Raw genomic sequence first — 258353 nt, 5'->3', positions numbered from 1 at the left:
ATTCCCAGCATTAACTGGACAGAAAGATCTACTGATGGTTATTACGCAGAACAACTATCCAAATGTGGCTAGTGTACTGATATAGGAATGCGGGTGGCACTGTGATCGAAGTCACTGAGCCTCTTGGGCTTGCCAATCAGAAAGTAGGCGGTTCGTATCCCCGCAACAGGGTGAGCTCCCATTGCTCTGTCCCAGCTCCTGCCAACGTAGCAGTTCGAAAGCATGCCAGTGCAAGTAGAGAAATAGGTACCGCTGCAGGGGGAAGGTAAACAGCAATTCCTTGCACTCTGGATTCAATCATGGTATTCTGTTGCCCCAGAAGTGGTTTAGTCATGCTGGCCGCATGACCCAGAAAGCTGTCTGTGGACAAGCACCGGCTCCCTCAGCCTGAAAGCGAGATGAGTGCCGCAACCCCATAGTTGCCTTTGACTGGACTTAACCATCCAGGGGTCCTTTACCCTTTACCTCACCTTAGTGTAAAGGTAAAGGCACCCTTGACCATTAGGTCCAGTTGCGAACGACTCTGGGGTTGCGGCGCTCATCTCACTTTACTGGCCGAGGGAGCTGGCATACACCTTCCAGGTCATGTGGCCAGCATGACTAAGCCGCTTCTGGCGAACCAGAACAGCACACGGAAACACCGTTTACCTTCCCACTGCAGTGGTACTTATTTATCTACTTGCACTTTGACTTGCTTTCAAACTGCTAGGTTGGCAGGAGCAGGGACCGAGTAACAGGAGCTCACCCCGTCGCGGGGATTCGAACTGCCAACCTTCTGATCAGCAAGCCCTAGGCTCTGTGGTTTAGACCACAGTGCCACCCACGTCCCTTATCTTAGTGTACTGATATGTAATTAATGTCCCTCAGTTCAGAATTGTTCCAGTGTGAACCAGTGTGAACTGGCTCTTATTCAGAGGCCAGTTGAGGAACCACTTCCTGGCACCCTGAGGAAGTCCTTAAAGCCCTCAGGAAGTCCTTAAAATTTCAGCACAGAATCCACAAGCAGTCTTTAGGATACACCTCATCTCTGTTGTTGACTGCATCCTTTTCATGCAGAAAGTCCCAGGTCCAATCCCTCGTGTCACTTGGTAGGCCTGGGAGAAAGTCCTGTCTGAGATCCCTGAGAGTCACTGCCCATCAGAGTATGGAATACTGAGCTGGATGATCTGACTCAGTAAAAGGTAGACAGCGTGGTGTAGTGGTTAAGAGCAGTGGACTTGTAATCTGGTGAACCGGGTTCGCGTCTCCGCTCCTCCACATGCAGCTGCTGGGTGACCTTGGGCTAGTCACACTTCTTTGAAATCTCTCAGTCTCACTCACCTCACAGAGTGTTTGTTGTGGGGGAGGAAGAGAAAGGAGAATGTTAGCCGCTTTGAGACTCCTCAGGGTAGTGATACAGCGGGATATCAAATTCAAACTCTTCTTCTTCTTCTTTGACTGCTTCTGGTGAATAAACTTGAGCAATCATTGAGGAATCTGCCTCTTGGCACTAATGTAGGTTACAACCCATTGAGCAAGGATTTCCTCACTTCCCTGTGCCTGTACCCACGGTTGGCACAATATGGATGTTAAATAGCAATAACCATTTCCATAATGTCTTTTAATATGTAAAGTGTATCACCGTCAGCTTTTTATTTGTCCTCACGTAACATGGGCATGGGTGTTTCCAAGCTTAGAGGAAGTGAGAGAAAATGTTGGCTTCCTCAAAAGAGACCCAACCATTTCTTGCAAAGTTGGCTAAGATCTCAGTGGACTAAGGTGCCTACTTTGCGTGAGCACATTTGCCCTATTACACATTCAACAAAGTGTGGGTGCCTCCTTTATTCTGGAAAGTTCCTGTGCCTTTAACAGCTGCCTCACACAGCAACTCATCCTCAGGGCCCAGCTTCCACCACCACATAACCCTTCAATCTGAAGAAGTGTGCATGCACACGAAAGCTCATACCAATAACAAACTTAGTTCAACTCAGTACATAACATACTGGAAGAGATTTTTTTATTTCGTTTTGACTACGGCAGACCAACACGGCTACCTACCTGTAACTTTCAGTTTCTGTTTGGCATGCAGCAAAGGCAGAGAAGCCCTACACCAGGGGTCAGCAAACGTTTTCAGCAAGGGGCCAGTCCACTGTCCCTCAGAACTTGTGGGGGGCCGGACTATTTTTTTTGGGGGGGGGGAATGAATTCCTATGCCCCACAAATAACCCAGAGATGCATTTTAAATAAAAGGACACATTCTACTCATGTAAAAACACGCTGATTCCCGGACCGTCCGCAAGCCGGATTTAGAAGGCAATAGGGCTGGATCCGGCCCCTCGGCCTTAGTTTGCCTACCCATGCCCTACACAGGGGTACAATTCCAAGCCCCCTTAACAAACTACAGTTCCCAGGATTCGGGGGGGGCGGGGGAGGAAGGGGGAGTCATTAGCTCTCCATGCATGATGGGAGTGCAGCATAAAGAAATAGAAAGATAGAAAGCAATGCATTCTGTATACAGTGGTTCCTCTACTTACGAACGCGAAAGAAACAATAATGTTCTCTGTGTTAGATAGGCTCTTTCCATTGTTCAAAAAAGATCGGTAGGTTTCAATAGCGTAATTCCAACTAGCAAAATAAAATCATTGGCGTTTACCTCCTACGCATCATGGAGAGGCACACCTGTTTTCCAGGAAACTGGGGGTTACTGTATTAAATTAGCTCATTGCCTAGATCTTATTGTTCACCATTTCAGAAATGCATCGTGCCAGCAAAGTAGATTGATTTGGGGAGAGACCACAGCTAAACGGCAGAAAATGTGTTTCACACACAAAACGTCCCAAGTTCAGTTCCTGGAATCTCCCACTGAAAGGACCAGGTAACAGATTATGGGAAAAGGCCTCTCCCTGGCAGCCTGGAGAGAATAGTTTATTTATTTGCTTATATACCGCTTTTTAATGCCAAAATTGCTTTGAAGCAGTTTACAGTCAATGCATAATGTAAATAAAATACACAATAACCGTTCCATTGTGACGTTAAAACATCCTTAATTAAAAAATACAATTTAATGAGCAATTTAAAAAGCACGACAATTAAATCAGTTTAAAAAGAGCTGTGACAATAAAATCAGATGAAACTGGTCAGAGAAACAGGTGTGTCTTTAGGAGCCGGCGGAATGCCAACACTGATGGGGCCTCTCTTATTTCAGAAGACATTGCCCATAATTTCCTGCTCAAATCCTATTCTTTTTGATACCACAAATGTTCCAGTTTGTTTCTTTGGCCTACTTTTTGTTACACTGTAGTACAAAAGCACCCTATCTATCTATCTATACATACCCCGCCCATCTGGCTGGGTTTCCCCAGCCACTCTGGGCGGCTCCCAATGGAATATTAAAAACACGATAAATCATCAATCATTAAAAACTTCCCTAAGTGGAAATAGTGCAACAGGGGAGGCACTGCAGAACAACTAATGAAGTGGATTCTTGTGTGGGCAGTCCTGTGTAAATGCACCATTAATACACTATTATTGCACCAATGCAGAAAGTCCCCACAATCCGCCACCATTCAGGAGCAAGCCCTTTGCTTCTAAATCTTAAGTTTTTTGACTGCTTTGGCTCTTATCTTCTGAAAAACTTGATCATGCCATTTTCCACACACCCCCCCCAAATGAAGATTCCACTGGATTAGCACATGCCCCCATGCATAAGTCTAGGTAGTTATTTTAAACATGGATTCAGAACTTTGTTCCTGAGATTACTATGTTGGGGAGGTCACTTGGACAAATTATGAGTCCTGAAAGCCCTTCGCTTTAAACCCAAATGTGTGGGCCTGTGGTGAGACAAGAGCACTCTTAACAGACACAGAGATACTGTCATCTTCAGTCTTACTTTGCACCTGGTTCCTGGTTGTTATATATCCGACTTTGCAAAAGAAGCACTGTGAATCTCAAGCAGCTGGCATAATGCTAAGGTTAAACTGAACCTTCAGCAGCGTGAACAGTCATTTGTTCGAAGTGTTTATACTCTGCTAATCAGCTGCAAAAGCTCTGAGGGTGGCTTACAAATCGAGAAAAATAATGCACTTTTCACAAGTGTACAGAGGGCATAATTCCCTGATTACGAGCTGTTGGGAGATGGCCACTGTTTTAGGTGGTAGAGTCCTCTCAGGGGACTGTACCACTTCACTCTGCAGCTAGGGAGGCGCTAGCTGGAATGTGCTACCTTGTGAAAAATCATACCCACATCAAAACCAACTGCCCCAGACAGGAGGCTGGTTTGAGAGCAGTAAAATGTTTTAATTTAATTGCCGTAGTCAAACTATGGGGAAAGGCTACCACAAATAAGGATCTTCTTGTTCCTCGTCTGCCGGAATCAGCGTTTTCCTACGTTATCCCAGGAATCAATTCAATCCTGGCATCCTATCAGACAGCTGATTGTCTGCACAGATTGGCATGTGAGACAAGCAGGCTCTCACATCTCCTGGGAGAAAAAGATGACCTTGTCAGATTTGAGGCAATACACGGGCGACAATATCATGCTGTTAATTGTACATTGCTTTGCAAGATGGAGAACTTCTTTCCCCTCGAAAAGTTTTATTGAATTTTTTAATGATACAACAAGAAAGAGCTAATCTACAGAGAATACTAACAAGAGAGAAACTAGAAGTGATGAAAAGAAATAGAAAACTACAAAATCCTCTCTCCCTGCTACATCTTAACTTTTATCCCATACAGAAAAAGGTGAGCCTTCCTGGCTCTCACCTGTAAGTATCCCTCTCTTCTCATAGCCTGTGACATCCCCTCTTCCCCTCCTCTCACAAAGGGCCCTTCAAAGTATCATTCACCTTCACCTGCATGCAGTTCTTACCCAAATACAATAAGAAAGAATGATAAAAGTAATAATAATAGACTACCAAAAGAAGGAGAGATAGAAAAGAAGGAAATACCTGTAGATAAAAAAGGGACTTCTAGCTAGCCGTCTGTTGGTTATTTATCCAATAACGGAAAGTGGAGAACTTCTGAAGCATACAGCTAGGTCTCAATCTGAACAAGGGCTGTCAGCCTTAATGCAAGTTATCAGACCAGAAACATCAGTAGTAATAAAGCAGAGAACACTCCAAGAGAGATGCAGAGTGTCCTTCCCAAATTCTGAGCATCTAAGTTGCTGGGTTTCTAAACAACCTTCAAAAATGTGCTGTTTCTCAGGGATCTCAAAGCAGTGTTCCATATGTATTCAAGCCTTTTGATGGTTCAGGATGTGTTCAGGCAGTAAACGTAAGTTTGGAAGGGTACTCTACAATTTATCTGTGCAACAGATTTATTTATTTCATGATATAGATAGAGAGATAACTTGACTTTTTTAAAAAAATAATAATCTTCCAAGCAATTATAGTACAGCCCTAACAGGTCTGCTCAGAAATATTTCCCATTAAGTTCAATAAGACTTACTCCGAATTGGTTGACAGAGGACCAAAAACTTACACTGGTTTAATAGTAATTTCCACCATGGACAGAATAATTGCCACACACAGGAAGAACAAGGATATAGTTTGAGTTGCTCACTTGTAGTTTTATAAATCTTTTAATGTGTCAACATGAATATAAGTTATTCATATTGCAATTGTTGTATAAGGGATTATTTTTATGATCTGAATGTAATGGAAATTAATAAGATTTTGGAATGCAGAAATAAAGAAAATAATCAAATCACCAAATCTAGCATGCGGGGGGGGGCACTTTATCTAAATTATGTAATTCGGTATTTGAACGATTGGTATTAATAATTGTATTATAAATTGGTATTGTTATAATGAGGCTATTATTGGACTGTAATTGAAAACTAATAAAAATTATTATTTAAAAAATAGTATTTTCCTGTAGGTATTGAGGGGAAGGACGAGGATTTCTAACAGAGAATTGCCAGCATTCTTACTAAACTACAGTTTTCAGGATTCTTTGGAGTAAGTGCCATGAAATTTACATTGACATAATCCCAATAGCAATTAGAAGTGTAGAAATGCAGAGGCCCAAATTCAAACGCTCATTGCTTGAGAACTAGCCTCCCATCTGGGATTGCGGGGCATGATTTTTATGTGGCAGCTCTTCATCAGAGCTTTCTACCATCTGTACACTTCTAGAAGCATATCCGAGACTGAGAAATGGAAATCTAGCATCCATTTCCATATACGGTGATACCTCAGTTTTCGAACGTCTCTGTTGACAAACATTTCAGAACTCGAACGCCGTAAACCCAGAAGTAAATGCTTCCATTTATTAATGCACCTCGGAAGTCAAATGGCTTCCACTGAGGTACCACTGCATTTTTCTCAATTTTCTCTATTAAATTTGCAGACCGCCTTTTGCGTCTCAGTTTTCGAATGTTTCAGAACTCAAACGGTCTTCCAGAATGGATTATGTTCAAAAACTGAGGTGCCACTGTATGTTTCTTCTGATCCTTCAGATTTGCACAAAATCTGAAAACTGCACAAGCAAACCACATTAAAAAAATCCTGTGCTGAGTACAGTGGTACCTTGGTTTCAGAATAGCTCAGTTTATGAACAACTTGGATTAAGAACGCTGCAAACCTGGAAGTAGGTGTTTTGGCTTGTGAACTTTGCCTTGGAAGCAGAACATGTTCCACTTCCTGTCGTGTGTGTTCCTTTTGTAAATTGAGTTTCCCCCGCTGCTATGGGAAAGCACGCCTTGGTTTGAGAACACTTTGGTTTAAGAACGGACTTCTGGAACGGATTAAGTTCATAAACCAAGGTACCACTGTAATTAGTATTGCCTGACTGTGTATTTTTGCCAGCTTCCTGTGTGGGGATTTTTTATTATAAAGGTACGTGCACAGCTATGCCCTGTCAGTACTAGATAGGCATAATAAAATTAGAAAAGTAAAAGGAAGGGAATAACACCAAAAGTAAAGTCCACTGGTATGAATGAGAAAGACCAAAGATGCTCCTCACATACAAATTCAATTATGTGCGGGTGTGGACTCTTCTGGTTTAAGCCAAATCACAAAAATGCAGATTAATGTGGGCAAGTCACTAAAATTTGATATGTGCTTGAACAGCGAGGATCTGGAGGTGCCTAGGATGTCCCTCTGCAATTAAGCAAAAGTGACATTTGCAGGAAATATCTGAAGAATTTCAATTGGGGGGGGGGAGCGAGAGACTTTGAAAAGGCTCCACTCCTAAAGTAAAATCTCACAGCATGCCAAAGTGTCCCAGATTCCCCTCCCCGCAAAAAAGAAGAAGAAAAAGGCTCCATGGGGATCTTCTCTGAGCAGCTTGTTGGAATCCAGCCACTGTTACTCAACATATGTGAGTAACAGCATTAGCAAAAGTAGACAGGCTGGGAGAAGCACAGATTGCAAAGGACAAAAGTGAACCTAATCGGTTCCCTGTAAAGAATAAAGCTTGCTATTTGCAGTACTGCCAGCACCTGATAAGCAATTTTCTTCCGTGCACGAATGTATATTTTATTAATGATGTTTAAGCCGTATCTATTTGTTTCCCTGGATTTGAATCTCCAGCCCCAAACTCCAATGTGTGCCCACCATTTGTGCATGCACATTGGCCGCCTGAACTGTTCACACCTCAGTTTAACTGTGGCCTTCTGTTTTCAAATGGGATGGAAGCTGATTTGAGAGAAAACCCATCAAAAAGGAGTATTTCTCAAGAAGTCTATGGATTATGGCCAACTACGGGGGTGGCGCTGTGGGTTAAACTGCAGAGCCTAGGACTTGTCGATCAGAAGGTCGCCGGTTCGAATCCCCGCAGCAGGGAGTGCTCCCGTTGCTCAGTCTCTGCTCCTGCCAACCTAGCAGTTCGAAAGCACCTCAAAGTGCAAGTAGATAAATAGGTACCGCTCCGGCGGGAAGGTAAACGGCGTTGCCGTGTGCTGCTCTGGTTCGCCAGAAGCGGCTTAGTCATACTAGCCACATGACCTGGAAGCTGTACACCGGCTCCCTCGGCCAATAAAGTGAGATGAGCGCCACAACCCCAGAGTCGGTCACGACTGGACCTAATGGTCAGGGGTCCCTTTACCTTTACATGTGTAGTTGGTTTTGAAGACCAGTGGGGGGTGTGGTGCACTGGAACCTTGGTCAATGGTATTCCAACAGCAGTGGGGAAAGAAGGCTTCACTCTCTCCTTTAGACCATTTCTCTGCTCAAAATTCCTCTCCCCACTGCTTTCCTCTCATTGTGAATAGCAGCCAGTCCATGGGCGTAGCCAGGATTTTTGTTAGAAGGGGAGGGAATTAGAAGGGGAGGGGGACAGATTTTTGTTTGGGAGGGGGGCAGAACCTCGGTTTGCTATGTATTTTTATTTATTTTTATTGATTTAGGGTGGGCAGCGGCCCCTCCCTGTCCCCCCTTGGCTACGCCCATGGCAGCCACAGTATCGTACCCTCCAACATTTCTCTGATGAAAATAAGCATGTCCTATTCCATAATAAAGGTTATGGTGCTGGAGGAGACTTTTGAGAGTCCCATGGACTGCAAGAAGATCAAACCTCTCCATTCTTAAGGAAAGCAGCCCTGAGTGCTCACTGGAAGGACAGATCGTGAAGCTGAGGCTCCAATACTTTGGCCACCTCATGAGAGGTGGAGCGGTACCTACTTATCTACTTGCACTTTGACGTGCTTTCAAACTGCTAGGTTGGCAGGAGCAGGGACCGAGCAACGGGAGCTCACCCCGTCGTGGGGATTCGAACTGCCAACCTTCTGATCGACAAGTCCTAGGCTCTGTGGTTTAACCCACAGCGCCACCCGCGTCCCTATTGTCCCTTTACCTGTGCTGAAATAAGATTTGACCACAAGTCTCATCTGATTATCGTCACCATACATTCAAAGCACATTTAAAGCACGTGATTTTCCCTCAAAGAATATTGGGAGCTGTAATTTACTCCTCACCGAACTACAGTTCCCAGCACCCATAATAATAACAACAGTTCCCCAGGATTCCTTTGGAGAAAGCCTTGTGCTTTAAATGTATGGGGATGGGGGGAGGGGTGCCATCTTGTCCTTAACCTCAGGCAAAAAAATATCCCAGTTCAGTACTGCTTGCTATGATAGAGGCCTGCGTACATGCAAATGATATACCTGCAGCAGCATAAAGTATGAATTGTCCTTTAGAAAATTGCATTTAGCTGGCCGCACCAAAACAACTCATTACCAATAAACTGTGTTTAGTTTTCCCTGGTTGGGAAGAGGAAATGTTCCTTGAGGAAGAGTGTGGTTTTATAAGGAACCCTAGAAACACACCTTGCAATTTCCTATAATTATACATTTTACAAAGGCATAGATTAGAATATGCAACTGATTTTCGAATGGATCGTTTCCACTTTGTGTATTCAGTGAATAACGCTAAAAGGTGTTAGGCCAGTGGATTTAAGAATGTTAATTGCACTTAAGCCTCGTGCTTTCAAGGAGCTTAAACATATTTAACTCTGTGCTGAATTGTTGTCTGGTATAGAAACTTTTTCGAAACTAAATGACCATCTTCAAAGAGTTCATCCTTAACCTGCAATCAACAAGCAGAGACAGTCCTCCTTCAGCAGCTGACTCTGTTTAAATAAGGGGCTGTATTGCTAACTAAGATTGCTTAAAACAAAATCATCTTGTTGCATTGACAGTTTGTACCATCACAGAAACCTAATTATTTTCTTTCACCTGTGTGTAGGTGGTAGGATTGACACACATACTGTACCTATACAATCCACCAACCACCTCCACCTAATAGCCTCCGGAATATGTCATTATTAGATTACACAACTTGCAGAAATTACATTATTGATCTCAGGTCATAGAGAGAAGCAGGGTGACAAAGGGATGAGGAAGAGGTTGAAGGTTTTCCTAAAGCACCCTGGAGCCTGTACAAAAATTGCTTATTACAAAACTGCAAATGCTAATGATATCCTTTTCTTCTGCATGTACCAAGAAATACAGAACAGATTCCTGATTATGCTGATAGGACTGATAACCTTTTTTAAAAGAGCCTATGATCCTTTCTAGGTTCCAAGGCAAACAAAGGTAACTGTGAGTCCATTTGTGTTTGCTCCCTTTCAAGCTCTCCTGATAATCCTGTGGAAGATCATCCTATTTTAAAAAACAAAAACAAAAACAGAATAAAATACATTGGGTACATCTAGACTGTGAGGTGGGATTCAGTTGAGTACTGGAAAATTTAGGTTGGGCAATTAAAAGCCTTTGCCGCTCTAGGGAACCAAACCTGCTTCCCCTCAAAATCCGTCTTTTTGTGGTAAGGAAAGTGATTATTATTATTATTATTATTATTATTATTATTATTATTATTTGCACAACATCATGTAACCACTCCACAAACAAATAGAGATGGATGTTTAATAAACAAGTAATTTGGAAGTGATGGCTGACATTTCCATTCTGTGAAGAATATATGCCCCCCCCCCCCCGCAGAGCTGGCTTACTATTAGGCAGAGAGGGAGGCTCAGGCTGCAAATGGTTAGTTATTTAACTTTCTTACCGCTGTGTTTCTGCTGTTGGCATGGGAGCAGGTGAGGTACATACAGGAAAAAACACAACCTGGGTGGCATTGGTATCTTGACTTCAGAGAGTCACTATTTTGCTCTTCCACCTCAGGCAGCAAAATGTCTTGGGCAGGCTCTGCCGCTTTCTCTCACGCTTTCAGGAACAGCCTCTCCAGCTTGCTATGCTGGGTGGAAAGGCTGCTTTAATACCTCAAAACTCCCCAGTACTGTTGATTTCTCTGCCCGTTCTCCTCACCTTGAAGCAGTCGCTTGTATGGAACAGTGCACACACTGTCAAGGACAGTAAAGATGAGTTTAGCACAGCTCACCAGGTCACTGTGGCGTCTCATGGCTGGGATGGCCCTATCTTAATGGTGCTGGGGTCCTCTTCGTCTTCTTTTAAACACATTTATAAGGGCATAAACATTGATGGATTACCAAACACACACACAAACAAACACACAACCCCCTGAGTGTATGTGGTTTCACAACTCTCAGCAAACTGCAGTTATCATTATTATTGTTTTGCCAACCTTGATAAGCAAAAGGAAAATACTCTGAGCAAGTGCGCTTAACTCCGGGTTGGTTATGCTCTTTTCATGCATGGGGGGGGGGAAGCAAAACCACACAGACTGCCTTTTGCACTAAATAGGCCTGGGCGCAAGGGCATTCTGAGGTGGGGATGGGGGGCGGTCCGCCCCAGGTGCCATTCCAAAGGAGGGGGGTGACAAAATGCCGACCTCCGATCAGTGGCACCCCCCAGGACGCGCACCACATGCCAGAGGCAAAGCAACCTGCTCCGGTACCCAGATCAGCGCTCATCCCTGAGGGCAGCGCACCACGCCCCCTGGGACGAGCGCCACTCCGGATACCGGAGCTATTAAACAGTAGCAGATGACACAGAGATTTCTCCAAGTAGTTCTTTATAAGTAAGCTGGAACTGAACTGAACAGCAAACAGCTCAGCCAGCCTGTTTTTATAGGCAGCCATCTGTCAACATTGTAACAACAACAAACCAAGGTTTCCCGCCTAAATTAACTGACGTGGACCTGAGTGAAAACTATATACACGATACCCTGGTGACCAGGGTGAGAACTTCAATACATAACAGGAGCAGGTTGCTTTGCCTCTGCCTGGGAATGAGGACTGGACCGGAATGAGGGGCAGAGTGCGATGGCTGCTTCACTCGGCAGTATATCATGAGTGAAACAGCTGCTGCACTTGACTCTCTCCAGCTGGCGCTGGTAACAGATTGACTCAGGAACAGCAGTCTGCTCTGCCCTCATTACCAGCACAGGGGGAGAAACAAGCTGAATTGGCAAGGTGCTAATACAATTTGCTCCTGTGGGTTAAACCACAGAGCCTAGGGCTTGCCGATCAGAAGGTCGGCGGTTCGAATCCCTGCAACGGAGTGAGCTCCCATTGCTCAATCCCTGCTCCTGCCAACCTAGCAGTTCGAAAGCACGTCAAAGTGGAAGTAGATAAATAGGTACCACTCTGGCAGGAAGGTAAATGGCGTTTCTGTGTGCAGCTCTGGTTCGGCAGAAGCAGCTTAGTCATGCTGGTCACATGACCCGGAAGCTGTACGCCGGCTCCCTTGGCCAGTAAAGTGAGATGAACGTCACAACCCCAGAGTCTTCTGTGACTGGAGCTAACATTCAGGGGTCCCTTTACCTTTACCTGCTTCTTTAAACTTTTCAGCTGAGGAGTGCACGGTTGCCGTTGCCTCAGTCAACCAGTTTTATGGAGTCCCTGCCCTGCCAGCGGCTTGCACGAGCCAGCGGTGGGATGGGGGCTCCTTGAAACTGCTCCACTTGAGGGGTGAGCAGTTGCCGCTCCCCTCCGTTGAGCAGTTAACAGAGCCCCCAGTCCGCTGCTGGCTTGTGGGATGGGGGCTCCTTTAAAATCCTCCCACCTCAGCCACAGGGAGTCCTGGTGCTTCTCCTGTTTGCATGCAAGCTGGAGACACATTGGGGCTCTCTCAGCTGGGGGTTAGGATGCCTTCTGAGGCATTGGAGCTGTTCAGCTGGGGGGCAGGAGGCCTCTTCCACCCCTCAGCTGAGCAGTTCAGCGAAGCCCTGATGCTCCTCAGCTTGGACTTGAACCTGAGAGGCATCATGTAGGCCCACGTATCTCGAAAGAAGCAGCCAAGATAAATTCCAGTCATCATGATATATCAGTATTTGGCTGCTGATACATTGTGATGTTAAAAAACTTAGTATTGCCCAGCCCTAGCAATAAACTAAATCATTAGAAGGTGAGTGGTGTTAACCATAGTGGTACTTTGCTTAGCTATTTCCCCTGCTGGACTTCCAAGAAGAGACATGAATACCAACCTCATAAGGTAAGATTTGCGGAAAACCCTACAGTGCAGGAGTCATCTCAACTTGATAGCCCTTGAAAGCAATTAGAAGTTATTTTCAGTTTAAAAGTAGAGAGCAAGAGTAAGGGATCTCTTACATTTTTTAAACGATAAGCATGTGAACCCATCTCATGGAGCAAGCTGTTTGCACTCTCTCTCTCTGCCCCTCCAATCGCAAGAGCCCCAAGGAACTGTGTCAGAGGTTTTTCCCCCCAATTCCAACTCACATGCCATCCAGTAACTCTTTTACAAGTTTTCTTCTACCAACAAGCAGAGGCTGTGTGATCAGTGGATCACCATTGTGGCTTTCACTGTGCAATTAACAAGATAAGTCCCCAGACCATTTAGGATAAACTGTGCAGGATAAACATTAATACTGGAATTTATGTCAGGAACCCAAACAGTCAATGGATCCATAATCTTTTTGCTGACATGTGTATAGAACAAGATTAGAGACAGACAAAATGAAGAACTGGCTTTCTATATGATTGCAAAAACAATATGGCACCATAAAGACTAACATTTCTGTTCTTTTCTGTTCTATTTAGTATTTGGTTGACATTACAGTGGTACCTCGGGTTAAGTACTTAATTCGTTCTGGAGGTCCGTTCTTAACCTGAAACTGTTCTTAACCTGAAGCACCACTTTAGCTAATGGGGCCTCCTGCCGCACCACCGGAACACGATTTCTGTTCCCATCCTGAAGCAAAGTTCTTAACCTGAAGCACTATTTCTGGGTTAGCGGAGTCTGTAACCTGAAGTGTATGTAACCTGAAGCGTATGTAACCTGAAGCGTATGTAACCCGAGGTATGTAACCAGGTTATCAGTGGTTATTCAAGGGTTATCAGTGTTTTCTGGGCTCCTGATGACAGACAACATTTCCTAGTAGGCATGAGTGAATTTGTCAGTTTGGGTTTTGTTGCTTTTTGTTTTTCCAATCTTAAATTCAAGTTCTCCACACTTCCACATCAGCATGCAGTTTTATTTTATCTTATTTTTAAAAATTCATCAGTATTTCAATGCCACTTTCTGTTACGTATACAGATGCAATTTCGCCTAATATGCACATTCTTGCAAAGCATTGCTCCCCAATATAATGTATTTTCACTAATCATAGAATTGTAGATTTGGACCCCAAGGGTCATCTAGTCCAACCCCCTGCAATGCAGGAATCTCAGCAAAAGCATCCATGACAGATAGCCACCTATATATGCATCTTTGTGCATGATTTATTCTGGATGGAGCACTGCAACATCAAATGCAGGAGGAATGTGGACTTTAAAGGGGGCCTGGAGGAATGTGGATTTCAAACCGGGGCTATGTTTCAGTTCTTGTATTGTTTCAGAAAGTGTGAGTGAGGTTTATTTGCCCTTGTTGAATGAAATTCTTTCCCCATCCCTAATACCTGGAAAAGTTCGGATTTTGAGCCAAACTAAATGTTCACATAAATGTGCAGCTGAAGCCAAGAACAATCTTAAAGTTTGACTATAGTGCTGGGTTTTTTGTTCAAATTTTCCACTCTGATCCCCGACTTCAAAGATTGAGCACTCCTCTGTAGGATTATTACCAGTCCTTTATGCAGCTTTCATTTAAATCTAATTTCATTTAATTCCCTATTAAATAGGTTACCCAACCGGGATTACTGTTCTGTACTCAGGCCTAGTCTGTGTCTTCTACCATTATGAAGAGCCTTTTGTTCATGTGTTATCAGATTACGCTCAAGAGCCAGGATTACTTTTGACATGAAAGAACATCCACAATTACCCTATTTCAGAATGGCTTCACTTGTTTCTTGAACAAAGAGAGAGGGTGCGGATTAACAGCAGATCCTCACGGATTTTGTAAGTGTTGACACCCAAGCCCACAAACTACAACATCTCAAAGAGAATATCTCAACTCAGTTCTACTTGCTCTTTGCAAATTTTATTGTCTCTGAGGAAACATAGGTCAACTCTAGGGTTGACACCTTTGGTTGGGCAAAATAAAGGACTGGTCAGGGAGAATACAGGACAGGTCGGAGGGGAATTGGGGGGAGGGTGAGCTAAAAATTACTTTACCTAGTGCAGAAATGACTTCAAGCTTTCTCTCCCATGACTCCACCAGACCAGGCCCGTGCAAACCCCCTCTCTCATTCTCCGATTCACCAGGCTGTATTGAATTTCTCTTGCCGGCATAGCACAACAAATCCACTCTTTTATTTTTGAAAATGGACATTTTGCAGTTTGGAAAGCGGCAGGGGAACACATTGAAAAGTGTGGGATGAATAAAGGATTAATGGGCAGATGTATAAACACTACCCATGCTCATGACAAACATTTTGCTGTGAAGGAATTAAGCCTAGGAAGATTTCAATACACCTTAAAATGAAGAATTTGCAGTATTCAAATAACTGACGTTCTGAATATGACACTAACATTCCTATCATAGCTGCTGCTACTCTGTGATTATTTCATCTGGGTGGAGTTCACCTGTCCTGGTGTCCCCCTGCTTGCCTTTCATTCTCCTATGTTTGCATAAGGCTCTACAGTGGTGCCTCGCAAGACGAAATTAATTCGTTCCGCAAGTTTTTTCTTCTTGCGAGTTTTTCGTCTTGCGAAGCACGGTTTCCCATAGGAATGCATTGAAAATCAATCAATGCGTTCCTATGGAGACCATCCAGGGACAGAGGGGAAGCGCCGTGCGCCTTCCCCTCTGTCCCCGGACCTGTTTAAAGCAAGGGGCGGCAGGGAGAAGATTGCTTCTCCCCATTGCCTGCCCCGCAATCTCCGGGGACAGAGGGGAAGGTGCGCGCGCCTTCCCCTCTGTTCCCGGACATGTTTTAAAGCAAGGGAAGGGGCAGCGGGGAGAATCGCTTCTCCCCGTTGCCGCCCCTTGGTTCAAAAGGGGTCCGGGGAGAGAGGGGAAGGCGCGTGCGCCTTCCCCTCTGTCCCCGGAGATTGCGGGGCTGGCAACGGGGAGAAGCAATCTTCTCCCCGCCGCCCCTTGCTTCAAAAGAGGTCCGGCGACAGCGGGGAAGACGCGCTGCGCTTTGCAAAGCAAGCCCACAGGGAAATGCGTCTTGCGAAGCGGCTAAGAAAACGAAAAACTTCGTCTAGCGAGTTTTTCGTCTTCCGCGGCTTTCGTCTTGCGGGGCACCACTGTAGAACAGAGGTGGTACATTAAGTTAGATTCAGCCACTGAAGCCCTTGTTAATGGCCCATCTCTCAGGCAATCTCCTGAACCCTAGAAGCCGAGTCCTGCTAATAAGAGTCTGGCTTCCAGTTTAACTCTCCAAGCATGGGTTAAATTCTTTGTTGTTGTTTAGTCGTTTAGTCATGTCCAACTCTTCGTGACCCAATGGACCAGAGCACGCCAGGCACTCCTGTCTTCCACTGCCTCCCGCAGTTTGGTCAAATTCATGCTGGTAGCTTCGAGAACACTGTCCAGCCATCTCATCCTCTGTCGTCCCCTTCTCCTTATGCTCTCCATCTTTCCCAACATCAGGGTCTTTTCCAGAGAGTCTTCTCTTCTCATGAGGTGGCCAAAGTCTTGGAGCCTCAGCTTCAGGATTTGTGCTTCCAGTGAGCACTCAGGGCTGATTCCCTTAAGAATGGATAGGTTTGATCTTCTTGCAGTCCATGGGACTCTCAAAAGTCTCCTCCAGCACCATAATTCAAAAGCATCAATTCTTTGGCGCTCAGCCTTCTTTATGGTCCAGCACCACTGAAGTCATTGTTAATGGTCTATCTCTCAGGCACTCTCCTAAACCCTAGAAGCCGAGTCCTACTATTAAGAGTCTGGCTTCCAGTTTAACTCGCCAAGCATGGATTGAATTCTAACACTTACTAAATCCAGGGATTATGGGTGTCTGTCACCCACAATCTCATAACAATAAAGAGGGCAGGGGCTTTAAGGCTCCCTTCCTAAGCACATTCATTTGGAAATAAACAACATTCATATTAGATAACTTATTTTCAGATTACGGCTGCTGCCCAAACCCCCTTATGTGGGGCTGTAGAGAGGGGAGTATCAGATAGAGCTGAAGTGTCTCTCTGCTTACTTCTGCTGGCTCAGCCAGCTTCCTGCAAATTGCTGCTGACAGAATGAGTCTGTGGGCAGCTGAAAGACTTGCTGGCAGTTTCCCTGCCAGCACAGCTTGGTGGAAAACCCGGAAATGGAACATCCTGAAGGTGGGGCTCAGCTGGCCCAAGGTCTACTAGATCCTAAATTGCTCTCATAGCCAGTGCCACCGGGCCCAATCCACCTGCTGCTCCCCCTGCTTCTGCTGCTGCAAGTGGCTGGGCTGTGGATGTGGAGATGGTTCTTCTTCTCTGCGGAACCTCAGCAACAATAGCAGCAAAAACAAACAAACAAATAAAAATTGTGCATCTCTGCCCCTCTTCTTAATCTGAGAAGCAACTCTTGAAATGCGCTGCATTAATTTGTCGAGCTCAATCTCTCTGTGTGTGTGTGTACCAGGAAGCTGCGGGATGCCCTCAAGATCCCTGATTAGCCACGAACAGTTCCTTCTGGTGATGTAACGCTTGTAGCACAATAACTTTGCTGGAGAGTCTCCCTCTCTCTTTCTCTCAGCAAACTGGTCTCACAGGTTTCGGAAAGCTGTACTAAGAAAGCAGTAGTTATCATCCGAAATCGACGCCAGACTCCTAATTATTCATTTAAAGAGAACCACAGAACAGCATCAGTAAGGTTTTTTTGTTTTGTTTTGTTTTTTTGTTAATCTATCCAATAGGCGTTTCTTGCTACGCCTACCACGTAAAAGGAAACAATGTTCTTCTCATGACAGGATGGTACAAATATGCATTCATTTGGCAGAGCACATTTTTGCATGATTTCTTCCTCCCTCTCTCTTTTTTTCAGGCCCTTGGCCACATTCCACCTTCACCCGCCTCACTAATAACCCAGTCCAGATGCAAAAGGCTGCCGTGTTTATTTCTGATCAGTTGTACTTTATACTCTCCCGAAGGGAGAGAGAGAATGTGATGCTAACATCCAAGATGAAGGTCTACCAGGTTTGCATGTTCAGCACACTGCTTTATGGTTGCGAGTCACGAGCAACCTTCAGCCACCAGGAATGATGCCTCAATGCACTGTGCCAAGAAGATTTTGGGCATCACGTGGTAGGACAGAGTTTCGAAAAAAGATGTGCTCTCCCAAACCCACATTCCCAGCATGTTCACACTTCTCTCTCAGCGACGTCTACGCTGGCTTGGCCATGCCCACAGAATGGAAGATGGCAGGATCCCCAAGGATGTTCTGGGTTCCGGCACCAGGCCTGTTGGCAGACCAATTCTGTGTTACGAAGATGTCTGCAAATGTGACCTGAGGAGGCATGAGCACTGGGAGGTGTGCAGGAAGAAGAAACACCATGGTATATCTGGTATAACCTAAAATCCTCTCACCTCCTTCCCAAAGCTGGGCAAGCGCTAATTAGACTTTGGGAAGGAGGTGGGAGGACTCTGGGACTATGTCAGAGCCCTCATGCCTCCTTCCCATTGCTGTGCAAGTGCTTTTTGGGACGCATCTCTGCTCGGTGCCCAGTGTGGGGGAACCAGTCGCGCTGCCCTTAAAACCATCTCTCCAGCTGCAACATATCATGTCTCTCCCATATCGGTCTCTACAGCCACAGCAGGCACTGTAACTCTCCGTCGCTTTGACTTCACTCCCAAAAACGCACTCTTCCATTGTCTCCTGAGACTGATGGAAGCCAGCAACAACCAGTTGCCCTTAATTTAACCAATGCTGTGGCAAAACATCTTGGTGACATTGCATACTCACAATTATGCCTCTCCTTTTCTAGTGGTAGGAGCAGCCCTGCCACTGGGTAAAGTGAAGTAGCTGCCTCAGGTGGCAGCTGCTGTGGAAGTGACAAGGCGTGTCAGTGAGGTGCTGAAAGATAGAGCTATGTGTATAAAACAGCTTTTGCTTTTGCCCTCTGAGAGAATCTGCTGTCCTCTGGTACAGTGGAAAAGGATGTCTCACTACCAGTGAAGAAGTTAGTTTCAACAGCCAAATCCAGTCAACTTCTGTTGGGGCAGTGGGGGAATCTTGACCTTTACCTCAGGCAGCAAAATATATTGGACCAGCATTGTACAAACACAGAAAACGGACCTTAACCTAGTGGATTCTACTAGTTGGTCCAACATCAGGAAGAACTTTCTGGCAGCAAGAGCTGTTCAACAGTGGAACAGTCTCCCTCAGGAAGTTGTGGACTTCCTCAGAGGCTTTTGGATGGTCATCTGTCATGGATGCTTGAGTTTAGATTCCTGCATTGCAAGGGGTTGGTCTGGATGACTCTCAGGGTCCCTTCAGCTCTACAATTCTATGAATCTATGATTCGATGGTCTTGCTGCTGTTTGTGGTAAACCCACCCTCTGCAAACCACTCACTTTCGTGATTCCTGGAGGGTGCTGTTCCAAGATGGGCAAGCCAACTGAGCTGACAGGTAGGCATTGGGCTGTCCTGGCATTGGTGGGCAGCTGGAATGGGCCAACAGAGTGGCAGCTTCACCTTGCCACCATCCTGGGTTTCACAACTGCAGGCAAATGCAGTGGCCCAAGTAGTTGACATAGCTCCTTATCTCTGTCTACCCTTTTCTCTGCCACCATGACTGCAGCAGCAGCAGCATTGTTCACTACTTGTCATGGGCCACCATTGCTGTGGGAACATTGCTGCCATCCAGGAAATCTCTGACTTTCAGAGAGTTCATTCAGACCACATTTTAAAGCAAACTGGCCTGATTCCAGTAGCGGATGGCATGATAGGAAGCCAGTGCTCAATTTATCTCCCGGCAGCTAAATCTCTGCTGCTTACAAGGAAAGAGAGGAAGAGGATCAAAGTAGCAGAGAAGTTGGCACTACTTCCTAATTCATACTTCCCAGACTAATGCACAGTTCGGAATGCAGGTGTTTTTTTGGTTTTCGCACACCTCCAACTGCTGTGATATAGTCCTCAGCTGAAAAAAAGTGCATATAAAAATGTATATACGGTTAAAATGTATTAAAAATGCATATTTTAGGATTAAATGTGTACACATTTATGTATTTTGTGGGGGGGAAATGTGAATTTTCGTGTATTAAAAAAAAATCCAGATTGATGCAGGCTTTGACTTATGACTGACAATGTGTGAAATTTATATGGGCCGGAAATAGAATAGGTTGTTTCATCGAACGTGCTAAGGAAGCTGGGCTGCCAACCGGGCTCCTCTTTGCTGTGCTAGTCAGGGAAATGGATGTAACCTGGTGTGGCGGCCATTTTCCTCAGCAGCCCAGCCAGGGAAGTGGGGTAGCGAGTCTCTCTGGGTGGTAACGGCAGCACACACACACCACACTCCCTTCTTGTGGAAAACAAAGATTCTTAAATTATTTAATTCTTAAATAATAAATTCACGGGAGTGGGAAATCCACTCGTTTTTTTCTCTTTTCAAGCAATGAGGAATCCACCCAGAATCCACCCAAGAGGGTCAACCATGCACACGGGGCAAAAACTGCTCAGCTGGGATCTTGTAACACAAAGCTGAAAATGACTAGAAATAATTATCTTAAATGTTATGGAAAGCAGCAGTTTGGGGGAGGGTTTGGAGCAGGAAAGAAGGAAGGAAAGAAGTTCTCCTCAGGTGTGATTGTTCAAATCGCATCTCTAGATTCATTCCTCTTTCATCATTCATCTAAAATACAGGTGGATCACATCAGGACAGAGGAAGCTTGTAGGTAATTATCCTGTACAGGTGAGAAACATAAACTCTCTCACCCCCCCCAAACCATGTCCACTCCCTGGGATGTCTGGGAGCTTGGCTGTGGGAATCTGAGATGGAAGCATTACCTGTGAGCAGGTAGCTGTCATCTCCCTACCACCCCCACATTACCGTTTTAGGAAGTTTGGGACGTTTCAGGCTGCTGCTCCTGTAAATGCTCAAAGGCAGCAGGGGACAGGCAGGGGACAGAACTATATTTTCTCCTCATCTTCCACCCCCCCCACCCAAAAAAAACCTGGCCATCTTTCTCCAACTGTTGCTGTGGAGTGGAAGGCTCAGACAATGATCATTTTATAAAATGTGCTGAGCCTTTTCTACTTGGAAGCTGCATCCTCTGCAACTAGGGTTGCCAGAGTGTAAAAAATAATGCACATTATTGAGAAAGTGGACAGAGAAACCTTTTTTCTTCTTTTCTTTTCTTTTCTTTTCTTTTCTTTTCTTTTCTTTTCTTTTCTTTTCTTTTCTTTTCTTTTCTTTTCTTTTCTTTTTTGTTTTGTTGCCTGATAACACAAAATGTCATGGGCATTCAGTGAAGCTCATTTGATCCTTAGGACATCCCTATTTTCACTGAAGAAACGTTGGAGGGTATGGAGTGATGCGACCCCTGAGCCAAGGAGATAAGTAACTGTACAACCTTTAGAAGACATCTCAAGGCAGCCCTCTATAGGGAAGTTGTTGTTGTTGTTTTAAAAGTTTAATTTTTTCTTATGTTTTTATATATATTGGAAGCCGCCCAGAGTGGTTGGGGCAACCCAGTCAGATGGGAGGTGTATATATAATAATAACAACAATAATAACAATAATAGCAGCAGCAACAACAACAACAATTGTTGTTGTTGTTTAGTCGTTTAGTTGTGTCCGACTCTTCGTTACCCCATGGACCAGAGCACGCCAGGCACTCCTGTCTTCCACTGCCTCCCGCAGTTTGGTCAAACTCATGCTGGTAGCTTCAAGAACACTGTCCAACCATCTCGTCCTCTGTTGTCCCCTTCTCCTTGTGCCCTCAATCTTTCCCAACATCAGGGTCTTTTTCAGGGAGTCTTCTCTTCTCATGATGTGGCCAAAGTATTGGAGCCTCAGCTTCAGGATCTGTCCTTCCAGTGAACACTCAGGGCTGATTTCCTTCAGAATGGATAGGTTTGATCTTCTTGCAGTCCATGGGACTCTCAAGAGTCTCCTCCAGCACCATAATTCAAAAGCATCAATTCTTCAGTGATCAGCCTTGTTTATGGTCCAGCCCTCACTTCCATACATCACTACTGGGAAAACCATAGCTTTAACTATACGGACCTTTGTCGGCAAGGTGGTGTCTCTGCTTTTTAAGATGCTATCTAGGCTTGTCATTGCTTTTCTCCCAAGAAGCAGGTGTCTTTTAATTTTGTGGCTGCTGTCACAATCTGCAGTGATCATGGAGCCCACAAAAGTAAAATCTCTCAATGCCTCCATTTCTTCCCCTTCTGTTTGCCAGGAGGTGATGGGACCAGTGGCCACGATCTTAGTTTTTTTGATGTTGAGCTTCAGATCATAATTTGCGCTCTCCTCTTTCACCCTCACAAAGTCTCATCTTCATGATGACAGCACAAGACATTGCCAGAAAATGCACTTAATCAAAATGTCAGCCTGGTAATGTGTCCTCATCTTTGGCCCATTCATGATTCTTAATGTACTCCATGACCCTGATTTCTACCTTCGGGCTCTTGCGAAAGCTTAAGCAATCATTCTTTAAATGATAGTGTATACATGAAGTGGGAAACAAAACACAAAGAATATCTGACTAAACCAGAGATTCCTGCATTGCTTTGACAGTTAAGCCCATTTTTTTCCAAGGGAGTGCAAGTCCAGATTTCATAAGCTGGAGGAAGGGAGTACAGATATGGTCTTTTTTTGTTGTTTATGGCGGAGGCATGTACAGGCTTCCCCTCAACATTAGAAGTTCACATGAAGTGATACATGGTTACGGGGAGAACAGATACGGCATGTTTACTAACAGCGCAATCCTATATAGCAGCAAGGAGGGCCATATTTGGTGCTCCATGGATGACATCAAGTGCGGGGCAGGTAGAGAGGCAGGTGGATCGGCCGTGTGACTGACTTGTGGTCAGGGGTGGTAACTTGAATAAAATATCGGGGGGGGGGGAGGTAAGCCATGCCCATATAATCAATCACATGACATGGTGTATGCACACCATTTGATTGGTAATGCCCATCAACTTTGGAGGGGCCTGCCCCCATCCTCAAATATTTCATGGGGGACCCCAAAGTCTCCTTGGCCCCTAGGAATTGGCTCCTATGCTTGTGGTTATTATGTGCAGAAAAGATCTTCTGGGAGGAAGTAAAGGACAGGATGTAAGCATATCTCTGGAAACTGATTTGCATTGTGTGTAGGTTGATACCTATAGTGCTGCAGAATTTTGTGCTGAATATTTATTGCTGAAACTGATGTCTTATCAGATTGTGTGTTAGCAAACAGTTTTTGCAGCGTAGCATTAGCTGGCATAATGAGGCAGGTGCTGTCAGGATAGTAAAGATGGGCCTCTCAGGAATGCTGGTAAAGGCTGATCTCTATTATGCAGGTATGTATGTCTGTCTGTCTGTATGTATAGCGTCCTGCCTTGGAATGAGTCGAATACGGGATCTTTCAATTTCAGGGCTTATCCACACTTAACCTTTCTCCCACTCTTTCCAGGCGCCATGGTCTGTTGCTTTAAAGCTCTGTGTCTGAGTGCCCCCCCCCCCGCTTGCTCCAGAGCTTTCCCTGTGAAAACCTGCTCTTTAAAGCTCAATCAGAGCAAATGGCAATTTGAGCAGGGAAAGCTCCAGGGCAAAAACAAACAAACAAACAAACAAACCGCTTGAACATGGAACTTTTAAGCATGGCCCTATGTTTGGGAAGAGCAGGGCAAAAGGTGAGTGTGAATAAGCCCTCAAAATCAAAAGAATAATGGATTAAGTAATATCTTCTGCCACCCAACCCCTTCAAGGAGACCCAGTTTTACCTGTTGCTTTATCGTTTCTTGTGCTTTATCATTTATTGCATTGGCTTTCAAATGTTAGGCCGGAATACACTACTGTGTCACAGCCTGATCTAAAGTTGGTTGACATGACAGCAATGCCATCTTTTTTTGGGGGGGGGACACAAAAGTTTGATTTAAAGTGCAATCTGAACCCCACCCCTGCTGGTTCTGCAGAAAAGGCAGAGCCATATCCCCCAACATTTCTCTGATGAAAATAGGGACAATTATTGTTGCTGAGAGTCCCATGGACTGCAAGAAGATCAAACCTATACATTCTTAAGGAAATCAGCCCTGAGTGCTCACGGGAGGCAGTGCAAGACAGGAGGGCCTGGTGTGCTCTGGTCCATGGGGTCACAAAGAGTCAGACATGACTAAACAACAATTTTGAAGGAAACTTCTAGCATAGGCCCTGGGGGGCCCTGGGTGCTCCAGCCCACACAACATTTCCCATGAAGGGGCCAGGCCCCCACAATTTTTTGTGCCCGGTTTATGCACACCAAGGAGGGATATAATACGGATATAAAATTTACAGTATGCTATGGTTTAAGAGAAAACTACATGAAAATGTTATATGGATGGTATTTAACACCAAGTAAATTGGCAAAAATGTATAAATCAAAATTGAATATGTGTTGGAAATGCAAAGAGAAAGAAGGTGGTGGTCTTGAGGTAAGGTTAAAGCTTACTGGGAAATGATATATAATGTACTGGAAAAGATGTTTAAAGTAACATTTGTAAACATAAAAAAGCAGAAGCTTTCCTTTTGGGAATTATAGGGGTAGAACTACCTAAATAGTATAGAAATTGATTCATGTATGTGACTACAGTGGCAAGAATGTTATTTGCCCAAAAATGGAAATAAGAAGAAGTTCCGGCAAAAGAAGAATGGATACAAAAACTTATGGACTATGCAGAAGTGGTGAAACTTACTGGAAAAATAAGAAATCAAGATAACAAACTTTTTATAAAAGAATGGAAATGGTTCGTAGAATATTTAGAAACAAATTGTAAACAGATAAGGACATTGGATTATTGTAATAACCTGCAGTTCTGTAAGCGTATCTAATTAAAGTAGATGAATAAAAGAATAAGTTAGGTTAATTTAGAATAAGCAGGAAATGATAAAAATAAATTTAAGGAACCACAGAAAGAGGAGGAAGGAAGTCGCCTCTCCTCCTCTTCTCTGTCCAGTGCAGGGGGGCCTGCTGTGGCAACTCTCCACCCAAACAGAGCTGGGGCTGGGCGTGAGGGAGCTGGCTGCTCCTTCATGAGCTAGCCCAGTGCAGGAGAGGGGTGGCAACATTGCCGCCACTTCCTCTCCTCCGCTCCGCCCCCCAGGTCAGAGCTGACCCAAGAGCAAATCTGCCACTCCCAATGAGGGAGCCGGGGGGGGGCACCCAAAATGTGCCTGGGCATGTGACATCAGCGTGCACCGTAGACATGTTGACATCAGACACATGCACACACACACACACACACACATTTTACACCTAAAATATGATAAGATGTACAGTGGTACCTTGGGTTACATATGCTTCAGGTTACATACACTTCAGGTAACAGACTCCGCTAACCCAGAAATAGTGCTTCAGGTTAAAAACTTGGCTTCAGGATGAGAACAGAAATCGTGCTCCGGTGGCGCAGCAGCAGCAGGAGGCCTCATTAGCTAAAGTGGTGTTTCAGGTTAAGAACAATTTCTGGTTAAGAACGGACCTCCGGAACGAATTAAGTACTTAACCCAAGGTACCACTGTAGTATGCGCTGAAAAGTCCACTAAACCATTAAAAAAGCGAGAAAACAGAAAAACCACATGGCAACCCTGACTGTTCTCTTCGCTGCCAAAGCCTGCACATATAAATGTGACTTGCATAATCTTGTTCTGCCACCAGGAACAGTTTTAATTTTTCCAGAAGATGGAATTCAGAATGAGGCTCTTCTGAGCAGAACCGGCTCAAGGTATTTTACCGCCTGAAGTGAATGACAAGAAGGTGCCTCCCCACATTCCACGTACAGATGCTGACCAGCTGAATCTTACATCAGAGCAACATCCTTACCTGAAGGCAGATGGCTAACTTGGGGGCACAACACCGGCTGTGAGGTACACACAGTTCAGCCTACCAATTGCTTGCTGCCCCCCCTCTGCCATCTGCATCTGCTACCTGAGGTGGCCACTTCATTCTGCCTAACGGTAGGGCTGGCTCCACTGCCTAGCAATTTCAGTATTCTGGAGATACACAGCTTTGTAATCTAATAACACAAAATTTGCTTGGTAAGAACTTGTAGAAACATCTTCTGGCACAGAACTGGGCATATTTAAGTTCATTAAAAAACCAATGGCTTTAAATATGTGCCTAAATCTGTTGCAGGTTGTGGTCACTGCCCTCCTGAAAAGTAGAGCGTGCTGCCGTTTTATCATTGTTTACTATGGACAAAGGAAATCTAGAAAACAGCTTCACAAACATAACTAATCCACAAGTGGAACTTGAAACAAAATGCTTGGGACAGAGGATGCTGCTGTGCCTTCGTCCAGGAGTGACACCTCTAATTCCTCTTTTCACTCAGTTTTCCATTTTATGTTCCTGAACAGTCTGGGAGCATTCCATGTCCACACTGAGGATGCTAATCCTCACTTGGCTACTTTTAGCTGTTTTCACATCTTCCGTTATTTATCTATTATCCAGATGATTTCTGTACTGCCCTTTACACAAGCCATTGGGCGGTGTATGATTAAAACATGCAAATAAGAATCCATTAAATCCATTAAAAGCACAATCCATTAAAATAGTGTTTCCCAACCTTGGGTCTCCAGCTGTTTTTGGAACTACAACTCCCATCATCCCTGACCACTGGTCTTGCTAGCTAGGGATGATGGGAGTTGTAGTGCAAAAACAGCTGAAGACACAAGGCTGGGAAACACTGCATTAAAACACAGAACAGCAAATCCCTAAGTAACAGTTACTAATAGCCACAGCAATTGGATCTCTCATTCTCCAAATGCCCTGTGGGAAAGTTGCATTTTTTGAGTACAGTGGTACCTCGGGTTACATATGCTTCAGGTTACATATGCTTCAGGTTACAGACTTCGCTAACCCAGAAATATTACCTTGGGTTAAGAACTTTGCTTCAGGATGAGAACAGAAATTGGGCTCCAGCGGTGTAGCAGCAGCGGGAGGCCCTATTAGCTAAAGTGGTGCTTCAGGTTAAGAACAGTTTTAGGTTAAGAACAGACCTCCGGAACGAATTAAGTACTTAACCTGAGGTACCATTGTACTTCTGCAAACCTCAGAACTATCTAAAAAAACCCACCCTCAAGATTTCCCTGAGTCTGCTGATACGCTCCTCTTGTGTGTGGGCGATATTAGTATATGGGTTCCTCCAGGTGAGCTGTTTATTCAGCATTCATCCTGATCTGCATACACAAAGCTTACGCCATGGTTGGGCTATGTCTGGTCTTTACTGAACATTCATTCTGATTTGCTTACAAGGTGATGAGCATTCATTCTGATATTGCGGGGTGTTTACATGACTTCCCGTTAATCACTCGCTTATCCCACATTTCCTCCTACACTGAGGTGCATGATTGTAGAATCATAGAATTGTACAGCTGGAAGAGACATCAAAGATCACCTAATTCAATCCCCTGCAATACAGGAATCACAACTAAAGAATCCCTGACAGGTGGCCATCCACCCTCTGTTTAAAAAGCTCTGATAACAGAGACAGCTCTTACTGTCAGTAAGTTCTTCCTAATGTTTAGTCGGAATCTCATTTCTGCATTGGGCTCCCCACCCCCAAATTCCCTTAGTCCCCTTCCATCTTGTGTTTGGGCTGCTGTTTTGACTGTACAAGGAACCACACTCGGAACTGGTATATAGGGAAATATCAGCATTTGTGGTGGGAGTGTCCAAAAATGGAAAAGTTCTGGGGATATGTATTTACAAAAAATATATCTTTGATTACAAGGCAGACAGTGCCCATGACCCCCATCACTGTCTCTACTTAACTTGTATAGTCGTGATATGATGCAAATTAGAAACAAAGAACTCATAACACATCTTTTAACAGCTGCAAGTGCAACTATTGCAGGGCATGGAAATCACTGCATTTATTAACTATGGAGCAATGGCATAATGATGTAATGGCAAACAGCGTAATTGTAAAAACTGACACATAAATTAAAAGTTGCAAGAGGTCAAAAGAAACACGACACTTTTTGTGCAGACTGGTGTGACTTTAGTGATTACACAAATATTGAGTCATATAGTAGAACAGAACTCATAGTTTACAGCACAATCTGGTGTGCATGAAGTACAGATGTTAATTTTTTTCCTCCCCCCTCCTTCCCCACATCCTATAAATTCCTATATGCTCTAATTGTTATTAACACAAAATACCTTTTACTTGTGGTCACCAGTCTGAGCAATACACATGCAACTTACATCATTTCATATCTGTAATGACTGTAATCATTTGGGTATATGTAATTTGACACAACTTTGTGAATATATTCAGAGACATTTATCTGAGTGTTTATTGTTGTTTTATTTTTATGTAATTTTTGCGTGCCATATGCTATAATGTAAGCAAAGATATATCTCAATGCAACTATGCTAAACAGTTTAAAGATCAAAATGAATTAAAGCCACATTACCGAAAGAAAGAATTAGTATATAGGATGGTTTCTATCCTGCCTTAATCCTGTCATACTGCGTCTCAGAGCACAGACTTCTCCTCTGGAATTTTGTAAAGTGTCATGCCATACCCTCCAACATTTCTCTGGTGAAAATAGGGACGTTCTGTTCCATAATAATAATAACTTTTTTTTTATACACCACCCATCTGACTGGGTTGCCCCAGTCACTCCAGGCAGTTTCCAACATAATAAAACAATTTTAAACATTTAAAAACTTCCCTATACAGGGTTGCCTTCAGGTGTCTTCTAAAGGTTGTGTAGTTACTTATCTCCTTGGCTCGGTTGTGTGCGTGTGTGTGTGTCACACATAACTCCATACTCTCCAACATTTATCTGATGAAAATAGGGACATTCTGTGATCAAATCAGAAACCAGGACAGCTTCTGTAGATCTGGGACTGTCCCTGGAAAATAGGGACACTTGAAGGGTCTGCATACACACTGATGAATAATGATGGTTAGACAGCTTATGCTCCTTCCCATGTACCCTTCACTGCTACTTGGCACCAACTTTTTTGTAAAAGTAATTTCTGTAGCAAAAGACACTCCCAGCCCCATAACCACTGCTGAGAAAACATGGCAACCCCGGACTCGATAATATGGAAATTGGCCTTCTTTTAGCTATGTTGTATAGTGCCAATTGATTTTAAATTAGCATTTTGCCCTTGGATTTATTTATTTATTTCAATCCGGAATTGCTCAGTCTTTGAAGTCCTGTTACCATTAAGTTTGAAGGTAAACTCCCATTGTTTTAACTACGAGCGGCAGGATTCAACCCTTTGCCTCTCTGCTCCCTTTGTTGTCACGGATAGATTCCTTCATTAAAATTTCTGCCCGAGGCAGAAAAAAAAAGAAATGCAGCGCTAGTGAATAAGTGCTGCAATATTTACATCTGTCAAGCCAACCCCTCAATCATCGCTCCACCTTACATATTATGAAGATGACACTTTTTATAAAGCACCGGCAGCAGCTGCCGAAGCCAGAAGATAATTTGAGTTGCTATTACTTTCCTGAGCCATCTCCAAGAGTCGAAAATGCAGAGACCTACAGTGTGTCAGAGACCTACTTCGTGCCACCTTACTGTAAGTCGGATCTCGTTCTTAAAAATAAAGCTTTGTGCCTTAGCACATTGCTAAGGATGGGCATCTCAGATGAACATAGATGAACATGCTATTGTAGGCAGATTTTACAGTCAGTGTTTGAATCACGGGGTGTGTGTGGTGTTTGTATTTGTGTGTGTGTGTGTGTGTGTGTGTGTGTGGATGTAAACATCTTTGGGGAAAGCACTGGGGATAATAGGGAGTTCTAAATAAAAGGGAAATTCTGTTTATGGCACTGAGGAAAGTTCTAAATAAAAGATGTGTGAATGTAGCCATCAGCTTGAAAAAAGGATATGGCACCAAACACACCATCCTATTTCCTTGATGTCTAAAATTCTATTTCCTAGTCTTCAAGTGACCGAGCCTTTCATAGGCAGAGTGTTTGGAGTAGTAGTTTCTTAATCATGCCAAACTGCTTATACTGGAACACTCTCCATTCAAGTTCTGCAGATGCCTGTGAAATTAAATTCACACTACAGAGGTTTGAATGGATTATCTAGCTTGTCAATCTCCTACCTAGTGTATTTTTACACCATGATAATTAATGAAATCAGTTTCAGTTTCATGTTCTGTGTTCATAATGTTTGGCTTCTACGCACTGGAGTTTCGGATATATTTCTTTAAAATGTTTCTATTGAACGTTTTTAGCATGATTACAAAGACGATGTAAACAAAACTGTAACCAGCTGAAAGATCTCGATGAAACATAGTGAGTTAGGATCACAGCAGGAGTTTTTAAGACTTGTTTGAAGCATATTGAACATACTAGCTAGATAGTACATGTATGGAAAGACTCTTTACTGACCTGTGAAATGTGACAGAGAGGAATCTGGTCTGACCAAATCTATGGGATAGGTACATTTGCCGTGTTCTCTTTTCTAACAACATTAATTGTTAGGTACCAATACTGCACTGACTCTGGTAATTTCCACTGGTGGTCTAGTTCATTGCAAGCGGCTATGAATTAGTACACACTGGATAGAAGAGATCCTTCTTTTTATTGTCAAATGCAGTCAGAAGAGAAAGCTTGGAGTCAGACAGGGAGCATATTTTGATTTCCGTTTTCGGAGTAAAATTGTGTTCGGAGAACTAGGCAACTACCTCATCACTCTGCTGCGCGTGGCAGAGGGAAATTTTCACTTTATATTGTGATCCGCAGCAAGGAGGATATGTTTTGTAGACATAATAAATGTCAGAATAGCAATAGGGACTGTGGTGGATGAGTTTCAAGGCGTTTTATCTCTAATGCTCTCTGGAACAGATTTAAGTGTTTAAGCTATGGTGAAATTTGGGTCAGTGTATGATATTCGGGAGCAAAGGACAACATGGTTAATAGAATTATGCATTCAATGGATTGAGTGGACAGATATATTTTTCTCCCTTTCTCCTAGTACTAGAACTCAGGGTCACCCAATGAAGTGGATTGGAAGTAGATTCAGAAAGGACAAATGGGGTACTGTATCATTCGGTGTACAGTGGTACCTCAGGTTACATACGCTTCAGGTTACGGACTCCGCTAACCCAGAAATAGTGCTTCAGGTTAAGAACTTTGCTTCAGGATGAGAACAGAAATCGTGCTCCGGCGGCACGGCAGCAGCAGGAGGCCCCATTAGCTAAAGTGGTGCTTCAGGTTAAGAACAGTTTCAGGTTAAGAATGGACCTCCAGAACAAATTAAGTACTTAACCTGAGGTACCATTGCATAATTAACTTTTGGTGATGGCCACCACACTAGATTGATTTTAAAACAGGTTATATTATTTCACAGAAGACAAGTCTGTCCATGACTATTATGGTATGTACAAAAGCAGAGGCAGTATAATTCTTAAAATCAGAGGATGGGTGCATACAGTGGGAAAGCTTGTAAGGGCTTCTTGAGAGAATCTGGTCAGCAACTGGGGGAACTTTCTGTAGTAAGATTATCTGATCCGGTACAACTCCTGTTATGCAAGTCTACCAGGAAAAAATTCCAATCATCATATGCTATCCGAGTTATTTCTTCACTCTCTAAGGCCGCCGTCCTCAGCACATTTACTCAGCAGTAATTGTCCTGTTGATCTCAAGTGGTAAGCATAAGTAAAGGCGAATGTCACAAACATTTCCCAGAGATTGGAAGAGATAAAAAAATGTGTGCTTTCCCATTGAATACACATCAAAAAACATGTGGCATTGCCTCTTAGACAAAGGTCTGCTTCTGTTCAAGAATCTCCCTCTTTTTTTCAAGATTTTGTTGAAGGCCTTGTGTATCAATGTGTGTTGATCCTCCATTCCCTGTTTTATTTCCAAATCTCCAAGTCAGACGTGCTACGAGACTATAAGCTATCACATTTTAGCTGTGTAAAATGGAACTGGTGTTTAACATATGACTCAAGATTTCTTGTTATGGAAGATGGTAAGGAAGCATGGAAAAGAGTTGCCCTCAAATGAAATGGATTTTGGAATGTAGGGCGTGCCTGTGAAATATCTAGTAATTTTCTAAACTTGTAGAACCGTATTCAGTCATTGGTCTCACCTGGTCTCTGCGAGAGAAAGGCCTCTGTGTAAATACAGTTTCCAGATGTGGGGAATCTTTGCTGAAGCCCAATTCCTCACCCCTTTTGCTGTTTGAAATTCCAGTAAGTCTTCCAAATTTTACAGCATAAAATGTTGATAGAACTCTCACCTGCGTGTTGGTTTTAAAAGTGGAAGTATAAACTGCAGTTCAGTAAAAGTGGTAAGTTATCAGTTGTAAGAAACATGTATTACAGCTTTTATTTTAAAAGATAGACAGATTGACCAAGTAAATTAGAACAGCTGTTTTGTGCGCTGCCACTTCCAAACCCTATACTGCGGTTAATTTAAACCCAGCTTCATAAACAATGGTTTGAAGCTGTCTTGTTTCAAGATAAGAAAGCAACAACAACACAGTTTGTCAAGGCTGAACAATATGACAAACTGTGGCTAATGAAAAATGGAAACAAATTCTGTATGGCCTCATCAGAGGAGGAGGGTGTCTGAGTCCTAGAGAGACTAGATTCATTTCCACCATGATAAACCATTGTTTATCACGATGTCCAGACTCAGTCAGTGACTATAGTCCAAGATCATGCACTGAGTTTATGGCTGAAGCAGGAATTGTCAAGAGAGGCAGGAAAGGGATTATGCCAGAAGTAAATCTAATAATTTGTTACACCACACAATTGTCATTTATAGCTCCTAACAGCCTAGTCCTCATGCCAGGGGGATCTACTGCCAGGAACATTTCCTGAAAATTGCAACCTTAACCAGAAATTTAGTTGTGCTTCAAGCCCCAAAACCCATCCCGAATGGAAATAAAGACACAGTGGAGACAGAAGTTAGTTTAAATGTTAATGGGCAAATTTTGACCACAACTTTATTAAAATACACAAATGTGACTGGCATTGGCTTAGGCATTGGTATCAAACTATATCTGACTCTTGCCCCACCCTGCAGGAAGCCTGGAAGGGTAAACAACCAGCAGGGGGATCTCCATCAGTGTATATTGACTGGTGCTCACCCCTGGGGTTCCCGGGGGTCCTGGCATGGCCCTAGCCCCTCTCTGGGCTTCGGACGGGATCCAGACCCCCAGATTCCTTTAACGGAATACCCTATTCATTGGAGGGGCAGGTGATGGCCGCACCTCCCCTCCCCATATTCCCCTAAACCAATGCCTAACCGCCAAACCTTACAAAGTTGTGACGATTGCTAAGAGGTAGGCAAAATCCAAGTGGCCACAGCCAATCTGTCACATTGGGGAAAATTCCTACCTGGCCCCCATTCCAAAACAGGCAACCAACCGAAGTCCAAAGCAAGGCCAAATACAACCTAATTAACAGGTGGGTGGGTGGGCGGGTGTTCAGCAGCGCAAAGCAAAAGGAGGTCCCTACGTCGAGCTGCCAAATAGATACCCCCAACCCCCAACCTTGCCACGCTACTGATTGGCTAAAGGCCATTGGCATAACTATGGCACCACTGGCTTGGAGCGGGCAAGCCCCGCCCACAAGCCAGTTAGGGAAGAGTTTCAGGGCCAAGCACAACATGGACCCTCTGTTAGAAAGATCCAACTTCTTAAACTGTGCATGCTGTGCATATGGTATTAATTCTTCCTTGGAAATCTAGCTTCGTATGCTTGTTTGTGGTTGTCATTCTGAGAATGGTTGACATTGCTTTGCAATATTCTACACTTAACCCAGTGTGGCAGCACTAGACTCTTAAGCAGATGTTCTTTGGTTTGTAGAGGAGGATATATCACAGACAGCAAAAAGCCCAACATCTGCTGGTGTGTTGGATTAGGGGTGCAGATGCTGCTTTTTTGTTTTCCTGAAAGACATTGCTTAAATGCCTACTGCCGGAGAGGGAACCAAACGGGGGGACAAAATAACCTGCCTGCTTGCAGTGACAAGAAGTTCTCTTCAGTTGTGCCTTTTTGCTACACGTCCTATTCAAAATTTGCCAAGAATAGTCTGGCGTGAATGAGGAAGCAGGAATTCTGCCAGATTCCTCCTTCCCTGCCACTTACAGTTATGGCAAGGATGCATTTATTCTGAAACACATTGTGCAACAAACAAGAGCGCTGCCTTCAGATCTTTACTAATTACTAGCCTTCATTTTATTGCAATGGTCTACTTTGTTCATTGCTCTGATTCAGTTGGGGTGGGGGCTGCCACGTTGCAATTGGAAAACGTGAAGCCACCTTTAAAGATGCAGATCAAACAGAAGGTGAGGCTGCTGTTCTTCCCCCTATATTCTTGTCTGCCCTCCCCAAACTCTCTGCAATAGGGCAAATATTCTCTGGGTTGCCACCTGGTGACCTTAGCTTGAGTCAACGTAACCTATCTAAAGTGCTTATTTCCATCCAAGTTTTTGACCAAATCTTCAAGTTAGCTGTTTGTATGTGCTGCTTGACTCTAGGAACAAATCTTTCATCCCTTTCACCCTGTCTCTCCAAGCTTTGTTCTTTGCGGAAGCCAATTTGGACCTTAATCATGGTTGCAACTAGTCATCCACCAGCTTCTCCAAGCAAAGAGCAATCACCGTCACATACTGAACCTTGTCCTCTTAGCAGTTCACAAGTTTGAAACCAATAAGACACAAATGCAACCAAAATGCCAAAGGATCAATCTTTTTTAAAATTTATTTGACAAAACATATACATGCCACTTGATTATAAGAAAGCTTCTGAGTGGTTTACCAAAACCAACTTCCAGTGCAAAGATCAGGCTGCGTTTAAGTTCTCGCATCTCAGAAAGTTTCTGCAAGTGTGATAATGACAGGATCGCCTTTCAATGCAAACTGAATTGAATCATCTTCCTCATCACTAATCAGGAAGCAAGGGTAACCACCCATACTTTCCCATTATATAGGGATATGGACATTATGCAGGGACGTGGTTATAAGCCCTGAGATCCCACCTCTCAATACAAAGAAGACCTTCAGCTCAAAAACTTCCTGATATGCTTTTCTGCTCTTTCTTTAATATTTCTGAAAGTGAAAGAGGAAGCGTTTGCTCAATCCTTGCACTTGCTGAGTGGAACTTTGTTGTAATTCCCTCTCTCCCACCCTGACATCACCCCTGCCCCCGCCAAGTAGAGACATTGTCAAGAAGAAATGAATTCATGCACATACTGTAAAGCGCAACTATTGGAACCCAAGTTTATCCATGACACAGCTGCAGGGGATATGCTAACCCAAATTTACAGGCATCTTAATACTTTGTGATTTGCGATATTAGAAGCAGAGGCCCAAACTGTTGACTTGGTTGAACCTAGATCTTCTGAGTGCTGATTCTTTCAGTGCAATCCTTTACACGCCTGATCAGACATCTAATGAGTCTTACTCCCAGCTAAGTAGGTATAGATAGGCTTACAATCTTCGTTATTGGTTTGGATTTTTAAAAATCACTTTCAACCCTAGTGGGCAGACAATAAAGTGTCTCGCAATAATCATAACAAAGCAGTTGTAATATCAGTCAAAACAACAATTACTTCGAAAGCTACAACTAACATTACACAACAAGAGAAAGCAGAAGAGGAAACAGCAGAAGAGAAAGCAGAAGAGGGCCAGAATGTGCCCCTATATTTGACCTATAGGGGGATATAATTCCATCATTTGTGGGGGAAACCACTGAAAAAGCCCTGCTTCTGATTGATGACAATCTAAACATCCTGATTGATAAAACATTTTGCTAAATCATATGGGGTATCATGCACCAGCTCCTAGGGGCTGAGGCACTTTCACACCCCTGGGTTTTTAGGGGTCTGGGCCCCCTCAGTGTTCAGAAGGTGTTTGGCCCCACTCCCCTGGCTCCACGCGACGTCACGCATGTTACCTCAAGACATTGCATTTGGTCCCCTCAATCATCTTGAGAAGATGGGTACTAAGACCCAGGTACAAAAGAACTATTAAGTATAGGGACTAGGCCATATTCCCCTTTAAAATACACTTTAGGGGTGGGAGAATCTGTGAATTCTGAGCACTCTCAGTTTCTTGTTTTTCCAATATAAATTCAGTTTTCTACATCTCCACATCCGTTTGATTGATACACACACACACACACACACACACACACACACCCTGAAAATTCATCAGCACTTCAGTGCAGATTTCTCCAAATACATACATTTTTGCAAAGTAATTTTGTCAAATATAAAGCATTCATGTACGTCCCACCCCCACTAGTATATGGCTGGGAAACTGTGTTGCAAAATCCAGGCACTTACTAATTGCAAAAGATGGCTGTGTTTCAGTTTAAGTATTGTTTCAGGAAGTGTGGATGTGGTAGTTTGGCCCTTAAATGCAAACTGAATCAAAAAATTTTTATCCCCCTTTCCTATTCAGCAGGTTTTCTCTTTCAGGGGTATTTGTGAGAAACTGTTCTGAAACTGCACTTTAAACAACACTGTCCTTTTTTTTTTACATAACTGGTAAACATGCTAGGTTCATAAACCCAACCTGTGTTTTTAGTCACTTCAAGCAGGGTATCCTTCAAGCTTAAAAACAAACCCAAATTATATACCAAGGAAGCCCACATGCTTCACTAATATTATCCCTCCAATTTTGCACTAAGAACCAATTATCTAAATCATGCAGACCTGCTTGCAGTTACATAATATCTAATTCTGATATTGGGTTATTTTACAGAATACAAAGTCCTTAGAAAAGACTGGAGAATGTAGGAGTAAAAAAAGAAAGCAGATATGATCTTCCAGGACAGGCCCGATGAACCATCTTGTTTCCTGAAATCATGCCCAAGCCTCTTTTTGTTTCTCCAAAGTCATGAGGACAAGAAACATTTATTTTTTAAGAAAGAAGGAAAAATTGCACTTTTCAGGAAGGACCTAGAGGCCAGAGGTCTGTGCTGCACGTGTAAATTCCTGAAACTCACGGCAATCATAATAATGGAGAACCAATGCCCTGAAAGCCATGTAAATATGCTGATTCTGGGTGCAAACGAAGCCACCACTTCTCTTAGCCTGTTGAGGGGAATAATTTAGGTCTCCGACACATGTCCATCGGTCTTCAGGCCGTGAAGAAACGCACCACTTAGAATGGTCGTAATAGGATGAGAATGAGGAGTTCCATGGTGTGCCAACAAGGTTTACATTGTAGACGTGGTAAGGAAGGGAGCAATTGGAGAACAGTCGGTGTCCCTTGCGCTGCCAGGATTCCACCAGGAAGTTTGTTTGCAGTTTCTGAGCCATCCAGGCTATGTAGATATCTGGCAAATCAGGGGTTGGGGGCAAGTGAGAAATTATCACTGGCTTTGATTCTTAAATTGACTCCATTAGGGCTAATGTTTGTATACAGTGGTACCTCGGGTTAAGTACTTAATCCGTTCTGGAGGTCCGTACTTAACCTGAAACTGCCCTTAACCTGAAGCACCACTCAGTGGCGTAGCGTGGGGGGTGCAGGGGGGGCCGGCCGCACCGGGCGCAACATCTGCGGGGGGCGCACTCGCAGCTCTCTGCCCCTCCCGAGGTACTATTTCTGGGTTAGCGGAGTCTGTAACCTGAAGCGTATGTAACCCGAGGTACCACTGTACTTCCAAGTCAGCGTGCAAGGGATTGCAGGACCGGCGGACTTGGCGGTGGGGGTGGTTACTGGAGCCTTGTCTGTCCTTTCAGCCCCGCACCCACCGCGCACCCCTTCCTATGCCACTGGTAGCTAGGCGAGGCAGGGGGCACTGGGCGCCACACCTCGGCGCCTGCAGCGTGCCTGAGCCATGCGTCTGCGGGCGAACTGCCCGCAAGCTCCGCTCTGGCCTCTGCCCACCGCCTCAGCCTCCCTACAGCTGAGGGGGAGGCTGCAGCGAGGCTCCACGCAGCGCGCCCTGCCATGGCTCGCCCCCAGCTGCGCTGCTGCGCTGAGCGCAAGGAATACGTCCTCTCCGAGTTCGGCGTCCTCTTCGTGGGCAGCGCGAACCACATCTCCAACTTCGGGTGGAACTTTGGCCAGGTAGGGGGAAGCCTTTGGGCGGGGGGGGACGGACTGGAGACCGGGGTGGGGAGGGGTTAGGAGAGACGCTACAGGCGCCGTCCAGAAATGCCCAGAGCAACTGGAGCTCAGCTACGCGCACACATGCGCCCTCCAAATCCCGTTTCCCACCCCTTTCTCAAAAGAAGAGAGAAAAAATGGGTCCTGGGTGTGAAACCAAAGGACCTTTCCAGCTCCTCCTCAATTCCAGGTGTGGATGGCAATGCCTCGTGTCTCCTCCCCCGCGACCAGAGCACACTTCCTAGGCTGGTTGGACGGTCCCTGGGGGTCTTCGGGTTGCCATATTTTGAAGAGCAAAAAACAGGACACATTTGTTGACTTCTGCTTTTAGCTATGGATCAGTGGCCTAGCGTGGGGGGTGCAGGGGGGGCCGGCCACACCGGGCGCAACATCTGGGGATTAGTGTTAGGGGGCGCAAATCCACGGGTTAGGGGGCGCAAATTACTTGCATTGCCCCGGGTGCTGACAACCCACGCTACGCCACTGGCACCACTTTAGCTAATGGGGCCTCCTGCTGCCGCCATGCTGCCAGAGCCCGATTTCTGTTCTCATCCTGAAGCAAAGTTCTTAACCTGAAGCACTATGTCTGGGTTAGTGGAGTCTGTAACCTGAAGCGTATGTAACCTGAGGTACCACTGTACTTTGTTTCAGTTTGCCACTGAGGGAAGAGAAGGCAGGCCTCTGGTCTGATCCAGCATGGCTTTGAAGTTTTTAAGTGGCAAATAAACTCTCTCTGCTTCTCTGTCTCTTTCTTATTCAGCTGACATTCAGTATCTTATGGCTTTCTGTGAGAACTGGGCATGCTCAGTACTCATTAGGCTAATTTGAAGAAAGGTCACCCCCACCCCACTTTGGTTTCAATTTCATTTTGTTTCATTCTGTTTCATTCTCAGTGGCTCCAGTCTTGTCCGCAAGGGGACCCCGGAGTTTCCTGTTAGAGGGAATTATATTTTTTGAAGGACCCCTAGATGTTTGTAATGATTAAGGCGCCAGGTTTTCAGTTTTGATTGAGGTGTATCAGTGTTCAGAGTTTGGGTTGCATCCTCATTGCCATTATCACAATTTTTCTGCCCTCAATGGGAGGTGAATTATTATCTATCCCTTTGTTATTAAGGATATGCAAATATATAGCTATACTGCTAAGTGTGTCTAAGAGCTCCAGTAGTTGATGCATCAGGTTTCCTGTCACGAATCCCCTCAAAGCCCCCTCCTCCCTCGTTTCCACAAAAGTGATAACTTCATGATAGATATTCTTACCTTCGTGATCATACCGTGTTTTAGCAAAGTTGAAAAGAATTTCTCCCTGGGCTGACTGAAGCTTGATAAGGCTTTGATTTGAAGGAACTGAAGGCAGCTGTGCTCCTGCACACATTGTTTGCAGGTTGAGGAGCTCTGCTTGAAAGGGCTTTGGAATGGAACAGTTGTAGACATTTGGGTTGTAGAATAACAATTGCTTATCTGAAGAAAATGGAAAAACAAAACCTATGTTTAAAAGAAAAAATCAGGGAAAGTGCTAAATGCTGTCCTAGTTTTGAAGAATGTATGTAAGCAGCATTGGCACAAGCAATTTTTGTGAGAGGAGGTAGGCAGGATCTATTACACACCCATCTGATTCCTGCAGTTCGTCCTCTGCCAAAAACTACGTTATTTGTCTTGTTGTTCCCTTGTCATTACTTTATTCCCCTCCATACACTTCAATGCACCAAATACATGGTGCAAATTGAGAGAAGGGTATAAGCAATCATGTATCCTTTGCAGACTTAAAGAAACAACAGCCAATACCTATCATATTCCATGGGTGAACACTAGTTTCAGCCCACTGATTCCTTGTTCCTGTGCCCAGCGGATTCGTGTGATCATGCAACCCATACAGCTAGCATAGTCTTATACCTCTCCTAGCAGAAATGTCAACATGGACCTCTCCCCGACATTGTCCCAGGTACATCAAGGCAAGTTCTCCTCATCCCCTGCTTAGTGCTTGTGTGAAGGTTGATGCTCCTGAGAGTCTTTGAGCAGATATGGTTCATCTTTAGCCATAAATCCTACTTCCGGTCTGTGCTTCACTCAGGATCAGGTGATTATGTTGCCCAATCATAGGCATGTTCATTCAGAATAAACTTGGAAAAGATGTAGACCAAATTTTGAGCTGCAATTCCATACACACTGACCTGGGAGTAAGTCTCATTTAATTCACTTCTCAGTAAGTATCTGTATGGTAACAATAATAATATAACATCTCCATACTTTGGAATCTGAGTGGAAAACTGTTAACAGTTTGAGACAGACACCTTAGATTTGCAGGAATGCAGCTTATTCCATGTGGAATTGAGAAGCAGAAAATATAAAACACTGAACAACTTTCCTCTTTTCAAAAAGTCACCTTTTAAAGTAACTGCACACATGCATGCATGCTGGAAATAAGAAAAAGGTGTTGCAATGGTCACTCTGGGACTTGAAAAAGGTTCTAGCTTTCATGGTTGCCAAGGCTAGTTTGAAAACCCAAAGAGCAATAAGTCTATGTCCCTAAAACCAAAAACAATGTAACAGAAACCCATATGATTTCAATGTTTGTGATAAAGGTTGTAATCATAAGCAAACATATTAAGTGTGGCTACGTTGCTGAAATCTGTTTCTTTGTAGCTGAATATGTTTTTGAGTTGAGAGAAAAGGCAATACTTGAACTTTTAGGACTGCAGCCTTAATCTCACACTTACAGTTCAGATGTGTATTAGTCAACATTAGTCCTTCAAAAACCAAGGTAATGGCTTATCTCTGAACTCTAAACACATTCAGTTGCAAAACATTCAATTTCTGGGACACATAATATGTGCGCTTCGACTTACATCCTTATATCTGGGTGTCCCTTTGTTCTTATGCCTGGATAGCTCAGTTGGTTAGAACGTGGTGCTGATAATGCCAAGGTTGCAGGTTTGATCTTCGTATGGGACAACTGCATATTCTTGCTTTGCAGTGGATTGGACTAGAAGATGCTCAGGGTGCCTTCCAACTGTACAATTCTATGAATCACAACCATTGAATAGATCTGTGTTTCTGGACATATAGCACTTACTGCTCTTAGCGTTAAGCCTTTGTAAATTTTTTCCAGCCCTAGAACAACCATTTTGTAACTCTTTTCATTGGAGCTGAGATTAAGACTGCCGTTCCCAAAGCTCTTCCTAGGGGACAAGGCCCATTTGATATAATGGGACTTACTTCCAAGTCAGCATGCCCAGCTAACGATTATAATTTGCCACATGCATGAAAATGGTATGCCAAATTCGTTGAGGCCTGCGGTCAATGTGTGTCGGCACATGAGCCTTGGCACTTAGCAAGTTTCACATTCTTGATTCAAAACTTGAAGTGCTACCAATTACGATTTAAGATGACCGACCTGTAAGCTTCAAAACAAGCTATACATACATAAGGCACATCTAAGGTAACAAACACCGGCAGCCAGAAACTCATCTAGACATGTTTGCGCTCACTTTCTAGACAGTAAGCTATCATTACCTATTTCCACAAACTGCTCATATCGGAATGTTATGCAGATTGCTATCTGTCCATTGTACTTTCCCGTGCGTGGATATCCATAGCCGTCCTCAGGAAATGGAGGGAATTCGGGAATACTGTGTATAACCCAGAAACCTTGGGACTGGTCCAAGAGCAAAAACCCTGTCATTAATAAAGGAAGAAAAATGCAAGGAATTGTGTCATCGTGGGAATTTTCATGAACATAAAAGTCAAAAGCCTCTCTCCATTTGCATTATCCCAGTTAAATAATTTAATGGTCTGACTAATACACAGGAATGTGGCTTGGGATCACTTTTCCCAGCACGGGATCCTTCTATTCACCCAGCACAGTCTCACACATGTCTTCCACACAGTCAACGGTGACAGTGTCTGCCTAGAAAAAAGGTACACGACCAGCAAGTCACTCATTTTCTCAGCGGATCCTGAAAGTTCTGGGGTCAAACTAGACATGATGTGAAAGTTCTCTAACTGGGGAAGTGGCCAATGGGGAAAGGGGTGCTTAACCCTTTCCTTCTGTACTTCTGGGCAAAGCTAATAGCAAGAAAACTTCAAAGAGGAATGCATTAAACACCTTCTTCCCAAGGGCCACTTTCCTGATAGTTGAAGCTACTAATTAGTTCAAAATCTACCCGCAACAGCCTACTGGCCATTGTAATCATGGATTTCTCCACATTTTGTGACTAGTTTGGCCTTCAGGTGCCAAGATCCCAGCATATGACTTTGCAGAAGTTGATTATCCCTCTCTAGAATAGTTTTTTAAAAATCTCTTTCCTCACTGCAGAATGTATTTCAGCATGTGCCTTAAGGGGAGGATTTGCATGACCTTTTAAATGTGGAGAAATGTGGATTGCTAGATATAGAGCAATTAGACGTGGAGCCATCAAGACTAAATCTGTGGGGAAATAGCCATTTCCTCAGTGTAGGTTCAGATTGCCAAATTTTACACACTTAACTTTCTGCTACCGCCAAACAGCTTCCCAAAAGAGTTCAGCGCCAGAATGGCATATGGGTGGCAAATTCTGCTCTGGGGTCACCCAGATACGAGGGGGCAGAAGTCACTCTCTGCCCAGGAATTCATATTTCATATTTGGGCGATATATATCACCTATCCATTCAGTATGACCAAATCATTTGCTTATATCCTTCTATTTTGTTCAGGAGGTTGAATACATTTCTTTCCTTTTATAATTTTTTTTGTTGGCAGAGATGAAGGTTTTCATCCTTGAAAGTGCTTTCCCATTCAGAATGGCCATTACAATGCTTTCCCACTTCAACTCCCTCGCATAGCAAGGAAGGTTATGCAGGGCATTGTGTGGTTTTCTGGACCCATCCTCATCTGTAGCAGGTGGAAACAGGCCAAAAGCCACTTGATAATACCTTTAGAATGTCCATGTGTCCAGCTGTAATTCATTTTGTTAGGTGGTCCATCATTATATATCACATAGGCAGTGCTGTTTTCCTAAAGAGACAAACAGACAGACAGACAGACACCAGTCCATTAAATATGTTATTTAATGAAACATGATTCTAAAAAGCAACACTCTCCTTATCATTGACACAAGAGGGTCCTTTGCCACTGGTGTGAAGCCAAAGGCATAATCTAGATAAAGGGAAAGGGACCCCTGACCATTAGGTCCAGTCATGGCCGACTCTGGGGTTGCAGTGCTCATCTCGCTTTACTGGCCGAGGGAGCCGGCGTACAGCTTTCGGGTCATGTGGCCAGCATGACTAAGCCGCTTCTGGCGAACCAGAGCAGTGCACGGAAACGCCGTTTACCTTCCCACTGGAGCGGTACCTATTTATCTACTTGCACTTTGACATGCTTTTGAACTGCTAGGTTGGCAGGAGCAGGGACTGAGCAATGGGAGCTCACCCTGTCGCGGGGATTTGAACCGCCAACCTTCTGATCAGCAAGTCCTAGGCTCACAGCTTTAAATCACCTCTAGTACTGTAAAAAGTAGGGATGCTGGGAAATACCAAAGAAAACAGAAATCGAAGCAGAAATTCTTATATCCCTAGTGAGCAGTCACATTGGCCCATAGCCTATGTTATTAAAATTACCCTCCTACAACATTACCCTTTGTACAGCGTGAACTTTTCGCATTGCATTTTCTAGTAAGTGGATGCATAGCACTAGTTTTAAAAAACTTAATTGTATTTAAATGTAGCTGCTGGAAAGATGGCAAAAAGCTAATACTATCTTGGCAGTCTGGCCAACTTTTTAAAATATATATTAATGCCTACTTATTTCAATATAATACTAACAATCAATCATTAACTACGTATTTAAATATACACACGATTTAGAAAACAGCTCCTAAGAGAATGCAAATTTAATAGCTTGTTGGTCACTTTTTTAAAAAAATCATAGATTCGGTTCTTGAAATCAGAACAGATAAGAAAATTAACTCATTCAACAAGGTGCACATCAAAAGACCAAGTTAGTAGTCTGTCTGACTTTACATTTTGCAGAATCCTTGCCTATGATAATCAAAAGAGAGCTTGCACCTGGCTCTTTGAGAAAGTTACCAAGCTAGAGAAACAAGCATACTTGCATTAAACATTTCAGACAGCATTCTCCCCAAGATGAGCAAATTCTCTGTCTCACACCCAATACTCCAGGGGAAAAGCTTTTTTTTGGATACTTGTGTATGCATCTGTGTATTTCAGGGTTTAGTAGCACTCACAGATTTGGGACCAAACAATGTGGAAAATAGCTGTGATGCTAATCCTACCTGTTAATTATTAAAAAGAAACCTGGTATAGTATAGCTAAATGCCTGTAGACATAGGTTTCTGGGAGGAGAGCCACAAACCTAGCCTTCTCAGTGCTCTTTCATAGCAAAAGGTCTCCTAAAGAATCTAAAAAATATGAGGACTAAGGGGGGGATTCAGTTTTGCTTGTGTTTTAATGTAACACTAACTAATTTGCACTTCTCAAACCAATGCACAAACCAAAACAGGGTTATTCTTCAAAATTCGCACTTCTACAATTTTTCCAGTGTAGTTCTCCAACCAAACAATGCATACGTGTCATGGGAGAATGTTCATTAGATGCATACATACAAAAAGTATTTCGGGGAACTGCTTGCAAAAAATGTGCATATTTGTCAAAACGGCATACAAAAATAAGTTTATTAGGAGAAATCTGTACCGAAAAAAATTGACAAATTTTCACCAGGGTTTAATTCCTCTCCCTCCACGTGTGCAAATTGCTGCAGAAATCCCGAGAACCAAATTTAAGATAGAAAAACATGATGAATGAAGGCTTTAAGATGAGAAACTAAAATGGACAAATTTGCCAATCCCTAATGAGGACTCACCTGTGTGGTGTTTTTTTTCTATGGCCACTCAAGTCACCCTTATACCTAGGGTAGCCATATGCCCCACTTTCAGAGGACAACCATCTGTTTGGTCATCATCTACTGAATGACCATCTGGTTGTCCAGCAATGAACTTCAAGGATGGAGTGGAGGCACACAGGTCACTTAAGGACACTCTTCTCTACTACAGTGAGATATTGCGTTTCTATTTCTATTTTACAATCATTTCAAAATTAGCACCTATAACCTGTAAATTAGCATGTGAACATCTTAAGCAAATATATGTCCTCTTTTGACCGTGTGTGGGTGTGTCACATTTCCATTTTGGGGGAGAGGTGCTTCAACAGAAAATGGTTCATCAGAAGAGGCGTTGAATGGGGTTCAACAGACTGTGAGAATGGCATTAATTGACCCACGTAAATCTAGATGGGCTCAGGTGCAATTCAGTGAGGAAATTAAAATTGATAACCTCTTATTAGTTGGGTTATGGGACACAGGGGCTGATATTACCTCAGTATCCAAGAGGCTATTACAACCTGGCCAAATTTTAGAAGGTTAATAATAATAATAATAATAATAATAATAATAATAATAATAATAATTTATTTATACCCCACCCATCTGGCTGGGATTCCCCAGCCTCTCTGGGCGACTTCTAACAAAAGATTAAAAATACATTAAAACATCAGTCATTAAAAACTTCCCTAAACAGGACTGCCTTCAGATGTCTTCTAAAAGTCAGATAGTTGTTTATTTCCTTGACATTTGATGGGAGGGTGTTCCACAGGGTGGGTGCCACTACTGAGAAGGCCCTCTGCTTGGTTCCCTGTAACTTCACTTCCGCAGTGAGGGAACCCCCAGAAGGCCCTCGGTGCTGGATCTCAGTGTCCGGGTTGAACGATGGGGGTGGAGACACTCCTTCAGATATACTGGGCCGAGGCCATTCTGGATTAGTTGTAGTTTCCAGGTCACCTTCAAAGGTAGCCCCATGTAGAGTGCATTGCAGTAGTCCAAGCAGGAGATAACTAGAGCATGCACCACTCTGGCGAGACAGTCTGCAGGCAGGTAGGGTCTCAGCCTGCGTACCAGATGGAGCTGGTGGACAGCTGCCCTGGACAAAGAATTGATCTGTGCCTCCCTGGAGAGCTGTGAGTCCAAAATGACTCCCAGGCTGTGCACCTGGTCCTTCAGGTAAAGAGGTAAAGAGTTGATTGTAACTCCCTATGGGGGCCAAGCAGTAAAAACCAGTCTAGCCCAGGTGGATTGTGAATACAAAGATTTTAAAGGGTCCTTGCCAGTTTTAGTACATGAAAATGGTATGTTTACACCTTGCCTTATAGACAATGATCTCATTTTAGACAGCATTTAGCTCAGCAGGCTAGGAACCGTCTAGCCCAGTGGTTCTCAACTTGTGGGTCGCCAGATGTTGTTGGACTACAACTCCCATCATCCCTGAACTCTGGCCTTGCTAGCTAGGGGTGATGGGAGTTGTAGTTCAACAACATCTGGGGACCCACAGGTTTAGAAAGGCTGGCTAGCCAATGTGTTGAGGAGCCTGTCACTGGAAATGCAAATCAGTTTGATGAAGTTGTGAGTCAACAGAAATTTCTTTGGCAAAGTCTGGTGAGAATAACATGACTTCTCCTTCACCCCTTCATGATCATGACTTTAAGAAAGAACTGCTTAAGGGCCCAACTTTGGAAGTATGTAGAAGTGTGGGAGAAAGAGTTGCTTTATAGACAATTCTTTCCAAAGAAATCTGCCCCAGAGTGTGAGCCTAGAAGACAGTCAATGGTGCTGCAGACTACGGCAAGGATATTGGCAAATTAATATGGACCACAATACACCTATCAAATCAGCATTTATTACACATATGGGCTTGTATGAGTTCATTAACATGCCTTTTGGATTATGGAATGCTCCTGGGACTTGATTAATTCTCTGCTCAATGGCATGTCTAACTTTGCTTGTGCCTATTTAGATGATATTGCAGTCTTTAGTGACTTCTGGGGTGACCATTTGAAGCATGCACAGAGTGTTTTGGTCAAGATTCAATATGCCGGTATAATTTCGAATGTTTCGAAGTGCCAATCTGCCCTAGGGGAGGTGGAATATCTAGGGCACCTCGTGGGGAGAGGTCATATTAAGCCTTTAGAGGCTAAAGCCCAAAGTATTCAGGATGGACCAGTACCTAAGGCCAAACGTGAAATACTGTTTTGTAACTTATTTGCTCGGTTCTCGTTGGTTGTTGAATGGTTATAGTAAATATATTGCTTGTGGTCCACACCCCTGCCCTAAATACTCTTAGTGAGATTTCCCTCAGTACTTTTTTTAAGGGCCTTTCTGTCTGCTTCATTTGCTTTTGTAGTTATCACTTGCCTCGGACTTGTACGTTTGGTAGAGCTGCTGCAACGTTTGCCCCAGAGCACTTTCTGTCATGTTGACGAAATATTTGCTTGGTTTCCAAATCGGAGCCAAAGAATCCATAAACATGTATTCCAGCCCAGTTCCAGCCACATCGTGACTCATGTGCTTAGGGAATTTGTAAAGAACATACCTAGGGAAAAAATGTGTAGGGTTAAATTGGGAGTGCTTTAAGAAAAGGTTTGTTATGCATCAAAATTATACCTTAAAAACAAATTGTAGCTAATGATGCAAACATGATCAGCTTTGGAAATTGTCAGTAGCTAATTATGTAAACGCGCCAGCTTGAAATGAGTTTTTCAGATACACCTTGCTTGAACTTCAGGTATATCACTGCATTTGAAAGGGAATGGCTAAAATTCAGGTGACAAGTTAATGGTCTGAATGCCTGTTGTACAGCCAGTTCTTACAATATTTCCTATTTTTCGATTAATTGTATTTTCCCTGGAAGTTCGGACTTATATTTTGACATCCTGGTTTGCATGCTGTTACATTAAAATTGCATTGTGCTCCGGCCATTATAGCTATGTTGTGCCTTCATTACATGCTATTATATATAGTTGATTCCAATTATGACCTTGAAGGGACCACAGAGGGCTTGTGTGGGATGCTTTAACTGTGGCAGAAGTCTCAGACACTCCTGAGGTCAGAAGTGCCGGCTGCCACCAGAAAGCAAGGGAAATGCAGTTCTGCTTAATTAAATGACCTGGGAATAACATTACCCTGTGGGTGGAATTCGATGCAAATTCTACTCAAAGTAGACCCTTTGAAATGAACCAACATGACTAATTCAGCCATGACAAATAAATTGCATTGGCTGAATACAACCCAAACACCTGGACATTCTTAGAAGAATCAGGGAACGCTTGGTGCTGAAAAGGTGTGGTCTTTGTTAAGCATCTCCACACCATGTGCTGCTGTCTCTCCAGCTAAGTATGGGGGGGAGTGGGGAGCAGTGGAGAGGACTGGCAGCAAGCACCCTATCTTTCCAAACTTAATACTTGCCTAAATAAAAGTTGTCTTTGTTTCTATATAATATGAAGTACAAGCCAAATTTAATAAAATATTGGGGTGGGGCAGGTAAGCCCCACCCCACATAATCCATCACAAGACATGGCACACACCATTTGAATGGCAATGCCCATCAAGTCTGTGGGAGCCTGGCCCCCTTAAATATTTTTGGGGGGGTGGGGCTGAAGAGACCTGAGCCCCTAGGAGTTGGCTCCTATGAGTACAAGTAAGCTATGTCAGCTCCGTCACAATATTCACTAGACTGGTCACTTATGGAAAATGAGAAATTCATCCAAGCTACCAGGTTGCTTTTGTAAAGCAGAGATACCTTCTTTTAAAGGCTGCATCAGAAATACCTAATGCAGATGCGTATGAGCAAATAGTCTAGTAAACCTTTTCTAGGCCAGAAGTGGCCTATATATAGCGGCTTGTTTGTTCTGTGGCAAGTAAGTGTCATCTCCAAATGACCAGAGAGAAACTCTTTACAGTAGCTGTTTAAAAAAACAACAACTATATACCACGGGCATTTAGGCATGTTAGGAGAGTTAGACTTTTGCGTGGGCTAGTATATAGTATACTTATTCGCAAGTCTGTTTTTGAATGCAAACTAAAAACCACCAAGATCACATTGTGCATTAAATATTTCTGAGATTTTTAAAGAACCCATTTCTTACACAGTATATAAAAATGAGTTCATGTCAATTCACCTTGTAATTTTCATGGGTCTCGGAGAAACATTTTTTTTTAAATCTACCGTACCAGATCACGACAATGCCCCATCACAATAGTTTGTGCTTTAAATGAGGATGCAAGCAGATGAATAATTAGTGCAGTTATGAAACGCACCTGCTGTAAGTTATTTCACCTTTCTGCTAAGAGTTGTCATTAGAAATGAATGCACTCTCTGCTTTTCTGCAAGGAGCAGTAGTTTTTCATGCAACAGTTTCACTTCTGCTCTGCCCCTCGTTACTTCAAACCACACAAATGTGGAGGCCATAAATACTGTCAGTTTAAAACAGCTGGCTTGGGATTTTTAATTGCGTTTTGTTTTGCAAGGTGGTGGTGGTGGGTTGTTCTTGTTTTTACAAAACTTGAAAGTCACACTGAAAGAAAATCTGGCCGTTTCTTCTTCCTACTTTGCATAGATGTACACAAAGTCAATGGAGCTTAGCTGAAAACCTAACTACAATGCCTGACTAGCAATGAGACTGTGAGCTCTAAAATACTAAGTATTAGGCCGGGGGTGGGCACTGCAGTGTGCAGGGAGCATAGTGTTAAGGCTTCCCTCCCCAGCAGCAGTCCTGGTACTCCCACCCCCTGCATATTTCAATTAGTGCAGAGGTACCTTGGTTCTCAAAATTAATCTGTTCCAGAAGTCAGTTCCAAAACCAAAGCGTTCCAAAGCCAAGGCGCGCTTTCCCATAGAAAGTAATGCAAAATGGATTAATCCGTTCCAGACTTTTAAAAACAACCCCTAAAACAGCCATTTAACATGAATTTTACTATCTAACGAGACCATTGATCCATAAAATGAAAGCAACAAACAATGTACAATGTCACACAATCAATCAATAAGTAGCTGAACTGGGTTCTACACAATCACAAAAACAAAACAAAAAGAGCCACAAAAGCAAAAACGCAAAATAAATAGCAAAAACAGACAGACCTCCGTGTAACACTCAAAACAGAAGTGTGGCACTCACATCAGAAGCGTAACACTCAAAATGGAGCAAGTTTGGCTTGGCTTCTGAAAAAGTTTGCAAGCACTTCTGGGTTTGCAGTGTTTGGGTTCCAAGTTCTTTGAGTACCAAGGAGTTTGAGAAGCAAGGTACCACTGTATTAGGGGGGGGGACCCCACTGACAGTTGGGCTCTGTATGGGTAACAACAGGATGTCTTTAAAAAAAAAAGGCTCTGCAAATGTGGACTTAGAGTCAGCAGATTTAAATGAACGTTGGAGACTGAATTTCAATAGCACATGCAATCACCGCCGAAAGACTTTCTGCAACAGTTGACAGTACCGTCTCCACAGGTGTAGAACAAGCAAGTCGTTTCTCCTATCTGTCAGCTTTCACATATTGATATGCCTAGCTGCAAAATGAGCCTTGATTAACAAAGCAGATGATGTGCTTCAGGGATCCAGATTGTGTCACCGTGCTAAGGCTGTCATATGAGGAGACAGCTCACTCCCCAAGATAGTTATGCGAGAGATATTTCTGAAGAACACGATTGAAATGGAGACATTATGAAATAGCTGCCTGCTGCCTCCTCCCTTGTCAGCCCTGCACTGCCGGGTAAGAGAGGGAGGGAGAAGGAAGAGAAACACTTCCATGATGAGATGCAAGTTTGGCATACGTGCTATTCTTACTGCTCTTGTTTCCCTGAGGCTTGGAATTGTAATGCATAATCATTTTCTCTCTTGATCAAAAGGAACAAGCCCTCTGTGAATCAATGGCTGTTTTGCAATTAGTCATAATGTGATGATGTGCATAAATTGCGCAGAAAACTAATCAGATTTCAGTAGCTTACATTTCATTTTCTGGAGGTATAGTTCAAAGGCAACTTTAACAGCCTCTGATATTAATTTGCTAATTATTTTCTCTTAGAGTTGAGTGTTGGAGCTTCATGTTGTTCCATATATATACATATATATATATATGGACTTGCCTCGGCTTCCTTCAAACCCACCAGTTTTACCTACCAGTCCACCGGCTTGCCGTCATCATTTATGCAGGAAATTTGAGATGCCCACAGGGGCAGGGCAGTACCAAAGAACAGCAAAGATATGCTCCATAAAATTCTGACAGTCATCTTGGCTCCATCAGCAGATCGCAAAAGGGGAAGCAGGCAAGACGATTTAAGCTTATCTGAAGCTCACTGGTCTCCTTCCATTCAATTAAGTTTCGTTTTACAGTCAGCCGCCAGAGCAGTGAAACTACCACAGCAAAAATTGGCACACTGTCACTCACTGTATAGTATACAGTATGAGCGGGCAGACTACAGGCTTGTGAGAACGATCTACCTTTTCGTTTATTTTTTAACTAGATCTCTAATATCCACCCAATGGGACCAAGTGTTTGTATATAGAGATATACACTTAGAATTAAAGAAGGGTCATGCTTAGTCCAGGATTCCCCCCCCCCCCATTACCAGAAATGAGTGGTCTCAACCTTTTCACACAAAACTCTAATCCTCGTTTTCCAATCCCTGAGTTTTTGTCTGAAAAAAATAAAGAGATGTAGGGCACAACTCAGACCATCCATTTAATGCATATCCAACACATGTTTAAAGTACATAATGTCCCCCACGTAATCCCAGGAACTGTTGCTTAAGGCTGCTGGGAATTATAGTTCTGCAACAGAAAACTGCAGTTCCCAGACTTCTTTGGGAGAAGGGTGCAATTAATAATAATAATGTTGTTGTTTAGTAGTTCAGTCGTGTCTGACTCTTCGTGACCCCATGGACCAGAGCACGCCAGGCACTCCTGTCTTCCACTGCCTCCCGCAGTTTGGTCAAACTCATGCTGGTAGCTTCGAGAACACTATCCAACCATCTCGTCCTCTGTCGTCCCCTTCTCCTTGTGCCCTCCGTCTTTCCCAACATCAGGGTCTTTTCCAGGGAGTCTTCACGATCTGTCCTTCCAGTGAGCACTCAGGGCTGATTTCCTTAAGAATGGATAGCTGTGACCTTCTTGCAGTCCATGGGACTCTCAAGAGTCTCCTCCAGCACTAACAACAACAACAACATAGTGAGACCCGTGACAAATTTAACATTCAACATTGGCCAAGCAGACCAAACTGAGTACAGTACTTTAAATAAACAAGCCAGTGCCACTTATAGCTTATTAACCAGTTATCTGAGTTGTAACTAATGTTAAAGAGTTGGAAGAGAGGTGGTCTTGTTGATCCACTGCAAGTCATTCTGAGATCAACTGGGCAAACCCGTTTCCCTATCCCTGATTTAGAGCATAGAAGCAGAAAGGGAAAAGCAAAAATGCATTGAAAATTGTTTTATTTATTTCCATTAATAACCCGACTTTCACCCTAGGAACTGGGAATCTTAGCCACATCTGTTTATCCTTGCACAAGCCCTGTGAGGAAGACATGGCTGAGAGATAGTGAACAGCCTCCAAGGTCACTTAGTAAGCTTTGTACCTGACAGAGGGGTGCGGGTGGTGCTGTGGTCTAACCCACTGAGTCTCCTGAGCTTGCTGATCATAAGGTCAGAAGTTTGAATCCCCGTGACGGAGTGAGCTCCCGTTGCTCTGTCCCAGCTCCTGCTAACCTAGCAGTTTGAAAGCATACCAGCATGAGTAGATAAATAGGTACCACTGCTGCGGGAAGGTAAATGGCATTTCTGTGTGCTCTGGCTTTCGTCATGGTGTCCCGTTGCTCCAGAAGCTGTTTAGTCATGCTTGCCAGATGACCTGGAACGCTGTCTGAAGACAAACGCTGGCTCCCTTGGCCTGAAAGCAGGGATGAGCACCGCACCCCATAGTCAGATTTGACTGGACCTAACTGTCCAGGGGTCCTTTACCTTTTTACCCTTTTTGTGCTCACAAAGTAGTCAATGTGACACGTTTTATTAAACCACCTTATTTTATTTTATTTTTAAAAAGCATGTTTGCTTTTGAAATTCCTAGAGCTCACCTTCCAGTAGAGTTAATTCTATGCTTGCATACAGAACAAAGCATGGCTGACTGTGCTAGGAAGTTGGCAATCTCTTCAGTCTGAGACTCCTGGAAAGAAAAACAAACATTAGCATATCAAGGCATCATTGCTGACAATAGTGCACATAGCATGGGTGACAGGACCTCATGGTGTTGCTGGAGAGCCCAATCCATCCTTTGATATCTCATTATTTCGATATTCAACGCTCGATGACTCGTATTTGAATGTGCAAACTCATTCTACCAAAAGGCACTGTAGTTTTTTTGGGGGTGTGAGGTAATATGTGAGTTCTGCGTTGGATCACACGTAGTTGCTGCCACTTAGCATTGAGTGATAGATTTGGGTGTGTGAATCAGCCTAGAGTTTTCAGCCGTGATTGCAAGCAACACTGAGCCAAAGATCTTGGATGAACAAGCCCGGTTGCATAAGGTATGCAACTCCTTTTGCAGACGCTTCCTTGTTCCCTTTTTGGGAGAACCAGAATGAAGCCCATAACCTTAGCTTCCCATTACATGAAAAGCCAGAAACTATGGTTCCTGTCTTCCAAAAAGCCAGGATACAAAGCCATATGGCTTAGAGGCTGCTTAATGTCTTGGCTTGGTTGGAAGACATTGAACATACTTTCCAGTCGAGTGCAGCTTTCTCCCAACTGAAGTGTTTGAGGACTGGGACATTTGCAGGAAAACCAAAATGCTTGTTTACAAAGCTATTGTTCTACCAACTTTACTGTATGCTTGTGAAACATGGACCACTTATAAATGCCAACTCCTCAAAAGATTCCATCAACTGTGTCTCTGAAAAATTGTACATATCACTTGGGAAGACAGGCGAACTAATGCCAGTGTATAGGAAGAAGCAAAGATCACCAGTGTCAAAGCAGTGATTCTTCAACATCAACTTTGTTGGACTGGTCACGTTGTTTGGATGCCTGATTATTGTCTTCCAAAGCAACTACTCTATTCCAAACTTAAGAACGGAAAGTGTAATGCTGGTGGACAACAAAAGAGGTTTAAAGATGCTCTCGAGGCAAATCTTAAAAAATGTAGTATAAACACCAGCAACTGGGAATCACTGGCCTGTGAGTGCTCCAGTTGGAGAATAGCCGCTATAATAGGCGTCATGGACTTTGAAGAAGCACAAACTCAGGACAAAAGGGAGAAATGAGCTAAGAGAAAGGGATGCTTGGCAAACCCTCCCATGATCAACTCCTGCCCAGAAACCTATGTCCCCACTGTGGAAGGACGTGAGGATCCAGAATTGGCCTCCACAGTCATTTACGGACTCACTGTTAAGACCATATTCATGTAAGACAATCTTATTTGGCTATGAGTGATCTCTGAAGAAGAAGACTTCTCAATCTGCATGTAATGAGAAGCTATGTGCTGAATCCTGGCTTGTTCAGCTGCTCAGACGAATCGAGAAGCAAAGTGGCTACAATGGAGCCCCAGCAAGGATTTTTGGCTGACCACCGTATGCAAATGTGTTTCTGTTTCACCTCCTACTTTTGCAGTGAAAAAGTTTTATATGGTTTTATATTTGAGATCTCAACCACATATTGTAATGGTATTGTACTAAGTCCCTTGTAGGGCCTGCTGATGCGCCAACAGACAAATGCTAGGAGATTCATCTTGAGAGAAGTGAGAGGTCATTCTGTTTCAGGCTAATTTTTCTTCACACCTGCTTTTAAGTCTTTGTTGTAATGCATTTGGAAGGCTTGATTATACGGTATGATGGCCACATGTCAGTTTCATGCATTTCAAATGGTTGCTATATGTGCATTTTAATAGTTATTATGGAGGTGATGTGTCGGCAGGTTTTGCACCTGCTATTCTGGGAAGATCCTATTCTGCATAAGGCTATTGTGTGCTAGTTCTGAAAATAGCTCTGAGAAGCTTTGAGAAATAAGTGAATGAATGAATGAAGAATCTCAGGTGCATGAAAAGAAAGCTGAGAAGCAGCCCAGTGGATTTCTATTGCCAGTGAGTTCTATAGGTAGACCCAACTGTGGAAAAGGCTCTTTACCCACACTTTACATACACCCTGATGGTAAATATGGTATTTCATGCTAAAGGATAATTAATCCAAATATGATTTTGAGCTTGAGCTTAGTGAAGGCTAGCAAGGAATCAAACCACCATTTTTGTTGGTTGTTATAAATACAGGATATGCCTTCCTTCCTTCCTTCCTTCCTTCCTTCCTTCCTTCCTTCCTTCCTTCCTTCCTTCTATAAAAGCATTTATAAACTGCACAATCTGTAAGCGGTGCACAACATAAAAAGACAATATCATCATGCCGAATGTTGCTGACCTGTAGAAAAGGCTCTATGAACGGAAAGCAGAGATGTTGTAGGTGCCCTTGTTATCCATGAAAATCTTTCACTAAAAACAAATGGAAAAAATGAAAACACAATATAAAGGCGGTAAATTATAGGCACATATAAAAATTTATTAAAACAGGAATTAGGGGGATTCAAATACATAAAGCGGGGACTGGAGAAGACATGGGCCAGGGATATGTCTTTACACGATGTCTGAAGCAATTGATGGTTGCAGCTTCGCAAAGGGGGAGGGAAGGGCATTCCATAGTAAACGGGCAAGAGACCATTGTTGGCTGAGTGCCCTTTGACATTCTGTAGGGTGTGGTGCTACAAGTAGAATTTCCCCAGCTGACTTCCATGAACCCCACCTCCTTCAGTTTTAAGTGGTACAGCCCAATCATAGATTTACAACAAGAACGGGGAACCTCAGACCCAGAGCCTAAATGTGACCCTCCAGGTTCCTGCAACTGGCCCTCAGAAGTCTTCCGCAGGCCACACACCCTTCCATCACACCCCTCAAACGGCCATGCTTTGCACCCTCCTAGACTGTTTTTCTTCTGCTGGAACATGTCCTTGGACCCAGATGAACTGGAAAGTGTGGCATTTATTTTGTATACCAATCATGTTTCTTGCTGACTTAGATGGGGGATAGAGAGGGATGGACAAGTGTGTGGAAACTAGATTACCATACAAAAGTAACATTCACCTTAGTCGCTGTGCCTACTTTGCCTGCCATTGGCATGTGGTCCTGGAAACCTACCCAGGAATCTGGCCCCCGGGATGAAAAAGGTTCCTCGTCCATGAATTACAGCCTCCATGAGAATTTGGCTGCTGTCACAGGAGAGAGTTGTAACATTTAATGTCACTTCAGAGGCTGCATCCCAAGAAATCCAGCTTACTTGAAGGTGAGGTGTCAGCCCCGTCCAGCCTCCTCGGGAGGTAAGTCGCCTCTGGGAAGCTGCTAAACCGGCAGGTGAGGCGCAATGTAATTTTCAAAGAGAAACCTGTAGTACAAGAGATGATGATTCTTGCCTGGAGACCTTTATGCGCATCGTCAGCACTTTATAAGAAACTCGGCTGACATATATAGGACTTAACGACAAAGCTAAAGGAGCTCTCGTGTAACCTCTTCGGAGTGTGCCACCAACAAATGCAGCTACTCATGTAAACAAAACACACATTTACACATACAGTCATACCTCGGGTTACAGATGCTTCAGGTTGCGCATTTTTGGGTTGCGCACCACACCGAACCCGGAAGTACCGGAACTGGTTACTTCCAGGTTTCGGTGCTTGCACATGCGCAGAAGCTCTAAATTGCGGTTTGTGCATGCGCAGAAGCACCGAATCACACCTGTGCATGCGCAGACGCGGCGCTGTGGGTTGTGAATACTGCAGGTTGTGAACATGCCTCCCCCGCGGATCACGTTCGCAACCCGAGCGTCCACTGTATTGTGTAAAACTTCACTAAGATGGGTAATTAAATTAAGTTGGGCAGAAGTGTTCAATACTGATGTGCAGGGTTTCTGATTTTATTGGAGTGTATACACAATGGGAAAGGAAGGCATCTATAAAACATAAAGCAGACTTTTATTTTATTTTTCCCTAGTTGGTTATCTTAGTAATAGCATCGCTTTATATTTCAGGTTATAAATAGGCACAAATTACACCCTGTTTCTCTCGGCAGAGGGAAGATCCAGCTTTCTTTTGGAAGGAGATCACTGGAGGCAAAGGTCACAACCTGCACATGGCTTCCCCTCAAGCACCCTGGGAACTGTACTTTAAGGGTTCTGGGAATTGTAGTTCTGTGAGGGTGTAAACTACAGTTCCCTCCCAACAATGTTTACCGAGCCCAGACACAAATCTCTACCTCTTCTTCTGCTTCCCACTCAAAAATGGTGGCCTGCTGGGTCTTTCATTTCTTTTTGCAGGTAGCCATAGAGTGCATCGTCCTTAGCTGAGGGGTAGAGATGTTTGCCCCCTTCAGAAGACTTAGGGAAAGTCCAGCCAGAAATCTCCCTGACAAAAGATTTCCTGGCAGCTTTACTAGCAACTATTCAACGGGTCGCCAGTTGTAGTTCTGATGCCATCCACCCATCCTCTCCTGTTTAAATTCCTCTAACAGTGGAGGTAGAATATAGCTATCGTGGCAAGTTGATGGCCTTGTCGTCCATTAATTTGCCTCTAAAGTCACTCACTAAAGTAAGATAACTCCAGTGCTCATGAGGATGAAGCAACTTTTGAAGTGACAAAAATTAAAAATTGTTCTAATAAAGCAGAAGTGTGTTTAAAATGAGCCTAAATTCACATCAGTAAAGAATCTCCAAGCGGTCCATTGTTTATTCTTGGTAATCAGAAGATAATAACAATATATTTCATCTAAACTTCTTGGGTTATTTAATTTGATCCATTCATTTGATTTTTAATCCTATCCTAGAGACTCAGGGTAATCTCTAATCGGTACACTTTAGTTGTTTGCTTGGGCTACAAACAAACTAAATCAAATATTTCCTCTGGGTGAAGGTAAATTCATTCAAGGCTTCAAGAGAAATTTTATATTATGGAGGTTTGTGGAAAAATAATTTTCCCTCAGGAATTTCTCATCAAGGGAAAAAAAAAGATCCCCAAAAATCCCCATTGAACTTTCCCAGCATTCTCTTTGTCAATAGATGCAAAAACGATGAGTAATGAAAATCTCCCTTTGAAATGCTCCTGTCAAACAAGATCTGACATTTTAAAGAGTTGTTGAAAAGGAAGAAAGGGCTCCGTTTTTGCATGAGGTTGATACTTCATGTCACTCCTCAACATTTGATGCTGCAGGTTGTTTTTTTAAAAAACTATGATTCTGCCTGGAGGCCAGGCAACATTCAATTGTGCAAAAATGTATTAGGAGGCAAGCTACCTTTGTGCATAGATCATTAATGCATTAACTGTGTTGTTGTGTCTGATGCTTATCTCTTTGAGCATTGCAGCTGAAAAACAATTAACAACTGAAAGAAAAGCATTAATAGCGATGACGGACAGTAGAAAAATGACTTATGGAAATTTGATTCTTATCACTGATAGATGTTCCACTCCTTCTTGGGCATTTGATTTAGGAAAAGTTACTATATCACTTTCATCTGGATGTAGCTTTCGTGTGGTTTTTTTGGGGGGTAGGTTGTCTCATCAAGAAACAAGTTCAGTGAGGTGCTATAAACACGGTGAGCCACTCTTTCCCAGGGAGCTGACCTACTAAGAATATTCAGGAAACCTTTATGCATTGAGTAGTTTTCCTGCAGTGCCATATGCCTAACTCAAGGTGCAAGACAGATGAGAGTAAATTCTGAATGTGTAGATAAAGTGCACTCAAGGTGGTGACATACAGAACACTATGCTATAGATGTCTATAGATCTGGTGCATTTTGCATGCAAGGTAACGGTAAAGGGACCCCTGACCGACTCTGGGGTTGCAGTGCTCATCTCGCTTTACTGGCCGAGGGAGCCGGCGTACAGCTTCCGGGTCATGTGGCCAGCATGGCTAAGCCGCTTCTGGTAAATGAGCAGCGCATGGAAACGCCATTTACCTTCCCGCCAGAGTGGTACCTACTTATCTACTTGCACTTTTGACGTGCTTTCGAACTGCTAGGTTGGCAGGAGCAGGGACCGAGCAATGGGAGCTCACCCTGTTGTGGGGATTCGAACCCCCGACCTTCCGATCGGCAAGTACTAGGCTCTGTGGTTTAACCCACAGCGCCACCCGCATCCCATGCAAACATTCATGTTAAAGCAATATGATAATTCTAACCAGGTTTGGATACACACGAAGGCATTTGTACCAATCAACACATCCTCAAACTTCTAGCCCTGACTTATTCTGTGCAAAATTGCTTTTCTCCTCCCGTTACAGAATAAGGATGTGGAATATGTGAATTCTGAATATGGGAAGAACGCAGTGAGACTGCTGTACATTAGACGAGAGGGCACGACTCACTGCATCAAAGAACTGGAAGTCTCTGTGCATATAAGGCTGAACACCGTCAACGAATTCTTGAATTCTGACAACAGTCAAGTGATCCCCACAGACACCATAAAGAATACAATCCAAGCTTTGGCCAAATGCCGAGGGGTATGTTTTGCAAAGCACTCTTCCAACCGTTTTTTATTTAATCTTTGTGTAGCTATATATTGTCTTAATGAATTGCATTTTTATGAATTGCATTCCTATTGCAAAATCAGTCCTCGGGCAAAAATAATAATGAGAGTCTGTGACAATTCAAAGAGCAAGGAACAGAGAGAGAGAGATTTGGCCACAGATGGATCGTATCATGTGATACAGACCCATCTGTGGCCAAATCTCTTTCTCTTTCCTTTCCTTTTTGGTATTATATAGAGCTAGGAGTGTCAGCCAACGACGACTGGCAGATTTATCTGGATGCAAAGGTAAATGCAGACACCTTTCCAAAGGGAAAGAACAACAAAATTCTTAAGAAAAGCTTTTTCCAAAGAGGAAACACAAGATTGCTAGTATAATTGTGGGAAGTGTGCAGTCTTACAAGCCTTTCAGTCGATGAAGCTTGGCACAGCTATTACTCATGTACAGCAGGGATAGCGAAGCTGTGGTCCTCCAGATTTGTTGGCTCCAAATCCCATCAGCCCCAGCCAGCATGGTCCATGGTCAGGGATGATGGGAACTGTAGTCCAGCAGATTCCACTAAGCTTCCACTGAGTGGAAGCATCTTGCACAAGCCAGAAAAGATCCATTTCACAGAATCATAGACTTACAGAATTGTAGAGATGGAAGGGAACATGAAGGTCATCAATGCAGGAATCTTCTGCCGAATGTCATGAGCTAACCCAGGGATTTGTTTTGTCTTTAATTTTTGCTAGCAGTTGGAAGAACCGCAGGTCTCCTTATTCCAGAGTATTACGGGCAATTGGCTCAATAAAGACATTTATTTTATAAACTATACATTTCATAATGCCTGCTTGACTGCTTCACCCATTTAATCAAGAGGTTTGCAATGACATGAACGTATTGCAATAAAATAAAAAATAAAATACAGTGCCGTGTCTCGATATTTATCTCTAAGGGCAGAAACTGATGGTGTCTGACGACCCTGTTTGTCTTACTAGATCAGAACAATAGAGGAGTTTGGCCTTGACATCTGTGAACACTTCCTTACATCGTTTTGCCACGTGATATACTGCAATGCCTTCATCCAAGAAGTACCATGGCAACGCCTAGAAAAGGTATACTGAGCTTATACACCCCACCCACCTGACTCCCTGCACACAGGGGGCAACAACTGAAAAATGGGGTTGTCAGAAGGAGGGAGGGAGGGGCGACCAAATGTGGGCAGGGTTCATAGGGCACTGAATCACCTTAACATTTATAAGACTCCCCCCCTCCCAAACCAGCTCTATTACTTCCCCATTTGTTTTAAAATCGCCTACATTTATTTGCACATTTTCCATATTCTTCAATCTCTAGGATGGTGTCCCCCACGTCCATGCTTTTCTCTATAGCTCAGAGGGGGTTCGGTTTTGTGAAGTGGAACGGACTCTGGAAGGTAAGACATGAAATTTCATTCTTTTGACAGAAATCCTCAGAAATGTAACACTTTTTATTATTCTCTGTTGGAGAGAAGTAGGAGCAGTCAAGGCCATTGAAGCGTTTGTGGGTGTTAGAAAGAGAGGTGGGATTTCTCGTGTTTCTGTTTACCTTGCCCCGGAAGGCAAGAGAAATACGGTACCCATACTGAGCCCCCACTCGATTGCCCTGTTAAAAAGTGCTTTTTAATTTATCCGCATATATCAATTTTCTCATTTTAAATTATTTCATTGGAAAAAGAACTGACTTTTTCTCTCTTCCATTCTCTCTCTCTCTCTCTCTCTTGCAGGTAGTCCAATTGTTTTTTCTGGCATTAAGGATCTGAAGCTTATGAAAACAACCCAGTCTGGATTTCAAGGCTTCTTCAAGGATAAATACACCACACTTCCAGAAAGAAGAGATCGAGTGCTCTCAATAGAAACACTGGTCAAGTGGTGTTATGGAGAAGGCGCAGACTGTCTTGACTACGACTGCATATGGTACTGTAAAAAACAAACCAACCCAACCCCATTTTTGTCTATCAGCGCATGAAATTTGTCCACAGTAGAAGAGATGGCTGATATTGAGTATGATTACAGCCCTCTGATGGATGAAAAAAAGGAAATATTTTGATCAGAAATATCCAAATTGGGGAAGGGCATGTGTGCTGTCAATTTGCAGTGGAAACAAGCTCCTGTTTCCTCACAGTGAGAAGTGAAGTTACAGGGAACCAGGTAGAGGGCCTTCTCAGTAGTGAGCCCTCCCACCAACTGTCAAGGAGATAAGAAACTATATAACCTTTAGAAGACACCTGAAGGCAGCCCTGTATAGGGAAGTTTTTAATGTTCAAAGTTTTATTATGTTTCTGTATATTCTGGAAGCTGCCCACAGTGGCTGGGGAAGCGCAGCCAGATGGATGGAGTATTATTAATTGGGGGGAATATTTATTTTGCTTCTGTCTCACTCTTACTCCACTGATCCAAGGAATTGATCAGATGCACGCATGTGTCCCTTTAGCAGTGTCGCAGCATCACACAGTCCCAGACCATTCTCTGGGCATCACCTGTGCCAAACTTAATGCGACCACATGGAAAGCCCTTCATTCCTAGACACACACCCCACATTGGAACACTCTCTCTCTCTCCTTTTCCTGACTGCACTGTTAAAATTCATGACCTGACCCCTAACAAGGGACAGAGCTAAGCAAGCTGAACACAGGACGTTAGCCTTGCAAGTTCACACATGAGCTGAATTATGGAGAGAGTACAGATTTGATTCTAATGGCTACACGTTGTTTTGAAGGAGAACTGCCCACGAGTGTGCCCTCGATGCCTTTGCTGGGCCGCCTGAAACAGGCCACTACTCGCCATCTTACCAGAAGACGGTCAACTGCATCCAGACCTACATATTGGATAGACTCCCCCAGGTCAGTCTCGTCGTATCTCTTTGTCCTCATGACATGCGATATGCTTCAAATAACTGTAGTCTTACAAAACCGAGGTTTACATCAAAAGCACAAATCCAATCCATTTCGGACACCTGTGACTCACACTTGAGGGGCAATGTATGGATCATCGTGTAAGCTTATATTTTGCTTTCTCTCGGGCTATTATAAATAGAAGGTGGGTAGATAAAGAAATTAAAAGCATAGGAATCTGCCTTACACCAAGCCAGTATTGTCTAAAAGGACTGGCAGGGTGGCTGTCTAGGATTTCAGGCAGCGTTCTCTCCTGGCTTTACCTGCAGTTGCTAAGGATGGAATCTGGAAATTCTGGCTTCAGGGAGATGTGTTTTCTAGCCCTGCTACTTCAGATCCGGTATGACTGGAGATGCCCTGGATGTAAACTCGTGTGTGTGTGTGTGTGTCTGTTCTATATGGAATGCACAGGGCTTTCTACCACTCAGCAATAACCCCTCTTCATATCACCGCTGTTAGGGAATGACGAAACAAATGTATGGTTCTCCGTGTGAAAACAGTACTTTTTTTGGTACTTGTAAACCCAACACGTGATGTGACATGACCAATGCAGTGCCTTGCTCTGCTCTTGTACCCAAGGGCCATGATGCATAGTAAAGCTAAAAGGTAAAGGACCCCTGGGCAGTTAAGTCCAGTCAAAGGCGACTATGGGGTTGCGGCGCTCATCTCGCTTTCAGGCCGAGAGAGCCGGCGTTTGTCCACAGACAGCTTTCTGGGTCATGTGGCCAGCATGACTAAAGCACTTCTGGTGCAATGGAACACCGTGATGGAAACCAGAGCGCACAGAAACGCCGTTTACCTTCCCGCCACAGCGGTACCTATTTATCTACTTGCACTGGCGTGCTTTCAAACTGCTAGGTTGGTAGGAGCTGGGACAGAGCAATGGGAGCTCATCCTGTCACGGGGATTCAAACTGCCAAACTTCTGATCGGCAAGTCAAAGAGGCTCAGTGGTTTAGACCACAGTGCCACCCGTGTCCCATGCAGATGCATAGTTTAGACAGGGAGACATAGCTGTTATGCATTGTTTACAACACTATGAATGCCTGTGGCCCACAACCTCAATTCAAATCCCTTTTGTGTAATCAATCTGTTCAGATTTCCCGCAAAAGCAATTTGTTCCTCTTGCAGCCTGCTGGGCAGGGAGGAAAAGGGTGAGTGAGACAGGAGGAGAGAGAAGGGTGTGTTGGGAAGAAAGATCTGACTCTGCCTACCAAAGACTTCAGCCCCTCTCACAGGCTGGCCATGACATACCTGGCTCCCGTTACCTCGGACTTCTGCTCTCGCTGCCAAGAACAGGGGAAGGAGACTTGAGTGAATGCAGTTGTAGTGCACAGGGTCACCCTGTGGTCTAATATGCGTATGTTTTTATGCTTGCAGATTGAGGAAGTGGAAGTGATCATGTCCAACATCCACTATTCTGTGGCGGATCTAGAAAAATTGGGACTGTGCAATGACAAGGAGGTGAGGAAATGTGTTTTTCTTCTTTTCAGGATAAATTGCTGTGGAGCTGTATGGGAGTGAGGTGGGGCAAGGTAGGATAATTTAACAGAGTCTTCAAACATATCCGCCCTGGAGATTGAAGCCATTTACAAAGACATTCCCTCTCCACAAAGAGAGGAAAGGCTGGGCTTGGGGATCTCCAACAGAGGATTCTTAGAAACTTAGGAAGCTGCCTTATAAGAAGTCAGATCATTGGTCCAACGAGCTCAGTATTGTCCTCAGTGATTGGCAGCTGCTCTCCTGGGTTTTCAGAAGGGGAACATTCCCCATCCCACCTGGAGACGCTGAGAATTGAACCTGGGACCCTCTGTACATAAGGCAGATGCTCTACCCCTGAGCTATGGCATGATAGCTGTGACTTACTGGGAGAGGAAGGGGCAAGGTGGTGTACAAACGTACCTCCAGCAGTGGTCCTGCTTGTGTTTGCACCACACCAAGCTCCCCACCCCCACCCCCTCTTCCTCCTAGTCAGCAAAAGCAACACCAGTAGCTGGTCAGGTGAGCGCCTCCACCTGTCAGGCTTGAGGAATTCTCTCCCTCCCTTGAAAATTTCAAGGAGCAGGGAGGAAACACGAAAGGTTTTGCTTATGCTTTTATTCAGTCCTCACGGTGAGGGACAAAGAATCCAAACATCCCTCAAGGATGGAGTTGCTCACTCTGGGCTCCTCCCCCTCCCCTCTCCTGGCAACAGCATCCGACTCTACGGTGGTCCTCCGTGAACAAATGCCTCTGCGTCCCTGCGTTGAGAGCCAGTGTGGTTTAGTGGTTAAGAGCGGTGGACTCGTAATCTGGGGAACCGGGTTCGCATCTCCGCTCCTCCACATGCAGCTGCTGGGTGACCTTGGGCTAGTCACACTTCTCCGAAGTCTCTCAGCCTCACTCACCTCACAGAGTGTTGGTTGTGGGGGAGGAAGGGAAAGGAGATTGTTAGCTGCTTTGAGACTCCTTCGGGTAGTGATAAAGCGGGATATCAAATCCAAACTCTTCTTTTTCTTCTTCCCATTGCTCTTGCACTCTTAACGAATGTTGAATTTTAGGGGTGGTGGTGGTTCATCAATGCTGTCCAGAGACGTTTCAGCTGGCTGCTCTGCCTCCCCTCGTTCCTCTTCAAACACCTCATAACTCATCTGTTCGCCTGTCTCTGATCTGCTATCTCCTTCCAAGTTCGGCTGTAATTCAATACTGTATCCCCCTTCTCTGGAAGCTACAGGAGAAGGGGAGGTGATCTTCACCACTCCTGCTCCTCTTCAGTCCAGTCCCTGACACCACCCCACCAACCACTAATGGTTGTTATTAGTAGAAGCAATTTCTTTGCTGAAAACTCCTGTGAACATGTGGTGTATAGACTCTCAAGCGAGTAGTAGGTACCCCTGCTGGAGGCAAACCCATTAACACAAGTGTCTTCCATGTACAGATCTTGACACCTCAGGATACACCCTTTGGGGCTTGTGCATCTACGCTGCGCAGGAAGAAGGACTGCCCAGGGACATACCAGCAACGCCCCGTCGCATGTAAACCTCGTTACTCCGTTGGATTTAAGTCCTGCATTGGGATGAACTAAGCAGCCGGCGGCTTCCTAGATCATCACATCCGGCAAAATTGATCTCCTATCAGCTTGCTTAATTTACTCCACACTTTCCATAGCTTTGTGTGTGTACACGCGATCGACATTTTCAAGGTGGCCTAAAGGAAACTGAATGCTGACACCACCATGATTTTCTTTTTTGCTTCTTTTGAAAATCAAATCAAAACAAAACAAAAATTTTCAAAGCAGCCCCCTAGAGTTCAAGGAATTTTCAGGCCTCCCATATGAATTAGACAATCTGGGCTTATTTCACAGGTGGAAAGCCTGCCGGTAGATACTTCAAAGCAGTAACTATTAAGATATTCTTTTTTTCTTTATATTAACAAGACAAGTGCAAGCTTACATACCAGATCCCTTGACTTCCAATGGTGCCACATGACACTAAGTGGCACTAACAGAAGATTTGGACCTCTTTTCCCCAACTTAGCAAAGTTTGCATTCGCCATATAAATTTAGCCCATAAACGCGGCAAATAAAGCAAAAACGCTGCATCCGACATATATCGCTTAGTTTGGCCATAGAAGTATCAATGTCAGCATTGACTAATTGATGCAGTCATGTAACATGTTGTGTCCCCTACTGCTGTATTTTGCTCCTCTGATACACAAAGCCTGGGACATGTGTGAGTAGGAAAATAACTATGTCTATTTATATAATCGTAAGACATGCTTGAGCTACCTTTATAGAGTTATGTAGATCTTTAATAATCCTCAGTCTTCGGGTTTCTTCTCCTAATAGTGCTTTGATTTCTGAGCAAGCAGATTGCACGCATGGGGAAAGGAGTAGTCAAAGAACGCTTACCCTGATCAGCGGCAGACTTTGGCACTGTGGCACCCAAAGAGAGGACCAAATTTACCCCCCCCCCATATTTATTATTTCACAATAATTACTTCTGGTTCAGTTTACCCATGTATTTGCCCTTATAAAAATTGGTTTTAAAACATTATTATTATTATTATTATTATTATTATTATTATTATTATTATTATTTTTGTGCCCTCTTGGCTTGGCACCCTGTGGGGGGGGGGGACCGGATGCACCAGCCTAAATCTAGCGCTGCCCTGATGTTACTACCTCAGCAGCCATTGTTGTGGTCCTTCAAGGAGGCAAGTTTCTCCTGCTTTTGCTACGAGTCAAGCTTTATGAAAAACTTGATGGTTGCTTTGCAGCCTTGGACATTTCCGATGTGCGGGAAAATTTGACATACTGGTGGAAAAAGTTTGAAAACAGCCTTGGCTCCCACCCGCAAAAAAGTATAGTGGGACTCTATGCTTGTCCTGCCTTGGGAATACTATACCTAGAGATGGATTTCTTCACATCACCTGGTGTTACTTACCTTTATGTTAGCCAAAAGTTGACTAAGTAATTTGGACTTCAGCATTTTTTTATTCTTTGTCCCATCCTGTCTTCCATGCAGAAAGCTGCTTGCTAACACTTGAGGGAGTTGTAGATTTCCTGTTTCTTTAAGTATTATGCCTTCATGGGTTGTAAGGTTTCGATATGTATCTCTATTATGGGTGAATAAAGAGCAACAACAAAACAGTTTGAATCTGTTTATTGAACAAAACATGAAACCTTGTTGGTGTCAAAATATAAAAACATATTATTATACCTTACTTTGGACCCGTGTATTTCATTACAAGATGAACTTTAACAGGGAGAAATGTAAAGTATTGCACTTGGGCAAAAAAAATGAGAGGCACAAATACAAGATGGGTGACACCTGGCTTGAGAGCAGTACATGTGAAAAGGATCTAGGAGTCTTGGTTGACCACAAACTTGACATGAGCCAACAGTGTGACGTGGCAGCTAAAAAAGCCAATGCAATTCTGGGCTGCATCAATAGGAGTATAGCATCTAGATCAAGGGAAGTAATAGTGCCACTGTATTCTGCTCTGGTCAGACCTCACCTGGAGTACTGTGTCCAGTTCTGGGCACCACAGTTCAAGAAGGACACTGACAAACTGGAACGTGTCCAGAGGAGGGCAACCAAAATGGTCAAAGGCCTGGAAACGATGCCTTATGAGGAACGACTAAGGGAGCTGGGCATGTTTAGCCTGGAGAAGAGGAGGTTAAGGGGTGATATGATAGCCATGTTCAAATATATAAAAGGATGTCACATAGAGGAGGGAGAAAGGTTGTTTTCTGCTGCTCCAGAGAAGCGGACACGGAGCAATGGATCCAAAGAAAGAAGATTCAACCTAAACATTAGGAAGAACTTCCTGACAGTAAGAGCTGTTCGACAGTGGAATTTGCTGCCAAGGAGTGTGGTGGAGTCTCCTTCTTTGGAGGTCTTTAAGCAAAGGCTTGACAACCATATGTCAGGAGTGCTCTGATGGTGTTTCCTGCTTGGCAGGGGGTTGGACTCGATGGCCCTTGTGGTCTCTTCCAACTCTATGATTCTATGATTATGTGTGTTGTAAAGGTGAAAACAACAACCAACGGAGGTTGAGCTGATGCACTCAATTGGTTCTAAAAACGCAAAAGGTACCACAGGGTAGTGCCAAATTGATCTGAGCTGCAAGCATTTAAGGTCAGTTCAAAGGTTTGAGGGATCCTCAGTCAAAAAGTAGTAAAGGTAAAGAGACCCCTGACCATTAGGTTCAGTCGTGACCGACTCTGGGGTTGCAGCGCTCATCTCGCTTTATTGGCCGAGGGAGCTGGCGTACAGCTTGCGGGTCATGTGGCCAGCATGACTAAGCCGCTTCTAGCGAACCAGAGCAGCACACAGAAACGCCGTTTACCTTCCTGCTGGAGCGGTACCTATTTATCTACTTGCACTTTGATGTGCTTTTGAACTGCTAGATTGGCAGGAACAGGGACTGAGCAACAGGAGCTCACCCCATCATGGGGGTTCAAACCGCTGACCTTCTGATCGGCAAGCCCTAGGCTCTGTGGTTTAACCCACAGCGCCACCCGTGTCCCAAAAAGTCAACAAGTAGGGAAGGACAAATGAGAGGAGACATGGAGTACCCAGGGAAAGCTGCCGTGCTGGGACACTTCTAGACGTTGTGGACTGCAACTCCCTTCAGCCACAGCCAGCGCTGTCAATTGTCAGGGATTATGGGGACTGTAGTGCACATTTGGAGGGATACAGTGGGACATCTGGGCCTGTACTGAAGTTCCTAGCCGTGGTCTAGAGAGGTAAAAGATAAAGGACATCTGGACGGTTAAGTCCAGTGAAAGGCTGAGAGAGCTGGCATTTGTCCACAGCCAGCTTTCTGGGCCGTGTGGCCAGCATGAAAACCGCTTCTGGCACAACAGAACACCATGATGGAAACCAGAGCGCGCGGAAATGCTGTTTACCTTCCCACCGCAGCAGTACCTATTTACTCACAGTGGTGTGCTTGTGAACTGCTAGGTTAGCAGGAGCTGGGACAGAGTAACAGTAGCTCACCCCATCGCAGGGATTCAAACCACTGACCTTCTGATTGGCAAGCCCAAGAGGCTCAGTGGTTAGACCACAGCATCACCCATGTCTCTAGTCCTAGAGGTACTACAGTCTAGCCTGGCCCCCGTATTTGGATCCGTCCCTTCTACTTAGGGAGTTTATTTCAGAGGTGACTAGCCTGTGGTCCTGCAAGTGCTGGTGGATGTCCAACTCCCACCAGCCCAAGCATGACCAATGTCAGGAAAGGTGGATAGCTCAGTTGGTAGAGCATGAGACTCTTAATTTCATGGTCATGAGTTCGAGCCCCGCTTTGGATGAAAGATTCCTACATTGCAGGGGATTGGATTAGGTGACCCCTGCGGTCCCTTCCAACTCTACAATTCCATATTTCTATAACAACTGGAACGCCAGTGGTTCCCCACCCCTGACTGACTGCAGCTGGCGATGGTTTTGCCACACCCTTTCCTTATGTATGTATGTAAATATAACTCTGAAGGGTAAAGGGACCCCTGACCATTAGGGTCCAGTTGCAGACGACTCTGGGGTTGCAGTGCTCATCTCGCTTTACTGGCCGAGGGAGCCGGCATACAGCTTCCGGGTCATGTGGCCAGCATGGCTAAGCTGCTTCTGGCGAACCAGAACAACACACGGATATGCAGTTTACCTTCCTGGTGGAGCGGTACCTATTTATCTACTTGCACTTTGACGTGTTTTCGAACTGCTGGGTTGGCAGGAGCAGGGACTGAGCAAGGGGAGCTCACCCCGTCATGGGGATTCGAACCGCCGACCTTCTGATCAGCAAGCCCTAGGCTCAGTGGTTTAGACCACAGCGCCACCTGCGTCCCACTAACTCTGAAGGGCAAGACGGTGTTATTAGTACAAGTCACCATGACACCAATATGAGTTCGAGACCATTTACTTCAACGGAAGGAAGTGCACTTAATAGAATGCACGGCGGCAGGCATTATATTTACCAATGACAAAGTGAGGCGATGGGATTCAACTTAATACAAGTTAAGCTGGTGCCATTCATTCCTTTGAACACTGCCCTTTTGAGAGGCACACACCCCAACTCCAGCCTCAAATGAAAGCCCTCTACGCACGTACTCTCTCACACAGATACTATTAATAATAATGAGGGCATTACTTAACCACTGTGTAGTGTTTTTAAATGATCAAAGAAGTTCACATGCCCTGTATTATTGCAATTCTTGCAACAACCCTGTCAGTCAGTATAATTATCCCCCCATTTTACAGATGTCAGTGGGTGAGCAGGTGCTGAGGCTGATAGAAAGTAGCTTGCTTAAGGCCAGGGCTGAGGTGAGAATCAAGCCTGGGGCTCTCTGATCTTAGGCCTTGTGCTGCATCAGCTCCTATCATCGTGTTGTGCATTTTACGAGTCCTAATAGCATTCCAATTCCAAATTTGTCACCCGACTCTTCCATGACCAGCAAATGGAATCCAAGATAGGCACAGGCTTGGTTCTCAGTGACACCCATTGAATTGTGTGGCCTTGAGTTAACTGAGCTGCAGTCTGGGTTACACGTCTACGAAGGGCAAAAGCCTACAACTTCTCACTTCAGTCTCCGGGGTTACCAAGAGCTTGAACCAGTCCAAGGCCCCCAACATCGTATGCTGACCCAAGAACTGCACATGTGGTTTTCGAAGTCCGTGTGCACATAAGAACACTTCCTGTTGAACTGAATCTGTGGCAGCCAAGACACAGCCCTGGTGCTCCTATCAACCTTACTCTGTATGCTAATAGCAAAGTCGTTATCCAAGCGTGGGTCCTTATGTACTCAAAGCAGTACTGTTGCAGGGCCAGGCTCAGGTGAGCTACCAATAAAGGAGACCAACACAGTGGAATGGGATCGAATCAGGCCACAACTTTATTGGCTACAGATGAAGTGGTTTGGCATAGGCATTGGGTAAGCATTTCTATCCGGGCTGACCTGAGGGAAGCCTGATTGTTCCCTCAAGCCCAGCTCTCCGCACCAGCCTGCCATTGGCCAATTCGGCAGGCTGACACAGAGCAGGATTTCAAGCTGAAGCTCGCGCTTCAGCAAGGATCAGACCCTGACACCCAGCCCTGCATCGTCGGCAGGAGGAGAGGCGCTGGCCGTCCCGCAAAGCTGCCGCGCCCCTAAAAGGGGGTAAGCGGACTTTGCACACAAGAGGAAGGCATCAGCAGGCTTAGGGAAACCCCAAGGTTTGCAGAGCGACCCAAAATTAAGAGCCATAAAGGGAACTTCCTCCCCAAACATCCCAATGAAGACTAAATAGGCTCAGTGGGTACAAAACACTGCTTGATTTTTGCAGGTGGGGAGAAAAACAAGGTTAGGGTTACCAGCATCCTGGAACAAGGCCCGTGTTCCACGCTGTGGCATTTTGTTGCAGTCCCACTTATGTATCCTAACCCTTAGCTTATATACCGGTTAATCAAAAATAAATAAATCTCTAAGCGGTTTACACAAAATGGTAAATTCATTTTAAAAATAGCAATGAAAACCACCTTTAAAACAGTAAGCATATGGATGAAAATCAACAGGAAAAAACAGAAGAAGGTACATAATAAAATCACGTCTGGGCAGGTTTGCCTGAAATAGGCATCAAAAACTGTACAATGAAGGTACCTGTGGAATATATCAACACGAGTACCTGCTGCTATCTAAGGGGAAACGCCAGACACATGGTACTTTCTCTCTCTGTGCTGGTGTTATGCAAACACAAATCTGTAATGGAGTAGGCTTGCCATATGTCCGGAAAATTTCAGACATGTATGGAAATCAGATGCCTAAAATGCTGTCGGAGTTGGGCAGTCGCCATCCAGATGTGCTTGGCAGCGATTGCCCTGCGGTGTCAGTGTCCTGCGACGGGAAAGCCAGTGGGTCTCCTCCACCAGGGGTGGTGGTTATTCATAAAACCCTCCTGCAGTTCGGGGCAGAAAAAAACTTCTGCATTTTCTGTCTTCCTTCTTGAAATCTACAGCCCCCTCCTGCAACGGAATGAGTGCAGCCGGAAGGGACACAAGAGCTGGAGCTGAACATCAATAAAATTTAGGCTCTGTGCAGAGACTGGGTCCCTTTAAGAAATAACATGCCAAACCATTTGGTTGCCAAGCATCCAGCTTTGCAGGAAGTTGGTCTTGCAGCATTCCTCTGCAACATGGCTCCTCCACACAGACACCCTCAGCTTTGGTGGGCAATCCTAGATTGACAGGGTCGGAAATGGATCTGCAGCCCAAAAAGGCTGCTGCCTTCAGATAACTACTGTGTTACTTAGAAGCCGGTTAATTGCCCATTTAAACATCACAACAAGCGTAGTTAAATCAGTATCTCTCTATTAAGGAAATTCAATCCCATTCTTGAAATGTGGTTTGCTCGTTTCAAAGGGAACCTTTTAAATTCTGGAAACGTGACGCAGTGCTGCTATGTAGCATGTGGCAACCGATTAATTAATTTATAAAAGATGCAGCAACACCCTTAATCAATCAGCGAGGAACATGTCATATCTGAATTGCTCCATCTCAGCCAGGCACGTTTCTGCAATTCATCAAAGTACGGTAGACATCCAAATGTCAACCGCCCTCCTTTATGTTGTATGGACACTCCTGAAGAAACAGGAATAGATAAATTACTGATATGGTGCTGCAATTACAAATCTATTCACCTCCCTTGTGAATGAATTTGAATACATTTTGGAATGATGCAATTTTGCTCAAAGTCTTAGGCTGAGTGGAATCTGATCTTCCAATCATTGCATCTGCGCATTTCAGCTTGCTAGATAGAATGGTACCCCCTTCCCCTACCCTACCCATTGTTCTGGGAGTTTTCTTGACACACACACACACACCCCTGCCAATTTCCAGGACGGGCATGGAAGGAGGGAGGAAGGCCCTGTTGGGCAAGGAGAAGTTCATCTATAGGGCTTCTGCTGGTGGGGCAGGTTGGGTGAATCCCTTCAGTTACCTCAAGCAGCAGAGTTGTTTGAGAGCCATTGTCTCATAGGCAGTACTAGACTAGAACCAATGGATAGATTCTGCCCCCCACTACACAAAAACAAAACCAGAAATCCATTGCCCTCCTCAGTTCATAAAAAAAGGTAAAGGGACCCCTGACCATTAGGTCCAGTCTTGGCCGACTCTGGGGTTGCGGCGCTCATCTTGCTTTACTGGCTGAGAGAGCTGGCATACAGCTTCCGGGTCATGTGTCCAGCATGACTAAGCCGCTTCTGGCGAACCAGAGCAGCACACGGAAGCGCCGTTTACCTTCCTGCCGGAGCGGTACCTATTTAGCTACTTGCACATTGAGGTGCTTTCGAACTGCTAGGTTGGCAGGAGCAGGGACCGAGCAACGGGAGCTCACCCCATTGCGGGGATTCGAACTGCCAACCTTCTGATCAGCAAGCCCTAGGCTCTGTGGTTTAACCCACAGTTCATAGCTCTGCGCAATTTGAATGCTGGCAACTGTAAGCAGTTGGGGCTTCAGGTAATACTCTGAAGGTCCTTAATGATTCATTGATCAAACTTTTTGGGAAATCTGCATGATGGATCAAGATGCAGCACTTTAACTTTTTTGTTGTTATCGGGAGTTCCTATGCTAAGTAGAAGAAATCCCAATATGGATTTCACAAAAGCGGAAGTTTCTCCCAACATGGAAGAACAGCAGATAGAAAATCTTCATTTGCTGAAGTGAGGTTGGTTGCAGTTCTGAAAGTTGCAGTATTAAGGTTTCTTTCAATATGGAGCCAGGGATTGTGGTGGTTCACAATGAGAGATAAACACTTTGAAATAAAAGAAAGCTCAACACCAAACTGAATCAAAACACAAGCAACATCTTTGTTGACTTAACAAGTCTGCAGTTAAAATAAGGAACTGATCAAAACAGATTGAACTACAGTGTTGTCCTTCAACAAAAATTCACAATAGTAAGACAGCATCCTTTTGCTTTTCGGAAATAGAGGTGTTCAGCTCATAAATCCAGTCATGTTGCCAAATTATTATTTTTTTACAGCACCATCAGAATACAATATTTAAAAATATGAAAGAGATGTCGCTTTTAACACTTTCCCAGCAGAACTGTTAATAAGTTATAAATTAGAACAAGAACAAAACAAAGTATGTCTTACAGAGCAACACAAACTGTTGTTATTTCTTTTGGGGGAAAAACCCCTGCTTTTCACAAAACATATTTTAAAATTCAAAGAACATTAGCACAAACGAGAAACAACAGAGGAAATTTTACAACCCAGTTTCACCTCTGTGCAGCTGCTTCTGCTCTCAAAAGGTGCTAGGCTACTGGTATGCACAGCGTTAAACATTACAATATGCTATGAACAAACCTTAATAAGGTCAAAAATAGGACCCCTCTGCAAAACAAGGGTGATTTTGGCAAATTTGGAACCTCTTGCTAGTGTTACAAAGGAGCTGTGACTCTAAAAAGAAATGTCAACTTCCGCTGATCCACACCCTCCCGATCCACTTTCAAATCCGAGCACAATCCATTGTGAAATAATTTTGTGCAAGCACCACTCAAGCAAGAGGGAATTGTGCAACAGAACTACTGAGGTTCAGTGGCTATGTTTTGATGCCACAGCAAACTAGAGCTTAACAGGAGCCCAAGCATCAAACTTTCTCCAACCCTCTCCTGTTCTGGTGCAGCCACAAGGCGTTGGAAAGCTTATTCTTCCATTTTTTTCACAGCAGCCTATTGCATACTCCTAACTGAGAAACTGTGGTTAATCTTAACTATGGTTGGATCAAGCTGGCACAAACCATAGTCAACATTAACCAAAGTTTGTCAGCTGGGAAAACAGAACAGGCTGTGGTTAAAGCAAAGGTAGAAGATTCCCAGCTTCTTCTTGTGGGTGCACTAGAGAAGAAGGAAGCGTAGAAGCTCGAGGTTCACCTAGGATTGCTCCATCCCTCTAAGCTATGCCCAATGAGTCACGTGCAAGAGATATTTATGGTGAATAGCATCCTTACCTTTCAAACAGTAATTCTAAGAATCAAGTGTTTTTTGTCTAGCTTTCACATTAACAAGTACCTTTCTGTTTTTACTTACCTTTTATCTCACTGAAGAAAAACTATTGAGCTGGTCGTATACTTGATGGAACGGTGAGAAACTCATCCCTCCCATCAGTTCAATAACCACCATACAGCATATTGCTAAAGCTATCCAATAGGATATATCTATAAATATATATTTATATATATTTATATCAGTGCCATTTTGGTTTAAACTCTTTATGTACACATACAGTCTTTTTTTTTTTTTTTTACAAAGTTCCATCAACAAGAAACCAAAGTTGCTTATTTATTCTGAATACCAGAGACACAACATGGTCCCCATCTGACAGTCCACTATAGGGAAGTGTTCTTGAGATGCTGTGTCTGTAGAGGCTTTACGTGATATTCATAGATCTTCAGTGCAGGTCCCAGTTTTAATGAAAGTCCAGTTAGCACATCATTCCTCGTCATCAACAGTAAAGATTTCCCATCAATTTCCTAAGGGTGGAAATCAATAAATATGTCAGACAATTTATGAAAGCAAGAGGGTGTCAAAAACCTCAAGGAAGTAATGAACCCAGGAACTGGAACAGCTTGCAGAGTCATCACCAGGTGCCCAGGTCTGTACTGTGGCCAAAGGGGCCAGCATGGTCTTCAGATCCAGAAAATGCTACTTCCCTTTCCTCTGAACAGGCTAGGTCAGGCTTCCTCAAACTCGGCCCTCTAGATGTTTTGAGACTACCATTCCCATCATCCCTGACCACTGGTCCTGCTAGCTAGGGATCATTGGAGTTGCAGGCCAAAAACACCTGGAGGGCCGAGTTTGAGGAAGCCTGGGCTAGGTCTAAACCAAGACTAAGGTTCCATGCCAGCCAGAGGAATTATCTGAGAATGAGTGTGGTCCCTGAGAAACAGTTCCACTTCCTGTCCAAATACGTCCAGGTCATTCCTGGGCTTACGTCACACTGAGGAACCATCATGGGTCTGGTGGTTCTCAGAGAGGACCAGAAAGTGTAAAGTAAGGGAGAAATCAAATGAAGAGCTTCCTGTGAGTGGGCAATTCATGTTTAACAGTAGCTTCTGGTCTTTCACCTGCCAGCTTCTTTCTTTTGGTATAGTCTGCCTTAGTGGATGGGAACTCCAAGAAAACACAAAACCTTCCACTGGTCTCCAACCACCATTCTCCCTCATATTCCACACAACTCCCCCAAAGTCCTCACCCCCCCCCCCAATTCTTATATGCCCATTTCCTGAAAGCTCCTTTCTGGTAGCTTTTACAATAAAGAAAATTCTTGTCTCTTGTGCACCTCCAGTTGGTGTAGAAGCAGCTCTAGTGAACTGGGAGCAGGTGATGCCACATACAGGAAACCTGGATTGACCCAAATTTACTCTTATGGTACAGCAGGTGTCAGAAAGCAGCCAAACACGTGACCGTTAAGGGCAGTTATTGGATCGGGTAGTTTTCTTACCTGCCTCAAACCTCAAACTGCCACGGTGTCTTTACTTACAACACTTACCCCTGGTGAGCCTGTATAGTATATAAGTATAGGGGCAGTGTTATGAGCAAGAACCATATATAAGTGCTTTTTTTAAAAAATGAGGTTGCAATACTCATATCTTGGTGAAAGTGTGGTCTCTGTGCAAGCACAAAATGGCTGCCGTGGGCAGTCAAAAACCAGTGAGGGTACTGGATACCAGTGAGTACTGTCACACCAAAAGCTGTTGCACCAAAAAGCTGTGTGTATAGCTTGTTTGAGGAAGGCACACCACAGGATTCTGTGTGGAGTGGCAGTATACTGACTGGCCAATTTGTACCAATCTGAGATTCCTTATACTTGTGATTTACATCTTATATTGGCCTGCTAATTAAAAGGCTGTGCTGTTATTTGTTCCCAATCCCCAACCCCTGCAACTGAAAGTGTGGCATCAGCTAATATTAAAATAAAACTTAATCTTGATAAGAGTTTAGCATTCAAAATGTAAGTAATGACACATACCTGACTATATTTTCAATTAACTTTAATAGACTATGCTTGCATAAATCACACATGGCAAAAAATGATGTTGACAAGCTAAACTTGCATCTATGAATTCAGTATTTTATGAGTCTAACATGCCAATTAGGATCCCGCCCCTGCCTGTTCTGCTGCGGTCAGATTCTTGCGATTGAATAAAATTTATTGTTCAAGCTCTCAGGCCATTACAAACAAAATACATGAAGATGTAACCAGTATTAGTAAAGCCACAAGCATGTCCACATTTGTAATTACAATAACCCACAAAAATTCTATACGCAGAACCCTTTTCAATTATAAATATGTATGGCTTTTAGCTATAGAGATCACAAATGCTGCCACTCAATGAGAATGAAAGATCTCTGGGTCCATTCAATCAATGCTTGTTGACTGGAGATGCAAAAACATTCTAGGAATAAGGTAAAGGTAAAGGTACCCCTGCCCGTATGGGCCAGTCGTGTCCGACTCTAGGGTTGTGCACCCATCTCATTTAAGAGGCCGGGGGCCAGCGCTGTCCGGAGACACTTCCGGGTCACGTGGCCAGCGTGACGAAGCTGCTCTGGCGAGCCAGCACCAGCGCAACACACGGAAACGCCGTTTACCTTTCCGCTATAAAGCGGTACCTATTTATCTACTTGCACTTAGGGGTGCTTTCAAACTGCTTGGTGGGCAGAAGAATAGGTATTCACAATTTGTTTCTGCAGAGAATGTGGGCTGAATAAGGTCCTTTAACAACTTACTGCCACAGAAGCTGCTGCCCAAATACTTATTCAGGGAAAAAATGCTGACTGTACCAATAACATAATATGAGGTACCACTTTTGAGCTGGGAAGCAAGCACTTCATCTTCCCAGCACTTAGTGGACAGACACCTGCAATGTTTCTCTCCCTTCTGACCCTGCTGGCTAGTCCACAAGCAGCACACAACTTTCAACTTTTAGCATAAGCTAATCCTCATACATACCCTTTTGGTTTGGGTAGAAGCGACACAACAGAGTGATGTGCCTCTTTATGATGCTGAGTCAACATCATATGCCTGATATCGTGCATGTGCCTGTGTTTGATCTCACAAAAACAAAAGGATGCAGACTTAGGGAACCGAGTGGCGTATTCACCAGGAGACATCATTAATAATCCTTGGTGCTTTGTTGTTTTTCTCAGCCCGAGCGTGCCGGAGCGCAGTTCCAGCACCTCTCAGGTGGGCACCATTGCACTATATAGACACCTTCACTTCTCTACCTGGACACCTGAGCTTTCATTGGGTGAGATTCTCAGGCCTCAGATTGCATTCAGCAAAAAGGGGCTGTAGACATGCATTGTTGTGAGGCTGAGTGTCCAGACCGCATTTAAACACAGTGGTACCTCGGGTTACATATGCTTAGGTTACAGACTCTGCTAACCCAGAAATATTACCTTGGCTTAAGAACTTTGCTTCAGGATGAGAACAGAAATCGTGCAGCGGCGGCACAGCAGGAGGCCCCATTAGCTAAAGTGGTGCTTCAGGTTAAGAACAGTTTCAGGTTAAGAACAGACCTCCAGAACGAATTAAGTTCTTAACGCGAGGTACCACTGTACATGCAAATGGGATCTACAACAAAATGTTGCAGCCCGGGTAGTACCGTTCAGGATTCCAGCCAACTCCATTCCACTTCCTCCTCCCTCCCCAGTTTTCAGTTCCCTGGCCAACAGTCAGTCAGCATTCTATTGCCACTGAGAACGTTCAGTTCTCATTGCGTAGTAGGGATCCCCCAACCCTGAATTTTATTTTATTTTTGGTACTTCTGAAACCGTTGGGGTTCATATGATGTCATGAGCGGAGCCAATGTACATGGCTAGAGAAAAAGAGCTTTGCAGGCCAAGTGTGACTTGTGGGCTGAAGTCTCCTCACGCACGCCTAAATAAAGCTCATGATGAGACTGGGGGAAGCTTTTCTAATAAACTTTTGCCCGCCCAAAGGTTTGCCCGAACCGCCAAGCACCACAAAGCATTTCCACCAGCCCATTGCACAATGCGAAACACAGCACAAGTTCCTAATAGGCTCAGTACCCAAGCGTAGCAGCTGCCCCTTACCAATTTACAGCCGGGAGCCCTTCAGTAACAGATGGGCTGCTCCTCAACTTCAACGCGTTCCTTGCCGTCCACCACAATTCTCTTGGTTACAACCTTTTTGCCGTCCACAACCTTGCTGGTGGTAATGATGGACTTGAACCTTCCTTTCCTGCCACTGTGGAGAGCAGTGCAGGAACAGCTGCCGGTGATCTCAGAGCCAAAGGAAGTGAAGCCGGTTCCTGCAATGGGGGACACCCCACTGATAGAGACGGAGAAGCTGCTGTCGCTTCTGGTTCTTCTTCTTCCGTGGTGGCCTCGCTGGTCGCCAGAAATGTCGTCCAGCAGGTCATCAAAGATATTCAGGGAAAAGGTGTCCACCCCCTTGCGCACATCCAGGGGGGATCTGTGGAAACTCGGTTTGGCGTCGAGGTGCCCTTTGTCTCTCTCCTTGTCTCCAGACCCACCATGTCTGCATGTACCTCTGCCTCTTTCATGCCACCCTCTCTCACGTCCGTCTCCTTTGCGGGATCGGTCATAGGCATCCCTCTTTTTAGTATCAGACAAGACCTCGTACGCTTTAGAGAGCTCTATGAATTTCTTTTCTGCTGCTTCCCTGTTCCCTGGGTTTTTATCTGGGTGCACTTTTAAGGCCAACTGCCGGTAGGCTTTCTTAATGTTATCCGCAGACGCGGTTTTTTGCACTCCCAGAACCTCGTAATAATTCACCATCTTCTTCCAACGGTCTTAAGCATAAATATCTGCTTCCTCTGTTCCTGGCAAATATCTGAACAATATCCCAATTACGTCCTGGCACCTGGTCAGTCTCACAGTTGAAAGGTTATTAGTACATTTTCCAAAAGAAGGCAGGCCTGAAATAACATGAGGCGCTACATGTCTTTGTGTGCACCACCGTTGCTTAGGGTTTTAACAGCGATATCTAGGGCACTGACAAACAGGTTGGGGGCAGGGGGAAAGCTGTTTCAACATCCAACGACTGATTTCAAAATGGTTCAAACAGTCCACTGTCAGGGAGAAATTGTGACATCGCTATGACATCAGCCAACTGCTAGGTTTCAGCCATTTTCATTTGCATACGGCAATTTCATTGGCTATGAGGGTGGGTTGCTCGCCCTTCAGAATTCGATGACATCAGAGAATAAGAAGATAAGGATGAGCACAGATGTAAGGCACTTTGATTTTGGAAAGTTGCCAGGGGGATTATACTTTCTGCTAAAGTACAAGATATGAAAAGATCTGCATTTACTCATATACCCACGTAGCCAGCTGCATTGCCAAGATATATGTTTTTCATAGGCAGACATAATAGAAAAGCTGTAGACACAGCATGCTAGCAACTTGTTGGGATAATTTAAATGAAAGAACTATCTTCAGATAATGAAAATTAAAACTGTATAATTTCCTTTGAGGTTGTTGGGGTGTTTTTAGAAGCATGCAGAGCAGATGGTATCTGAAAGGATCGTTTCAAGTATGAATAGCTCCTGCATTTGTATCTGGCTGGCTTCTGCTCCTGATTAGTAAAGTTTTGACATCTTCTGGTTTGCTGATTTTCACTTTGGTTATTAACAGGGAACTTTTCTTGCCTGCATATTCAGAATCCCAACAGCTTCTTGAGATTAAGTGGACAACTCAGGGTTAGAAGTGCTTACACTCATCCATAATAAACAAGCATCCTGAATTGCGTTCATCTTTATTCTCCTCCCTACAGGACCTCCCTTTAGCAACATGGATTCCACTCCCACCGAATCTGTTCACCAACTACTAGTGGAAGGTGCCATCTTCCACCCACGGTTTTTCTACGGCTGTGGTGACTATACACTGCTTGCAAACCAGCCATATATAGGGAGAAGACTTCACACCCCACAAGCATTGTGGGAGAAGCCAATTTCTGTTTACTCCTTCAGACAGATGTTAAAAATCATTATTTATCACCAAGTGTTCCTTGATAGCCGGGCTCATTGCTTTTGCTCTTGGTGTTGCATATATCCCCTCTAGCCTTTCAAAAAAAACCTTGTTGATATTTTGCTGTTTTGAACTTAATTCCCTATTAAACTGTGCTGTGTTGCTTCAGTTTTGTTTACTTATTAAGAATATTTTTGCACAGCTGTATCATAAAAATATCAGGGCGGTGGGGTGAAGACAACTGAAAATGCAATAAAGTGACTGGCTAATTGAACAGCTGCAAAGTTTTGTAGGACTAAGTTTTGTAGGACTAAGAGTAGGGAGACCCAGGTTCAAACCCCTGGTTACGAGGTTTTCACCTCCATTTCATTTTCAGGAGTGAAGCAAGGGTAAGTTTGGCTAAAGCTAAGGATCATGGGAAATTGCTGTCAGGGAATGACAATTGCTCTCCTGCCTCAACCTCATGTATAGTCTTGCAGCTGATTTCCCTATGTTTGACCTCCTTGCCAGCCAGGTCACGAGGATCCAGAAAGTTCATTGACTGACTCAGCAGGGTTGCTAGGTTGCAGTGATGGCAATAAGGCAAAGCGATTGGTAAACAAAAGGTCAGCAAATAAATGTAATAAAAGAACAGACCTTCCCATCTAATTAGTGCCCAGCCGGAAAGGGAGGGAAACAACTGGGCGGAATGAGCCAACACAGTCAACCTTAGCCATGTTTGTGCCAGTCTTGTAAAAATATTACTACAGCAAAGTAAGATGAAGCTGTAGAAAAACGACTCCTACACCGTTGCAGTAATGAATGAAGGGCCCTTGAAGGAAAAGGCAGGAGTACGGGTATGCCCTGAGAGAGTCAGCAAAGGGTGTGTGGCTGGAACGGTGTGGGTTACGTTTTGTCTTTGTAAGGCTGCTGTTACAGGCTGGCAACCTCAACTGGGAGTTCTGGATTGCTAAAAGCTGCCTTCCTACCAGAAATTCCTGAAGATGCCATATTTTCCCCACCTCTGCACCAGAGGGAGGAATTTCTGGGCACCTTGCCAAAGCTCACAATTCTGCTAGGGCCCTCCCGCCCCCAACCCCCTCGCCTCTTGGGCTCCTGCTCCTTCCTGTGCTCCAATTGCCCGTTCCCGCTGTCCTCTTGGAACATGCAAGCAGCAAGGAGGCAAAGCACTGCCTTTCCCACTGCTTGCCCCCTCTCCCTCTAGGTAGCTGTGCACATTTGGCCCAGAGGAAGTTAATGGGCTTCAGGGCAGAGGACATGGATCTAAACAGGGATGGGCCCCAACGCTCTCTCTGGCCTCGTCACTGTGGCATCCTCAGGTCACCTTCATCATCGCTGCTGCCAGAACATCCTCCCATGCCAAGGCAGTGCTCTCTCAAGGAACTGCACACACCACCAATCAAGCACTAGCTCCCTCCAGGGTCTCTGCGATTTCAAGGCTAGCAGTTGATGCCAGTCTAATTGCTGGTCCTGCTGTGCCTTCCCAGCCAAGCTTCCTTGGCAGGAGAACCTGGAGGATGCCTTACATAAGACGTCCGGATGAGTAAATAAACCCTGCTGGGTAAGCAGGGTTTTCATCACCTGGCCACGGCAGCTAATCCAAACACGGCAATTAACCAACTTACAACTGTAGTACTGCGGTTACACAAAACCTATCAGCAGTGCCCGCCTCAAGTTATTACTTCATGTTAGCTGTATCACAGAGTCAGTCTGAAAGCAGGTCTGTGGATCGACACCAGCCATCATGTTGGCAGCAGGGTTTAGGTCAGCCCCAAACAATTTTGGGGTACCAGGACTTAAGCCCCAGGAGATTCCAAGTGCACTGCTGAGCGCGGGCAGAACACATTTCAGGTAACAACATCCTCATCCATCCAGCATCAGGGGTCGGAGGATGTGATTTCAAATCAATACCCCATCCCCTCTCTTTTTTTAGAAACTGAGGATAGGGGATAGAGTTAGCGAGGCTTTCTGATGTCCCCAGCTACAGCTTGAAGCAATCTCCTTTTGGGCCAGTGAACAGGAGGGAGGAGAGTGGTTGTCTTGACGCAGCTTCCCCTAACCAGGTATCCTCCACTTGTTTTTGAACAACCACAATTCACATCAGCCCCGCCAGTTTGGCTGGGGGTCAGTTTGGCTGGGAAAGGCTAGTCTCCTGCCTACGAGAAGATCGTCATTCCTTTCTAAATCTCCATTTCGGATAAAAGGCTCAGCACTCTCACCTACCCACACCTGGGTGCTGGAGAAATCCAGCCGCCCATCGTTTTCTTCCACACAGAAACAAACACATGCACGACTCCAAATCCATACTACAACTGAGAGTGAAGACGAAAAGGATGTGCGGAGGTTGAACTGCTAACAGAGCGGCAGTGCAGCAAATGAAGCTTGCTTGGTTTCTTCCACAAACCAGAAGTCACACATGGGTTGGATTTGGCAAATGCAAGGACTGCACAAAATAAATAAAAATAATAAATAGTAATAATAATAATAATGTGATTCGGCTCACATTTAAAGGTAAGTCTACGTAATTTGTGCTTGCTTGACAAAACATGAACTGAAACACAGTCATCCTTGGGGAGGTACACCACTGAAAGATTTGCTACCTGAGCCCTGGCTAAGCCAGCACAGCTTCACCTCAGCCAGGATGAAGGACTTATGCTAGCATATCCCTGGCTGAACCAGAAGGAGGGAACTAGACCAGCTCAGCTGGGACAGCTCACAACCCACCTATTACTAACTCGCTTAGTCATATCCGGGTGGATCTTGGGTTTGGATTATACTGTAAATGCATCCATTTCATTTTTGTTGGCACTCCATTCCATCCCGTTTGGTGTGATTTTTTTTCTTCTAAAAAAAGAACGCCCAAAATATTTGCATTTATATTGTATGCATTTCCCTCAAAATACACATTTTCCCATGCTTTCCCATGCATTTTATGAGCATCCAGACGGTAAAACACATATTTTTCTGCACCCAATACTTTTGCGCACCTAAACTGCATTGCAAAATGAGTAATCAGATTGGGAGCTGTGTTTTGATCTGCCAGCAAGTTTGAGACTGTTAAATTGGGCGGAATTGCAGCCTTAAGCGTTATGCCCAAGTTCACAAATGTGGTAGAGCCAGGCAGTTTTGCGAGTAAGCAATCCTAGACATGCCTGCTCAGAAGTTAAGTCCAGCTAAGTTTACTGGGGCTTACTCTTAGAAACCGTGTGCATAGCCTTACAGGCGTAATCATACAAACACGCCTCTCCCCTCCAACTATGCCATGTTGGTCTTCTAGAACAGAAGCAAAGAATTCAACTAATTAATCCTTCTGTGACAACTGCCTACACTGCTTCTTAGGAGTGTCCCCAGGCGCATAGGCAAACAGTTACAAGGTGGATTGTCCAAACAGATTTACCTGCTCTTGAAAAGCATGAGCCTGTTCTTCAAAGCCCACTGTTCTGAAATAATTCACCACATCTGTAACCGCCCAGTCAGCAGGATCAGGTGGTCTTCCATTCTCTACCAAGCTACGAAATTTTAAAAAATGCAAGCAAATGTTAATATTTGTGCATCGCACTGTTGGTTTACATGTACCAGGTGCTGAGTAACTTATTGCTCCCTAAGAGAGAAGGGAAACTCAGTATAAGGAAGGAAAGGCAAGCTCACCTGCGTTCTAACCCTAAGAAATACCTTGCTGAGTCAAGAGACCCGGTCTGATTTTAAGCCTGCGCTCTTCTTGGGTTAAACCAACAAACTGATTTCTTTCTTGTGCTTCCAAGGCCCAAAGTCAGGGGATTTTCCACCAAAAACCCAAAGTCAGCTGGGCTTACTTTACAAGTGAGGTAGAGAGTATTTCTCTTTGCGAAGGAGATCCATGCGAAAAAATCAACTGTTGCCCCTCCACAAACAAAAGCAAACACACTGTTGACCAGGCACAGGCAAACTCGGCCCTCCAGATGTTTTGGGACTACAACTCCCATCATCCCTGACCGCTGGTCCTGTTAGCTAGGGATGATGGGAGCTGTAGTCCCAAAACATCTGGAGGGCCAAGTTTGCCTAGGCCTGCTGTTGACAGTAGGTGGAGCCGGAACGGAAAGTGAGCAGCTTGCAGGACCTGCACAGCTTCTTCTTTCTCAGTGCTGCCACCCCCCACCCCACCTCTTCTTCCCTCTATGCCAGGCATGGCCAAACTTGGCCCTCCAGCTGTTTTGGGACTACCATTCCCATCATCCCTAACCACTGGTCCTGTTAGCTAGGGATGATGGGGGTTGTAGTCCCAAAACAGCTGGAGGGCCAAATTTGGCCATGCCTGCTATGCTAACCCATCTTTGCAAGCCACATGAAATTTGGGCTGCATGAAATGGGACCAGGACCACATGGGCCGCAGGTTTCCCACTACAGAGCTGCCACACCCAGCACGTGTAAACTGCATTCAGAAGTCGTATGCGAGACATGTGGTCAAATTCCCTGTGAAGATTCGTTCTTGCTATGTAGCTGCCCCTGCAGCTTGGTCTTCTTTCAAGACTGCTTAATAATAACAGTTTAAAAGCTTGTGGAATTTGTGGAACTCTATTCCAGTTCAGGTCAGACAGGCGCTTTCATCCCGTTGAACTTCCAGCACCTAATGAAGACTTTTTTAAAAAAAATAATCCAGCAGCTATTTCAATTGATGCCTGATGTTATAGTTTTAAATCACACACACACACACACACACACACACACACACACACACACAAAAACACAGTGGCGTAGCGTGGGTTGTCAGCACCCGGGGCAAGGCAAGTAATTTGCGCCCTCTAACCCGTGGATTTGCGCCCCCTAACCCTAACTCCCAGATGTTGCGCCCGGTGCGGCCGGCCCCCCCTGCACCCCCCACGCTACGCCACTGCACAAACACACAAACACACACACAGTATCTTTGCTAAACCACTTAGACTCATTGTAGTGAAGTGGTATATAAATTATTATTTCTTATTTATTGAATTTATATACCGTCCTATACCTGGAGATCGCAGGGCGGTTCACAGAATAAAATCAATATATAAAACCACAAAATACGTAACCAAAATAAAAACAACAACCCAATAACCGCCTCCCCCAAAAAAACCACCTTTTAAAAGGGCATAGGATGTCAATCAAATCAACCAAGGGCCTAGCTAAAAATGAACGTTTTTGCCTGGCGCCTAAAGCTGTATAATGAATTATATAATTGTTTAAATAAACAATAAACAAACTTGTGTATGTGGGATCTTATCTTGGGGCAGGTGTCCCTGAACATGCATCAACCTTGGGCTTGTTTACATTATCCAGGAGCCATCCTAAGGTTCTAGGGAGAATATAAGCTGGGCAAAATATGAGGCTTCTTAGTGTTTTTCCCAAGTAAGCGGCTCCAGGGGCTTAGCTAAGGCATTTCCTGCATAACTTCATGATGAAAATAGCCATTTTCTGTGCATGGTTCTTGCAATAGCAGAAACAGTGTCGCTTACAGTGGTATTTTTTGTTTCTTTTTTTAAGACAGATGTTTTATGCCAAGCTAACCCAAACTGTGCACCTGAAAAAGCTGAATTATATAACCAACCAAATATTTGTGTGTGAGTTAATTTGCATGCTTTGTTGTACAATGTTTATTATTCTGCATAATTTAATCTGCTTCACTACGGAGATGTGTGGATCAATGAGCTCCTGCTTCTTGGAAATCTTAATCCATCATTCCTTTGGCCTCCAAGATTCACCACACCCTTTCAAGTATTGTCACAGTCATAAGGACTAGAAACCCATTTGATTCTTTTAAGGCAAGACTCTAATCCAGGGGTCAGCAAACTTTTTCAACAGGGGGCCGGTCCACTGTCGCTCAGACCTTGTGGGGGGGCCGGACTATATTTTGAAAAAAAATTTAATGAATTAATTCCTATGCCCCACAAATAACCCAGACATGCATTTTAAATAAAAGCACACATTTTACTAATGTAAAAACACCAGGCAGGCCCCACAAATAACCCAGAGATGCATTTAAAATAAAAGGGCACATTCTACTCATGTAAAAACACGCTGGCCGGATTTAGAAGGTGATTGGGCCGGATTCGGTCCCCGGGCCTTAGTTTGCCTACCCATGCTCTAATCACTACGCCTCACTGGCTCTCCATGAAGTAATAGTACATTAGCATTTCTATAGTACTTTTCAGTATTTAAAACACTTGGCGTACATGACCTCAGTCGCAGGCACTGTTAAGGAAAGGCAATATTGCCAGCCTGCTCCCTTGACCTAGATGAACAGAAGGACATGACAGAGTTCTGGAGGTTCTGGCTACGCAAGTGTAGCATGTTTAGTGCAATTTGGAAAAGCGCAACTAAGATTACTACACAAACCTGTTAATTCCGCTGTTGTGTATATGCTTATATCTGTAATGCAGTCCTTTATGTACATGAGCCAGCTGCTACAGGAATGCAGTAAGGCTGGTCTGCTGAGTTACCCATCCTCAGCTTTGTCATTTTGCACTGGGAATGGCATGCAACAGGAAACAAACAGAACCGGAACCATAAACTGGCAAGCTGTACAGTATCTTCTTTTCCTGCTGCAGGGACCTGGGGGGAAGAGCTCAAAAGCGCACTGCACACCCATGAAAGCAGAAATGTGTCAACCCCATGGAGCAGCTGCAATCCTAAATAGATGCCAGCCTACCATAATCATGGGGTTGGTGGCTGCACCATTCCATGATCCATATCCTATGGGCTGGTTGCACATTAAATACAGTAGACTATCAATACCGAACTGGTCCCTGTAGACGGAACGGGCAAGCTAAATATCAATTTCCTGATGTGCTAAACTGGCCCACACATTCATGCTTATGTGGATGCAGGGCAGTTTATAAAGGTTTTTTCATAAGATATCCTGTTTTTATACGACCGTTTTACTGGTTTTATATTGCATTTTTTTGTTTTAATGGAATTATTTATTGTTTTTATGTTGTGCAGCACTTAGGGGGATTTTCTAAACCATTAAATGGTTTGCAGAGGCATTTAAATAAAATAAAACAAACCAAAGAAGGCGAGGCTTGAGGGAGACTGGAAACCTTTCACACATGCAGCAAATTGGACACTTGGGGACACACACACACACACACACACACACACACACACGTTGTTCACACCCCCAGTATATGCTATACTTGTGGTAGCTGTGAGAGTGCTCACAAAGCCGAGAATCAGCCCAGAGAGAGATCAAACTACCCAGTCAAAACTGCCTGGAAAAACAGCAGCAGCAGCAGCAGCCCACAACCATTACGCCCAAGAGAGGGACTTTGTTCCAGCTCAGTGGTTTTCAACCAATGTGCTGTGGTACCCTGGGGTGCCTTGAATGATGGTCAGGGATGCCACGGGCCAACATTGGCCTCTGTCCCTCTTTCCTTCCCTCCCTTCCCTCTACAGATAGGTAGCCGTGTTGGTCTGCCATAGTCAAAATAAAAAAATTCCTTCCAGTAGCACCTTAAAGACCAACTAAGTTAGTTCTTGGTATGAGCTTTTGTGTGCATGCACACTTCTTCAGATACACTGAAACAGAAGTAGCCAGATCCTTCTATATAGTGAGAAGGTGGGGAGGGGTATTACTCAGAAGGGTGGTGGGAATGGGAGATTGGCAGATAGCTGAGATGAGCCTGTTGACGACTCTTAACGACTGCAATAGGTCTTACAGGAAAAGGCAAGGGGTGAGAAGGTGAAAAATGGCTTAGTCATGTATAATGAGATAAGAATCCAATGTCTTTGTTCATACCAGGTCTCTCCATGGTTTTGAGTTTGGTAATGAGTTGCAATTCAGCAGCTGCTCAAACTGCTGAAGAGTCGTCAACAGGCTCATCTCAGCTATCTGCCAATCTCCCATTCCCACCACCCTTCTGAGTAATACCCCTCCCCACCTTCTCACTATATAGAAGGATCTGGCTACTTCTGTTTCAGTGTATCTGAAGAAGTGTGCATGCACACAAAAGCTCATACCAAGAACTAACTTAGTTGGTCTTTAAGGTGCTACTGGAAGGAATTTTTTTATTTCCCTTCCTTCTGATGCCCTCTCACATCTCTGCCTCACAAAGGTTTGCACAGCTGTTTCTTGTAGCAGCCCTGCTACAAGCTCTGCAAGTGAATGGTGCCTCTGGGACTGGCCAGGGGTGCTGGCTGCCAGGAGCTGAGGCAGCCTTGGAATAAGCAAGCAAGCAAGCAAGTGGGCAAGGGAGCCCAGCAGGCCAGTCTACCAGCCCTTGTTGTTGGGAATGGACAGACAAGTGTGAGGCCAGGCAGGCAGACACCACGCTGGCCTTTCTTGTGCTTGTTGTGCAATGTCTGCTTGGGAGTTGAGTGCCCAGTGCTGAAGGGGAGCCTATTCATGCAGTGCCCGCTGCTGCCACCCAAGATGAGTAAGGTGCTGGCCTCACATTCCCCTTCAGCCAGTCTCCGTTTGGCCATTCAGACTGGGGGCATCCTCTTTCCAGGCCCCTGTGGGGCAGTGTGAGGAGGCACCTCTCTTTGGGGCAGGTCAGAGACCAGGGGCGGCAGCAGCGGCTGCCCGCAGGACTCCCAAGGAGAGGGGAGAGGAGAGGAGGCTGAGGGAACACTCCACAAAGGAGGGTGTTCGAAAAAGGGTGAGAAGCTGCCAGCTCTGCAGGCAAGGGGTGGCATAACTGGACTCCTGAGCCCCACAGGGGTGCCGCAAAAAGAATGTAGTTGGTCATGGGAGCTGTGGACTCAAAAAGGTTGAAAACCTCTGCTCTAGCACAGTTGAAAGCCACAGCCCGATGTTTGCACTGAGCACCAGCCATGGGATTGAGAAGGAAACCCTGAACTGCTGACTTCTCCTCAGGGCTTTATGCCTGTTCTGTTGAATAGGTTTGCAATCACTGGTGGGATTCGTTGCTTCAGAAGCAGCAAAAGCCACCTCAGCAAAACCCTGGCAAGGGGCAGTTCAAGTACATTAACTTTATGCAATGCTGCTGTTATGCTGGTTAGAGCGGCAATCATTAGGTGGGGGGAACCCTGCTAGTTTCTTCTCCTTCCATCTCTTCTATTGCCATCATGTTGCAGCAGTAAATAGTCTTGCTTAGGCTGCATTCACATGACAATTCATTCAATTTTCACATTCATTATATTTCAGCTTTCACAGGATGTAAAAAGCCACTTCCGGAACTACAGTGAAATACAGTGGCACCTTGGGTTAAGTACCGGTACTTAATTCATTCTGGAGGTCTGTTCTTAACCTGAAACTGTTCTTAACCTGAAGCACCACTTTAGATAATGGGGCCTCCCACTGCCGCCGGAGCACGATTTCTGTTCTCATCCTGAAGCAAAGTTCTTAACCCGAGGTACTATTTCTGGGTTAGCGAAGTCTGTAACCTAAAGCGTATGTAACCTGAAGCGTATGTAACCCAAGGTACCACTGTATAGCACAAGTTTAGCAGTTGATTCCACATGGATTCCCCCCCCCCCACAGAAGCAAATAACACATAGATGAGCACTGAACTTGGCACTCTACTTCTAGAAGTGGCTTCTATGTCGTGTGAAAGCTCAAATATAATGCAGAGCTTAACAAAGGGGGGGGAGGGAAATGGAATAAGCTGTGATGTGAATGCAGTGTTCAAACAACAACAGCCCAATCCGCCCTACCATGGACCGAAAACATTTTAAAATCCTACTTGTAATCACTGCCGCAAAGTGACAAATACTTAATAGAGGAAGACATACATCACATGTAGACATCTAAAACTCAGTTTCTGCACTAGCTAATTATGCTTCCCCATAGTTTCTTTTTTAAAAATAAAAATAAAGAAATGACTCCATTAGCATCCAACTCCTAATCATAAGAGCCGAAGGGCAAAGGATTTAATCTAAGCTGGTCTGGTTTTGATTTCCTCTGCTGTGAACCTGATACAAGGCTACTAATTGAAAGGGATTTATAAGAGGGTGTTTAGAATTGTAATACATGGATACCTATTGCATATTAGCAGATTGCATTGGTTATCTCCAAGCAGGAGTTAAAAATTAATGGAAGATGCTTGCCAAGGCTGGAGCCTACGAAACAACGTGGTGGAATGAGAACATGCTCTTTCACCATCTTGTGGTAACTACATGAAGTAAGTGGCTTCCCCCCACCCTTTTCATCTATGTAGATATGTACTTAGGTATTACAACATAGCTTCATTAACATAATGCCTAGAGAGCTGAGACAGAAAAATATGTGCATCTAAACTGGCACCCTAAGCATCAGGATCACAGCCAACAAAGGTTATGCCCATACATTATGTTATGCATTTATCAACCTTAAGGGGTGGGTCCCAATCGTAAAATCATAGGATTGTAGAGTTGGAAGGGACCCTGAGGATCGTCTTGTCCAACCCCCTGCAATGCAGTTGTCCCTTACGGGGATCGAACCTGCAACCCTGGCATTATTTCAGCACTATGCTCTAACCAGCTGAGCTGTTGAACTACAATTCCCTTCAGCCCCACGGAGCATGGCCAGTGGTCAAGGATTATGGGAGTTGTAGTCCAAGAACATATGGAGGGCCACAGGTTCCCAGTTCCCCAAGGTTGATGGATGCTTAAATTATGCAACATGTAATTTCCACCTACGCTATCGTATTATAAACTAATATCTAAAATAATTAGTCCAGCAAATAGAAATCATGTTGATGTGCAAATACGAGGTGTGTAGGGATATCGCAGAGCGGGGAGTGGGGCCCAGAGGGAGCACACTTCCCCGCCAGCAGGCAGCCACAGTCTGCCTGCACGTGTGACCTTGGGGTGCAGGGAAACCCTCCCCCCCCGACAAGCCACAGCTGTCTGGTACATCGTTCCACCTATGTCTGACCTTTTGCGGTCTCAGAAGTCAGCGGTGTCCTGTCTGTAAGTTCCCCCCCCCCGAGACCTTTTGTCTCCTACGTCATGCACTGTGCAAGGGGGAAATGACGCTGTGGAACAGGTGCCAAAATAGTTTTGTATCACCCCACGATCGCGGGACGGAAGACGTGTAAAGGTCACAGCCCAAAATGTATTTGCCTAGCTTGCATGTTTGTCTCAATAAAAGGAGGCTCCACAGGAATGGTGGTAGCTCGCTTCAGACCACCTGTGCGCAGCTCACATGATGATCAACACCTGTCTTGGGCCTTCACTTCAAGGTGTGTTCAGATAGGAATAAGACCAGCTCCCCCAATGTGTGTATGCAACCCCCTTGTTTCTCCGATGTGGCTGTAAAGAGTTTGGAAGTTTGTCTTCTGTTTTTGATTAACCACAGCCTATCCAGGCACCTGGACCTCACAAACTGTTAATCGTAACTATAGTTGGTTTGATACAAAGCAACTTCACAAGTTGCGGTTTAGGGAGCCAGCTTCTTTCACAAACCATAGTTAAGATTAAGTTTGGATGCAACCTCAGTGTTTAATTGAACTAAGCATTTTTATACCACCTTTCATATGGCAGCAAAAAGCAGTGCAAAATACAAAAGAAAAAACCGTTAAAATATCAACAGCCTCTACAACAATAGAGGACATAAGGCATCAATGATCAAGACAAAGCAAAACATTGACGTTGAATTCTGGAACTGAGCACTGGCCAAAGTCTCGGTATGTAAGTATGTCTTCAACAGGTGCTGAAATACTAATAATGTTGGCACCTATCTGAGCTCAAGGTGGAGATGTTTCGACTGAGAGGGTGCCACCACAGAGAAGGCCCCAAAATGCAGCACCACTAGGGCAGCCTCCTCAGCTAATTACAAAGGGTGAGCAGAGCAGTAAAGGAGAGGTGCTCTTTCAAGTAACCTGCTCCTAAGCTTTTCAGGGTTTTATAGGTCAGATCCAAAAAACCTGGTTTGACAGCTAATTAGTAGCCAGCATAATTCTGTTGGGAGTGTGTGTGCAGCATGGCTATCCAGTAAGCAGCTTGCAAACTCCTCCTCCTGGCTATGCCAGAGATTGTGAAAAGCTTCAGTTGCCACTTTCAAAGAACATTAGAACACTTACGAAATATTATATATAAACCCTTTAGCAGCAAGTGCAACCGATTGGATTATTTCAAGGTATGGACTCCACCACTGAACTACAGCTCAGTGGTCTTAATATCAGCAGGTTGTGGGGAGTCAGCAAAGGAATACCATCTACTGTATCCTTGTTGACAAACTCTCCAGTGTTTACTATAGGACAAAAATATTTTGTCTCTGTCCAGTATGAACCTATTGGTTCTAGGTCCATGATGCAAAAGAAACTTCTCATTTACCAACAGAAGTGGCATCTGGATAAACTACCAACAAGGATTACAAGATGCAATCCGATGTCCCTTTCAGGAATCTGCTCATGCAGCTGAAGATGGGACTTCCACCCTGAGACTGTTGCTACAGTGCCACCTCCTGGCAGGCAGTTCCAAATGCACTCAAAGGAGCCAATTCCTTATTCAAAAATTTCATCCTCCAATGGCTTCTCAAACCAAGGAGGATGGCGAAAAGAAGAGGAATAAATGAGTTCCCACCATTCTCTTGATATATTCCGTGTCTTCCACAGTTAACACTATGAATTACTGTTGATCTGCACTGCAGAATGCCTTAAAATAACAACACTATTGCATTGAAGCATTTAAGACATCAAAGGAAAGAACAATCACTATGGCATGTGCTTTGCTAGTAAGATATGGATAAACGACACAACACACAAACCACAGAGGGCAAATACTGGCATTTTAATGCCAACTGGGTTGCTAGGCGCAATTTTGGACCAGGTTCATGAACTGAGAAACTGTGTGTGTGTGTGTGTGTGTGTGTGTGTGTGTGTGACCCTATTAATTCTCCTCTGTGACTTTCCATAACCACAAACATGGTGTCCTTTCAGAGGTGGCTCTGCTCCTGCCAGGAGAGTTGATTCCTGCAGTCCCACAGCTGTGGGGCTATGCATTTCTGCAGGGGTCATATTTCCTACCCCATGCTATCTAAACATCTACATGAAGCCACCTAATGAGGTCATCCAGGTAATTTGGCATGAGATGCCGTCAGTTGAACAGATTACACCAAACTATACTTCTCATTTTCATCCAGTTCAGCTGGTGGTGGGTAGAAATACTGAATCAAGTGCCTGGAGATTACTGACAGACTAGATGAGGGGCCAATACACTGACCTCAATCCCGACAAAACAGGGATGCTATACTGATGGATGTTTTCTCTAACTAGAGCACCTTTCAGGTGGGTTCTGGCACCTCTCAGATGGGCACCATTGCCACTCTTAAGAGAACAAGGAAGGTGTTTGCGGTGAATTCCGGCACCTCTTTTCTCAAAAAAATGGCACTGACTGTTCTCAAAATGACTGTCCCAAGGAAACCACTTACTTTTCTGTGTCGAGAGATCCATTTTCCTTGTTCTCCATGTCAATGGACAGCATGGGGAGGCCGGGAGTGTCTTTTATGTCAGGAGCTAGATTAATAAAGATGAGAAAGAAGAAAGCTACACTGACTTGGAAGCTATAGCTAAAGAGTACCTCAACCGAGGAAATCAAACCTTGATTTTTCCCTTGGAAAAAAAATAAGATAAAATAAGATAAAAGTGGTGGGGAAGTATCACCCACCCATGAGTCTTCAAATTACATTATCTCTAAAAGAAAAATTGGTAAATTCTGTTTGGAGCTTCAACAAATGAGTTAGCCATATTGTCAATTGGCATGAAGTGTGTCCCTCTGGCTGTGGACTGTGCACGAAGACTTTAGGTCCCCTTGCTCAGAAGGGCACTTGGCAGCCTTTGGGTAAGACGTTTCCCCTCAGACACAGTTCCCCATCTACAAAGACCCAGTACGGTATAGTGGTTAGAGCATCGGAATAGGACCTGGGAGACCAAGAGTTCAAATTCCCATTTGGCTCATTGGGTGATCTTGGGCCAGTTGATGCCTCTCAGCCTAATGTACCTCAGAGTTGTTGGGATTAAATGAGGGGAAGAATCACGTACACCTTGAGCTCCTGGGCGTGGGGGGAAGGTGGGATATTATTGCAGTAATAAATAATGTGGAAATACAAACAATATCATTGTTGTGCAGAGAGGAATGAAATGTGCGATACAATCTACCAAATTGCTAGAGTAAAAATGATACTCAGCTACACTACTACTTCTCCCCAACACCAGTCAAGTTACTTGCCACCCTCACATTAAAAAAAAGTGTAACATCAGTATCCTCTGTATTTTTCTCATTCCACAGGTGAAGCACAAATAACCCGACTCCCAAACATCATAGAGTTCTTTATGCAACAAGTGAAGCATCAATATAGTGTACTGAGTCCAATTTCAATTGCCTCAACCCAGTAACTCTTGTGAGAAAGAGTACCACATTTTGCCGTCTCTAAAACGCCCCCATGTATAAGACGCCCCCTATTTTTGGGGACTCAGATTTAAGAAAATGGGGGGAGATATATTTGTGTATAAGATGCCCCCCTAATTTTTGACATTATTTTTTAGTCTTATACACAGAAAAATACGGTAGGTTTCTCATAGTTGGCATCAGCAACACATATGACAATATACATCCCTATCAGTATGGCAATACTCATCCGGGCCCCACGAAATTGGCTGGGTTTGCATGGGAATATTCATCTCACCTCCACACAGTGATGTTATTGCGTACAACTGAATCGCGACCAATACCTTTTCCATAAACACTCTTTGGGATCTCCCGGAGTTCTAGGGCAATTATTTTTTTTAATCAGCAATGAATAGAATATCAATTAAGTTATTTCTCTTGGGCTCCAGTTAGTGAGGTAATTTTAATTTATCCATGTGTATATTTCTATCCATGTCAACATTTGTGGAAAAGAAATACACACACAAGCTGCAGCAACTGTCTCCAGGGCTATAGCTGACTTTTTAAAGATGTCCTCTCCGCCCATGCCTGCTGAAATGATTTTGGTAGCAATGATTGCAAGCTAGAAGACCTTTTGTGCCATTGAACACCATCCTTGCTAAATTTTTAAAAAGCAGGGGGTGGACTTAAGAACTGACTTCATTTATGGGCTCTGGTATAACTGCCTTTTACTTCTTTTTTTAAAAAAATGGTTTGAATTTGGTATGTTTACATTAACAATACTTAAGGTTAACCCACAGTTTCTTGGGTTCAGACAGAACACTAAGCGGTGGTTAATGAAAAATATAAGCAATCACTTCCAGTTCCTCTTTGTGGCCATGCCAGAGGAGGAGACGGCTGGTAGGGAAGGACACTAAGTTGAAACAGACACAAAAATGGAGATTCACAACTGAGGACTTCTTTGCCTCAAGGCAGCAGTAGTGAGGAGATAACCTGAGGGGGAAGTGAAGCTGGGGCAATTTCATCAGGGAATCAATTCCTTCAACACTGGCTGCCTTGCCAGAAATTGCTATCCTTTACAGTGGTACCTCGGGTTACATATGCTTCAGGTTACATACGCTTCAGGTTACACACTCCGCTAACCCAGAAATAGTGCTTCAGGTTAAGAACTTTGCTTCAGGATAAGAACAGAAATCGGGCTCCAGCAGCGCGGCAGCAGCAGGAGGCCCCATTAGCTAAAGTGGTACCTCAGGTTAAGAACAGTTTCAGGTTAAGAACGGACCTGCGAAACAAATTATGTACTTAACCTGAGGTACCACTGTATTCACTCAGGGCTCCTTCAAATGTCTTTTTTCATTGAACTTTCATGATGATTTGTCCTCATGATGGTATCGGGGCAATTAGTTCTAAGGTGAGGGAGAAGCGTGTACATGGACTGCTTCTTGGTGGCTCTGCAGAAACAAGACACTTTTCCCGCCATTTTAGCAAGCCTGGAGAAGTCAGGGTAAGGGGGACCTTCTAGCTTGCTCAGAGCTGTAGCAAAGCAAGGCTGATTTGCAAGTTTTGCAGCTGGGTTTTCTAGCCTTTCTAGGTGGAAGGTCAGCAAAAGGCAAGAGAAGGCAGCTGAGGAAAGAAGAAATAGCTACTCCACTCCTGTGATGTAAAAAAACAAACAAACAGGCAAAAGGAAACTTTTTCCTGGCAAGTTGGGAGGTCAAGTAATGCTATCCATCAAGTAATGCTAACCTGACTGAAAAAGCAGAGAGAGAAATTCAAACCTGCGAGTTTGTTTTGAGTCGCTGATTTTATAGGTAAACAAAGGCAGAACGATTAGTTAGGGATATTGTTAACTTACTAATGTAAGTGTATGTTGGGTTTTTCTTAAGGATTATTTCTTCTGTTTCTTGATTGCCTTTAAGTCTCTTTGGAGAGAGAGGTGGGGACGGATTTATCTTGAAAACAACATTTAAAAATATTTGCTGTGACCAAAACAAAACATATTACTACTACTACTACTACTACTACTACTACCACCGTTGTGAACAGAATAGGTTTCATAGAAGTGAGAAAACTCAAGATACCATTTTTCATGGTTCTCTACACCTGTATTTTCAAAGTAGGCATGAAGCCCCAGGTATTTAAGATTTGCATATGTTTATGCAACTCAGGAGAGACGTCTAATCCCAAACCAGTTTATTTGGATAGATCTCTCATTTAAGGATATAACCAAACGTTTGCTGTTGTGGGCATGAAATAAAACCAAATGATTACTTTTCCCTCATGAAGGCAGTGCAGAATTCCATTAGTACTCCCATCCAGCCAGCCATGGCCAGATGCAAAATAATAAAAAAGGCAATTATGAATTGTTAGTTTATAAAGAGGTACGGGGTAATTGTCCCTCGGTACAGACTTGCCTCCCTGCCACAAGATTTGAAATCCAGTCATGTCCAGGCATCCCTATGGGCCGTTAGCCATGACTGTATACACATTCCTCATATGGTTTAACATCAAATGTTTCTTTTCTCTTATTCATTTATTGCACCAAAATTACATGTTAAGAATGAGCCCTGAGCTAAGAAGTAGTGAGGTGTCCCGCCGGGGAAGGAGGTCACTACTGACTGACCAAAGTCACACTCTGTAACATAAGCATGCCTAAACAACCAGGTCAGACAGTGCTTTGGGTACTTATGAGATGTTATTTGCCACCCACCCAACTCACCACAGCTGGTCAGGATATGTTTGTATTTACAGGATGCATGAGACTCTAGATGAGGTTCTACCCAGCTCTCTGTACGCTCAAACACATTACTGGACATAGGGCCCCAAATTAGCAAGAATCCTGGCCAGCCCTTCTGTATAGTTTTGCAGCTGTATATGTAGCTGCAGCTTAGGGAAAGGTAACATTTTTAGCTTGTTCAAAACATGGCTTAGCATGACTGACACCTGTTTAAATGCCACTTGCGACTTTATTGAAGCGCAGCCTCTTATGGCGGGTGTGTGAATTGGAAAGCAGAGGTTTCTTGGTGGCGATTCCAAAGCTTTGAAAGTGCTGTCTGCTCCTGCAGGGGACTGTCGGTTTGTTAGGATCATTCATCAGAGGTCCTTCTTACAGGTAATCTCACCATTAGAGGTGACCAGATCTTTACCATGGTAACACCCAAACTCTGGAATGTTCTGCCCAGAGCTCCCTACTGGGCACCAAATTTAGCACTGGTTTAAGGTGCAGGGTTAAAAATGGTTTTTAATTTGCCCAAGCCTTTTTGCCTTAGTAAATTTGATGCTGCTTGGAGTTTTCAAAGGTTTTTTTTAAAAAAAACTGCTTTCCTGCTGGTTATCAATGTGCGGTCATACCTCAGATTACACACGTGATCCGTGTGGGAGGCACCTTCGCAACCCGCAGCATTCGCAGCCCGAAGCACCGTGTCTGCGCACGTGCATGGCGTCATTTTGCACTTCTGCGCATGGGCCGAAACCCGGAAGTAACCTGTTCTGGGACTTCCGGGTTCGGCGCGGTCCGCAGCCTGAAAATGCGCAATCCACAATATTCGTAAGTTGAGATATGACTGTATTTTTTCAGTGTCTGCTTCTTGTTATTTGTTTTGATTAGCAGGAGCCACCCTAAGAAATCTCTCAACCAGCTTTATAAATAAGCAGGTAGGTAACTCTGCCTTTGCCCAAACTGCTCACCTCCTGACACACACACACACACACACACACACACACACACAGGCACATATAAACACACACCACATTTCCCCTTGCTCCCGTGCACCAACAGTTGTGATTTGTTCTTGAGAGCAATCCCAGGGTCAATTCTGGCTGTACTATGTTAAGTTTAGAGAAGCAAGCACTGGGTTTTTTGGGTTTCTTTTTAACAGAGTAATATGGAAAAGAGGGTTCAAAAGGCTGAGGAACGGAAAGGACTATGGATTTAGAAAATGGGAGACAAGGAACACAGAATTATATGGATATGCATATACTGATGAAATGGGAGAAGACCCCAAGTCTACTTCTGTCTGAGAAATTCATTTTGCCAGCATCTTGAAGCACAGATTTATTTTTATTTCATAAAATGTATACACCACTTGAATGAGGGGGAAAACAACCTTCAAGGCAGTTTACGAAATGATAAAACAAGAAAACCAAAATTACAACAGTACTTTAAAACATACAAAAGTGAAAATACTAAAAGAGATTAAAATTACCTCGGCTTTCTCAGCATCTAGGCAGGCTTGTCTAAACATTAGCGTTTAAGAAGGTGCCAAAAAGAGTACGGTGAACGCACCTGCTCAATCTCAATAGGAAGGGGGTTCCTAAGTGTAAGTGCTACCAAACTAAAATGATCAAGTTCTCACAAATGTGGAATGGGTATTATGCAGCACCTGTAAGCAGCGCCAATTCCGTCAGTTGGCACAGTCAAGTGGACACATGTGGGGCAAGGTGGTTAGGCAAAAGATTCCTGCACTGTAGAGGGCTGGACTAGATGACTCTTATGGTCCCCTTCCAATTCTGTGATTCTATGACCGCGTAGGTAAACTGGTCCTGACTTCTGAAGGGCTTTATATACTACTAGGTTTTATATCCTCAAGGGAACTGGCAAGATATCACAGCTTCCTCCGAGGAGTTCCAAGGTGGCACACATGGTTCTCCACACAAACACCTCCATCTCATCTTCACAACAACCCTGACTGGGATTTGAACCTGTGTTTTCCCAAGTCCTGGTCTGAGATTCTAACCACTACACCATTCTGGCTCTCATCTTTGGGTGTGACCCCATGCATACACCTAAAAACCAGACAGTCCAGCAGCCTTAAGTCCCCTGGTCAATGGATGGGGCCAGTTTGCGCTTCCCTGCAGTCCAGAGTCTTGCTGGCTAGAGTGATGGGGAAAGGGGGAACTGTGATGCCCCAGAGAACAATCTGATTTAGCACACTTACGGTATCTTAAAAACCTCGGAACTGTCAAGTTTGCCCGATACTGTATTTGCAATTGGCACCCATTCATTCTTCCTAAACATTTTCCACACAAATAATAAATTAGCACTGGAAAACCTTTTGCCCTGAGTGGGGAGCAAGCTGTGTGCAGCTGCTCCTTCTCTAGCTGGTGGATGGGGATAGGATCAGTGCTCCCCCCCCCCCGGGGATATTCAAGGATACGCAGTACCAGCACCTCTTTTGTTGTTGTTAAAAGGTGTGGCACTTATAGTAACAAATTTATGGTGAATACCGGCACCTATTTTTCTAGGAAAAAAGCACTGGGTAGGATGGTTTCCCCCTTGCCATGGCATTCTTCCTGAGAGGCATGAAGTGAAACCTTGGTGTCCTGGTCAAAGGCTTTCAGCTCTGGAGTCCCAGGGTTGGTTGGTTGGTTGGTTGGTTGGGGTGTGTGTGTGCCTGTGTGCATGTTATTACAATATGCTGTAAGCCACCTTGAGGTTCATTTAATCAAATAGTGGGCTATAACCCTTCTAAACACGTATCTAAAGAAACACATATCTACTTAAGAGCAACGGAAGATACCTACAGGAAGAGAATGGTCAGTGAACACAACTATTGGCTTCAAGCTCTTAACCTAACTACACTTTCCTGGAATTCACAGGGAACTTCCTAAAAAGTATTTTTAAAGAATAAACTTTTTTAGTAAAGAAAGAACACTGAAATACCATGACCCGTGTTCCAAAGTGGTCATAACCTCAAGCAAGCTTAAGACAATCCTCATTCTTAACTGCCACAAAGAAGAGTTCAGAGTTTTAAAACAGGATCTCAGAAGTTTTCCATATTAGGTGCACCTAATGTGTTTGTTTTGGATATAAAGAGAACTCATCTTTTTTGCTCACACCCCCTCATTCTTTCCATTCTGAAGCTGCTCAATTATCCTCCGTGAATTTCCTTCCAGTAAGTTCCCTGACTGCCTGGGTGTTCTACCTTTAAAGCAACAACAACAACAACAACTGCTTAAAAGCAGCAATATGAATGTACGTAGTAGGCACAGGGAGAATTTAGTGTCAGTTTCCTTGTTTTATATTGTGCACCTGAACATAGGCTGTTTAATTTATACTTTTGAAAAACACAGCTGAGTGGGAAGGGAGTAAAGTTTGGGCATGATGCTTTTGTAGGTGTGTCATAACTTTTAGTGCCAAAAAAGCTTTCTGTCTCTAATCTATCCTCAGAAATGTTGTGAGAATTGGAAGTGAAATCAAGCAAAACAATGTTTTTATTTTATTCTTTAAAAAAACAAACACCCCACACAGATAGAGAAGTAAGCCTGCTAAGAAGTCGTTCATCTAATGTGTAGTCCTAAATCCCTAAACACCTTTTAACCAAGAAGCTACAAAGCTTTTAACATCCTTCAAAGTGCCAACACCATGTTATGATGAGAGGAAGAAAAGGAAGCTTCCCACACACCATGCAAAACAAACTTTAAAAATAATGCAGCAATGCAACTAGAATTCAAAAGGGATTTGGAATAAACCAAACGCTAACATTTCTTTCTTTCTCTCTGCAATGATTTTGGAGGGGATCAGTTGCCTGAAGGGAAACATCTAATGAAATATTGTAATATATATATATATATATATATGCAGGTTTTGGTGTCCTCGGGTGTCTTCCCGTGTAAAAGTTGGGGTGTCTAGGCGACGTTTCGACGAGGTCTCACTCGTCATCTTCAGGCTGGTGCTTTCGGCTTCTTGTTACTGGAACAGAGCGGGATCTCAGTGTTTGAGTTCCTATAAATACTGTAGAGGGGTGTGGTGTATTGCCTCAAAAGTTCTGGGCAGAGGGGAAGTTCCCAGGCTAGTGTTCTTTTCTTCTTTTGTTCCTTAATTACTTGAGGGATATCTTGAGTGATTTCTGGAGTGATATTCTGAGTACCACTTAGGTGGGTCATTAGGTGTGGATTAGTTGCTAAAGCCTTCGTGTCTTGACCTCTTGAATTTGTGAAGAGTTTTTCTGGGAAGATGGCTGTACTGCACTTAGTTGTGCTTTGGCTTGGCTTCGTGTATAGGGGCGAGCTGTGGTTTTGTGCCCTGTGCCAGCCAGATCTGTGTAGGGATTGCAGGGGGGTGCAGCATCCGGAGGTGCCACTATGGTTTGGTTACTGGATGGTGTCTGTAATTTATCTGTGGAGAGGGTCTGGGTTTGGGTCTGGTGTGGTTGATTGGTGGTGGCGTTCTGTGTGCCTCTGGATCTGGTGTCGGTTTTTGTGGGGAGGGCTAATTTCCAGATGTCTGGCAGGCGGGACGTGTCGTCACGCTTGTTCATGTTGTGACACGTCCCGCCTGCCAGACATCTGGAAATTAGCCCTCCCCACAAAAACCGACACCAGATCCAGAGGCACACAGAACGCCACCACCAATCAACCACACCAGACCCAAACCCAGACCCTCTCCACAGATAAATTACAGACACCATCCAGTAACCAAACCATAGTGGCACCTCCGGATGCTGCACCCCCCTGCAATCCCTACACAGATCTGGCTGGCACAGGGCACAAAACCACAGCTCGCCCCTATACACGAAGCCAAGCCAAAGCACAACTAAGTGCAGTACAGCCATCTTCCCAGAAAAACTCTTCACAAATTCAAGAGGTCAAGACACGAAGGCTTTAGCAACTAATCCACACCTAATGACCCACCTAAGTGGTACTCAGAATATCACTCCAGAAATCACTCAAGATATCCCTCAAGTAATTAAGGAACAAAAGAAGAAAAGAACACTAGCCTGGGAACTTCCCCTCTGCCCAGAACTTTTGAGGCAATACACCACACCCCTCTACAGTATTTATAGGAACTCAAACACTGAGATCCCGCTCTGTTCCAGTAACAAGAAGCCGAAAGCACCAGCCTGAAGATGACGAGTGAGACCTCGTCGAAACGTCGCCTAGACACCCCAACTTTTACACGGGAAGACACCCGAGGACACCAAAACCTGCATTCCTGTACCCGTGAAAATCTACGAAAACAAATATATATATATATATATATATATATATATATCGCACATCAGGGCTCCTCCACTTTTCTGCTCGACTACATCAAAGCTTCTCAAGAAGGAACAGAAATAGCTGGTGTTTCCATAAAACGGGAGGAGGTAGAAATCACTACAGTACTTGTGTTTTCACAGCTCTCGAGTGTGTAGTAATCCTCCCTGAACATATTTTCTTTATCCCTTCGGGATCATACTCAGTGCATCCCCAAGTCTTGCTTTTCCAGTTTTCGATTGGCTAAATCTTCCTAAACACACATTCCAATATCAAACATGCATTTTTGAAAAGCAGCTGCTTTTAGGGAAGCGCTCACCATTAACTGGGTCAGGAACAAAGAACTGGGGGTAGAGGGGGAGGCAATAATTAAAAGGAGTGGGCCAAACAACAACAAAGACACCCCATTGCAAACGGAGCACACAGCAGAGCTCACTTACCTTTTTTCATTTATACATGCATACATAGCCAGCAAAAGGCTGCCTTCCTCCCAGCACAGCGGCAGCCACATGCAGAGTTCCAACTAGAACACGGGGCAGCCAATCAGAAAGAAGCTGTCATGGAGGGAGGCATGCTGGGAACCGTAGTTCAGAACTCCAGAAACCTGCCGCTTTGGGGGAATGAATCGTATTTATAGACCCGATGCGAAGGTTCTTGAGCTATATAAGGAGAGGGAGCCCTTGGAGCTGCTGAGCACGCTTCCTCGGGAGTAAGCTCCACTGAAATCAGTGGAAGCGGCTTCCAAATAAACGTGCTGAGATCGAGGACGTTAAAAAGAAAAGGAAAAAAGTCTGCAAACCCGTTGCTTGTGATCCAACATATACAAACCACGCATTTATAAATGCGCTAAACGCTGGAATGAGGGCGGGTGGGTGGAAAAGGTGAAATGGGTGGGGTGGGGGCGCTGAATGAAAGCAAGTTTGGGCTTGAGCAAGGAACTTAAAAAGTATTTATCCTGAAACAACTTTTCCTACTCTTAACATTGCTGGCCTGCTTATCAGGACGTCTGAAAACATGATTTTAATGACCTACTTAATTGGAGGACAAAACATTGTAAATGTCTTAAAAAGAGGCTTTGCTTTTGCTGCAATGGGGGGGGGGACCGCTCAAAGCTCATTGAAGGAGGAGTGGGAAATAAAGTGGAGCTCTTATTAAACACTTGAAAGCAATGAATTAAGGAACCATTGCTTTTTTGGAAAGTGAAAGGAAGGAAGAAAAACGCTGTGGTTATGCATTACTCGCCCTGTACCCCTAAGGTCCCCATGGAAGGCAAATCCCAGGGAAACCCGGGAGAAGTCGTGAGAAACCAAACCCAAACTGGAGAAGTCGTTTTCTCCTCGTCCACCTGCCTCCTAAGGCCAGCACAAGCCTGCTCCTTACCTGGCTCCATGGATTACACGAAGCTTCGCTTTAAAGCAGCTCAAGACATAAGGAATTTCGTCGCCCGGAATTACAACCAGCCACCTGCCTCTCTCAAACCAGGTAGGCCGCTGTCCTTCTGCCCCAAAATCAGAGCTGCTCTTCCTATAGTGGCCAAGAGGGGTCATAAGAATCGAAGGAGATGCCTGATGGTTGTGTCTCGCCTAGCATTGTGCCACAACAGTCGCCAGCCAATTAATTGCCTCCTGTCTGGGAGCCAAAAAGGAGAAATTACAGATCTTGCCCACTGGGTGCAGCCCCACTACGATCTTTTATTAGGAGGCGTGCTGGGCTACCCTGACTTTAAAAACCCCACTAACTTCACTACCTAATTTGGCCATTTTGAAAAGGTGCGTTAATAAAACCTGTATTTTATATGCCTTGATTAAATTGATTTGCCTTGAGCCAATTGAATTAACTGGGTGAGCTGGGTTTCTCGTATTATCAGAGAAAGAAATACTCATTTTTCTCCACCGTTAATAATCTTACAAACCTTTATTATGCCCAACACCCATCAGAGAAGAGTCACATCTTTCCTCTTAGTTTGAAATGGTTTTTTGAGCCACAAGAACACCTTTTGTGGTTTTTTTAATCAGATGTAAATATCCAACTTTGTTCCAACTCCAGGTTAACACATGACTTGAATGGTGGTATCAACCAATTCTAATAATTTATGGTAGGTTACTGAGCTGGCACAAGTCTGCATGAGTCTCCTCACCCCCATGTATGCTACCATTATATATCAGTGTTTATTACTGTTTTATAGAATCAAAGAGGCCTAAAATGCCGAGCTAGTGCGTTGGGTCCATATGAATTTGTACTTGAATCCCACTGAAATCAGTTCAGAATGTTTGTAGTGATGAACTTTAGCCCTATTGACTTCAATAGGAACGAAGTGTAACTAACCCGGCTAACATCCAACTCATGGATTCAAACAATAATGTTATCTTTACAATGGTACCTTGGTTCTCAAATTTAATCCGTTCCAGAAGTCCATTCCAAAACCAAGGTGTGCGTTTCCATAGGAAGTAATACAAAATAGAATAATAAACAAGCCCTAAAACAGCAATTTAACATGGATTTTACTATATAACGAGACTATTAATCCATAAAATGAAAGCAATAATCAATGTACTGTACTATAAAATAAATAAAACAGTATTGTAGATGATAAAAATTAAAATTATTATTTTTTCTTAACCTGCACTGGTGATAGTCATTGTTTGGATGGGGGGCATTTATCCATTTCCGCAGTCACTCACTCATTCACCCACTCACTCAATCAATCAATCAATCAATCAATCAGTAGCTGAACTGGGTTCCACACAGTCACAAAAACAAATTAAGCAAAAAAGCCTCAAAAACAAAAAATACAAAATAAATAGCAAAAACAAAAGCACCAAATATAGGCTCCAAATATCATCTCAGAGCACTGCAATCAGAAATGGAAGGCTTGAATTACAATGTGGGGACACAGATTAGCAGCACAACACTAAAAAATGGAAGCTCAGGACTCAAAATGGAGCATGTTCTGCTTTTGAAGCAAAGTTTGCAAACCGGAACACTGACTTCCGGGTTTGCAGCGTTCAAGTTCCAAGCTGTTCAGGAACTAAACTGTTTGAAAACCGAGGTACCACTGTATTGCTAAATGGGGATTTGTCCAGGTATCTTTAGCTGAATCATAACCCTATTATCCAAAGGAGACTGCTCCATCAGGGCAAATGGGACACTGCCTCACCAGCCTTAGCCTCCCCTGACCCAATTGTCTTTTTATTTAGAACCATTCCCCGGGGCTGTCAGAGTTCTCCTCCTTAGGCAGTGTACACTTTTTTTTTTTTTACTCCAGCTTCAGTACGCTCCCACCACTGGCTTGCCACAATTCATCTGCATCCTGCAGCTTCTTGAGAAATACTGCTGTTTGGGGCGTTTTCTCCCAAATCAGTTTCTATCCCATTTGAAAATGTAAGCTGCTGCTAAGCTGAGGTGTGTACGTATGAGACAGCCATTGCACATGTGCAGATGACAACTTCATTGGATCGTAGTTCAAGGGAGCAGCATAGGTGGGGGCAGAGAATCGGGTAATGTGCATTGAGTAAAGACATCCCCCTTTCCTCTACTGTGTACATCGGAAACGTAAAAATGTGACTTGAAACACAGCAGGAGGAACCTCATGTGTTAGTTAGGGTTGCTATATTTCAATTCTGCCTTTGAAATCTGAGTAATGGGATGTGGATGTATGGCAGCCCTATGCTGCTAACTGTTGTTGTTGCTGCTGCTGCTGCTACTATTTTACACTCTATACTGCCCTAGACCTGCAGGTCTCAGGGCAGTTCACAAGATAAAATCACAAGATACATAACAAAAATAAAAACAAGAACCTCCCAATAATCCCCCAACACATTTTAAAAGGGCATTAGCTGTCAATCAGCCAAAGGCCTAGCTAAAAAAGAATGTTTTTGTCTGGTGCCTAAAGGTGCATTCCTATGGGAAACCGTGCATCGCAAGACGAAAAACTCGCAAGACGAAGAGACTTGCAGAACGAAGTAATTTCGTCTTGCGAGGCACCACTGTACAGTGGTACCTCAAGTTACATATGCTTCAGGTTACATACGCTTCAGGTTACAGACTCTGCTAACCCAGAAATAGTGCTTCAGGTTAAGAACTTTGCTTCAGGATGAGAATAGAAATCATGCTCCAGCAGCGTAGCGGCAGCAGGAGGCCCCATTAGCGAAAGTGGTGCTTCAGGTTAAGAACAGTTTCAGATTAAGAACGGACCTCCGGAACGAATTAAGTACTTAACCGGAGGTACCACTGTACTGTTCATAGGTTGGGAGAAGCAACCAGTGGTTTTCTATGCAAGCTCCTTACCCTTTGAAAATTCCACCCTAAGCAAAAGTATTGGTGACGATCCTACATCTTTCATATTCCTAACGATAGTAAGTAATTGTTATCCACTGCAACGCCTTAACCCTAGGCAGAATCTAAAGAAATGGGAAATCACAGCCAACAGGAAATGGAACCGGAAGATACGGAACTGGTTTGTGAATGAAGCAGTGGCGTAGCGTGGGGGGTGCCAGTGGTGCCGGCCGCACCGGGCGCAACATCTGGGGGGGCGCGAGTCCAGAGGGAAGGGACAAGTTCCTTCCTCCGCCGGGCTCCCCGCCGCCGCCGCCAGCCTTGCGCCCTAGCGCGCGTGTGCCCCCGCCGCCACTGCGGCTGCGCTCCACTCACTGCTCGCAGGAGGAGCAGCCGCTGCAGCAGCGCCGCCGCCGCCACCGACGCCTGGCCACGCACGGGCAGCCTCCGCACCCCGATGCTGCCGCCATCCCCTCGGCCCAGCCACAGGCGACGGCTGCTTCTGCCGACTGGGAGGGAGGAGAGCTCCGAGGGGCCTCGCCGCGCCCTGCGCTCCCCAAAACCCTCCGAGAGGAAGCCAGCAGGCGGGCGAGGGTCTCCCGGCAGAAGGGGCGCCGCTGGCTCCGGCTCTCAGCGCAAGTCTCAGCCGCGGGGGGGGGGCGAGGACGGAGCACGGCTGGAAGCCCCCGGACCCGGCCGGGAGGAGGAGAGGCGCTCGCTAAGCCCAGATCTGGAGCTCCACCTACAGCCCAAGGAGAGGAGGGGGCGGGGAGGCGCCCAAGGGGAGGGGGCTTCGGCTGCCTCGGCCCGCGGGGGCTCCGTAAATAATAAATTTAATAAATTCCTGCTGAGCCTTTGGGGGGGTCCTTGGCTCCTTCGCTCGCCCCCAGCCCCAGTGGCGTAGCGTGGGGGGGGTGCAGGGGGGCCGGGCGCAACATCGGGGGGGGGCGCTTGCACTCGAGTGCTAAAATCCACAGGTTAGGGGGCGCAAATTCCTTGCCTTGCCCCGGGTTCTGACAACCCACGCTACGCCACTGGAATGAAGGACTACATAATAAGCAAATAACTACAGACTATTGTTTTATAATATATGACTGCAGTAGAGAGACTCTTGTCTGAACAAAGATTAAAGGATTTAATATTCTTCAACATGGAGGAATGGTTGTTGAAGTTATTGGAGGTAAAGTTGTTATGTTGGACTGGAGGAAGATTATTGCAGACATTTATTGATAATGATAATTGGAGAACTCCTTTTGGACTTTTTGTGTGGAAGAGAAAATGAATGAATTTGGAGACGTTTGGGTCTGAAGTTTGGGGAAAATATTGCTTAGCAGGAGGAGGAAAAGTTGGAGTGAATACTTGGAACAATATTTTTTTAAGTGTAACTGATAGATGGAGAATCAGAAGTCCCTTTTATTTCTCTTGATCTTTTTTTCACCTTTTTTAATTCTCTTATTATTTTTATCTTCTTTCTTTGCTTATGTGTGTGTCTCCTTTACTCTGGGTCACTGTTGGGATTATACAGACATGAAGATGATGATGGCTCCATCCCTTTCTGTGCGAGATGAAGGGTTTAAGATCTAGCTTTGAGAGAGGACTTTGCATTTTCTTTTTTTCCTTTCCTTTGTTATTGGTTTCCTTTGGATTAGGTTTTTTTTATTGTGCTGTTTTATGGAAAAGCTTCAGTAGAATCTTCTTATGACAAAGAGATGCGCTATGCACAGAAGTTCTGTGTGCCTAGCCGAAGCATGAGCTTCTCCCATCAACTTCCAGGCTGTTGTACCTGACAAACTGACCTGGAAGTCAGGGAACGTGCTGGAGTAACCTCTCATATAATTGCGGGAAAACCTCCCCTACCTCCTCAATCAGCACATTAGAAGGACTTTCATTGTAGTGTGTAGTTTTAATATAACAATCAGCGTCAAAAGTGCTTCTGAAAAACAGCTTCAGATCAGAGCGCCAGAGGAAGACAGAAGCGTCCTTGGTGTTTTTGCTCAATGCTGTACAACAGCCACAAGGTGGAACTACAAGCCTGGGTTCCTTCCATGCATCAGATGTTCAGACCATAATTACAAGTAATGTTGAACAACAGCATGGCAGACAAAGGTAAGAGTTGAAAGGCAGAGAAGCTTAAGGGCAAGGTTCAAGCATAAAGCAAAAGCCAAACAGAATTCCATTCTGAATGTGGGAAAAAAAAGTTAGTGGAGCAATATTTTGGCTTGGATTCAGGGGTTACAGCTGCAGTTCTACTCAGTTTTACTAGGGAGTAAGCCCTAGTAAAACTCAGATATGCAGATGACACGACCTTGATGGCAGAAAGTGAGGAGGAATTAAAGAACCTTTTAATGAGGGTGAAAGAGGAGAGCGCAAAATATGTTCTGAAGCTCAACATCAAAAAAACGAAGATCATGGCCACTGGTCCCATCACCTCCTGGGAAAAAGAAGGGGAAGAAATGGAGGCAGTGAGAGATTTTACTTTCTTGGGCTCCATGATCACTGCAGATGGTGACAACAATCACGAAATTAAAAGACACCTGCTTCTTGGGAGAAAAGCGATGATAACCCTAGACAGCATCTTAAAAAGCAGAGACATCACCTTGCCAACAAAGGCCCGTATAGTTAAAGCTATGGTTTTTCCAGTAGTGATGTATGGAAGTGAGAGCTGGACCATAAAGAAGGCTGATCGCCGAAGAATTGATGCTTTTGAATTATGGTGCTGGAGGAGACCCTTGAGAGTCCCATGGACTGCAAGAACATCAAACCTATCCATTCTTAAGGAAATTAGCCCTGAGTGCTCACTGGAAGGACAGATCCTGAAGCTGAGGCTCCAGTACTTTGGCCACCTCATGAGAAGAGAAGACTCCCTGGAAAAGACCCTGATGTTGGGAAAGATGGAGGGCACAAGGAGGAGACAACAGAGGACAAGATGGTTGGATAGTGTTCTCGAAGCTACGAACATGAGTTTGACCAAACTGGGGGAGGCAGTGGAAGACAGGAGTGCCTGGTGTGCTCTGGTCCATGAGGTCACGAAGAGTCGGACATGACTAAACGACTAAACAACAAGAAGCCCTAGTGATGTCAGTGTAAGCTCCTTGCAAGCAAGTTTGCATAGGATTGAGGGACAAGGCCAGGATCGTGAACCCACTGATACTTCTAAGTAGATGCACTTAAAATTGAAGCAGTCACACTCCAGTCTTGTGCATACTTACTTAGATGTAAATACCTGTGTTCAATAGGACCTATTAAGTGGTTATAACCCTCCAAGTTCAAACCTTCCAAGTGTCCCTATTTTCTAGGGAGAGTCCCAGATTTACAGAAGCCATCCCAGTTTCCGATTTGATCCTGGAATGTCCCACTTTTCCTTAAAAAGGTAAAGGGACCCCTGACCATTAGGTCCAGTCGTGGCCGACTCTGGGGTCGCGGCACTCATCTCGCTTTACTGGCTGAGGGAGCTGGCATACAGCTTCCGGCATACAGCATGACTAAGCCACTTCTGGTGAACCAGAGTAGCGTACAGAAACGCTGTTTACCTTTCTGCCGGAGCGGTACCTATTTATCTACTTGCACTTTGATGTGCTTTCGAACTGCTAGGTTGGCAGGAGCAGGGACCGAGCAACAGGAGCTCATCCCGTTGCAGGGATTTGAACCGCCGACCTTCTGATTGGCAATTCCTAGGCTCTGTGGTTTAGACCACAGCGCCACCCTTTTCCTTAGGACATCCCTATTTTCATTGGAGAAATGTTGAAATGATGTGTACCTAGGAGCTTGCAAGCTACAATGGCCTGAGGGGCAATATTGTCTGGCTTTCTATGGCCACAGTGGAGCAGGAGATGGAAGGTAGCTCAACAGCTCTCTCCTAGAGCTATGCTGATCCATAGGAATAGCTACAGGAGGAAAACCTGCTTCTGTCCTGTGGCAGGAAATCTCCTTAGGAATCCTACTTTCTTCGTGGCAAAAACATGGGGTGACAGTGATTCAGCTTGTGATCAAAGGTAGTTTAACCCACCTGACAAAATCCAAGTTGAAGACTGTCCCCCTTTGTAGTAACTGGTGCACCTGCTTCTATTCCCTTTCTAAAGGAAGAATGCTTACTGCACCCTTTGTAGCATTTCTGGAATGGCTGGGTGGCCACATGCTCTGTGATATGGTGATGTGAGCTTCGCTGTCCCCTAGTGTCAGGGAGAAGCGACTGAGAGGATGAGGGAGAAATACCTCTTCTCTACTCTCTGTCTTGAGAAAGGTCTTTGCTTGGTCTCTCTCTCTCTCTTGCCTACAAGAGCTCTGCTGGTGTCCACCTGTCCGCAATAAAGACAAGATGTCATCTGGGGCTGACAAGAAAGGGCCCTTCGCCATCTGCAAAAAGTATCAGCAAACTGCTTTTCCAGCTTCAGAGGAGGGGCCTACCCCCCATGCTAGCTGTATCTTCCACTTAGGGAGAAACTAAACATGTCCTGAACATGTCTACTTAAATAAATAAAAAAAATCTGTTGAATTCAATGGGGCTTAATCCCACAGTGGCTAGGATTGTAGCCTCAAGTGACCAACTTTATATATATCAAGGCTAATCTTTTGGAAGGTGCCAGTTTCTTTTACATAACTACACACCCACCCACTCTGTGTCTACATAGACCCAATTCTCACAAATATCAGAAGTGGTAAACCTCGGTCTGTACTATTATCACCTGAGGCTGCATGCTACTCCATGCAAGTAAACAACACGAAATCATTTTTAAAGGAAGATGCAAATAGAAACTTTATGGTCAGGAAGATGGGCACAATCTAGCCTAATTTACAGCCTGAAATGGCCCACTGCACAAATTTACTTTGCTATATAGTCTCTGGGACCACAGTTGTTGCCTATTAGTGGTCTCTCTCCATGTCAAATGCCCTCCCTTCCAAAAATGCACATGGCATTCCAAGCTTTAAGTGTGATGCAAATTTTGTTGTGTTTTGTTAGTGTAGAGGTTCTGTAACAAAACAGAATTGTGACTCTGGAGAATTTCAGAGTTCACAATTTGGGGTGCATTTTTTTCATTCCAGTACAACTTTTTTTTTTAGAGTGGCGATTGCACTGACTGAACTGAATTGGGAAGTTACTTAGACACCAAACACACCACACCACTGGATTTTCAAGCAGTTTACCGTCACCAGTGATATAATGAAGAATCAGGCCTAAACCAGCCTATTATAGCGCTTGTGCGGGTTGCTCTTCAAAACCTTCCTTCTACATAGAGCATGTATCTGGGTCCTGTGGCAAAGCAGAATTGCATGGGAACCTCCTGGGTCATAAAAAAGCAGCACAGCCTTTATGCAGTGTTGTACATAATTTAATTTGCAGTTTTGTATATAAACTTTTACTGTATTGCACACTATTGTAGCAAACTATTTGCAAAGAAATCAATAAAATACTTACAGGATTTAAAAATAAGGGTTTTAATGCAGCTGACAAGAAAATAAAAGAAGCAATTTACTTAATGAGATACAATCCTTTATGTTGAAAATGAGAGTTACATACAACTAGAGTACAGTTAAAAGATACCATACAGTCCAACACTTAAATTCCTCAAATTGTGTAAAATTAACAAATCTCTACTGTCAAATATACAGCATTTGAGTGATGGAAAGGATTTTTGAAATTAAATACAGGCATCATGATCTTGTGGCTCTCATTTTGTATTTTTTAAAATGACAGGGCCATGTAACATATTGCCAAGTTTGTACTCTTTGTAAAGGACCTCCTCCTTATCTTTTGTCCTAACCCCTTTTATTTCCAGTCTATTATTCTGCTTTAGGATTTATTTTTACTGTTTGTTTCTGACACATGTTAAATAGTTAAATAAGCTTAAATCAAAGAAATTAAGAGGGTACTTCAAAAATATGTCCACCTAGAGTTGATTTTTTGGACATGCTGGAATCGGTCCCTTGCATTCCTTAAGAGACAGCCAGAGTGAAGTCTCGCTACCTATGTTAGAGAAGACACGTGTCTCGTGTGTTATCCGATTATACTACTGGCTAAAATTCACAACAGAATTGAAAAGGTGATCTCCAGCATTTATTAAAATTTTCAAAGTCCATAAACAACAAAGTCACTGTAGAATTTATCGCATACAGCTAGCATACAACAGCATGTCCTCAGCCTAGATGAAATACAAAAGATTGTTTTTTTCATACAAATAATTTCTTTTAATTTATTAATGTGACAATATAGTTATTACATAAAATTTGCTACTGCAAAGTATCGTATCCTTGTCTTGCACATACATAGACGGGGGGTGGGGTGGGGTGGACAAAGATGGCAAACAGACTCCTAACGATGAATATGTGCAAAACTGCTTGACAACTGAAAGAGACGTACATAACGTTGCATGGTACATTTTATTTCGCAAAAATGTCTACGGAGACTTTTATTTTCTTAAAGGAGTGTCATAAAGATTAAAAGGAAGCAATGCCAATGGTCTCATCTGCCCTGGCATTCTACAGAACACCGTGACTACGCAAGCGATCTAGATCAGTTTAATAAAAACACTTCATCCTCGTATGCATGTAAATTGATCATAAAACACGAGCCCAAGTTTATTTTAAACATAACTGATGTGCCATCATCATCTTCGGACAGGCCACCGAGACATTGAGCGCCTGACTTAAAAAGTTGTATACGGACAAATTTAAAAGCACAAAGAAGGTTGTGCTGAGCCACTGATTGTTAACAAACACTGAAACAAGTGCGTGTAAAAGTGCTGGGAGCTAGCACATGGCGGCGATACCCTTTTTTAAGTCAGTTGGTGAGATCATAAAAACATAACGCAACTCAAACAATTCTCCGTGTGACCGTACATTCCATTTCACTGAAAGAAAAAAAGGATGTTAGAAATGAAGACACCACATCACAGATGGTGGCACTTTGAAAACTTTTTTGCCTCTTTTCCATGCGAATGAAGAGCCGCTGGTAGGAACCATGATTGGAGCAGCACTCCACCCGTGATTTACTAATATAGTATACCAGAATAAAAACTTGGCATTTACTTCTTTTATTCTTCACAGCTAACAGAAATACCAGGTTTATCTAGCAACGCATCAATATTGTAACACTAATTTTTCAATTTGCTAAACCATTCATTCTCATAACCTAAAGAGGTTTTTTTTCTTTTTCTTTAAAAAAAAAAAGATGCTTTCCCCCCCTTTGATAAAAAAGGGTTGAAATGTGAAATACTTCAGGAGCCCCAACCTTGACATTACTTAAAAAAAAAAAAAATCAGTCTTAAGTCTCTGACAATACTGACCAAATCTTTTAAATGTTTTGGGTTTTAAGGTGTTAAAACAAACCCCCATTTAAATAGCTACTTAAGCATGGTTAAATATGGTCCAAAGCCCAGGCTGGATGGAATTGTTCCTGCTTATTGAGACTGTGCTTCTCATGGCACAGGATGCTTATGGCATATTTACCTACTGCCTAGGAAAGGGGGGGAAATGAGGCAGGGAGAAGGACTGCCAGCATGTAGAAAACCAAGGCACGGGGTCTAGCTACTGAACCCTACACAAACTGTCCAATTTTGATACTAAATTTGGTCAGTCTCCAGGAAGATGTGTTTTAAGTCAATTAGCATACACTCGTATGGCGATAAATACTATCTTCAAAAATGCTAGTGGTGTTGGCTAGATTTAGTCTGAGCTACTTGGGAGGGGGGGAATACAAACCTATGAACTGTAGCCTCAGACACAAAGACAGATACGGAAGGATTGGCTGGCACAGACTAGAAGCAACACTTATCTTTCACTTCGGTCTAAGTCACACTAGCCAGAAACACCTTCAGTTTCATTCGCACAAATGCATTATTCAAAATAAAACGGAGCGTTGTTGGGTAAAAGGCTACTTCATTTTAAAAGGGGAGGGGAAGAGGGAGAAAGAGAAAGAGGAAGGGGAAATGAACAATACACAGAAACCAAAGGAAAACGACAGAAACCAAAAAGGTAATTAGGAAAAAGTGGTCTATATTCTGTGTTACAGCACAAACAGTGCTTTGCTTAATTGTGCCTAGTTATATGGGTTGGTGCAAACTGCACACATGGAAGATGGCAATAAAGACCTCAGTCAACTTTGTGGAATGAAGTAACTAGGTAATTGTTTTGACATATGATGGTCTCCGCTCCACCCTCATGAGTTAACAGAGTGCAAAGATCCCAATGTAAGCCCTGATGTCCTCTGATTATCCAGCAAGTACTAAAAATCAGCAAATTCCTTTGCACATTTCTCTGTTAGAGACACACGGATATCTTCTTCTTCATAGTCATCAAAGTTGCTGGTATCTCCAGGGCCTCTACATTTTGGTATGAATGGAGCTTCTACCTGCGTGGGGAAATAAAAACACAGATTATTGCATTTGCCAGTCTGAAAGAATTAACTAGCAAAAATAAGATAACAAAAGACAGAAAATAACAATGCTGATATTAATAACTACAACAATCATAATTCACTGATATATTCCAAGCATGAATGTAAAAAGGTTAAAAATTCTCCATTATGGAATGGATGCATTCAGGAGAGATATGATATTGTTATTTTTCGGTGAAGTATCCCTTTAAGTTAGCTATAACAAATACAACCTCACCTGTGAGCACTGCATCAACACAAGAAGACTTATTAGTGCCATTTTAAAGGCAAACTCAGATCTACATAAAATGCAATTCCTGAGAAGGAGATTTTACAAAACGAACAAGCTCTAAGCACAAGAGACTGACCACATAAGTGTTGCTGCACATAGACCCTGTTCACATGTAACGCTAATGATGGTCTAGTGTTGTAAGGACAAGCGTCAGTGAGCCTTTGGCTCATGTATGCCTCCCCTCATGTATACCGACAGAAGGAGTTCAGAAGCTTTTTCTTCCCTTTTAGATTAATTCCAGCTTGTCATGACAGCCAAACCTGCACAAGCTGAAGTTAATCTTAACTATGGTTTGTTGAAACCACGGTTTAGGCTTTCAACCTATCTCCTCTGGAAGAGGAATGGAGAAAGGGCAACCTCATAATGCTAATTTGTGCTTTAGTATTAAGTCTGAACGCAGCCACACTGTGGTTCAAACGCTTCCTGTATTCTAAAAATCAGAAAGGTGGGAAAACCCAGTAGCCTCTGCTTTGTGGGCTGCTGTAAAAAGGGCTTGGTGGGCCCTATCAGTTCTCCCCAAATACTGTACCAACATACATAAAATCCAACTGATCTTGAAGAAAATAAGCTATTATTCATTATCATCACTCCAAGAAATTTTAAATAAGAGCCTAGAGCAGAATAGTGAAGAATTAGAACACCTCCAATAAAAACTGAAATATTTATTTAGAAGTGAAGAATTACAAAAAGGCAGAAAATCTCACTTCACACAAACTGCATGCTAAATGGTATATTTTAGAGTGCAGATGAGAAGATTACCATTCTGCGGCGAACATTTGCTGAAGAGGCCTTGCTTCAAAATAAAAGACTATGCTGAGGTGTTAATCACGTCCTGTCTTGTGATAATTAATACTTTACTGATTATTAACTACTACTGTACTGTCACATCGTGTAGTTTCTTTTTATAAACTATTGCTGGGTTTCAGATCTGGCTTTTTAAAATGTTTTTGTATGGGAATATGCCTCCGTTACTCCAAAACAGACTTTTTTAAATAAAGAGAACACATCATAGTACCACAAAGGACTGACTGAGTCCCAAGCAGAAACGTATTAAAATATAAATGTTAAAATTACACTTAAGTGTCATGGTAAAAGTTGAAAAAGTTAGGGATCATAATTTTTAGGCATCATTAATCACAGAAAATACAGATGTGTCTCTCACAAGGGCTCCAGTGGGAGTTAGCAACAGTTTAGGAACATGTCTTTACACATTTCTTGCTTGGTTGCTCTTCTTTGTGCACGGAAAATTACACTGTGGTCACTAACTTGGAACTGTATCTCAGCAATGGTGATGATAATAATTATAATAGTTAAAGGTAAGGTAAAGGACCCCTGGATTGTTAAGTCCAGTCAAATTGGACTGGCCACATTGTTCAGATGTCTGATTATCGGTTTCCAAAGCAGATACACTATTCTCAACTTAAGAATGGAAAGCGCAATACTGGTGGACAACAAAAGAGGTTAAAAGATGCTCCCAAAGCAAATCTAAAAACAAATGTATTATAAGCACCGACAATTGGGAAACCCTGGCTTGTGAGTGCTCTAATTGGAGAATAGCCTCTGGCATCATGGATTTTGAAGAAGTGCCAATTCATGACAAAAGGGAGAAATTAGTAAAGAGGAAGGCATGTCTGGCAAATCCTCATTGTGATCAACTCCTGATTAGAAATCTATGTACCCACTGTGGAAGGATGTGCGGATCCAGAATTGGCCTGCACAATCAAGTTTGTCTACCAAAAATAGGCAGCTAGAGAGTTCAAATGTTTAGACAGGAAAGGAAAGGAAAGAAAAGAAAAGGCAAAGGAAGACAAAAAAGGGGAACAATTCAGAAACGAGCAAACAGAACATTAAGGTTTCAAGAAAATGTATTTCTTTGAGGAATACTTCCCATTACCCCAAGACTGTACATCCAAAAATCTTTCATTTAAAAAATATAAAGCCACCCCATGTGCTAGCCTCAAACAATGGGAAAAGATCAGGAACTTTTTGTGTGTGTGCACTAATACATAACTTATCCTAAGAGAAAGAATGATTACCTTTCTTTGATAAATGGCAATCCAATCTGTAGTGGCAAACCATTTGTGGTTTTTAATATCATTCACCCCATTCTTGAGATTTCCGTATCGTTTGGTCAAATCTACCTGGAGTAAATTTCTTAGTAGATCCTTAAGGTCTGAACTGAAGTGTGATGGGAATCGTACCTACAAAACACACCAGATATATATTTAATATTGCTATATAGACACCTCTTTTCCCTTCTTCTTCTAGAAAGAAAATGAGAAACAAGATTATGAATTATGTTTTGGTATTATAAAGAAGACCAAACCTAAATACAAAATTGCATTGGAGCTATACATTAATATATATGCCTGGCTGTTGCTTGAAGCACCAGATCATGCCTCATTCTCATCTCTTCTGCAGCAGCAACTAGCATACAGAACAACTGGCGTAATGTTAATTGTAGGCATGAAAAACTTGCAAAACGAGTGGCAGCCAATGAGCAGAAGGGGGGTGGGATGGGAAAAGTTTAAACATGATCCCATCATATGATTTATAGGATGAGAGAGATGTGGGATTGCTGTCTTCAACAGCAGTCAGCCATGTGCTGCAACAGCCAGCTTCTGCATCATGTATAAGCCGCCATTAATATTCTTATTATTATGGTTTTTTAAAAAATATAAAGCATTAGAAAATAATTGAACACCACAAATCCTCTGTTTTTACTCAAAATAAAGAATCATGAGAAACCACAGACAATACTTGTTGCCACTCCTCTTCCCCTTCTATGGCTGTGAAAAGGTACAAGAACTGGATGCAGTGGTGGACTTGGGTACCATGGTGCCCTGTGCAAGGCCAATGCCGCCCTGCCCTCACACTGCCTTCCCAAAGGCAGGTAAGGAGGCACTCACCTTTGGGAAGAAGGCGCGAGGGCTCTGGCAGGGTCCTAGAGCTGCCCTACCTCCTTCCCAAAGCTGGAAGCGCACTACATAGGCTTTGGAAAGGAGGTGGGAAGGCTCTGGGACCTTGTCAGTGCCCTTAATGCCTCCTTCCCAAAGTCCAGAGCCTTGCTTACTGTGTTCTGAGATAGTGCCTCCTTCACTCAGCGCCCAGTGCATGCACACCACTTGCACAACGACAAATCCACTCCTGCTGGCTGCTCTCTCTCTCGCTCCTGCTTTAACTTTAGCTAAAACTCATTCCTTCTCTCATTCCCTTGTTTCTGAAGCTCATTCTGCTATTTTGCCTTATGTTGACTAGTCAGGGGGGCTTGGCAGGGAGCACCTGAAAGTGTCTAAGACAACATTTCTGTTTTGACTTCATTTTTGGTGGGTTCACAAGGAATCTAGACACCAGTGGTTGTGGAAAGGGGAGTTTAATGTGGGGTTGAATAATGGGGCATCACAGCTGTAGATTACAAATCAGTAGTGCTATTAACTAACCACAAATGCACCTGGTGCAAACCATATATAAACGATCTAACTTTTCATTCTCCAAAACTCTGTTTCTTCAAATTAAAAGAACAAAATATTCCAACCACTAAATAATAATAATAATAATAATAATAATAATAATAATAATAATAATACTGAATTCGATCCAGGGCACATCAGTGCACAGCAGTACATATTTGCAGTGTGTGACTCCATCCTGAAAATGTGAAGTAATAATTTCTGCTCATGTGCAGAGTACATCACACCAGAGCGACTATGATCAGCCTCTTATGTCTGAGATTAGGGATGAGATCTTCCAGGTTTAGGGAAGAATGGGGAGTCATATCCAGCTAGGCAAAGAGCCCAAACTTTTCATTTTAGAAATTCACTCACATACAAAAAAAGCAAGACTGCAATAAGAGCAAAAAACATTTTCTTCTTTTCTGCATTCAAAGTATTCTGAACTTAGAACTTTGGTGGATCCAGACATTTTTTTCTGGAAATATTCTGGAATTGCCTGTGGCTTAGACCAACATGCCCTGCTCCACCCAGTAGCTGCTGCAGATTTTAATAAGTGAGCGCAGTTAATAGTTTGTTGCAAGCCATCCACCACTTTGCTTCCCAATTCAATTCACATGCACACAAAAATGCAAAATGATTAAGGAAAAAAATAAAGATAGGTTATTCACACAGTGTCCAGTGTTTCTTCATTGACTGCTCTCCTCTCCTCCCTATCTCTTTGTTACAAAACAAATATTGAAGTAATCAAAACAAAGCAAAAGCTCCTCGAAGGAGGAAAAACGCCTTGTAAACAGAAACATGAGCAAACCTGTTCATGAAAATTAAAATAAGAACACACAAGTAACAGAAAAGTTAATGGACATAACATGGATCATTTGCAGGATCCCAGCTGCCCTCGCATACCTTTCCAGAAACAATTTTTTCATAAATCTGGATTGGTTGATCTGCAAAGAACGGAGGATATCCAGCTGCCATTTCATAAATTAAAACTCCTAAGGCCCACCAATCCACTGCTTTGTTGTAGCCCTGGCAAAACAAAAATATAGTAGTTAGTGATATCCAACCAAATATAATATACTAATATAAATGCGCTTAAGTTTTAGGTGGTATTCTAAAACTTTTACCAGCTTCAGCTCATCCAACAGCTGCAGTGATTCCTGGACCAGGACAGCTTGATCACAGTAATACAGGCACTAATATCTTCAGGGTTGGATTACTGCAATGTATTATGTGGGGCTTTTAGGGACGCGGGTGGCACTGTGGGTTAAACCACAGAGCCTAGGGCTTGCCGATCAGAAGGTCGGCGGTTCGAATCCCCGTGACGGGGTGAGCTCCCATTGCTCGGTCCCTGCTCCTGCCAACCTAGCAGTTCAAAAGCATGTCAAAGTGCAAGTAGATAAATAGGTACCGCTCCGGCGGGAAGGTAAACGGCGTTTCCGTGCACTGTTCTGGTTCGCAAGAAGCAGCTTAGTCATGCTGGCCACATGACCTGGAAGCTGTACGCCGGCTCCCTCGGCCAATAAAGCGAGATGAGCGCCGCAACCCCAGAGTCGGCCACGACTGGACCTAATGGTCAGGGGTCCCTTTACCTTTATGATGTGGGGCTTACCTTGCTTTTGGGTCTAAAAACTAGTTTGTGCAGAATGCTGCAGCACAATTGCTCACAGAGATAAGGCCCTGCCAATATATTAAACCTGTGCAGAGAGACCTGCACAGGCTGCCAATTTGTTAATAGGGTCAAATTCAATGTGTTAATCTTAGTAAATAATAGCCTTTAACAGCCTACTCAACTTACTAAGACAGATTCCACAAGAATCAATATCTCTGACAAATCCTATCGCCATACTGACTTGGAAGTTAAGCTCCATTCAAATTCAGTTAAAACTTCTTCCAAATGTGCCTGTTTAAGACTGTCGTCTTCCTCTTTTAACTAGTTAACACCATGAAGCATTATGAAATACCTTGCTGAGAATTATTTCTGGCGCCAAGTATTCTGGAGTCCCACATAACGTCCAGGTTCTGCCTTTTACTCTTTTTGCAAACCCAAAATCTGTGACCTAGTAGCACAGAAAAAAGAGTTACCACATTATCCAAGCTTTAGTTTTTTCTTAGTAATAACCTGAACGTTACATATAGCTTTCAAAAGCATTCAACCACAGAAATGGTTCCATGTCCTATGGTTGATTCAAAATTCAGATATTTTCAAATCAAGGCATGACATATGTTTTGCTTTTGATTCAAAGCTATACAAAATGCCAAAAGAAGAATTACCAGGAAGCACATGCTTTAGACATGCTATATGTAACATATGTAAAAACATCATTAAAAGTTTTTCTCAATTAACATTAAGCATTTTGTTAGTATCACTTGCAGATATGATACATCTTGGATCAAGTTTCAGAATTCCCTTTGGTTGATAACCTGCAAAACCAACCAATCAAGGTATTTAATTTATCACCACCCGTTTCCTTACAATGCAAACATTTAAGCGTTCTGTACTTCTTGCTATGGAATGAAGCTGAGCTTGAAAACGTTTGTCTTCATCATACCTGGATATATCCTTGCTGGTCAATTAAAAGATTTTCGGGTTTCAGATCTCTGTAGATGAGGTCTAGTGAATGGAGGTACTCAAATGTTAGCACTATCTGAGCTGCATAAAATCGTGCATGTGGTTCACTGTAAACAAATGAAAATAATCAGGCTATTAAACCACGGTCAACATTTGCAGACATAGCATACTCATATGTGATAACAGAAATGTTAAACTAAGGAAATAAAGAAAACTGCAAATGGGTTGTATCCAACACTGCTGTTCCACTTAAGCAAGAGACTCCCGCTTGCCCAATGGAACTCTGCTCTCATCTCCAGCCCCCTGTGTGCCTTTAAAAGTTGTTCCACAGGGTTGGGGGACCCTTTGGAGCAAATTCTGGGTGTACGAAGGGAAAGGAGAAGAAAAGGATGTCCTGTTGTACAAGCAGAATATTTTTTAAAAAATAATTTAATTTTAAATAATGAAATGTCTATTTTTATCTTATAAAGGGACTGCACAACCTAATATTATTGCTATGTTCTTATCTATCATTCTCTACTACCTATTTCAAGGCAAAACTGTTTTTCAAAGGTACTTCTGAAAGCCTTAATGTTCATAATGGATAAGAATAAAGTAATGATCCCCTTGCAAATATTTCCTAAACATCTGAAAGCTAAGAGCTATCATCTCTTTCTCATTCCCTTCCTCACAACATTTTTCATAAATTATAATTCATTTATTATCTTACCTGAATCTTCCAATTCTTCTTAGATGTGAGAACATTTCACCCCCAGGAACATATTCCATAACCATGTATAAATTAGAATTGTCCTAAGGGAAAGTGAAGTATGTTCAGTTGTAAACCTGGGGTACTTAGGACAACCCAAGTAAATTGCATTTTTTTTCTGACAAGCAAACATAAAATAATACCAATAATACATTTTAAGTACTTTTATTATTGAAGACTGAACATAAAATAAGACAGGAAACATTCAAGTGGCCCATGAATTCAAACTGACCATACTTTTTCTATTTTTCTCAGTGTTTAAGAGGCTCCCTAAAAGTCAGTACAGCAAGTTGCTGGGGGGGGGGGATTGGCAACTTAAACAAACCAAGGATGATGAGGCGATTTGAAATTTTTGCTTTGGGCTTTTTGCTTTGTTGGGATCACTCCTTCAAGTCCTTAAAGCTTATCATGGAGCTGCATGCATATCTCCTTTTGATCAGACTGTGATCAGGTTGACGGCCAAGCATTTAGCTTCATTTTTATTTTTTTTACAGTTGGAGAGTCTAAAATCACCTTTGTTTTGACCTGTGGGTCAGGAATCACTAGACTCTAAAAAGACAGAAAGCTGTGCAAGAAAAATGTAATAACAGTTTATCTTCCCGCTTGGTATTTACCTTAAAAGAATACTCCAGTCTTACAAGGAAAGGGAAGTTCACTGCTTGTAATATTCTCTTTTCATTAAGTGTGTGTTCTATTTGCTTCAGCTTAACCACCTAGGAACAAAGCATTTTTTATTAAACGCTTGAGTCTAAACATTAAGAGAATTCAAACAAGTCCACATCTTCTTAGTGGAAAGAGGAAAAAATAATAACTTAAGAACAGCACTTCTAAAAGATGGTGGCGAGTGCTACATATAGCTCTCAAAGCACGGATTGCTACACCCACGTTAATACAGCAAAGTTAGGTAGCAAGGCAGTTATCCTTTTTTACCTTTTAGAAGATGCTACATCTGAAGAAGAATGGCAACGCACACTATACCTTTTTCAACTCTGGCCTTTCTGCTGACACTGTCAAAGGAGTATTGAGAGGAATTCTAACAAATATGGTCTGTGTGCACATGCAGTTCAAATACTACAAGAGTCTAGAAGCTCAGTTCACTTGGCGCACAAAGTGGGCGTTTCAGGGCATAAAGCTTATCTACACACAGATATCTGGGGTCCATTTTTATTTTTTACTTTCATATAGCCTATTAAAAACATTTGCTGCTTAGAAGCATTCTCATATACTCTGTAGCTTCCTTCCCGACTAGGCATGATTTCCTTCTGTGAAAACTGCTTAATCACTGCAAAACAAAAAAAGTAGCTCCCCTACTTCTGTCTGTTTGCATAGTAAGCTAGTTTTTCAAAAAAATATAATAATGCTTGTGCTCAACAGAGCCTATCAGAAGTCTGCTAATACCCAATATTCCACCTGTTCTTAACAGCCACAGACCACTATAATTTCCTTACTTCCCTATTCTGTATGCATTTTGAGAGCTACAGAAGGAGAGTGAAAGCAGCAAACTGGCAACTGGCGAGATGTCAGGAAGTTCGAACATTTCCCCAGGAACCAGGAAAAGGAGACTCACTCCCTTACACCTTACTATGGGTAGCAGAATAACCAACTGACGAAGAATACAACTGCTTAAAAACTTCAGAAGCCACAGCACCCTTTAGATGTTTTCCAGCTGAGCGAGCAGTTCCCATGCAGCTGGTTGAAATGGCTATGTGGCTAGCGCCTGATCAGTGTCTTTCCGAAGGAATGCCTTTTTTCCTCCCAGATGTACAAGATCTCCTCATGGATAAGCAGCTGCCACAGGCTCGGAGAACATCCAAGCCAAGCCCTAACAAACAGCCTAATGCAAGCTTTTATATACTCAGATGTCATCTCTGCACATTACTGAATAATGTCCAACGTCTATAAATTTTGGGAACCATTTTCTTGCACATGCATGGCTACAAATGATGGTCCTGGGGCAAAGTCTTATGTGTGCATAAGATAACTGATAGACATTCAAACTTGTGGCAAACTGGTGCATAGTAATTTTCATGACAGATCTGTAAACTGCAGCAAAGGACGGGCAGCAAGGACATAGTGAGAAGTGTCACAACTGTGTGGAGAAAGGGCTCACAGGCCGCCTCATTCCTCCCCTTACGTAGCCTTCCTTCTCCAGCTGTTCAAAATCAATGTCAATATGCAAGGAGTAGGTGTGGGATAACAGCCTCTTGTCACCATTCGGAATGCCATCTGCAAGCTAGAGGGCAATCTTCCATAGGAAACCAGGATTCTAAAATGCCCAGGCAGCTTCCACAAGAGCAGCAGTTTCCCTGCTTCACAAGGACCGTAAACACTGTGTGTTACTTGGCACTAATATTAACCACCGGCAAGGGGCTCAAGAGAACTGTGCCTGAAAAAGTAAGGACATGGCTTGCTTGCACATAAGATCGCTTTCCAATTAAAGATTAACTTGATCCATGGCAAGCAGGCAGCAATGGAAAAGAGGAGGGGCCATGGGGGAAAGGAGGAGAGGCAAGCATAGCACAGGAGATACCAGCAAGGCCCTACTGTCATCAGGCGCCTTAGCAGAAGAACATGGAACACACACAGTTGTGCATTCACTCTACACATGCCACTGTTAGAAGTGCAGAGGTGCGGGCATTGATCTGAAATCACTGTAAGCCAGAGGTTTTCGTTCTTTTTGAGTCCACGGCTCCCTTGACCAACTACATTCTTTCTGCAGCACCCCCTGAGGGGGTTTTTGCCTGCAGAACCAGCAGCCTATCACCCTTTTTCAAACACCCTCCCTTGTGGAGTGTTCCCACAGCCTCCTCTCCCATCTCCCTGGGAGTCCTCTGGGCAGCTGCAGCTTCCGCCCCTAGTCTCTGAGCTGCCCCACCCCCACATCCCCAAAGAGAGGTGCCTCCTTACATTGCCCCACGGGGGCCTGGGAAGCACCCCCTGGCCAGCTCCTGAGGCACCATTCACTTGGGGAGCTTGTAGCCAGGGCTGCTGCAACAAACAGCTGTGCAAGCCTTTGGGAGGCAGAGAACCAAAAAGACATCAGAGGAGGGAGGGAGGGAAGGAAAGAGGAACAGGAGCCATTGTTGCCTACGGCACACCTGCCCATCATTCAAGGCACCCCAGGGTGCCATGGCATACTGGTTGAAAACCACTACTGTAAGCCCAAATGGGCACCCAAAATGTCTGAAAGGACCTGGATCTCCCCAAAGGCTGGGCAAGCTGCCTGCAACATGGATTACAAAACATGGATAGCTCTGATGAATAATTATTCTACTGCATATGGAAATATGAATGTTAGCTGAGGTTTTTAATTTTGAGAACCCAGTTCTTAACTTTGGGCAAAATGAAACTCAAAACAGATGGGTCTATTTTTGAATCATAAAAGTACAATAAAAATAACAATCTGGTATGGAAAACATGTAAATTGATTGAGATTTCATGCTGGTATTCATAATTTGTGTATTAATGTCTGTCTATATTATTGAAACTAGCCTGTGGGGTGTTGATTTGCCACATGCCAACTCCCTTCCAAATTTGCAGCTGCTAGACTATATTAAAACACCAAACTAAAAATACTCCCTTCTTATCTAGTACTGCTCCCTGATACAAGATAACTGGAGATGCTTGTGAATAGAACGTAAGCTATCAATGTAGTCAAATGAGTAGCAATGGCTAGCTTAAAAAGTGGATCACGCTGTATCAGCCAGCTATTTTCCAATGCTCATTTAAGAGAATTGCTTATTTCTTTTAAAAGATTTTAGGTAGGCCCATGCAAATATTAAGCAGCATAAAGCAAGAATCTATCTATCTATCTATCTATCTATCTATCTATCTATCTATCTATCTATCATCTCCATTTCACATTTAGTAAGTAAGAAGACGACTTCACTGCCCAATATTACAGAAAGGTAGAAAATATATACATTTGCATAATCTTTATTCCTGGGAGAGAATGAAGGATCAAGCTATTTACTGTGAAAGTACAAAAGATAGTAGAATATATCCAGTTGAAACTGAGTAATCTGCATGAGCAAAAGAATCATATGCATAACAGGATATGCATGCTAAGATTAAGGACACTAAAATACTGCATTCTATTTTTGTATCACTTTTAGTATCCACTTTGAGTGCAAAAATCTTAACTTAGAAATAGTGTTCTTTAAAATTAATTGCCAATAAAAAACTTCACAGGCAATTTGCAATTATAATATCCATTAAGTATTTCAAAACAAAACAAAAAGGTAAAGTGCCCAAATTGGCTTCCACTGTCAGTAAATGACTATTACTTCCGTAAGGCAAACTTCAGGAAAACTCTTGAGCAGCAATCCAACTATTTTTTCACCAGGGTCATAACTAGCACACAACAGTATTAATAGATGTTGCAAGTACTCCACCCTAATGAAACAGAGCACAAATATTAGAGTTCAACAAACACAGTAGAGTATTGTAATAAAAAATATACCAACTTTTTGTTTATCCAGTATCTTCATGGCATAATACTGCTCTGTGGATTTGTGTTTCACCAGCATGACTCTGCCAAATGATCCGGTTCCAAGTGTTTTTAGCCTCTCAAAGTCATCTAAACCAGCAGTATTCTACATGAACACAAAACAAGATCCTGAGATATTCCAAGTATAAAAAGATAAACGTTTTTGTAACTTCAATTATAAATATAACAGCAGCCATAAAAGGTCATATGATCTTTCTGTTCTCCATCTCTCTCCTTTCTCCCTTCTTAAGAAATATTATCCAAAAAGTCAGGAAGCCCTGTAGCCCCCCCCCCCCCCAGTGGAAGGAGGCTACAGGAGGAGAAAAGAAAGATCATTGTGCAAGCCACCTTCTGCTCATAAACTCTCTGGACATAAAGTGTGTTAATTCATCAAGAAGGATGTCAACCATCTTCTGTTGTAATCATAAATGAAAAATGTGAAATAGCTACTAGCTGGATTTCATGTAATTCACCATATATTTGTTAACAGTATTAGTACTAGAGGGGAAAAATACAATGTATTTTGTAAAGTGGAAAATACCCTTTACAAAATAGGAATATTAATTCTTACTAGGCAGCAGCAGAGGCTGGTTGCACACAATTAAGTATTTAACTATTTTTAAAAAATGCACCAACTTGGCCTTTTTCTAGGTCAAAACCATGTTTCTGAGGGCAAGCACCCTTACTTCCTGTTAGGGACAAGGACACACTACAGTTCCAGTATGACTGGGGAGGAATGGAGCATACAGAGATGAGCTGGCTTCCCTCCACCTCAGTTCTGACCTGATATGTTTTCTCCTCGCACAGAATTATATACCTCCCATTGACTTCAGACATTTAAGGGGCTAGAATCTGCAGCCTGTTACAGTTGAAAGACGTCTTGACACTTCCCCAATCACGGTTAAGATAACAGAGTTTTAATATATTAAACTTTTCTCAATGAGCTGATGGATCTAGGAGACACATAAACTCTCATGCAGCCTATAACAAGTGGTAGACAAGAGTCATGTTGGATTGAAGTCCAAGCAATACAGTTGAACAGAAGTTAAGAGCTATGGTGATAGAGGATTTATTAGTATTAGGCCCCAATCTGAACAGGCCTCCTGTTCCATCTATGACAATGCAACAAACAGAGCTCCACAAGAAAGCTCAAATATCACCACTACAGTGGTGCCTCGCAAGACGAAATTAATTCGTTCGGCGAGTTTTTTCGTCTAGCGTATTTTTCGTCTTGCGAAGCACGGTGTCGGGGAAGTTTTGGAAAAGCTTCAAAAATCACCAAAGTCTTCAAAAACCTCAAAAAAGGCTACCACACCCGCGTTCTATGAGTTGTTCCTCGAAGTCAAGTCGCAACTGTATTAACGGTGTTAAGAAAAAGGAAACAAACTTGCAAGACGTTTTCGCCTTGCGAAGCAAGCCCATAGGGAAATTCGTCTTGCGAAGCAGCTCAAAAAACGCAAAACCCTTTCGTCTAGCGAGTTTTTTGTCTTGCGAGGCATTTGTCTTGCGGGGCACCACTGTAGTTACCTGTGGTCATGTTCTGACGTCATAAGCCATGTTTGTTGTTGTTAGGAAATAACCAACCAGTGTTTAACATAAATTGTGATGAATCAGAAAGCCCAGCTTATTGTCACATGAAAACATAGCTAGTAAGGTCTCTGTGAGGAAACTAAGTAACCAATGAAGACCATTTATTTGGTTAAACAGTCACTCTCCACATTCACTACTGAACAACTGTTTGCCACTTTTAAGTACACACAAAAACAGGTGCATGGGATGAAGACATCATTAAAAGTTTCCTGCACAGAACCTAATTATTTTTTTCCAGGAATTATCACAACTGTATCACATATAAGAGTGCCTTCCTATATTCCCAAACATGAAAGACTAAATTGCAAGAAAATGGTAGTTAAATTGGGTTTTGTTACCTGAGGGGGGCTTTCCCATTTTCTTAAAAAGTCTTCTTTGGCTTTGGCTAGGAACTCTTTCACTGTAAGCAAAAACGAAAATGTGATGTTTAGAACAATTCACTAAAGTATCGAAAGCACTCAAATTATTTTAAGGCTGCTTTACGAAGTGCCAATGAAAACTCGTAACTCTTCAACTCACACGCTAAATAAGAAGCAAGGTTTCTACAGTAGATCTAACAGCTCTCTAAAGCTTATGAATTACAATTTCAGCACAAGTTTGCTTAAACTAGTTTAAAATCTAACAGGCCACACCACTGGACACGCGAGCAGGCTTTAAGGTGATGCAGATCCCTCTTAGATGAACTGGCGGCAGATTGTAAAGTTAACAAAAGTCCCCTGTTGGTATTTGGAGAGCAAACAGTTCTCCTTAATAGAATGCATCACTTTTGCTTAAAGGCTGTTTGCAAGCTGAAGAATCAAGTGCACAGCATTACTGCAAGCAAAGGCAAAACATAGGGTTACAAAATTGCACATTAGAGATGCCCACAGTCAGAGACTATCTTAAAGTACTAATTTTGCATTTCAGGTGATATTCGGTACACCCCATGTAAAATGTGCACAAAAATAAAAAGTCAATTACTTCTACATTTTAAGCATTTGAACATTATTATTAGCCAAACCACAGCAGGCTATTCTGTAAAAATTCTGTATTCCTAAGTGAGGGTTACTTATCTCAGGGCAGAACAGTTAGGGAATCCTGGTCTGAGGTGGCCAGAACAGGAGTAACCTCATCCTATGTTTTGGAAGATTATTGCCTGGTTAGATCCACCTGCAGTGGACACATTGTAGTGTGGCGCTGGTGGGGAAAGGAGATTAATGAACTAGTTGTGCAATGCATTAGATCCTGGCCTACATCACAATTTAAGGAAATTGCTTCCTTTGAAATTCCACTCCAATTCAAGTGAAAGAAAGTTAAATGTTGCATAGTATTAGGGATCTAAATGAGTTTGAGTGTGTGAAAAGAAACAAATTGTGTAAAATATATGAAGACTTTTCAAATGTGAAGATGACCTACCACTAGCCTTCCACCCCAAGTGCACATTTTAGTAATATCTTAGTTTTATAATTGGATTGTCCTCCTTTTCCTAATTTTATAGTACAGTCAATGACTTTGGGCTCTAATGAAAGAATGAGCATACCAAAGGTTTCTAAAGGTTTCACCCAGGATTTGTAGGAACATTCACCCGCATAGATGTGATGAAAAGAAAGAAAGAAAGAAAGAAAGAAAGAGAAAAAGGGTTTACGTATTTTCCATATGAGGCACACAGAAATCAAATTCATCCCAACCCAGCTCCCTTCCCACCCTTCTCTTCCCTAGGAAATGGCCATCAGTATACATCATACCTCCCATGTTGTCAAAGCAGACTACACCACAAATTTTAACTGTATAAAAAGCAACCAAATGAACACACACACATTTTCACTTAAAGAACCAACAGGTAAGAATTGTAAAGTATTGTACTGTACACTGGAAAAAAGGGTACATAAGTTATCTTGGGAAGAGGACTTCAGTAATAATTTAAAGCAACAGGTGCCCAGCGATACCAATACAGATATAAATATATTATCTGCTAAAATCTTAGAAGAAACCAAGTATGCCATTTATATAGCAGTTATGCTGATTTAAAAGACTTACCACTTGCCCCCCAAACTGCATATTGAATAATGCATATTAAGATGAAATTTCATCGGCTGCAAACCAACAAAGTTATATGTAATGGGGGGGGGGGCAACTGCATGTGCAGCCCAAGATTTGACATCTCCACAGCAACCAAGCACACTTTTGAGCTGGCATGCCATATTCTGAACATAAAAGCAACTTGCTTGTTCAGCAACATAAGTGGCAGAAGAGGAAATACACAAAAAAAACTGTATGTGCAGTTGTGTCCATGCGCCCCCCCATACACTTATAACCAGACTACATCATGGCCTTGAACTTCACACCCACATTCCATCACTTGGTTAGCACACCCACAAATGTTAAACCTATCCAAAAATCAGAGACATCTTTACACAGAACCATTATGGAAAATAACACTAACTGCTCAAGATTCCAATTCCAATTGCAGTTTTCTGGAGTGTCTGAAACTGTAATATAGTCGTCTTGGATGATTTTAAAGTAGCTGCTTCCTTTTCCAACACTTCTATTTGTCCACACTGTCCATAACACACTTCAAAACATTCAACTGAATAAATTTAGAATACAACACACACAGCCAAAATATAATGAACCCATTGTTTTTGGTCTTGGTTCAGATGACCATCTAAACCACAATTTGATATCCTGGTTTGATAACTGTCTAGTAACTATAGCTCCTTCAGTTCATGTGAAATCGGAAATAGTGTTTCAATCAAAAGTGAAAGCAGAAGTATTCACTCTCCTCCTTTTGCATGAGAAGGAAGAGGATGCTTGCCACAGCTTGTTTGCTATACAGTAATCCAAATAATATGATGGTCTGAACTGGATCATAGTGGGATAGGATGGAAGATATTATTTGCTTTGCCACATTACTCAATTATGAGATCGCACTGTTTAGTAAAAAAAATCGCAAGATAGTAACAAATATTTTTGGGTAAATATCTCCTTCATCCTCTATGAATCACACACTTTTCCCCCCATGTAAAATTTGGGATAAAAAAAGAAGCTAGTTCATATACATATTTATGGGAACTCTCATTGTAACCATATTGTTTGTTGTTTGTTTATTAATCATATCAGACAACTGTATATGTGGAAAAGGGCTAATTTAACATAGTTTCTATCCTCCAGCTACAAAGTCTAAGAGCAGATTGCAAGTCGAAGTGGCACAAGAAAGTAAGTACATGGGAAATGTGCAATATTCAAATAAATAATGAAAACAAGTTTTTTAGCAGGGTTCTAAATAATTCTCCTGTGAAAAGCTTTTTAAGAAAAATCTGTACAGTTAACTTATTTCAATTAGAATTTTTAAGAATGAAGCTAGTACTGTACTGGTGAATATTTGACATGTGAACTCATAACGTGGATGTAATTCCTAGATAGTAGATATGTCTTAAAGATTTCTGGAAATAGCTTCTTAATGTTTCCTTACAAGTTATAGGTAAAATCATTCCACAGCTGCCCTCTTTATGCTTATTATGTATGGTGAATTTAGCCCAACTCAAATGAGTGAAAAATTTGATCATAATGGAAATAAAACCTTTAGCTATACAAATATGTAAAACTTGGAAGAGCATTTACTTTAAAAACAACAACTAAGTTTAGTCATATCTGGGACATATTTTCTCAATTCTGAAAGTATATGGCAATAATTTTGATTTCTGGAATTTTTAATATATAAACATGCACCAGCCAATCATATACTGGCAGTGGTTTGACATACTCCCTTGTTACTGTGAAAATAATTTCATACTGAAGAGTCAACCCCAATAAGGCAATAAAGAAGCAAAAAAATCCATGAGAAAAAGACACACCCATATTTGCACAAGCCCGAGGTAAGAGCTATGAAGTAATTACCTAGACTCTTCCTCCTTTTGGCTCTCATGTACACACAGAATTCAGAGATTTATGCAAAAGTCCTTAAGGACCATGTCAGCTTGCCAGCTCCTGGAGTCCACACATGGTGGGCACCTCTGTCTCCACTAGAAGCAGAATACCCAACACAGACGACATGAAAAACACAGCTGGACTCAAATTTAATAGCAATGAAAGCACCTATATTGTTTTAGGTATTTATGTTGCTGACTTCCCTCACTCCTGCTACCTGGGCAGATGGTGAGGACAGAAACCTTGCTTCTTGTTCTCTTACTTGTTTTCCACACACACCCACACCCCTACCTGCCCTTGTATTTTCAAAGTCTAAGATAACTAAGTATGTGAGCTTAATGAAATTGTCCTCTCCCGGCTTCTCCTGTGGCAAACCAGCAATACGAAACCTTCATGGGTCTGAAAACATACTGTAATATGAAAGTACCCCTTTCCCTTCCCCCCTTCCTTCGCTCTGGGAATAAAGCTACTTCAACAATTGCAGGCTGCTGCATGTGTGAGAACACAGAGAGAACATGTGTTCTGGAGCTATGGACTTTGCTTTCCACCTTACGCATGACCCTAATGTGTGCTAGCAAAACATGCACCGTGGTGTATGAGAGTAATCCCCCAAAAGTCACAGAAGTAAAGGGCAGACATCTTGCAGTTTGTGAACGTGCCTTCATTCTATCTTTGGCTCAGGTGCTATTTAGGCTCAGAAGTTATTTTGAGACTTGAGACTCCAAAAATTCCAGTGACCTCATGGGCAACAGACCCCAAGCCCTATAGGACTGCTGCAGGACAGGAAAGCCCAATAGTATCTGGCCTGGTCAGACTGGTTAGCAGCAAGTAGACTCGAGAGCAATAAAGACCTATGGGCTTAACACATTGCAGCTGCGGGATTAACAGCTATTGTCAAACTTCCATGAGAAATGCTTATTCTCCAGCAGCTTTTACAACCCTCACACATTATTATTGGGGGGGGGGGCACGCGAGAAACCAACCTTTTATGTTATCACAAATATTCTATTTTTCCAAAGCAAGCGTTTCCACAGTAACCACATTACTGTAAAAGGGATAACAATCAGGAAGTCATTGAAACAAGCCTGGGCACAAAACAGATAGCAATCCTACCTAAACAGAGGTCATTTCTGAACAGAGAACACCCTGTCTGCTTCAGTTTATTTATACACAAACACAATACAGCCATCAAAATTTTACTAAAGGTGTGGCAGTGTCCACACCTAGAGCTACGTTTCCATAACACATTTTGGATCTTGCCATTTGCTTCTAACTAGGGCTGTGCGTCTTTTTATAGTAAGCCTTCATTTAACAGCAACCTCCCGCCCCACCCCACCTTTCATTTACAGCACATATATTTCACAGCTAGAATGCAGTCAACAGGGCTCAAGAGATTAAAAGGAAATTCGGGATCATCATAACAAATGCTACAGTTGAGTATAACTGAGAAGCTAGCAGTTTACAGGTCAGATTAACAATACTTGCTCATGAGCGTATTTCTCCAGCGTGCCAATTCTGGAACTTCTTTTCAAGAGGGATATTGTAGACAAAAGCATCTTATGTGAACATTAGAGTCTATATTTACAATGTACAAACTTTACTACCATGGAAATAAATGAGTCAGACTCGAGATGAGGGGTGGGAGGAGAAGCGGGCAGCTTCAGGCAGACATGTTTTCAGTTTCTGTATGTCAGAAGCGTGCTTTAAAACCGCCTTATGAAATACCTCAAAGTTATCAGCCTCCTAACAATTTGTTCATACTCCGGAAGAGCAGCTAAAGTTTAATGAAAACCCTTTAAGATTCCATCTACATACAGCTTTGGGCAGGCAAACTACCGTAATTTCCCCTTTGTTGCACCTTGTTCCTGCTCTTAATCTGAAGCTAGCCTTATAGTTTAGATTCTCTGTGGTGGTAAACAGCAATTCCTTCCCAGTAACCATGGGGCCCACTACTCAGTGAGTGGACCTAAGCAGAGACAGAGCTGCCCATGATATTCTGCTGTGTTTTTGAGGCAGCTGCGGAGATTACCACTCCATCCACCCACCTCCTCACCACCAGAGTATGTTGCAGAATGCACAGGAACTGGCAATCACACAGGTGGTTTCTATGAAACAGGAATGAGGAAAACAGCAGTGACAGGAAATTGGTCCTTGTGTTCCCCAGTCCACATAGTGATTGAGTGCTACTGGTGCGTTACCTTGGCTCTGGGTTAAAGGCAAGAGAGCAGGGTGAAAAGTGACGGGGCAGAGGAGAGACAAATTATCCCCTCAATTCCAAGGATTGCATATCACATTCAAATATGCCTTGGTAGGGCTTATAACCCCTTAGGAGGGAACTTTATAGTAAAAGTATATGAAAAAAACTATTTGGTTTGTGCTAGTTCTACATACCCTGTAGAAACCCAAAATAATTGTATCATTGAAGCAACTCTCTTTGAAACACAGTACCTGGACATTTTAGTAAAGGTAAAGGTACCCCTGCCCATACGGGCCAGTCTTGACAGACTCTAGGGTTGTGCGCTCATCTCACTCTAGAGGCTGGGAGCCAGCGCTGTCCGCAGACACTTCTGGGTCACGTGGCCAGCGTGACAAAGCTGCTCTGGCGAGCCAGTGCAGCACACACGGAAACGCCGTTTACCTTCCCGCTAGTAAGCGGTCCCTATTTATCTACTTGCACCCGGGGGTGCTTTCGAACTGCTAGGTTGGCAGGCGCTGGGACCGAGCAGTGGGAGCGCACCCCGCCGCGGGGATTCGAACCACCGACCATGCGATCGGCAAGTCCTAGGTGCTGAGGTTTTACCCACAGCGCCACCCGCGAGACTGCTCTGCTATTCCTTTAAGAGCTGAAAACACCGGTCTAGAGGGAAGTTCCACAGTAACTACATAGGACAGTCTTCACAAACCTGGTACTGCCCAGCTGTTTTCGACCATGACGGGAATGGCAAGAGTTGCAGAACAAAACAGCTGAAGGGTATCAGGTTAGAATCAAAGATCCAATGTAGTCATTTCCGAATAAATAAAGACCCACAGTGTGCAAATATGACTGTCAGTATAGATCCAGGTGACAGAAAGTCAAGTGATTAATTTGGTTGCCATGTATCAGGTATTAAGAAACATCAAAAGGATTTATTATGTAGATAGACTGCAATAAAATATTATAGTCTTCCCTTTTCCAGGAAAATGGTCCCCCCTCCCCCACTCTTGTTTATCACCATAGTTTAGCTTAGCTTCTGGGAAAACAGGAGAGGAGGAGATTTAGAAGCATGGGTTTTGAATTTGACACATCCATAAAGTGTTCAAATTAAAATTACATTTTCAGGTATTTAAACAATTCTGGTGTGCACGCCTGCCTGAGCGCATGCAGAAGAAGAGGTGAAGCATCATTCACCCGCCCCAAATCATCACCTTATAAAGTAGCATTTGTTCAGCTTTAAAACAATCAGGACTCTTGGAAGTAAATCACTTAATTTGAAAATCTCAAACTAATAAGCCCAAGGTCTTTCATTAACAGAATTGTTATCGTATTAGCTTTCAAATCAAGGGAAACTTCAATGTTTACATTTGTCAGGAGTTATTTTATTCATTGCAGTACTGAGGTCAATTAGCTGCTGTGACCAACCTTAGTTTCTAGGGTGGTTTTATCTAACCTGAATAATTCTTTATATGAAAGATCTGTAATGAAAACAGATGCATTTAAGTAATTAACATATGTTAAACAAATAACATTAAGTCTAATATTGCATGTATAGACAGCTAGAGGCATAGTTTAAGAAAACCACATTTTTACTTTTGCATATCACTTGGATATGTCACTAAATTGCTAAACTACATGAAATGTGTGTTCATGTGTGTGTGTGTGCTTGGATCAAAAGGGTGTATTGTGAGAATGAAAAGACACTTTAATTTGTGTAAGACAGCCTCCCTCTGGAATTTTGACAATTTCTCCAGTGAGAAGGAGCCAAGAGAGCCCTCTTGTGCAACTGCGTACCACTCACATGTCTCAAGTTTTCATCTATTATACTATATCTCTTATATATATCATCTATTATATTTCATCTATTATATATGTTATATTTTCATCCAACACACACACATGTATGAGCTCTTGCACATTCACTTCCACATTGTTTTCAGCTGATCACCAGTGTTTCAGCAGACTATACAGAGTTTCTTCATTTGAATGTTGTCATAAAATCTGGAGTAACTGCACAACTACAACAGCTCTAGTGATACTAATTCCAATGATGTGCTTCAACTTATGTAGGAGAAATTAAGAGCTATGTAAGTGTACACCAAAGATGCACTCAGGTATTCCATTTCTGAACCCTCAAACCATTGTTTGCTTATTGGAATATTGCCTGTTTGCAAGCTCCCGCCACTCCAATGCACCCAGGAAGTTGGCCATTACACCCAGCCCCAGCAGAATGTGGTTCAGAGAAAGCCCTCCAAACCAGAAATGCAAGCCTCCATGAGTTCCTCATTTGGGGGTCTTGCTCTAAACCACAGTGTGCAGAGTTTAGGCACAATGGCAAACTATGGTTTGATCAAACTAAGCAGTTTAAGTGCATGGCATGAAAGGAAGAAGAGAACAGACAGGCATATGGCCTGTTCCCAGTTGATTAGAAACATGACATCTGAAGGCAGCCCACGAGGGGTGGGGGATGGGATTGAATAAGTACACAGCCTGTAAACACAGCCAGAGAGCTTTAATAATAAAAAAATGTGCACATGCTCTTCAGTTTGTCTTAGATAAGAATGTACAGGAAGCTGCCTTGCAGCAAGAAAGACCACTGGCCCATCAGTATTGTCAACACTGTTAAACAGTGGCTCTCCCGGGTTGCAGGCAGGAGTTTCCCCACTACTTGGAGATGTCAGGGATTGAACCTGGGTTCTTTTGTGTTCAAAGCATGTGCTCTGTTCACAATGAGCTACGGTCCTTTACTCAGAATGAAAGGAGCAAGTCCCCAGCACCTACTATGCTGAAGTTCTTTCTGTCCTGCAGGGAGATGCCATAAGTGCAAGTGGAAGCAAAGGAAGTTACGGTATGCTCTTCAAAGGAATATGCCAAAAGATTTCTTCTAAACTAGATACACAGGGACTGGATGAGGTGGGATGTCAGTCAGATGCTGGATATCTAACCAGCTTACCTCTCCCAATCATGGCCCTGGTCAACAAATTTGGACATGCAAGCCCACCAAGGCATTTGTCTGTGTGGACTGCTGATCCGGTGGCAAGTCCACACCCTTCTAAAGATAGCATTGGATTCAGCATTCCTATCCTGCCCCTGATGTCCATGATGGGGCATCACATTCCCATAGAGCATACAGCAGGGCAGCTAACACAATAGCCTTCAGCAACCTCTGGAGGACACCATGTTGGTTAGCTTGACATACACATGTAACATAAAATATGCAAGTGCCCCTGGACTGTGATAATTTCCCGACTTTATCTGGGATATCAACCATGCAGTTTAAACCTAAACGTGCCGGGGTAAGCATGCATATGCAGAACAGGACATACTGTCTCTCCCACATCATGAGATAAGTTAATCATGCTATCTGATCTGGCTATCGATTAAAGCTGACTCCACCAAGTAGCCATTAGGGGCTATACAAAAGATTGCATGTATATGTGTGGATACAATTCCAAGTGCCAAATGCAGTTTTATACCCAGTAGGCCACCCTTTATATGCAAATGATCTGAACCAGCATGGAGATCACTGTATAGAAATCTGATTCTGCATGTTATTTGCTTTGCTCGTAACATGGCGAACTCTGCTAAAGACTACATGTACATTGTGTCAGTATATAGTTCACAAACAGAAAAAGAACCAGACTTCTTCCATCTATTTTTTTGCAATAAAAGCGGGGGGGGGGGGGATCAAGGGAAGATAAATCTATCGGCCTACATTTCCTATGGGTTAGATTTTACTTATGCACCTGCATAAGTAGTTACCATGTCTGAAATAGGCCGCTGCCTGAATCTGATTCTGTTTTTGCATATACACTAGCCTCCCCAAAAGTCAGGTCACACATCATGTTTGTTCCATGATTATGAGACTGGAGCATTAGAAAGGCAATTTATTTTTTGCTGTATTCTTAAAAAACAAAAACAAAAAAACCCCATGATTGCAGCCCTGCAGATAAGCATCTTTTTTTATTATCCTCTGTACTGATCTTGCCTTTTATTTAAATTACGGTATTTCAACACATTAAAAGCAGCATTGCTATTTAAATTGCATTTTACACACTAGTGAAATGCTTGCAACATTTATTTTGAAAAAAAAAATTGGAAGTTCAGGAAGCATGATGCCATTTGATAAAACCTTTTTCTGAAAATAAGCTTAAATACAAAACTATATGCTTAAAACAAAATGGTATGTACAGTTATTTGGTCCTATGCCTATTTCACTGAAGTTTGGGGCAGATAATCTATATTCTGCTTCTGCCTGCTATATAAGTGATCTCAAAATCAAATTTGCTTGACAGAAATGTTGACAAAAATCAATTTGGTAATCTGATCACAGCAACTGCCTTAATACCTCACCAGATCAGGATCAATTTAAAATGCCAGCACCTTAATTTAAATGTATTCTCCACCACACACACAAAATTCTCTTTCTCCATAATTCCTTGAGATTAATAAATGTAGCAAAATCTACCACACAGAAAGCTAAAAAAATCCCCATCTGCAAATGATGAGACAAACATTTGACTCAGATATTTATGTAAATTTCTACAAATGGTGACATGAAAGATGCTAAAAGAAAACTAATTAAAATAAAAGCTAGGATGCTTCTACAAGTCTTCACTTACGATTGTTAAACTTTAATTATACATAGCAAAAAATATAAACTTACAAAGAAAGCATTAGCTCTGTTATAATTTATATTCTATTAAATGCTGCATCCCGATACATTATAGAATACTAAACAATTTACTACTGGTCTTTTTTTCTTTTTAGAGCAACTCTATAATAACTAGATGAAAAAGAAAACAGCTCACAATAAATTAACGTAACACAGGGGATAATTCTGTACACTTCCTTTAAAAGCAGATAAATTTATCGTTCCAACGAAACTATAACATTAGAAACATGGAAGTGACTTACCATTCATGTTGAAAGGCTGGTTTTTGGAAACATATTGCTAGTAATGTTTGCCCAGTAAATGAGTTATTTAATCTCTAAAGTAAAAGCATTGATGCTCTCACATATGGCCACTAGAACTGGAAGACAAACAAATCCAGAGAGCTAGTCTTCATCCAGCCAGCTTGAGATATGCAAACTATCCAATAAAAATACCAGCAGTTGATAGCAGATCCATATTCAAATAGCGATGCTCATTAATGACTTGTTTTTGAGCCAGGATTACCTATACACAGATAAAGCGACTCAAAATGGCAGAGGGGGAAAAAGCAAAAACGCCAGGATGTTTTAAGATGTTCTCAATTATATCAAGCACTGCTTGTTTCCATAGCAACCTTAGAGGAGAATTATCGGTCTGCTTGCACCCAACCAGTAGTTTCTCCTAAAGCTTTAATTTATCCACATAAGCAACATATTTCTATGTTTTTTATTAATATGACTTTTTTTAAAAATAGTGTTTCTTCACAGGCACAAAACTCAAGATAGTCTAGCAGATGCTCTATAGGATATTAGGAAATACCTGGAAAGTGCTCAAAGCATAACTCCCCCCCCCCGCCTATTATAATCTACTGTCATGCTACATCATGCAGCACAACCAACCAACATCCTTGGAATTAACTCATTCCACACACAGTACAACCTATACGGTACCATCTAGATTGCTGGTCTACCATTATTACCATCACTACTTTATTGTGATTTATAGCAAACAGAGTATTACATAAATGTGCTTCAAACTAAAAGCAATCATACACCATTCCCAACAATAAATACATCAACAAGATCACCACTAAAACAGCTATTTAAAAAAATGAAAAACCATCAAGCCACAGAGAAATACAATTAAAAACCATATGCCAGATGTAGAGGAAAGTCTGAACCTGGCACTGAAAAATGGTGGGTCTTGGTGCTAGGTAAGCTTCCATTGGAAAAGCATTCCAACCGAGGGTCTTTACAGTGAAGGGCCTCTCTCTTGTAACCACCCATCACATTTCTGTTGGAAGGACACTTGGACAAGGGCCCATGATCATGATTTAAGTGTCCGGGTAGGTTGATAATGAGAGAGATGTTCTGTAAGGCAACAGGTTCCCAACTATATAAGACTTCATAGTCAAAACCATCACTGTGATTGATCCCAGAAATTTATCAGAAGCCAGGGCAAAACAGGTGTTACATGTAAAGGTTAATTTGTACACTGTGCTTTATATTTTTATGCAGTTCTCTTTAATAATCCTATAATATATGGTGCTATGTCCATCCCATACACACAGAACCAGAGCAGAATGATTTCTCCAAAGTCGCCCACAATAAAATCACAGTTGATCCGGAACTCAAATTTGTAGCATTCAAGGTGATAACTCCCTGGCCTGGTCAAGCCAGAAAACCAGAGACACCTAATAATCTGTGACTGGACTCCAGCTCCCATCACTCCCAATCAGCATGTCCAATGGCTAGATATGATGGAATTTGTTGTCCAGCAAAATCTGGAGAGCTAGAAACAAGAAAAACCATTGTTTCATGTATTGACTGTTTAGAATCCCAAACACAAAGCCATGGTATAAGCTTACCAAGTGTATATAGGTAGACACTTGAAAACCTAGTTCAACCATAATGATATTCAGAAATGCTTTACCACAATTAAGGAAAACAAACAATGGCTAAACATTATACATAATGTCTCCATGGTATTTAGAAGCTTAAATAAAGAATCAATGGGTTTTTTTGAAACTATGTAAAAGACCCTATTTTCTAAAAATGGAGAACAAAAGTAACAATCCTTGTCAGTATTAAAAAGCCATTGGAAACAGATAAATGCTTTTAAGCCAAAAAATGCAGCCAGAAAATGAGTTTGTAACTTAAAACACTTCATAGTATGCGCTTCACACACTAATGTCCATCTGATCCCCGAAAACCTGAATGGAGGCAATACAGCTTCCCAATAACCTGTCACAGAAGTGAGTAGCTTAACTCTGGGTAGGGAGAGAGAGAACTATTCTGCTCACATTATTAAACCACAAGAAGCTAGCAACCCACAGAGATACAGCTTCCTCTTTGAGGACTATAACTGCATAACAAGATGTTTTGCAAAGAGGATATGTCGAAGCAATAGCAAGCTTTTTCAGCAGGGGGTCGGTCCACTGTCCCTCAGACCTTGTGGTGGACTGGACTATATTTTTGGGGGGGGGGCAGGGCGGGGCGGGGGAAATGAATGAATTCCTATGCCCCACAAATACCGTAACCCAGAGATGTGTTTTAAATAAAAGCACACATTCTACTCATGTAAAAACATCAGGCAGGCCCCACAAATAACCCAGAGATGCATTTTAAATAAAGGGACACATTCTACTCATGTAAAAACATGCTGATTCCTGGACCGTCCGCAGGCTGGATTTAGAAGGCATTTGGGCCGGATCCAGCCCCTGGGCCTTAGTTTGCCTGCCCATGCAATAGACCTATAGGACTGCAATAGAATTTTTACCATTCTTGCTTTCCTCCCTCTTTTCCAATGCTGCAGTTACATGGTTTTAAATGAGATTTGCTCTCTTTTTTGAACATCTAAGGGCATCTATGCACCTTAAAGATTAAGGCACTGTGTTGCTCACATCCTCCTCTCCTCTTTATGTTTCCCTCCAATATTCCACAATGGGGTGTAGAGGGTGTTAGGAGAGGGGTAGTACCTCTGATGGGGGACACATTATAATCATTCTGGGGTAGTTTGTCCACTTTTGGTCCCCATCCTGCACTCAACTCTTACCAACTCCTAGAAGCTGTCACCCCTAGAAATGGCTTCCACTGGTTGGCTAAACCAGGTGAGGGTCTCAAACCCTTGATGATTTAGGGACATCCCCTGCATGCAAAGACAGGCTCCGGCAGATTGAGCAGAGAAAAGAAATAGTGGGTCTGACGGTCAAGAAGGCACGTGCTGTAGAGGGAAATGAGGGGCGGGAGGGGAGGAGCATCAACCTGGGAAGGTAGCCCATCTAGGATAAAGAAAACTCTGATCCTAAAGCACTGTTGCCTTTTGTGATAAAAGCTTTGGGAGTAAGCCCTGAGGAAAAAACTGTACCTGCTGCCATGCAGAACATCTTCAGGAGAAGAAAAATGGCTAAGGAGTAAATCCTATACAATCTTAAGTGGAATCCCTAAGATGTCCTGCAGCCAAGGGGAATCTTGTTGTCTGGGCACCCCAGGACCTCCACTCATACTGCCCAGGCTTGCACCCCGGAAAGGTCACTTTGATTATGCTAATGCAGCAAAATCAATGTGGGAGTCAGCAGTTCTAAGTTACCATGGGATACCTTGGACTGGGAAAGTGACATAGATATACCATAAATCACATCAAATCAAAATATTAAAAAAATGGACAGCGCCTTGCTTCTAAAATAATGACCTGGCAGCTTTACATTTATGTTGGGTTTGTTCACCAAAATAAAGAATATAACAAGAGCTCTATTGGATGAAACCAAGGCCTGTCTAGTATAGCAATTCTTTTCTCACTGTAGCCAACCAGATGCCTATTGGAAGTCCACACGCAAGACAAATGCCCAATAGTATCACAGTCCAAAGCCTTTTTAAAATACTGTTTTGGTGCTTTTGTATTCATTTACACTATGTGGGTTTTTTCTATTTGATGTTTAAAATGACTATGAAATGGCAAAATAATTCTTTTTTTGATGCAGATGGCATATAAATATTAAATTAACTAAGAAACCTGAACTGCAGGACAGTAGAAATATGGCTACATGTTCTGCCAGCAGTTTGCTATTTAAGCATCATTCTAGTCAAGGTCCAAGAAGACATAGAAGATCACAGGCACAATGCATTTTATAGGCGGAAGATTTACAGTGCACCTAATTTTAATTTAAGATCTCACATATTATAATACAATCTTTTTTCCTAGAAAAAAATACAATTTTCCAGCAATACGTAGCAAACAAAAAAAATGTTCAGATAGTTATAAAATTCAGTTGGTTAACTGGTTTCAGCTTCAATGCAGTGGGTTGGATCCAGACGGGAGTAAATCAATGGCTAACTTAAGTCCTATTTATTTCAGTGGTTGGTTCTACTCTCACCATGGCTGTTTGGATCTAATCCATTGCATTGTTCAAAAAGCCAGTTTAGAAGACACATTGCAAGTAATATAGATTGTTTATAAAAGTGGTCTCTGGCTGCAAAAATGTAATGGAAAATTTATCTAGAGAAGAGTATTTGTTTGTTTGTTTTATTCAGGAGATGTTTAAAATCAATAGTATCTAAAAAGAAATAAAGCACGTGTAACTTCTACATGTCTAGATAGGTTTGTCTGAACAAAAATGTTTTAAGCAGATGCCGAAAAGAGAACCGTGAAGGTGCTTGCCTGATGTCAAAAAACTGCCAAACTAAAAGAATGATTTTTTATGAGATCCTTGGAAGATATAAGGTGGTAAAGGTAAAGGGACCCCTGACCATAAGGTCCAGTCACGGACAACTCTGGGGTTGTGGCACTCATCTCACTTTACTGGCCAAGGGTGCCAGTGTACAGCATGTGGCCAGCATGACTAAGCTGCTTCTGGTGAACCAGAGCAGCGCACGGAAACGCCATTTACCTTCCCACCAGAGCGGTACCTATTTATCAACTTGCACTTCGTGCTTTCGAACTGCTAGGTTGGCAGGAGCAGGGACTGAGCAACCAGAGCTCACCCTGTCACAAGGATTCAAACCACTGACCTTCTGATCGGCAAGCTCTAGGCTCTGTGGTTTAAACCACAGCACCACCCATAAATTGTGGTGTATATATATGTAATAAATAAATGTGGAATTAATGTTATGTAACACTAGCACAGTGCTAGTTCTGCAGATCAAAGAAGTTGAATGGGCACATATGGGTTAAGGTGATCGTGCAAGATAAACTGGTCTCAAGCTGTTAATGGTTTTATATAATAATAGTAATGAAATGAACATGGACTGGTAGAAAATGAGCAACCAGTGTAGATTTGCAAGCTGGGGTGCTTTATGTTGACAGGGGTTGACTCCTGCCAGCAACCAGGCTGAATCATTCTGCACTAACTACAGCTTCTGGATCGGTTGCAAGGGAAGTCAGGCATAAAGAGTGGATTGCTTTAAAGCACTCTGATTCACCCAAACCTGAATTACTGTAATTGATCTCTCTCAGTCCAGGTACGGCTGCAGTTGTTTCACCAGCCACAGCTGCTAAAAGTACGTACATCTGGCCACTGAGGCTACCTGAGCCTCCAGTGACACAGCTGGATCCAGAAGAACCCTCAAGCTGGGTACCAACATCTTCAGAGGGAGTGCAACCCCATTCAGGGCAGACCATTGACCCATTCAATAAATGGACACAGGAACCACTCATCCACAATGCCTCCATCTTCCCAGGATTCAAGCTCAGGTTATTTTCTCTCATCCATCCCACCACTGCATCCAAGGAATGTTTGAGGGCCTGCATGGCTTCTCCTGATACATATATTATGGAGAAATACAGCTGATGGCACCTGACCACAAAACTCCTAATGACTGCTCCCAGTGGCTTCATAGCATTGAGTATGGAATAGTAGCCTGCAGCACTCCAGTGAACCAAGAAGCACCTCCCGATGCTTTTCTCTGGACACGGTCATGTAGGTGGGGTCTGAAACCATTGTAACACAGTGATCCCATTTCATGGATCTGGTCCGGGTGGATACCATGGTGAATGGCATCAAAAGTCTCAAAGAGACTTGAGAAGCAGGAGCAGGGTTGCGCTCCCCTTGTCCCATTCTCTGCATAGGCCATCTATCAGGGAGACAATGCATTATTACATTAAGAGTTTCAACCCTGATTAAAATTATGGTATAGCATTTAGCTAATACATGCTGTTTCCAATAAACTTAGGGATCAGTTTCCACAGCATGAGATTAATGTAAATTAGTAAATAATCAAGACCATATATACATATTTATCTATTATTCCCCTTAAAATAAGTATGAATGCTATTTTGAACACCAGACTCAATAGTCTCCACTCCAAGAGGCAAATAAAGAAAATATCCTGAATTTTCTATGCCTTTGCCCAGAGAAGTGGGAGCCCTATTGATTATACAAAATTAACGAAATGTATGAAAATGTATTAGAATACATATAGTTGCTTAGTAAATATGAAAGCATTTATAGTCTCATATTTGAACTCCCAATAGGCTAACTACATATTTGTCAGTATCTTGTTAAATAACTAGCATGGTCACCTATGGCGCTCATTGGCAAACTCCCCACCCACTAGGCAACCTAAGCTACACCAACCACATGGTTACTACTGAAGTGAAAATGCTGCTCCGTTCGAACTATGAAGAAGAATGATTTACAAACACCGTGATCTGATATACATGCAGTATTTTACCTTCTTCCAGGAAGCTTATACTACTTATATTTCCAACTTTGCTTGACAAGAGGGTGGTAGCCCCATCCATTTTAAAGTATCGGGGTCCCCCACTTAATGCTATATACAGTAACAGTTAAGAGTTCAGTCTATAGATTTTAATGTGCGACTACAGGTTGTGTACACAAGATCTTCTCATACAATAGAAGATTTCCCAGCTCTGATGCAGCTGGAGGCACTGCACATGCTGATGTGTCTGTCACTCTCTTCACCACACTGCACCAGTCCTGTGTCCATGGGGCCCAAACTGCAAGAGAATCTCCATACTGCAGACTGTTTTGGTGTGTAAATCACCTTTGCGGCACCCTTGCATGCCCTTCTCTTCAATCATTCAAGCTTAAGGACAGCTAATAATAATAATAATAATAATAATAATAATAATAATAATAAATTTTATTTATATCCTGTCCTCCCCAGCCAAAGCCGGGCTCAGGGCGGCTAACAACAATCAAATAATCCCACATTCTAAAAGCATTTCATTATAAAAATTAATTAAAATCAAATTGATGGCAACCGTTAAGCAAAATTCTGTGCAGATTGCCAGAGGAGGGAGTCAGGCTGCGCCCTGACCAAAGGCCTGGTGGAACAGCTCTGTCTTGCAGGCCCTGCGGAAGGATGTCAGGTCCCGCAGGGCCCTAGTCTCTTGTGACAGAGCGTTCCACCAGATTGGAGCCGCAGCCGAGAAAGCCCTGGCTCTAGTTGAGGCCAGCCTAACCTCTCTGTGGCCTGGGACCTTCAGGATGTTTTTATTTGCAGACCGTAGGTTCCTCTGTGGGACATACCAGGAGAGGCGGTCCCATAGGTACGAGGGTCCTAGGCCGTATAGGGCTTTAAAGGTTAAAACCAGCACCTTAAACCTGATCCTGTACTCCACCGGGAGCCAGTGCAGCTGGTATAGTACCGGATGAATGTGATCTCGCAGCGAAGACCCCATAAGGAGTCTCGCTGTGGCATTCTGCACCCGCTGGAGTTTCTGGGTCAGTCTCAAGGGCCGCCCCACGTAGAACGAATTACAATAATCCAGTCTGGAGGTGACTGTCGCATGGATCACAGTGGCTAGGTCAGGGCGAGAGAGATAAGAAGCCAACTGCTTAGCTTGGCGGAGATGAAATATGCCACCTTTGTTATAGGTGTAATCTGTGCCTCCATAGAGAGGGAGATATCGAAGATTACACCCAAACTCTTAACGGATGGTGCTGGCACTAATTGCACCCCCGCAAGAGATGGGAGTTGCTCCCTCAATCCCATATCGTCCCGTCCCAGCCAGAGGACCTGTCTTCGAAGGATTTAACTTCAACCGGCTCCCACAAAACCATCCAGCCACAGCTTCCAGACACCTGGTCAGTGTGTCTGGGGCCAAGTCAGGATTGGCATACTGATGGCAACCCAGCCCAAAACTCCGGACAAGCTGCACGAGGGGGCGCATAAAGATGTTAAAAAGCATCGGGGAGAGTATCGCACCCTGAGGCACTCCACACACTAAGGAGTGGCGCGATGACAATTCCCCCCCAAGCGCCACCCTCTGTCCCCGACCAGAGAGAAACGAGCGCAGCCATTGAAGGACTGTGCCCTGGATCCCCACGTCGGCAAGGCGGTGGTCCAGGAGTTCGTGATCGACCATGTCGAAGGCTGCTGACAGGTCTAGAAGAATCAGCAGCCCCGACCCGCCTCGATCCAGCCAACAATTAATAGTCAGCCTTAGCGCTTCAAAAACACAACTTCAAATAATGAAGAAGTAGACATTTAACGCAGGCAGGAAAATATGCAAGGCAATGAAATGACTAAAGTAAGCTGACTGATAATAATACTCTGTGACCTGATCACATATGCTTTAAGAAACAAAACTACAGATTTGAATCCACTTGCTGATCATTTAATTCACCAGTTTGGCTGTCAGCATTTTTCTATATTTAGTATGCAACATGCTACAGTTTGCCATTACATACCAAGTAATACCCCTCCCCAACACACACACTTACTTGATCTGTCCCACAGTGCAGCGGGTTCAGAGAAATGAGAAGACTCATTTTCCAGAGCTACTTTCAGTTCACTTGTAGAACCTTTGGAGTGCCTGTGAAAAAGTCTGTTGGCAAACCCTTCCAGTCTCTGCAAAGCATTAGCAGTCCCCACGCTGTGGCTGCCCTGTAACTCCTTCTGGGCTGCCATCTATGTACATTTAAGGTGTACGTTAGAGGCAAGAAACAATTCTCAACTTAAGAACTTAGCACAGAAGCCGAGGACTAAGAATGTGTCAGACTTCCTGTATGCAGTGTGCTAAAGCCGCAACTGCTGTTCTGCTTCCTGTTAATATAAAACCAAGCTTCAAGAGCTATTCTCAGCAAAAGGCTCTTGATATCAGCTCAGGGTGGTGACTAGAGGGGGAAAAAACCCTGTACTGTTTGCATGTTAACTCTCCACTTCGGGGGGGGGGGGACCACCTCAGGGAGATGAGAACAAGCATGTGTTTTGTTATATTGAAAAGGGATAACAGAAGCCAGGATCCAGAAAGCATAATTTGCTTTTAGTTTATTAGCAGTGTTAGATATTATAGTTTACTACTGCAGATTAAGAGAAAATTTCAAAACATTTCCTGTTTAGAAAACTTGACGATATATCTGTATACTGCACATAGTCATTCAATTCCTATAATGTGCAAGTCATATCCATGCTTAAAAATGAAAACGAGTTTACATGCTGCAGGGCATGTACACACAGTAAATATGTGGTCAGGATCCAAAAACCTTGGCAGGAAGCCTCTTCCCAACTTCTAAAGAACTAATTAAATAGCTGCACTTGCTGCTGAGCTATGCTGTGCAGTGTTACAGGGGTCACCTAAGGTCCTACTCAGTGGCTACGTTCATCCAGGGGCTTTGCAATTACAAGAAAAATAATTGAAAAGAATCTAATAGTGAGAGTCCCCCCCCCCCGCAAGACATTTGATTACTTTTGGTTTCATACACTGAGGCAAATAAGTATAACTCCTAGGCCACAAGTGTAAAAATTACACACACACACACAAAATAATTTGTGTTTGTATGTGTGGATCAAACGTTGGGAAGAGGAAAACCAACAACCCTACAAAAAAACTAGTTAGCAACTTTTACTCGTTTGAAGGAAAACAATTAACATCGGAGATGCCCCTGGAAAAAGTACCTTAGACAGAAGCTGTGCACTCATCCAGATTCAACCCCGCAAGGGCCTGGCTGTTGTCTTTCCCTCAAGAAGAGGAAAAGGTCTTTACTGGAATAACCATGGAGGGTCAAGATATTCCACTCAGTTTCTGGGCATATGGTTGAAGAACATCCAGGGTTCTTACCTAGTAGATCTGTGAAAACTAGGGATAGTGGGGGCCTATTGGTGCTATTACAGTGATACCTCTGGTGATGAACAGGATCCGTTCTGGAGGCCCGGCCGACTGGAGGACTGCTTCTGCGCACGCTGCCGCAGAGTGCTTCTGCGCATGCACAAAACACTTCTGCACACGCGACAAACTCACTTCCAGGTTTGCCACGTTTGCAACCCGAAGATTACGTTACCCGAAGGTAACGTACTCGAGGGTCCACTGTATAATCACCTGTGCCTGATTACTTCCCATCTTCCTTATCAATGCTGAGATAAGAGGGGGAGGCAAAAATGCATAGAGATTGCCTCTTAGGCAAGCAGACCTTAGGACATACACTATATGCTTCCCTTCCCTGACACCTTGCTGTGACCATTCTTAACTTTTTGCTTTCAGACAGATTTAAGAATATGGCTTCTCTCTTGTGAAAACCTGTGGAGTTGACAAATCATTCTAAGTCTGGTGACTTAGCCAGTCCCTGAAATGTTCCATATCCCCTTGCCTCTCTCCCTGCACTTCTGCAGAGTGCACCTTCCTTCGCCATGCACAACTGGGCGCAGGCCTCCCCTCTACCTCCCACCTGCACACAAGATGTTTTTGCCTGTTCACTCGCACTCACCCCATCCCATTACAAGGTACTGGCCTAATTATTGTCCATTGTCTTTATTCTTCTCCATTGCCTATCTCAGAAACACCAGAACAGATGGGAGAAGGCAATGTAGCTAACAGTAACAGCTAACAGCAAAAGCTATCCCATCTTGCAAAAATATTACTTGCTGTTCATTTTTATTATCTCATTAATCATGAAAACCTTACCTAAAGGACAATACAACAACCCTACCACAAATTTCTGAACTTCTACAGTATTGTTAAAGAGTCATTTACAATACTGCCTTGGGCATGAGCATATGTATCCCTTCACAGGATTGCTGCTTGTGACTCTACAAGCTTGCATAAAACTAACGAAGAGAAAAGCATTTATTTACACTGAAATCTGTTTAAGTGACTGTTAGGTTGCTCTCCTAGTAAATGATAAAAGATGTTGTAAAGGTAATATTAATATTGATTTCCATATAATTTCAAGAGATTTGTAGAAAGAGGTTTTAAGTTCACAAAATGAATTTTAAAAATATAAATCTTGATTTTAGAACCTAGACATGCTGTTAGAAAAGTTTCAACATATTACAGGTGGCGGGCATTCAAGTGCATTCTTTTTATTTTTTAAAAACAAAGAAAGTGCACATTAGAAAAAGGATGATTGTGTTGTGACATATAAGGTAAAGGTAAAGGTAAAGGGGCCCCTGACCATTAGGTCCAGTCATGACCGACTCTGGGGTTGCGGTGCTCATCTCACATTATTGGCCGAGGGAGCTGGCGTACAGCTTCTGGGTCATGTGGCCAGCATGACTAAGCCACTTCTGACAAACCAGAGCAGCACACGGAAACGCCGTTTACCTTCCCGCCAGAGCGGTACCTATTTATTTACTTGCACTTTGACATGCTTTCGAACTGCTAGGTTGGCAGGAGCAGGGACTGAGCAATGGGAGCTCACCCCGTCGTGGGGATTCGAACTGCCGACCTTCTGATCGGCAAGTCCTAGACTCTGTGGTTTAACCCACAGCGCCACCCGCATCCCTACATTGTGACATATATGCACCCCTTTAATCAGTACCAACATATTTAAGCTTCTCCCAACATAAAACTCCCATTAGTTACTTTCAAAAACTTAAGCAAGAGCCTAATCTGAAAAGGATCACCAGTGTTCAGGGAAGGTGTACTTTCAGGGAAGGGAATCAGACATGGATTGTAAGGGTTATGACCGTTAATTTTACACTGCAAGAACAAACAACTCTCAGGAAAGCACCATTTTTTAGTTTGGCCTGTATAGGGGGTAATATGTACTCTGCAGCTACGCACACTTACCTGAGAGAAAAGCCCACTGAATTCAATGGTACTTACTTATGGAGAAAAATATATTGAACTGCCCTGTAACGTGAAATTCTCCTTTATTTCTGTATCCTAGTATGTACACATACCCAATTAGCTAATATGTTAATCTGTAGTGAGCACTGCCAGAGTCATCCATCAAGCTAAATGAACAAACTTGACTATACCTAGAATCCAAAGAACTGCTCAACTAGTTACATGTGCCCAGAGGGATTTGAATTCATGTTCTGGAAATACCAGCGCCAGCCCCCAGCCCCACTCATGCCAAACACTTTCACAACTGAGGGGTCTCTCAAATCAGTTTGTGATATAGCATAGGGAGACTTAAAGGCAGAAAAGGGGTGGGGAATCTCACCAAATGTGTCCAAGTCCCTAGAGTGCTTAGAGTAGATATCTGCTGTATAATGAATATAGCCATTTAAACAGAACAGTTGATATATGGGAGATACCGTATAGATATATATAATCAGTCTAGAACAAACAGATATCCTACATCTTGCCAGCAGAGCTTTTTAAAGCATCTCAGAAAGTCTCTCTTTAGCATGAGAGCAATGTAAAGATGAGGCAGCAGCATTTCTATAAATAACATCGCCAAGAGGAAGTTGTTGCTATGGCAGCGCTCGCCACATTTCTATTTTAATTCAAAAGCTATCTACTGGCATCTACTGTCCGAAAGTTAAAAATGCAGCCACTAGTGATACAACGTAAACACATTTATGCCAGAGGAGACAAATGCTGCCCAAAGACATTGTGTCTAGGCATGAATCCAGAAAGTGTTGCACTTCCTTTCATGCAAAGGGGAGGAAAGGCCATCCAAGATTTGGGGGGGATTCCTGCTGCAGCTTCCTGGGTTATATGTGCTAGCTCCTGTCCCCAAACGTGCAAACAGAAGCTCTTACTTTTAAGTAAGAACAAGATCTTTATTCTGGCAAGTAACAATATAGGCTCTAACAAACACAGGGCTTGGGACCAGGGTAACACATTCACCACTCGAAGGATACAATGAAGATGTCCCAACAAGTTTCACCCACCAAGCTTTTAAATCCAAGGTGTGGTGTACTCACTCATGAGACTCACTTGCCTTGCATGAATGTTGGGGTTGCAAAGCACAATCTATTGGATGAGTGGGTCTCCTCCCATCCACAAAGACAGTGACTGATTCTAGGCAACAAGACTCCACCCCTCCTTGTCAGACTCCTGTTCAGTCACTGCCACCTCCTGTTCCACCTCCTCCCTCGGCTGCTCAAAGCCCTCTTCGGCCTCCGCCAAGGCCCTGTCCTCTGCAGAAAGGTGAGGGGGAAGCAAGCATCCTGCTCCTTCTTCTGAAGCAGTTGGAGTCAGGGCAGAAAGGAGAGGTCTCCACTCCTCCAGACAACATTCAGCTTCCTCCCATTTCTTTCCACTCCTGTATCAAAGCAAGGACTCCAGGACCCAGCCAGAACTTCATGCCTCTTTCCCAAAGCCCATGCCTCACTTACCCAGCTTTGGGAAGGCAGCATGAGGGCTGGGGTCTGGGGGAGAGCAGATTTTGGCCTTGCTCTGCACCCTGTTGTGTGAATGGAACACTGCTGGATACAACTGCATACATCTGAACTAAAGTGCATTTTAAAACAATTTTTAAAACCACCATAACTTCTCAAAATGCACGTGGGGAAGGTTTACTGTTACACAAATGTTAGCAAGTGCAGAAACACCCTAAATTTACTTTGTGTTTACAACAGAGGGTCACAGAGATATTGCAGGTTGTTACTGTTTCACACATTGGAAAACTATGGTTTATAGCTATGAAAATGATGTGCCGAGTCATGGACTTTCACACACATCCCCTTTTATCTTTTGTGGATGCAGCTTTCCATTAGGTCTGTGCTGGAACTATGGCTAATTACTTTTCTTTAAAAAGCCACCGTACAAAGCCAAGATTTAAAGCTGATTCACAGACCATGCCTTATTTCAAAGCCGTTACCCCAAGTTCCTAGTTCCGGTGTAACAGAAAACTATGGCTAGCTGCTGTTTCCTAGCTTGTTTCATCACTTACCAAAAAAGAGGAGTAGTGTGGCTGTATGAAGGTGCAGAAGGCACCTGAAAATACTGATTTGATCAGGTGGACATAATCACGGTTCTAAACCTGGCTTGTTCTTAAGCCACGGTCTCCCAACTCTAGAAATATGGCTAGCTTAAAATCAAAAGTGGAAGCTTTCCCTCTCCCTCCTGTAGACAGCTCATTTGAATAGCTCCTTCCCTCCCATGTTAATTTGTCCTGAGTTTTAACTGCAGTTCATGTGCACTGGAATTAATCCTGGTTAACAGTAACAAGAGTCGCAAGGATTGCTAACTAGTTTCAGATCTTTGTATGAAATCCAAGTTTTGTATAAACTCTGGTTAGTACTAACCATGGTTAAGAGCAGGAGTAAGAAGGTGATATGCCGTATTTTTTTGCACCATAACACTCACTTTTTTCCTCCTAGAAAGTAAGGGGAAATGTCTGTGCGTGTTATGGAGCAAATGCCTGCGGGTGGCGGGGGGGGGGGGAAATCTGCTGCAGTCATGAGCAGAGGATCCATGGTTCCCCTTCCTTCCCTCCTCCGTAGTTACAAAGCACGGATCCACATGGATCCTCAGGATTTTTGCATTGGGCTACTCCAAACTCACTGTCAGATCACATGTCTGTAGCCACAGCATGAACCACAAAAATCATATATCCACTATTTCGTTTAGAATATTTTTTTTCTTGTTTTCCTCCTCTAAAAACTACGTGTTATGGTCCGGTGCGTGTTATAGAGCGAAAAATACGGTAATTTACATAAAAGAGTGGTATAGGAAAGAATGCACAATCCTGCAGTCTGTTCTGGCTCTGTTAGCCATGATAGGAATATTACAGCTTCACTGGCCTATATGGTTTTCACAGTCCCCCCAGCCAAACAATCTTTGAATTATGATGTACACAGTGTCCAGCCATGGTGCAATGGACAAGCCCTAAAACTGACACCTCCACAGCTACAGTGCAAGGCAAGTCACTACCTTGGAATAAGTAACGTTTATGGTTCCAGTGTTTAATCTAGTAAAATCAGTCACCTAAGGCTTTCGTCATAAATTAAAAAGTGCTCTGGAAGTCTCTGATGCTATTCTCTGCACCTTGCTAGATGAAAGAGAAATAGCCGCTACTTCTACTCTGTATCCAAAGCTAGAACACTATTTGCCTTTGTTGGTAAAACTACAATAGGTGTTCATCTAACAATTAGAATCAAAGGAAACAAAAGCAGACAGTGCGTATGTAAAATCAGTCTGGATCTTCCACAGTACTGACAGATCCTGAAGTTGTTTAATTCTTAACCCATTCTGGTGAGCGATTATAATTAGGAGTGTTCTGGTTTCTCAAACTGAGTGCCTTTTTTTTTTTTTTTGCTTTTCAGAAAACTTAATAGGGACTAGCCCTTTCCTTCAAGAACCTCTTGAGTCCAACTTTTGCTTTGTTTATTTGAGAAGACCTCAGGGTCATGAGAAGCATAGTGGTTTCGAGATATTACCTGCAGCACACTTAAGAAAACCTGTATTTCTGCATATTGGAGAGTTATGGGCAAAAAAAAAAAAACCCCTCTGGAAACAACTGAGTATCACATTATGGTTACTCACTAAACATCTAGCACCCTAGTAACAGTTTTAATTTTTTTTGTATCAAAGCACAATAAAATGCAAAGCATGTTGTCAATCAGAAGATGATCGGGGGGGGGGAGATGCAGCTAGAAAATATATATTTTATTAGCCTAGAAGCTCTTCAAAACAGTTGCAAGCATAAAAACATAAGATTATTTTTTTAGGCTAGAGTGCCCAGATATTTTTTAAACAAACAAACAAAGCAAGCATAAGCAATGTTTGATTTAGACAGATTTCTAAGATTGTTTGAATAATATTCAACTCTGATGCCATGAGATGGAAATATAATACTTATGTTCATTAAGTGTTTTCCTTTATCTTGGGCTTCAGAAATTTCTCTTCTTTTGCAGCTAGCTACAATTGGATTGCACCTGGAACTTTAGACTGTACTATGGCCATGTGTGCCATGGGACGCGGGTGGCGCTGTGGTCTAAACCACTGAGCCTTGGGCTTGCTGATCGGAAGGTCGGTGGATCGAATCGCTGTGACGGGGTGAGCTCACATTGCTCGGTCCCAACTCCTGCCCATCTAGCAGTTCGAAAGCAGGCAGTGCAAGTAGATAAATAGGTACTGCTCCAGCGGGAAAGTAAATGGCGTTTCCGTGCGCTGCTCTGCTTCACCAGAAGCAGCTTAGTCATGCTGGCCACATGACCCGGAAGCTGTCTGTGGACAAACGCCGGCTCCCTTGGCCTATAGAACAAGATGGGCGCCGCAACCCCAGAGTGGTTGGGACTGGACTTAAATGTCAAGGGTCCTTTACCTTTTTTATGGTTGGATTGCACCTGGAACTTTAGACTGTACTATGGCCATGTGTGCTTCCCACTATTTTCATCTGGAGAGATGCATTTAGACCCTGACAAGACAGCTATCATTCATACCCACCCACTTAGAAACTGAAAGGTAGAAGTAGCAAAAGATACTTTTTGTATTGCCCTTGAAGGATGCATCATGACAGTTACAACATACATCGGTTGGAATCCCCAAAGCCCCCAATAACAATAACTTGAGCTCAATGTTAACCAGAAGGCCATCTCTTAATCGTATTAAGATCCAAGAGCAATTATTCCAACTATGTAGCAAGTTTTCAAGTTGAGGGCATGGAGATGCCCTCAAATGTTGCTTAAATACCACAGATTTCTCAAACACCCATGAGATTCACCAGGCTCAAGCTGAGCATCTTCTAGAACAGTAGTTCCCAAACTGTGGTCTGCAGACCACCTTCTTGGTCCACAACGTGCCTGTAAAAATACAATTAAAAATCAAACAACAACTAGCACAGCACATTACAATTCTACAACAGGCAGATTAAGTGGTCTGCAAAGACCTCCAGTGCTTTTTAAGTGGTCTGTGGGGAAAAGTTGGGGAACCACTGCTCTAGAAAACACTGAGCTAACATTAACAATAATACTTCTGAGCAGATGAGCAAAACTATCAGTTGTGAGGTTGCTCATCTCTCTTTGCTTTTCTGTTAAAAGCAGTAAAACTGACCAGATCCGAAGCTGTTTGCAATATGATCTAGTCAGTTCACTACTATTTATTCGTATGAAATACGCAGAAGCATCTGTAGCTAGGATAACAGAGTATGCATAGGATTAGGCTTGTACAATAAGGTACCAATAAGGCACCAATGTTAGAATAGGATAGGGTCATGTTAGCAGTAATTAAATTTTGAAATATGCACACTTATTTTAATTTAACAGCTTACTTTGCTGTTAAAATAAGTGTGCATATTTCACACTCATGCAATAAGCACACTTATATTTTAGTTTAAAACACTGAAGATATGGGGTAAGGGAGAAATATGAATGTAAGGAGAAATTTGAATATGCAGTCTTAATGGATAAATGAAACCTGGAAAGGGAGGGGGAGAAGGAAAGTCAGTGATTGACTGCATGGTTATATTTAATGAAATGTGAAGCAGTGCAATGGAAAATTATAAATAGAACAAAATAATTAATTTAACAGTTTAAGCAAACAATCAATGATGAGACAGATAAATAAAAATTATTTTAAACTAGTTGGCAACCCTGGTAAAAATGAAAATGTAGACAATTCTCACAGCTGTACCTAATGTGTTTGGAATTATTCTGATTATATTAAACCTCTCAGATCTTCCTATTCAAGTTACAGAATGTCTGCTTTCTTGCTTTCAAATACAGATTTGATACAAATCACTTTTAAGATGGGTGCATATCATAGCACAGAAACTCACCCAAGTACAGTAGATTTGTACTCCAGACCAATGGATAATTAATGACCTTTTTCAAACTACTCTAACTTGAAATTTAAAAAGAAAAGCTACTCAACAAGAGAAGCCAATAATTTAGAGAGCACTTCCCATTGTTTCCAGAGTCTATATAATTTAAAAATAGACACTATCATTAGAAAATGGCAATCACATATAGGCAGTTCTATCTATATTGAAAATCAGTAAGCAGTAAAGACAAATAAGAAGTGGACTGGCATACTGTGCAGGCTTTTACAAAGCTACTTTGCCTGATCAGACAACTAGGAAACTATTTTTGTATAAACAGAAAGCAAGCTGCTTCTTTTTTCTTTCAGGTTGTCGGTGTTCAAAATGCCCAACTCAGGTATCTGAACTTTTTTTTGTCTTATCTGAAAAGTTGATACTGATGTACAAAACAGCATCTTAGAAGAAAGGGTGTAAGTCGCTGGGTACAATATGGCTGACCACTGAACCACGTTAACTGGTAGCCATGTTCATGCAGAACTGAGTGGGTGTGGCCACACCACGCTCTTACATGCACACACACCCATGTTGTGCATGTAACTAGCAGAGGATAGAGGAATATCACCCCTCTACCAATCATTAAATGATCAACCTGATGACCAGGGTGGGGTGTAATTTTCACTTCGATCAAGTGCTGCAGTGTACACAGTGGCTAAACCTCTGCAACCACCCCAAAATATAGACAAACTCCTAGCTGCTGTTGGGAGTTTTGAGTGGCCAGAAAAATATGCTTAGAGAGCCAAGGGCTAACCATTCCTGATCTTGATAAATCATTAGCACATGCTTCTTACAAGAGCAACTCACACAGCCAGTTCTAACTATATGATGATTGTTCCTATAGTTAAGTTCACCTTATATTGAAATAGTATGGAGGAGGCAAAGCACAAGGACATAAACAGTAGAAGGAAGGCACAAGAACAAACCAAATACCGTAAATTCCAGCGTATAAGATGACATTTTAACCCCGGAAAAGAGGTTAAAAAGTCGGGAGTCGTCTTATATGCCGGGTATCTGCCCCCGCCCCCCCACTGCTGCAGCGGTTCCGAAACAGCTGCAGCAGCGGTGAGCTCCGCTCTGCACTGGGAGAGAGCCGCCAGGTGCGGAGCCCGCCCACTGCTGCTTTGGAAGCAGCAGCAGGGGCGGCGGGCTCCGCTCCACTCCATTCCAGGCGGTTTTCTCCTGGCGTGGAGCCCGCCTCTCACGCTGCTTCAGAAGCAGCAGCAGGGGCGGCGGGCTCCGCTCTGCACCGGGCGGGTTTCTCCTGGTGCGGAGCTGCCCAGCATATTAGGCAACTGGGCTTATAAGATGAACCCCCAAATTGCAGCTGTCAATTTGGGGGGTTGTCTAATACACCCGGTCGCCTAATATGCCGGACTCTATGGTAGCTATCAAGGCAGACTCTCTAGATTTACTGAGGGACTTCTGAACCGTCAGTGGTGTGGGCAGAAAAAAATCTAGAAGATTTTCCACCGCTTTATTTCTTCATTATTTTTTTATATTTCATAAATTCATTAATAACAAGGAAAGTATGTCTAGTGTGTATAATAATTAATTAACTAATTAATGAATTAATTAGTTACATACATACATACATACATACAGGGTAGCATGGCAGTTTCCAAATTATTGACTTTGTTTGCTAATAAATAAAATAAACATGCTAAATTAGATTGCTCTCAAGGGAACCAGGCACTTTTCTGCTACAAATTGAAAATCTTCTGCTGCAAATTGCCATAATGTGCTTAAGAGATTTTTTCCAATTCAGAATTTCCTGGAAAAACCACACCTCTGGTTTTGTAACTTGTCACTCTATTGGACACTAAAGTGAAACAGAACTGGTTAGAACTTTAAAAATCCAGATCACTCTTCTGAGTTTTGTAACTCAAAGGCTACATGATTCCTATCTGCCTTAGACAGAGACCACAGGGAGGCCAAGTATTAAAATCACATGAACTCAAATTCAGCAATAATGCAGCAGGACATATAACCTCAAGAGATTTGTTCCATTTTAAATTGACTTTTTGAATCTACAAACCATCTATGATACACAGAATTTGTTCAACGTGCCAGAGTTTGAACATGGTGGTATTATATTACTTCCAAAGTGAAAGGTACTTGGTTGCACCAGCACACACATGTGCAAATTATACATCTTTGGAGTAAAGTAAACTAATCAATTACAGTAGTACCATCAGATATCCTAGTTGTTGCTTTCATTCTTTAGTATGCAATGATGAGGTTACTTCAGGACTCACAACAGCTGCAATTTTGTACATTTGCTATAAGGTATGTAGACTACAGTATAGTTCTCAACACATGATGTCTTGTGCTCAGACAGATTGATTATATTAGTGTGCAAGTTCATATACTATTTCTGATTTCTCAGTATGAATTTTGTGACTGACCATACTGTACATATATCCCAAGGCAAATGTTTGTGCGTAGCTTCTTCCAGAGCCACAAGTTACTTTCTGCACCCACTGGCTTTATGTTAGACTGACACTGCAATCAAATCTATAGCCTGTGGTGAAACAGAAAGGTTGTTTTGTTTTTTTTACAAAATCTTACACCCTAATCTTAAGCACGTATGCTTAGAAGACCCATCCATTTCAAGAAAAGCTCGATGTAAATTTTGTGAATGGAAAATGATAAAATGCTTTCATAATGCTGTGTTTTAATGTTTTAACTATGCTGAAAGCCACCTCGAGTCTGAAAGGTATATGATAACTGTGGAGGTAAAGTTCAAGCAGTCCTAACTAACAGTATTATGTTAGCAGGATGACCATCAAGAGATTTGGGTATGTCAGTCTTTAAACTTCTCATGCAATCACACATTTCACACAATTGCCTTTAGGACACACTTATTCCTATGCTATTCACACACAATCACCAGTTATTACAGGATACACACACATACACAGAATGGAAAGCAAACAGATCTTTGCTAGAATTGAGAGGTCCCAGTGTAAGCAGTCGACTGTGGTTCAGTGGTAGGGTACAGCTTTCATTCCATGCACCCAGTGTTGAACTGTAGCTAAGAGTAATGCTTCAACAAAACACTAAAACAAAACCTGAAAAACTTCCAGTAGCCTGCACACCAAGTCAATTGCTACTGCAGCTTAGGAATTTGAATCTTATGGACAGTCCAAGGCCTGCACACGGTAACATTTAGGAATCAGCATGTTCCACAGAAGTGGAACAACAGAAGCACAAGCAATATTTCAATCCAAGACACTATTACAAAAGAACTCCAAAAGAAGCTTGGAATACATTCAGTGAATACATTCGAAAGCTCACCTGGTATCTGTGGATGCCATCCTTAGGCACTTGGTCCCTATGTTTTTAGAAAGTTCATAGCTGTTCAGAGTTCACAGATGCGCAGAAAAGTTACCAGTGACCACAATTCCAACACAGAAATTCCCTAATCTAGCAGGATGCATGAGCATGGAACCTGGATTTGTCTAACTTCAGTACTGGGTACTATAGTTACTTCCTCTCATAATTATACACTTAACTTTTAAGACACTATTTTATAACCCAGCAATTGTCTGCATGGTGAACTGTATCTTTTTATTACTGAAGTATATAGGATACATGCTTAATCTAATGCTCTGATGAACTGAAGTTTTAGATGCATTTCCCGTTTCAAAAATCTGCTGTTGTGTACTGAATACAGTACAAAGGTTTTCATGTTTTAGAATATTTGTTCTTGATTACACTACACATGCTTTTTTGTTATTTGTATTCCAAGGGCAGCCTTGGTAATAAGTCCGCCAAAGTTACTATCCCACAGAAGTTGTTGTGATTATTTTTAAATTAAAGCCCCACTTTTCCCCACAAAGGAGTTGCTCAGTGACTTGCACATGAAGAGTAAGCAGAAAAGCAACAATGACACAACCAATAAAAACACATATTTTAAACAGAGAAGCAAAACAAAAACACAAAAAGCAGCAACAGCAGCACCAATCAATGCATTAAGTAGCAACAGAATCAAGAGCATGTTTAAAAATAAAAGCTTTCTTAGTGCCAAGATAATATAAAGAGCAAGGGGGCAGAGAGTTCCACACTAACCACAGATAAAGCAGTCTCTCTCATCTGTTACCACGCACCTAGCCTTAGCCGACAACACCAAATGCAGGAGGGGTTCAACATCCAATCTTAAAGGATAGGTACATTTACATAAGGGAAGGTGATGCTAATTAACTTGGTACTAAGTTGTCTTGGACTGTACAGTAAGAAGCACTAGCTCCTTTACTCACACATACCATGTTACTTATTTGTGGAACCATCAACAGCTGCAGCAAAAGCAATTTTCCATTTTAAAGCAGTTTCTCTGACTGGTCATCTGAAGGAGATTCTTACCACAGACAAGTGGCTATTTACATGCTTATTAACATTTTAAAAACACTATTGTTTTTGCAGAGTTGTATACAACATTAGTCATACACAGAGAAGACCCTTTGAAATTAATGGTCCTGACTAATTTAGGTCCATTAATTTCAATGGGTCAACTGTGCGTATAATTTAGTTGACTACATGCCACAGCATCTTAGGTTATAGCAGCCTGAAAATACAAGCCAGAACTTTCTTTTACTATAGTGTTTAAGTTACATCGTTGTTGTTTTAAAAAAAGTAATATAATTTTTTGTACAACTACACAATTTGGTCCCTTGGAGATTCCAAATAATCTTGGGTGTAAGAATCATGTACTAGCCCACTTTGAAGAAAAAGAAAAAAGGAAACACAGAGGCCTGGTTCAGATATAATGATCCTGGTCTAATAAGCCAGAGTTTGTTAGATGAAGTTGTGTCTGCACATTCTCCCCTCTCACACCATAATACAACACTTCCAGGGTTTGCTAAGCCAGTTTCCCATTACATTCAGCTGGAAAACTTGGTTTAATCTCTGCCTACTGACCATAAGATGAAACCAAGATCTAGTAAAGCCTGGCTTGCAAACAGATCAAACCAGTTTTAGTGGTACAGTTGTAACAGAAATAAACCACAGAAGATGTGCCAAAGCTGGATCATGGCAGGTACAAAGCTAAAATGTGGGGACTAGATTTGTTCTTTAATAAAACATCATTTATTAGACCAATATTATTTCCTCTCTGCCAGGTCATGCACTCACAGATCCTTGTCCCCAAATAAATCATAATCTATATTTTGAGAGTAGGGAGAGTTCAGAGGAAGAAACAAGAGTAACAAGGGATGAAATGTGAACAAGCACAGTTGAGGGATGGAGACGAATGGGTTAAGCAAGGACTTCCCTGAATTGGTGAGCTCTGGAGAATTACTTGAAAATATTTGTTCTGGAAAGAAATTCCAGGCACAGCAATGGAAAAAATGCAGAGATGTTTAAGGGATTTGGGCTACTGGTGGTGGCAGTGTTGGAGGAAGAACTAGATGTATCAGCAAATAAGGATAGAGAGATAGGTTAGAACAAGGCAGAAGGTGATATCCAATGTTAGTCATACTCGGAGCAGATCCACTGAATTAAGCCAATTTATTTCAGTGAGTATGGCTTAGCTGGATATCACCCAGTGGTTTTGAAGATAACTATGCTTAAGGCTATCTGTGAGGATATGTATAAAGCTGCTTTCCAGGCTCATTCTTAAAGAACAACAACAAATATAAAATTTGCTTTAAACATTTCCCAAATCGTTAGAAGGCTAACAACTAGAATAAGTAAAGTGCAAGCTTTTCCAAATCTATGCAATATTCTAGTTGAGAAATATGGTCCCTGAATCTTGTTTGTGTAGTTCAGGAACATGTGCAACCATTCCTGCCAGAGGTCCTGTATACTGGGGTGGGGAGGTTACAAAGGCAAGTCAATGATTTCTTCCTTTGTGCATGGAGCAATCAGAAAACATTCACTAACCTAAACAGATGAAAATGGTCAAAAACAGGTGAACTTTCTGCCCCACAAAAAAGAGAAAAGGTTACTTGGAAATAGATAACTACTGAGCCAATTCCAAATCAAACCATGAAGAGATCACCACTACCGGTAGTTATGCCCTATTTGCACAAACTTTAGAGTAGTGCCAAAACATGTGATGAGAATAAACTTCCCCACTTTATCCTTCCTCAAAGAGGCCAAAGTTAGCATGCATGTGATCATGAATACATAACAGCTCTAGAGCTATCCCAGCAGCACTAGAAGAATGAGAGCAAATAAGAACATAGGCTAGAGAGAAAGCATAATCGGCTACCAATACTTTCCTAGTCCTTCTCTAGTGCCAACACCTTTATTAGGTCCCTTCTCCCCTCCTCTCAAGGTGCATAGATAATAGAATCACAGAATTGGAAGGGACCCTGAGGATCATCTACCCCAACCTTCTGCAATGCAGGAATATGTAACTGCTCCATACAGGGATCAAGTCTTGGCATTATCAGCACCATGAGCTGTCCAGGAGTCTGGCTACTTCCTTTGATGGCACAAGGAAAAATACCTTCTGGATAGTGCAGGATAGGCTTCCTGGAGTAGTAGGATACAATTCACTCTAGCAATACTGGTTTGTTTTGCAGCACTTTCCTAGTTTTCAGAAGGCCAGTGTGGGGTGGGAAAAAGAAAAGTACTGGGAGTGATGAATTCTTCTGGTATTTGATTCACTCCCTTCACCCATCAAGTTTTCCTGCTGTCCTCACTTGTAGTCCTATATAATTTTTATTTTGTGTGAAAAGGTTTGTGACCCAAACTCCATGATATAACAAAAATTGTAAGCACTGTGTGCATCAAGAAAGCAATTCTAGAACAGGAAAGGTGTCTTCTGGAATAAGATCTAGTTCATTATCTCAAAACGATAACTCTATATATTCCAATTCATGTATCAATTAAACACTGCAAAGGGTTGGACTAGATTAACCTAAGGGTCCCTTCCAACTCTACAATTCAGTTACTCTATAATTCTATCTCATTTTCTTTTAAGAAGCATCCAGTATTTTTAAACAACAGTCTTCTGGTATCTTAAAGACTAACAAAATTATGTTGGTATAAGCTTCTATGGACTACAGTCTACTTCATCAATTGCATGGAGTTGACTGTAATTCAGAAAAGCTTGTGCTATAATAAATGTGTTACATTCAAAAGTACCATGTAACCAGCATTTGAAATTCACCAGGTGCCAGGCGCATTTTGCACCTGACTACTGGCCACTTGCGACCAAGAGAGGATGCCCAGGTGCCAGGATGGCCCCTGACGTCTCCACCATCTGGAGGTGCATGCCTTGGGTCTTGACTGTTTTCACACACTAGCAACACATCCGGTAGAATTCTATCTGCTAGATTTTATCTGCAAAATCAGAATGAATTTCAAGAACTAAAAAGTTGTATTGAAAAATACAGATTTCAAGCTGTCTGGCCCAAAAATGACAACTAGGCATTGTTTTGAAAACTGTACTCTTAGTTTAAGCAGCCATTTGGTGTCTAGCTTATATATCTGAGTTTCTAACAATGCATAACTGTGCTTTTTGATGCCACAGATTAATACTGCTACTTATCTGGACAGTATTTTAAAGGCAATGACATTTCTAATTCCAGTTAGGATCCTTATGCACTGAGTCGCTGAAAGTTTTCCTTTAAATAGTACTTGTAAATGTAGTTTCTGCTCAGACCCAACATCCTAGACCTCAAAGGCAAACCCCTTTTTAGAAGTGCTGAAGCAGGTCCCACCAATATCAATTGAATTTAATTGGAACTTTGTTCAGATGCATAATGGCAATATTGCTTTAAGACTGTTTAGCAAAGAAATACATGGAAATTATTTTTCTATGTTCAAGTACAATATGTACCGTATTTTTCGCCCTACAGGACGCACTTTTTCCCCTCCAAAAATGAAGGGGAAATCTGGGTGCGTCCTATGGGGCGAATGCAGGCTTTCGCTGAAGCTTGGAGAGCGAGAGGGGTCGGTGCGCACCGACCCCCCTCGCTCTCCAGGCTTCAGGAAGACACCCGCAGCCTCAGCAGCCCTGCGGGAGTTCCCGCAGGGCTGTCTAGGCTGCGGATAGTAGCCTGCTTCCCAGAGCGTCGGGCGCACTGAAAGCAGAGCGCCCGGCGCTTCGGGAACACCTCCGCAGCCTAGGCAGCCCTGCGGGAGTTCCCCGCAGGGCTCCCCACGTTGCGGATAGCAGCCTGCCGCCCAGCGTGTGGGGCACCCTGAAGTAGAGCGCCCCGCCCGCCGGACAGACATCCGCAGCGTGGGGAGCCCTGCAGGAGTTCCCCGCAGGGCTCCCCACACTGCAGATAGCAGACTGCCGCCCGGCAGGCGGGGCACCCTGAAGCAGGGCGGCCCTCGCGCCGGGCAGATATCGGCCAGCCCCACAAGCTCAGGGGACAGCAGGGAGGCGCAGCGCCGCCATCCCGCAGTTCCTCGACCTGGTTCGGTTTCCCCGACCTGCTTTTGGGGGGGAAATAAAATAATTTTTTTCCTTTATTTCCCCCCCAAAAAACTAGGTGCGTCCTATGGGACGAAAAATATGGTAATAGACATTACCTTACACAACATAGAACATGCACCCATACCCAGAACTAAAGTAAAAAAAGGATTGCATTCTTCTACTAACGCTATAAAGTTTGAAGAAATAAATAGATAACCACCACTACTAAAAATATTCCAGAGCCATACTAAATGCACCAGGGGTGATAAAAGTTCAGCAACCAGACAATAAGATACCATTATATGAAGCTTTAAGTGCTACAATTATATTGTTTCCGTTTACATTGACCACAGTTGCAGTAAGAGCTCTCAAACACTTTATGTGCAAATATAAAGTAGACTACAAATCAAGTCACTGTTCATTGTCTTTCGGCTACTGTAGCATGGCCTTGATCTTTACAATCACAGCTTTCAGTAGATGTTAATATATAAAGGACATGGATTAAAAGTAATCACTGCCCTCCCCCGCTTCCACTGTCAGTTTACAGAACTTATTCAAAACTTGTAGCTTTTCTAACATGTTGTGTAAACTTATAACAAAAATTTGTAAGATTTGTTTCCTTAGGCAGCTATTTTGACAAGGATGAGTAATTCTATAACAATGCAAACTGCAACAGTCACTGTATCAGATAGCAGAAAAACCTCTGTTTCAACGCTTGCAAAGCATTCACAAATCTTCATACTCTGAGAATCCCACAACCCCTCTCGCTGCAGTGGTACTTCCTTTTGTTCTCAACCCTCTACAAATTCACAATTCTAGAAAGCGTCTTTGAGACAGCACAATATTGCTACCACTGCCTTATTTTGCATTCCTGACAGTTGGTACAGATCTGACAAGTTAACAAATCTGACATGTGCATTTTTACTACAATTTGACACCATTAATATGAAAGGGGTGTGTTGTGATGCAGAACAAGTGAAATCCATGCTAAATTTGGGCATGTGTTAGAAAATGTTCCGGAAATCACAGACCTGCACACCACATGCATGGACAGAGTGAGGAGAGAATCCCCATAGGGACCAAGTGTATTTAAAAGAATGCCTAACTCCCTATAGAGTACACATGCAACAGCCTAGAGCTGTCCCAAACATACTACAATGCTGCAGGTCATTCACTTGAAGGCAAAGTGAATGTCACCCACCCCCAGCACACAGAATACCCTCAGCAGAAGCAGAACTGTGCCCAGAGGGTTCAGCAATAATATGCTGCTTGATTCACTAATGCAGGGATAGCCAAGATGGTACCCGCCAAAGGTATTTGGACTACAATCCCCATCAGCCTCAACCAGCACAATCAATTGTCAGGGAAGTCATAGTCCAACAAAATGACACCACTTTGGCTACCCCTGGAGTCAAAGTAAAATTAAGGGCCTGTGGCACCACAGTTCACCAGGACCATCACTGATGCCACACGAAGAGGCAGCATGGCAGGGAAGGTAGGTTAGACTAAAGCCCCAAAGGGAGTCTCTCCTCCCAGGAAACAGGTTTGAAGCCAGAGGCTTTTTCAAATGTCAGGCATGCATTGATTCGGCATACCAGAAACCACCAATCGACAAGAAAACTATTCCTATGCATACTAACAGTTTACACTGCATCAACATGACAACCCATTCTGAACACAGCCATTACAGTGTGGCATTCTCAGACCCTTAGTACACAACAAGCTACTTTTCTTCCACCCCACTTTTGCACAGTATTACAGCTGAACAAGCACCTTCTGGAGATGCTGCTAACTGGTGGAGGCAACTTAAATCCCTCTGAAATCAAACACAATGAAAGCCTCAAGGCCTCAAAGTTAGGAGGAAAGCTTCAGCACTGTACACACTTAACCAGAAGCTAGTTCAACTGAATTTAATGGTGCATGCACAGGATTCTACTTTTAAAGCATGCATCTGATTCTCTAGATTTACTTATTTTTAAAATTGGTTTAAGCTTTTGATTATTCAACGGAAAGGATTTTATTTTATTTGACTACATCAGGGTGGGCAACAGTGGCCCTGCAGGTGTTATCCACTACAACTAGCATTATCCTTGGCCATTGGTCATGTTGCCTGGGGCTGATAGGAGTTGAACTAAAACTCCTGGAGGGTCATAGGTTCCCCATCTCTAGACTAAGTAACCATTAGGGCTTTATTCTGAGGAACCGTATTTTATGAAACCAAAACAATCTTTATGTAAAATTACTTGTCTAACTACAAAAGGAGACAGATGCTAACGAATAAAAGTTGCTCATCTCAAAAATTGCTGAGGATCAAAAACACTCCAAATCATTTCTACTGCAGACAAGCAAATAGAAATAAACACTCAAAACCTCAAGAGTTCATATTAGTAACCCACCTCATAATCTTAAACACATGTACTCAAAAGCCTGATTGAATTCAATGAGACTTACTCCCAAGTAAGTGTGTTAGCAAGGCCTTAATCTCCAATGAGAAGTGCCAGCAATTGCTTAAATGCTTTGCTTGTGTTCTTTTACGCTATGTTCTCAATCCTAAACAAAATGCAGCTTACCAAGATCCTGCACGACAAAATAATATTAATAATAATCATCGTTTACTAGCGTTAGGTCTCTTTCGCTTTCTGTAGAGAATGGTTTCACAACACTTTAACATGCTGCAACAGAAGACTGCTTCTCCTAAGCAGGAGGAGCTCGGAATAAACTGTTTCCACAACAGCAGAGAACAAAAACTATAAGAGGGAAAGGTTAGGGAGTTTTCTACAGCAGCCTTTTTTCTGTTGGGGGGGGGGGGAGAGGGTAAGGAAGGAAGAGGCGGAGAGAAAAGAGGAGAAAACACACAAGCGCCAAACAAATCACAGTTTGCACCCGAGCTTTGCCCCGACCCCCACCCCTCACCCCAAGGTTGCCGAGAGAAAAGCTTTTCTTCCAACGACGAGGGCCAAGAGTTTTACCAAGAGCGATTGGGGCGGGAGGAATAGACCCCACCCGCTCCCATTCATTGGCCTCCTCCGGGTTGGGACTAGACCGGCCTAAACGGAGGGATGCACCTAGGTGGGGATGCCGGGGACACGCAGCAGCAGCAGCGGCCTCCGGGTGGGGGGCGTCCACGGAGCTTCTCTGCACCCCCCCCCCGGGGAGGGGGCTCTGCATCCGCCCCTGAGCCTTGCGAGGGGACCGGTTAACCCGCTTACTCCTAAGCCCCCGGAGCGGGACGTGGCTGCAGCAGTTCCCCCAGAACCCCTGCGCAAAAGGGGCATAGCGAGCGGGCCGGCCTGCCTGCCGCACCGGTTGCCGCCAGTGCCGCAGCCCGCCAGACTAGGCCGCAGGGCCTTGCTGCTGCCACGGCCCGTCCCGGTGCACCTTGGCGAGAGGAGGAGCAGCGGGGCGGCGGCGGCAGAGAGCCGGCCTGCCTCCCCCCCCCCGGTCTTTGTCGCCCGCTTCCAACTCACCGCTCTCGATCTCGTTGCCCTTCTTGGCGGTGGCGGCGTTCCCCATGGCCGGGAGGCCGGCGGGCTGCTCCGTCCGTCCAGCGGGGGGAAGAAAGGGAGGGAGGGAGAAGGGCGGGAATCCCGAGCGGCTTCTGTGGAGCCGGCAAGAAGCGAAGGAGGAAGGAGTGTGGCGTCGCCGCTTCGGTCTTTCCCCTCAGCGCTCGGCCTTCGGCTTCTCTCCCCCTCGCTCTAGTAAGGGGGCTCCGGGCGGCCTCTAAGTCGGAGGCGGCGAGGGCTCCTCCGGGTCCTGCCTCCTTTCTTTCCGCTTGTCCGCCTGCCCTCCCCGACTCCACACACACACATACACGGCGGAAATGACGGCCGCTGAAGCGCCTCCTCCTTCTCCTCAGCCGTTCCTCCTCACGCTCGCAAGGGCTCCGGCTTCGCCTGCCCGGCGGCCTGGCGGGGCTACGCTCTTTGCGGAGGAGGAGGCCCCCTGCCGGCCTCGCTTTCCCCCTCAGACTCTTCCTCACAACGCACCTCCTTTTGCCCTCGAGTAAATAATTCACCCGAAGGGACCAGCCTTTTTTTTTTTTGCCTCAGCTTTTGCCTTTTCCACCCGCACTTGCAAGCAATAGTCCCAAGTCCGTACTTATTTCAGCAGCGGATCTAACGCGCCCTTCGCGCGCCGCTGCGACTCCTCCTCCCGAGTAGATAAACCCATGGAAGTTTGTGGGAGTTTGGTTTATGGATCATATAAACGCGCCTTGGCTTGGGATGCCTCATCCTGTGCTTGAGTCTTATATCTATACTGTTAACGTTGAAGCCAGTGAGAGATAGGATATGGGGCAAAAGGGAGGTTGGGGAAAGGTGTAATCCAGACAAGACACTTTGGGACATATTTCTGTTGGACACACTGGGTGCAGTTGTTTTTTGGACTGCTCCCGGATTCAGTTTTGCTCCAGATTCCAACAAATGCACTAACTGGCCTTTTTCTGAAGATGGATCTTGCTGCAGTTACAGGTTTCTTGTTTGCCTTTCATATTTAGGTCATGGTATGTGCAGTATGTGGTGGAACAGTTCTGAAAAGTGCCCAGAAGCTTTTTAGTTGATGCAAAATGCAGCAGTCATGCCGTACCAATACTGTGCATTCTTCACCAGTTTTGAATTTCTTCCTGGGCCCGGTTCAAAGTGTGGTTGTTGTTACCCCTTTTCCGGGCCTGGACAGTTTGGAAGTTGGAGGGCTACTGCTTCTGCCCATCTGAATCTGCCCACACACTTTGGTCTTCAGAGGAGGCCTTGCAATGGATGCTATTTTCATCTGAGGGTGCAACAAACAAGATCTTCTTTCTTTTAGTGTACAGGCTTGTGTACCTTGCCACAAAACAATCAGCCAGGGGTAGGGTCTTCCTTGTGGTGGCCCTCATTTGTGGAACTCCCTCCCTATGGAGATGCAGCTGTCTCCCTCACTGACAGTGTTCAAACAATGGCTTTAGACACGCATGTGTGCACAAGCATTTGTGGGAAGTTGGCAAATTGAATTGTTTTGAATTGCTTGATTAAATGTGATTTTTAAATGAATTTTTACATTGATATGTGGATTTTATTATATGTTCCCTGTTTTAGGATCCTATGGAACGAGGGATGGTTTATATAAATGTAAATAAAAAATAAAATAGGCAATTAAACCTTTCTTGTTTAGATATGGGTTGCAATGATGAAAGTCACGATTTACATCTGTGGCTATAAAGGTTGCTACAGTTTTAAAATAATGATTAATGATGCATTTGCTCCTTATGTCTATTGAGTTTTCATGTTGTTTTATGATTGCTTGTTTTTGAGCTAGGGCCTGAAACCTGAAACACAGTATTCATGTGTTTATGAATACTGTTATGATTATGATAATTATTTATTGCGGTTAAAAAAAAGTGGCTTTGAACACATTCAGAGTACATTTTTTAAATTGCTGAGTAACTATACCCTTTTGCTCTCTAGTAATCTGAGACGCGGGTGGCGCTGTGGGTAAAAGCCTCAGCGCCTAGGGCTTGCCGATCGAAAGGTCGGCAGTTCGAATCCCCGCGGCGGGGTGCGCTCCCGTTGTTCGGTCCCAGCGCCTGCCAACCTAGCAGTTCGAAAGCACCCTCGGGTGCAAGTAGATAAATAGGGACCGCTTACTAGCGGGAAGGTAAACGGCGTTTCCGTGTGCGGCTCTGGCTCGCCAGAGCAGCGATGTCACGCTGGCCACGTGACCTGGAAGTGTCTCCGGACAGCGCTGGCTCCCGGCATATAGAGTGAGATGAGCACACAACCCTAGAGTCTGTCAAGACTGGCCCGTACGGGCAGGGGTACCTTTACCTTTACCTTTAATCTGATATTAGAGATCAAGGTTTTATTTTTATGAGGAATTCTATTTTGGTGTGTACATACCATAACTTTTAAGTACACTCTTTTCCTCAAAGAATTATGGGTACTGTAGTTTACCCCTCAGAGTTACTATTTCTAGCAACCCTTAACAAACTACAGTACCCAGAAACAAGTTCAATTAGGCTGCTATCCTAATCACATTTACCCGAGAGAAAACTCCATTCCATAAATAGGACTGACTTTTGAGGAGATATGATTGGAATTGCACTGTTAGTGTAGATGTGATTGGTGCCTCAAATTTGTAGATACACGAGTGAACTTGAGCAGATACACTTCAAATTTTGGAAATTAACAGTACGTGCAATTCTGTAGCTAGAATTAAGTTGCACTGTGTTGAGAGGCCCATGGGTACTGGACTGCAACATAAGTATGGTTTAGTAGCCTTGTAGTTGCACTCATAGCAAGGTGACTTTGATTGCAACTTTCCTCAGTATACTGCCTTTTCTACATCTTTCAAAAAATAATTTTGATGCACACTGCTATACCATCACCTTTAAATTAATATTTGGATGATTGTGAATTTTGTGAAATTATGATATAGTTGCTGAAATTTCAGTTTTTGCTGATCTAAACCACTCAGAAGGAAATGTATGATAGGAGGTAGGCTTTTAAATATTTAATCTGATGTGTTTTTTATTACATTTTTGCAGTTCCACTATAAAATATTGTACCATGATCATTATGCAATCCCTGGCAACCTTTATTGTGTCTCAGGGTTGCTTTTTTCCTCTTTTGCCCTCAAATTGAGAGAGGTTTTGCTTCTTGGGGTTGGGTGGTGCATTCCATTCCCATTTCAGAAGTGTGCTGTTTATCCATGAGCCGCCTGTCATCTATTCTAGAAGATGGTTAAATACATAAGTGTCAAATTTGAATATGCTCTTTCCTCTGTGTTAAGTGCAAACTCATTTTCCGAGTGTGGATCCTTTCAAAGCAAAAGCAGCAGTATCCATGCCCAAGAGGGAGCAAACTCTGAGAAACTACAAAAGTTGTAGAAGTACAAAAAATATATATTGGGGGGGGGGATTAGGGGAGGGGAGCAGAAAGCACAATGAAAACTGAGCATGCTCAGTGGTCATGGAATGCTCCCTGTCTCTGTGTGTTTGATGAGAGAGACAGAAAACTAGAAGGGGACATTTGAATGGAGTAGCTTGGAAAAGCTGGCAGGCATTCTGAACAAGAGCACTGTACTCCACAACAGTTTATTGCAGGTCAGTCTTATACTTTCCGAATAGGCACATAGTCCACTCCTGTGTTCACTTGAGTGTTAGACAATAGATGTTATAGTGCAGTAGTGGCACTGGAATATTTTAAAAGCAGTTCCCTACCACCTGACTTGTCACATTGTTCTACTCTGATGTTAAAATAGTACTGTATTTTATGATGAAGTCATGGAAAAGTGATTTCTGTATTACTGTCAAAGTATCTAAAGGATGCATTTCTTCCAAATTGGTTAGCCTGGGATTTAGGGATGGGGAGAAGTTTAATTCAATTCTCAGCTGAAGACAAACCTGCCTGATTTGCACTTTTCAAAACAATATGCAAGACAAAATACAGCTTTATAAATTGGTACTTCTCACAATTTTATAGTGCAGTTCTCCAGCCAAGTCATGTGTATAAAGGTCTGCATAAAATTGCATATATTCATGAAAATACAGTGGTACCTCAGGTTACAGACGCTTCAGGTTACTGACACTTCAGGTCACAGACTCCGCTAACCCAAAAGTAGTACCTCCGGTTAATAATAATAATAATAATAATAATAATAATAATTTATTATTTGTAGCCCACCCATCTGGCTGGGCTTCCACAGTCACTCTGGGCACCTGTCAAAAAGATTAAAAATACATTTGCTTCAGGATGAGAACAGAAATCATGTGTGGTGGCACAGCAGCAGTGAGAGGCCCCATTAGCTAAAGTGGTACCTCAGGTTAAGAACAGTTTCAGGTTAAGAACAGACCTCCAGAACGAATTAAGTTCTTAACCCGAGGTACCACTGTAACATACAAAAATCAATTACGGAAGGAAAAATGGCTTTGCAAAAATGTGCACATTAGGATATATTCAAAATAAAGTGCTGGTGAATTTTCATGAGAACCTTTAAAAGAAAATAGCAAACTTCCGTGGAGAACTGAAGACTGAAATATGAAAAATTGAAATGACAGGTGTGCCTTGCAGGACAATTGTACGAGACATGTTTCAGAAGTAAGTCCTTACTGTGTCTTCGTTTCTATAAAAAGTATAAAAGTAACAGAACAGGCTAGATTTCTCTAGGTCTCTTCAAGAAAGATGCTTTGTGAAAACACCAGGAGTACAGGTTCTTCTTATCCTGTAACGTTGGAAGGATAAGATATATATTCTTTTAGACCAATTATTGGTTTTCATATTTTATTAGAAAATTGGCTGAGAAATCATTTGAGGGAGACTAGATATGGGGAAGCAAAACTGAAGACTGTATGTGAACATTCTGTTTCCTTTGGTAGCCAGATATGCTGGTTGGAGTTCTTTGGTTAAACTCTTGCAGAAGTATTTAAAATTCACTGACTTCTTAAATCTGGTACCTTTCAGAGGGAAAAGCAACTGGGGGCATTTTTTAAGCAGAAAAAAATCCTTTCTGTTCCACCAGTATTTAGAGGGGGTTTTAATTACAGTACTGAAAGAAAATGAAAACTTGGGGCTTCATTATATGCATTTGCATGTAGCATAATTTGCTCCTAGGCCAGTCTAATTAGATAGTTTACAGTTCACTTCTACTTAAGCCAAGCAGTGAAAAGTACATTAAAATGTTCCTTTTTTAAAATATGTGTTTAAGGAAATTAATGGAATAGCCTTAAATGAGGTAGATTAGAGAGACAAGCAAAGGGCACTTGCACAGGCGAAAACCGATTGTTCTTAACACTTTGGCATCAAATCCTGTAACAAAGTGATCTTGGGAGCTCTCTTCCAAATAATGACTCACTCTAAGTAACCCCCCAGAGAAGTATCCAGCCATTCCCTAGAGAGCTCGTAATTGTTGGCTTATTTCGACAGGCTTTCTTTGGAATTTCTTACAGTCTGATCTTAGACATGTTAATTCAGAAACGATTCCCACTGTGCTGAGTGTGATTTAATTTCAGGGTTGTGGGTTCGAGGCAGCGGCATAGCTAGCCGCTTAGATGCCTGGGATGAGATGGGGCAGGGCATGCTGGAATCCCAGTGCCGAAGCCGCATTGCGCTCTGGTGGTCTGCAGGTCCGCGTTGCTTTTTCGGGCAGCGTGGAGCCAGCTGGTGCCCGAGCCACCACGTCACTCCCAGGAGAGATGTATGGCTTGGGAGCACTGCAGGCCCCATTTTAAGTGCCACCTCTGCAGTGTGGTGCCCACTGTGCCTTGCCCCCTCCCCCATTTGAGCCCCATGTTGGGCAAAAAATTCCTGCATTGCAGGGCGTTGGACTAGATGACCCTCGTGGTCGCTTCCAACTCTACAATTCTGTGGTTCTCAAAATGGTAGCATGATTTAAGCATGCTTAGATCTAAAGTAAGTGCTACTGACTGCAATGGGGGTTGTTTCCCAAGTAAGTGTCCATTAGATTACAGCCTCAGTTTCTTGGGGGAGGGGGTATTATTTATTTAATCTATTAATAGGGTATTATGAGTCATATACTTTATTTTTATTTTTCCCCAATAATATTTATTAAGTTTCTTACCCATATAGCACATACTATAAAACAAATGAGACCAAAATAAAAAAGAACAAGTAGGAAATGAAACAAATACAACAAATCACAACAAAAAATATAAACAATACAGATTAATTAATTAATTAAAATTCCAACCTCATAAACTTATTGCTTGACTTCCTCTAATCCTTCCCATCTGAATTTCCGTGTAACTGAATGTAGCAGTTTTCCAATATCATTCTACAAAAACAATATTCTAATTATAATCAAATTTTTAACTTTTCTTTATATTTTATAACTTAAACTGGAGACTGAGAATTGTATATGAATGGGCCGGGATTGCCCTTCCTGTTTCGCTGCATCTTCCCCAGAAAAATTCCTTTTGCCAATTCCACTTTCCTTGTACTTCATAATCATAGTCCAAGTACATCTTCAGTGATTTAGGTACCTCTGAGAGGGTCATCTAGTTCAGCCCCTGCAATGCAGGAATCTTTTGCCCATCTGGGGCTCGAACCTGCAACCCAAAGATTTAGCCCAACCCTCATGCTTTACTGATTGAGCTATCCCAGAGATAATAAATTAACGTTTTTTTCCTGTATGGCTTCTGTTACAGAGAAAGAGCTGATCTCACCGGATTTGCTCTCTGCTTTGTTTTATTTGCCATGTAGATTATCCTGAGTAATTATTTAAAAAACAAAAACAAAAAACTCATGATTTTCCTTTTAGAGAAACAGTGCAGGAGACAAATTGCAGGCATGCATGTACCTTAAGGGGCAAAGCTGATTCTTCCTGACACGCAATATGGGACAACCTGCTGGAGACGAGAGTCAAAATCGATGGGCTAAGCGTATAAATTATTAATGAATTCTGCCACTTAGTCTCATTTGCTAGGAAAATGGATGCCTGTTTTCGCTTCAAGCCATGGCCTGAGCAAGCGGCATTTAACAGGACTTACACTGAGGCAATATTTCTTCCTCATTGCCTGGAGTTTCACATTACAAGAGCAGAACTGGGGGACGGTGGCTGTTTTTCAGGGTCATCGTAGTAAGATTTAGGCAACACCTTTAATGCAGATCCTCCAAGTGTCCCTATTTTTCAGGGACAGTCCTAGATTTACAGAAGGCGTCCCGGTTTCTGATTTGATCCCGGAATGTCCTGCTTTTCTTTAGGACGTCTCTATTTTCATTGGAGAAATTTTGGAGGGTATGGAGTTATGTGACCCCTGAGCCAAGAAAATGAGATACAGTACAACCATCAGAACCATCTGCATAGGAAAGTTTTTTTAATGCTTTTTAAAAATGTTTAATGCTTTATTATGTGTTTATAAATGCTGGAAGCCCAGAGTGGCTGGGGCAACCCAGTCAGATGGGTGGGGTATTATTATTATTATTATTATTATTATTATTATTATTATAGGACACCTCTATTTTCATCAGAGAAATGTTGGAGGGTGTGTTAATGCATTTAAACAGAAGAGCTGCTCTGAAAACTCAGAAGTAGGGAAACTAACAAGAAAAACCACAACAAGATCCCAGAAAGAATAGTGAACTGGTAAGATTTTTCAATGTTCCCTCAGTGCTCTAAGGGCTTGGCTTGTTTTGAAATACTCAGAAACCATCATCTTCTTTAGCCACTCATTAGGCATATCAATCAATCAATCATTTCATCTTTCACATAAGGATGATGGCGAGAGAGAGAGGAATCAACAAATAAGTAGAGGGCTCCAAATGATGGGGGAAATGGAAGAGGGTAAATTATTTAGATTGGAATATGAGAAAGGTTAACCTCTGCTCAAGCACACAGCAGCTCCCACAAATCTCCTGGTCTCTGGGGACCGTGAACCAATTATTCAACCTTTATGCCTGTTTTCATCCTGGGCTTGAGTGAAGAATTCTTACCCATGCATCAAGCCAGGATCAGAGATACGCCACTGCTGTGCTTTCAAATAAGGTGCTGTATCCAATGCATGCTCAGCCCCAAAGAGGAAGGAAATTTCCCATGGGAAATTCAAAGCTATAGTAAAAGCAACAGATGTTCCTCCACCTTCTATGGACACGGAGAGAGGAAATCTGCAGGGGACAGGCTAGGGTTCATTGCCATACCATATACATGCAAGAAATGCAGAAGATTAGGCAGCAGCCACAAACACTTCTAAAGGAGCCTTGTGGTTGTTAATGGACTGAGGAACTCTGAAAGATAAATCTGTTTATGGTCAGAGTGCAGCACAACAGAGGGCATCCTTGTACATCCTTGTACACATATCTCCTCTTCCTTTCCCACTCACTCTTGGTGTTAAGAAGCAGTGTGGGCCATCACATCCTTTGCCTCTACATTGCTGCCTTTTGCTATAATTGAAACAGATATCCAGATATGATTGAAACAGATATCCAGATATCTCAAAAGCCAAACAACAAGCTACTTATTTGCAGATTTATAAACCACTTTATAAAGAGAGCTGGACCATAAAGAAGGCTGATCGCCGAAGAATTGATGCTCTTGAATTATGGTGCTGGAGGAGACTCTTGAGAGTCCCATGGACTGCAAGAAGATCAAACCTATCCATTCTGAAGGAAATCAGCCCTGAGTGCTCACTAGAAGGACAGATCCTGAAGCTGAGGCTCCAATACTTCGGCCACCTCATGAGAAGAGAAGACTCCCTGGAAAAGACCCTGATGATGGGAAAGATTGAGGGCACAAGGAGAAGGGGACGACAGAGGATGAGATACAGTGTTCTCGAAGCTACCAGCATGAGTTTGACCAAACTGCGAGAGGCAGTGAAAGACAGGAGTGCCTGGCATGCTCTGGTCCATGGGGTCACGAAGAGTCGGACATGACTAAACAACAACAAACCACTTTGCAAACAAAATATATGGAAATGGCATATATCAGAAGAAAATAAGATAGAATATAAAACAGAAAAAAGCTGCAAACTCCATAAACTAAAGGCAGGGAAACCATTTCTAGAACTGTGCAATTATTATTCCATAAAAAGACTGGATCACAAATCAGGGGACAATTGCCCAACTGAAGGGATAATTGGAGTGGCAGTGCCATTGCTGCATTAGAACACCCAAAGGCTTGCTTCCTTCTACAGGTCAGAATGGTGGCGGGGAGACTGATCTTTTTGCAGTGGGGTGGGTGTGGGTGTGCTGTACCAGGACCAGGCTGGCACAGCTTAGAAGCCTAGTTTGAATCCCTCTCTGAGAGATGGACTGGTATAGGATCCAGTGGATCAGTGGCTGGCCCCACTCTGCCCTGCTGAATTGTTGGTCCCTATGCTGGATCCTGCCAGCAGGGGGGCTGATGTCAATATCGTCCTTTCTTGAGTGAAGTTTGGGCTTCTGCTTGCCATTCTGTGCGGGAAATGAAGCTGATACCCCAGACACCATAGAAGGGGGCTTTGTTGGCTCCAAGCCAATGGCGAGCTGTTTTGTGTGCGCTTGTGTGCCATTTGGAGGTTTCAGCTTGGACACTGCCCTACAAAATAAACAAAACTTCTCTGATGAATCATGTGCCTGGGGATAGGTGCACACAGTTTATTATCATGGCAAAGAACTGGGTTGTCCACTCTAGATTGGAAAAACCCTGATCTGCTGGGTGGGGTTAAAATATATGTGCTTAGGGGCAGAGCCAGGGCAGGATCTGGTGGGGGGGGGGGAGGGTGGACCTAAGATGAAACCCATAGGGTCATTGTTGGAGATCTGCATGGTGGGGTTAACAGGAAACAGTTGTTGTTGTTGTTGTTGTTGTTGTTGTTGTTGTTGTTGTTGTTACTATTTAAATTATGCATTGAACTTTGTTGACTTTTCAGATCCCTGTACTTGTTACTTTCAAGGACTTGGCTTTAGCAGTACTGTATTTTATATGTAAAATATCAATTTCCACTAGACAATTTCAACTCCGATTAGAAGCAAATGCGTGCAAACTTTTGAGCCGTTGTTCTTATTATTTGCTGCTTTTATGGCGTATGTTGGTTAGTTTTGATTAGTTTTTATGTATTTTGTGTTATGGTTGTGTATTCTACCTCACCTGTAGATCCATTGTGAAATAAAGGGCAGGTTAGAAATAGCCTTGATAAATAAATACATTAAATGTGTGAGTGTTTGTTTGTTTGCTGTTGCATTGCTTTGAGCCCAGTCGTTGTTTGAGGAGATCATAACATTGCATTCTTAAGTACGTTTACTGAGAAGCAAGTCCCACGGAGTTTAACTGGGCTTACTTCCCTGTAAGTTGGTACAGGATTGCATTCAAGGAGCTGCAGCACTTTTGCTTTCAGTCCCACCTGCCTCTTCTCTGGCAACCTGTTGTTGACATTAATAGTCCTTGGAGCAGGTGGAGGAGTCTGTTCACAAACAGCATACAACCTGTAATAGGTTATGTTATCCTGAAACGACCTCTGTATGGACAAATACATTATATGTTTGTCACTAGAGGGAGCTGATCTTGCTATCCAAACGCAGGTGAAGCATGAAATATATTGTGAAGTACAAAGAGGGAAGGGTGTGACTTTCTAATTATTTCTGAATGATTAAATACTGTCATCGTGCTAAGAAATTCCACATACTCGTTGAAAACGGGGCAACTTTTCTTCCCTTTTAAAGGGGAGGAGATACAGAAAAAACGGTAGTTTGTTTTGTTTCTCTTCACATCAACGGCTTCCCATAACTCTTTTTTTTCAAGAATGGGACAAGCAGTAAAATAATATTTGGAGAAGATCGTATCTAGTCTGGAAGTTGTCCCTTTAAATCTCTGTGTTCCATTTGGTTGCCCAGGACGACTCTTGTAAACATCAGTGAACCTACATGTGGCCTTTGAAAAAAGCTGGGGCCAAAAGCTGATGGGAAAGTTTAGGTCATTTCAGAGCTGCTTGAATCAGACTGTGAGTACTCCCTTACTGTAGGAGGCAGCAGCTTTGCTTCGTGTGATGTAATTTGCTTTATGTTTACGAATTTTACTTTCAAAGTACTCAGCAGAGAGAAAAAATACCTTTAGAGTACGCAGACTTTTTCTGTATAATATCTGGTAAACAGAGCGTTTAGAGAGCACTGGGAAGAAAGACATTCACCTCAAGAAATATTAGAAAGCATATTGCTGTAGGAAATTACAGCTCCCCAGTCCATTTGAAGTGTGTACACTTCTGAGAAGGATATACAGGGGGAAAAGAGGTTTAGGCGAGACTCTTCACATATTATTGTGGCTTCTGTAATGGCAGCCAAGACAATAAATAAATCACTCCTTTGCCAGGCATTTGTGAACTCACGATAGAATAGGCAGATCTGGTTAGCTGAAGAACAACAGATACTCACTGGGAAGAAGGGTTCAAATGTGATTTGTACTTGGAAAAAACCTTTGGGTTCCTCCTCCTGGGTTTATTTTATTTTACAGAGTTAGAAAATGTGATTGCTTCTTTTATTAAAGAGAAAAAGGAAACAAAGAAAACGTTGTGTATCCGAGTGGGTGTGTATTCCTTGAGGTTTATTCCGCAAAGCAGAAACAAATGCCACCATATCCTTTTATAAGACTCTAGCTTGCCTCACTTTTTGCATATCACTTGCTCTGAGGATGCCATTCCGCATCACTGATAACCAGGCATGAATCTTAACTAGTTTTTAGAACAGCTCTAGCAAGTGCTTTATAAATATTAAACAGCAGTCGATGTAGAAGTATCATTCAATAATAAACATGGCCAAATCTCATCTAAACTGTTTGGAGGTTTTGTTACAATCAGTTGGTATATAAATGTTGTTAAATGGATGAATAAATAAATACAATACATTTATTTATGTAAAGATTTTTTTATCTCACTCTGCAGCCAAAACGGGCTGTCATGGCAGTGTGCAGATAGTCCCTGCTGTCAGGCATACAATCTAAGGAGGCAAGACACAAACTCAGGAGTATAGGGGACCACCAAAATCCCCCCATCAGAAGATCTCAGTGTTCAAGGTGCTGCAATAAGGAATTAAAGTCTGTAAAGTACTTTGGGCCCATGTGGTTTAGGCTTTTTGCGAGTTAATACAAATTCTTCAGAATGCAAGACAAGTTGGAACCCTGCAGTGAACTGTTCTGCCATATTGCGTTAAAATTTGCAGCATAAACAGAGTCCTAAAATAAATGAGAATCCTCTACTCTCTGTTTCCATAATCTATTCTGTTATTTTGCTGCTATTTATTATTTATATCCTGCTCTTTTTACAAGTATTCAGAGCATCTTACAAGGAAGAATAAATAGAAACATTACTATGTAAATTCCTGAACATAACCAATAACTTTTTAAACCAAGCACTAACAAATTCCTGTAATAAGACTATCATAGCCAAATTTCAATTTTACATCAATATTTAGAGTGACGTATAAAAAAATTCCTCCCAGTAGCACCTTAGAGACCAACTAAGTTTGTTATTGGTATGAGCTTTCATGTGCATGCACACTTCTTCAGATATCTGGAAGGTGCTACTGGAAGGAATTTTTTAAGTTTGTTTCGGCTAGGGCAGACCAACATGGTTACTTACCTGTAACTAGAATGATGTATGTCTGTTTTGCAATTCGCACATCATTCACAAATGTCCCATTTAAACTGCCTAAAACCTTCACCAAGTGTTGCATCAGTACAGCAGTCATATTTATATTATGGCATACTTGGTGCTTGTTTGGTCTCTCTAGGTGACTTACAACATATCTATTTTAAATACGAAAAACTACATAAAGTCAAAACAATACAGTATACAAAACAACTCTCCCTAACTTGAGGGCTACTGCGCCCACATGCCTTGCGTGCTTCTCATAAGCATCTGACTGGCAACTGTGAAAAAAGGGCTATGGTCTAGTTTAAGTACTCTCTCAACAGTCGCCTGCTCAGCGTTTTCCTTCTGATTCAGATGGGTTTGGTGTTAAACTTTCTCGTATGTGGTTTTACACTTGCACCATCCACTGTTCAAAATATAGATTAAATAGAAGAGCAGACTAAATATTATTCATGCTGGTGGCACCTGCTTGCCTAAACTATCCATTCCGTATCATTTTAAGCATAGCAGGATGACTGGCAAAGTTATATAATAGCTATTTGTGTGATTAGAAGGTTCTAACAGAAGGCTGGCCATAGCACTCAGGTTGCGCTTGGCATACTTTGATCATTGATGGGATCAGGAGCAGGGTTCATTTGGAACCATGGTGGGATGCATTGTGATGCATAGGCAAACTCCGGCCCTCCAGGTGTTTTGGACTACAATTCCCATCATCCCTAGCTAACAGGACTAGTGGTCAGGGATAATGGGAATTGTAGTCCCAAACATCTGGAGGGGCGTAGTTTGCCTATGCCATCTGCTCACTGGAGCCCTGATGATGCGGTGCATGAAGCCCAGGAAAGAGCAACCTTTCCCCGATGCACCTCGTTGCTGTTGCTTGCAGGGAAACTGAGTCAGCCTTGCTGCTGCAGCAGCCGAAGAAGATGGGCAGCTGATGCACCGGCTGGAGAGACCAGAATCGCTGCTTCTCCGGTTGCTACATCCCATCTGTTTGCAATTCGGAGGCAGCCGAGGCGGGCCTTTACATTTTCACGGCAGGAGAGGGGTAGGTGGGTGGGATCTTCTCTCCTGCCGCCTTGGTACCACATATACATATATACTGTATGTACAGTTGTTGTTTAGTCGTTTAGTTGTGTCCGACTCTTCCTGACCTCATGAACCAGAGCACGCCAGGCCCTCCTGCCTTCCACTGCCTCCCGCAGTTTGGTCAAACTCATGCTGGTAGCTTCGAGAACACTATCCAACCATCTCGTCCTCTGTCGTCCCCTTCTCCTTGTGCCCTCAATCTTTCCCAACATCAGGGTCTTTTCCAGGGAGTCTTCTCTTCTCATGAGGTGGCCAAAGTATTGGAGCCTCAGCTTCAGGATCTGTGCTTCCAGTGAGCACTCAGGGCTGATTTCCTTCAGAATGGATAGGTTTTATCTTCTTGCAGTCTATGGGACTCTCAAGACTCTCCTCCAGCACAATGATTCAAAAGCATCAATTCTTCGGCGATCAGCCTTCTTGATGGTCCAGCTCTCACTTCTATACATCACTACTGGGGAAACCATAGCTTTAACTATACCGACCTTTGTTGGCAAGGTGATGTCTCTGCTTTTTAAGATGCTGCCTAGTTATCTGATTTCTCCAGCAATCCGCCTCCCGTCCCCTTTTAGTGCACAGAAGCCCTGCAGTTCCCTGGTCGGGCAGCGGGTGTCGCATGGCTCTCTCTCTCCCTCTGCTCCATCTCCCCCGCGGTTGAGGAATGGTTCGCTCCGGCCTCCCCGCTCTGCAGCAACATCCCTCCTCGCGAGCGTGTCCAGCCCTGGCAGGCTCCGGAGCAGATGCTGCCGCCGCTGCTGCCGGGGGAGCGAGCTGGGACGGACGCGAGGCGCACCCGCCAGTCTCCTTGGCCGTTGGCACCGGGCAGCCCCGAGCGAGGAGGAGCCTGCCGGATCTCGGCGCTGCCCGGGACGACAACAGCCCGGGGAGGCGGTAGGTTGAAGGGACCCGCCACCCATTGCAGGTAAATGACAGCGAGCCGTTGCATCATTTAGGGATCATAGCTTTCCCAGTCCCTCGCCGCCAGCCAGCCAGCCAGCCAACCTGGGCATATTCTAAGCACAATAGCTATATAGCTCCAACGCCCCTTCTCTCCCTATCTGTGCCCTGCAAAAAGGAAAGAAAGAAGAGCTTTGGGGGGGGGGGGGGTTGCATGGGTGAAACTGATGCTGCAACAAATAGGGGCGGGTGTCAGGGAAGGGGAGAGACCGGGTTGAAACTGCTGATGATTCAGCATCCTTTTCTGCAAAGAGGAGCTGAAGAAGGGAGCCCCGTGGAAAAGGCCCCCACGAGAGCCCTTCTCCCCAGTTGCAGGAAAAGCCCCATTGGAAGGTGATGCCTATAAGCCATCTGGAAGATCTGCAGTGGTCGTTCACCTTGCTTTGTCATGTGCACCCAGAGCTCAGCTGCGCTTTGCTCTTTCTGATTATTGCCATTATTATTATTTTCTTGTTCTCCTTTCCCCTGCTTTTGGGAGAGAGAGGGGTGCTGCTCTGATTTGCACTGGCTTAGCTGTGCCCAAGGGCTTTGTGGCACCGTTGCTGACAAAGATGTTTTGCTGCGAAAAAGAAAGAAAGAAAGACAAAGAAAGAAAGGCATAAAAATTCTGGAGAGGTTTTCTTTTCCCGTGTCAGGGAAATAGGAGGTTGCAGGGAGAAGAGCCTCAATCAAGAATATGTTGGGCCTAAATGATGAAATGCTTTTGGATAAATGTCGTCTGAATCTTTCTGAACGCGTTAAGTCAGATCTTCTTATTTTTTATTTTAAACCACGATGACTGGAAGTTTTCAGCTTTGGTACAATATGCTTGCATCTATGATGGTGTCTTCATTTTGATAAGACGGAGGCACCTGTGTGATAGAAACTAGAAATGAACTGCTTGGCATATGCCTGCAGAAATGGAATAGGATAGAAAGAAGGGGCAATTTATTGGCTGTGGACTCCCCACCCCCCTCGGTCTTCCAGCTAGATAGAAAATGAATGTTTATGGCTTTTTGCTTTCTTTTCTGAAGTATAAGTATGCAAAAAATTTCCCCAGGATAATGTGGCTGTGCTAACTCAGGTTGTTGACAGTAATAAGCGAGAAGCACCATATGGAAAAAGCTGCCCGTCATTCAGAAGAAAATATTTGTGATATGGGTGATGATAGCACTGACTGTGGTTGTGGGGATTACAATTAGGTATGCAAATGTTAAGTGTAATATTAGGTTAAGAGAAATATTAAGCTGTTGTACAGGAAAGAAAAAAATGGTTAAAGTGACCTCCATAGTGCTGAAGCCAAATAATCCTTTAGAGGACAAATGGGTTTGTTACGACTTCCATGTTCTGAGCAAGGATGCTGTCACCCTGATTACACAGCAGAATGTGATGGGATTATTTTAGGAGGTGGAAACTTTAGGGCAATGATGTGCTATTTTAAAAGAGCTGAGAAATACAGTTATTTTGAGAAGATTCTATGGGGCTTTCAGATAAGGGAGAAAAGTGCTAATGGGCTCAATTTCAAGGGGAAGAAATGCATTTTCTTCCTTTCAGAGAAATTGTTGTTGCTGTAGTGCCAGGGCCCAATCTTGTAGGCAAAAAAGGAGCTTACATTGCAGTCCTAAGTCAGTTCTACTGAATTCAGTGGGGAGTGCAGCCCCAACCCTCCCCGCCCCCTGCTGCAGCCCTGCATACACTTACTACCTAGGAGAAAGCACCACTGGGACATAGTTCTGGTTGGACATGTATCCGATTGCACAGCCAGTCTTGGAAAATGCAGAATTCGAGTGCAGAATTCGAGTGCAGAACTGAGAAAATGAATGTAAATAATGGGAGAGGGACAGAGGACACCCTGTTATCAATTTGTACAACTACGACGCAATCCAATCCATGATTATTCTCACTTTCTCCATCCTATGCTAATATGCAAAAGTACTTTTTGGTTGTCTTCATCCTTACAACAGCCATGTAAGGTAGATCACTTTTAGGTCTGTTGAATAGTTGAAGATCTAAAGGAGAGAGATGGTATCTTTGTAAAACCCCTGGTGTTGTAGACTGGGTAGAATTTAAAGCATTCTCTCATTGGGCTGCAGGGCTCCCCATCAGCTTTTGTCTAGAACCATTTCCAGTGGCAGAACCCTTCACTTTAAACAGAACTTTGGCAGAACACTTGCCCGAGTAAATTTCTTTTAACATGATTAAAAATAAAATAAAAGCAGGGGAGGGTGTTGGTTATTGGGAGAGCCAGCCAGAGTGGCAACTTTTAAAAGCAGCAACCTTAGTGGTCAGGGGAGCATTGTTTACCCAACGTCCCAGCATTGTACAGCAGTGAGCAGCGGATCGGCTCCACTTCTGCACCCGCATGCCACCAAGCTCCCCACTGCTTGCCTCTCTTCTCTTGGAAACGGGCCACGATGCTCCCTCTGGCTGCCCTGCTGGCCACTACTGAAATTTAAACCCTGGAAAGTGCAATGAGGGGAAAGGAGAGGAAGGGATTCCTTCCTAGGACAATTGCTTGAGTAGTTGTATTTAATCCCCACAGCTGCAGCTCAGTAGAAATCATACAAAAATCTGCCTTTGCAGTTTTTTCTTAGCAGAGCTCCTTGAATTGCTTTGCAGAACCCCAGGGTTTTCTGTAGAATACAGTTTGAGAAGCTTATGCTTGGTACCACATCATATGTGATTATAGAGGTTAGCGTCTCCGGATGCAAGATCTTCTAGATACTGATTTCTGTAGTTTTGTTACGTCGCTCTGGCCAGGTCCTGATGTTTCTGTTGCACAAGCCTCCTTCCTTCTTGTCCTACTGTGCTATTCCTTGTGCTGATCTCTTATTTTTGATGCTTCAGGTGTAAGGCTGTCTACCTGCCAAAGAACAGCGCCTTTGTGCAAGAGAGAAGTGTCCTGTCTCCCCTGGTCTCAGCAGCCTATTGCAGCTGCCCCTAACCTAATGTGTCCTCCATATGTTGTTGGATTCCAACTCCAGCCTGAGTCAAGGATGTTGGGAGTTGTAGTCCATCAGCATCTGATTGGGGAACACTGGCTTGTTGTAACTAAGCCAAAGCCTGCACCATCAAAACAACTGCATAGCCCCCCCTGTTTACTCCTGTCTCTCTTTCCCTGCTTTTCAATTGTAAGCGGTGTTAGAAACTCAGATATATAAGCTAGGCGCCAAAAGGCTCCTTAAACAAAGGTTACAGTAGCCAAAATGGAATGTCTAGTCGCCATTTTGGGGCAAGACGGCTCTAAAGTCTTTTTTTCAATGATGGACTGACTGTGACTGATTCTCAGTTAAACATCTGGCAAGTTCAGATGACAACCTCTGGCTAGGTTAAGAGCTTTGTGAACTTAAAGAAGAAGAGTCACTTTATCCAGGGACAGTCCTACCTCTTTTTCTTAATGGTGACACGGACCAGTCATAATGTAAGAATATTCTTCACAACTGTGAGCAGGGCAGTAGGTTGGGGGAAATGAAGATGAGTGGCAGCAATTAGCTATAACGTTGTTTATTGCTCTTGCTCAGGCCGCACAGAAAAGGCACTTTGGCTCCTGAAATTCATTCTGATGGTGCAGATGAAACATAAAAGGTAGAATTCTACAGGATGTGGTATTAGCGTGCGAAAAGAGTCAGGAGCCAATGACCCCCAGGTATGCACCTCCAGATGATGAAGATGTCAGACACCACAGTTGCAAGTGGCTGATAGCCAAGTGCAAAATGCGCCTGGCTAATTTCAAACACTGGTTGTACGCCTCTTCTGGGCAAAGACCTAAGAAACCTGTTGTTTGGGTGGCATCATGTGCATTGATGACTTTATAGCTGTCACGGAACTGCCATCAGCTCAGAGGGCAGTTGGGTTACAGGGAGCCTCCAAAGATCGTGAGAAGCAGCACTTCCTCCGCGGAGGAGGGAAGCCCCACCTCTAGTGGGGAAGGTATGCAGGGCTCGGAGGATGCAAGAGAGAGCCAAGACACCGTGCATGAGCAAAGCAGGGGGGAGGCAGGTTCCCCTTTACCCACGCCCTCTCTGCGCGGTAGGTTTTCGCGCAGAGTGGGGAGGCGTCGGATGGGGGTCAAGAGACTACTCTGCTGGGGAAAGTTTAAGGACTGCCCACTCCCAGATTCTGCTAGTGACTGAGCAAGACATGGAATTGAGACGTTCTGCACTGTAAATGTTTTTGCACCGATAATAAAGCCTTTGAAAAGACCAGTGGGGATCTTGCCTGTTCGCTCTCGAGCAACCACGCCAGTAGGCATAACAATAGCGATACTAAATGATATCAGCAATCCCAGTTGTGAAACGGTTCAAGCCACTTGGGGAAGAGGAAGGAAAGGAAAGGCACTTGTACCAAATTGATAGAAGAAGAAGAAGAAGAAGGAAGAAAAAGAAGAAGAACCCTCCAAGGTGAACTAGACATTTGTAGATTCAGGAGATCCAGTGTTTTCTGAGTGAACCCTCTTCATCAAGGTCTTCTGTGCTCTTGGTTGCACAGTAATTTCGAAACAGAAGGTTTCCACTACTGTTGCTTTCAAGCCACTTGGCCTGAGCTACCCTTGCCTTGCACCAGCCTTCCCCAACCGGGTGCCCTCCAGATGTTGCACTACAGCTCTCCTCACACCTGACCACTGGCCATGCTAGCTGGGGCTAATGGGAGTTGAATTCCAGCAGCATCTGGAGGGCACCAGCCAGTTTGAGAGGAAGGCAGCAGTACAGATAGCATTTTGTGGAGAAAGCTCCATATGCACAGCAGTGTAGGATGCAAACTTATACAGTGTTACCTCGGGTTAAGAACTTAATTCGTTCCGGAGGTCCATTCTTAACCTGAAACTGTTCTTAACCTGAAGCACCACTTTAGCTAATGGGCCTCCTGCTGCCGCTGCACTGCCGCCGCCACCCGATTTCTGTTCTCATCCCGAAGCAAAGTTCTTAACCCGAGGTACTATTTCTGGGTTAGCGGAGTCTGTAACCTGAAGCGTCTGTAACCTGAAGCGGATGTAACCCGAGGTACCACTGTACAGGGTCAGTAGTTTCCTGGATAGGAGTGCTAGACTGAAAAAAGGGAGCATGCTTTCCTGTTTTGTCAATTGCCAATTGATTTCTGAATGAATGTCCAAATACATTTCTTTTATCTGCAGAAAAGCCTGCTGCTGTCTAGATCCATGTATTATATACTTGGCAGTCTCTGGCCATGCTTAAAATGATCTCGACAAATTCAGCAGTGTAACTTCAAAAACAAAACAAACAAAGAAAACCAAGCACCACTGCTCTGGCATACAAGGCATACTTCTTAAAGTTTTGAAATATTATACATGACTAAGCCATTTTTCACCTTCTCACCCCTTGCCTTTTCTTGTAAGACCTATTGCAGTCGTTAAGAGTCGTCAACAGGCTCATCTCAGCTATCTGCCAATCTCCCATTCCCACCACCCTTCTGAGTAATACCCCTCCCCACCTTCTCACTATATAGAAGGATCTGGCAACTTCTGTTTCAGTGTATCTGAAGAAGTTTGCATGCACACGAAAGCTCATACCAAGAACTAACTTAGTTGGTCTTTAAGGTGCTACTGGAAGGAATTTTTTTATTTTGAAATATATGGTATTTCATATGGTCAATGTTTGATTTCTGGATATCCAGGTCATGGTGACCACCTCTACTTTAACGCTTAAGCATTGCCATCGGAACTGAGAATGTTGGCAAGAAAATGAATTGGCATCGACAGTCGATCCATTTGTTTCTTTGACACCCATAGCTTTAACTTTGTCAAAAGGCATCTCTTTGTTTCCCCCACTGTACACCCCTGACATCTTTCTGAAGTTCAGCAGCATGAGCAAAACAGCAACCATATTTCTGCAGTTTGCCCAAGGCTAGGGAAACTGGCGTCAGGATAGTCAGCATATGTCCTGCCATTTCTCTTTAATCTACTTTTAGCTGTGCAGTTTCTGCCCTTTGTTGTGTCTTTCAATGCGGATTGTCATCAGAATGGGCTGCTGGTACATTAACATGTTGCCCCCCCCGAAAAGCCACCTCCTGAATCCAGCAGTGCATAATGGGAAAGAAGAGTTCCTTTTGCTTTCTGCAGATATGTTGATGTACGCTTCATAAGAAGTTGGCTACTTGAGCAGCATATTTTTATCGCCAGAGTATTGATTTCCATGCAGCGTTTGTACTTGGGTGTGAATACTTGCAGAATGCGAGTTTGAGGTATCAAATGTAACTCACACCTGCCTTCTTGTAACACAGGTGCATGAGATAAAGGTTGATTGCATCCTTTTTAAGGCGGAACAGGCGTAGTAATGCACACATACATTTACACTTTCTGCACCATTTCAGCATGCACAACGGAGTGCGAAAATGCTTTGTATGAACTGACCGTAGGATTCTGGCTAAAAAATAAATCTGGTGGGCCAGTGTAGACCTTATTAGTGCTGAGTTTTCTTCACTTCCAGATCCCCCAGCAGCTCTGTTTGCTGCTTGCAGCATCATCTGGAACAATGGGCATATGAAATGCTGTTCAATTTATAATTCTCCTTTAGTGTTCCTTCTGTTGCTGTGTCTTGGTGTTGGGTGGTCAAACAAATCATGGGATGAAGAAAGGCTTTAGGCTCAGACATAATAGCTAATGTATAGATATGGAACAACAAACATTGTGGCTTGTTGGCAGAAAACAAACCATGGTTATTTTGCTGGACTGCATACACACATTCAAACAAACAAACAAACCATTCGTGGGCTAAACAAGCCATGGCTTATCATTTTGTGTGAACCAGGCCATAGGCATTCAGTCGTGTCAAACAAGGGAGAACTGTACAGGTGACCATTGGGTTATGCATCTCCATCACCATCTGCAAGAAGCTTTTCTAGGGGAAAGATTTTGGTGGGCTGAGTGCAGCTTATGTGCCCACCCTACCCAATAACCACGGTCTTAGTGATGAACTAAGCACAGTTTTTTAGTTTTGAACGCATGGAGAACGAATCTGTCTTCATTTCAGACTTTTGATCTGCAGTCATTACGATTAGAGGACGGAGATTTTCGCAGTTTGCTAAAATACCCAGAGCTGTGAAAAATAATACAGTTGACAACTTTAATACGATGTTTTCAGCCGGCCTCACAACTTAGTTGTCTCTGGCTTTTCCTTGCGTATGTATCAGAAGGGAAAATGATTTTAAAAAAACAACAATGTATTTTGAATCATTGTGACCCTTTCTGGGACATTATGGTGAAGGGAAGGTAATAAACCAAATAAATTTAAAACAATGCCCCACCCCAAATGAAAAACAACCCTTTCTATAAGCATCGGCCTGAGACATTCTTCAGTGCTTCAGCTGCTTACAGCCCAACCTATATGCATGCTTGTTTGAAAACAAATCCGACTGAGTTCAGCGAGAGTTCAGTGGTGCGTAGGATTGCAGCCTTAGGCTTCGATGACATGTTATGTTTTAATGGGTACACACTATAGATCTACTTTGCATATGTTCTAAAACAAGTGTTTGAAGTGGAAGCATACATTTATTTCACCTGCAAATATATGCTGCCAAGAGCTGTGATTGTCAGTCTTTTTTCCTCACAGATGCTCTAAATGTAATTTTCAAGCTTATTTCTCCATGCAGGGAAGTCTCACCCCCCCATTGGCTCTCATTTCCTGCTTCTTACATTGCTGCCAGTGCTGAGCTTGCTTGGGAGGTGGTACTAAGACAAGGGCAGGATTTTGACCCAGTGGAAACTGCCTCCCCGCGAGAGAGTTCTTAATTGTTTTGTTTTTTTGGGTTGTGTTCTGAGACAATTTGGAATACACACTTTGGAAAATGAACCAGTCCGGAAGGAAGACATATGTAACACAAATTTAGCCGTGTGTCAACAAAGTTATTTTTACATTTGCTGTGTGCGTGGAGGATACTAGCTATATTTTTCTATGGTCATATTAGTCCGTGTTTACTTCCAAATTTGTCCTTGAACCGACATTTGCTTCTATTTTTAGCTGCTAAGAAGCATAGCTACATGCTTTATTGTGAAGGTTTTCATTTTGATTTTCTTTTGAAAAGCACCTATGGCCTAGTTTGCTGGTACATGTGCTTATTTTGATCGCAGGGATGGAATAGGTTTCCCTTTCTCCATGGCCTGCAGCTTTTAAATGAGTATGAACCATCAGAGTACAGAGGGGACTTAAAATATGCAAATAGAGCTTATAAAATGGCCTTCAATGGTTATTAGTGACTCAGAGGCCCAACTTTTAACCCCACCTGGAAGTATGAGATCCACTTCTAATTTTCCACCTGATGTGTGGCTGATACCAGAAGTATCCACGCAATGATATTGCCTACCTTGGATGCATTTTGTGAGTGTTCCCAAAGGCAGGGGGAAGATGGCAAGTTTCGGTATTAATAGTGGCTTCCCACACACGGGAAAACTTGTCAGTTTTCAGACGCCCACAAGATGCATTAGGAACCTGTCAACACTCGTCTGAGTTTCCAACAGTAGCATCATTTCTGTGTGTTCAGAAATCACTTTCTCTCTCTTCCATCTTTCCCCCTCTTTCTCTTTCCACATTTCTGGAGCAATGTGGAAACATGAAAATAGAGAGGGAGGAGGAGGAGGGAGGTAGCAGGGTTGCAGGTGTTGCTGGTGGTTGCAGCACACAATTAGAGCAGACCTTCCAAGTTTCCCTATTTTGCAGGGACGGTCCTGGATTTACATAAGCCGGAATGTCCCGCTCTTCCTTAAAGGTAAAGGGACCCCTGATCATTAGGTCCAGTCATGGCCGACTCTGGGGTTGCGGCGCTCATCTCTCTTTATTGGCCGAGGGAGCCGGCATACAGCTTCCGGGTCATGTGGCCAGCATGACTAAGCCGCTTCTGGCGAACCAGAGCATCACACAGAAACGCTGTTTACCTTCCCCCCGGAGCCGTACCTATTTATCTACTTGCACTTTGATGTGCTTTCGAACTGCTAGGTTGGCAGGAGCAGGGACCAAACAATGGGAGCTCATCCCGTTGCGGGGATTCGAACCGCCAACCTTCTGATTGGCAAGTCCTAGTCTCTGTGGTTTAACCCACAGCGCCACCCGCATCCCAACTCACTCTTCCTTAGGATGTTCCTATTTTCATCAGAGAAATGTTGGAGGGTATGTTAGAGAAGTGTGCTCTAGTAGCTCATACAATGCCACATGGTGCCCCCCTCTTCATCTACCCCGAGGAAGAGTTCTGTGCAACACGAAAGCTGATGTGCTTAATCGTGAGCCTTCTAATAAAAAGGTTTCCTTTTACTGACCCTGCGAACACGGTGCACTACTTCCTTCCAAAGTTGAAAGCAGAATACGACAAAAGCGCAAAACTGGTAGAGGGGTGTGTGTGTGTTAAAGTGACCTAGTTTAAAAGAGAGGGAGGGAGGGGGAGGGAGGGAGGGGGAGAAAGAGAGAAGTTATTGCTGATGCTCTTTCTCCTTGATGTATCTGCAGTGCTCTCTTAAGTGGTTGTACCAGTGAGAAGAAGAAATTCTGTTCTTAGAAAAATCGATCCGCTAGACTCTGAAGTAAATGCTGGGGCAGCAGTACAGCCAACACCAGTGAGCACATTTTGAAGATAAAGCACATAAGATGTGCTCACCTTCAGATCTTTCATCCTTTGCCAGTAGAGAGCAAGGCTGTTTGAATAACTCTGTTTTTGACAGCTAAATCCTTCTCAGAGACCTTCTTTATGAATACAGGGATTCTTAAACATGTGACCAAGATTCCTAGGCAGCAGTGATGTGTGACTTCTTCTTCTTCTTCTTCTTCTTCTTCTTCTTCTTCTTCTTCTTCTTCAAAATGCATTTCACTCCCATGGCCTGATTTTGACTATGCCTACATGGTGTGCGATTTACAGATTATAATTTCCAAGGATCCCACGTTGGGCTGCCATTATGGCTTTCATTCTGTACAGCGGCCAGCGCTAATCATCATAACTAAGGCTTGATGGAGGGGAGAAGTGGACGTTTCATCTAAAATGTCAATCCAGCCTCCTTGGTTCATGAAAAAGGAGACTTTGGGCACCCATTTATTGTCTTACCAGCACTGCATCTGTTTTACACTGCAGCAAGGCTGCCTTGTGCAGAGTTCAGGCTGAATACTAACGGGGGGCAGAGCTCTGATGTTGCTTCAGCGGCAGTCAAACTTGGACTGAGCAGTTGTATCCCAATTGCAAGCTGTGCCTTCCCCGAAAGGTGCCCTTTCAGTTAAAGGGGACCAGTCCACACCAGCAGTCTTTTTACTTTGTTGGAGCTGGGGAGAATCTGGTCTTCCTGGGGCTTCTGGGCTGGAATCGTCTGAGTTGGAGCATGGTTGAACCCTCATCCTAAATGATTCAATAGTTCCTTTTGACCGTGCAGAGTGTTTCATGAATACTGTGTCAGGAATCTTTGTGACAACCATGTGTTGTTGTTGCCACATTGCCATTGCAGGTGCCTGTGGCTGATTAGGAGAGGCTTGCCTGAAGGGACCTACCTTCTGTGTAAACATGGTCCAGCTGCGAGTTGAGGCAGGCATTTATGCACTTCCCAGATTGTAAAGCTGCGCCACCCGTAGCAAAGCATATGCAAGTTTTGATTTGGAGAATTGTAGAGTTGGAAGGGACCACAAAGGTCATCTAGTCCAACCCTCCACAGTGCAGGAATATTTTGCCCAACGTGGGGCTCGAACTCACGAGCCTGAGATTAAGCGTCTCGTGCCGTACCAACTGAGCCACTCTCACCTTCAGAGAATACATTAGCAATATGGTAAATTCATATTTCTCCTACCAACCTAGCAGTTCGAAAGCATGTCAAAGTGCAAGTAGATAAATAGGTACCACACCGGCGGGAAGGTAAACGGCATTTCCGTGCACTGCTCTGGTTTGCCAGAAGCGGCTTAGTCATGCTGGACACGTGACCCGGAAGCTATATGCTGGCTCCCTCGGCCAATAAAGTGAGATGAGCGCCGCAACCCCAGAGTCAGTCATGACTGGGCCTAACGGTCAGGGGTCCCTTTACCTTTTTAAATGCATATTTAGAAATATATTGTGTTTCTGTGGTGACGTTTTGATTCTAAATTGGATGGAAAGGAGAAGAAAGAAGGGACCCCAAGCCTGGGGTGGGGTTTGGGTGAGAAAGGCACAAAAGTTCCTGAAAGGTTTAGAGAGTATATAAGTGCCATTTTCTGGGTGGTTCCCCGCTCCATCCTGCTTTTTTTCTTTCCTGCAAGTGATAAACAGCAGAGCTCTTTGTGGCAGAGCAAGTCAGGCTACAATACAATTGCTAAATGCTAAGCACCCCTCTAAACTTTGGGGAACTCTTGCAGGTGCTCACGCTTTGAAATGGCTTCTCTGAATTTGCTTCCTAATCAGCAGTGGGGAAATTGTGTTGGTGGAAGAGGCATGTTCGGCTCAGCTCTAAATCTTCTGTTGTACAGTGGTACCTCTGGTTAAATACTTAATTCGTTCTGGAGGTCCATTCTTAACCTGAAACTGTTCTTAACCTGAAGCACCACTTTAGCTAATGGGGCCTCCCGCTGCCGCTGTGCTGCGGAAGCACGATTTTTGTTCTCATCCTGAAGCAAAGTTCTTAACCCGAGGTACTATTTCTGGGTTAGCGGAGTCTGTAACCTAAAGCATATGTAACCTGAAGCGCGTGTAATCCAAGGTACCACTGTACTGCAGTTTCCCATCTATTTAAAAGAAAAGTTGTCCGGCAGAGCAGACTTCTCTGAAATGGAAGACGTTTGCGGCTATTGCGAGATACTTCTCTCTCTTCCAAGCATCGGAGAATTCCTCGTGCATAAAAATACACGGTCACCAGATCACATCTGTTCTTAAATGCTGGTTTTAGCACAAAGCTTTCCTGCTAACTTCGCGAGTGGCTTTTCCTGCATGGGGCTGAGCTCTGGCGCCTGCATTTCAAGGCATGACGAAGACTGGGCACCCCGAGGTCAGGGTTTGCAGTGACTTGGAATTACAGCTCCAGTGGACCTTGCAATGTCGTCATGCTTGTCGCTTGGAGGCAGCAGAAAGTTAGCTTGTAAATTGAGCTGGGTTTTTCATGGCTTTGCTTTGGGGTAATTGAGGTCGAGAAACACGTGTTTCTGAATACACAGACCCCCGATTTCCATTAATGCAGGGAAGGGAGTTAATTCCTTGCTTGACCCTCCCATTTGTTTTGCAGTTAAGATGCCATATTATATTTGGAGTCTGGTTTGACAATGTGGGCTTCCAGGTGTGGCCTGTCTGTTTTCAGGTGATTCCAGGTTCAGTGTCTATTATCTCTAGGGAGGGCTAAGAAAGACCACTGTGATCCAGCACAGAACAGGAACCTCCTTAGCTTCATAAATTGAAGCTGACTCCTGAAAAGACAGAGGTGTTATGCGTTCTGAGTTCTCAAATCTGTGAAGTGATGAGATGCCCTGCTCTGGGTGGGGTTGCAGTCCTCTGAAAGGAGCAGGTCCATAGCTTGGGGACTGGATCCAACCTTATCCCCGGAGGCTCAGGTAGCCTTGGTGACTAGGAGTTCCTTTTTCCAGCTCTGGACAGCTACAGCCCTTTTGGACATAGATGATTTGGCTATGGTACTCTATGCTCTGGTTGCTTCCAAATTGGACTATTGTAGTGTGCTCTAAATGGGCCTATCATTGAAGACAACTCAGGAGCTTCAATGGATCCATTTTTTTTACATTGGTGTGACCCACCCTGGTACCTTCTGGTGAAGGGTGGGTGGTGGTAATAATAATAATAATAATAATAATAATAATAATAATAATAATAATAATAATATGATGTGTGTGTTCCTGTGTCTCTAAAGTTTATCTCTGATTCTGGACTTGTAAAAGAGTATTGGGAAATGATCCATAATGACTTGAAAAAATGTTTAAAAGCCTGCATTCGCCCCATAGGATGCACACACATTTCCCCTTCATTTTTGGAGGGGGAAAAGTGCGTCCTATGGGGCGAAAAATACAGTACATTTAAAGAAGACTGGAAAATGTTTGTTGAATATTTGGGAAATAATTGTGTACAGCTGAAAACACTGTAAACAAGTTTTGATAAATGCAATAATGGAATAATGAGTGGTATAGTTTTTGTAAAATATGCAGGGATTTATGATATGTAAAATGAACCATGGAAAGAGAAGAAGGGAAGATTGATATCTTAAAGATGCTGGTCTTCAAAGTCCTAGTCCAGCCCTACAACTACTACACTTTAGGAAAACAATATAAGGGGAAATTATAACCCCACCCCTCCTAGTCCTGGCGTCCCAATCCAATTCACGTGGCTGTATGGGGGGGGGGGCTGGGGGCTGGGTGGAATTAAAGGAATAGGCCATCTGAAAATGGCTCACCAATATTTTTTCTAGTTAGGACCTTATTGCAGTTGGGTGTGGGAACTATGTCTCCAAGGACACGGGAAGGATGCTTGTTAGCAGCTGTTCTGACTTTTTTCTTTTGTTACATAAGCAACACTTTTTGAACTAATGAGTTGAATCACAACGATTATGTTGTTCCTGCATTCTGCTGGCAGCAACTGAAAACATGAAACCCTTTGCAAAAATAGCCAAGGTGATGTTCTAAGAATGGCTGGCTGATTAGCAATGTTTTCCATTAAAACTAATCAGTTGAAAGGCCAGTTGTTACTGGATTCCCTTCCAAATATGCATTGCTGAAATCCTTTCTCAAATTAGCCTGATAGCGCATATGCCATGTTATAACATTTTGGATGGGCTTGGCCCTGGAAGTGGACAAGTCCAGATCTCAACAATCAAATAATTTGGCCCAGCCCAAGACATTATCAGAGATGCTCTGGAGAGACATTCTGTGGCCTTTACCTGGTTCTAGCAACTTGTAAAGGGAGGCAAGATAATATATTGGCTCAAAGTCAGGTTGTCATACTTTTTCTCTCACTCTGTATAAGCCATGGTTTGTTTAACTGAGTTAGTTCATTTGTTTTACTTCTGACTCTGACCCAGCTAACCATGGTTTGTTTGAAGCTGACCCAGCTTGGAGATCTATCTTTGCCTAGTAAGCCAAGATATCCACCAGCCCTGTGCGTGCATACTCCCTTTTCACGTCACTGCTTTCACCCTCTCTTTTTGGTACTCCGTGGTCGAAGATTTCCTGGCTTAATTAACCTTGGTTGCCCATTATGTCCAAACTGTTTTGGAGCAAATTGTGATCTGAAATGATGGTTTCAAATCCTGCTTTCCTTCAGTTCTGGTAACCATAGTGTTCTGGTTTAGACATAATGGGAAGATACGGTAATTTATTCCAGGAAGTATTCAACCATGGCATACTGTGGTGGTGGTAAGGAGTGGCATAAGGCTTCTGCACATCTCAGCTTAATAATCCAACATGAATGTCCAGAGACCAAGCCAACATTTCCTACCTTGGCACTGTTGCATGCTGATTAAGACTGGAGGCTGGCAATGTTTTTAAAAGAGAGTTGAAAGTGGCAAGAGAGCAGCATCATGGTTTTCTGTGGCAAACAACAAATGTTACTTTTGTCCCTTTATCGTCTGTGGGCTTCTGAAACAATGCAAAAGCCTTTTACCAGAGGCAAAAGTGAGTCAAGTACTGTACATGTATCATGAGTGGGAATCTTAAAAGACTCAGTTCTCTTTCTGGAGGGACCCGGGTGGTGCTGTGGGTTAAACCACAGAGCCTAGGACTTGCCAATCAGAAGGTCGGCGGTTCAAATCCCCGCAACGGGGTGAGCTCCCATTGTTCGGTCCCAGCTCCTGCCAACCTAGCAGTTCGAAAGCACGTCAAAGTGCAAGTAGATAAATGGGTACCGCTTCAGCGGGAAGGTAAACAGCGTTTTCGTGCGCTGCTCTGGTTCTCCAGAAGTGGCTTAGTCATGCTGGCCACATGACCCGGAAGCTGTATACCGGCTCCCTTGGCCAATAAAGCAAGATGAGCTTCAACCCCAGAGTCACTTACGACTGGACCAAATGGTCAGGGGTCCCTTTACCTTTACTTATACCTTCTCTTTCTGGAAGCTTTTTCAGAGAGCTGAAGAGAATGGAGCTTTCTGCCCCAGTGCTGATGAGCATTATGTTCATCTATCCGTTGTATATTTTTAATCCTCCTGAATGAACAAAATAGGCTGTGTCGATGGCGTCCCATGCACTTCAGTGCAAGAGGCCAAGTTTTTCCTGCTCAACATTTACATTAATGCATTCTGTAGCTGTTCCTCAAGTGCCTGTTCCTTGTCATCTGCAAGCTTTTTTGTTTATAGTCCAGATAAGCTATTGGGAGTACAGTATGTGCAGTCAAGTCCATAACTGACCAGAAAAGCACTGTGGCTTGTAATGTACTCAAGACATGGCATTCCTCCTACCCTTTTAAAACTGTAATATATTATGCATTAGTCGGGAGCATAGTAGAGCTTCTGTCATCAGTATTAATCTGTCATGTTAGCAAAAAAGTGGTTTCTTTCCTGATAGCTATGGGGTTTCCCCTCCCTTCCTGTGACCCATGTAGCAAGTTTAAATTGGCTGCGGCTTGAATTTGACAGGTGTCGGTACTCTTACATCATAGCTACATTTTTGCACAATGCTACTTGATGTAACTGTGGGATATAGAGAATGCCCATGGGTGATAGTCAGCTAAGTTTTACTCAAGAGTAGGTCAGTGGTCTTCAGCTGGTTCAGACCCACCTCAGACACCCAACCTTCAACTATGCTGGGCAACACCCGGGGAATTTAGTGGCTGTAATGATTATTCTGTATGTCTTTTCTAAAACAGTATGTGAGATCAAATTTAGAGCAATAAACACCGGAACACGTTTTGGAAACTTCCACCTTAAAGTTTATGGGTTGGATCTGAAGGTTCTCTTCCTAGCGATCTAATTCTTCATCTGTACCTTTTAAAAAAACCCCAAACCACTGCTTTTTAACCTCACATTTTACTTTGTCCACAGTTATTTGTAATGGGTTCATGTCTTTATTAAACGCAGGCACCTGTTTCTTTTTCGGAACTGAGTTTCGCCACAGTCTTGAACTGACATGGTATGACAAGAGCTTTCAGAGAACTGGCTTGGAGGGCCTTTGGAGTTTCCTGAGTGCGTGCAGCAGGATTTGGGCTCGGCTATTGCACCCTACCAGTGACCATGCCATCCTTGCCCAATGAAGGAGGTAGGCTTCCATCTTGCAAAAAGCCTCGTATCTTGGTTATATTTGGTCAAAGACGGACGGTGCACAATTCCAAGGCCTGCCAATGCCATGTACGGGATTGGGCAGCGCACACGCACCTCCTCTACTGCATATGCCATAATGCATGGCATGAACCATATTTCTGATCCCTGCCATTCTTTCATATTAAAAGGGGGGTGGGAGTGGCTAGTTCCAGGGTTACCTGAATTATGTGCATGCATATACACCGTGTTCCCATGCTTATGCTGTGTATACAAAGTGGGAGAACCACACACGGTCTCACTGTTCCTTCATATGACCAAGGTGTATTGTAATTTGTATTTTAAAAGATTTTATAAAATGCTCACATTATATTAATTCAGGGAGGTGTGTAGAAAAACGAAAGTGCAATATGTTTACCCAAAAGAATAAAATAAAATTAATGGTACAAGACTGGAAGGTGAGCTGCGGACAGTAATTTTAAAATGCCATTCAAAAAAGGCCTGGGCACCTGAAATAGTCTTGGTCATGCACCTAAACATATAAAATAGCCCTGCGCCTGCATCTCGTTGGAGCAGGACTGAGACTGAGTGAGCTATAAATTGCTCCAAGATGTTTGCAATGCCTTCTCGACCTAAACCAAAGGGAAGTCCTCCCTTTTTAATTTGGCTTTTGTACTTTTGTTATGCCTCCTAAGACCAGGCGACAAAGAAACTTACCTGTGTGTTCAGTTCATCTTTTGTAACTACTTGCGAGAACTTTGTGACGGTGATAGAGAATTTTATTCCTCCCCCTCCCTATTTTTAAACAGATAACCAGGGGACCTCTTCTCTGACTTTGAGCTCGGAGCTGCCTTACCAAAGCACAATAAGGAGGAAAGTCAGAGAGAAGAAGAAACACGGAGCAATCACTGCGAATGTCGCTGGCACCAAATATGAGATCGGTAGCAAGCTACATATTCTGCTTACCTTACAATTAAATTATGTGATAAGAATAAAGAAAAGTGGATGGAGCAAGGACAGTTACATAGCTAAAAAAGCTTCCAGGTCAAAGTATGATAGAACATGATACTATTGCTATTGTGGCTTGTGGGTTGCCATGGGCATCTGGTTGGCTACTGCGAGAAATAACCGGGCTACTCAAATTTCTGGTCTGATCTTATTATGTTCTTAGGGAATTGATGAACCACCCTGGGATCGTCAGATGAAATATACAAATTTAAGATAAAAAAACTATCATAATTAGCCACCGAGAGAATAGCTCAGTTGTTTAGAGCATGGTGCTGATAATGCCAAGGTTGTAGGTTTGATCCCCATATGGGACACTTGAGTATTAACTGAATTGCAGGGGGTTGGACTGGATGATCCTCAGAGTCCCTTCCAAATCTATGATTCTATAAACCCAGACTGCCTTTATGAAACTCCGAATATTTCCCCACCCAGGCACTGATCAGGCCTACAGCCTGCATCAACCTTTGCTGTATGAGTTGCACTTCCAGATGTTTTGGATGCAGAGTCAGCAGCCAGTCTTAGTGCCCTAAAACTCTGGTTTATTTATGCTTGGTTGAAATGTCACCTGAGAGAGAGAATAGCTGCTTAAAGGCTTAGTCCCGGTTCTGTAAGAGCTCGCACATTTGCTGGAATGTGTGCGTTAAGTGCCTTCTATTAAACCATCCCAGTGTCTGACGTTTAACAGGACTACTCACAGTGCATTAAGCTCAACGCCTCACCCATTTCACATTAATTTTACACATGGCTTGCAAAAGAGCAGAGAGCGCATTTCTTGCTGGGCCGGAGGTTGGCTTTTTACCTTCTGAGTTTAGTCACAGGAAATTAGGTCTTGGGTGCTTATGACGAGGGCGCTGTCATTTGAATAGTCTTCCTGTAATTACCATTCAGAACGTCATTCTCTGGAGGGGGGCGTATGGCAAGTCTCCAGCTGCCCTTTCCGTAAACAGATTTCCATACCCGTACAAATGCAGCTGGGTCTTCTGATATCCCCTCTGTTTCATAAGACTCAAGCATCGCTCTGTTGCCTTTAGATACATAGGAAGAAAAAACAGGAAGCAGCCAAAGCAGACCTCAGTATTGTCTACCCTGACTTGCAGTGGCCCTCCAGGGGTTCAGGCTTGGCTCTCTCCCAGATCTACCTGGCAATGCTGTGGATTGGATCTGCATGCCATACAGATGTTCTGACCTTGAGCTATGGCTCTTCCAGGTTCGATCCCCATATGGGACTGTTGCATATTCCTGCATTGCAGGGGGATACATGGCCCTTCCAACTCTACAGTTCTGTGAGTCCCCTTTGCTTGTTTTACAGCTGTGACCTCCCCCCCTGCTTTGGTATGTCAGACACGAGCAATCGCTCTACCAACCTCTTGTGTGCACACCAACAGATTTCTGTTTGATTATTTATGCCTAGATAAGAAATCACCCTTGCTTGTGAGGTCAACCTTCTCATCCCGTTTCACAGCCAACATATTGCTGCCGATCTCATGTCAGAGATGCAGCTGAGAACTAAATAGGTTATTCCTCAATCATTTTTGGTTGAGCGACAAGCTCTTGTCGGTTCCTTTAGCAAGCTAATGTTTGCTCCCAGCCCCAGCAGCGCAATGATTAAAACTATGCAATCGGCAGGATTAGATTTGCAAAATTAAATATCGCAAGGTGAGCAGCACAAGTTTTTTTTTTTTAAAAAAAAACCAATAATAGCCTGTGTGCTAGTACTGCTGTATAACTAAATTATGTGTACTTTCCCTGGGAGTCTAGTTTGATTTCCCCCCCATGTACCTATTCCTCTCTTGCAGTACGTGTAGTAATTGAAGAAATGGGCTATGTAAAGACTCGGGACGACGATGAGACTGCAAATCTCATCTGGAGTGATTGCGCCGTGCAGCAGGAAAAGATTGCCGAGCTCCGAAACTACCAGGTACAAAGAGGAAATAACCAGGTAGCCTTGGGCACCTTGATCAGGACAGTAGAAGAAATAATAACATTTCTGTATTGCTCAACCTTTGGTGTGTGTGTGTGGAGAAATCTGTATATTTGATTGTTCATTCATGATTATGTACCCATTACCTTCTACTGACATAATGGGAAGCAAGAGCTGACTTTCCTGTTGGCAGAGGTCTCCTGGATTTCATTGGGGGGGGGCGGTGATGTGCAAACTGATTCTGCATTTGGTGGTTGCACATTTCTCTCCACACACACACACACACACACACACACACAAATACCTTTTTGCTACTGCTGTACCCCCTGAAGCTGATGGACAGCTTTTCTTGTTCCCAAACCAAAAGCTGGTAACATGAGAAAAGCACTCTCAGGCTTCTGTGCATCGGTTAAATACAGTAAGCAAGTGAAAGTGTTGGCATGCTGATTATATGTCTTCATTCAAATGGGCCCTCGCCCGATCTGCATGCCTATAAGTCAGTTACTACTTCTCTGTAGATGAGTTTACCCAGATATGCCCACCTGAAGAGCAGCCCACTGATCCACCCTTTCCTCTGTGCTTATCAACGAGCCTTTTCTCTTCTGTTTTTGCTTTGGTTTTCCTAAAAGGAAATCTGATTGCCCAGAACTTAGTTAATGGAGTTCCACAAAGAGGTCCCAGTAACTAGTGTGCTTGGATGTAAGTCTGGGAGATCAGGGGTAGTCACCGTGGTTATCCCCAGACGTTAAGGACTCTAGTTCCCATCCTCATTGGTCGTTGCCCCCTGGAACTGATGAGAATTGTTTCCCACACCTTGTGGCCCATGTTGGCTACCCCAAGTCTAGATCCTGGCACAGCCGTGAACCCAACATGGTGCCCCTTTGCTTCTCATGCTGCTTCATTTAAAGGGAAAATGTTGACAATCCTCCACGTGCGATTGCTATAAGATTAAAGGGGGTAGGAACGATAAGGCCCCATACATTGCTATAAGTAGGAGGGGGGGTCACATCACTGCACACTTCAAAAGTTCATGTGAGGGCGGTTGTGGAGCCGTGAAGGCTAGCTGCATCTCCACTACACGCCTAATCTTATTCTTCCTTTTGACACAGCAGTGGAACGTGGGGATATGGCTCTTGCATGCAGCAGAAGTTAGGAGCAGCTCATGCAGCCCCATAGCTCTCTTATATGGTCTTTCAGTGCTTGGCAGGGTGGGGTGGAGACCGAGCACCTGAAACCCAGTATAGTGGTACCTTAGTTCTCAAATGCCTTGGTACTCAAACAACTTGGAACCCAAACACTGCAAACCCGGAAGTTAAGTGTTCCAGTTTGCGAACTTTTTCCGGATGCCAAAAGTGCTCCGTTTTGAGTGTTATGCTTCCGATTTGAGTGCCACACTTCCGATTTGAGTGTTACACTGAGGTCTGTCTGTTTTTGCTATTTATTTTGTGTTGGATTTTTTTTTGCGGCTTTTTTGTTTTGTTTTTGTGAGTGTGTGGAACCCAGTTCAGCTACTGATTGATTGATTGTGTGACTGCAGTACATTATTTATTGCTTTCATTTTATGGATCAGTGGTCTCATTAGATAGTAAAATTCATGTTAAATGGCTGTTTTAGGAGTTGTTTTTAAGAGTCTGGAACAGAATGATCCATTTTGCATTACTTTCTATGGGAAAGCATGCCTTGGTTTTGGAACGCTTTGGTTTTGGAACAGACTTCCGGAACAGATTAAGTTTGAGAACCAAGGTACCACTGTAATAATTAAACAGGTCCATGCTGTCTAATAGATTTCCAGCATCTACCTAGCATAATTAATAGCGGTCTCTTGTAGGTACTGAGTTTGTTACAAGTCTAAAATAAATTCTAGTAAATTCAATTGCTGACCCTTCCCTAACGTATGTCTTTCCCTCTTTTCTCCCGCCAGAGAATCAACCACTTTCCAGGAATGGGCGAGATCTGTAGGAAGGATTTCTTAGCAAGAAACATGACCAAGTAATTTCCTTTTTAATTTTTGTGTGTAAAGGAATGCAGTTTAATAAACTCTTTTTTTTTTTTTGGTAATGTAGCATTGTTTTCTGCCATCTAGGGACCTTGTGGGTCAGTTTTAGCCCACGAGTTTTATCAAGACCCTGTTGTGAGTGGCAGATGGCTGTGTAGTCACAATAGTTATGGGGAACGCTCTGATTCAGAATCAGCAGTTCACTAGAATATCATTTGAATGGGAGATACAGAAAGGGAGGACTGTTTCTTCCATGCCCTACTTGTGAACGTCTCAGAAGTATCTGGCTGCCCACAGTAGGAAACACAATGTTGGAGTAGATGGGCCTTCTTATGGGCTCTTCTTTTGATGAACTTCCCTTATGTTGTTATTAGTGTGGCCCGATCCTCTGGCTTGACTGGTTAGGAAACTGCTCTGCACACTCTTATTAGCGTGGTAAAAAGCTTCCAATAGCTGGTTAGCCCCAAAATGGAAAACTAGCGAGGTCCCGACTAAAGAAGAATGGCAACTTAAGCTGATGGAATATGCGCAGCTAGCAGACTTAACATATAGAATAAGAGAACTAGAAGAACATACGTTTAAAGAAGATCGGAAAATGTTTATTGAATATATGGGGGGAAATTGTGTACACATGGAAACGTTGGCAGCATTAAGATAAATTCAACAGTGTAAATAGGTTTTGATGGATGTAATAATGGAATATTGAATATATATATATCTTCCAATAGCTTCACCCCAAAGAAGTAGGTAAATCTTTCCAAGCAGCAGACAAGAAATAAAAAGATGGGTTTTGTATGTAACCTTTTCCCCAGGTATGTCTTAGTGCATGTGTTCCTCAACTAGGGCAAAATGCCTGTTTGGTTCTTGGACCAATGTCTGGAGCTTTGAGCAGCCCTGGTCCCTGCTGTTGTTGGGATATTGCCAAAAGGCAATTTTCTGCACAGAGTCCTTTGTATGGTCTTGATGAGAGCTCCCTGCATAAAGTGAAGGTTATGAGATCAGGTCCCTTATTGATATCATGTTATTTCTGTGTGTGTGTGAAGAATTAGGATCTTGAACAAAGATATAGACCAATGCAGCACCTGCTATCTAGCTCCTTAATGCAGGGATGGTCACCTAAATTGTTTTGTGTGAACTGTACGCTTTGGTTAGATTCCCAAGAATCTGAGCTTTTCAAATTAAAGACCATGTAGCTTAATGCAGATCTGCAGAAAGAAAGAAAATTCTTGGGGGGAGAGAGGAAAACAGGCTAGGGGTGTGGAATTATGGCTCCATCCAGTAACCAGATCATTTCTGGTTCTGGAGACCAACTCAGAGAAAAAGTACTATTGGGGAAAAGAATTGTGAGGAGGGGATATGGCATAGGTTGCTTGCAGGTGGTTAGCATTCCTCAACTGCGTGTTCCTTTTTCTCTTAAAATTGGATCACTCACCCTCATTTCTATGAGGGTGGGGCAGACCTGCATTTAAAACATGGGTCTGCCACCTTGGCATTTAGCTTAGCCCTAGAACAAATGGAAAAAAAAGACTTGGGCAGATTGAACAATTTTGAATCATGGGCTTTCAATCGCTCAACAGAGCTCGCCCCCCCTTTCCTTGCCTTGTGCTCCTCAAAATAGGGTCAGGCTGGTTGGGCGATCCCCCCCAGAACAGCATGCAGCGAGAGGCGGGGGATTGTTCTGTCTGGCAGGCTGAAATGCTCATGCAGATCCGACGTTTGTGCGACATTGAATCATACCCATTAATTATAGCGTAGCTGGGAGTTCATTTTAAGAAAGCATGCTGTAGAAGTGGCAAAACAAATCTCCTCTCTTTTGTTCTAAAGAGGATGTCTAGAGGCAACTGTGTGAATGGGGGAAAAAAAAGGGAACAGCGACAGGCATGACAATGTATCTGAGGACACCAGCTGAGAAAATTGGATTCGGCAACAAGCCCCGCTGCCCCATATTTTCATCTCTTATCTTCTCATCCCCGCCTTGGCTTCAAAAAGTTAATACATTTTGATGTGCAATTCAGAGCTATTATAAAATAAAGAAGTAGATGTGCTTAGACTGTTGTCGTCTGTTGCAGTCGGCGTTTGGGTTTATGGTACCTGCTTCCATTTTGCCTTTTGCAGGGAGGGAGAGAGACAGAGAGAGAGAAATAATGAATGCCTTCTATTGCTATATAGGGCATCCCGTCTAATCTACAAGGCCTTAGAGCAGCTCTCGATAAAGTCACTTGCTTTTCCATATCTCTATTATATTAGAAAGGGCTGCCAAGACTCACAAGGCCAGTAATATGGAAGTGCAAGAAGAGAGGACCAGAAGCAGCACCAGAATGAATATAGGAAGGGGCCTTATACTGAGACAAACTATTGGTCTATCTGGTTCCATATCAACTACCTTGGAAGTAGCTTTCCGAAGGATACAGTAGGGATCTTTCCTAACCCTAGATGCTTTAGTTGAGATTCCTGCATTGCAGGGGGTTGGACTTATTCAGTGGTGGCCAATCTCGGCTCTTCAACTGTTTGGGGACTACATTTCCCATCATCCCTGACCACTGGTTCTGTTAGCTAGGGATGATGGGAGTTGTAGTCCCAAAACAGCTGGAGGGCCAAGTTTAGCCACCACTGGACTAGACAAATCATCAGGGTTTCTTCCAACTCTATGATTCTATGAACTCCTTGACGTTCTTTGTTCAAAGCATGTGGTCTACCACTGAGCCCTGGCCCGGTAGGAAATCTGGGCCTAAATTGAACAAATACCCCTTCTGAGCACATCTTTATATTTTACACATGTGCAGCAGCCATCCTCTTGGTGCAAATGGGAATAAGAACAGGATCACATCTTTCCATTTTAGGTGCTTGTAGTTGCTCACCTTGATTTTGAAAGGTATAAGTCCTCTTCTGATGAGTTTTGTCATTCTGTGCAGAGAGGTATCCTGAGTTTAAACTTTGTCCAGAATAGGAGAGGGAAATGTTCACATTCTTGGCAAGAAAGAAAGGTGGAATAGAGGAAAGTTCTCTGGCATGAGCTCCATTAGCTTTCATTCAAAAGGGGCTTACATAAGTGGCCTGAGGCCCAGGCAAAGATTGAAAGCGTCAGTATTTCAGCTCACTAGTGGAAGGAGTTGTTCCTAGGAAAAAGAAAGCTCCCATATGTGGGTTTCTTTCTTTCTGTGGATTATTGTCACTTTTGCTGCTAATGAGATTTCCCCATCTTTTGTCTTGTGGATTAGTAAGTGGGAAAGAGGATCAGCTGTGTGCATCAGCATCCCTCAGCTGTGAATTACTGAAACAACCACCAAGTGTATGTGAGTCTAATCTGTTAGATAGCATACTTTGGAGAATACAATACTGAGCCATTGGCCCCGTTCCTACAACCATGTTTATCACCTGCTGACCAGCATGCACAAAAGACATCACAAATCACGCTCAATCACAAAGAGGGTTCATATCACCTCATGTGGAATGCCTTTCAATGGATGGACACCCCAGATTGAGTGAGATGAATTGGCATTTCGTTTGAATGAAAGAATAAGTCCCTTTGTTACTTTTGTAGAAGTACAAACATCAAAAAACCTAGCTGAGCTGCTAAAGGAGACTGTAATACAATTTTGTGTGTGGTACCTCGGTTGTAATCTGAGTTACTGCAGTGCCAGTACTTGGCTCTATAATGATCCTGAGCACAGCAATAAAAAAAAAACTACAGTGGCAATTGTGTTTTGTTGCGCCGTTAGCGAGTAGTTTTTGTGACAGGCTATCTATTGTACTGAGGCCTTGATGTTCTTGGCTGCAGTCCTGGTTTTGCAGATGTGCTTGTCAGTTTTTTCAACTTTCGTAACGAGGCAAGAAATCTAAAGCACAGACCTCTTCTTGCCATCAATTTGATTTTAATTAATTTTTATAATGAAATGTTTTTAGAATGTTGGATTATTTGATTGTTGTTAGCCGCCCTGAGCCCGGCTTCGGCTGGGGAGGGCGGGATATAAATAAAATTTATTATTATTATTATTATTATTATTATTATTATTATTATTATTATTTCCAATGGCAGTTGTGCATAATCTCCTTGCGGAATCAATACATTGCATCCAAAGCTCTTAGGTTTTTGTTTGCTGTTTACATGTCACACAGGGTGGCATAGTGCACATGTTTCTTCTAATGTTTCCCTGCACAAACAACTCTTTAAATACCTCAAACTTTAGGCATATGAAGGTTCCCCTTTACGTCAGAAGTATCAGTGAATAGAATGAGCAATAATTCCCATGAATGTGTCCCTGCCTTACCCCCCTGTAAATGAAGGAATAAACTGCAAATAGTGTAAATGGTACAAATGAAAATTCTCTCCCTTAAGGGTTTCCCTGTGAGTTGTTGGAGGAAGTTTCAGACTGTGCAGTACATAATTGAACTCGGGAAAAGAGAGAAATCCATGCATCCAAATATTAAATAGCAAATCCCCCTTTGACTGTTCTGTAATCCTGCTGTTGTTAAGTTAATAATGTTCTCTGTTACGTCGGCAAACCTTTGTGGTGATACTACACGTTACAGGTTGTTTTTGTGTCGTTTTGGTACGTTACCCTGTTCATATCGATGACCTTGAGTGGAATATGACGTTGTGTAAGTGACCCTCCTCTCATACAATGGGACTTCCTCTTCCTCTTCTTTCCTCTGCAGCCTGTGCACCTCCCAGAATCTGCTCTGGAAGGTTCCTAATTCTCTAGAGCAGATTTTGAGGGCGCTGCAGGGAGGAGAGGTAAGTCAAGGCTACTGTGCAAGCAGAAGTCCATTTCACTCTCACGCAGACTGTGTTAAATACAACCCATTTGCTCCAGTGGAACAGTTGGAGGCCCAGTCTGTTAGTATCTGATACTGAAACATAGCAGGCTTAAGCCACAAAATATGAAAACTCTCCTTCCTTCCTTCCTTCCTTCCTTCCTTCCTTCCTTCCTTCCTTCCTTCCTTCCTCCCTCCTCCTCCTCCTCCTCCTCCTCCTCCTCCTTCTTCTTCTTCTATTTAAAAGTTTTACAGACATACAGATCTGATAATTTCCCAACAAACACATATGTTTTGACTTTCTTCCACCCCTTTTGCAGTTTCTTATAGTTATAATTTCTTAACACTGCATTTCCTACATTGTTCTGTTTATTACCTACTCCCCGATTTATCTTTAGCATTACATTTAACCAGTGCTTTTTTCGGGGGGGGGGGACGCAGGGGTATGCATAACCCTAAACATTTTGTGAATCTAAGTTTGGCCTCATTGAGGGGCAGTATTTCAATATGAGTAGGAAAATGAGAGGACCCCTAAACATTTTTTAAACAGAAAAAAGCACCGCATTTAACAGCTTGTTTTTACATTAATCCTCTAACGAACTTGCATGTTTACAAAAACTTGTCCAGTGTTCCACAGATCCCTCCCCCATTCTTTAATAAAATTTCTTTCTTTCTTGGTTTCTTATTGTTCCGGTAAGTTTTGCCATTTTGGCAATTCTTCTTCTTTCCCCCAGAATGATCAAATCTCAGCCTCAGGAGTACAGCTTCATTCCTCGAACGTGGATCTTCCCAGCAGAGTACACACAATTCCAGAATTATGTAAAAGAACTCAAGAGAAAACGAAGACAGAAAACATTCATCGTCAAACCAGCTAACGGTGCAATGGGGCATGGGTATGTGCAGGGTTTAAAGAAGCTTCTTTAAGTCCGCCTCCTCCAGCTTGATGCCTACCGGATGTTGCTGGCCCAACTCCCATTGTCCATGATCATTGGATGCCTTGGCTGGGGCTGATGGGAGGTGGAGGCTGGGGCTCATGGGAAGGCTGCTTACAGGTTCTTCAATCTTGTGTTTCACCTGCTGTTACTATTACTGTGAATTGAACTGAATATAGATTATATTGTTCTTTGTAAATATGACCCATGAATTTAGAAATAACAACAATGATGTCAATCGGATTTTTCATACAATAGTAAAAACAGTGACACGTATTTGTTTTTATTTGCTTTTTTCTTTTCTTTTTCTTTCTCTCTTTTCAAATATGACAAATACGCAGCTCAGGTCAATTCTTTATCTTACAAGAGTACCAACATAGTTAAAGTTGTTTGCCCAGGCTTAGCAGCAATAAATGATTTTTAGTCATTTTTTAGTATGAAATGGTGTAATAGGGCGAAATAATTCATGCTCGTTTACAGCATGGTTTCTTTTAAATAAAGCTTCAACCATTTTCCAGGGCAGGATTTTTTTAAAGGTAAATATGTGAGAGGCCATTGAAACGTAATTGATGGCACTCATAACAAAGCAGCTGGATAGACTCTCTGGAGAACCTTATGACTTAAAAAGCTGATTTAATTCCTTAACTTGTTGATTTTACTTCAGTCAATGAGCACAATCTCCAGTGGTGACAATGAAGCCACACGAAGGGATCACCATAGCACCCTTGGTCCTAAATGTGTTGGAGATCATTTTGCATTGCTTTAGTGTAAAACCAGGCTTCAAAAGCAAGGGGACTTATCTGAGCTCTTGGGAACACCAGAACATATGGCCGACAATTCAAAGTGTTAGTGCTGACCTTTAAATCCCTAAATGGCTTTGGCCCTGTATACCTGAAGAGCGTCTCTCACTGAGAGAAGTGAGGTTACAGGGAACCAAGTTGAGGGCCTTCTCGGTAATGGCACCCGCCCTGTTGAACTCCCTCCCATCAGATGTCAATGAGATAAAGAACTATCTGACTTTTAGAAGGCACCTGAAGGCAGCCCTGTATAGGGAAGTTTTGTGTTTGCCGTGTTGTGTTTTAATTTGTTGGAAGCAGCCCAAAGTGGCTGGGGTAACCCAGTCAGATGGGCGGCATATAAATAAGCTGTTGTTGTTAGTTGTGTATGGCCTTAGACACCCTTTGCTAGCTTAGTGCCCTCTAGACGTTACCGGACTACAGCATCTGGAGAGCACCAAGTTGATGTCTTGTTAAAGCAAGTTACAAACCTCAGTTTCTGAACTGTTCGGGTCAAATGATCTGTCAGAGCTGTAATTGTATTTCTGAGGGTTTACTTAACTTTCTGTGTTTAAAACCTATCTTTGTGCCTTTTAACCAGGATCTCCCTCACAAGAAATGCAGAGAAGCTTCATTCTCAGGAACACCTCATAGTCCAGGAATATCTTGACAAGCCCTTTCTTATTGAAGGCTACAAATTTGATCTAAGAGTGTACATTCTGGTGACTTCCTGCGATCCCTTAAAAATATTTTTATATCATGACGGGCTAGTGAGGATGGGCACAGAGCTGTATCATCCCCCCAATGATTCAAATCTGGTAAGTGGTTGTTAGGATCAAACGGAACACTTCTGAGTGCAGCACAAAATACCGTATTTTTCGCTCTATAACACGCACCCGACCATAACACGCATGTAGTTTTTAGAGGAGGAAAATCCGTAGGCATGCCACCCGTAGGCATTCCCTCCATAACACGCACAGACATTTCCCCTTACTTTCTAGGAGGAAAAAAGTGAGTGTTATGGTGCAAAAAATACGGTAGTTTAGGTGCCAGAAGAGGAAAAGGAAATGACATTTTGAGCAAAAAAACAGTGCACAATTTAGTTAGGCAAATTCTAGTCCTTGTTTACCCGGGCCACCTTGTGTTGGAGCCTGTGATTCATATCAGCTAGCTAATAAGATACAGACTCAGAAAACACTGTTCACGTGTTCCTTCAGGATCACACGTTTAACATTTTGATGTGTGTGGAAACAAGGCTATGCCTGCTGTCTCCACCCCCTAACCATCCCTGCTTGCCCCCCATCTATGTACTGGGAAGGTCCGAAATGGGAGGTGGGGAGCTTTCTCTGAATGTGTGATCTCTACTGTGACTTGGAACCATGCAAGTAGAACAGACTCCCCTCTTCATGCCTTTTTCCAATCCGTGGACAACATGAGTGTGTCGTGACCTTCAGCTCTAACTTTTCACCCTCGTGGCTGTAAATTCAGAGAGAGAATATCAAACTAGAAGAGACACTTGTCCTTGGAAGAAGTTCCAGTTGTTCCCGCTGCCCTGGAAACTCCAGCACAAGAGAATCCTATGTTGTTGACATCTCTCTGGCCTTGGGATAATTGCAACGATACAGAAAATACAAATTGTGCCTTGAAAAGGACAGTTAAGCTACATACTTGCATCTTGCAGTGGAAAGGCCTTGCCTCATTTTTTTGTTGCTATCCCAATAGCAATGTTTTTCTGAGCGGCTTTCATTATCAGTAAATGTTGAAGTGCAGCTGCTAAGCTTAAAATGATGATGTAGCAGATCTACCCAGGATTTCAAAGATTAGGGCTGCAGTCCTAATGTGTGTTGGGGGTGAAGGAGAACCAAATGCTCACCTGAGCTGCCTCATCCAGTACACTTCTGGGCTGGAAGTGAGGATGCAGCAGCCATCTTGTAATTAATCATTTTCTGCTTTAAAAAAAACCAGCAACCCAATTTTCCTTTCACTTGGAACAGACATTGAGTGTCCCTTTTTGTGGTCAGAGCTCTCACTCCACCCTCTTAGCGGGAAATCTTCCTATGGAAAGCAAGTATGGTATAGTGATCAGGACAATGGACTTGGACCTGGGCGACCAGAATTCAAATTCCCAGCCAACCATGAAATTCACCAAGGGACTTTGTTCCAGTCATGAACTCTGATTCTCACCTAACAGGCAGTGCTATTGTTCTAGAGAAAGAGGTGCCAGAACTCGCAACAAACACCTCCCTCATACTCTTTGAATGGCAATGGCGCCTACATATGAGCTACCGGAACTGAGTTTCCGGAGAGTTCCAGCTAGAAAATAGCCCTGCTAACAGGTCCAATGTGAGGATAATATGGATGGGGGGGGGGATTAATTACACAGTCTTGGGCTCCTGTGGGATATAACTGGCATTAATAAGTAAGTACGGTCCTTGGGACACCCTCCTAAGGACCATCATATGACTGTAGAAATGATCTTAAAAGCCCTGGAATAAAAATAAAACGGTGTTTTCCTGTCACCAGATGGAACCCAAAGGAGACAAGCAACTTTGGAGAGAGCTGGGGGGGGGGGGGGGCTAACAGTGAGAAGGATCTTTTCCCAGTAGCCACCTGTGGCATGTCAATCGGTGGCAGCATCCGGAGAAAGGCTTACCTCGGATTAATGTCCATGAACTGTCTTTGTACCTGTAGCTCAGTAGCGACCCTTTCCTATCTTCCCTTCCTTTCAGAGCCAGCTGTTTATGCACCTGACCAACTACTCTGTGAATAAGCATAATGAGCGTTTTGAGCGGGACGAAACAGAAGATAAAGGCAGTAAGCGCTCTATAAAGTGGTTTACTGAGTTTCTGCAAACAAATCACCTTGACGTTTCCAAATTCTGGAATGATATTTCAGTAAGAGAAAACTAATAATGCAATAGCTGTTTTCAATGTTTATGTTGGCCTATTACGAGTGCTCCTCACTTCTTGACTTGGACTGGGACGCAATCTGGTTTTTGACTCATTGCAGGTTCTTCTTTGGATGCACATTTTTATATAGCTAAATTATTTGGCAGAGTGCAAACTCGATGATGTTTCATACAAAGCCTTCTTTCAAGGCTTGAGGCTGGGAAATTGACACAAGAATCAGATTGTTTCAGCCGAGTGACAAACGCATTAAACAAAATTCAGTTTGTTTATGTGCCCTTGTGATTTAGAGTGAAACCAGCTGTTGATTAGATTCCTTAATTTTGCACAGTCAGTCTTGTCTCTTGTATTTGAATGTGTATTGCTTAATGCCTTTTGGTGATCTGAAATGAAACAAAACAAAATAACACCTAGATAAATAACGATGCTGCTTCCCCCATCTCTCTCTTCTCTGCACAATCCCCCAGGAACTAGTGGTGAAGACTCTCATAGTAGCAGAGCCCCATGTCCTTCACGCTTACCGTATGTGTAGGCCAGGACAGTCACCAGGAAGTGACAGTGTTTGCTTTGAAGTTCTGGGGTTTGATATCCTGCTGGACAGAAAACTCAAGCCATGGCTCCTAGAGGTAAGCTGCTTTAAAATAATAACAATAATAAGACAAGATCAGAAGGTCGGCGGTTCGAATCCCCACGATGGGGTGAGCTCCCATTGCTCGGTCCCTGCTCCTGCCAATCTAGCAGTTCGAAAGCACCTCAAAGTGCAAGTAGATAAATAGGTACCACTCTGGTAGGAAGGTAAACGGCATTTCCATGCGCTGCTCTGGTTCGCCAGAAGCAGCTTAGTCATGCTGGCCACATGACCTGGAAGCTGTATGCTGGCTCCCTCGGCCAATAAAGCGAGATGAGCGCCGCAACCCCAGAGTCAGCCACGACTGGACCTAATGGTCAGGGGTCCCTTTACCCTTTACCTTAGACATGGAGGAGAAGACTATCATCAGCCCTAGCCATGATGGCTATGTTCTACCTCCACTGTAGAACACCAGTTGCTAGGAATTACATTTGGAGAAAGCTCTGCTGGACTCCGGTCTTGCTTTGGTTGGCCACAGTGAGATCATTGCGCTGGACTAGATGGACCATTGGTCTGGAGATGCAATGAGGTTGAGGGAACGTTCTTTCATATGTGGTGGACCTGTAAAATGGTAAAGAGTATTGGGAAATAATCCATAATGAATTGGGGAAAAATGTTTAAAAGTATACATTTCCAAAAAAAACCAGAGTCCTTTTTGTTGGGTGATAATTCAGACGGAAATTCCCAGGTGTCAAAAAAGGTTAGTTATGTATGCCACTACTGTGGCCCATGTTTTGTTAGCCCAAAAATGGAAAATCGAGCAAGGTTCCGACTAAAGAAGAATGGCAACTTCAGCTGATGGAAAATGCGCTGCTTGCAGACTTAACATATAGAATAAGAGAACTAAGAGAACACACGTTTAGAGAAGATTGGAAAACGCTTATTGAATATATGGGGGGAAATTGTGTGCACTTGAAAACGTTGGCGGCATTAAGATCAATTCAGCTGTGTAAATAAGTTTTGATGGAATGCCAAATGGTTTAGTTTATGCAGGGATTTATGATATGCAAAATGAACCATGGAAAGAGAAGGGAAGTCATTGACATTTTAACAGAAAAATATAATAAGAATTACCAAAAATAAAATAAAATAGATGGGCCGTTGGTCTGCTCCATTAGATACCAGACCTTCTTAACAGTTTCTAAGTGTTACAAAAAGGATGCAATGCAAAATCTCTGAACCATGTACGAAAACAGCCAGGTCATTGAGCAAAGCTAACCCATATTATAATGGATGGCCTTTGGCAGCCCTGCATTTTATTTGCTGGGAGCAGAGAGCAGGAGAAGAGTGCAGAGGGCTGTTCCTCCAGGCTCTCCATCATTCTCATCTGTTTGGATGCTGGACTAGGTGGATCTTCTTATGTTCTGAAAAGGCTGGCCGTGTCTCAAAGCCAGCATATACCCAGTAGAACTAATCATTGAAGGCCTTCCTGGACGAGAGCTTTTTCACAGTGCACAAAAGAGCTCAAAAGAGATGGTGATTTAAAATATGAATGGGTTTTATCAATGCTCGGGAAGTCCCTTTTCATGATACACCCCCCACTTTGAGAGAGAGCAAGTGTAGACAAGTCAAATATTTGCTCCCTCTTTGTCCTGGCCTTGTGTCTTGTTTTAAAGATGGAAGTGCTTGCACCATCTAGTGGAAGAAACATGGAAGATTATCCTGCAAGCAGAGCAGTAGTGTCTCATCTGGAACATTCATTTTATTAGCTAGTTTATTTCTATTAACTAATTTTATTAACCACTGGCTTGGGAAGCAGTTTTCACACATTAGTCACCATCCGTGTCTATCCTGTAGTTCCTTATGAAATACTGTGTTTTGATGCATTTACTCCAAAACCACCTTTGATCCGAAATGAGAAAACCTAGTTTAAAGATGGTAATACATACGTAGCCTAATACATCAATAGCTGCATTTCTTCAGAGACACAGTCCTTTTGTTTCCATCTTGAATGCATCTCAACATGCCTCTTCAGACTCCCCGTTGTTTCTGAACTGAACTGTGTTTCAAGCGTTTTTATTTTTGTATTTTTTATCGGCCGCAATGTTTTATGCAAACACTGTGTAGTACATAAGAGTGGGACAGAAATGTCCAGTTTACACTGTCTAGAGCTTCCTCACGAGAGCAGTGGTTGCATGACATCTTTTGCTTGTAAGTGGGAGAGAGAATGCCCTTGTCAACACAATAAATTGTCCTAGCTGGCTTGCACAGGACTAGATTGAAGAGAATGATATGGTGTGCCATCAAAGGAGGATATGCAAAAGTCGAGGATATGCAAAATGGCGAGTCCAGAGAGGAAGAAGGCAGAGGAGGCAAGAGAAGGAAGAGTGTATAGCTGAAAACTGGATGATGAACATGGCAGGTTGGAAGCAGATTCTAGACACAGCCTTGATCCTAGATGGACAAGGGGAAGCAGTGGCTAGGAGTGCTCATCTACGTCCATGTCTTGGGCTTGCCGATCAGAAGGTTGGCAGTTTGAATCTGTGACAGGGTGAGCTCCCGTTGCTCTGTCCCAGCTCCTGCTAGCTTAGCAGTTCAAAAGCACACCAGTGCAAGTAGATAAATAGATGCTTCTGTGGCGGAAAGGTAAATGGTGTTTCCGTGTGCTCTGGTTTCCGTCATGGTGTTCTGTTGCACCAGAAGTGGTTTAGTCATGCTGGCCACATGACCCGGAAAGCTGTCTGTGGAAAACACCAGCTCCCTCGGCCTGAAAGCAGAGATGAGCGCCACAACCCCATAGTTGCCTTTGACTGAACTTAACCGTCTAGGGGTCCTTTACCTTTTTGTTTTTTAATGGTTTCCACACAAAAAACACAAAAAACTGAAGGCGTCCCTTTTGACTTCAATGTTTGAATGACACAGTTCAGATCTATCCAAACCTACCCTGATAATCTTCTGATGCCCTGGGCGGACAGACACAAGAGACAGGGCCCTCTTTGCAGTGATGCCAAGATAGTGAACTTCCCAAGTCAAGCAGGAAGGCATTATCCATGGGCTAAGAACCCTCAATAATCAAGAAATTTAGTTCCTCAGTGTTTGCACTCCTGGGGATGATTCAAAGTGTGTTTTTGGTGAACACATGAGGAATCTCCATTCAGACCTTGGAGGTGAAGCTGGTGGGGGGGTTTGGGGATGTTGGGGCCTGCACACATGCACCCCCCAATTATTTCCAAATAGTTTGGAATAATGCTTGAGAGTGTGGGTGTTTGGCATTTGAAAGCTGGGCCCCAGTGTTATGTCTCTCGGTTATTTTGTGGATTAAGACATTCCTGGAGATGTTCTGTCGCCTTTAATTTTTTCAGATTAACCGAGCCCCGAGCTTTGGTACTGACCAAAAAATAGACTATGATGTGAAAAAAGGTGTCCTGCTGAATGCATTAAAGCTGCTCAATATAAGGTAAAATGTCATTTCCCCTGTTGTTCTTTTTGTTAGTGGTTTGTTTGTTTTTTTTGAAGGGGGAGGCAAGAGAGATACATTTACATCATGATATACCAAAGTCATTGTAAATGCTTCATAGGAAACTTGTGGTTTATGTTAAATTCTTCTGAGCCAAATTTAACTTCGTTCCCTCATCAGAAGATATGTTAGTTAAATCTGTTGTTTGATGCGGGAGCTGTAGAAGGCCCAGGCAGCTTCTTCAGGCAGCACTCTGATTTAAATTTGCTACCCACAGTAGGAAGATCTCATGTTGGGGCTAAGTTAAGTCATGAGAGGGAATAAAGATGGGTATATAGTGACCATAAAGATGGTAAAGGAAAAGCCTTGCTCTTTTCCTGTCATCAAAAGGAGCACACCCTTATCTCCCAAATTCTGCTTCCTTGGCACACAATACTACAGACCTTTGACAAATTGCATCTCCCCCTTTCTTTCTTTTTAGCTATAGTAATATGAATTTGTCTTCATTCTTTTCTTTTATTCATTTCAATTTTGTGCTCTTTGGCTGTTTATTGAGACCTCTAAACAACTTCATTTAACAGAAGCTTTCTGGTGCCGTTTGAAATCCAAATTCCTTCAGACGTGCACATTCTGTTGGGTTAGCTCAGTGCTATGGCAGTCTGAGGGGGAGTAATTAATAAATGAGGGAAAACTGCAAACGAGAGGAAAGTTTTTGCAGTTTTCCATCCTACTTTTTCGAATGCTTTCAGCTGTAAATGTTTTATGGGCGCCTCCTCCCATGTGATGCATTTCCTTCGTGTCCTGATTGGTGTGGATTATTTATTTGGTTCTTTAAAAAGAATAATTATATGATTGGCATCTAGAATCGGAGTGGAAATGTAGTTAGCTTTATTTTCCTTCTGGCATGAATCAATTTCTTGTGTGGTTATTAATTTTTAAGTTGTTGTAATAAAGATGCAATAAAATACCACAACTTGATAAAATGCCACCACAAAATAGAAAAAGGTAAACACATTCCCGTTCCAAGATCCTTTCTGCTGACTCCATCTTTTACATTCCCCAAACGAAGCTTTCCAGTCCCATGCCTTTAAATTCTCCTCTTCCAGTCAAGCTCCTTTCCCTGTATCCGGCCCTGAATACCTTCCTCCATCTTTTCCTGAACTGCTGCTCACAGAGGAGATGGGCTGAAGTGGCAGCTTCTATTCCTGCCGCTGCTGCTGGCTGCTTGCCTGTTCGTCCCCAAGGGCAGATAGATAAACGCCATTGCTTCCCCCACACCATGCATTCTCCTGGCCTGCAGCTGATCCCCAGTGTCCTTCCCACTTTCTTGGATGGCGGCCTGCCTTTTCTGGCTGTCCCAGCAATCCATTGGCAGTGGAAAGAGCTGTGCTTCAGGAAAGCAAGTCTGGTCTCCTGCTGATGTATTTCCAGTATGTATCTGAGCTCTCGGGAACACCAGAACATGTGGCTGACAATTCAAAGTGTTGGTGCTGACCTTTAAAGCCCTAAACAGCCTTGACCCTGTATACTTGAAGGAGCGTCTCCAACCCCCACTGTTCAGCCCAGGCACGGAGGTCCAGCACATAGAGCCTTCTGGCGGTTCCCTCATTGCAAGAAGTGAAGTTACAGGGAACTAGGCAGAGGGCCTTCTCGGTAGTGGAACCCACCCTGTGGAGCGCCCTCCTATCAGATGTTAAGGAGATAAATAACTGTGCACCTTTTAGAAGACATCTGAAGGCAGCTCAGCATAGGGAAGTTTTTAAGGTTTGATGTTTTATTATGCTTTTATATTTCTTTGGAAGCCGCCCAGAGTGGCTGGGGCAACCCAGCCAGATGGGTGGGGTACAAATTGAAGTGTAGGTGGGTTCCCACAAGACAAGACATAGTGATAACAGCAAGGACCTTTATTGAACTACATAACTGAACAACAGGGACAAAGCAACTGCTTATATACATTTCTGAAGGCCTGGGCCACTCCCACTCCCAACGTGATTGGCAGTCTAAACTTCCAAGTTGTGAATCATCACTTGGAGTTTAAGGGCCAATGGCAGAGGCCCAAATCTTGAAATGTTCTGTGATTGGATATCATGTATTGAATCAGAACACAGGAGCTCAGAATCCTTAGTCCAGACTCAAGGTCAGGCAAACACAGACCACTGAATACATAACACAAATAATAGAATTATTATTATTACTATTATTATTATTTATTAGAGTGTGCAGGCAAGCAGCGAAGAGTGGCTGCTATTGAAAGGGAGGGCAGGCAGCTTTTGCTCACACTGCCAGCCAGTTCCTTGGTACAGCTGCCAGTGCTTCTACTCTTCATTTCTCAGGCAATGGGAGTTGAGGAAAGGAGCTTTCCCTGCTCTGAGGGAGCTCATGGAGGACACCTTTCTCAGAGGCCTCTGAAACCTTGAACCATCCCTGACGGTGATGGTGACTGTGGATGTCGGGTGGGGGGAGGGGGGAGGGGAAGACACTTCCCTCGCCTCCCAGCAGGTGAGTTGCCACTGCAAACTCACCGACAGGCCCCTATGCCATGATTTTTTTTGCCCAGTGGCTCCTATGCACCAATGTTTTAAAGGCCTAGGAGAAGGTGAGACCAGATGGCACCCCTCTTTGATGGAAGAAGAAGAAGAGTTTGGACTTGATATCCCGCTTTATCACTACCCTAAGGAGTCTCAAAGCGGCTAACAATCTCCTTTCCCTTCCTCCCCCACAACAAACACTCTGTGAGGTGAGGGAGGCTGAAAGACTTCAGAGAAATATGACTAGTCCAAGGTCACCCAGCAGCTGCATGTGGAGGAGCGGGGATGCGAACCCAGTTCACCAGATTATGAGTCCACCACTCTTAACCACTACACCACACTGGATACATTTCTTCTCTGGGTTTCCTTTCATCGCTGTGCTTTTCTGTTTCAGGACAAGCGATAAAAGAAAAAACCTAGCCAAGCAGAAAGCAGAAGCTCAGAAGAGGCTTTACGGCCAAAGCTCTATGAAAAGGCTGTCACCGGTGTCTTCCGACTGGGAGAAACAGCGCCGTTCCCTAGAAAGGAGGAGAGAGGAACTGGTAGATTGCTTTTCCCAAATAAACGAATAAGCAAGCCTCTGTTTTCTGTCCTTCCTCAAGGAACATGTTTGATCATTTCTTAAATGCTCTTGATTTTCAGAAGGAGAGACTGGCACAAGTGCGCAAGCAGATCTCCAAAGAAGAGCACGAAAACAGGCACATGGGGAATTACAGGTAGCTATGTCATCTGGGCTTCCTATCAGGAATAAATCTTGGGTACTGTTGCTTTGTAGCAGGTGAGCGTGGTGCCTCAATCCCATTTGTGCAAAGGTGCTTTTCTGTCAATGGCTGAAAGGGATGGCATGGCTATGACTAGGAAGTGCTGCCAGTTATTGAGTTTAAAAATATTTACCACCAGCAGCAAGATTTACATCTGGTGCAGAGGGCAGGTGCAGTGCTGTTTCATTGCAAATTGTGATTTGGCAGAATCGGGAGGTGACCTTGGAGACAGACATTTCTTGTCCTTCCTTTGTCCAGAGTGAATTTCTTTCTCTCCCAGCCTACCCCGGTTTCAAATCTTGGTCAAGATGAGAGGTTATCGACCATAATTATTGACAGTGTATGTATTATTCTAAAGCTATGATCAAAAGTAATAAGAAGCATGGGGGAATTTGCTGCGGGTTAGAGAGGAAGATGAAGAAGGAACCATGAGCTGCCATGGCTGGTTCCATATTTGCATATTGAATTCCATATTGGTTCCATATTGCTGCGGGTTAGAGAGGAAGATGAAGAAGGAACCATGAGCTGCCATGGCTGGTTCCATATTGAATTCAGGAAGCCTGCACCCAGCTTTAGAGATGAAAAGGTTATTGTTTTAGTGAACTGTTATAATACTCAGCAAATAATGTCAGTCAGGTTTGCTTTTGTTTTGGCATTTACATTATGATTCTTTTAAATTGTCTTTTCATAAACTTTGTTAGGAACTTGAAAGGTGGACAGAAAAATACTTGTAATAACTAACGAACCAACCAACCAACCAACTAACTAACACACACACACACACACACACACACACAAAAGACCCTGGATTACCACTCTAATTAACTGTGAAATATAAAATTACTTATTTCCAGACACTACAGTGAAAACATCCATTGGGTGCTCTGGTGATTTCTGCCCCTGAATGTATTTCTTTCTTTTCTTTTCTTTTCTAACTCAGAACAATAGGGTTGAATTATGAAAGTAAAATATTACTGATTTTTTTTTAATGAGACAGATCATGTTATGCTTTGCTATTAATTGATAGTGCACCTGATGAAGTAAGGTGTGTTTTAATGGAGCTTATTCCCAATCGTGCTTAGGATTGGATCCGTAAATCACAGAAGAGGCAGTAACCTTTCCCAGTCCAGTTTCAAACTGTATTCCAGAGAACCCTAGGTTGCCTGGAAAGCTTATCAGGAGCTTTTTACAGTCAGAAGATCGGTATTAGTGGACAACCGTCTTTGAAAGGCAGCTTTCCAGTCATAGGTACATAGGAAGTTGACTTGCAGCAAGACAGAATATTTATCCATCTAGCCCATTATTTTTTTACTCCAACTGGCCTGCCACTCTCAAGGGTTTCTTCCAAAGAATCTTCTTTATCATCTAAGGGTTTTACCCAAATAATCTTCTTTATCATCTTACCTGGATCTTTTAAGTAAAGTTGGCAGGGATTGAACCTGCAACCTTCTGTTTGCAAAGGATGGGCTCCGCCCCAAAGCTGAAACTTGCCCTGTAGTCAGTCTTGCCTTGAAACGCACAGCCACAGGGAGGTGTTGAGCATCCTTGGGTGCTTCCTCTGCTCATTTAGGACAATGAAATGTACAGTAGACATGGGCACTTCAACGGTGGGTCCACAGGATTCCTGTAGTCCTTTGTCCGCTGGGACCACATAACACCGGTTCTGAGAGATCTGCATTGGCTTCCAGTACGTTTCTGAGCACAATTCAAAGTGTTGGTGCTGACCTTTAAAGCCCTAAACGGCCTCAGTCCTGTATACCTGAAGGAGCGTCTCCACCCCCATCATTCAGCCCAGACACTGAGATCCAGCGCCGAGGGCCTTCTGGCAGTTCCCTCATTGCGAGAAGTAAGGTTACAGGGAACCAGGCAGAGGGCCTTCTCGGTGGTGGCGCCTGCCCTGTGGAACGCCCTCCCAGCAGATGTCAAGGCAATAAACAACTATTTTACTTTTAAAAGACAATTGAAGGCAGCCCTCTTTAGGGAAGTTTTTAATGTCTGATGCTGTATTGTTTTTAATATTCAGTTGGAAGCCGCCCAGAGTGGCTGGGGAAACCCAGCCAGATGGGCGGGGTATAAATAATAATAATAATAATAATAAATTATTATTATTATTATTATTATTATTATTATTATTATTATTATTACAGTGGTACCTCGCAAGACGAATGCCTCACAAGACGAAAACACACAAGACGAAAGAGTTTTCCATTTTTTGAGTCGTTCCGCAAGACGAATTTCCCTATGGACTTGCTTTGCAAGACGAAACGTCTTGCGAGTTCTTGCGAGTTTGTTTCCTTTTTCTTAAAGCCGCTAAGCTGTTAATAGCCGCTTAGCCGCTAAGCCGCTAAGCCGCTAATAGCCGTGCTTCGCAAGACGAAAAAACTGCAAGACGAAGAGACTCGCGGAACGGATTAATTTCGTCTTGCGAGGCACCACTGTATTTGTACATTTATTTATATGGGGGCCATTGCTCTTTCAAGAGTTTTGTGAACAACAACAAGCCCCTGCCCCCAAATAAAGAGAGTCTGGATGCATTCTGCTCCTCTAACCTCCCCAGCTGTCTATGGCAGTCTTGGGCCGTTGGATGGTGTAGTGCAGCTGCTAGACAAGGCGAGGGGTGGCTGGCGCTCCCTTCTCCCAGCCTTATAGAAAGCAAGAGATGGCTCAGGACAGATTATTGTTTTTCAAGGATAGCAATGGGATCTCCCACTCCTTTTTGCAGCACCCCTGCCCCTTGAACTCAGCCTTGACACTTCTGAATTATGAATTATGAATGCAGTATTTTGTTAATGTTTCATGCCTCGCGCATACCTGACGTTGACATTTCAGTGAGTATTCAGCGTTTCAAACCTTCCTCTCTATCCATAGAAGATCTAGCACTGCCCCGTTTTTCCCCTTTGCTTTTTATAGCTCGTAACACCCCTGTTAAACCACACATAGAGTAATTGGACTAGAATTAGTGCCCCGTCCCCACCAGTGTATGCTTCACGTTGCTGGTGAACACTGAACAAATCGTACCTCCGGAGGTTTTGCGCATAAGCCTCTGGGATCAAACTAATATGCACATCTCCGTGGTATGAATGGAAGCTCACTTCCTCACACTCTAACATGACTCCTGTTCATTTCAGTGCAGTGTGTGGTGACCTTGTTGGATTGTGGCTACACTTCATAATTTTTCTCCTCCCCCTTCTGTTTAAACCGTAGGCGCATTTACCCTCCTGACGATAAGCTGCTACTTGAAAAATATGAGGGCTTGTTAGCCACTGCCTTTCAGACGTTCCTTGCCGGTAGAGCAGCTTCACTTCAGCGAGAGATGAACAACCCCCTCAAAAGAATGAAGGTGACCACTGATTCACCCAACTTGCATTTCTGTTCCAGGGATGGGTAATGTTATCGGACCTCAACTCCCATCGGTTTCAGGCAGAATGGCCAATAGTCAGGGATGGCAAGAGCTGTCATGTGACAAACAGTGGTGTGGCAATAAAACCGCTAGCCCATTTGCAAAGCTAAGCAGGGCCTGGTATGGTTTCAAATTGGATGGGGGACTGTGTGTTGAGATTTCTGCATTGCAGTGGGTTGGACCAGGTGACCCAACTCTGCAGTTCTATGATGCTACGAATACCTGGATGGCCAGAGGTTCTTCACCCCTCTTTTGTTCCATGAGGTTGTGTGGTGCTGAGTCTTCCCATAAGCACGGTGGAGTTTTTCAGTAGGGTTTCCTCCAGCACACAATTCCTCCAGCTTATGGCAATGAACTGACAGCGTTCAAGGCCGGTGTGTGAGAGGAAGTGTCTCCGAGATAGTTTCCATTCATCCAGATGTTCCAGCACATCTGCCAAAACTGGACATTCCATTGGCTAAGCATTATCTCCAATAATGTGCCTTCTCTGTGAGTGTCTGTCCATTTTCAAATGGCTCCTAGTAGAGAGGGGTTGTGTAATGATGTGTCTTTGAAAGCTTCAGGGAGACGTTTTGGGAGATGGAAGAAACATCTCCCGACATTCTGGTCTCCAAACTTGGCAGCGGTCCTTTGAAGCAACCGCAAATCTGCAGTTTCCCCTCATCCCATGTAGAACTTTTTGATAGCATTCAGATGAAAAGCTGTGCGGGAATCCATGTGCCATCATCCGTGCTCCTAGTGTACATCCACTGGCATAATTTTCTGCTTACCACCTTGAAAGGCATGTGTGGGGGAAGATACTTTGGGCATCAATTGGGCATCTCTGTTAGCTGTACCAACCTAATTAGGCTCCAGCAAATCTATAGTAATACATAATGCCTTCCTTTTGGAATCTAGCCTCTACTTGATGAGAAGCAAGAAGCCATGTTCATAATTTTGTGTGCATTCTGGCTTTTTATACTAATCCAGAGATTAAACCCCCACCCACCCCCTTTTTTTTAGGAAGAAGACATATTGGATCTTTTGGAACAATGTGAACTGGACGATGAGAAGCTAATGGGCAAATCTGTCCGGCCACGTGGCCCAAAGGTATGTCACTGCATTCTAAACACCTCTGAAGTTTGGGACTGGTAAAATCAGGATGGCACTGCCATGCTACAGACAAGAAGGTTAATGCCACAGACTGAGAGGAGGGTGCCCTGGCCTCGGGGAACAATTTCAATAAGGCTCTAATACTTTCCTTTCCCTTTCGCTAAAACAAAAGACACCCCAAAACTACATGGATCGCAAGCGGGATGTTTCTTCCGTCTTCCCTTCCTCCCTATTTTGGTTTTTGCACTGAACTGGCCGTTTATGTCCTCTAGATGGCACATTTTCACTTTCTTACAGGAAGTACTTTTATGCTAAGCCAGCTGTATCTGTTTATATACTCCCTTGCATTGCATCTCTTTTAGAAACTGCATGTTAACGTGATGTCAAATAAGGCACATGCACATTATATATAGCAGACACACAAACTCCCAGGCTGACAGTGTTGTGGCTCGTTTACCCCCAGTGCATTCTCTTCCGAATTCTATATAGTTCTGTTAATTCAGTAGGTGGTGGCAGCTACTAGTAATAACTAGGACATTTTAGGGCAGGTTTTGTCCCAGTAGTAAAGCTGGGGCTCTTAGTCACCCTTTAATTTTGCCTCCCCCAGTGACCCCCTTTGGGGCACCCAGTTAAGGACCGAGGCTTAAGGATTCTCTGAAGGACAGCTGGTACATCACCACCCTCAGCTGAACGTGCAGCACAGCTCTGCAAAGATAAATTGCTCGTTTTTATCTCGAGTGACCTACTTTTCACTTAGAAATCATCCGAAAACAGGCAAATAAAAACCCAACAGCTCAGCTGGTAAAGAGATTAACCGTCATGGCTGCGAAGGCCACTGGGGCAGTCTTCTTGCAACAAATGATACATTTCCAGAGGATTGTTTGTGCTGATGTTCTGTTTTGCATCTGCTTTATGGAGGGAGGGAGGGAGGGAGGACAATTATCCGACCTTGTCAATTGTTCCTGTGGCTGTTTTGTGTCTCTCTCTCTCTCATATTTTGAAAGATAAATGACCCTGACTGGATATAGCGTCCCGTGTGCATATGGGATTACAGTGAGGCTTACTGGGCCAAGTCTTGTTTTCATTGCTTAGGGTTTTATCCCCCAGTGCTGGCTGGCTGGTTTGTTTTATTTTATTTCCAAACCTGCTTTATAAAACCTTGTTTTACCTACATTGGAAACATTATATGAATGAGTGTGGCTTAAAGAACAAAGCATGTGAAACCCCTTTTCCTAAAAGAGGTCTAGTGGACATGTATTACCTTTCTCTCACCAATGTTACACCGGCATTTTGAAAGGGGAAACTTTAGGGCAGTTTTGGGGGACCTTCAGCCCTCTTGGTATTGTTTGGGTCTATTTATTGAATATGTCAATTGTTACCAAACTTTAAAATCAAATCAGTGTGTGTGTGTGTGTGTGTGTGTGTGTGTGTGTGTGTGTGTGTAAAAGTGTGTGTGTATATGAGAACAATGCAGAGATTCAGTTCCCACATATAGGAGATTATTTACTTTTCCATGCTACAATCCCATTGGGGCTGGCCCTATTGTTAGGCAGAGAAAGGTTGTGGTCTCAGGCAGCTGAATTTGTGTGTCATTATTTGTTACCAAAGTATTTTTACTGGCAGGGAAGCCACACGTGAGATTTTCTGCCTCAGGTGCCAAAATTATGCACCTTCGCTTGGGTGGGGGAGGTGGCACCATTTGCTTCTGTAGTGCAGAAAGCAAAATGTATTGGGCCTGACCCGGTCCCTTGCAGTGTCACAGAGGCTCCCAACCCTCCAGAATGAAGTAGGTTATTATGAAGGGGGAGGGAGAGAAATGTTAATATATTTTTTTCCTCCCCCCTCTCCAACTTTCTCTCCAGCCCTTGTATTCCATGCCAGAGAGTGCACAGTTCTTGAAAAAGACCAGGAACAACAGCAGCGGCAGTAGCTGTGAAAGCAGCAGTGATCTGTCTGAATGGGAGGAGGAACCCGAAAAAGAATATGAAAATGCAAAGAAAGAGAGGAATGTCTCATTTGATGTTGAAGACAGGAAATTAATAGAACGATCCAGTAAGTTAGATAAATACAAAGCTAATGAAGTTTTGCAGAAAGCATGCATTATTATTATTATTTTTAAAAATGTGTGCACATGGTTGCTAAATCTGAAAAAGCCACTGGGGACCATTTATGGATCTGAGCTACTGAGAATGTGAGGTCTTCCGAACTGCCCCCTTACTCAACTATCTCTTCAGTGTCCCCACCTCTTTCCACGTGTATAACACAAAAAATGCATCCTGAATCATTTTAGCGCTTCTCAAAATATCTATGGATATAATCTGAGAGTCTCACAGTTTCTGCCTGCCTTCAGTGTCACGGAAAGTCACGTCTTTCTCTTTCCTGCCTGTATGTGTCTTTTCGTTAGAAAACCTATTTTGCTTTTTTCCATTTCTAAGGAAACGCTTGGGGTGACTCATATCAGTAAAAACCAATCTAACAGTCAATGATGAAACAGCCAAAAGGCAGCGGGGGGGGGGGGGGAAGAAAGAAAGAAACAGAATGATAAAGAGGCAGTAAACAAAGAAATTCAAGCTCTAGTCACACCAAAAGCTTTCTCAAGTAACAACGTTTTGAGTCTACAGTGGCACACTGGTAAATAGAGGGCCAAGTGAACCTCCTAGGGTAGGAAGTTTCCATGTTGTGGGGGCCTCAGCAGAAAAGGCTCTGTTGGACAACCCTGCCAACTGTATCTCACAAGCCGGTGGGATGCAGAGAAGGACCTCACCAATATATTATCATTATATTGTTGGGGATTGATTGGGAGGTTGGAAGAGGCAGTCTTCTGGTCCTAAGCCATTTCAGACTTTAGTGGCGATAACCAATTCTTTGTGTAAGGACCAGAAACTTTGGCTTCTTGATTTTCCTTCACCCATCCCTGCTGCTCAGTGCTTACTTCTGAGGCAAAGAACTGGGGCATTAGACGAAGGGGGAAGGATGTCAGGAAGGGAGCGAACGTGCCTCTGATTGGCTGTTCCTCAGCAGTGTAGCGCATCTTGGCTCTTGCCTGGCGCATGTCAGCAGGAGAAGTGTTCATTGCATGGAGTTTGGTAGACAAGGCACCCAAGCAGAACTGGGACTCTGTAAGGGAAAAGAGGGATCCCAGAAATGTCCTGGACAGGTGAAGAGGTTGGGAATCCCTGCTTAAAAAACAACAAAAAACACGTTGGTTTGAGAAAGGGAAAAAGGGGTGTTTCACTTTTCATTTACTGAGTTGTATCTCTTTGCAGGCAGAATGCACTGGAAGCGGCCTCTTAAGAAAGTCCCTTCTTACGTATCGCCCACGCCGTTGTCAGGTCCTATGAGGCGTTCTGTGAGCTGCCCTCGCTCCATTTCAGTCTTGTCTATGCAAATGCAAGGCGCCGAAAACCGCCCTTTCTCAGCCAAGAATTTGGTGCAGCTTTCTCGCCCGTCTTCTGTGAGTAGGTCACACTCTTTAAACAGAGGTTCATCTGCGGGCAAAATGTCTCATACTGCCAACCTGGGTACTGTACATTCTCCTGTGGTAAGTTAGCAAATCACACCTGGAGGTGAATTGTTTGGGATCTGGTGTGGTGTCCTCTTATTATCCAAGCCTAAAATTTCTAGTTCTGCAACCAGCAATTCACAGGTAACTTAACCCAAATGAGTTTAAGATCGATAAAAGTTAACTAAAGATTATTTAAGCATCTTATTATACACACCAAATGAGATATATCCAATCCATTTTGGAAACTCAGAAGGTGTAATTCAGATATGCTGAATTTGGTTAATTCGCACAGCCACGGTTTGGATAATGGGTGTGGGATTTTATTGTGTCTGAACGTTATTTTGGTGATGTTTTCCCAAATATTTTTCAAGTGATGTTGGTTGTGGTTTATTTTGAAAAATATGTTGAACTGATTCCAAATCAGCATAGATTTGTTCTGTAGCACTGGTGATTACAACTAACCTTGCTTCTCAATTGCTACTTTTATATGTACAGCATTAGAACATTGAAAAATGATGTTGTTGTTTCGGCTACTACAGTAAATTACAGAATTTAATCAAAGGAAGCCAGAAATTCAGGCACAGCCAAATGACCAAATACAGATCATGATGATTATAGAGATGTTGTTGTTGTTGTTGTTGCTGCTGCTGCTGACAGGAGAATGAGAAGACACATATATCCGTTCAAATCTTTCCAACAACCATTATATGTGTTTTACAGCCCAGTGTTTTATAGATTTCCTAATAATATATGTGGCAGAATATTTTCTTGCGGTTTCTTACACCAGTAAATATAAACATACCATATTTTTCGCCCCATAGGATGCACTGCCCCATAGGATGCACCTAGTTTTTTTTTGGGGGGGGGGGGAGGAAATAAAGAAAACAAAATTTATTTCCCCCCCAGGCGCGGGGCTGGTGCGGGGGAAGCCGGAGCTTCCCCTGACCAGAGCCCCAAGAACAGCCTGCTATCCGCAAGCCTAGGGAGCCCAGTGGGAAGTCGCGCCGGTCTCCCCAGGCTTGCGGAGAGCTGCGCGAAGCCCGGGACTGCAGGCAGCTCTGCGCAACCCTCGGGAGACCGGCGCGAAGTCGCGCCGGTCTCCTGAGGGTTGCGCAGAGCTTCCTGAAGCCTGGAGAGTGAGAGGGGGCGGTGCGCACCGACCCCTCTCGCTCTCCAGGCTTCAGCGAAAACCTGCATTCGCCTCATAGGACGCACACACATTTCCCCTTCATTATTGGAGGGGAAAAAGTGCGTCCTATAGGGCCAAAAATACGGTACTCAATTGTTCAATGGCTGCATAGCCACACGGGGGGGGGGGGGGGAGGTTGGATGGGGCAAGATGAATGATATTTGCATGCAAAGAAAGGTTCTTACCTCCCTCACCCACAAGCTTCCTTCAAGCCATCTTTTACCAGAGTGGTCCGTGAAGAAGCTACAGGGAATGTTCAGGTTCCAGAGCCCAGCAGTATCCATGACACTGGTAATCAGGGGGCCACTGAGCCTGAAGCTGGCAGGCAAGAGCCCACTGAACCAGCTGCCAGAGCACTGGAACCTTTTGAGCCAGAGCCCCATGGGTACCTTTCAGTGGGCCTGAGGAACCACGTGTCTCCCACACTCCCACAAGGAGTGCACCAGTTTAGAGGCCATGGAATGTAGGAGACATCTTCAGACCAGAGGGTTGGCCCTTGGAGAGACTATCTTTTCCACAAGGGGACAGAGGCTAGGAGAGGTGGATTGGAGACAGAAGGTCAAAGGGGATCAGTTTTCTGCCAAACTTAGCTGGAGCAAGTTGCTCACTAGTAGCTCTCCGTGGTGCTGCAACGAACAGCCTGCCTTCCTCCATAGGCCTTCTCCCCAGGGACATGACATTGTGGAGCTGGAGGCCAGCGCATGTGGAGCTTTGGTACTCAACCCAGGTTTGGGACTGCAGAGGGGATGGGAATCATCACTTAAAGCCGAATGCTTTAGCTGAGATCCTTGCATTGCAGAGGGTTGGACTAGATGACCCTTGGGTCCCTTCTAGCTCTAAGATTCTGTGATTCTATCTGTAGCTCCAGGTTTTGTAGGCTGTTCTCACTCTCCAGAGGCTGGCTTCCTGCTTGCTGTGGTGAGGGAGCAAATGTGTGAGGTGACTGAATCATTCCGTGTGGCCGTGTATGTACGTTGACATTTTTATTATGACCTCATGGTTCTATGGGACCCCAATGGAGGCTTATAGGATAGGATAAAAACAGAAATTGGTTCCTGAGATAATCAGAGGACTGCAACTGCAGCAAATAAACGCAACCAACAATAAAATAGAACAACCTTCTGTTATGGAAAATTGAAAGTTAAAAGTAACCCAAAGCGATCTTTAAGCCGGCTGAGGTTTTTCACATGAGTTAATGTGGTTCTAGGTGAGAGTATAACAAGGCTTTAAAATGAAGTCTGTCACCTATATGGAACCCTTCTGTCATTGTAACGATGTACTGAAAATGTGATGCCCATTTAAATTAATATTTAGTGACTTCTTTTTTTAAAAAATGGAGTGCTACATCTTCTGGTAGAGAGATCCTGCTTAAGGCCCGTGTTATTTATCTGACAGAGCAAGAGACATATTTCTTTTAATAATGTGAACAAAATCACTTGCAGAGTAGGAGGGCTAAATACTGACAGCGAGCTTATAGTTTTACGTTATTGTTGTGTAATTAAGAATAATGTACTGCAGCTGGCCAACAGCATGAAAAAAAATCGATTTTTAAATTTATTTTTTAGATTGCTGGAAAACTAATCATTTGGTAAAGATAAAATGTTTGTTGTGAATTGTGAGATAAAATAGATTTAGTGAGTCGTTGCTGTTAGATTAAATACCGCTTCCACAGATCAGCAGAAACTGAGGTGATGATCCCAAACACACTTAGTTGGAAACACGTGTCAGTTAAATCAATTGGATTTACCTCCCAAGAAAAGTGGTTAGGGCACTGCTATAAATATTGAGGAATATATAAATGCCAGCAAAGCAGACGCTAATGTCAAAGCAATACATTCTGCATCATTTTCAGAGCCGTTTTACTGTACACACATCCTACAAAGCATGTTGTTAAGTCCAGTATTATATATTGCTTCGTTACGATCTCTTGCTTCAGCATTAGAAATCTTGCATTAATTATTAATCATTTTATGATTATTAATCATTTTATGCACTATAATGTACTGCTCAATACAAACATGCCCTTGCCTGAAGTCTCCTCCTCCTCCTGGAATGTGTCTGTGTTTTGGTTCTTTTCCACAAAAGGCAGTGAAATCCAAGATCCATTGAATTCAGTAGCATACCCCCCCTCACCCCCCGCAATCCCAACATTTTGTTTATGTATTTTGGTTTTGAATTTCCCCGCTCGGTTCTTCGAACCAGAAAATCAGCAAGAAAAGTGTTCCTCACCTCTGCTTCTCACGTGACTCTGAAATCCCACCCCGCCACACAGCCAGCTAACCCTCTTCTCTCTTGGCAGACGGAAAGGCAACAGAGAGCCAAAGAGCAAGAAGAGGCCCTCACAAAGGAGACGCTGGTCATTTTCACGAGTATGAAGATCCGATACCCAGGGAAAAATAATGAAGACGCAGAATTAATACTCGAAGACGTGAGTATCGGAGAAGGGGAAATTATAAGAAACTGGGTGTTTATTTGACGACGAGGCTACAAAGGTGACACTCTTTAATGAGGGCATGTTCCCTACCCACACCCTGGGTTCCCATTCAGTAGCAGAATCCTCTGTCTCTGCACCACACTGTCTCCATAGCCATCACTGTGTATGTGTAATGTAACAGTGAAAAGCATTCACGCAGCAAACATGGTCAGAGAAACAAGGGGCTTTATCATCCCCAAGCAAACTTTGTTCCAGCCCTTACCTATCCTGCTTGATGAGTTTTGCTGAAATCACGATTTGACGTTCAAAAGGAATTTTCTCCGGGACAATTTTTTTTGTTACAATTTTTTTTGTTATCCTGCCCTTTATCCAAAGACCCCCCCAGGGTATTAAGAACATAATTCACACAGCATAATAACAAAAACATAGCACATAGCATAAGGATACGCACAGCAAAACAATAAAATAATCCCAATAAACTTCTTCTTGGGCCACGCGGCTTGGCTTACTTGCCTGAGTCATATGGAACTCTGTAGCTTCGAAGCTAGGCACATCTCTTGTGGTGGTGGGGGGGAAGGATCAATGGGTGGGAAAGACTTTTCTTTGCTTGAGAGGCTGCCCATCAGAGTAAACAGCATTGAGCCAGATTTATTTTAGCCAATGTGGTCCTCTCCAGATAATTACTGGACTACAGCTGGATCTACACTGATTTGAAAAAAACACTTTAAAAAACCTGTATCTCTCAATGCAATTTCCCATTGACGACGGATCACTGCTCCACAGTGCCCTCTAGTGTCACATTTTTATAACACATTTTTAACATTTGAACTGACCAGTGTAGGTGAGTTAGTCCTCCCATTATCCCTGGCCATTGGCCGCACTAACTGGGCTGATAGGAGTTTGCGTCCAACAACATCAGGAGAACAAAATGTTGGCTTCCCATAGATGGACAGATAGCCTGACCTGGTATAAAGCAGCTTCCCATGTTTCGTGGTTAGTTCTTCAAGCACCTTTGGAGATCTGGATCATGTAAGGTTTTTCCTCTTGAGATTCTGGCAGAAGAAGATCCTGACTTTAGGCCAGTGGTTAGACAATGACTCGTAGATGCACCCGCCCCTCCAAAAGCCAGTTCAACATAGTTTCCTCCATGTGGAAGTGGCAGCTGCGCCATTTCCTTAGCCGTGCCGGCTATCAAACCATGCATGCTTGCGGCACGCACACATGCAGCTGTTTCCACACTCACAACTGACGGCCAGAACTTTTCTCTAGATGCCACCCTTAACAGCAACCGCTATGGCCGTACCCATGGGCACCCTATGTTACCCATAAGATTGTACGGAAGGCAGGGTTCAGGCAGCTGACATGCTGGAGAAATTGCAGTGAGAGCTAACAGGATGGTACCAAGTTGATCAGATCTGCCACCCTTCCCAGACTTCTTAATACCTTTGACAAAACAGGCTCCAGGCTATTGATTTGACCTTCTGCAAAATGCCAAATGTACTCCACTGCGGTTCACTTCTTCTGATGTTGGCATCATTTTGAACGTTTAGTTCCTTTTGTTTTTTGTATATAATTTTTATTGAATTTTCCATTTTACACTTTAAAGTACTCATTTTTACATCTTTAAAATATCTCTGGCTTCCCTTCTTCTCTTTCCATGGTTCATTTTTCATATCATAAAGCCCTGCATATTTTACAAAAACTATACCATTCAGTATTCCATTATTGCATCTGTCAAACTTATTTACACTGTTGAATTTATCTTAATGCTGCCTGCATTTTCAGCTGTACACAATTCTATCCCATAGATTCAATAAACATTTTCCAGTCTTCTCTAAAGATACGTTCTTCTTGTTCCCTTATTCTATATGTTAAGTCTGCAAGCTGTGCATATTCCGTCAACTTAAGTTACCATTCTTCTTTGCTTGGGACCTTGCTCGTTTTCCATTTTTCTGCTAATGAAACACGGGCCGCAGTAGTGGCATACATAAATAACCTTTTTTGACACCTGGGGGAAAAAGTTTAGTTCTCAACCTTGCTAGGCTGTTCTCACCCAGTGGTTTTTTTACTCCTCCTGTTGTTGTTTAGCAGCAGAAAAGATCCATAGTGTAACGGTATTGTTTTCCTTTTCCTTTTGCTCTTCCTTCCCTTTGAACTGTAAACTGGGACATTTCAAATGATCCCTCTCCCTTCTTCACCCACCATCCGTAGGGCTAGTTTTTAAACCACTCCCCACCATCTTTCTCAGTTACTCTTTGCACCATCTGGTGGCACTGCTTGAAATACCACTCAGTAGAACTACAGATCCTTAACAGGCTTCTATATTGCGAAGTACAGGGTGAGTCCTTTAAAAGAGGCTCCATGGATACAGAATACATATGTTCCACGGGGCCTCTTTTAAAAGACTAACCCTGTATTTTTAATATACGTTAAAAAAACCCCACCTTGCAGTCCACAAATGTGTGCTACAAAGCAACAGTTTTAAAAGTGGGACGCATTAGGAGGTACGCAGTTTGGCCCTAACCGTATGGGCTTATTTTCAGACTATTTTCACATGTGCATGGCTGTAATTTCCCTTGCTTTATGGTGGCTGGCATTTGTCCCCATTAGAGCAGTTGCACCGCTGGAGAAACATCTCATTGTACCTATGGCAGTAGTTTGATTTCAGAAATAACATCATTCTAATTGATTTTTTTTTTTGGTCTTTTATACAGATTATGGATAATTGGAAATTCCATAAATCAAAAGTGGCTTCATATTGGTTAATTAAACTAGACTCTGCAAAACAGAGAAAGGTGAGTGGCGCATACTCCTCTCACTGTGTGTTAGCCATTAGAAATAACACCTTTAATGAATTCTTAACTGCACTAGTCATTTATCTGGTAATGTCTTATCTCAGTTGAACTTTTAAAAATTTGGTATTCTTGAAGGTCAGTAAGAAGCAGTAAGTATTATGCCCATTTTAAAAGGTCATTTAGGTTGCCAAATCCATAGGTCAGTTCAGATGTAGCAAGAAACCAGGGTGCCTCACTAGAAGAATGATCCGCAATAAGCATCCCGTTCACAGGTCTTTCCCTTTCCTTCCTCTGACACACCTACAACGAGGAGACTGTTTTTATTTTGAACAAAATCATATTTCTACAACACTGTTCCCTGTGGCACCTGAACTCTGGAAACTGTGGTTTGCTTCAGCTCTAGCTGGTGAGCAAATTAGATCCTGAAACCACTGTGTAATCTTGACTTGATCTTATTAACAAGAGTTTAAACAAACCACGGTTTATAGTAATGGAAGCCAAAAGTAGTTCTCTGGTCCAAGGAACTGGAGTGTCACCATCAGCAGGGTTTTTTTGGGGGGGCCTCAGTCTGGATGGCTCAGTTGGTTAGATCGTGGTGCTGATAACACCAAGCTTGCAGGTTTGATCCCCTGATGGGACAGCTGCATATTCCTGCATTGCAGGGGGTTGGACTAGATGACCCTTGGGGTCCCTTCCAACTCTACAATTCTATGAACTACTAGGTTAGAAGTATTTCACTGATTGCACTGATTCCTCTGCAGTCTGTAGTTCTGCTTCCTCTTGCATAGCTCTTTAGAATTGCACTTTCAACCATCCAGTTTTCTCCAGTGCAAGGCTGTTCTTAAAAGCACTGTAGACTGTGTTTTCTGTGTAGGATGAATACACACACACACACACACACACACACACACACACACCCTCCCCCCAAACAGTAAGTGTATCTGCTTTTTTCCACTGACAAGTATAAGTGGTACCCCAGGCACACAGTCTGGGTCAAGATGATATACTAGGTCATTACGAAGAAAAATGGCACTTCTGCAAATGGCGGATGTCTTTGTTCAGCTTGCAAAGACATGCCTGATGACTCAGGGGGCTAATATTACCTGAAGCGCTGATGAGCTCTCGACGTCTTTTGGCAGCAGTGCCTTGCCGTAGGCTTCTCCGTGTGTTTAATCCTAACCTCTTTGAGCAATCAGAGTCATTTTTAAGGATGCAGTTAAACAGATTGCTTAAGGTTTCGCATTGACCTTGAGGCCCAAGGTTTTCCGAGCGTGACGCAAAAGTACAGAAGCTCGGCCTCTCCATATGCCAGCAGTTGGGAAGGGAACTGATAGGGAGAAGGGCAGGCGACAGTAACAAATATAGTTGAAGGCTTTTTTTAAAGATTTCAATTAAGGGGTGTGGCTAGCAGTGGCATAGCATATAAAATGGAGGCAGACACTCTGGCTGCAGAGTGACCTGGCAGATACACTAAATGGTCCATCACCTGCTGGTTTATGTGTTAGGGGTAAGGTGGAGCTGAATGACTAATATGCACATATTATCGAGGAGAATATGCACATTGTTTGTCCATGGACAGTCGTTATGCACATTTCCTGATTCAACGCATGCATTCTCCAGCAGGCTTTTGCACATCTTCTGGGCAACACGGATAATCTGAGAATGTGCCTGTGCGCATTTTCCCAAGGATGCAATGCTGGAGACGACGTATTATTGCCCAGAAGATGTACAAAGGTGCAGTACATTGGAAAGTATTAATAGTTGGACAAATGGCGGGATGACTTGAGCAAGTCACCTTAGCAAGAAAACTATGTGCAGGTTTTATCTTGCAAGCTTGGGTAGTTAGGCGAGAGTTTTCTCCTGGTCCTTGCGCACAGGAGGTACATGTGATCATTGTGGGAGCGGATCTCAGGACTTTCGTATCCCTTCCACTCACAAGCAGAGCTGTTAATATCAGCCACAGTTGAGTCCTGTAAAAATGGCTGTGCAAAGCAGGCCTCACAATCTGCCTGCCATAAAAAAATAGAGATGGATCAAAAGGGGAAGGCTTCCTTGTGTAGGCGCTTAAATGTGGAGAGATTGTTCTCATGAAGGTTCTGCATGAGTAGGGTTCACAGTGCGGTCTGTGGGCCTGCCTTGGGGGTTTTGTATTCCGATTTCGGCACCTTTCATCTTGACTGTTGTCAGGGAACTGACACCGGAGCAAGAGGCGAAGGGGAGGCTCCCAGATGATGCTGGCGAAGGACCCAGCAGCAGGGGGAGAAACAGCTCAGTAGAGGGGGAAGCCAATCAGCGCAACACCAGGGATAAAGGGGGGCAGACGGGGGAATTGGAGAGAGGGCTCCAGGACTCTTCACTGGACATCCGTGAGGAGAGCCCAGGTCCTCCGCTACCCACGCCCTCCCTGCACAGAAGACTCCCGCGCAGTGAGAGGAGGAGGAGACTGGGTGTCAAACAACTTTTATGCTGGAAGAGGTTCAAGAAACGCCCACTGACGGATTCTGCCAGTGACTGAGGCAGCCACGATGAGAAGGGGCTGTGCAGTCAGAAAGGTTTAACAAGGCAAATTAACCAAGAAAGGCACCAGTTTATGCACGAGTAACTCATACCTATTACAACTGTAATCTGCAATTTGCAGGGAAGTAAAAAAAAAGAAAAAAGGACTACTTCTTTCTTTTTCTTTTATAAATGACATCATATTGTAGTTATAAAGCATATATGCATGCTGTTCTACAATCTTTCATGTTTGGGGGCAAAATATCCTTTCTTTTCGCAGAGGGTGGAGATCACAATAGAAAACACAATTGCAAAAAATGTGCAGTGGCCTTTCCCCTTGTGAATCTTAATTCCTATACATTGTATATAAACTTACCTGTGGATGTTCAGGCTTCTGTGCATCCTGACATCCGTCTATATTGGTCTATTTAAGAAGTGCTAATTTACCTTCCCCACCCTGCCAGCTTCCCTCCCCCTGCTTTTTTGGCTGAATGCCTTCCTAAATAAGTTCCTCTTGAAATCAGAATCTTTAGTTAAATTCATATGCAATTAGCCTTAGAGGCACAGAACGGTCCCTGCAATCATCTTATGCTTATGGTTTCACATTTTGATGTTGAGTGGAAGCTGTTGGTCCAGCGTTTAGCCTATGAACCTCTAACCCTCATTTACAGAAGATTGGAATTGATAAGTTAATTGTGCCAAGAACTGAGTCAGTGACTTGTAGTCAACACACTGAAATGAATTGAAATGAGGAAGCTAGTGTCCTAAGGCAAAGTGAGTTGATTTCATGTGAAGGGAGTTTCAATTTATCTTCCCAAGCTCTGCATGTATCCCCGGGGTAGATTCCTGTAGCAAAAGTTCACACGCTGTTTAAAGCCCCTTGCTATGCCACTCACAGAACAATCCCATAGATGTTTACTCAGAAGTAAGTCCCACTGAGTTCTTTAGTGCTTGTTCCCAAGTAAGCGGGTTTGGCATTGCAACCTTAGTCCAAGAAACCAGCCCTATGGCCCACAGTTACATTATTATCTGGGTTGTGAAAAAGAGGTAGAACTATGCTGAATGGCAGAAAAGATTGGATTGAGCTTGGTAACTGTGTGGTACATGTTGAAATACACACAAAAAATGGAAAAGCAAATTAGAGTTTATGCGAGAACCTAGCAGCTCTTTTCTCCCCGGCTTCTCTTATAAGCCAAACACAGTGGTAAGAAATTCCCAGTTCAGTTTGTTTGTTTTTTTAAAAATAGTGTACAGTGGTACCTCGGGTTACATACACTTCAGGTTACATATGCTTCAGGTCACAGACTCCGCTAACCCAGAAATAGTGCTTCAGGTTAAGAACTTTGTTTCAGGATGAGAACAGAAATCGTGCTCCGGCGGCACGGCGGCAGCAGGAGGCCCCATTAGCTAAAGTGGTGCCTCAGGTTAAGAACAGTTTCAGGTTAAGAACGGACATCCGGAAGAAATTAAGTACTTAACCCGAGGTACCACGGTATAGGGTTTGGCTACATTAGACCATTGTTTCCTTCTGTTAAACTGGATGTGGGCACTATTTTAGATGGAAAGACAGCACTGAAACTTCGAAAACAAGCACTGTAGTGCTAGTCTGTAAAATGCAATTAAGGGTAGGTGCAGAAGAGGAGTGGTTCTCCCAGAGGGGCGAGCCACAGCAATAGATTCCTGACAGCAGCATCGTCTGCCACCTACCAGGAGAAAATGGGGTTAGGTAGGGGCTGTGCGAATGCCTTGGCAGAGCCAATCTGGTCCTCGCAGTGGTGCATTCATTCAAGCAGCCCTGACGTCTCCTCTCCCTCTCGCCCCTCCCTCTCCCTCCTCTTACTACTAGTAAGCAGCAGTGCTGCTGTTGTTTGGGGGCTATTGCTGTCGTTCTGTCCCACCAGGAGACCTCCTCCCGGTACTCGAGTAACAGAAAACAGGAACCGGAAATATATATTTTCTCAACGGGGCGAGCCCTTTTTTTACCTGTGCTTAAAATGCCGGCAATATAATGATCAGCAAATGAAGTGCTAATTAATTGCTTGGTTATTTCGTTCCTTCCTCTGTGTGTCAAGCACAGGCTGTTTGCCTTTTTTAAAAAAAACAACAACAAAGTGCAGCACAAAATTAATTCAACTGAACGTTCATTCCTTGCTTTATTTAAAAACAAAGAACGCCTGCAAATGCAGCCAACAGAAGCATTTCAGGTTTTTGTAAAAGTTGAAAACTTGCTCTGGAGACGGAGGGGAATTGTCCTCTTGACATTGCAGGATTCTTAGTCCTGCTTTAGGCTGAAAAACAGGAAGAATGGGGTTGCTTTGAAGTCAATCCTTTAAGAAAAAACCCAAACACATCTCAGTAAAACATGGTAAATGGGCTCACCACTCAAATTATGTAAGTCTGGAAGCTCCCCTGTGGGAGTGATTAGTTGTGATTAGCAGAAAGTTTTGATACACAATTCAGAGAAATCAAAGTGTATGCAGAGTTTGTCGAAACCTGTTCATCCTCCTTATGAGTATCCCTTTCCTAGCCACAAAAAGTACTTTTGTTATTCTCTTCGCAAATGGGTGAGATAAAATGTTCTTCACACGCCTAATAAAATTTTGATCTGATCTCATTTGTTTTGATTGCAGGGACTTGCCATAACCATGTGTCAAATTTTAAAACCTAGCCTTTCATCGTCGTCGTTTTGGCTTTGGTATTTTAAGTATTTATTCCTAGAGGCTTGCTGGCACAACACTGGTCTTTGAGTTTTTGTTTTTTAAAGTAGTCCTTAATTTATTTATTCATCTGCTTACTATAATTCTTTTTCCAGGTTTTAGATATTGTGAAAGCGAGCACCCGCTCAGTTCTGCAGCGTGTCTGGGGAGTTTCAGATGTTGAATGTTTACATTTGTACCGACTCCTTAATCGTGTGTTTAATCGCCTGCTATGGAGCCATGGTCAAGGTCTGTGGAACTGTTTCTGCAATTCAGGGTAAGAAGCAATATATTACCTTGTAACTGTCATGGCTTTCCTTAACTTAAAAGCACCATTCTTTTTGTCTTGTCTCTGCTGCGGCTTTATTATTATTATTTTCTCATAGTGAGTTCCTTACTAAATCTTAACTGTTCTCAGAATTTTCTTCCGGTCCTAGAATGGTGATGGTTTAGAACTTTTGATAAGGATGGGTGAGACCTCCTTGGACTCCTCAGCATCTGTGTCCTGTTCGATGTAATGGTCTGAGCTGAGACCGCACAGATTAGGGTGTTTTACTGCTTGGCTGCCTTAACTTTTGCAACCAGAATCCCCGCTGCTCTGTCCCTATGGCAGGCAAAGTGGATGTTGGCTTGGGCAAGAGAGGCATGTGTATGTGTGGCTGGACGGGAAAGAAGTGTGGCAGCTCCAGGGCCTGGCATATTTATTTCCCCTCCCTTCTTAGGGATGTGTTGAGGGAATATGCAGGATCCAAATCTTCCTTCAATCCACTTTTGAGTTGCTTCTCCCCACCCCACCCCCGGCCATTAGAGCACCAGTGGCGAAGAAAAGGCAACTGTGGAGTACATTATCTTTTGGGAGAGACCGGCCGTGAAACCCTAAGCATGTTTGCACAAATACTCTCTCTGGTAAACATCAGTTCATGCACATATTTATTAAACAGCGCTTAAAAAATGGAGTCTCAGCTTCAGGATCTGTCCTTCCAGTGAGCACTCAGGGCTGATAACCTATCCATTCTGAAGGAAACCAGCCCTGAGTGCTCAGTGGAAGGACAGAGCGTGAAGCTGAGGCTCCAATACTTTGGCCACCTCATGAGAAGAGAAGACTCCCTGGAAAAGACCCTGATGTTGGGAAAGATTGAGGGCACAAGGAGAAGGGGACAACAGAGGACGAGATGGTTGGACAGTGTTCTCGAAGCTACCAGCATGAGTTTGACCAAGCTGCGGGAGGCAGTGAAAGACAGGAGTGCCTGGCGTGCTCTGGTCCATGGGGTCATGAAGAGTCGGACACAACTAAACGACTAAACAACAATGCCAAAATAGGCTTCCAAGCAGCCAGAGTTGGGATCTATTGGTCCACGTATCAGACCAATTTATTGGGAAATCTATTGGTAAGAATAGAAGGGCAAGCTTTGTGACTCCGCTGAGCAAAAACTGGGCCACCCGCTCTTATGTCTGGCATGTAACAACCAAAGCTTATCCAGTTGGATGCTTCTCCAGAGGATCCAACTCAGCAGCAAGGATCCTTTACAGACACATCACATTTAGGGTTGTTGTTTTTTTTATTCCAGTGAAACATTGCTTTTGTTGTTCCCTTTATAAGCTAATATAATGGCTGTCCAACATGAAGGTCTATATTCCAGTCATGCTTTTGTTTAGCAACTGTTATGATGCTCCATCGGAGACTTCAGGTGGTTGCACAAACCTTTGAGCTGCGCCCTCATTTTATGAAAGCGACGATGTGGTGTATCTTCTGCCGACACTAAAGGGTTCTGCCATTGAAGCTTCGAGACGCTCGCCAAACGACTGGCTTGTGGGCTTCTCCCCCCCCCCCGAAAGCCGAAGGTTAACTTACTCATTTGTGTTTTATATTTCCTACCGTCTGCTGGTGAAATAGGGTAGGCTCTTTACTGTAAACGGGCAAGGTCGTGCATTATTCCTCTTCCTTCTTCCATGGCTAAATCTCTCCTGTAGAGCAGGAAAGCTTTTAGATTGCCATTTGTGACAGAAAACATGAGGTCATGTCTGTTTCCATGCCAACAGGAGCTCCTGGGAGACGATATTCAGTAGAAGCACAGAAGCGGTGACTGACGATCAGATCCAGTGTTGCCAACGAATAGTAGATCTTTGTAAACAGTGCCTGCTAGTGGTTTACAAATACTCTGCCGATTCCAGAGGGTCCCTCACTGGAGTTTACCCAGACTGGGATGACACAAGGTATGCACACCTCCTTTATTTTGGCTTCGTATAATCTAACATTCATTGCAATGCAGGGTGGCAAGGATTTGATTAGGTTGCTTTATGTATTTTAATTTTTTTTTTTTCAATCTCAGGTTGGAAAGCACACAAATAACACATCAACAGATGTTTCAGCCTAACAGTTGTTTACAGGGCATACTTTTGGGGTTTCCCGAACTTGGGTCTCTGGCTGTTTTTTGGACTACAATTCCCATCATCCCTGACCACTGGCCCTGCTAGCTAGGGGTGATGGGAGTTGTAGTCCATAAACAGCTGGAGACCCAAGTTTGGGAAACCCTGGTTTAGCGTATGGCAATCCACTGCAAGGGAGCTTGCTCATTTCTTCCCTCACGAAAACAGACTGTGGAACAACAGGCCCATATAAATGGGGTGAGGGATATGCGGCCCTCCCTCAGATGTTGGATTCCCAACTTCCATCACACCCAGCCAGTGGTCAGGGAGGATGGGGCTTGAAGTCTATAGAGGGCCACAGGTTCCCCACCCCTGATTTTAAATGAATATGTTCTTCTGCGCACTCATCAAATCAGCCCTGAAGCACACATAGTGATGGCTTAGAAGCACTGTCTTGCCTGGTCGGAAAGGACCATGAGTCCCAGAGAGCCATTCTAGAACTGCCAGGAACAAGTGTGGGACTCTGCCAGTCTCCTGTCTAGACTTTCTCATAAGTCATGGAGTGCTTCCACCACATGAGGGAGCCTTTCGATGCAAAACCACTCCAGGCTATGTGAAGTGTGAGTTTGTTTTTCTTTAGCTGGTGCTTCATTTGTGTGTGAGATTGAGGGCCCTGCCAGACATCTTTAAAAAACACACAACACCCATTATTGTGCATTCAGCACAGTGGTACCTCAGGTTACATACGCTTCAGGTTACATACGATTCAGGTTACAGACACTGCTAACCCAGAAATAGTGCTTCAGGTTAAGAACTTTGCTTCAGGATAAGAACAGAAATCGTGCTCCGGCGGCACGGCAGCAGCAAGAGGCCCCATTAGCTAAAGTGGTGCTTCAGGATAAGAACAGTTTCAGGTTAAGAACGGACCTCCGAAACGAATTAAGTACTTAACCCGAGGTACCACTGTATTCATGAAGGTGTTGGGTTCGCACCTGGTGTCCTACTGCTTTGTTTCCACTTGGTGCCTGTCCCTTAGCTTCCTGACGAAACCCTGTAACTCGTGGTTCTTTTGGATGCGGCCTAAGTTTAAAACCGGCAGAATATGCAAAGCAGGGATAAAGTAGCAACATCATGCTTTTCGAAATGACCATGCCATATCACACATTGGCTTTAAAATAATAATAATTCCCCAAACAAACTGAGGAGGAGAGGAAGAGCAGCTCCACTAGTAATTCACAGAAAACCCTAGCTTAAAAAGAAACACTCTTATTTGCCTTGGGAAAGATGACAGGGATGAGCACTGGTCTCTTGGGATCAGAATTCCACCATCTTATAGCTGACCTACAAGAGCTGTATGCAACAGCCTTGTAGCTCCTCTTTCACAACGGACTACCATGAATGCAACACAGCTTCCTCTTCCGTCCTTTTCAGCTCCCCAAATGCCCTCAAAATAGGCTCCAGAGTGCTGAGGGACCCTCTGTTGCATGGTTGTTGTTTTTTGAGGGGGTACAGGAGGAGAGGAAATGGAATTCCTGTTTCTCTAAACCTGCTTATCTTGTGATAAGACCCAAAGCATTTTGAGACCTGCTCATTGGATTCCTCTCCTTAACTTCCTATCTGCAAAATGGCCCCCCACCCTTAAATACTCAGAAATTTTAGTGTTATATGTCCCATTTCCATTTCTTCCTGGCAGTTAACCAACCATGCATTTAGTCGCCAGCATTTCCATTGGAAATGAGTTTTAATCGTCGCTTGTCGATTCTCGGATCTCAAGACTGGATTCTAGCGTGGCTGCTTCTGCTCTTATTGAAGGGAAAACAGATAGTTTTCTAGGTGCATTCGCCAAACTGCTTTTCAAGTGGGCATAGGAAAGTATGTGTCTACTTTCTCTTCCCACCTCCTTTTTTCCATGCACAACAAAACTACACAAAAAGACAAATTTAGGTCTCACAGATCGTAAACTTGAAATGGCCAAAATCAGATTTGGGTGTGGAAGTGCTCATTCATGGACGAATGAGCATTTGGGAAATGGGCTGTCGTTTTTTGATGCTAGGCATTTTTTTGCATAATAAGGTCTTGACATCGTCAGTGAAAAGAGAGTGTTGGATTGCTGGTTGTTGAAAGAGACAGGATTAGGCTATATGGCTCGGTGGTTTGTCTCTAAATAAGGTACCTTCTTTTTGTTCATCTAAGGCAAGGCTGGTCAAACTTGGCCCTCCAGATGTTTTGGAACTACAACTCCCATCATCCCTAGCTAACAGGGATGGTCAGGGATTGTGGGAATTGTAGTCCCAAAACATTTGTCAGGGCCAAGTTTGGCCATACCTGATCTAAGGGTTTCGAAATGCAGGGTTCTCAACATGTAATTCAGGAAGGTTTTTTTGTTTTGTTTTTGCTGAACTTCGTACTGCTCTACCACTCTGCATAAGTTTGACTCCAGTTTAATTTCTATCCAGCTATCTGTGTAGGTGCAAATGACACATCTGTGTGCAGGCACAGGGTGAACGTTCTTCTATGTCCTCGAGTGGCCTCCCCTAAAACTGGTTTGAGGTTTTATTACAGTCTAAGCGGTATATAAATCTTGTGAAAAAAATTGCAGAGAAAACATTACTGCAGTGCCTGAATAGCTGGCTTTTAAAAATGGCACTGGCTCCCTCCTGCACCGAGTTACGCTTTGCACTGTCGTATTAATCCATTTCTGTTATTTCAGCTCATTTATTCTGCACGACATCTCCATCCTTGTCCTTATTTCTGCATCTTGATCCCTCTCTTCAAAGATGCTTCCTAACTTGGTGCTGTTTGTGGATTACATGAGCCACCCTTGGCCTACAAGGACTAATGAAGATCTTTAATGGAGCAGAGTTTAGGCTTGCTCCTGAGGAACTCCCCTTTGCCTTTCTTATGCCAAGTGTGGCGCCTTTTTTCATTTTTATTTTTAGAATCCCTTTTCTCCAACCCGTTCAGTTCAGCTGAGGGCCATGTTACAAGACACTGCACATAAAGTCAGGAGGCAGTTGCAACCACAGCTGCCTGTAGGGATGCCTATAATATAGTGTGCATTTGATGAGTGTACACTTTCAGGTGTAAATGCTTTAAATCTGTTCCAGGGTTTCCCCAACCCTCTGAAGCTGATGAGGGGAAGTGCATAGTGTGCGCGGGTGGGATGGGGGTGGGGATGAGACAAGGGAAGGGAAGTCTTGTTGCACAAGCATAAATCCTTGAGCTGACCGGACATGTTAGTTGGATACCACCCATTATCTGTGGTGGCTCTTAAGTCAGCTGTTTTTGAGCATGGGTGGAGTGAATCAACATGGAGCTATAAAAGTGCTTCTGCTTTGAAGGGAAGTTTAGCCTTTTGACATCTGGAACGCTGGTTAACCAGTGGTTGCGACCTAAAGGCATTGACATGGAGTGTTATGGCTTATGCTGCTTAATACCTTTGCCCAGGCTATTTGGGAGCATTCAGGGCAGCAATTTTAATTCCTGTAGGTAACCGATACCTGCAATTCCTACAGATTGCATCTATTTGCAGAGTTATAAATCCAAAAACCTTCTTAAGGCTGAGCTGGCTGCTTTAGCATTATTCGAGACAATAGGTGTCAGACCTGTTCCTCGGGTACCCGAAGTTTGCTTGCTGTTTTATCGTGTAATTCTTTCCACCAGCGTGGAAGTAAATTAATTCCAGCTGGAAAAAAGAGAGAGAAGTATTTGGTAGGGCAGAGAGAACTCTGCTGCGGCAAAACAAAACATGTGTGGTATTAATATGCTATCACAGTAGAGAAGTAATCTAATTTTGATCAGCTGTGACCAAAGATTGTTCTTGCTTTTCATCATTAATGTAAAAGGGAATTATTTTAATGGAAATTATGTGCTCGGATCAAACAGATCAGCCTTACGCACTGTAGCTAACCGTCATCTATTCACAAGAAGCATGAAGATACCTCTTGTATTGAACCCCGCCTGCTGAAATCCCACGGAGAGGGTTGTTTCATTTGTAAGGACAGTGTGATTTCTTAAAAACACCCTCCCTTTTATTTTTCAACTTTTTACAGAGCTCCCCCCACTCACACACACACTTTGGTGTAACTCAGAATTCCTCCCTAACCTAGTGACATTAGAAAGAATACGGTCTTTCCATTGGCTATTTAATGGTCTTTGAATGCACCCTGAGGCAGTAACGCTGCCATTTTACACACTTTGTTGGATTTGGTCTTGTAGGAAGGAAACCCTGAACATTCACAATGTCCCACTAGAACGGGGTCTTTGTTTGCATTAAATTCGCGAGAGGCCTTGGGAAGCAATGGCTTGACTTCATCATACAGTCTCATGGCGCTGCCCAGTAATTTTGTAGGATTAATCATCGCGACTGTTTCAGAGTGTGCTCAGTATTCATTCATCAATAGGGCTCCCATTCCATGATGTAACCCTTTTCTAACAGTGGGCTCTATTTATGTGCGGTCGTGGCAATCAATTCTAGCATAATGCATTGCTCGTCACGCAGCTTCCACTTAGTGTAGGTGTTATTTTTATGTACTTTTGGCGCATTTATCTAATAACTGCCCGTAATTATAGTACATCCGTAATGGGAAATAGATTAAAGGGTGATCATTAGACAATGCGTGATAAATTATTGTTTGTATGATTTTATTCCAGTTCCCCTTCTGCTTATTGCCTGCTTTTTAAGCAAATAAATCAGAGTAGTCATTGATGAATGGCAAATTAGCAATTTGCTAAAATCATGATAATGAGGTGGTGGTTATGTCACAACTTCATTAAATAACAGTCCGGTTTAGTCTAATGTACCTAAATGTGTTAATGGCGTTTCTGGCTTGTAGGGCTTTGCGCGGGCATTTGTTTATTTTCGTAACGGGAACTGCTTGATCCTTAGTTCTTTGCCCTTGCTCGACCTGATCCTGTTGCTGCTGCAGCAAGATAAAGGGAGACAGAAGCCCGGTTGCCCCTTTATATAAAAATAGAGAAGAGAGTTAAGCATTCCATTGTGTGACAAAACTGGAGGAATGGTTCTTGAATTGGAAGAGGGATGGATGGATGATCAATATAGATATGGCTGATGTGGCAGAGGGTGGCTGTTTTTTAAAGTTCAGAAAGCAGTACAAAAATTGTGCAGGCATTTGGTACAGATGGAAGTCTTGTGTCTCTTGTCCTAAGAGATGCTGGACACTACACAAGGACAGCCACACTGAGTGCAGTAGCTGGGGTTAAAGATGGTCTTTTCGCAGAAACCACAATTTGTGGTTTGAGTGCAGGGGTGGAAAGGTGAATTCCATGTGAGGCATATGTGACCTGGAGGGGAGTATATTTTCAGCATTCCCTGTTAAAAAAAGGGGGGGGGGAGGTTGTAAGTGCCGGGTGGATTCCAAGAAGCTGCTCGTGTCTTCGAGGTGTTGAAACTGACCAGTGTGATTAGCATTTCCCAAGTGCAGAAGGGTCCAGAGGAGGCCTTTTCAAGTGGGCAGCGCTTATGGCACGGGCACCAACATTCTTACACTGCTAGGAATGCATCTTTGAAATACTTGGTGAGACTGGCTCTTGCTGTGGAGTACAGGCATCACCCCACTTCCGGGCCCCCACGTGCCTAAGTGAAATCGCGAAAGGTGGGGAGCACCCTCTAAACATCCTCTCCGTCGCTCTCTCTTCAATCTATACCCAAAAGACTGTATCCAAAAATATCCACAACTAGATAGCCTCTGGTCTCTTTGGGGCTTCCTCCCCCTTCACTGACATCCTCTTCAGGCTCTGGGGAGGGTCTCCTTATGAGGCACAAAGACTCTCCAGGTCTCTTTCCCCATTTCCAGGTTTGGATTGAATTATTTAATCATTTCCTGGTTCCGTGCATATACGAGGTTGCATGCGAGTCTATCACACTTAAGTGTGGAGGATGCCCCTAGATGACAGGTGTGGAATGACTTGGCTCTGCAGGCAACAAATACATTGCACTATGATGTTGTTGTTTTAAAAAATCTCCCCTTCAATCTCAGCTCAACAATGTCCCATCTCCCACCTTCCCTTCTCCAGAGTGATTAACACTTTGAAGCCTTCACCCGTCTCCCAAATTTCTTGACTTATCTCCACTCGGATTTTCTTCTCCATCCTCCTCGACTGATAAAAGACCTACCTGTTGGGCATGTGGTGGTACATCCCTTTTGGGATTGTACAACTTCAAAGCAGGTGGGAGGAATGCCCACTTGAATGCTCAGCCATATTTGAAATCCCTTATACTTAGGAAATTAGCATAGCAGGGAGAGATTTAACAGCTGAATTCTATATATTTCTTTCCAGAAGTTAGCCTCATTGACTTATTCCCCAATAAGCGGGTATAGGATTGCAGCAGAAGTAAACATCCTTCTAGTCCTCTGTGTTGAGGGAGGTTTGTGAAACGTAAAAAAACCCTCCCCTCTTTCCCCAGATTGGTATAATAGTTTTTAGGTATAATAGTTATTTATAATAGTTACATACCCATTGCCCTGTGTTGCTATGTCGGCATGGAGACAAAATTTAATTGAATGCAAGTTAGATCAACAATGTTCATAACCTTGCAATTGCAAATCATAAAAAATTGGCCAGGACTTCTTTGAGTTTCAAATGCCCAGTTTTTCAAATGTAAAGCAAACTTTACATTAAAATGAATGCAAAATAATAATAATAAAAAAAAAATCCAGCAGCCCAGACATTTCACGCCAGTCCCTTTATCCCCCATTGACTAACTGGCCTGCTTCACTCCCCCAAGACCAAAGAAATAGAGCTGTTAAATGTAAGTGTATAGTTATATCAGCCTTCCCCAGCCTCCAAATTTTATTAGACTCCAGTTCCCATCATCTTTCATCGTTGGATGGGGCTGATGGGAATTGTAGTCCAAAGGTTTTGGAGGGCCACCACATTATATGAACATATGTGCTACTCTGGCATGCAAACGCCTCTTGGAGGAGTGTTTTGCACGAGGCAAAACTTGTTTCAGTTTCTTATGTTTGGGGATATTTTGGTCCATTGTTTCAAATGCAGCCAGTGGGGCAGAGCAGAGAGTAGTGGCAAGAGTAACCTGTGACACCCCCCCCCCCAGTTGCTGTTGGACTCCAACTGCTTTAAGCCCCAGCCACAACAGGCAATGATTAGGGAGTTGTACTCCTGCAACATCTGGAAGCTGAGAGGTTCCCCACCCTAGAGTTGAACATTACTGACCAACATACGCATATCCTGCAAGAAAACCCTCCCCAAAGAGATGAATCTCCTAAATGGGCAGGCATACCTCTCACAGATAGGGATTTATTACTGATCAGCTCCTCAATAAGGCATGTCTGTTTGGGGCAGAAGAAGCATCCTGATCCTGCATGTGATGTCCTGGCGATATCTACAAGACCGTAGATCAGCTTTTCTCAACCTGTGGGTCCCCAGATGTTGTTGAACTACAACTCCCATCACCCCAAGCTAGCAAGGCCAGAGCTCAGGGATGATGGGAGTTATAGTCCAACATCATCTGGGGACCCACAGGTTGAGAACCGCTGCTGTAGATGGAGTACCACTTCACAGTTGAAGACAAGGTGCTCATGTTGCAGAGGCTTCCAAATCAGGGTCACACTAGGGTGGGAAACAAGAAATCAACTTCTGTGTTTTGTTTTGGTTTTTTTAAAAAAATAGATGGTTGTATTCTACCTAGCATGTGCCCACCACACCTCTTCATCTCCACGTGCTTGGATGTGGTAGCGTTCTGCCCTTAGATGTGCCTAAAAATCACAGTACCAGTAACTTAACACCTTTATTTTAGCCAGCCAATAAATGAAGGTATTATTTTACTGATGCTGCAGGGGTTCTTATAAGGAACCAGTACACATCCCTCTACTAGGTTGTGCCCTTGTTCAGCGATTTCATGTTACTGAAATGAATATATTTGTTGAATTCTCATGCTTTCCTTCCTTTCTTTCAGGTACTCACTGCCAGGGCCTTTGCAGTTCATCATGAAACCCTCCACCGGTTTTGGATGTAGCTCATCTGGAATGACTCGCTCCGTTTTGTTTACACCTAGATACGACCACTCATGAAGCGAAAGGGAATGTTGTTATATATAATGGGCAATTTATTTTATTTTTTTCTTCTCAATTTCAAATGTGCGATGGAACTGAACCCAGGCACTGTTATATATTTATTACAGTATATAAAAATGTAGCGCAAAAACCTGCTGTAAACACCTAACCTTTCTGGAAATGTAATAAACCTTCTCAAAATGTTTACAGAGAGATACGGATGCCCAGATCTTGGTAGGTTTCTTAGCAATTCCTTCCCTACTGTGGAGTCACTATAAGGACGCAATCCTATACGAAAGATCCACCGGCTTAAGGAGCTTTAGGATCTGGAAGACGTCCCCAAATGCTGGTGGAATGCCAAATACACCCTTGGCCAGGCGGATACACCAGCTGAACTCCCCTCATATGTTGACAGAACTGATGGAGTAATTTCACTGGTGAAGAAGATGTGGTCAGGGCATGGGCAGCTCAGGGGGGTGAGCACACTTAGCATTATATCATATACTCCTTTAATCCACTGCCACACTCCTTTCGACAGTGCAACACACGTCAGCCACAGACTCGGCAGAGGGAGTTTTTCTCTCATTGGCTTTAATGGAAGGCGGACAATGGAAAACTATCTCCTCCCATATCGAGAACCATGGCAAAGTATAGCAAGGGGAGCCAATGCGTTACCCTCCAGATTGATGTTGGACTCCCATTTCCTAGAAGTCCCAGCCAGTACAGCCCAAAATGGTCAAAGGATGCTGAGAGTTGTTGACGACAACACCTGTATTACTTTGGAGTGGAATGCTCAGCAGATGTTGAGCTGAATTCGGAATCCCTGTGAGAGGAGCACATTCTACCCTGCATACAGTCACAGAGAGACTCTGGGTCTAGGAGCATAGGAAAGCTAATGTTTATTTTAGGGGATTCATGTTGGTAGGAAAGCTCTAACTAAGGTGGAGATGCACTGAGCCAGCAGGAAAGCGAGAGAGAGAGCTCCAAGTACACCTGCTCTAAGAGGCATGTAGACAAAGGAGGAAGGTAGGATGTGACATCAGCAAACCTAAGATTATCTGCCGAACACTGAAGGAAGATTAACCCGTCAGCACAAGGTGGACAGTCTAGTAAGCTTTCCTCTCTACCCTTTCTCATGTAGGTACATCAGCCTACAGTGGAAGCTGAGCTGCACCCTGACACTTCCCAAAGTCCAGAGAGTGGCATGTTGACAAACTCTGGAGTCCTAGATTGGGTGTAACTTGGCGTCCATTTCACAGCACAGCACCGCCAGCCTATCAACCGGACCTAGGAAGCCCACAATTCAAATGATAGGTCTCTGGCCTCAAGTCACACATAGTTAACATCCCAAAATGGGGAGCTTTGTTGAGGGGAAACAGACAGTTCACCCGCAAAGGGAACACTTGGCAAACAGCCTGTCCCCAGAGCACTCGTAGGGTGCTGAGCGCCTTGCTAGCTCTTCTCTGCTTTAAACCCTGTTAGGTCACTCGCCTTGGGGCACCGGACACAAACACCAAACTCCACTCTGCTCCTTGGGACTCACGTAAGCAAGCCAGGAAAGGGGGAGCACATGATGCAAACTGTAACTGCTGCGACTGCCCCCCATAACTTTTCTCACCTTCACACACTCCCCTTAGCATGGGGATGGGAAACCTCTGGAGGCCCCACACCTGCCTTAGCTATAGGTGAAAAAAATGTCTATAATGTTCCCAGGCTCACCCCCCCATCCAAGGTGTTTTGCAAGGAACCCCGTTATCACATAGCAGGGCTAAGGGGAAACAGACTGTGGATAGTGTTCCCTTGCTGCCTCAGTATGAGACAGGAAAAGGGGTGCTGGACCTCTTTTCAGGTGGTGTGAGCTAGAGCAGTATGGCCAATCCAGGTTGGGCAAGCAGAGGGCTGTTAGCAGCTCACAAAGGGGCACAAAAGCCACAGGAAGAACTGCACCCAGGGGGCCCATTGCCTACCCTGCCTCACCTGTATGGGAAGCTGGTTGTGGAGCACCCCATGGGTTTGGGATAGGTACTCGGTGTGTGAGGAAACCTTGCGATGGACCAGGATGCAGAAGGGGTTCGCAAACAGCAACTCATTATAGCAGAGGAGACTTGCTACACAGGAGAGATGAAGGTTCCAAATCGTCCTCACCTGGCTCTGTAGGGAAGCACGCCGTAAAAAAGGGGGATGCTTCTTTTATTGACCAGGCAGGCCACACATCCTGGGGAATGGGAGCACAGACAAGTCATTGGCCCAAAGAAAGAACCAGACTGCTAGGGAAAGAGCTTTCAGAGGGAATAACTGGGCGGAGGGAAGGGAGGAGCAGGAGATGGGGGTCAGGGTGGGAAGGAGAATAGCCATATAGAAAGGGAGTGGCAAGGACTCGGGGTGGTCATTGCATGGGCGGTGGAGAGAGGTGAGAGGAGGGTGGCTCAGAGCAATGGTTCCTCCATGCCTGGAGCAGCCAGGGTGACCATCTCTGGCATTCGAGAACAGTCCCTCTGATCCAGCCAATTGAACCAAGACCTCACAAATAGCCTGTAAGAACTGGCTCCCTCCCCGGGTCCCATTGCCAGCACCGTACCTGAGTGGTGGGTTTCAGCAGTGTTTCCAGGGATGCTTGTAGGCCTTATTTTGTCTGCCTTTTTGTATTTCCTACTTGTATTTCTCCTCTCCCACCTCTCCTGGGCTGATCATGCATTGGATATGGTGGCTGCTCTGCCGGCATGGCAGAGGGGTATCTCTTTCGCCTTGGTGTACGGCTGAGTATAGGATTGCTCTTCCCAGTTGAATTGATTTGGGGGGGATCCTCTTACGGTAACGTTATTTTATAGTCATGATGCTTTTGGACTGGAAACATTTATGTAAAGCCTCTTGTTTGTCTTCACATGTTTTGTCAGGATAAACTAAAAGGACTGGGAGAGAGGGAAGTGGTTAATTACTAAATATGGCACTTGCTTACTTGATTCCTGATTCTTTATTCCAGAGGGTTGGACTAGATGACCCACGGGGTCCCTTCCAGTTCTACAGTTCTATGATTCTACCTAAAGAGAAACTGGTACAAGCCAAAATCTGGTGTACTTTCTGGCATATTTTGTAATGTTAAGAGAATGATGAGAAATGTGTAATTTTATTTTCCCCCAGTAAGGGCATGCTGAGCTCTCTTAGCTTAAGTGAAGACAATCCACTGGGTAAATTATTCAAAACCATGAGGTCTGACATACAGTTTCTAACTGGAGCCTTGTAATAAAAACAGCCAACAGTGGTTAATGTCTTATTGTCTTTTTTTTTTGTCTGTGTCTTGAGCTTTCTGGTTTCTCCCCGGGGCAGGTAGATATTTGCAATGTCGTTGGAGTCATGCAAAATATCTACTGACTAATTGAGAAAGCAGACATCTTCCAGAATGACGCTGCCGCCAACAACATCCTCTTTAAATCTTATAAAGCTGTGTATTTGTGCAAAGAGGTGCACTGCATTGTGTTGTGGAAGAAATCCTCTGACGTGGCATTTTCTTGCAGAAACTATGAAGAATGGTTTTGGAAATGTAATTGCCTAGTGGATTATTTTTCCCCCTCTTAGAAAGAATTGGTTTTCCAGATGAGAAAACGGGTTAAGGAATTGAATGTGACACACAAGGTATAGGTGACAACGTGCAGAAATGACAGGAGGTAGTTTGCAAATCATCCACAGGAGTTCTGCCAAATCTCTTGAACGTTTTGCCTCTGTCAGCATAGCCAAATATTAAATCGTAGCTGTTTAAAAGAAGCATGGTTTATATTAATACCTACATTTCTTTCTCTCTGCCACCCTTTCCCTCATCCCCTCCCCCTGACTTGCTGCCCACATGTCATTTGGTTGGGGACGGCCTCATGAAATTAGGCCAAGAAGCGTAGACTGCTCACCTCTGTTTTATAATACAGACAGAGTCAGGTCACGTGTTAATGCTGGCTATGGAGATGCCAATGAAAAGTAGCTTCATGAGCAGAAGATGGTGGCCATCATGAGGAAAGAACACAGAGCTGGTTTGTGGAGACATAAAACATGACATCACCAGCCACAAGGACAGCGAACCATTCCAATGTGATAATGGGAGAAGGACCTGAGGGAAAACTGCCACATGGCACCTCTCTGTCTAAAGCAACTTGCATTTCAGCTCTGTCTTTCCAGTGTGGGGTCAAGAAAACGGTCATGTTACTTGCCTTTGCCTAAAAGATGGTATGTTAGAGGGCTTGATAAACGAATACAGCGGGAAGCAAAACAGTACTGTCCGCAACCCCTGGCAGCAAAAAAGTTGTCTAAGTCCGGGGGCCAAGTCACACAAGCAAAGTCCAGGAAACAACAGTTCAGGGTGAATCTAAGTAGCCAAGTCTGAAGGTCCAGCAGTCAGGATACAGACCAGAGTCAAGCCCAAAGCACAGTCCTGTAAAGGTCCATGAGCATCCAAGCCAAGGTCCATCAACATGACCAGTTGAGCAGACACAGCACCTCATCTCTGCTTCCCCTTTGTACTTTTGCATGCTGATTGCAGCATCTGGGCTTGACGAGGCAGGTGACCCTCACCTGGGCTGAGCCTGCTCCAACTGAAGAATCACACACTTCCTCCCAGAGCTAGCAAGCCCCACCTGGCCTGAGCTAGGGGCCCTTGCCTGCCTCAGTCTCCTAGACCGCCACTCCTGCTGTTCCCTACCCCTCAGAGCCCACTGTGTTCGTGGAGACAAGGCCTCCTCTCTGGCTCTGCTGATGGTTCCTGCTGCCGTGCTTCATGTGCGCTGACCTCCATCCCCTCGCCATCCTCTGTCAGCTTGTGAGTACTTCTCCATCCCCAGCTTGCTCCAGTGTGTCCCAGTCCTGGCTATGCCCCTCGCTGGGATCCTCTTCCTCCTCCCTGTTGTCCTGCCAGTTCGTGACAGATCTTGAAAATAGGGGAGCTGGGGCAACAGTAGAAGGGAGATTGACCAGTATTGCAAATCGAAAGCGAGGTCCTGTGGAAAGTGGGTGCAGGGAGTCAAAGGAACACACGGAAATCTGCCTGTGGTCAGCAGCTAATGGCTGTGCTGGTGAAGGAAGCATACAAATACGATGTTCCATTTTAATGCATATTTCCGATCCTCTCTTCTCAGTAAGTGTTGCATTCTCCCTACCCCCACCCTTGAATGTGTGATGTACTTTTATGAATGACCTTTTCCTAAGGTCTATAGCTGTAGGGGGGAGAGGAGGCAATTGTTTTCATGATGCCTGCTCACCTTTTAGGCCTGGCCAGTTGCAGGATAATGCGACAATCAACCCTTGAGGTGGTAGAACGAACTGTTATCGTTTCAAAATGCAGATGCGATTGAACATTTTTGAATGTTTCCCTTTGTAAAAAACTCGTTGTAATCAGAATGAACTTGGCTAGAAACTCCCTGATGGTATTCATTATTGTTACTTTTAACTTTCTGGGTGGGTTTTTTTCCTGAGGGAACTTTTTTTTTAAATGGCGCCTCCTACCTACAGCTGTTCTTCTGACTCATTTTGCTGCCTCTACTATTGTAGAACTCTGCATTTCTAACTAGTCGCTATTTTTCTGCAAGGCAAGGGGTCAATACGATTAGCAGTGACTCTGGCCTGCCTTTCCCTTCCCCTCCTCAGTCGTACATATGCACACTAACCAAACTCGGAAGCAGCATGGTATTGAAACTTGGGCTACGTACACACATTTTGTTCCAGAATCAAGGGGAACTAGAACACTTGCTTTTAATGCATAGTCTATACACAGTCTATAGGGAGGCGGGTGGCGCTGCGGGTTAAACCGCAGAGCCTAGGACTTGCTGGTCAGAAGGTCAGCAGTTCGAATCCCCGTGACAGGGTGAGCTCCCATTGCTCAGTCTCTACTCCTGCCAACCTAGCAGTTCGAAAGCACGTTAAGTGCAAGTAGATAAATAGGTACCACTCCGGCGGGAAGGTAAACAGCGTTTCCATGTGTTGCTCTGGTTCGCCAAAAGCGGCTTAGTCATGCTGGCCACATGACCCGGAAGCTGTACCCCGGCTCCCTCGGCCAATAAAGCGAGATGAGCGCCACAACCCCAGAGTTGGTCATGACTGGACCTAATGGTCCGGGGTCTCTTTACCTTACCTATACACAGGCTAGAACTGTTGACTTTTTTTTTTTTTGCCCCTGAAAAATGCTTATTGAGAAATGGCTCCATTCTAAAATAAATAAATTAATAAAAGCTCCTTGAAGATGAAGCCTGTCTTACACTGCAGTGTGTCTATTTGAAAGCAGATGTAGGCAGGTCTGGCAATGGAGCAGATGTATCCATACCTTCCCAATGGTGTTGTGGGTGGAAATATACCAAGATCACTATCTCCACTTCCTTCATTCACCTGAGGCATGTACAGAGAGGAAAAGTGATAACCTAAGTAAGAGGGAGTTCAAATACATTTCAAGTAACTGCACCCATGCTTGTGTTAAGCAGGATCTAGAATCAATCTATATTGAAACCAGCATGCTGAGGATGAGCATCAATGATTCCAAACTGAGAAAAATCTACATGTGGTTTTTTTTTGCTACAAAGATGTTAGTCCATGGACTTTGTTATCAAGGACACAGCTGTGGTTTATGAAACTAGCCTGTTTTCACTAACCATAGTTGTGCAATACAGTACGTTTCCCTTGCTTTCCATCAGTGGCCATTGCAACTTTCTAAGAAATTAAAGATAAATTCCAGAGATACAAGCTCGCATAGTTACAATCAGTGCTATTTTTCGGGGGGGGGGGGGAGAGGTGCCCAAGCTCACCACAAACTTCTCCCTTGTT

General features: G+C 43.5%; 5 protein-coding genes and 3 long non-coding RNA genes across 26 annotated transcripts; 3 read left to right on the top strand and 5 right to left on the bottom strand.

Annotated features, from left to right (window-relative positions):
- Positions 1-28675: 28675 nt before the first annotated feature.
- On the top strand, positions 28676-66854 carry LOC310710146 (uricase-like). Its single transcript, XM_083510711.1, has 8 exons — positions 28676-29394; positions 59066-59284; positions 60292-60408; positions 60650-60728; positions 61059-61248; positions 62051-62174; positions 63605-63688; positions 65142-66854. The coding sequence occupies exons 1-8, from the start codon at positions 29347-29349 to the stop codon at positions 65286-65288; spliced, it is 1008 nt and encodes a 335-aa protein (XP_083366837.1). The 5' UTR covers positions 28676-29346; the 3' UTR covers positions 65289-66854.
- DNASE2B (deoxyribonuclease 2 beta) lies at positions 34517-51161 on the bottom strand. 2 transcript variants are annotated; one of them, XM_083510700.1, is made up of 6 exons: positions 50891-51161; positions 47136-47313; positions 42812-42893; positions 41414-41575; positions 39161-39361; positions 34517-37127 (listed from the first exon to the last, which is right to left on the bottom strand). In XM_083510700.1, exons 1-6 carry the CDS (start codon positions 50998-51000, stop codon positions 36748-36750), a joined length of 1113 nt encoding a protein of 370 aa, XP_083366826.1. In that variant the 5' UTR covers positions 51001-51161; the 3' UTR covers positions 34517-36747. The 2 variants fall into 2 exon arrangements, with proteins under 2 accessions (XP_083366826.1, XP_083366827.1); XM_083510701.1 differs by having other exon boundaries at positions 50878-51009.
- On the bottom strand, positions 66680-72948 carry LOC310710148. 2 transcript variants are annotated; one of them, XR_014527864.1, is made up of 2 exons: positions 69678-72948; positions 66680-66818 (listed from the first exon to the last, which is right to left on the bottom strand). It is a non-coding gene; the product is annotated as an uncharacterized lncRNA (long non-coding RNA). The 2 variants fall into 2 exon arrangements; XR_014527865.1 differs by having other exon boundaries at positions 69856-72948.
- A 2056-nt stretch (positions 72949-75004) lies between these two features.
- On the bottom strand, positions 75005-104490 carry SAMD13 (sterile alpha motif domain containing 13). Of its 11 annotated transcripts, XM_083510715.1 has the most exons (5): positions 104334-104490; positions 100813-100900; positions 94021-94105; positions 84091-84202; positions 75005-75208 (listed from the first exon to the last, which is right to left on the bottom strand). In XM_083510715.1, exons 2-5 carry the CDS (start codon positions 100829-100831, stop codon positions 75065-75067), a joined length of 360 nt encoding a protein of 119 aa, XP_083366841.1. In that variant the 5' UTR covers positions 100832-100900; positions 104334-104490; the 3' UTR covers positions 75005-75064. The 11 variants fall into 11 exon arrangements, with proteins under 11 accessions (XP_083366841.1, XP_083366842.1, XP_083366843.1 ...); XM_083510716.1 differs by lacking the exon at positions 100813-100900 and having other exon boundaries at positions 104334-104489; XM_083510717.1 differs by lacking the exons at positions 100813-100900; positions 104334-104490 and adding an exon at positions 103394-103509.
- Positions 80407-83162, top strand: LOC310710153. Its single transcript, XR_014527870.1, has 2 exons — positions 80407-81555; positions 82627-83162. It is a non-coding gene; the product is annotated as an uncharacterized lncRNA (long non-coding RNA).
- An 8043-nt stretch (positions 104491-112533) lies between the features above and the next one.
- Positions 112534-169849, bottom strand: PRKACB (protein kinase cAMP-activated catalytic subunit beta). 3 transcript variants are annotated; one of them, XM_083510698.1, is made up of 10 exons: positions 169228-169849; positions 129075-129136; positions 127124-127252; positions 123272-123370; positions 122619-122701; positions 121890-122016; positions 121302-121397; positions 120244-120366; positions 117925-118089; positions 112534-115572 (listed from the first exon to the last, which is right to left on the bottom strand). In XM_083510698.1, exons 1-10 carry the CDS (start codon positions 169271-169273, stop codon positions 115447-115449), a joined length of 1056 nt encoding a protein of 351 aa, XP_083366824.1. In that variant the 5' UTR covers positions 169274-169849; the 3' UTR covers positions 112534-115446. The 3 variants fall into 3 exon arrangements, with proteins under 3 accessions (XP_083366824.1, XP_083366823.1, XP_083366825.1); XM_083510697.1 differs by lacking the exon at positions 169228-169849 and adding an exon at positions 148177-148618; XM_083510699.1 differs by lacking the exon at positions 169228-169849 and adding an exon at positions 139754-140070.
- A 10198-nt stretch (positions 169850-180047) lies between these two features.
- TTLL7 (tubulin tyrosine ligase like 7) lies at positions 180048-251777 on the top strand. Of its 5 annotated transcripts, none has more exons than XM_083510638.1 (21): positions 180048-180164; positions 199770-199947; positions 200756-200887; positions 202751-202872; positions 204797-204864; positions 210361-210519; positions 211936-212152; positions 214064-214228; positions 214708-214866; positions 218171-218265; positions 221188-221335; positions 221436-221509; positions 224759-224894; positions 225957-226043; positions 227909-228098; positions 229313-229587; positions 233040-233168; positions 235889-235969; positions 241278-241438; positions 243202-243375; positions 251468-251777. In XM_083510638.1, exons 2-21 carry the CDS (start codon positions 199923-199925, stop codon positions 251580-251582), a joined length of 2712 nt encoding a protein of 903 aa, XP_083366764.1. In that variant the 5' UTR covers positions 180048-180164; positions 199770-199922; the 3' UTR covers positions 251583-251777. The 5 variants fall into 5 exon arrangements, with proteins under 5 accessions (XP_083366764.1, XP_083366765.1, XP_083366763.1 ...); XM_083510639.1 differs by having other exon boundaries at positions 180049-180164; positions 229313-229500; XM_083510637.1 differs by lacking the exon at positions 180048-180164 and adding an exon at positions 183576-183810.
- Positions 240590-243194, bottom strand: LOC310710149. The gene is made up of 2 exons (XR_014527866.1): positions 243014-243194; positions 240590-240792 (listed from the first exon to the last, which is right to left on the bottom strand). It is a non-coding gene; the product is annotated as an uncharacterized lncRNA (long non-coding RNA).
- Positions 251778-258353: the final 6576 nt, after the last annotated feature.

This window comes from Podarcis liolepis (assembly GCF_965112155.1).
Source record: "Podarcis liolepis genome assembly, chromosome: 6".
Classification (NCBI taxonomy): domain Eukaryota; kingdom Metazoa; phylum Chordata; class Lepidosauria; order Squamata; family Lacertidae; genus Podarcis; species Podarcis liolepis.
The sequence above is the reverse complement of the archived record's forward strand: the minus strand, read 5'-3'. Positions and strand labels throughout refer to the sequence as shown.

Bases quoted from the DNA above. Each gene is read 5' to 3' on its own strand.
- SAMD13 (XM_083510712.1), bottom strand. From the start codon at position 79,502: ATGGTGAATTATTACGAGGTTCTGGGAGTGCAAAAAACCGCGTCTGCG.
- DNASE2B (XM_083510700.1), bottom strand. From the start codon at position 51,000: ATGACTGTCAGAATTTTATGGAGCATATCTTTGCTGTTCTTTGGTACT. The intron at 47,314-50,890 runs GTAGGTAAAACT...TTTTTTCCCTAG, and splicing joins GACGGCAAGCCGGTGGACTG to GTATGTTCTTTACAAATTCC. The intron at 42,894-47,135 runs GCAAGTGATAAC...TTGTCTCTTTAG, and splicing joins ACCAAACGTACAAGTCCGAG to GAAAACAGCACTGCCTATGT.
- PRKACB (XM_083510697.1), bottom strand. From the start codon at position 148,363: ATGGCAGCCCAGAAGGAGTTACAGGGCAGCCACAGCGTGGGGACTGCT. The intron at 121,398-121,889 runs GTATGATGAAGA...CTGTGCTACTAG, and splicing joins ACCAGCAAGGATATATCCAG to GTCACAGATTTTGGGTTTGC. The intron at 118,090-120,243 runs GTATGCGAGGGC...TGTGTTTTGTAG, and splicing joins AAAAAATTGTTTCTGGAAAG to GTACGATTCCCATCACACTT.
- TTLL7 (XM_083510638.1), top strand. From the start codon at position 199,923: ATGCCATCCTTGCCCAATGAAGGAG. The intron at 199,948-200,755 runs GTAGGCTTCCAT...ATTTTTAAACAG, and splicing joins ATCCTTGCCCAATGAAGGAG to ATAACCAGGGGACCTCTTCT. The intron at 214,867-218,170 runs GTAAGCTGCTTT...TAATTTTTTCAG, and splicing joins TCAAGCCATGGCTCCTAGAG to ATTAACCGAGCCCCGAGCTT.
- LOC310710146 (XM_083510711.1), top strand. From the start codon at position 29,347: ATGCAGAGACCTACAGTGTGTCAGAGACCTACTTCGTGCCACCTTACT. The intron at 60,409-60,649 runs GTATACTGAGCT...TTCAATCTCTAG, and splicing joins CATGGCAACGCCTAGAAAAG to GATGGTGTCCCCCACGTCCA. The intron at 61,249-62,050 runs GTACTGTAAAAA...GTTGTTTTGAAG, and splicing joins CTTGACTACGACTGCATATG to GAGAACTGCCCACGAGTGTG.